We start from the raw sequence: 233,665 nt of genomic DNA on the forward strand, positions 1-233,665 counted from the left end.
CATATTTGTGCCTAATGGTAGCCATCTCAGGGGGGAGGGAAAAAAAGGGGAAAAAAAATTTACATGATAACTTAATTATATATTTTTTAAAGGAATAGCAAATTGTACATATAAGATTGGCAGTTTCATGTACAATCCTCTTTCTAAAATTATTTTATACTATGTTAGGGAAATGCTTGTTTTAATCCATAAATTAAAAATAAAATAAATAAAATTTTAAATTACTTAGGTAATTTCAGTTACTTAGGTTATTTAGTGCTCTCTTCTTTTACCTTATTATGGTAATTTTGTATACCATTTTTCTGGTTTATTCTGCATCCAACCAATCACATTTTGTATACAAAACTGCTTTTTTTCTTGTCAATTGTGTTTGAATGGACATAAATAGAAGCTGAATTTTAAAACTTGAATCATTTTTTTTAAAAAATCATTTCAAAGAAAGAGATATCACTTACACGGACAAGGATTGACATTACCCTGTTTGTCCCAACCAACTCTCTTTTTAAAAATGTTCTGGCTATGTGCTGTACTCATTGTTTAGAAATTTAATGTAATCAGCAAAACAACATTTTATGAGACATTTCCACTTTTAAAACCAAACAATGGAAAACCTCAAGAGAATTGAAAGAGAAGGTGGTCACAAGGGTGTTACTGTGACGTACAGTAACATACATGCAGCATACAGCCAAGGACACCAAGTTCTTGGCTCTAGGCACATCGATCAGTTCTTCTATACTCCCACTGGAACTAGGACACCAGGAAAAGCCACCATTCCTCCTTATTTATTGCTCCCAGAGAGACAAAGCTCCATTTTGTTTGCCTCCCTCGTGACAGGCAGTTACTGTTTTCTGAGGCACTGACACTGATATTGCCCAGTTACATTCACCTGCACCCTAGAATTACAGGAAGTAAAAGGGATCTGATCACACCCTAAAATAGGGCACCTGGAATGATAAGAAAGCTGTTTTCTTTACCAACAAGAGTCAAAATGGTAGTTCAAAAGGATAGTTTCTAATTAAGGAGATCAGACAGAATTACGAGTCTGCATCCAAGATTGTAAATGTAACTGGAGTATTTTGAGGGTCTTGCTCCATTTGGGGTTATGCAGACCTGAGTGGAAAGTGATCCCTCTGTCCAACCTATTGTCAATACAAAGTTCCTATGCATAACCACGGCTGTCACTGCTTGAAGTGGGCTTACCAAGTGTTTTAAATACATTCTGTGAGGCAGGCCCTAGATATTATTATCCCCATTTTACAGATGAGGAAAATGAGGCCTAAAAATGTGAAATGATTTGCTAATGGTCTTCTTGATAGTCAGGTCATGACTCTCCAGTGAGGTTACCACCTTTCATCAGCAGCTTTTCTAGGTTTGGATTCTTAGGAACATCATGCTCCCCCCAGGATAAGCTGATCACCAGAAATCTCATCACCATGCATACTGACTCAGTTTTTGATGTTCAACATCTTCTTAACCCCTCAGTAGCCAGTCCCCATAGACTGGAGGATGGAAGGTGGAATACTAAATTCCTCCCAAAGTCTTTCTTTATGGAGGACTATGAACATTCTAGGTAATCCTCCCATTTTGATCAGTAATTCAGCTTGGTTTGTACTTTATCAAACATCAGGCCCAACCCCTTCCTCCTCTCTCCCTTTTTCAGCTTCTTTTTGTGTATGGTTTTCCTCATTAGATTGTAAGCTCCTTGTGGGGAGAGACTTTTTTTTGCCTCTTTTTGTATCCCAGGCACTGTGTCTGGCACATCTGTTTGCTGTTAAGTCCTATCTTTACTTATCCATGGCAGAGATACTAGAGTGATTTGCCATTTCTTTCTCTACTGTGTCCCCATTTGAACTCAGATATTCCTGACTTCAGGTCTGCTTGGCACATGACACAGACACTGTCAGTCATGTCTGACTCTTTGTAACCCCATTAGGGGTTTTATTTGCAAAGATACTGGAGTGATTTGCCATTTCCTTCTTCAGTTAATTTTGCAGATGAGGAAACTGAAGCAAACAGATTTAAGTGACCTGTCCAGGGTCACACAGCAGGTAAGTGTCTGAGGCCAGGTTTGAACACAGGAAGATGATTCTTCCTGACTTCAGGCTTGGTATTCTAGCCTCTACACTACCTAGCTGCCCTTGGAGAGAGGTTTTTGTTTTTCAGTTGTCTCAGTCATGTCTGACTCTGTGAATCAGGGAGTTATTGGAATTTATTGAGGAGGGTATATACATAGACAAACTTGCACTTTAAGAGAATCATTTCGATGACAGAGTGCAAGTTGGATTGGAGCAGGGAGAGACTTGAAGCAGGGGAACTGAAACAAGCCTATTGCAAGAGTCCAGGGTGAAATGATTATGGCTTACGCCAAGCTGATAGTAGTGTCTGGAGAAAAGGGGAAATATTCGGTAACATAATGAGATTAAGAAGTCTATAAGACATCCAGTTTAAGACTGGAGATCAGGAGAGAGGCTGTTTGTTGTTGTTGTTCAGTCCTGTTTGACTTTTTGTGACCCAATTTGGAGTTTTCTTGGTAGAGATACTGGAATGGTTTGCCATCTCCTTTTCCAGTTCATTTAACAGATGAGGAAACTGAGGCAAACAGGTTAACTGACTTGCCTAGGGTCACATAGCTAAGTGTCTGAGGCTGGATTTGTATTCAAGTCTTCCTGACTGCAAGCTCAGCTCTCTATCTACTGTGCTACCTAGCTGGATTAATAGATCCCAAGAATCATCTAGACAGAGAGGATAATTGAATCTAAGGCAACTGATGAGATCACCAAGTAAAATAGTATAGAGGCCCAAAGAAAACAGGGCTTAGGATAGAGCCTTGAGAGATACCTAAGGTTAGCAGGTAATCCCATCCATTGTAGACAAAATCTTGAATGATTTTAACATAAAATATACTTTAACATACTTTGAGGAAAGACTTTAAAGCCTTATTCTCTTCTGTGGAGTTAAATGCTTTTTAAAAAAAATGCCCTGAAGGATCATTCAATTAATGAACCAACAAGTATTTATTAAGAGACTGTTACTCAGCAAATAACTGTTAAAGTCTTTGAGGGATACAAAAATATAAGGAAACAGTCCATGCCTTTTAAGGAGATAATATTCTGTTGGAGGAAATAACGTACATATTTATTTGGGAGGAAAACACTCAAGAGGTCAGATAGATTTGCACCACTTTTATGAATTATAATAATCAAGCACTAAAATCTTATTCCAGTAACTCATCATAGTGAAGAGGTGACCCTGATTCACCTCTTGGCAGGCCCTACGGAAGGGAAAAGGCTTCAGGTACTTCCAAAGATAGTCTACAACAGTTACCTGAGGACCAAGCTAGTTACATTGGCTATTGGTTGGCCATTGGTTAATGCATTCTTTTTTAAAGCCATAGAAACTCAAGAAGGCTAAAAGGTTTTCAATCTGCACCCAGGAAGGAATTACCACATTGATAGCATCATGAATATTTTATTTATTAAAGTATTATTATTAATAACAATAAATTACTACTCTTCTAGTAGCAGTTTTCAGCAGTTTTCAAACTTTTTTGTCTGTTGAAACCTTGAGGGTAAGGAAAAAGTTGAAGATCCTATTGGTTACCTGCCTGCTTGTCATTGGGGGAGGGAGAACACTTTTATGAGGAATTAAAATAAATATTTTATTAATGTGTTAGGCATATTACATGTGGCTAATTATAAATATGAATAACTCAAAAACTCTTGGACAACATTTTAAGAATTTCTGCCCCAAAGAATCATCCCTGTGAGAAAAAGAACCCCTTCACTCTAAGAATGCCTAGAGACAGTAAGAGACAACTGAACGACTTTATCCTGTGTGACCCTGGGCAAGTCATTTAACCTCTCTGAGCCTCAGTTTCCACTCCTTTAAAATGGGGGCAATAAAACCGGTAGCACCTATCTCACATAAGGTTGTATAAAGCCTTTTGCAGTTTTTAAATGCTATGCAAGACAAATGGCTATTATTTTTGTTATTATTACTACTATCCAAGAGTCGAGGTTTTCCATACGTACTTATAAGGGCAAAAGAGAAGAAGAAATACCTGGTTGGTAGAGAATGCCTTTATCATCGTAATAGTTTCTGGCTCCTATGGTTGGGCCAGCACAGATCCAATGAAGTGACTAAGCACCGCGTGCTAAGCTCAATGCCATCCCACACCTATTGTCCCAGAGCAAGGAACCGGTATTTCTGGCAGAGCAAGATCTGGGGATCCCCGGGCTGGGATGGGGGTGGGGAAGGGAGAAGCGAAAACCAGGGGAAAGGGTTCACTCTCTCCCAAATCTCAGGCCCCCTCCCTAACACCGCCGAGGGCAACGCGGGCCAGCGCGACCCATCCACCTGGCAGCTAGTCCCCAAAGCACCTCCTTGCCATTCTGGTGTAGGGGTGGGCATCTCCGGCTCCCTACGTCCTGAGGCCTGGAGTAAGTGAACCTTTCCCTCCAGAGGCATCGAGAAGTTTATTAGAACGGAAATCAGGGCAAGAAAAAAGAGGAGAGAGGGAAGGGAGATGCAGAGGGATTGTAAAGCTTGAGGGCCCGGGCCGGGATTGGCAGGGACCCTCTGCTGGAGCAGAGCCAATGCTGGAGCGCTCTGGGCCCCGCGGCTTAGGCAGGGGACCTCGGGGTCCGCACTCGCCCTAGGATGGCCCCCCTCCCCAAAGTATCAGCCGGGCTCGTCTAGAGAAACAGGTGTCAGGGCCACTGTGGCTGCGGCAGGCGCTCGATGCCTCTCCTGTCCCGTCCCTTTTCCGGCCGACAGCGTTAGGAGCAGCACCTTAGGGTGCTCACCTGGCCTCCAGGGAAGGTGTACCGAGAGGAGGCGTCCCCACTGCCCCCTCCCCCACCCTGGGGGCCGGCCGCGCTCTTTCTTTTCCTCCTTTCTCCCAAACCTCCAAACAGGAAATAGCCTGAGTCACAGTAACACACACACACACACAGGAGCGGCGGCCACTCACACACCCAGTCCCGAGTGAAGAGCCCCGCGCTCTGGCTCCGCCGTGGGGGCAGCCCAGAGGCCAGAGCAGAAGTGGCACCGCGAGCTGCCCTGCTGGGCGCGAATTCCAGGGACCCCGGAGCTCTCCGACTAAAGCTCTCCCTGCGCCTTCTCCACGTCGGGCTGCTGCTGTCCCGCACCGGCAGCTCAGGCCAACGGCTCCAGGCAAGTGCCCTCTTTTCCTTTCCCGCTCCCCGTTCTAGCCCGGGCCAGGAGCCGGGATGCCTGGGTTGGTCCTGGTGCTGCGGAGGCTTCCCCGGGGAGCCGTGCTGAGCCAGACGTGCCCAGGCTGGGCTGGGCGTCGCCGGGATTTCCTTTCCTCCCGGCAGTACCTTTAGGACTTGGGGCGCTAAAGGATGTGCGGCTTTAGGCCCTAGCCCTTTGCGCCCCGGGGCACTCGTGGAGGCGGACGTAGGGAAAATTGCGTGTGTCCCTGCCTACTCCCGGGGACCGAAATCCTGTTTGAATCAGTGCGGGAGGTTACACCCAGACTCTCCTTTTTGGAATCCCCTTTTTTTTGGCTCTTGTTTTGGGGTTTGCGTTGTTATGGCCGTCGGAGGAGGGACCCCTTAGCTCAGGTTAGGGCGTCTCTACACTTGCTCCTTTCCAAACTGGAAGTGAGTCTTCTCCACCCGCAGGCCCATTATATATTCCTCACTCGCGGCTGCAGGTGTTCAGAAGGGAGTGCCCCCATTTCCCCAGTCCGATCCCTGGCCGGGATCATTCCGGAGACATCCTGGATTGAAACTGTTTCACTTTCTCCTGAGATTCTCTTTAACGAGATTAAAAGGACTTTTGTGCGTTTCTTTTCGCTTGTCCCTCAAGTGCTTTCTGGATGATGGCGGGGCCAGCGATAACCTCTGCAGAGGGAGGTTTCCCTGGAGGGAAAGTGGGAAGGAAGGGCGTTACTTTGAGGAATCTGGGAAAGAGCTAGCTAGAAAATAACAGATACAGATCTATTGTGGTTGCCTATCCTACTCACAAAGGGATCAGTGAGTGGCGAAGTTTTCTCCTCCTCCATTGAACTGGCTTCATTTCCTCATTTATTAGGCGCCTATTGTGTGCTCACTGGAGAAATTCAGAGTCTAAATAAACCCACTTTAGGGAGAAAGAAGGATACAGTGGAATGGGCCTTTTTTTAAGTGCAACAGGCTGGTGAATTTTCAGTACTTTTCTGCAGGGTTGTTTCATATGAGTCAGACAGCACAGGATCCTAGATTTAAGGAGACCATCTAATCCAACCTTCTCCTTTTAAGTAGGAGGGAAGTGAGGGTCAGAGGTCGAGTGACTTGCCCACTAGGGTGAATTTCCATCAGTTTTCATGTATAGGATATGAAGTATCCCAGAGAACAGATGAAGTTCCCAAAGGGCAGCATTGTCCTTTACGATGAATATTAGAATGGCACTAAATGAAGTCAAATTCTTATTAACTATTTCAGTTAATTACATCTTGGTTTCAGAGATGAAACATTTCCCTCCTCTTGGTAGAGAGATGCAGAATTAATGGCAACTATTATCCCACACAGGTCAGTTTGTTCAGTTTTGTCTAACAGTTTTTCTTTATTGCAAGGGAAGTTTTGGAGGTGGGAAGAGGAAAAGGGAAAAATAAAAGGCATCAATAAAATGTGAAAAAAATCCACCTTTAATTCTGACTCTATTGCCTCTCCTCGTTATTATTCTACTCTCTCTCCTTTTCACTGTCAAACTTTGGGTATGAAACTCAGAGTGGGTACAGAGCTTGCTAACTTCAGTTTCTCTACCTCAGATCTTGGACACATAAGATTTACTAAACTTTGGAATGCTAATATTTGGGTGTCTGCATTAAGAATACATAAATTAATAATTATCTTTTATGTTTAACATAGTGGAGCTGTTCCCCTGATCTTTTGTACCTTCTGATTATTCTGTATCTTGGGCAGATGATTCATAGTAGTCGAAGGCTGGAGCCTAAGGAATTTTTTTTTCACATGCAGACTGCTTAAAGGTATTGTTATTGTGTTTCTTTAAAATGGAACTTTAAATTCTATTGCCATAATAATCAAGCAAAGCCAAAGAATGCAGTAGGGGGCAAGTGGGAGTATGGTGGGGGTAGGAAAGAAGAGGACTGGAAATCTAGAGTATTAATATAGGAAACCTTTTTTTTTAAACTACTCAGACCAAGAAAGTGATTCAGGAGATGGCCTTTAGAGAGTCTTTTCAAAATGAGGTATTTTCTACAAACCCTTCTCCATTTGAATTGCCTTCTTTCTACATTTCAAAGTACTTTTAAATAAAAAGAAAGCTAGAAGTTCCTAGGTGTACAACAAATAGCTTCATCCAGGGGCAAGTAGATAGTTCATTCAAAGTCAGGTATCTCAATAGTTATTTAAAAGTAATCCCAAATAAGTTTGGCAGAGTATCTCATTAACTGTTTAATGAATTTTTCCACTATTCATGGTTTCTTTATGTATTTTATTGTTATTCAGTTGTTCCAGTCATCTCTGACTCCTCGGGACCCCATTTGGGGTCCTCTTGACAAAGACACTGTAGTTGTTTGCTATTTCCATCTCCAGCTCATTCTACAGATGAGGAAACTGAAACAAACAGTTTTAAGTGACTTGCCCAACGTCACACAGCTAGTAAATGTCTGAGGTCAGATTTGAACTCAGGTCTCCTGATTCCAGGGTCAGGACTCTAGACATTGTGCCCTTTTTTGTATATGGAATCATATTCTTAAGTAATGAACTATATTTTCAATAGTCATTTGTGTGGTCATGCTAAAAACAGTACCACCAAAAATCAGAAACTTGGCAAAACAGCAGTTAATCAAATTTCGTTGCTATGTTGGAGTTTCTATATGACTATGGATACATAGGTTTAACATGAGATATACAGCTTTGTCACTCTAGAGAAACAAAGAATAAAAAGGCACTGTCATGTCCTCATGGACCTGGAATGGGGGAATAACTGAGTTTGAAACCTGCCTCAGAGACTTACAGAGGCTTTATGAATCTGGACAAATATCTCAAAGTACCTACTTCTCAGGGTTACCATGACTACAAAATGAGTTAATAGGCTTGCCTTGTTGATTGACTTCCCTTTCACCTGGACACTTAGAGGCCATTTAGTCTTATTAATTGGCCTAATTTCAACATTGTTGTGTCTCTGGGAATAGGAAGGCCTGGGGGGAGGAGGGGAACAGCTGGTGTGCTGAGCAGTCAATGAAAAACTACAGGCCAGAGGAGGACTCCAAATTTTAAGAGATAAAATCTTTTACTTTAAAACAAAATGTTGATGGAACTCTTCCAGTAGAATCTCTTTAAATTATTTTCAAATATTCAACGGCAGTCACATTAAATAACAAGCTAATTTTAAAAAAAATTATACATTTCCAGATTAATTCACTCCAAACCTTTATTACATTCCAACATTATGAACAACTTATTTAGTGAAAGGAATGAACTATTTTGTAATCTGCACTGTATAATTAGGAAGACTATTGAATAAGATAAGATGGTTCAGTATAATTTTTACTTTTTCCTTTACTTAAATGTGCTAATAGTGGGATGTTCAGTAAAATACACATTAGCTTGAATTTCACATTTGTATTTGCTAGGTTACTCCTATTTTGGCTTGAACCATGGAAGTATTTTTTTTAATTTAGCAACACAGCACACTTCCCACAAAAATCACTTAGAAGGAAAATATTTTCATATTTGTTTGAAGTTTTTATTTATGGCCTGATATTCAAGTTAGCTTCACAGATGTTTGTTTCATCACTAGTGTATTGATTTGTTTCTTGGCATTTACCCAATGAACTACAATGGAATTTGGTGCAAAGTTTTTTAAACTAATTAAAATTAATCTTTTAAAAAAGAATGAGAATATAAATGGGGACCGGGGAGGAGTCTAACAGACTAACAATCAGTTTACCTTACATGGCTGGATCCATTCAATAATTGATTTCAGAACCCTGCCAAGATGTAATTAACTGAAATAGTTAATAAGAATTTGACTTCGTTTAGTGCCATTCAAATATTCATCGTAAAGGACAATGCTGCCCTTTGGGAACTTCATCTGTTCTCTGGGATACTTCAGATGGAAATTCACCCTAGTGGGACAGAGGCTGGTATTCTCCCTAGAGTTATTGCCTGCACATGCTGCTTTTGCTTCTTCTGCTGTTTAGTCACCCTGCTAATCTTAATATGATAAATGTCAAGGATTTTAGGTTAAGATGGAAAGAGAGAAATATCCCCTAAGTCTTCCCATGTGCTTTGCTGCTATGCCCTCTGGCTTTGCCTTTTGACTGGTATATCTGAAAGACTCTGGTGATATCTGAACTGTCCTGACTCTATGGACCACCAGGGCTCTACTCCTGCCCTGCAGCTGAATTCGTTCATACACGCGCACACACACACACATATAGACATATAAATGTGTATATAGATGTGCATATATGAATGTATATGTACACATATACAGGTTTGCATAGATGTGTATATACATTGTATGTATATATGCACACACATGTGTATGTGTATATATGTATATATATATATACACACATGTGTTTGCATGCTCGTGTGTGTTGTTGATTTGTTTTTCAATAGTGCTCCACTCTTTGCAAGCCCATTTGGGATTTTCTTGACCGAGATACTGGAGTGATTTGCCATTTTCTTCTCCAGCTCATTTTACTGATGAGGAAGCTGAGGCAAACAGGATTAAGTGACTTACCCAGAGTCTCACAGATAATAAGTGTCAGGCTAGATTTGAATTCAGAAAGATGAACCTTACTGACTTCAGGCCCGGCACTCTTATCTACTTGGCCACCATATATGTAGCTTCCCCTGATTAAAATGTCAGCCACCGTCTTGTTTTTCTGTTTGTGTCCCTAGTTCTTAATCCAGTGCTTGGCAGATGATAAGTGGTTAATGAATGCTTTTCCATTCTCTTGTGCATATCATTTTAGTTTTATTTTCTTAGCTCTCCATAGAAACCTTCCCATGTGTCTCTGAATTCTCATATAATACTTATTAGCAATGGCAATAGCAATAATAGCATTTCTATAGCACTTTAAGCTTTGCAAAATGTTTTACATCTATTAACTCATTTTATACCCAAAACAACTCTACGAGGTGGATGCTATTACAGTCATTTTTACAGATAAGGAAACTGAGGCAAACAGGTTAAAAATGATTTGTCCACGGCTAATACGGAAAAACATTTTGCATGACTTCATGCATTATTGATTGCCTTCTGAATGAGTGGGAAAAGGACTGATGGAGAGAATAGGGAGCTCAACATTTAAAAAAATATTAAAATAAATCAAGTATAATTATTTTTAAAAATAAAAAAGGTTGACAAAAAAGAATATGTATTTGAGGCCCTATTTAAACTTGAGTCTTCCTGCTTCCAGGTCCCAGGTGCTCTCCCTTGTGCTACCTGTCTCATACTCATAATTCCTTATAGTTCAAATACTATTCCCAAAACACCAGACTCAGCCATAGACTCCTTCCCTTGTTCCATGTCCATCCAGTTATTAAAAAATCATGAAGTATTTAAACCAGAGGAAAGATTCTATTTCAGATTTATAGAAGTTGTGTTTTTCTCTCTTTGCCTGTTGAGCTTCCCTTGCTAATAACTAAAGATTTGATTGGCTGAGCTATTAATATTTCTCTGTTCTACTTAAGCTAATGTGATATAAGCTGATTCTTAGAATCTGTGGAGACATATGGAAGTGTTTGACAGTCCTTGGATGAAGGCCAAAGGGTTTGCTGTAAAGAAATTCAAGAAGAGCCCTTGGCCCATTCAGTCCTATTTTCATAGGATCTTTGGAATGTTGCTCTAATGTTACATTTCCACTTGTTAATTTCAACAGGTCAAAGTCAGCATCCCTTGATTTTTTTTAAAAGGGAAAAAAATTACATTGAATTTCTCCTAGGGTAAAGAGAAAATGCTCATACTGTTTTACCTTCTTTAGCTATCCTGACCACACAAGTGTAGTTGTTTGGAATGTCTTGTCTTGTTTTTATGGGTGGGGAAGAGAGTTTTTATGCTGATCGTTTATTTAATGGTCTCTTTTCCGTAGAAGTCATCACCCCTTAGATCTTTTAACCTCTTTTGACTAGGGATGAGGGGTGGAGGCTTTTACACTTCATCTCTTTCCCCCAGCATGCCAGTTCTTCTTAAAAGTGGGAGTTTTTTGTCAGATATTGTAGAGGGTAGAAGTGGGGGGACATAGAGAGCATAGCACTGGCACCTCTGACTTAGATTGCTATGTGAGTCAAAAAAAGAATTATAATAGCTCATATTTAAATAACAATAGCTAACATTAATAGAGTGCTTATGATGTGCCAGGTACTTTGCCAAGTGCTTTACAATTATTATCCCATTTGTTTCCTCATGGTCACGTTAGGAGGTGGTTGCTATTATTATCTCCATTTTACAGAGGAGGAAACTGAAGCAAACAGAATTTAGTAACTTGTCTAGGGTCACACAGCTAGGGTCTGAAGTTGGATTTGAACTCAGGTTTTTCTGACTTCAGGTCCAGCATGTTATGACATGTAGTGTCATAGACCTGTGGGAGGCACCAAAGAAAGTAGAGTTGGAACTAGTGGACTAGCAAGTCAAAAGAATAATAATTAAAGAATAATAGTTTGGAGAGTCGTCCACAGTGGAATGAACTTGGGATCTCTTCTTGATCCTGTGCTTATCAATAATTTTGTCAATGACTTGGATGAAAGCATAGTTGGCATATTTATCAGATTTTCACATAGCATTAATATGGGTAGGATAATTAACCCATTGGCTAACAGAAACAGTATTAAAAAAAATTATTACTCAGAATGTGAGAATGAGAGGACAATATAATGAGACTGAATTTCATAATGATAAATTATAAAGTCCCAACACTTTGGTTCAAAAAATCAAATTCACAGTCTGAAGAGAGGGGAGAAACAATAATTCATATGAAATAAAGCTTTAGTTTTAGTGGATTGGTAGCTTGATACGCATTACCAGTTTGATATGGCAGTCAGAAAAGCTAGTGGACTTCAGAATGAATGAGGTGTTAGTTCCTGGTCAAACCACATCCAGACTATTGTGTGTGTGCACTACTAGCAAACTAATTGTGTGCTTCATTTTAGGAGGAACATTGCCTAGCTAGAGTGATCATATGAGGAATGGTTGAAGTGACTAGGGTTGAAGCTGAGGCTGGAATTTAGAAGACATAAGGGAATATAACTGTCTTTAAGAATATGAAAGATTTTCTTATAGAAGAGGGATTAGACTAGTTCTTCTTGGTCTAAGACTGGAGGAGTGAGTGGAAGTTACAGAGAGGGAGATTTAGGGTAGATAAACAGGAAAAAAACAATACTTCCCACCAATTTTAGCTGTCTAAACATGGCATGAATGGTCTGCCTAGGGAAAGTAGTGGGTTCCTCTCTTTCTTTTCCCTCCCCACCCCCCAAACTTGAATAGGAGGCTGGATGGTGACTTGTCAGAGATGTGTTACTATAATGTGATTTGTTGTTATAGGCGTAGCAAAAGGGATGCCTATTCAGATATAGGCTGGACTTAATAATCTCTGACATCCACAGATTCTGTGATTCTGTGCCCCTGTAATTTGGTTTGTGAGATAAAACTAACAACAGTGTTGGCAAAACTTGGCCATATATTATTGGAACTGTCATCCATTTCCACTCCTGAAGGAATTGTTAGTAGGAAAGTTTCACTCTACCCCTACGTACTTTGCTCCTCAACTGCTTCTGGTTTAATTGTTCTTGTACATTACCAAGATATTCTGGAGAGAAAGTAGAGAAGGCTAGTAAGGAGTTGGAATTCAAATGCATTTTAATTTAGATGTTTCCTCTTTAATTTTAATTTATGTGTGTGTTTTCATGTAATATTTTATTGATTACACTTATGTGGATCTGCAATCTTATGAGTATGGGTACTCTAAAGGTGCAAATTTAAATCCATCCACACCTTCTCATCTTGTTATGAGCTTTATCACTGATTTAGAGCTGGAAGGGAACTTAGAAGGCCTCCATCTGACCCCTCATTTTGTAACTGAAGAAACTGAGGCCCAGAGAAGTTGTGATTTGCCAATAGCCACACATTTAATAAGAAGCTGACTTGAGACTTGAACTCAAAGTCTTCTGATTCCAACTCCAGTGCCTTATTTACTGTTTTCCTTGTCCAAATTTTCCATAGAGATTCTATTCAGTGTACTGAAGGCCTTTTTCTTTTTTTTGTTTTTTTCTCAAATTCATTAATTTGTTTTAGGTTTCAACAATCACTTCCAGAAGTTTCAAAGTTTCTTCTCCTCCCTTCCCCTCCTCCCCAAGACAGTGTTCCATCTTCTGTGGGTTCTACTCATACACTCTTATTAAACACATTTTCACATTAGTCATATTGCATAGAAGAATTAAAATGAGTGGGAGAAACCATGAGAAAAACAAAACATAACAAAGGAGAAAACAGTCTGCTTCATTCTGCATTCTGACTCCTTAGTTCTTTCTCTGGATGCGGATGGCATTTGCATCGTGAGTCCTTTGGAAATGTTTTAGGTCCTTGCATTGCTGTGAAGGGCTAAGTCTATCAAAATCAGTCCTTGAGCACTGTAGCTGTTACTGTGTATAATGTTCTCCTGGCTCTGCTCACTTCACTCAGCATCAGTTCATTTAAGTCTTGCCAGGTTTTTCTGAAGTCTGACTGTTAGTTATTTCTTATGGCACAATAATATTCCATTACATTCATATACCACAGCTTGTTTAGCCATTTCTCAATTGATGGACATCGCCTTGATTTCCTATTCTTGGCCACCACAAAAGGAGCTGCTATAAATATTTTTGTATATGTGACTTCTTTTCCCATTGTAGTGTTGCTGAGTCAAAGGGGATGCACATTTTTGTAGCCCTTTGGGTATAGTTCCAAACTGGTCTCCAGAGTGGTTAGATCAGATCACAGCTCCACTAACAATGAATTAGTGTTCCAACTCTCCCACATCTTCTCCAGTATTTATCTTCTTCCTGTTTTGTCATGTTAGCCAATCTGATAGGTGTGATGTGGTACCTCAGAGTTGTTTTGATTTGCATCTCTCTGATCAATAGTGATTTAGAGCATTTTTTCATAAGACTATAGATAGTTTTGATTTCTTCCTCTGAAAACTGCCTATTCATATTCTTTGACCATTTATCAATTGGAGAATGACTTGTATTCTTGTAAATTTGACTCAGTTCTCTATATGTTTTAGAAATGAGGCCTTTATCACAGACACTAGTAAAAATTCTTTCCCAGTTTTCTGCTTCCCTCCTAATCTTGTTTGCATTGGCTTTGTTTGCGCAAGAACTTTTCAGTTTAATGTAATCAAAATGATCCATTTTGCATTTCATAATGTTCTCTATCTCTTGTTTGGTCATAAATTCATGGAGGTCTTTTTCTAAGGCTTTTAAACTTTCCAGGGATATTCATTAAATACATACTAGATAACAGATACTTTGTGAAAGTACTAAGAATTAAATGTAGCAATGCTAGTTATATATGGATAACTAGGTGTCTAGAGAATTGGACTTGGAGTCATGACGATCTGAGTTCAAATCCTGCCTCAGATGATTACTTGCATAGCACCCCTAGACAGGTAAGTGAACTTAACCTCTGCCTGCTTTGGTTTCTTCATTTGTAAAATGGGGATAATAATAGCACCTACTTCCTTAGGTTGTTGTGAGGGTGAAATTGCAATTAAGATATATAAAGTGCTTGGCAAACGTTATAGTGCTATACATGTTTTAGCTACGTCATGATTACTTATTCAGGATCTTTCCACTCAGTTCTGGGCAGTTCAGTGATATAATTTTATTTTTCCTTATAGAGTTTTATAAATTTTCAGATTTGGTAAAGATAATCTATAAATAATAATTTTCTAAAAATGTATGACATAGAAGCCTTTATTTTAAACCAAACTTTTGATACTTTCCTATTTCACTCTTTCATATTGTAGTAACTGTTTTTTATAAAATCCCAATCCATAAACTAAAAGAACATAAGCGTCCTTTTGTCATTTTTTGAACTTTACTGAATCTAAGTGTGAATAATCATCCTGTGTTCTATTTAAACTGTAAATACTTAATATTTTGGTATACTTGACTATAATGAAATGATTTTGGAAGACCAGGCCACTGGAGGGGAAGGGGAATGGGGAAAGATGGTTTTCCAGAATGCTATATTATCAGACTATTGGAGAAGATGGAGTGGGAGAGGGTATAGAAAAGCACAGCTGTAAACTTTAGCTTGGATAAATTTTAGAGGGCCCATCAGCACCTGGGTGAGGGAAAGGGAGAAACATTTAAGCTCAGTTTTTGTTTTTCATGCATAGCTCGTGTGCAGTTTGTCAAATAGGCCCAACTTTTGTTAACTTCATAGTGTGGTGTGGGAGTGGTCAGATTTAAGGCCTGGCTCTGCCACTTACTAACTTTGGCCAAATATTTCACCTCAGTTTCCTCTTCTCTAAAACAAAGTGGTTTTGACTAAGTCCCTTTTAGCTCTTTCTATGACTAATGTATCATAGTAATGAGTCAGCCTGTAATGGTTGGTGAACATGAAAGGTAGGGCTCTGAAAAGCTTGGAGCAGTTCAGATGGGGTGGCTTGGGGCTTCCTTTGAGCTTATTTTGTGTTCTCCTGGTTCTGAGTCCTCTGGGGAAGGGAGTCAGTAGTTTGTATGACTGGTCTGTGTTTATTTCCCCATTTGATGGTGTTCATCATACTAGGAGTAGGATGGTCACAGGATAGAACGAATTAGATAAAGGTTAGAATCAAGCAGTGATTGTAGTTGGCCAGGCTGGGGAGAGGGAAGTCAAAGGTTTTATATATATATCCTGCAGTTAATAGGGTGAAGAGGTAACAAGCAGTTGGGAGTTGGAAATGATTGATGGTCAGTTTCGATGACAGTGAGGTTCAATCATTGCTTGCTACCCCCCACCCTGCCTCCATTTCCCCCTGCCTTGTAAAAACTCTTTCTTGTGAGCTTCTTTTATGTGAGAAAAATTTCCCCACTTCACTTCTCCTTTTCCCCTTCTCCCTCTACGTCACTCTTTCTCCTTCATTTTTTTTGGAGATCATTCCAATAAACTTATACCCACATCCCCTCTTTTTAACTGCCTTTATATTGATAATGTTCTTGGGAGTTATATGTGTCATGTAACCTTATTAACATTATTTAACATTATTATTAACATTATTAAGTCTCTTGTGATTACTCTTTAATGTTTACTTTTTTTATGTTTCTCAAGTCTTCTGTTTGAATGAGAGATTTTCTATTTAGCTCTGGTCTTTTCACCAAGAATGCTCCTAAGTCCTCTGTTTCATTCAAGACCAATTGCCCCCTCCCCGAATCGTATACTCAGTTTTGCTGAGTAGGTTATTCTTAGTTGTAAACCCAGTTCCTTTGCTTATCATATTGCAAGGTCTTTGCTTCTTTAATATGGAAGCAGCTAAATCTAGTGTGATGCTGGCACAGGACCATCCAGTATGGTGTGCCCTCATCAAAAGAGGTGCTGTACCCTATGAGAAAAGCAGAATTGAAGCAGCTCAAAAGAAACTTGAAATGCCCAAAGTTAGAGAATCCACCCCAAATATTCAGATGGAATATTTGTGCCCAACTTGTAGTAGAGCATTCCTAGCTCATATTGGTCAGCAACAGCTGGACACTGTAATGTGATGATAACAGAGCGATTTCATTTTGATCCTCTTTAAGAATGAAGGACAGCCACCAAACAACCAACCAGTCTAATTCCCCCCTCCATCCTGGTACTCTGGACCTCTCTATATTGGTGCCAGATTTAGCTCAAATACTTCATCATTCTTAGCACCCCTCATATCAGGGATTAAGGTCATAGATCACCACACCTGGCTAGCTTAATTTCTTATTTGTATCCCTTGAACCTAACACAGTGCCTGGCACCACTATTTAATAAAAGCTTATTGACTGACTTAATCCCTTAGTGTCCTTAGGTATTTAAGACCATAACTTATAAACAATTACCAGTTTTGGTGAACAGAATTTCCATGCCAGAAGTTCTTTACATTAATGAAGTTACAATCTAAATTAAAATAGTTTGTAAATATGAGACTTTGAGTTTCTGCCTTTTATCAACCAGATTATAAAATCATGAGATAAATAGATTTAGAGTCAGAAGGACTCTAGAGGACACGTAGGCCAATCCTCCCATTTTACAGATAGGATAGGTGACTTGTTGCAGGTAGTAAACAGTAGAGTCAGAATTTGAACCCAGGTCTTCTGACTAAATCTTTTACTGAAAAAAGTTAATTGTATTGAACTTCTTTGGCTTGTTCATTAATTTTCTGATTAATTCTGATTTTCCTGTGATTTTTTCTAGCAAATTTTTGTTTCTTTTTGCTATTTCTCTTGTTAATTTTTATGAGTCATATGGGGATTCTTTATAACCTCATTCTGCCATCTTTTCCATCTATATATTTTGTTGGTAAGAAAATTGAGTATTAGAAAAATGAAATGATTTGCTCAAAGACATAGCTTTTAGTAATCAGGGACAAAAATTTAATATAGTTTCTCCTGACCCCACTGATTTTGCTAATGCTTTATATTGAGCAATAGGGACCAAACAAGGTAGACTGTTTAGGAAAGCTGAACTTTACCTTTCAAACCAATTATTTGGGATATTCATTTCCATTTTTAAATTTTCTAGATAATAGGCTTTTAAAAGTTAGAAGGATTTACATAATTGGGGTGGAGGAGTATAAGTAAGTCCTCAATGTGACCTATGAATGTGTGCCTTCAGTTTTGAGCATGCAAATAATATTTGGTCACTCTAACTTGAGTTATTTTTGCATATTTTTTTAATCTTTAGTAACTAAGAAGTAGTTAATACAAAAATATAAAAAACCTAAATCTCTGAAAAAAATGCCACAATAAATACATTCTTGAATGTGGTATTTCAGCCAGATTTATTTTATTCAATGTGTTATTGTCCTTACATGTTTTTAACAGGGAGTTTATACAAAGAGCACACTTGCAGAAAACTGAATAAATAAATAAATTTAAAAACTGAACAATTCTGCTTATGAAAGGACTGTGAATTCTTTCCAGTATTTAATAATACAGAATTCTTTTCTTCATGAAAGTCTTAGTTTACAGGCCCAATTTTGATCTTGTGGATGAAAACATTAGAAAAGAATAAATTATTGTAAGAAAAAATTTTTACTTTAAAATATTTATATGCCTTAGAGAAAAAATCTTTGAAAGAGAAGCCCCTTAAAACATCTTAAAATGAGAGGGATGGATAGTGTGATACAGTGGAATGGATGCTTGTTTTGGTTTCAAGGACCTGTGTTCAAAAACACTATACCTTCTATGAGTTTGAGGAATCACTTAATTCTTTCTGGTCTCTTTCCTCATTTGTAAAAAAAAAAAAAAAAAAAAGAAGAAGAAGGGGGGGGGGGGGCTTCTAAATCTACGTTAGCAAGCTTTATAAAGCACCACAGATAAATTGCAGGGCCTGATGTCAGGAAGACTCATCTTCCTGAGTTCAAATCTGGTTTCAGATGCTTACAAGTTGTATGAGACCCTGGGTAAGTCACTTAACCTTGTATGTCTCAGTTTCCTCATCTATAAAATGATCTGGAGAAGGAAATGACAAACCAATTCAGTGTCTCTGCCAAGAGCACCCCAAATGAGGTCTTAAGGACTCAGATATAATTGAAATGACTAAGCATCAACAACATAAAACACCTACTATGTGTTAGGTGCTGGGCATATAGAGACAAAACTGAGATATGCCTTGTCCTCAAAGACCTCATAATGATAACAAATTTAATTTGAAATTTTTTCATTGTATCATGCAACTTTGCTAATTTGGGAGAATTTTCTAGTCTCTAATATGGTGCCTCAGTGGAAAGTCTATGCATTAGATCAAAAGCTCTTATTGTTTAAGTGTTGATCTCCCTTTCAGAATTTACCAGTGCTATAGTGCCCCTTCCCCTTTGTCCTCCTTTCAGAGGTGAAAATTGTAGTCAGAAAAGATTATGCTATAGGAAAATTCCTGTGTAAAATTTCTGCTAATGATTAGTTGACCAGCCTATGGGAGCAATGCCAGTTAATACCATGGAACCCAGGTTGTCTAGGGCAAATATTAGAAATTTTTCCAAGATAGTTTGCCCAACTGTTTAAAAGTACTTATGGTCCAAAATAAAAATTAAATGCCTTATGTTGGTGTAATACTAAGCAAATAGGATCGCTGGCTGTTTTTTAGTGTAATCAAGTGCCTGATTGAATCTTGCTGTTATCAATCAAGATTCTTTACTAGGAGCAAAGTTCAGAAAGAAGAGTTTCTTTAACTAGGAACAGTATAGGTATTTGTATTGTTAATGTGATGAAAGATCTTCCTCACCCATTAATGGGCTTATCTATTAAGGGGAGTTTGATTAGGGATTTGTAGGAACATCCATAGCTTTTGTTAATGAGGCACTGGTTCTCAAGGGTTGGGATGCCCTCTGGTTCTAAAAAAAGGTTTAAATACTCCGTGGCTGAGGTTTTGGGACTTAGTTTTTGCAGGAAGGGTTGAGTGCCAGATGAGGCTCTGGGAAGTGGCTAAGGCTCCCTCCCTTCCTCCCTGCCCCACTTTGAGAACCTAGATGTGTTTCCCTCTCTGCTAATTATGGTCAGACACTTCCAACTGTGCTGAATTCAGGCAGAGGAAGCCATGTCTGTTGACTCTTTTGATTTCTCTGTATTTTCTTTGAATTTCAGGGTGCTGACTCCCCTGAATTAGGTGAATGATATATGTGCTTGATTAAAGTGATTGTTAACTCTGTGAAAGTTGCTTTCCTTTTATGAACGCAGACCTAAGAACCTGTGATAGCAGCCCCCCTGTGTATTTTGAGGTGTTTGCTGTTACAGTTGACTGTTAGAAATCACAAATATTAACTAGTGTTCATTATAGGTAGAAATAAATATTTATATAGATATGTCCAGTAAGGAACCTGAGTTTGCTGGCTTAATAAATTAAGGACTGGGCATTGGAATCTGAAAATTCCTTAATTATTATAGTCCATCCTCCCATTGATGTAAATAAATGCTATTCTGTCCTTATTTTCATGTTCAAATGAATGCACTCTTTGTTGAATACATTTCTGTGCATATTATTAGTAACCAGAAATATCCCAGGATTGAATAGCTCTTTCACTGTTATGACTGCTATTAGGGGTAGCTAGGTAGTGCAGTAGATAAACACTACCTTTGTGACCTTGGGCAAGTCATTTAACAACTGTTTGCCTCCATTTTCTCATCTGTAAAATGGGGATAATGGTAATACCTACCTCCTAGAGTTCTTGTAAGGATAATTGGGATAATAATAATAAAGTGCTTAGCACATTGTAATTGCTACATAAATATGTTGTTGTTGTACTTGTCAGAGCCAAGATTGGATTGCTAACTAGAAAAAGCAAAGTGTATTTAAACCACTCCGCTGAAGCTGTTCTCTTAAAGGTCACTAATGACCTCTTAAAATATTGATTGATTTTGTTTCTTATACCACAAATACTTCTCAATAACTGCCTTCCCTGCAGAATATACTCACTTACAGGGGAGAAAAAGTTAAGCAGAACTTTTCAATACTATGAGTAACACACAAAAAAGCATTCTGAAACCACAGTCCATGACCTTCCCACAGAACAAAGTGTATTTCAGGACTGCTCACCTGGAACCAACGTTGGTCATTGTCTTTGATCTGAATTCATAAGATCACAGATTTGGTGCTGGAAGGGCCCTTAGAGCCCATCTACTCCAACCCCCTCCTGTTACACATGAGGGACCTAAGGCTCAGAGAACTTCAGTGATTTGTCCAGTGTTCCATAGGTAGGGACAGAAATGTTAGGGTCCAAAGCCAAGTCTTCTGACTTCTAGCCCAGCGTTCCATCTTCTGTACCGTGCTGCTGCCTGCTTGTTGCCTGTTAGACTTGTTTCCATTTACATTATTGCATTCTTTGTGGACATTGTTCTAATTCTGCTTGTTTTCCTCTGTATCTTACTATATTTCTATGAGTTCTCCTTATACCTTATTCCTTAAGGGAAAGATGTAATCCATTATATTCATATCAGTTTGTTTAGCCATTCCACTCTCAATGGGCATATACTTTTTTTACCCGACTTTTGTCAGTCAATCAATAAGCATTTATTAAGTGCCTACTATGTACAGGTATGCTGCTATGCATTAGGAATAAAAAGAAATACAAAAGACAGTCCCAACTCTTGAGGAGACTACAGTCTAATAAGAGAGACAATATGTAAACAGCTCTTTTTAATAGGAAATAATTAGCAGAGGGAAGGCACTAGAATTAAGAGGGTACTCTCTATAAGACTGGATTTTAGTTGGGACTTAATGGAAGCCAGGGAAGCCTATAGCCCTGCCTCTGATAAATATTGTGACCATAGAAAAGTCACTTAATGTCTCAGGGCCATAGGGAACTCTAAGACTGAAAGTTACAGACCAGCATGCATTTGGAATTCCCTACACTGGTGGAATCGTAGGTCTTGAACTAAAGTTCAAAAAAATAGACATTTATGAAGTGCCTATGATGGACAAGACATACATACATACGTGTGTGTGTGTGTCGTGTCTTTTGATTCCTACGTGATTTTCATCTTTGGACACAGCACCTATCACAATGTACTTCATAAATGTTTATTGAATTGAGAATTAATTCACAGAACTGTACAATTTTAAAGTTGGAAGAGAAGCTGGAGAACTTTTAGTTTGATCTCTTATGTTGTAGGTATGTACTCAACAGGGATCTGGCCAGTGAAGACACAGTTAGTTCTTCAGAGCATGTACAGTGTACTCTGCCCGATGGCATCACCCACATTGGTATTTGGTGAGGCTGCATCTAAAAGTCCATGATAATTATGAGTAATGGAGGAGCCTGGGTCTCTGCTTCAAAGCATTCACAAGTTTTCTGTAATTGATTCCTGTTGCTTACTATATGGTCAAGAGGAGTTTTTGATTGATTACTGAGCTGGAACTAGGTATACATAAAACAATAATAACTGGCCCCATCATGCTGGCTCTCTCTTTCCTGGAAGTAATCAAGGTTTATATGCTGTCAGCTTCTGGATGGAGAGAGATCTCGGATCTTCTTTTCCCCACAGGGGCTAACAGTAACCCATGAACACATGGCCTGTCGTATCTATTCTAAAAGTCCAAAGGAGTTTTAGAAAGGGCTGTAACCTTGTGATCTTTGGAATGTTGGGAGAGCTAGCCATCATAGGTTTGGAACTGGAGTCTGTATTAGAGTTTCCTGATAGCCAAGTCCAGTATGCCCATATGGCCCGAGGAACCTGTTAGCTGAGACAAAGTGTCTTGCTGCAAGGAGAGCAACTCATAGAGTGCCTATGTTAAATCTGGAAGTGCAGTTAGTGATGGCAAGTGTTCTGTAGCAATTGCTTTACATTTAAAACAAGTGATAAGATGCTATGCCCTATGGGAACAAGCTGGTACAGGGAGAAAAAAGTGTGTCCCCAACAGGAAGAAATGCTTTATAACTTCTACTCTTGCTGTATCTTCGCAGTAAATATCCTTTGTAAAAGCAAATTGTTAATTGGTTAAATGCTATCAGGGCAGTAATCACTGGGTCAATCAATGCTATAGGGGAGATACTAACTGTAACCACAATATTGGGGAGAATGCATTGAAAAGGGGACTCCAGCCAATAGCATTAGAAAGACACTCCAACAACTCAGGAGTACCTCTAGTTCCTCAAATGGCAGATAGAGCTGCTCTCTAGGTATACAACTTGGCAGTGTGAGTAGGAGCTGGGATAAGCATTCTCCCTAATTCTATATAAGCTATATATGGGCATCACTCATGATACATATTAAGCTCTTCGTAGTTGTAGGGACCAACTGGAGAGACTCTTCATGTGTGATTAGCCCTTAAGAGTGTTTCCTGAAGTGTTTTAAAAATAGTTGATGCAAAACATTCCACTTTAAAAGTGATACTCTCTCACCTGTGCATATGGAGTCCAGGAAGAGAGTAAGCAAAAAGGGTAACTCTGAGCTCCCAGAAGTCCCTTTGCTGGTGTCCTCATTATTTACCCTTGGAATGGTGTAGCTGTTCTTCGGAGCTCCTGACAGAGTCTTAAATTTGTCTTTTCTCATCCAGTCTGTCCTTGACTGCTTATGCAGATGCTGCCATCAGCCCCTGCTATTCCAGGAAAAATGATGCCAGGATTCTAATGGAAAGATTGGAAGTCCAAAATTCTCTGAGCCCTTCAAAGCTCAAGCTTCAAGATCTGTCTTGGGACAAGGTGGAAAGGAGAAAAGGTCAAGATCCTCTCCTTTCCTCACCCCTCGTCATTCCTCCTCAAGGGCTTGGCTGGAAGTTCCCTCATCCTGAACTGCCAGTTATTTAACTCTTAGGTCCCAAACTGGCTCACTATTTTTTAGAATGACCCATAATGCATGACCAAATTTCCTCAGTCTTTACAAAGACATTTCCTATGGATTGTTACTCCAATTCATACAATGACTTTCAATGACTTTCCTTAAATATTTAGTCCAGAACCTTTGGTTGATTAAGATGTATTCCCATCTGGTTAATGTGTCAGGGAATAGAATCTTATCCTTTGCTTTAAATATGAAGGTGTAATTGACCAACTGATCAAAACCCCCACCCTTACATGCAAGTAGATGCTCGAAAAGATCATTGAAAGTGTTATAAGTAATTCAGGCACAAAATAAACACCTGTTACTGAGGAAAGAGAAGATTCCTTCAATAAGGTTTTTTTTATTTATTTGTTTAATTAGAGAAGTATTAGGGAGGAAAATTGGATAATTTTTTTTGGTTTGGATGCCTAATGGTTAACAACTAATGGTTCCTTTCTCCATTTCATTTTACTTATGCATGTGTAGTTTAATTTAGAGTCTTATTGGGTAATTTAGAGTCTTTTTAGGTATTCAGACAATCAGGCAATATAGTTTCTAAATATAAGATATAAAACTGGCAAGGAAGGGGAGGGGAGAGGAGTAGGGCATGCATTGGACTTTGAAAAAGTGGTGAAAGAATTGTCAAAATTTCTCTTAAATCTTTGCCATATCTTTTTACATTAAGAAACATCTATATCCTAACAATCCAAAACTCTACCTGCTGCTTTTTATGCAAAATATAGCCTTTGAAAGAGGGAGTCTTTTTAAACAGGAAAGTATGTTTTTCATTTTAGTCCTTCTATAAGCATGGAGGCTTTCTGGATCAATTATTACTAGCCCTTATTTAGAAATAAATCACCTCCTGTGCCATTAGTACTTGAAAGATTATCAGCCTCAAAGATTTATCTGAGGATTAACAAATTGGAGTGTGTGCATTAGATAACTAGGCTTAGGACAGACCATGATTGTCCTGAAAATCATTTTCATTAGTGCTTTATTCAAAGATCCACAGAATTATATAACACTTGACGTTTCAGGGGAATCCAGCAGGGCTTCCTTCTTTGTTGTTGTTGTTGTTGTTGTTGGGTTTTTTGGCCATTTTCCCCTTGCAAAGTTATTTTTATAACTGTAGCTTATAATACGTAGTACACTCCAAAAAACCCCAGCAGCTCACAGGGCAGAGATTACTAAAATTGCTTGTCAGTGAACACTGCTTCTAATTTATGCATCCCTGTGCTGATGTGCTGAGAGAGACACGGACAGAGAGAAAAGATGAGGTATAAGAAATATTTCACAATATTGGAAGCTGCAGTTGGCATCACCCCACTTAACAAGAGAGAACTCCTTCCTGAAAGTCGCAGACATGTGAATCTTTGGCAGCGCCCGGGGTAAGCACGATAGGCCAAGCAATTGAAAGAGTTAGCTATTGTAATGATGCCTAAACATAGATACCTAGTGAACAAATCATGGCAGTGAACTGAAACAAATAGAAAGTCGTGGTTTCTGTAACGCGGTTAATAGATGCTAAATTGTTAAGTAAGGAAAGTTGCATGATGTCCTTGTCAGATATACCTTTTTAGAATTAGAACCAAGTGATGAAACTTAGGGTAGGGTACTCTAAAGAAATTCTTTAGTCGCTAAATCCATCAGCTGAGTTGATGTACCTGTATCTTAAATTAAGTTGAAATATTTAAAACTTAGATACTTGTTAACTTTCAGTCTTTAAAACCAAAAGTTCAAATTGTAGCAACTTTTAGAGAATAAAAACTTAATTTTATACAACTAAATATATTTTTCTGTTAAAACTATACTTGCAAGATATTTTTTTTCTGTGATAAATACTTCCTTTTTTTTTTTTAATTTCTTCAGTGTGGAGAAAACCTAATGTGGAAATTCCATTCCCTATTGCAGATCTGTAATATACTTGTAAGAGTTTTACAGAGTTGCCTGGGGAATCATAGGATCATGTATTTAGAGCTAGAAGGGACCTTAGAGATCATCTCATCCAACCTCTTCTTAAATATGAAGAAATGGTGTCTCAGAAGTTAAGACTAAGACCTTTAGAAATAGAATGATTTGTCCATGGCCACACAGCTAGTATACATCTATCTGGTCTTGAACCCAAATCTCCCTAACTGCAAAGCCCGCTCTACTCATTATACTATGTTGCCATTTCTAACCTGTTAATTTAATAATAACACATTTTTAATACTGTGTTGTTACTGAAAGTTCTATTCATTCAATTTCTCTGGGGATTATGGTGTTTTTTTCCCCCTTTCTCTTATCTCCAGTGCTTAGTAGAGTAGTGATAGTATATAGTATGTGTTTATAAGTGTTTGTTGATTTCATTATAGACCATCTTCGTAATTTTCTCTAAACACCCCCATTTACGCCTTTCCAGTGTTGATCGCTAGATAACATATCTTTATTTCACATGTTTGTATTTTTTAAATACTAAATGAGTGCTTCAATGATGCTTGAAGAGGAGTCCATGAAACTTTGTAGCGAAAGATACTTTTTCATTGGGGAAAAATATGGAAATTGTATAGAAATCTTATAAAAATCTTAGAAATCTTAGAATTTCTTATAGAAATTTAGGATGGTTTGTGTAGTTCTCTTTCATTGCCTTCTTCAAAAAAAAGGATGATACATACATATACATTTATGTGATACATTGATGTGTCTATTCAGTATGTTTACTAAATGCATGATAATTAAGTTGTTCCACATGGGCAGCTCTCCCTTCCTTGGAGAAGGAATGTGACCATAGATTTGGTAGCCTATACATTATACCCCTATATCGTACAGGCAGCTAGGTCGGTGATAGTTGGTTAGAATTTCCATTGGGAGTTAGAAGAAGAGAACATTGATGCAAGAATGTTGAGAGTTGGGTTGTTGGCTCTGCCATGGTGCTCTGTCTATGGAGAGATCCTATTGAAGATGAACTAGAGAATTTCCATAGGGTAGACTGCACCATGGAGAATTCTTGAAAGAATACCATCCCTAAAACTGGTGGTACAGGAATGGCCTTGAAGATCTATTCCATTGTATGTACATAGGTCTAGGACTTTTCCATGTTTGCGGTTTCTGCACTTTCTGACATAATTCAATATTCAGAACTTTTGGGACTACTAGATTTTTGCTTCTGACTTATTTGGTTTTAATAGTAATGTTATCATCAATCAATTATTTAATAATTCTTTAATAAATCAATTAATAATAGTTACACAGCCCTGGTGCTTTAAGGTTTACATATTTACTTGTAAACAGTGGTATGCTTGTAGTATTCCTTTGTATACTACATGACCATGGACTAGACGCGCAAAATTAGCATTGTACATAATGTCATATATGCTGGATTGTTGTTTTGGTAAGCTCTTATACATTTTTTTATGACCCACAGTGTATATTCAGTCAGTAGGTTTCAAGAAATCTTTCTTCATTTCTTTTTTAAAATAGTTTCATTAAGATCCCATATGTGACTAGAATAGTGTTAATGGCACCAGTGAGGGAACTGAGAAAAACCAGTTTCTTCAGAAGCTTTTGTTAATTTTTCAGCCTTTGATACTTCTGTACCATATTTTCTCACCTACAGATTACTTTTAAAAATGGCCAGCTCTCTTGTCCCTCAGAAATTGTCCCTCCTTTTCTAGTTTGCTACCTGAAATGACTTATTTTCTAAAGATTTACCTGTTCTCGAAGCCTTCAGGCAATGATGTTTTATTTTAGAAATTATTGACCTATCTTCTGAAGCTCCTTGCCTTTCTTGGAGCAAGTACAATAAAGCAATGGTGAGAGAGATGTTAAAAACTGAAACTTTATCCAGGACTAAAACTAGACCCAAGAGGGATGAAATGCTAATGGCTGATTTAATTGGAAGAACAAGAATAATTTCAAAGAAAAACATCATTATATTTTGAGCAAATAAACTTTCATGTCAGGGTCAAAAGTTTAATCAAATTCATATTGATTTGCTAGGCATTTATTTCTCTTTGAAAGGAATAATAAAAATTATTTATGTGTTGGGTTGCTAATCCCATTGACCTCCTTGTGGCTGTCCAGATGGTTTTGCTTTAGTCTATTCCTAAATTTCCTGCTGTTTCCTGGAACAGGAAAACATGTACCCAGCCTGTAAAAATAAAAACACTACTTTTTTTTACATTCCATTTCATTGTTCAGAGAATATTGACATAGATATCACAGAATCTCTTTGTCCAGTAATTCAGAAAGCATGTCCAATACTAGCGAAAATAACATCATTCTTTATCCCACACATAGTTTTTATTCTGCATAGCAAAAAGCTAAAATGACCCAGTCCTCATCCAGAAATAAATGTGCCATTCGTGGTATTTGCAGAAATAATGCAACATTTAAAAAAAAAAAAACAAGATTTGGGTACTTTGCCTTGCTTCTGCAAATTTCTTTGGCAGGGAGAAAATCACATTGGCTGTGTTCTGATAAGTTATATTAGGAGGTAAACTAGTAAGTATAAACATGAGTTAATATCCCAAACCCTAAGAGGATAAATCATCTTAAATAAAGATAGGCTTTTCTTTTTATTTCTCTTTCTGGATGTTAACTTGTCTGCTGACTTCTTTTGAAATTGAAGGGTTAATTTTGTAGTGACAGCTTAATTCTTGGGAATTCTCTTACTGAAGGGCTATAAATTGCTACATATATGATTGTTCAAATTTTCTTCCTTTTTCTAAGATGAAATACATTTTCTTCATAAGATACAAAATATCACCCCATCTCATAGTTAGTCATTATCAAAAATTCAGAAGTGGAAAGATCCTTGGAGACTATCAGGTCTTGGCCTTTCACTTTATAGATGAGGAAACTGATAGACAGAGGAGTTAAGTGACTTTCCTAGGACCATACAGCTAATAAATTCTAGTGAGAATTTATCTTGTTTCACTTAAATTCCTTTTTTTTTTTTATAGGCTTTCAGGATCTCCACACAGATAACTTTTGTTTCATCCTGTAATTGGGCAAATCTGATGTATTTTTCAGTGAGAGGAATACTACTTTGCTGTCATCTCCTTGTGAGTGGGACTGGCAACCCAGTTGTACCTCCAGGCACAAATACTCTACAAGACATCATAGACGTGTGCCAGCTGACAGACTGCCTTGCCAGGTACCTGCTAACACATTTCTTTTTAAGTTTTATTGACGTCTTCTGTTTGACATCACAGATCCTTTCCATATATCTGTCTCCTCCTCAGCCTTAGCCCAGTGAGCCCTCCCTTTGTAACAAAGAGAAATAATTAAGCAAAACTAACTGGTAGTCATAGTAGGCTCAGTGTATACAAACATTGTGCACCTGTAGCCTCACATTCCTGTGCCTAAAGGAGTGAAATGGATGATGATTCCTCATCTCTTTGGGGGGCCACAACTAATCATTATAATTACTTAGCATTCACTTCCAATGTATCATATAAGATAGTTCATTTGCCATTCATCACCTAAAAAAACCAAGCCTGTAAATTTTGCTATGTCATAGTACATTGCTAGTACCCTCTTTTAATTCTGGAGATACAATAGTTGAGCAAAAAGTAGTCAGATTTTAATGAATAACTTATTCATAAAAAAAAAGAAAAAAAAATTTCTGCCAGCAACCAACATCTCAATTGAGAAGAATGGTTTTTCATAGTCAGACAATCAACTATTTGTTGAGTACCTATTCTGCCATCACCTTTTAAGTTCCTCCCAGTTGTTAGTGCTTTCCTACCCTTCTATCAAAATTATCTTGTACTTGTTTTGTTACGTACTCTGAATGTACTTAGTTGAGTAGGTATTGTATCCCCTTCTCCCCATGGTACCATGTGAATCTCTTAAGGACTGGCACTGCTTCATTTTCATCTCTATTCCTAGCACTTAGCACTATGCCTGGATATAGTCAACTATTATTAAATGTTTTTTGGATGGAATTCAACTGAGTACTGTCACTGCAGCCTAGAGTAAGTCATTAGCTGATGGGACTGCAGAGAAAGGTATTTTGGTGCTTGGGGTTGGAATTTGTTTTACCATCCAGCCATCTTCATTACTAACATTGTAGTTAGAATTAAGGTTAGGCATTTGGCTGAGTGTATAACACCATCATCCTGGCTTTCATGGATTAATTTTGCATAAGCTTTTCAAAATGGCTAGCAATCAACATTATCTATATTGCTGGCTTATGTCAAATAGGAATGAAATGAGGTTTACAAGATATTAATTCAAGATATTATTTCAACTGATTTTTGGATTATTTAGTCTCATTTAATTCTTTGGCCCCAGAAACATGCCAGGTTACATGGCTAGCTAGAATGAGGGCAGATTCCCTCCTCCCATGTTAGTTTTAGATCTTAGTTCTCTCTAACAATCTAAATTGGATTCCACATACACCTGAGAACTGCTTTACAACTCAACTGTGGCCAAGGCATCAGTTTGAAATTTATTAAGTGCCTACCCTACATGAAATTGAGATAAAACAGAGTCTTTGGCAATTTGAAGTTTATAGTGCAGTAAGGGGATGACATAAACACAGATGATGCTAATGCATGTTATTATTTGACAAGTATATCTGAGAGGTGCAGGGGGAAAACTGTTTATGAAGTCTGAAGGGGAAAGTTATCACCTAAAGGGCAGTTGGAAAAGGTAGCATCTGCTAGGTGCATCCCATTCAATTGGGGCACTCTAGTTGTTGATGGGGAAGGGTTTCATGTATTCACTCTGAATCACTTCTGTCATGTTGTTTAACCAGATGACCCTTTAACCCCAAGTAGTATAGAAGAATCCAGGTACTTATACCCATATAGTTTTGGGTTCCATTTTTGGTAGGTCTAGTTATATAGCCTTTAATTGAAGTCAATCCAAAGTCACCATACATAGGAAAGTAAAATTAGTGGGGAAAGTAAAAAGTTAGAAATTGATCAGTCAATCACCAAGCATTGTTTACATGTTCACCAATATGCCAGGCACAGTGCTTAGTATGAGGATACAAAAAGTCTTTGTTCACAAGGAGATTACATGAAGAAGGCAACAGGTAGAGAAATAGCAAAATACCAGATAGATACATAGTAGAATGAAGCTAATCTTAAAGGGGAAAGGCTCAGTCAAGACAAAGTTCCATTCACTCTCTAATGTTGACTAATGTCTGTTTGAGTAACTAAGTTATTTTTCACTGACTCCTAGGATTTTAAAGATAGAAATGACCTTGTTTAAATTTTCTATTCTGGAAAATAAGCTACCTTAGTTATCTATGCAAAATTGGAAAGTATATCAGTGGGCTATATAGAAGACTTTGAAATTAATTAAAGAATGGTACCATGATAGTGATCTCTCACATGCACACGCACACACACACACACACACACACACACACAGAATTTTGGATTAATAGTGAAAGCAAAATCACACATCAGAGTAAGAATGTGCCTCAGCCTTCTCCACTGACTAGTCTAAGTGTTGTTTGTCTCCCTGTGCTTTAACAACAGCGTATTCATTTGGCATTATTTTAGCCCACGAGTTATTTGGCAGCCTTGCCTTAATTGTTGCTCATGTGGGTAAAATTGTCAGTGCTGGAAGAAACCAGAACCAAAACCCAAACCATAAATTTAGGAATTGATGATTTATTGAGTTTGCTAACAAGTCAATCCCACCTATACAGACAGAGACTGACTCCCAGAAGGAACAAAAAGCCAAGATTAATAAAGGTTTCAAAATGGATGGATCCAGGGTGCCTCAGAATCAGACAGGGCTCGTTGCTAGGGGCTTGCAAGGTAAGCATACGGATGTGGTATCCCTTGATTGGACAGGCCTGTTGCTGGGCTCTTCTTCAGGTTGGCTGTCTTTATAACCTCTCCCTCCCCTCCCCCAATAGATAGGACTGACCTTGCTGTTTCAGCAGAGAGCAAGGTTGGAGACAGGGTGGTGGCTGCGATACAAACAGGGTCAGGGCAAAGAGAGAGGAACTATAAACAAAATGAAGTTGCTTTAGCTTTCTCAGCTACTCATGCTCAGTAACTGGCAGTCAACATAATTCTACAAGTTTATCACCAGTAACTATGGCCCAATAATCACCCCATATATTCCTGTCTCAACTCTGCTTAATTAGAGCCAAAGTAAGCATGCTGATCTACCCACTGTTGATCATCCTGGCCTGTCAGAGAAATCATGTTAACATGAGAAAACTTTTGCTAAGAAAAACTTGGATTTTCTTAAGGTAGGGATAAATGAAAAAGCCTCATTATTCATGTGGGATCTAGACTATATTGTGTTTATACTACCTCTCTGTAATAATGAAGAGGATAATAGGGTTCTAAGTGCTAACAGAAGCTAGAATCCCAGAAATTATGTAGCAAACCAAAACAATGAATGACGTGATTTGTGATGATTTATTTATCATTATAAGGTTATTTCTCATTTATCATTAGTTGTTTTAGATAAACTGCTTTGAGTTCTTAGCCTGGTCACTCTGAGTATCTGGAATTTAGCTTCACTGCATTTCTCAGAATCATTGAGTTGGAGAGTTGGAAGGGACCTAGTTCACCTATGCACAAAAGAAACTCCACTGGAACATATCTGACAATGGGTCCTCTAGCTTCTGCTTGAAGATTTGTAAGAAGGGGACTCTACTATATCTCTAGATGGCACATTCTACTTCTGGCCAGCTTCTGATTGTTAGGAAATTATTCCTGAAATTGGCCTTAAATTGGCTTCTTTGCAACTTCCATTTCTTGCTCCTGGTTCTATCCCTTGAGACTAAATAGGAAAAAATGTAACCTTTCTTCCATATGACAGCCCTTCAAATACTTGAAGATAGCCGCTGTCTTCTCTTGTTCAGGCTAAACATGCCCAGTTATTTCAAACACTCATCATGTGATATAGACTCAAGGACCTCTATCATCCTAGTTGCACTCTGGATACTTTTTACCTTATTAATACCCAAGGAAGATGCCTATTTTCTTCATTTATCAACAATAATAATAGCAGATATTTAATTGTACTTTAAGGTTTTCTAAATGCTTTTAATAGACTATTCTTATTTTATACACACAACAACGTTGTGAGATGGGTGCTATTATTATCCCTGTTTTATAGGTGAGGAAACTGAGACTGAAAAGAGGGTGAGAGAATTTGAATTCAGGCCAGCTCTGACTCCATTTCAAGAGCTTAATCCATTACTTTACATTGTCTTCCATTTAATAAATGGAACACTTTCTAAAGTTTTCTTTTTCTTTTTTTTTTTGGAGGGGAGAAGGCAAGACAATTGAGGTTAAGTGACTTGCCCAAGGTCATACAGCTAGTAAGTGTCAAGTGTCTGAGACTGGATTTGAACTCAGGTCCTCCTGACTCTACGGCAGGTGCTTTATTCTAAAATTTTCTAATAATTCTTTATGGTATGCAGGGGGATTATAGGTTCTTGAAAACTTTGCCAATAGAACATGTGCCCTGGAAGTTATCTACCAAGCTGCAAAGGCCTTGAGCATTGACCCTTAAATGGACTGTGTGTCTATCATTTGAGGACCATCCTGTGCTAAGGTGCCATGGACCCCTTCTCAGAACTACTCTTCTACACAGAGTAGTCCTCCACATGATCCTTTTTGTAGATAATATTGTGGTGACTTTTATCAAGGCCTAGGCCATTGCAGAAACCCTTGCAAAAAGAATGATAATCACTCAAAAGAGTTTGGCGTATTTCTCCATGCAGGAAAGACTACTTAAATGAAGAATGTTGTTCAGATTTTCGTATGCATTAGGATAGACACCTTCTAGAACTTTCTCCATATTATCTGGAACAGATAAACCCCACAGACAGACAGGCATTGAGGTGGGCTTATAGCTAAAAAGGAGAGGAGAAGGGGCTGAATTGCTTCGGGGAGATTGCAAAGCTCTTTCATTTTTAACCCCAAGCAGAGGGCCATCTTTTCAATGCTAACATTTTACAGATGTTGCTGTCTAGCAGCCAGACATGGACCACCATGGCCTCAGAAGAACTAAAGGTGAATATCGCTCAGCAGATATTATAATAGAGAGCCTGGCAGCATTTGTGAACAGGCTTCGACGTTTAAGAAAAACAAGCTGAGAGAACATGTCATGGAATCTCATAGCAAGAAGAGAATGGCTGGTTATGTGTCATGAGCAAGATGGAGCTAGGAAAGAAGCAGGTGAAGGACTCCCTGCCCTGGTGTCATCCCAGTGTTGGGAGGAAGCAAGGAAGCCCTCCAGTACTTTGGTGGACTCCCTGTAGTGGGAGAACATAGATGAGAATTGTATAGGATGGGTTACAATCTCATAGTTGGAGAGAGCTCCTGAATTGATGAGACCACAAATCTGTGAAGCGCCCAATGAGGAAATTCCTTCTACCAATGAAGAAAGGTACCTGCCCTTCATTTTGAAGTCTGAGTGTTGTAGGACATTGAGAAGTTATTGAATTTCCCATGATCACAGAGTTCGTATGTATCAGAAGCTCTCCAAGATATGTATAAAAAATCCTCCCTAGGTTCACTAAATTAAAAAAAAATTAAATTCAGAACATCAGCATATTTCTGTTCACCAGATACAAGCTCTAAGTGAAAGTTTATCATAACCAGGATGACCAAATTTGACCATTAGCCTAATATATAGTGGAGTTTTTATTTTGTTCTTCATGGCATAATGCTAGAAAGATAGTATTTGAGTTTAATCAGGGAGTCTGTAGGATTTAGACTTCCTTCTTTAAACACTGGAGGATGGTAAGTTTTGAGCAGGTAAAGTGATGTCCTGAGAGCTACAAACCATTGCCCCATCACTTGTATGTAGGAATAAATCATATTGGAGGGACAAGAAATGGGAATAAGGGAGACTTGTTAGAAATCTATTGCAATAAAGTGAAATGAGCCAAACCAGGAAAACACTGTACACAGTAACAGCAGTACTCTACAATGACCAACTGTGGATGACTTGGCTATTCTCAACAATACAGTGATACAAGACAATTCTAAAGGATGATGAAAAATGCAATCCACTTCCAGAGAAAGAACTGATGGTGTCTGAATGCATATTATCTTAAACTTTTTTTCATGGTTTTTTTTTTTTGGTCTGTGTTTTCTTTCACAACATGACTAATATGAAAATATGTTTTGCCTGATTGTACATGTATAACCTATATCAAATTGCTTGCCATCTCAGGGAGGAGGCTGGGGAAAGGGAGAAAGAAAAAAGTTGAAACTCACAATTTTAAAAAATATATTAAAAATTATGTTTATGTAATTGGGAAAAAAAGAAAATATTCATTAAAAAAAGGAATCTAGTGCAGTAGTACTGGTGAGAGGTAATAAGGGCCTGAATCCGTCATGGCAATACTGTGCTTAGAGCTGAGAGACCTTGATTTGAATTCTGGTTCTTTTGCTTACTAGGTATTTGATCTTGTGCAAGTCATTGAACCCTTTTGTCTTTGTTTCCTCATGTGTAAAATGAAGGAGTTCAACTAGATGATGATATCTAAGATCCAGCCTATTTCTAAGTCCTACTTGGTTTGGTTGTGGACAGAAAAAAAGGACAGAAGAAAAAAGAGAAAACTTTGGTCCCAGAAAAGTAATTCTAAAAAAATGAACTCCTTCCTTTCTTTACCGAGATGGAAGACTATAGGTGTGGGGCATTTTATATACTGTCAGACTCAATTGATATATTGGGTTGTTTTGCTGAGCTGATTTTTCTTTCCTCTTTTCAAGAAAATGTTTGTTTGTTTTACAAGAGATGGGTAGGGGGAGAAATGAAGGTGGTAGAAAAAACAAAATATGGCAACAAACATTTTAAACTTAAAAAGGCAAAGATGGATTGATGAGTTAAAACTCTTTGGGAACTAATTGTTGGGGGTGCAAGGGGAGTGAAGGAGAAGGAACAGTCAAATGATTCTAAAGCTTTGCACCTGGGTTACTTGGGGAATGGTCATGTCATTAACAGGTTTTTGGAAGAAGTCAAGTTTGGTTTTGGACCTGATCTTTGTCTTTCAGCATTTAGCTGGTCACCAGGGAGTATACATACCCTGGGGTGGGGGTTAGGGAGAAACAAGTGGATAAACAGGAAACCAAGCTGAAATCAGCTCCAGGAGTTCACAGAAGCCACTGATTCTGTCATCTAGGTAGAAGTTCCACCCCTGGGCAGAGGGAGTTCTGCGTAAAGTTGTCCTTAGAATGGAAGGGTAGTATGAAGCAGGTCAGCCAACTGAGTTTTTCTTACTTTGGGACTTAACTGTATGGTGGTAAGTGTACTACTTGCCATGCCCCTTCCTTCCTGAACTTTTCTCTTGTGACTGCCTGAACAACATGTTCAGATAACATTTAAAACCCACACACATACATACACTCACACACATACACATACACTCACACACACACAACAAAAAATTCTATTTACTGTGGTCCTGACGACTTCATACAATAAGACTTTTTACCTGGCTCAGCCTGTTTTGAACCTTGATTAACATTCCATCTGGCCCTCATTATTCTTTCTGCTACACTACTATAATATGACACTGAACTTAACTCTGTCAGCTCACACGCACTCTATCTGGTTGAGTTCTCAGAGACAACAAGGCTATAACTTTTCTTTAGGAGTCTGGGGGACATCTGAGGAGCCAAGGGTATATTTATACATTTTTTATTTAACATTTTATTTTCCCCCACTTACATGTGAAGAAAGACAATTTTTAACATGCATTTTTGAAAGTTTGAGTTCAAAATTCTCTCTCTCTCTTCCCACTCCCCTTTCTCCATTGAGAAGGCAAGCAATTCCCTATAAGTTATGCATGTGTAGTCATGGAAAACACATTCATAAGTCATGTTGTGAAAGAAAACAGACAAGAAAAAAACTCAAGAAAAAGAAATAAAAGTTTTTAAGAGTATGCTTCAATCTGTGTTCAGATACCATCTGTTCTTTCTCTGGGAATGGATAGCATTTTTTCTCAAAAGTCTTTCAGAGTCATCTTAGATCATTGTGTGGCTGAGAACAGCTAAGTCATTTCATGGCTGATCATCTTATGATACTGCTTTGAGTATGTACCCAGTACATTTCACTTTGTATTAGCTCGTGTAGGTCTTTGCAGGTTTTTTCTAAGATTATCCTGCTCATCATTTCTTTCAATACAATAGTATTCCATCAAGGGGTATCTTTTTTAATGCCATCAGCCTTCAAATAGCCCCCCATCAATTAGGTTTGCAAAGGAATATTTATTGCAAATATATAGAAAGAACTGAGATTATAATGCACACTTAAAGGACATGCATTGGGCATTAACACCCCCCCCCCACCCCTGCAGTTCTTTTACAGATTTGACATGGCCAATGAATGAGTCTCCTCTAATATAGTCGGGAGGGATCAAACATATCAAACGGGTTCACTCCTTAGTACCTCAGCTCCCCGGCTAACCTGCTGCCTCACCTGTGCTTGGCTTCCCACCAATCCTGGTGAGACCATTTCCTGGAATTCTAGAATTCAGAAAACCTCTGACTTTTCAAAGCTTACAAAGTCACAACCATTTCCAGGCCTTCTCCACCTAAAAGCAGGAAGAGTGGACACACCAATGACAGAAGCGACAGAAGGACCATACCTTCATGGGGCACATCGTGCTCTATTTGCTATCTAGTGGTCCTGGTGTGGAGATAACGACCCGAGGCTTCTGTTTCCTCACCTAGGGCCTGCAGCAAGTCCTTGCGTCATTTGTACATAGCCAGGCAGGAAAAATGAAACTCCTGGACTGGTTAGTGCTCTTTATAAGCATGCTCAATTCTGGTTCCTTTGCTTCCTGTGGTAAAGTGAGAATGCATGCTCATCCTCTGAATTATGGAGCAGGGCCCTTTTCCATTGCATATGATCTTGTCTTTCTGGAAGCAAGCTCACTGTGCTTGCTCTGAAGGCGGGATTCCATTGTCTAGGGGCCCTATTACTCTCATCTATATTTCTGGTTTAACATTTATCAAATACTGCCATATTATTTAATATAAGCTCCTCAGGGGAAGGGACTATTAGCCATTTTATCTTTATCTCTTGTGCCTGGCACGTAGCAGACACTTCATAAATGCTCATTGGACTGGATGGTTATATCTCTTGCAGGCTCAGATTACACAGATGGACACTACTGGGAGAGGGCGGTACAGCTAGGTGGTGGTACAGAGCACTGGTCCTGGATTCAGGGAAACCTAAATTCAAATCCAACTTCAGACACTTAAAAGCCATGGGACCAGGGGCAAGTCACTTAACTGCTTTTTGCCTCAGTTTCCTCATCTGTAAAATAGGGATAATAAAAGCACATACATCCCAGGGTTTTTGTGAGGATCAAATGAGTGAATAATCATAAAGTGGTTAGCACAATGCCTGCTACACAGTAGGCACTACATATATGTTAGTTACTACTACTACTACTACTACTACTACTACTACTACTACTACTACCACTACTACTACTACTACTACTACTACTACTATTACTACTATTACTATTACTACTACTACTACTACTATTACTACTATTACTATTACTACTACTACTACTACTACTATTACTACTATTACTATTACTACTACTACTACTACTACTATTACTACTATTACTATTACTACTACTACTACTATTACTACTATTACTACTATTACTATTACTACTACTACTACTACTACTATTACTACTATTACTATTACTACTACTACTACTACTACTACTACTATTACTACTACTACTACTACTACTACTATTACTACTATTACTATTACTACTACTACTACTACTACTATTACTACTATTACTATTACTACTACTACTACTACTACTACTACTATTACTACTATTACTATTACTACTACTACTACTACTACTATTACTACTATTACTACTACTACTACTACTACTATTACTACTATTACTATTACTACTACTACTACTACTATTACTACTATTACTATTACTACTACTACTACTACTACTATTACTACTATTACTATTACTACTACTACTACTACTACTATTACTACTACTACTACTACTACTACTACTATTACTACTACTACTACTACTACTACTACTACTACTATTACTATTACTACTACTACTACTACTACTACTATTACTATTACTACTACTACTTCTTCTTCTGATTGTCTCGGTTACTGTTCTCTCTCCTTGTGATACCTTGTGGTATGTTTATCTGTAATGTCTAAACACTATCCCTATTCACAGGGAAGAGAGAACCAGAAAAAGGTGGGGGACACTTTTTGAACATGAACCCAATTCTGACTCCATTATCAATCCTACTGTCTTTGAAGACTACCCAAAAACTCTGTCACCACACCTCAGTCCCTCAGTTATTCACTAATCTTTCATGTGTTGGATTGAAAACAGACAGGGAACATTGACCTTGCTTTTATATGATCCACTGGAAAGGACACATGATCCAAAGAATGAACCCTCACTGGCAATGACTCCCATCACATAGCCATGAGGTTATTGAATGGATGAGTAAATGTTCCTCAAAGTGATTTTTTTCTGAAAAATTTTAGACAGGGAGCTTTGAAATATTTAAAGCTTTTACAGTCTTTTAGACATAAAAATTCATTGATCTGCCATCATTTCTTCTCTCTCCCTGACTCCCAGACAATTGCCAATCTTGTTGATTTTTAAACCCAAAGCATCTCTCCCATCATTCCTTGTCTTCAAATTCATACTCCCTACCACTCTCACTTAGGCCTTCATTTCCTCCCACATGGACCTCCTGCATTGGTCTTCCTGCTTCAGATCTCTCCCACCCCTCTAGTCAAATCCTCCAGATAGCTAGCCAAATGATATTCCTAACGTATAAGTCTAATTACATTTGTCCCCTATTATGTAGATTTGAGTATCTTCTACTAAGTCTAAGATCAGAATTGGACTCCTCAGTTTGTCATTAAAATGATAAATCACATCCTGGCTCCAGACTACCTTTCCAAACTGACTACACATTGACCTCTGTCATGCATTCTTTAATCCAACCAGACTGGTTTTATTGCTGTTTCTATTATGATACTCCATCTCCTATTTCCATGCGTTATACAATCTCTGCCTCTTCTAATTCCTAGTCTCCTTCAAAGCTCACCTCAAACCCTTGTCTCCTCCATGAGGCTTTTTCTTATTCTGCTTCCTCCTCAACTGCTAGTGCCTTCACCTCAGAATTATCCTGTATTTGTTTTGCATGTACTCCTGGATTGTCTCCACCATAGAATATATGTCCTTTGGAGGCAAAGACTCTTTCATTTTGTCTTTATATACCTAACTAGTTAGTACTTACCTCATACTGGAATCTAAATAAATGCTTGTTGACTGATTTGTATCCCAACTGACCCTTAGCATAGCATTCGGTAAATTTCTGCTGAATGTGTGGTAGGATTAGATTTTTTTCTTTCTATATGAAAGGGGAGAGGTGTGGCAGAGAGAAAACTAGCATTAGTAAATGAAGTTACACGAGATCAAATCTTGACTCAGTATAAAGAGAAAAAAATTTTTTTTAACAGTTAGAACTGTCACAACACAAGATGGCTTTCCTTGCAAGGCATGGTGTTCCCCATTATTATTTTTATTAATTTATTTACTTTTACTTTTCAGCATTCACTTCCATAACATTTTGAGTTCCAAATATTCTCTCTCTTCCTCCTTCCCCTCAGTCCTCTGTTTCCATTTACTGACAGGTCTTTAGGAAAAGGCTGGATGATGCACTTAGAGGGAATACCACAGAGGGAGTCATACTCCCAAAGAGAGTTGGACCAGATGACCTCTTAAGTATCATTCGGCTCTGAGATTCTATAAATCTGTTAATTCAGTTTCCTTGTATTTGGACTTTGGACACTTGTTGCTCATGAACTAAACTTCATTCCACTTGTAGTTACATTCAGAATTCCCACCCTTGGACTACTTGCAACTCATTTGTATCTATATCTATACCTATATGTACACATATATGTATTTATATATACTATATGTATATATATATATGAAATGTGTTCACTATTGGCGTCATTATATCCCCATGTTACCAGTTAATGTCACTAGTGTCCAAACTAAGCACAGTCTTTGAACAAAAAATAAAATTAGTGTTCTAAATATTGCAAATACAGCAAAATGAAAGATTTGGGACTTTGAAAAAATAGGATAAGGATAAGCACTAGATTTGTGAGTCTGCTAATAGAAGGATTTCCTATATGACGGGACTCCCTCTACCAACACAGGTTGTCACCTTCTCTATCACTTTTTTTTTGGAGGTGGGGAGGCAAGACAATTGGGGTTAAGTGACTTGCCCAGGGTCACACAGCTAGTAAGTGTGTCAAGTATCTGAGGTCGGATTTGAATTCAGGTCTTCTTGACTCCACTCACTGCGCCACCTAGCTGCCCCTTATTACTTACAGTCTTAGAGAGTCTTCCAGAGTACCAATATGTTAAATGACTTTCCAAGGATCACGTAGTTCACTATATGTCAGAGAAGAGACTTGAACATAGATCTTCCTAGCAAATTTTCTATCCAGTTTGTCAAACTGCCTCTCCTAAGTGACTTAGCCAGGGTCCACAGTTAGTAAATGTCTGAAGTAGGATATAAGCCCAGGTCTTCCTGATTTCAAGTTCAGTGCTCTATCCACCATGCATCCACTACTGTTCCTCAGTGGTAAGTGGTGAGAGTAGTGAATAATCACTATATAGCATACTTTCATATCTTTTGACTACAGCATATGAAACATGACAGGAAAATGACTTGGAAAGTAATGCTCTAGATTAGCATGTTAGTGAGTAATCTTGTTAAAATAGAAACATTCTTAAGACTTTGCAAAACCATTTCATATTATAGGCAAGAAAATTAGCACTGAGTGTGGTAATTAAGAGTTTTTCTATGTCAAAGAAATGATAAAGAAGTATCTGTTAAAGACCCACTGTGGATCAAGCATTTTGCTATGTGTTGGGGATACAAAAACATATGAAACAGTTCTTATTCTCAAGAACCTTACAGTTTTAGCAGGCGTGACATGGTCAGTATATGACAGAACATATGAAGCCTAATATAACATAGCCTTGTCTGTTCTTAGAATAAGACTTTTTGGAGGGGGCATTAGCATCTAGGGTAAGGGATCAGGAAAGGTCTAATGTAGAAGGCATCATTTGGATATGACCTTCATAGAAAGAGAGAGGCAGAAAGGAGGAGAGTGTGCATTCGAGGTAGGAGAGACAGCTCATATAAAGGCATGGAGATGGGAGATGGAATGTTGTGTATGAGGAACAGCAGGACATTACAATTTGGCTGGACTAGAGACTCTATGAAAGGAAGTAATTTATAGGTTGGAAACCCAGGTGAGAGAGGCATTTGTGTTTGAGCCTGAAGGTGATAGGATGGCCCAAGCAAAAAGTGTAAGAGGTCTCTCGTTAGGTTGGAACCAGCATGCAACAGTCTTAAATGCCAGCTTTAAAGAGTTTGTATTTTACTTAGTAGTAAATGGAGAGTCAAAGTTTTTTTTTTAAATCAAGGGAATTATGTGGTCAGATTTGGGGTGGGGAGGAGGCAATCAGGGTCAAGTGACTGTACAGGGTCACACAGCTAGTAAGTGTCTATGGTTGGATTTGAAGTCAGGTGCTCCTGACTCCAGAGCTGGTACTCTATCCACTGTACGACCTAGTTGCCCCTGTGTGGTCAGATTTTTAAGTCAGAGTTTACTTTGGTAGAGATTCAAAGGATGGATTGGGGAAGGGAGAGATTGGAGGTAGGAAGCCCAGTTAATTATGTTTGATTAGTTCATGTTAGTAAGGTTTCAATTAGGTATTGACTGCAGAATTTAAAAAGCAGAAGATAAAACTATAAAACTATTTCAGAGGTGATAGTGACAAGACTTGGCAATTTTTTGGATGTGGATGATGTGAGTCAGAAAAAGTAGAAAATGACATAAGGCTTTGAACCTGAGAGAAGGACAGTGATATGAATATGAAGATTATTTTTGATCATTGATATCAGATGAGGTATAAAACAGGGAGATGTATGTTCACCAAACCTATCCACCACTGCCATGGAGAATGTACTGGGAACATTTCAGGTCAAAGATAGAATCCCTGTAAGTGGTGAGGTCCTCCACAGGCTTCTGTTTGTACATGACTTTGTGCTCATTACATCAAAGCCCTATACATTGCACAGCCTTCTGAATTAGATCCATAGTCATTCAAAAGCGTTTGGAAAAACCAAGTGGATGAGGAATGCCTGTTATCCCTTGTAAGATAGGAAGTTGGATACACAACCTATATACCTGGTTTGTTATTACATGTATCTTGGAAAGACACCGCACAAGGATAGTGAACTGGGTCCAGAATTAAACAGGAAGACATTGTGCTGGATAGCTTTTGGTTAATTGCACAATTCTCTCAATGATCCCAAACTTCTCCCTGAAATGAAGGCTGATCTCTTTATTACTACTTTTTCCAGTGATATTATATGGCTTCAAGTCATGGAATACTACAGTTCCCATCACCCAAAGTGTAATGAAGAGAGATGAGGTGGAGGGGGGGAGGGGCACACAAGTAGGCTGCAACACTTTACAAAGAATTACTCAGTAAAGGAGTTCCAAGGATATCATTAATTAAATGTGTGACAGCCTCCCCCGTAGTCACATACAGCAAGTGATGACCATTAGATAGCCCCATGCTTAGCATCCTTGTTAAGGTCAAGAGAACTCAAGAATGTTGTCCAGGATGTTGGGTGGAAAACAAAAGCTGCACAGGACAGGCAGACATGGATTGATTATGATATCCATCATTGGAAGGAATCTATCCCCTCATCAAGTTACCATTGGAGTCTTCAAGCAAAATATCAGTGATATAACAATCCCCTACTCCCTTCATCACCAGATATCATATTTTCCAGATGGTTGGGCAAGGTTTATGACTGAGACAATAACACTGGACATAAAGATTCTTCCGTGACATTGGCCTAATTACTTAGCACAATTTTGTAACCAATGGATTGGAGGCAATAGCAGAAAAGAACATTTGAAATCATAGCCTGAATCATAGTCTAAATCATAGATGAGGATAAAGTAATTTCATCTTTCATAATTCCTGCCTTCCCTGCTTGACTCTCATTTCACTTTTCTATTCCAGTATTCTCTAAAGTCACAGAATGCTAAAATGCTCTTTTCTACTTCCCTGCCCTCATCTTACAGATAAGGAAACCGTTTCAGAGAGGCTGAATGACTTGTGCAATCTCACACAGCTTGATGGCAAAGCCAATATGAGAACCCGGATTCCTATCATTTCCTTTGTCCTGGTCATGTTCTTTTTAACTTAGCTCAATCTCTGTCCCTACTTTTTTGCGTGCCATTATATCTTCAACTTCCTCTACTCCGTTGGTGGAGATACAATGTTGACCTTTCTAGGCATTGTGACTACTTGCTTAATGCACACTCACCTTGCCATCAAGGCTCTGCTTAACATACTGGAAGTAAATGTTACCAATATCTGTTACAACTGGTTAATATTATGTTATTAAACGCTATTTAAAGAAATGGCGTATTTGTCTAAGGAGAGAAACAGTTTCATAGTAGTATTGGAATCCCCTAATCCCAAGTATCCTTTTCTGGTACCAAATCTAATTTGTGGTTCCACACACAACTCACTGCCCACCTATCCAAGATTAAGATGACTGTGAGCCAGCTCAGTGTGCTACAAGTTTACCATATGAGTTTAAGTCTGGTGCTGAGTATTATTACTTGTAGAATTATGCCATAGAAAACAGGCCTCAGAACCAGAAAGATGTGGAGTTATGGCCTGCCTCTGATGCCTATTAGCTGGGTGAGCCTGAACAAATCACTTAACCTCTTAGTTCTTTTGGAAGCTCTTTAAGACTATAATTTACAGAGAGGTTGCTAATCTGCATTAGTAGAGGGAGTTCCCTATAGATCACAGGTCTAATTCTCAGTTTAACACTATTATGTAGTGTTCCAAAAAGTCTTGTTCTTTTTTTTTTTTTTTTTTTTAGGCAATTGGGGTTAAATAATTTATCCAGGGTCACACAAGCAAGCGTCTGAGGCTGAATTTGAACTCTGGTCTTCCTGACTCCAGGGTCAGTGTTCTCTCTGTGTCATCTAACTGGCCCCAAAAAGTTTTATTTTAAGACTAGACCAGACTATGTTATAGTAGATAAATAGAGAGATAATGTCCTGTCATATGCTTACCATATGACCCTAAGCTCATTTAACCTGTTAGTGTCCCAGGCAACTTTCTAAGACCTTAAGTTGTATAGCAATTGTAGATGGGCATCAAAATAAAAGGAGATTCTTTATGTAGAGTTCTATACACCAGCGATAATGAGTTTGGAGACACACACACACACACACACACACACACACACACACACACACACACACACACACACACACTTTGTTAAGTGCTTACTCATTCTAATGAGAGAAGACAACACAAACCTTTGCACAGTATGATGGAGGCCTGGAAAGCACTTACCAGAGGACAATCCTGGCAGGTAGGTTCTGGTAGTAGTTCTGGTAGGTAGGAAGATGGGGATGATGGCTGAAGTGTTACATGGTGTAAAGATGACCAGGAAGCAGGAGTACAGGTCCGACCTTGGCATTCCTGTTCTCAAGTTTCAGTGGCTTCCTATTGTTTCTAGAAAAAAATATGAAGTTCCCTGTTTGGCTTTGAAAGCCCTTCATGGACCAGCCCCATATTCATTTTCCTGCCTCATTATATATTATCCCACTTCCTATCCTCTACAGTTTTGCCAAAATGACCTTCTTGTAGTTCCTCACATGCAATACTCCTGTCCTCTGTTTCTGGACTTTGTCTTATCACCATCTCCACCACCCCCCTTATGCCTGAAATTCATTGCGTCTTTACTTCTACCTCAGCTCAAGTACTGCTTTATACATGAAGCCTTTCTTGATCTCCTCAATAGCTAGTATCCCTTCTAAACTCCTTTGTATTTATTTTGTATTCTGTATACACAAATGTGTCTGTATATATGTGTGTGCATGTATATACTATAGGAGACTATATATCTATAACTACATATATATACATACACACATGCATATAGACATATATTATATATATAATTTGATCCTAAAGACAGTATTGATCCATTGGAATCTGAGTGAGGGAGATGAAGTGTTAGATTTGTGCTTTAGGAAAATAATTGGCACCTAAGGAGAGGATAGATTGGAGTGGGAGGTAGAGATAAGGAGGGAGACCATTTAGAAAGCTGTTCCAGTAGTCCCAGAAGAGGTAATAAGGGATAAAACTAGGGTGGTAGCCATGGTGGCTCTGTGGCTGTAAAGTAGGGCACTTTTGGAAGAAATGTTTAGAAGGTAGAAAGGAGAGAATTTGGATATGCGCAGATTGGAGCAGTGAGGGAGAGTGGGGAGTTGAGGATAACCGTGAGGTTTGAAACCTAGTGACTAGGATGGTGGTAGTAAATAGTAAAAGAGCAGGAACTATTTCATTTTTTTCTTTTTATTTCCAGCTCCTATCACATAGAGGCACATAAGGGCTTAATAAAAGCTTGTGGCATATTGCTATATCACACTGCCTTTCAAATAAACTCTTCAGGAGGATTATAGTTATCATTTCCACATCAAGGGAGTTAGGAGTGAGGCACTCCAGTCAATCTGGAAAATTATTTGTTTACCCTCCTTTTGAACTAAAAAAGAAGTATGATTTTTTTTCTTTTTCTTTTATGGGGTGTTTACAGTACCATATTGTGAAATTTGGGTTGATACTATATAATACTATATTATATTTTATAGTATATTCTATACTATATAATATTTTATATATTTCTGAGTTTCTAAATGTTTTCTGTGTCATCTGCAAACTTCCACAAAACTCCCCCCAAATTCCCATTTAATTTCTTATGCCAACCCATGAAATATTGAAACCACAATGGGGAAAGCTGTGGTGTGGAAGGAATGACTGTATTATCATTTAGCCACTAATACAGCTAATCTAGTTTTCTTCTACATCAAAAGTTTTTAATCTGAGGTTTGTGGACTTGTTTTATATCTATCTCTACATATGTATATATCTATATTTATATATACATATAGTGTGTCTATATCGATATCTGTCTCTGTAAATAGATGTTGATATACACAGATGGATAATTGTATGTCAACATGATGGTTTCCTTTGTAACCAGATGTAAGTTATTTTTATACATTTAAGACCATTATACTGCAAAGGATTTACGAGGCACCCAAAGGGATCCATGACATAAAAAAGGCTACAGACCCTTTCGATATATAATATAGTCCATCTGATTCTTTCATTGATATAAATGAAATGAATGTGATTATTCTGTCTTGACTAAACGTTGACCACATTGCTTCGTAACATTCCTAAATTCATCTAAAAGTGCTTGGTTAGAAGTTGCTCTGTATAAACATAGTTTACTTTTCACAGCACCTTCTCAGGTAGAAAAATAATAATATATTCATTTGACATAGTGGGAAACTTCATGACTAGACAGTGTTAATAATTTTTGCAATCACTTGAGCCTGAGATAAAACCTTTCAGATTATTAGGCCTCTTGGTCTGTATTCAGAAGGTTCAATAAGTTGCAAAAATAGAAAGTTCAGCTCTGCAAAATGTTTTTAGTAGCCTTCATAACATTCATTTGTCCTACCTGTGTTAGTGTCATAGTGCTAAACTTACAACTTCTTAGTACTCTAAGCCATATTTCAGAAACCAATTTACTGGAAGACTGGTTTCTTTTGTGTCTAGCCAAATCTCCTTTAGGTAGGCTTGTGCTACTGTAAATGGCTCAGAACAGTATCTCTTCTGGGAAGGCTGATTTGATCTGTGACCCAGGGTCATGTGAGAATTCTTTTTATGTAGTCACTCCTTCCCAGGCACAGTTCTAGTTTCCCTGCAGGCCTTTTGTGTTTTATGTAGATGCCGCCCCCCCCCAAAAAAAACTACCTATGAGCCTTCTTCTCACCTCTGCACCCCACCCCCACACACACTGAGGACAAAGGAAAAAAACCAAACAGATTTTGTTTTATTGCTTGAAGAAAGACACTGGCCTATGGGATTTACTTTGATACCCCAAAAATGAAAAGTTAGAGGGAAAAAACAAAGCCAAAAGCACTAGGGCACTGATCGCTTGCTGGAAAGTTTGCTTCAGTAAGGCATTTTCACTTTAACATTAATATTTGAGTGAATGATTCTGATCTCCTGGCTCAACAGATGAGATAAATCTATAATCATTTTTCAAGGTTTTCTACTGAATGTGTCAAATACTCCATGTGAAGAAGTTCACAGACTTGGTTTCCCTGAATTGTTCATAAGCTGCTGAGAGAGCTGCCTGCCCTAGACGTGGTGGCTGGTGCTAGTCTCATGCGACTTGGAAAGGCTGGAGTTCAAATGCTGCCTGCTTCTTGTTGGTCATGTGACTCTGGACAAGTCACTTAATATCAGTGTGCCAGGCTACTCTCCTCTCCCCCTTTCCCTCCCTCCTTTTCCTTCTTCTTCCCCCTCTCTCTTTCCTTCTCTCTCTATCGCTTTTTCTCTTCCCCTGCCTCCTTTCTCCTCTCTCTCCTTGAGGGAGATCCTCACAATAAAGAAATCACAGTCTCATTAAGAAAAACAAACTCCATTTCTAAACAAAAAATCAACATCTTCTGCTTTGGCTCACTGTAGTTTTATCCTGAAAGATTCAGAGTACAGTTTCTTTGCTGCTCAAGGTTCTGATGACAATTATTTTTTAAAAAGGCAGAATCCATATCCTCTGATAGAAACTTGCAGGATTAGAGATTCAGAAACTACTAGAACTGAGCTAAGCTAATCTCATTTTGTGAAGGATGAAACAGAAACCTAGAGGGAAAGTAGTTTGTGTGCCTAGGATTTATACTCCTAAAGTGCTTGAGGATCCTTTGTGTTTTTTCTCTTAGGGCAAATTTCTTGCCCTCAAGCAAGACTAGTTAACATTTATTAATTTGACTAGTAAATCTTTATACCAAGTATGAAGGTCAGCTACAATTCATCCTCTGTCTAGAATGATCACATATGTCATCTTCTGACAGATTTGTAAGTTTTTCAAGGGTTTCTGCCTATAACAACTTCATTTCTAATTAATTAATTAACTTAAATTTCAAATCTTTACTTTCCATTCAGTGCTTAAAAATACACTAAAAATAACAAACCCTAAACCCTGAAGTGCATACAGCTTGTTTGTACATAGTTATTTTCATATTCTGTCTCCCATTAAATTGCTAGTTTCCTTGAGACCAGTAACTGTCTTTTATCTTTCTTAGCACAGTACTTGGCACATAGTAGGTATTTAATAAATGTTTGTTGGCTGTCTGACTAAACTGTAATGAAAAAGTGAAGTTTCTTTACAAAGTCAGGATCATTGATGTTTCCTTTAAATGTTTCCTTTGTCTGGTATAGCAGAAAGAATGTTGGATTTGGAGGCAGAGAATTTGAGTTCAAATCTGGGGCTTTGTGGCTTACTACTTACTTACTATCCTAGACAAGTCAGTTCACATCACTGGGTATCTGGTTTCCTCATCTGTATAATGAAGTGGGTGGACTAGATAATCTCCATGATTCTTTCTAGTTCTAAATCATATGTTCTACATATTATAATATAATGCATAATGGAAAGGTGATTCTCTAAGAAATTTAATACACAAATGTTTGTATGCTGTAAGGAGAGAGAGGGAAAGAGGGAGGGGGAAGAGAGGGAGAAAGAGAGAGAGAGAGAGAGAGATGTTCTGCAGAAAGGGTGATGATGTTCTGCAGTCCTACCCACTTTCCTTTTAAATTCTATGGTTTGAATTCTAGTCACTATAGCTGTGGTTTGCTCAAACACCGGATCCCTGCTGTTCCTACCACCTGTGCTGGGCAATGTAGGATTTCAGACAGGCACTTGGTTTGGCAGAATGACATGGCACATCAGAAATTACAGCCAAAATTTCTAAATTAAGAAAGCCCAAGCTACTTTGAAAGACATTCATTACAGAAAATTTTATTCTTGGGTGTGGACCCTGTTACTTAAAGGGAGGCTAGAAGAGTAACACTCTGAGAGGAGTTCGTCAGACTTGTTTTTCCTCCTATTCTGCCAAACTTGTTTGGATTGGGCAGGAAGTGAAGCAACTCCTTAGAGGAACCCCAACATCTGTATCTTGTCAGATGAGGTAAATTGTACTTTTACCTTTCCTTTGAGAGGCTTGGCTAAAGTTTTGGCTTCCAATTAAAGGGTGGAGGGAGAGCAAGCAAAGTAGGCCAGACACTTCTTTTTCTACACAGTTATTATCTTAGATATTAACTCAACATGTTGCACTTAGAATAAGGGTTAGTCATAACTAATTGGTTGTTAAAGCCTGACAAGAAGTTCTCTAAAAAAGACTCATTGCAGTGATGTCACAGTGATGATTAAGGCCATCTCAATTGGTTGAAGATGTTATCAAATGCAGAATAAGTGTAAGAATCATCCTTTCATTGAACAAACATTTATTAAACATCCACTGAGTGCAAAGCACTGTGCTAAGTCATCAGTGACCTATTGGAGCCTTTCAAGTTACATTTCTGAAGGATGATACAATCATTATGGTGGGAATTTGTGTTGGTGGGAAAGAAACAGTAATGGCAGTTGACAAAAGTCTATGGTAGAACCTACTGAGAGTCCAAGAAAGTATAGTTAGCATTTTGGTACTTTCTGCTTTGTAAACTTCAAAGGGTACATATAAATGTAATTATTATCATACAACATCAGTTACTACTATAGAATTTCAAAAATCAAATGGTATATTTTGGAGCATGGAATAAGACTGATTTCATTGAGAAGATAAGGAATGTTACATCATACTTCCAAATTTTTTAGCGTTAAATTTGGTGATAACACACTAAACGTAATAAATCATTTTTATTCCTTTTTCCATTTTCAGTTCCTTTACTCCCTAAAGAAGATGGCTGCATTTTTTTCTGGGTTGACTTTCTGGCTTGTGTGTCTCATGGACTTTGGCTTAACCCCTTCCAGGCTAGAGCCAGAACAATGACCTGGCTTGGGAGCAGGCCAGTCCCCCTGCTTATCTCGTTGGTGTGCACTAGCCCTTCTAGAGGAGATAGCTTTGCTCTGAATTCCCCCTCTAGGACTGAACCAAACGAACTCCGAGAGGGGGAGAAAGGGAAGGACAGGCCTTCGTTTCATCTTCCTTCTCACGAGTGTTTCTCTGCCGAACCTGTCCCTCTGCACCAGAAATACGTGTTACCCCATGGCCAGGAGCAAGAGTCCTGCTTTACGCCCACCTGGTGAATCATGTGATTCCTTAGTCACCCCTCTCCCCTTTCTGGGTGATGTAGCAGTCCATTAGAATGTTGCCCGGGAATTTAGGGCTCGGCCGCAGGAATGTTTCGGAGCTAGTTGCTTTGTGGGTTCAGTGGGGTTAACGCAGCTGCGGGAGGAGGGGCCCGGGGTGGATCCCCGCGGACTTGGAAATCTCGGTGTTTTAGAGGCTTTTTGGGGGTGCGGGCTAAGTTGGAGAACAAAAAGCGCGGACGCCTTGTGTAAAGTGCTGGGACACCCTGTTCAGAGAGGTGGTGAGGCGGCAGGGGGGACGAGGGTTACCTCGTTCCTTCCCCCCAGAATTCCCGATGCCCGTGAAAGGAGACCGGCTGTTTGCCTCCAGGCGGGAGCTGTCAGGCTGGGTGCCTGTGAGTATCTTACATCTGCTGGGGGCTGGGCCCGGGGTCAGCCGCCTCCTTGGAGGGGCTCCGGCTGGATGGGGGGAGCGGGGGGACGGAGCTGCCCACAGGTGTCTGAGGCCGGGAGGGATTTCTAAGGAACAGGCAGAACCTTCTCCAGTAACGCCCAGCTCCTCAGCGCTGGAAAATTGAAGTTCTGCCTTCCCCGAGGCCACGCCATCGGTTACTGGGAACCCCTCTTAGCGTGAGGACTGCTGATGGACCCCTCACTTTCCTCATTTTCCAAGGCCGGTCGGAGCTCAGGATAAAATTGAGCCGCGGTCCGCTCTGCCCAGAGACTTAGAAAAGACTGGGCGCCGTACCCGCAGTTGTGCTCGGTGGGGAGAAGTGGGGAGGCAGTGAAAATCCTAGCTATCTCATCAGTGCCTTTAAATAGAAAGGTGTTTGAAACCATTCTGTCTCTTTAAAACAACAGTCACTGCTTTTGAAGTAAATCCAAATTGTTTTGAAGAGGGCAAGGGGTGGGGTTTAGCAGAGAGTCTGTTGGATCAAGAAATGAATCCTTCTTTGCCCCTGTATCATGGAGTACTTGAAGAAGTTTTATGGGAAGTTTCTTTTCTTTTTTCCTTTTCAATCTGTTAGTTTCAGTGGGGAGAAGTCTGGGATCTCTACTATAGTTTTGACTTTCTTAAAACGTTCAGGAATTTGGGAGTGGTTAGCTCCAGGGTTTGGTAATGGAATATGCAGCCCTTTGCCTCTATTTTCATTTCAGAACTGGAGTTACTTTTTTAACACTCTGGCAGCTGTTTGACCCATGTGGGATTGACGGTTTCTTTGCATCGCTTAGAGGGTAGTTACTACCTGACAGAAACCAACACTACAGTTGGTTCATTTGGGATTGGTAAAGTAGGGAAACTGAAAATCCAGGCAGCGATATGGAGGAAAAAATAATCATAAAACTAGTAGATTACCAAACTAGAGTCTGAACAAATGGTTTTCTGTCCTCACCACCAGTTAATTTATCTTCCGCTTAATCATAGAACTTTTTGTATCACTTCTCAGACCTTCTGTGACTCTTTTGATGAAAGATTAAAGATCAGTTTCTTCTGCTTGGTATTTCCCTTGGATGTATGTGGGGTCACCTGTATTTTGGGAGACCGTACTGTAGAAAAATATGTTGAGAATTCACCCCCACTTTCCTGCCAGATCCTTCTTGTGTAGGTCATTTGAGGTGGTCTGTAATCCAGTACCACCCTCTTGCCAGCCCTAACTCATATTACTTTGTCCCTTAGATATATACTGTATTGCCTTCAGTCTTCCATTATGGTACTTCTTATGGTTGAAATGTACTGCCTTGCCCATTTCTGTTCAATTCCTACTCATCTTTTAAAGTCCATCTCAAGTGCCAACTATTCAATGAAATCTCTAATGCCCCTCCTTTTCATTGAGTAAAAACTCCACCAGAATTTGTTGGCACTTTATTCTGGATCTCTCTTTTTATCTTTTGACATTGTCTTCATTTCATTGAGGTGGCACAGTGAATAGCTCTGGACTTGGAGTCTGGAAGACTTGAGTTCAAGTTCAGCTTTACTTTAGGCAAATCACTTAATCTCCATTTGCCTCAGTATCTTCAAATGGGGATGACAACAGTACCAGGGATAAATATAAAATACTTGGCACATAGAAAGGACTGTATAAATATTAGCTGTTATTATTATTTCTGCATCTGCCTCTCTGCTTCCACAGGAAGACAACCCTTGAAACAAAAGGTTGAAAAGAGAAAGAGCAGTTCAGTAAAAACCAACCCATCAACTGTCTGACCATGTGTGCAGTAGTCCATATGTATTGGGCCATCTCCCATCTTTGCAAAGAAGGGAGATATGTTTTCTCCACTGTGCCAGAGCCATGCTTGATCACCCTGACTACACAGAATTCAATTTGTTTTATTTTTTTTCTATTTACAATCTTGTAGCCATTGTATATTTTAATTTTCTGGTTCTGCGTCTTTCACTCTGCATCATTTCAAGTAACTCTTTCCCTGCTTCTCTGAATTCTTATTATCCGTTGTTGTTCCATTACATTCATGTACCTTAATTTGTTTTCTCATTACTCAACTGATAGGCATCTATTTTGCTTCCAGTTCCTTGTTACCACAAAAAAGTGTTGCTGTGAATATTGTAACATATGTGGAACCTTTGTCTTTGACCTCTTTGGAATACATGTCTAATAGTAAGATTTCTGGGTCAAAACCTTTTAATCACTTTTTAGTTCTAAGTTGCTTTCCAGAATCGCTGGACCATTTCACGGAGCCACCACAGTCTAAGAAAGGAATCCTGCAGAAGGTGGAATTTGAGCTAAGTCTTAAAGGAAGCCAGGGAAACAGAGAGGAAAAGGTGGGGAGGGAGAATTCTAAACATAATGGTGAATGGCCAGTGCAGAGGAATAAAGATAAGAGATGCAAGTTATGTAAGAGGGACAAAAGGTTATGAGTGCTTGGAGTGGAGAGTAAAGTGTGAAAAGATTGGAAAGTTTAGGAAGGAACCTTTGAAGGGCTTTGAAAGCTAGACAGAATTCTATATTTGTATTTAATTTAATTCTGGAGCTAATGGGGAAGTGCTGGGGTTAATGAATAGGGGGATGACATGGTCATACACCTTAGGAAAATCACTTTGGGCAGCTGAGTGGAGGATGGATTGGGAGAAGGGAGAGATCTGAGGCAGGGAGACCAACCTGAAGGTCACTGAGTAGTTGTGGAGTGGGGTGATGAGGCCCACACCGAGTGGTAGCAGTGTAAGTAGAAAGAAGGGGATATTTAGAGAGATGTTTTGAAGGTAGAAATGACAACACTGGAGAACAAGCTGACTGTGTAGTCTATATACTGTAGATATTTAATAATGTTTCTTGACATAATGATTCTTCTCAGATTGATCCGAGTCTGGATTGATGGATTTGTGGGAAGATCACTATTCTTGCCAGTTCTCTCAAGGAGTTTTGAGATGATGCGACCGTCTGGCTAGCTTGTATCATCTTTGCTGGGGAAGTGAGGGTTTTTTTTTTCAAATAGGAGATTAAAGGCTCCATATAGCCCAGGAGAATGATAATTTTATTTGCTCATTGATTACTAAATAGTAAAGTAATCCTAGTAATCCTAGTAATATAGTATAGTATACTAAATAGTATAGTAATAGAATTGTAATGGTCAACAAGTAGTTACTGAGTATGTACTCATCTGAAAGCTATGGGACTAAAGACTAGAAAGGTTTTTGGAAGGCCTTGAATTTCAGGCTAGGAATGAAGATTATGCCTTAGTTCCATTTAATTGTATGATGAAAAAGCTATTTAAATATGATAAAATTTTAAATCATTCCAACACATTAGTGATTTCAAACAGAAGTTATTTATTGTGGAAATTGATGCTTTTATCTAAAATGAGATATTTATCTAAACTTCTGAAATGACTTGTTTAAATTTTAAAAAACCACTTGACCACAAGATTACATGACAGAGATAAAAGTAGAGCTGGAATCTTCTTTGCCCTAGTTCTGTAATCTTAATTTTCCCAAACTGTATAATATTTTTAAAAATAGATTTTTTTTCCTCAAGCACTCATTCAGGGAAATTTACTTCCCTAATAAGGCCTCAATCCTGTGAAATAAATTTTAATGTTGTTCTTGAATCACCACACCATTAACCATTGTTTTTTTCCCTTTAAAACCTCATTAAATTGTTGAAAAGATAAATTTTGAAGGTTAAAATATTCTGAAAAACAGGAACAACCTAGATTTTTACTAGCGTGTTGTTGCACTACTTATCTAGTGTGGCTCTCGGAGGGTTAAAGAAGATGAATTTCCACACTTGGCAGAAAAATCACATTTGCACTCAATTCATCATTTATTTATTCAACTTTTGCCATGGTTGTTTGGACAATGATAAAAGGTTGTTCCAGTCCTTCAGCCTTATCAAATGCTAGAGTTTTTAAGGTTTGAGAACTTCTGAAGTGATGGAATAAGTTGAATCCGTGAATTCAGATTTAAATTTAGTATAATTCTCTCCCTTTAAGAAATGAGTGTTAAAAGTTTGTATTAGAAGATTGCTAAGGGGTTGGAGTGATGTAGAACTCTATGTTCACTACAGATCAAATACTTTATTCTGTATTTTAATATTCAATTTGTAATGAGGGGAAAAGATGTTTGGAGAAATGGTGGTTCATGCGGGGACCTTTTTATATATTTTTAAAGCAGAAAGGGGACCTTCTGGTGATGGTAATGAAGTCATGGTTCCCAAGGGAGAAAGTGTAATATAGCAGTGTCTGTCATGTAGTAGTCACTTCATAAATGTTTGTTGACTGTGAATAGAAGAGTATTGAACTTGGAGTTAGAGGACCCAGGCTCAAATCTTAACTTTGACAGTACCTTTTGGGGCCCTGAATCAATCAATCAATTAACATTTATTAAACATCTACTGTGCCATGTGCTGGGTATGCATGTAACCCTCCCCCCCCTCAGGGATTCATAATCCAATGGGGGAGTGCAACAAATAAAAGAAAGATGGAAAAGGAAGGGGGGCTGATAGGGAATGACATGAGGGAGGTATCCTAGGAAGTGGGGATAGTGGGAAAATGAGATGTTTTGAGTTCAGTTCCCTTCTTTAAAGCATGTTTTAAAGTTCATGACTCCACTGTTCATTCACAGGGACAGCTGGTAATGAGGTAGAGTAGTACTATGGCTGATGTGATCTTGCTGCATGGTGAGAAGAAAAGAAGATGGATTTTTAATTGATTGATTTGGGCTTTACCTGCTGGAATTCACCTTATGCTGTTCATTTCCTAGGGAAACATCAGCATTGCCTCCTAAAAGTACATTGCCAAGTTCAGTGGTACAACTACCATTCTTGCAAACTGACATTCTCAACATCTAGGTGGAGGGCTAGATGATGACTGTCCACCCCAGGTGTGCTCTGAAAGCAGCAGGCTGTGGTGGAGAGATCCTTGGACTTAAGAGTGAGAATTATGTTCTTGTCAAGTGGGGATGGTAGCTCCTGCCCTTTCCATGTCTCAGGATAATTATGACCAATAATGGATCATACTTTCTGTAGCCCTTGAAGGTTTATAAAATGTTTTATCACATCCCTATGAAACAGACACACGCACATATGTGTATAAATGTACATATTATAATCTTTATATACACATGTATAGATGTATAGGTGTATATATTATATATATTACATATAAATATATGATTATTAAACCCATTTGACAGGAGAGAAGATTTAAGCCTAGTGTGGTTAAATGACTTGCTCAAGGTCATATGACTTAGGTGTCAAGTCATGGACATGAACCCAGGTCTCTGGACCAAATTCAAGTAGTTCCACATTGCCTATTAATCAGAGGAGATAATAGCTCTCAGATCAAAGGAGATAACGCACTTTGTGAACTGTAGATTGCTATTGAAGTAAGTTATGTAGGCCTATTTTTTTCTTTTTCCAAATTAAATTAGTAATTCCAGTACCTACTATACACAGGAGCCCTGTATTTAATTAGGGAGGGATCGTCATCATTTCTTAGCTATATCCTCAAGGCAATGAAACACAGAATGATAATATTCAGTAAACTTAGAGACTGAATTTATCCAAATACTGAGTTTGATTTGCTCAGTTTTTCTAAAATGGAAATGATTGCCCTGTCCATCTAGATATTTGAGAAATTTGTTGCTAAGATCCTATTCTTTGAGAAATCCGAGTTCTAATCCCAGTTCTGTCACTGAGAAGATAAACTTTTATCTTTATTCAATTTTATTTTTTAATCAACAGACATGTGCCTTCCTTTCTTTTCACTTTCTTCCCCTTTTATTGAGAAAGAAAGAAAAACAAGACTCCTGTTGTGAATATACAGTCAAAACAAGTTCTGACATTGGTCATATACCTCCCAAACTGTCTCAGTTTTCTCTCTCAAGTCCATCATTTTTCTGTCAGGAAGTGGACAGTATGTTTTTTTATGAGGCCTCTGGAATCATGGCTGGTCATTGTATTGGTCAGAGTTAAGACTTTAAAAGCTAATATGCCAGAGGCAGGGACTCTGTGACCCTGCATAAATGACAAACTTTTCAGCATACATGGAAACTTCCAAATGATAATGTAGACCAGTTGGCCATTTGCATTGGTAGAAGTAGTTTTCTCTTTTGGCGTTCCTATACCAATAAAATCACAAGTCTGGTTCCTCCTTCCTCCCTCATCCCTATCCCCAACCTGTGTACTTTTTTTATAAATCCAATTTTAGCTCTAGGTTCAGCTCTTAAATTTTCCTCTTTCTGCCCAGTATAATTCAGAAAGATATTTGCTCAGTCCTGTAAAAAAATCTCCTGCCAAGATGAATTAGACCACTTTCTCTTGTTTGCTGGCTTGAGTCATTGTACTGGACCAATCAGTCTGATTTCATTTGATGAGTTATGATTAACACCCTATGTCAAACTGTGAAAAAGCCTTAAAGAATTAGCCTTAAAAAAAACTACACACCTACAGACACATGCATACACACAGATACACATAGTTTTTATATAAACAGTATAATTTGTGAGTTGGCCCAGTTTGGGCAGCATTGTAAAATATATTCAGAATATCTATAGGAAAAGAGGTCTGTACCAACATAAATGATAACTATGTCTTGATGCCTGGTAGACATCCTCTATAAAAATCAGGACTAAGTCCAAAATCTCATGTGAATTTTGAGATCTACAAAGGAAAATTCATTCTCATCCAAGTCTGTATTACTGTGATTATTATTTTTGGTCATGAGTGCTACTTACTATATTGTACTAATTAATAAACTGTTTTTAAGGACTTCTAAATTATTATAAAAGACATTATTGGGGAAATATGTGATTGGAGATGAAATGAGATGGAAAGAATTAAGGAAATACAAACATAGTTCCAGAGATAAAGTAGGCTGAAATGAACAAAAGATAATTCCCAAATATCCCATTGCATTGGGTGGGAACTTCTTTTGGAGATTTATGGACAAGAATGTTCATTGGATAAGAAGATATGAAGGGACGGTAATTTGCATTGGTAGAAAAGCCTACCAAAGTGACACTATATTAGGTCCATCGTAAATCAAAGGAAAACTCTCATAAAGAAAAGAGTGAAGTTTTACTAGGCCAAAGGTGGTATTTTGCTTAGAGGAGCTAGCTAATGCAATCAGAAAAGCTCTTTTGTTAGGTGAAAGCCATTAACTACCAGAGAATTTCACTCTTGACTTTCAGTAAGACTATTGAGAAAATAAACACCTTGTTGTGCAAGAAGGCCATGTCAGTATGTTGTAAACTGATAGTAAGTCACGTACTGTGGATGATCCTCTCTCCCCTAGATACTCTTCTCCTCTTTGGGCTTTATTGCTCTTCCTGTCTCTGGATTCTTCTTTTCTCGAACCACTCCCCATGCCCTTTTGTTGAATCATCATCCACATCAGGTCCCCTACCTATGGGTGTACTCCAAGACTCTGGTCTAGGCCCTTTTCTTTCTCTTTACTCTTTTAGTGACTTCGTCATTTCCCATGGGTTTAATTATTACCTGTATGAAACTTATTCCAGATATCTATGAAATCTCCACCCCTAGTCTCTCTCTTGAACATCAGTCGCTCATTGCCAACTGACTTTTGGACATTTTGAAATGGTTATCTCTTAGGTATCTCAAATTCAAGTCCAAAACAGAACTTTATCTTTCCCCCCAAACCTACAGCTCTCTTTAATTTCTCTATTTCTGTCTACAGCAGGAGTTCTTAACCTGGGATCCATAAACTAACTTGCATTTAAAAATTCTTTTGATAAAATGTCACTATAATTGGTGTCCTTTGTAATTGATCCTATATTTTATTTTATGCATTTAAAAATCTTGTTCACAGAAGGAGCCCGTAGATTTCACCAGACTATTGAAAGAATCCATGTCAAAAAAAAAACCATTCAGAATCTTTCATATAGGGTATCAACTATCTTTCCAGTCACCAAGATTCTAAACCCTAGAGTTTTTCTTGATTCCTTACTTTCTCTAACCCTAATTCCCATTTCCAGTCAAGTGCCAAATTTTTTTGATTATTTCTCTGCAACATTTTTCATATCAGTCCTTTCTTTTTACTCACACAGTCACCACCCCTCGTCAGTATGCCAGGCTAGAGTCTCCTCCAATTCCAATGCATTTTTTCCTCCACATACCTGCCAAGTCAGCAATCCAAAATCACAGCTCTAATCATGTCATTCATTCCACTAATGTCAAATATAGACTTTTCAGTATTTCAAGATCTTTGTTCCCTAACCCCAACTTAATTTTTCAGACTTATTTATTAACATCACTTCCCCTTCACACGCTCTCCAGTTCATCCAGACATGCCTTTTTGCTGTTTCTCACACTTGGCATTCCATTTTTTTTCCTATTTCCATGACTTTTGCACAGATCGGCATGCATTTGCTCTGCCTCTTAGAATATCTAATTTCCTTCAAAACTCAGCTTAAGGGCCACCTCCTTTATGAGACCTTTCCTGGCTTTCCTGCCTCCAGCTACTAGTGCATCCCCTCAAAATTACCTTGTATTTGTTTGTGTATACTTTTAAAAAGCATACTTACATACAACATACATACATTCTGCCAGTCTAATAAGATGGTAAGTTCTTGCAGGGCAGAACTTGTATTTTTGCCATGCCATGCCATGCCATCGCACATAGACTTATGGTATGCTTTTATTAAATCCATACTAATTAGTAATAAATTATATTAAATAATAATTAATAATCCTTTTTGGTTGATTGCTAAGTTTATTAAGTGATTTCAAGTACCTCAATACTAATTGTATTGGGGTATATTTTTTAGGAAAGCAGTCCAATTTTAGTACTTGAATGACTAAGTTCTTGAATATTTTTGAAAAAGTAAATGAACTGTGGTTGACTGGTGTGAGAGCTCTCTCAAAATACTCTGGTATTTTTAAAAAGGAACCTGTAAAAGGCATATACAAAATAATGGCTGTCACATCATTAGCAACAAATGGAAGATGGATGACTTTGGAAAACGAGATTAATGAAATTCATATGGTGGAGTACTGATTTTCAGTAGAGATGGTTTTATGTACTTAGGTTACTTTTAAAAATCATTATGTTCATGAAGCATAGTGGTGAAGATGTCTGTCCATGGAGTTAGGAAGACTTGGGTTCAGGTGTTACCTCTTCTATTAAATTGTGTGATGCTGGGTCAGTCAGGAATCTGGGTAACTCTTTGACTTTAAATTATAGATTAGTAATTCAGAGGAGGGAATTTTCACATAGTAGGTAACCTCTGGACTTCAGGAGTTCTGAGCTGCAGTAGGGTGAAAGCTGATCAGCTCTCTGCCTGAAGTCCAAACTGTAATGAGGAGCCTCAGAGAGCTGGATTCCACTAGGCTGTCTAAAGAAGGGAGAATCAGCCCAGATCAGAACTGAAGCAGGTCAGAGCTTCCTTGTGGTTGATCAGCAGTGAGACTGGCTGCTGCACTTCCAGCCTGGGTGAACTAAGGACACTCAGTCTCTGCTTTCTTCCCCTTCCCCTCTTCAAATGGTACTGTTTTGTATATCATTAACCCCAGGTGCTAACAGTTCTTTAATTTAGCCTCCCTCCTACCCCACTGTGGAACCTCTATCTGGGGAAATTTTTGTTTTTGGTTTGTTCCAAGAAGGCCGTCTGAGTGAGCTGAAGTCTTGTTGTGTCTGTTTAGCTGGGAAAAGTGATGAGAAGATGCATTATTCAGTTAGAGTTTAAATAATGCACCCATGCTGTGTGCTGTGCCTTCCATATCTGCTCAGCAACCAGCACTGGTTGATAGAAAAATAAAAAAAATTTTTTAGAAAAGCCTTTTGATAAAATGTTTTCTGCTAATTCCTTCTTCATTCTTCCCCTTCTCCCAGTGAAAGTTGTATGCATCTTTTCTCCATACACTTATCTCTCCCAGACCCAGGAGGCTGTTCTAATAAAGCTGAAGAGTGTTGATTTTTTTTTTCCTGTCCTTGGGCCCTTCACATGATTCAAGTTAAGCCCATTGGTTTCTCTTGCAAAGCTGCATTGTTTCCTTGGAAAGCTGCAAAATAACCCACTGCCTTTTATTCCTCTGTACTACTCCAGATGAGCTTCTTTTCATGGTTTTGCCTTACTTTCGGGCAGGTCTGTTCAGTGTCTGAGTGTGTTTTAGGGTTGTGGAAAGATGTGTGTTTTGGCCTCAAGGGTGAAGAAAGCAGAGGGAATTCAACTTCCAAAAGTACTTTGAGATTTCCCAGAAGTAGCACTGGTAACATTCGTTTGTTCCTTTTCTTCTGGTGTTTTACAGCAAGGATTCTTAATCTTGGGTCTGTGAACTTTTAAAAAATAATATATTTTGATAAGTATTTCATATGGTTGCTTTACTTTGTAATTCTATATATTTTATTTGATGTTTTTAAAATATCATGCTGACAAGGGGTCCTGTCAGGAATAGTGATTTTTTTTTAGTTTGTTTCAGAGGAAGCTAGGAGACACAGTGAATGCACTTCTGGACATGGGAGTCCAGAATACCTGAGTTAAGATGTTCACTGTGGGACTCCGGGCAAGTCACCTGTCCTTTGTCTGCCTCCATTTCCTCATCTGTACTTCCCTAGGGTTGTTTTGAGGACAACGTTAAATAGTAGTTGTGAAGTATTTTATTTAATTTGCTATAGGAATGCTAGTTATTAAGGAAAGGAGGAAGAAGTTGTATTTTGTATTTGATGACATTTAAATTAGAAGGGTTTGATCTTTGCTTGTAATTCAGTGAAAAATGGTGGAATGCAGAGAACATAGATCTGAATTCTGAGGGCCTGGGTTTCCATCCTTGTTCTGCTACTTATGGCTTAAGGGATGCTGGATAAATTATTTAAGCTTTGTGAACTTCAAGGTCTTCATCTGTAAAATAAAGAAGTCGATCCGTTTGTAAGGTCTCTTCCAGCTCTGCATATGATTACATGAATTGCAGTAGAATCTAGTGGGCATTTAAAATGTGCTTTCTTTGGGAAAATGTTCTTTCCAATTGAGGAAGCCCCTTCTTAACTATAGAGGATTCTGCTCCCTCTGAGTCACAGGCTATTGTGAAAAGGAGGAGATGGTATCTTGTGATTAGGAAGGGACTAGGGCTTCCAGGATAGCAGCTTTGGAATGGGCAGGAATATTGGGCTATAGTGGGGAAAATTTGAGAGTCAGAAGACAGATTTTAGTAAAATTTTGCCATAAATACAAAGTCATTTCAGCTCATTGGGCTTTTTAAAAAATCATCTGTACCGTAAATAAGTCAGATTAGATGACATCTAAAGTCATGAGCTATTAGAATTAGAGAATTTTAGGGGACTTTAGAGGCTATCTATGTTTCAATGTCCTTATTTAATTTTAAAGGAAATCCAGACTCAGAGAAAGATCAAGTGACTGATGTAAGATGATAGGATAATGCAAACATTTATTAAGTGCCACTATAGGCTATGCTCACAGATATTAAGAGCCAGAGATGGGATTTGAATCTGGTGGAATGATATTATTTTGAATTTTTTACCTTGAACCTGGGGGTTACTAACTCAAGATAACTTGAGGCTGGCATTAAAACAAAAATCCAGTTTTACTCTTTTGTTCCCAAATTGAATTGTGTTTTAAAACACCTTTTTGATAAGTTAGAAACTCTAATGAAATAAAGGTTAAATAAGTTTGTTTATAAAATGCATGGAATTCTAAGTCTAGTAGAAACAGAGTTCACAGGCTTAATAATAAGACTAAAGAATTATCTTCAAAGTTATAAATCTAGATTTTTTTTTCCAGTTAAGATAAAAAATTTAAAAGCTCTGAGGAGCCCTTGTCTCTGTTTCCACTAAGATGTTTTGTATCACCTAATGAAAGCAGCAAAATTATGACCAAAAGGCATCTTTCTGTTTTATGTTTTATGTCTTTTGGCCCGGGTAAGCAATTGGGGGATAATGTAAAAAACTGACTTAGAAATGGCAATATAGAGAACTTTTTCTTTTTTTCATTTTTTATCTTTTTGACCTCCCACACATCTTTCTGCAGATAAAATGGAAAGAGACTGAATTTTATCAAGTATTTTGTGCATCTAATCTTTTGCTGATCAGTACACTCTAATGTAACTTAACATTTGGTAGTGGTGCCTGTTCTAGTCATGGCTTCTATTCTCAGATTTTAAGGCTAATAAACTAAAATATCATTAGGTTTTTTAAAAATTAATTTTGATGGAATATCTTAACAGTAGATTTTTGTTATGGTTTGTTTTTTGGCTTCAGAATTTCAGGAAATCCCTTATCAAAACAATTGCCCTGCCACAGTAACTTAATTTGATTTTTTTTCTCTTCAGGGATCTTAACATTGTTATAAATCATGTAGAAAAAGAAAGTGACTAAGTAGCTTGCTGAAAATAAAGATATACTTTAATTTTAAAGCATTTGGAAACATATTCCTGAGACCTTCTTACAGAAAAAAATAGCAAAGCTAGAATAGCATGTCTTCCAGTTGGCCATTATAATTAGGTCTAGAGCTAAAATTTCAAGAAACCCTCTCTCTCCATAGTAGCTAATAAGATTTAGCTGATAAGCAGGAAGTTGGCTAAACCCGAATGTGCTAGAAATCCATTGACAGAAGCCCTGTTTTATCTTTTTTCCCTCAAGACCCATGCAATCAGCCAGTGCTGACAATGACCACACAAATAGTTTACAGTGGTTGATACAATGGACAAAGAGTTTATTGTTTAGAGAGTCGAAAATAGAGCAGTAGCAAGGCTTCTTAAGGCTGTTGTCCCAATTAATCTCTTTGGCAGACTCTAGTTTTGATGTTTCAGGTAACTATAAATATTTTGAAACCCCAGAAAGGGAAGTATGAAGCTTCTTTTGCTTATTTTTCCTGGTGAGATCTCTTTTTATTTCCTGGACAGCATCCTCAAACTTTATGAACAAGTTATCTGTGAATGTCTGACCTAGTTAATGTCTCACCCAAAGTGGTGGCATGTAGAGGAGTGGTTGAAATTTTTTTATCATCCTCATTAAACATTAACTTTTAGGTCCTCAATTAGGGATAAGGTTCTTTTTGTAGGATTTTGTTGTGCTTTGTAACATATAGGCTACTGCCTTTCCTCGCCCCACCCCACCCCCTTTCAAACATGAGTTCATAGCAAAATCTTTAAAGATAATCCAGACTCACCCAAATTTTCAAGAATTCTGCTTATGACTTACTTATATGGGAATAAATTGGCAACATTTGTTCTATTTATTATTGTTATGTAGAGTATTCACTTCAAATAAAATCTCTTGTCTGTTAATAGAAGTAGAATAGAGGGTAGAAGAATTGTTCATGTGGAAAAAAATGTTAACTTTACCGAATAGGGAACTCAAAGCTACAATCCGTTGTTAGTCAGAATTGTTTTATGTTGCAATAAGTGGATTAAATATAAATGTTGAATTGACTGGATTGTTATTCTGGAAGTGAATTATTTCTCCCTCTCCCAACCCTCAATTTAAAAAAAAATCATCCCCTTAAATTATAACCATAGAGAGTAACTAGGCTTACTTTGGTTTTATATGTGGGACAGTGGTTTATGCAATGATATGAAATGCTACCAGTCCAGTTCCAAAGACACAGAAAGTGTATGCTCCAATATACATAGTCTAAAGCTAATGATTTTAGCCTTCCTTCCTTTTCTGACTAATCTCAATTAAAGATATATATTGGTTGGAAGTCACCTCTAGACCAAGAATTTTCCTAGATCCTCTGCAAATATATTTAAGGCAGTTATTTGTCATTCGGGCAGCTCAGTTATACAGTAAATAGAGCACTGGGCTTGGAATCAGGAAGATGAGTTCAAATTCAGCCTCAGACACTTAGTAGCTGTGTGATCCTAGGCAAGTCACTTAGCCCTTTTTGTTCTAGTTTCCTCTTTTGTAAACTGAGCTGGAGAAAGAGATGGTAAACAGCTCCATTATCTCTACTAAGAAAACCTCAAATAGGGTCATGTTGAGTTGGGCATGACTGAAATGACTGCACAACCACAAATATAAATAATCATATCAACAAGTCTTTGTGGTGAGAAAGGATGATTTAGTTAGTCCTCAGTACTACTTAGTAACTTTAAACAACCACAAATTCTGAGTTTGAGAACAGGGCTCTAGATTATGGCTATTTCAGGAATTTGGGGTTTAGTCATGAAGTCACACCGATTTGTAAGAAAAGATTGGTTCTCTTTCAGAGTATCCTTCACAAGAAGTCTTATGCATTCAAGAAGCACAAAAATTGTTCATCTCTCCAGAAACTATAATTCTTTAACATCAAACCTTGCACTGTTACTCATAAATTAAGCAGAGAGTGTCATTATAGCTAACACATCAAGGCAAACCAATTCACTTTCCTTTCCAGTGGTCCCATTCTCTTCCTAATAGCTAACTAAGATTTACTAGTCCTTTAAGTTTTGCAAAGTGCCTTACAAATATCTCATCTTATTCTCATAACAACCCTGGGGAGTAAGTGTTATGATTATCCCCACTTTACAGATGAAGAAATTGAGGAAAGCAGAAGTTAAGTGACTTACCCACAGTTAAGCTAGTAAGTTTCTGAGGTCACAATTGACCTCAGGTTTTCTACTCCTAGTCCAGTGGTCTATCCAGACCCAGTTACCTTTAGTTAAGTAAAATGCATGGAGAATGACTTGAACATCTTTTTTGCATTTTAATGCTTTTTCTGTAATGTGCATAGAGTAATTTACAAACTCAAAAGCACTATATACATACCGGCCTTTATTATTAATTAGTTATTATTATTCCTGATGACCAAAAATATAACTTGCATAAATTTTCAGAGCAATTTAATGATGCTTATTCTTTCATTTTCCATTAATCATTAATTTTCACCCTGTTCTGGTCTTTAGAAAAACCAGTGATTAATAATTTCACTTGTAATTAAAGGATTTTGTTCTAAAGGATGTAATACTTTGCTTTAACCCCAATGTGATTTTTTTATTTCTAAAAAAACTAGTGAAAATATTTTTCAAGTTATTAAAACAAATTCTGTGACTGTATTGGAATTAAACAATCAGCAAATATTTATTAAACACCTAATATATGTCAGGCAATGTGCTGGACCTAGCTTGGGATATAACAATGAATGAAATAATCCCTATTCACAAGATATGGTCTTTAATGCACTCAAATAGTAATTTTAAAAAATGAAATTCTCTTATGAAATATGGAGGGAAATAAGTTTTAAAAACAATTTTGTTAAGCTATTTAAGACATAGATTTTGGCTACATTAATTCTTATACATTTTAGAGCTTAATAACTGACTCTTTCCTGAATCATATGGCAAGATAAAGGTATGGGGGGTGGGGATTGGATTTTATTTGTAGGAGCTTAAATATTATAGCCACAGTCACAAAACCTGAACAGTATGTGTTACTGCATATCATGGGAAAGGTAATTATAGGAGTCCTTGCTGAGAAGAATTTTTCTGTCAATCTTCAGCACTACTTATAATTTTTTTTCAGTTAGTATGATATGCTTCCATAGTCTTTACTTACAATAGAAATTATAAGAATTAGCATTACTCAGCATTAATGATAAAAACTAGTTATATTTGCCTTTTCTCTTGTCATTTCTATCAATAATATAATTCAGAAGAAAAGAGTTTTAGAATTGGAAGGTTAATTTCAACAATCAGCTGATTCCCCAGAAATCATCCACATTATATGTTCAATACATGGCTACCTAGCCATTTCTTAATGGGAATCCCTATCTTTAGCCCAACATGAACACTTTGCTAATCTATACAAAGTGAATTTAATGTTCTGTCCTTATTATATATTTTATATAAAGAATTCATATCAATAGGACAGTTGCTTTGGGTTAATTGTGGTGATAGGAGCAAGTCTTAGCTTGCCATGAATCAGCATGAGTTAACCTCTTGATGGCCACAGCTTGCTCAGCTGAAAAATGGATTAAACATATAAAATAGTATTTTGGGGAAGGATGACTTGAGGTAATATATGTGGAAGTATGTAGTAGTCTTCATTTTGATGAATCTCTGACTTCACTGGGTGTATTTTTTTTCTATACCTTTTCATCAGTTCTTTCTCTTGCCTACTCAGTGCACTCAATGTAGCACTGAATCTCTTTGTTTTGCATTTTCTGTTTCCCTGTGTTGTCACTCAGTCTCAGTGCATCATTGGCCCACTTCCTTTTCTGGTCCCAAGTGACCTCGGTATCATCTAAATCACTTCTACAGTGAAAATCATCACTGGGTAAATACATTGCAAACTGGAGACAGTCCAGTAAATAGAGTTTAGGCTTGGAGTCAGGAAGACCTGAGTTCAGATATTTCCTTAGATGTTAGCTCAATGACCAGAGACAAGTCATTTAATTCCTCTTGTCCTCAGTTTCCCCAACAATTGGAGATAATAATACCTATGAGAATTGTTGTGAAGGCAAAATGAGATAACATGTAAAGTGCTTTGCAAATCTATATTTTGCTCACCATGCATCTTTCCATTGTCTTTTGTATCACTTGGAATCTATAATCCTATACAAATGCAAGGAATTATTTGTAGGAATGCTTAAGACACTTTCTTTGACTAAAGCCCAACTTATCTTTATATAAAAATTTAATTGGCCTCTCTAGGGCCATGATGTCAGCTTCAGTATTATGAACCATCAGGAAACACCCTTGAGTCACAAACATTGTTTCAGGTGAGACTCTTTTTCAATCTCTTGCACCACAGGACAGAACCATTTATTTCTCCTTAGCCTGCCTCACTAGGAAGGAATGCCCACAGAAACCACTGAAAGGGGAGGGGAGGAGGAAGGAAGATCATGAATTGTACATTAGTAATTGGTTGCTGGTGATCTAACCCTTAATGCAAACCATGAATAGATACTGTTTTTTTTTTTCATGTTTATTTATTTATTTATATAACTTTTAACATTCATTTTCACAAAATTTTGGGCTCCCAATTTTCTCCCCTTTTGTCCCCTCCCCCCACCCCAAAACACCAAGCATTCTAATTGCCCCTATCACCAATCTGCTCTCTCTTCTATCATCCCTCTCTGCCCTTGTCTCCATCTTCTCTTTTGTCCTGTAGGACCAAATAACTTTCTATACCCCTTTACCTGTATTTCTTATTTCCTAGTGGCAAGAACAGTACTCGACAGTTGTTCCTAAAACTTTGAGTTCCAACTTCTTTTCCTCCCTCCCTCCCCACCCCTTCCCTTTGGAAGGCAAGCAATTCAATTTAGGCCAAATCTGTGTAGTTTTGCAAATGACTTCCATAATAGTTGTGTTGTGTAAGACTAACTATATTTCCCTCCATCCTATCCTGTCCCCCATTACTTCTATTCTCTCTTTTGATCCTGTCCCTCCCCAAGAGTGTTGACCTCAAATTGCTCCCTCCTCCCCATGCCCTCCCTTCCATCATCCCCCCTACCCTGCTTATCCCCTTATCCCCCACTTTCCTGTATTGTAAGATAGGTTTTCATACCAAAATGAGTGTGCATTTTATTCCTTTCTTTAGTGGAATGTGATGAGAGTAAACTTCATGTTTTTCTCTCACCTCCCCTCTTTATCCCTCCACTAATAAGTCTTTTGCTTGCCTCTTTTATGAGAAATAATTTGCCCCATTCCATGTCTCCCTTTCTCCTCCCAATATATTTCTCTCTCACTGCTTGATTTCATTTTTTTAAGATATGATCCCATCCTATTCAGTTCACTCTGTGCTCTTTGTCTCTGTGTGTGCGTGTATGTGCGTGTGTGTGTGTGTGTGCGTGTGTGTGTGTAATCCCACCCAGTACCCAGATACTAAATAGTTTCAAGAGTTACAAATATTTTCTTTCCATGTAGGAATGTAAACAGTTCAACTTTAGTAAGTCCTTTATGACTTCTCTTTGCTGTTTACCTTTTCATGCTTCTCTTCATTCTTGTGTTTGAAAGTCAAATTTTCTTTTCAGCTCTGGTCTTTTCATCAAGAATGCTTGAAAGTCCCCAATTTCGTTGAAAGACCATTTTTCCCCCTGAAGTATTATACTCAGTTTTGCTGGGTAAGTGATTCTTGGTTTTAGTCCTAGTTCCTTTGACTTCTAGAATATCCTATTCCATGCCCTTCTATCCCTTAATGTAGAAGCTGCTAGATCTTGTGTTATCCTGATTGTATTTCCACAATACTTGAATTGTTTCTTTCTAGCTGCTTGCAATATTTTCTCCTTGACCAGGGAACTCTGGAATTTGGCCACAATGTTCCTAGGAGTTTCTCTTTTTGGATCTCTTTCAGGCAGTGATCGGTGAATTCCTTGAATATTTATTTTGCCCTCTGGTTCTAGAATCTCAGGGCAGTTTTCCTTGATAATTTCATGAAAGATGATGTCTAGGCTCTTTTTTTGATCATGGCTTTTAGGTAGTCCCATAATTTTTAAATTGTCTCTCCTGGATCTATTTTCCAGGTCAGTTGTTTTTCCAATGAGATATTTCACATTATCTTCCATTTTTTCATTCTTTTGGTTTTGTTTTGTGATTTCTTGCTTTCTCATCAAGTCATTAGCCTCCATCTGTTCCATTCTAATTTTGAAAGAACTATTTTCTTCAGTGAGCTTTTGAACCTCCTTTTCCATTTGGCTAATTCTTCTTTGGAAAGCATTCTTCTCCTCATTGGCTTTTTGAACCTCTTTTGCCAGTTGAGTTAGCCTATTTTTCAAGGTGTTATTTTCTTCAGCATTTTTTGGGGTCTGCTTTAGCAAGGTGTTGACCTGCTTTTCATGCTTTCTTGCATGTCTCTCATTGCTCTTCCCAGTTTTTCCTCCACCTCTCTAACTTGATTTTCAAAATCCTTTTTGAGCTCTTCCATGGCCTGAGCCCATTAAGTGGGCTGGGATACAGAAGCCTTGACTTCTGTGTCTTCCCCTGATGGTAAGCATTGTTCTTCCTCATCAGAAAGGAAGGGAGGAATTATCTGTTCACCAAGAAAGTAACCTTCTATAGTCTTATTTTTTTCCCTTTTCTGGGCATTTTCCCAGCCAGTGACTTGACTTCTAAATATTCTCTTCACACCCACTTCACCTCCAGATCTGCCCAGCCAGGGCTTGGGGTCTGAGATTCAAATGCTGCTTCCCAGCCTCAGGACTTTGGGTGGGGGCAGGGCTGCTATTCGGTGTGAGATTAAGTTTAGGTGCTCAGGTGGGGGCAGGGCTGCCATACAGGGCTCAGTTCCCTCAGGGGGTTTATGCAGAGACCTTCAACAATGGATCTGGGCTCCTGCTTGCTTGGGGAGCCCTGGTCTGCTCCCGCCTCTGCTGCTGCCTCCCGAGGGGGCCTGAGTTATGGAGACACCCTGCTCCCCTCTCGGCCAGCCAAAAAGACTCTCTCACTGACCTGTGGGTGGAGGGACCTGCGCAGCTGCTGGAGATTCTGTCCCTGAAGCCTGCTTGGATCTGCTCCTCTTGGTGCTGTGTGGCCAAGGCAGGGCTGGGCTCGGCTCCGGGTCCGCAGCGCGAAGGACCTTTTGCGAGAGGTTTTCAGGTCCCTCTGGAACAGAAATCTCCTCTGCTCCGTTGTTCTGTGGCTTCTGCTGCTCCAGAATTTGTTGGGAGTTCTTTTTTACAGATATTTTATGGGCTGTGGGTTCGGAGCTAGCCTATGTGTGTCTTTCTACTCTGCCATCTTGGCTCCGCCCCCTTAATAGATACTTTTTTTAAAAAATGAGTTTCATTATTAGTTTTTAAAAATCCACAATAGCTCATGTTTCTAAATATTACAATATAGATATTATCCTTATTTTGTAAGAGAGGAAACTGAGGCCGAGGGATTAGATGATTTTTTTAGCATCACTTAGCTAGTATGTTAGAGCTAGAATTTGAACCTAGTTTCTTCATTCCTGATTCAGTTTTTCTTCCACTAACTGGAATTGACCTTGAAGGGCATCTAGTACAGTTCCCCCCCCACCCCCACCCCCCACACATACTTTAAAAAATGGACAAATCTAATACCTAGAGAGAGCCCCAAGATACATTTAAGTTCTGGCATGGAACCCATAGCTCCTTTTTTCCTGTCTGGAGGTTGATGCTTCCAGCTCCTAAACATATGTCCATTATCAACAATACTTATTATGCATGTCTTATGTTAAAGCACTGAGGCTCCAAAAATAGAACAGTCCATTGCACTCAAAATGCTTGTACATTCTCATGGTATGTATGAGTAGAGTACACGGTGATTTGAGGAAGGACAGAGCACTGAAGGGGTCAAGAGAGGTGACAACTGAATAATGGTCCAGTCCAACTTGATGTTCTTGCTGGCTTCTCATACATGACACACTCTCTCCCATCCCCATGCCTTTGTGCTGCCTGTCTCCTAATGGACTCCTTCCTCACCTCTAGGAAGGTGAAGTGTAAATGAATTTACATCTCTTGATTTCTTTCAAGACTCAGCTTCAGCATCACCTGCCTTTCAGTCACCCAACAAGCCTTTATTAAATGCTCACTGTGGACTTGTCAGAAGTTGTGCTGGAGATATCCCCCTTCCCCCAAAGTGAGAGTATCTGCCCTTAGGAGCTTATGGTCTAATGGGAAGGTGTGTAACCCCAGATCTGTTAGGAAGAGGAACAGCACCTTTCCCACCTATCATAACAGTTACCTAACCTTAGTGTAATATAGGGTTCAGTTTCAGTGCTAGTCCCATCTGACTGTGGTGCTTCCTCACAAGTAGAGATATTGGACAACTCCCAACTTATGAGATAAATTTAAATAAGTTCTCCTCCGTATATTCTGTGCTATAATGAGTACAGCTTTGAACTTAGGAACACCTGGATTTGTATTCAGCCACTAACTTTTACTAGCTCTGTGACCAAGAACAGGTCATTTGATCTCTCTGAGCCTCAATTTCCTTATCTGTAAAATGAGGGTAGTCATAACACCTATATCATAGAATAGCTATGATCCTTAAATGAGATCATATACATAAAGTGCTTTGTAAATCTTTTAAGTGCTGCGAATGTTTGCGCTGCTAAAGGTCTTACTAAAGGTCTGCTTTAGTAAGTTGAGGTCAGGTTTTTGAGGACTGTGCTGACAGAGTGAAAGCTATGGCAAGTCCTAGCAAGCTGGAGGAAAAAAATCAACTTAGAAACATTGGAAGATCAGCTAAGACCTTAGGCTTGGACATAAGCAAGCAGCGTGACACCATAAATTAAGGTGTGGATGGGTTTGCAATATGTTGGTGGAGAAATTATACACAATGATGAAATCACAGGCGTTTTGAATTATACATGTGTATTGATCTCATCTGACTTAAATATTCCGGGATAGAGGCTCTGATTTCCTCAGCAAGGGGACCCAACTTGTCTTCCATAAATAAGTTCTAGCAATGCATAGAGAGGCTAAGGGACTTGCCCAAGGCCCAGCTCTTAGGTATTTTTGGAACAGGTGAAGAAAGCGACTTCACTGATATTTCTAGCAATTTCAGAGCATGTTGACTTATAATACAGTCAATTTGATATTTATAAACACTATCTTTGCCATTGGGGAGGAAAGAAGGAAGAGGAAAAATTAGAAATTTGGCTTAGAAAGAAGATTTTGTAAACCTAGCATTTAGAGGAACTGAAGGGAAGACAGGTAGAGGTACACCTTCTGAGAAATCTTTTGTTGTTACACTGGCTACTTTTTAAAAAATTTGTTATACTTCACTGAAATTTAACCAATTAGACAAGGCCTCTTGGGACATAATGATCTGTGTTCGTGTCTCATCCTCCTACTCCCGTGACCTCCATGAAGTTAATGAATTGATTTTTTTTCTTCATTGGGTTGATTTACCTCAACTGTGTCTTTCTCAGGGATTACTTTATAAATGTATATTTACTGAGCTAGATTTAAGGTATGAATCATTCACACCTTAGTATTAATTAGTATGAATTAATTTGATCATCATTTTCTTCTCCATCTATACACACACACGCACACACATACACACACATGCACACACGCACACACATACACACACAGAGACTTAGTCTAAGGCAACTGGGTAGCTCACTGGATATAGCACAGATCTTGGAGTCATGAAGATGTGAATTCCAATCTAGCTTTGGACACCTATCGCCCTGGACAAGTCACTTAACCTTCCTTAATTTTGGTTTTCCCATCTGTAAAATAAGATTAATATGCTTCCTGGGATAATTAGGAAGACAGAATGAGATATTTGTAAGGTGCTTTACAAGCCTTGTTATTGATTAGCAATGCTGCTTGTATATGGGAACTTTAGTATGGGAAAATACAGGAAAGTAATGTTGGGACATCATGGATCATGCAACATTTTTGGGAAAAAGGCAGAATGAAAATGTCAAAACTTCAGATGTAGGGAAGCTTGAGGACACTAGGAATCTAGGTGACTTGGGAAAAGAGACAATAAGGAATCGAAGAAAGGTGCCAAAGACTAATTTTGACGAAGTTTAGGGGTGCTGGGGACCTCAAAATACCGACAGTCCGGGTCGCGCTCAAATGAATTTGACTCAAGACTTCATAAAGACAAAGAAAACAAAGTTTATTAAAGATTTGCCAAATTGGGTTGGCTCCTAAGGAGCCTAAGCATTTGCAACACTTGTATTTCAAAGCAGGCCAGAATCTGAGCTAGACTGAGTGTGAGCTGTATTGCATCTGAGTGCCTTCATGGAGGCGAGATGGAACTAAATTCAGAAAAGATTATAGGAGGGACCTGGGGAAGGGTGGTCTGGTAGTCCAGGATGATGGGAGGAGGGGTTTAGGGAGGGTCTTGAGGAGAAGTCTGAAGAGGGAATCCCGGGAGGGTCAAAGGCGTAAATAGCTGGAGGCAATCAGGAGATATCAGACAATGGAGGGTTTGGGTGGGAAACAGGTAGGCATTCCAGAGATCTTGATAGGGGCAGTATGGGAATGACACAGATCTTGATGGGAGTGGTCAGCAGCCTGGGGAATGGGGTTTTGATGAGATCCAGGGTGGGGGGGTGCAACAGAGAACTGAGCATAATGATAAGGAAAAACGCTTCTGGAGACTGCCAGAACTAATGGGAAGATTAGATTTGAGTAAGAAAGGCCGGATTAAGTGGGAAGATTCAAGGGGAGCTCAAGGAGGCTTCCAGAGTCTGAACCCCATCAATTTAACCTCTTTGAGACTTTTGTTAAGAACTTCCTCTGACCAGAAAAATGAGAAGAGAGCGCTTTTTTTCCCCATCTCTACTGGACAGACTCCACCTTTCTAGGTTTCAGAAGTCAGATGATTAAATAGGCCTTTGTGGGCTAGCCTGAGCAGTAACAATTTATAACATTGTTTCTCTGGGGAAGATATGTTTTGATTTAAAGACAACAGACTGAAATAAACTTTTGGGGAGCAACATTTGGAAGTTATGAACTCTCTAAACAGGAATGTCAGTATCCAGCCATATAAATTCAAGCTCTGTGTTCTAAAATAAGCATAAATTTGATATATTTGTAATTTTTTATTGGTTTTCTTTAATTAATCAGTCAGTTCCCAGTGACGCCTCCTACTCTAGAAATCAGTAAATATTTATTAAGCACTAAGATGTGCTAGTGCTAGAGATAAAAAAGAGGCAGAAGACAGCCCCTGTTCCCAAAGAGTTTACAGTTTAATGAGTAGAACTCTCCTATGTAACAAGTATAATCAAACAATAAATCAGTAATTGGCTGCGTCTGGAAATATCTTCCTCATTTCATACTTTTAGTCAACTCACTTCTCTGCTTTTTCACTTTCATTTTTATGACTTTGATCATTGGTCCAGGTATTGATTAGTATTTGAAAGTCTTTAAGTATTTTCCTTTTCATTCTTGTGATTATCAGGTAAATTATTCTCCTAGTTCCATTTATTATGTTCTACTTAGTCTTTTATTTTCTCTTCTTAAGGTACAATAATATTTCATTATATTCACATGCTATAATTTGTTTAGTCAGTTCCCAGTCTTCACGTATTTACGTTCTTTCTTGTCTATTGTGATTACAAAAAGTGCTACTAAAACTTTTTGCTCGAATGCCTGGTTGCAAATTGCCTTTTCCCTCTGTCCCTAAGGGTATTTTTAACTTTTGGCATCTTTTCTAATTTGATTCTTGTGGGGCAGAACCTCAAAGTTGTTTTAATTTCCTTTTTGCTTATTATTGGTGATACAGAGAGCATTCTTTCATATTAATTAGTTCATGTGAAAACTGCCTGTTCCTATCCTTGACTACTTATATCCTGGGGAATAGCTCTTATTCTTATATTTATTTAAACTACATGTTTTGGATAGCAAAAATGACAGTAGTAGTTATTAGGTAGCATTTATATAGTACCTGTTCCATGCCAGACATTGTGCTAAGCACTATACAAATATTTTATCCTCATTAACCTCTGGGAGGTAGGTACTACTATTATTCCTATTTTCATAGTTGAGGAAACAGATTAAGTGAGTTGCCCAAATTCACACAACTGTAAAGTGTCTGAGGTCATATCTGAACTCAGGTCTCCCTAACTCCAGGCCTACTGCTGTAGGCGCTGTGCTATCTAACGCAAAATATCAGATGTTTGCTGCAAAGATTATTCTCATTTAATTGGTGCTCTTCTGACTACATTGATTTTTTTTATTCAAAAATCTTTCTACTTTTATATAAAAAAGATTTTCCATGTTATTGCCTTTGCTTACCTTAAGATTACCCTTAAAAAGTTATTCCTTAGCCATAATTGTAACAAAGTACCCCTTTCCATTCTCCTCTAATTTTTCCTTGTGATATAAACTTTTACATGTAGGTCATGTCTCCATTTGGAGTTTATTGCCTTATATGATGTCAAAAACTAATTTTGGCCAAACCGCTTTTCAGTTTGCAGTCAGTAAGAAGTCCTTTTCCCAGGAGTTGATGTCCCTGAGTTTATTAAATGCTAGATTATGATGTACCACCACTTGGTATCTTGTTGGCCTAGCCTATTTCATTGATCAACTTTTCTATTTTTAAAATCAGTATCAAATGAAAGTGATTAGTGCTTCATATGTGGTAGCACTAGGAACCCTTTACTCCTACTCTTTTCTTCCCCTTGCTTTTGTGCGGGGGCGGGGGGGCACTTATTTATCTTGAGATTCTTGACCTTTTTTGTTTCAGTAGGGAAATTTTCTTATTCTTGTGACTAGTTCTAAAAAAGTAGCCCGTTGATAGTTTCATTGGTATGTCACTCAATATCTAAGTTAATTTGGGTTGTGCAGCATTTTTTCATTGTATTGGCATGGCCAGCATGAACAATTAACCCCTCTCTAATCACTTGTCTTCCTTTATTTCTGTAGAGTGCTTCATTTTTATTTGTTTTATTCATATGAAGCTTGAGCATTTCTTATGTAGATTAAATCCCAGATATTTTATGTATTTTATAATTATTTTGAATGACATTTCTTTTTCCTATTGTGTTGAATTTTGTTAGTAACATGCAGAAAAGCTGATGATATTAAGGGTTTGTATTATATTTAGTTAAAGTCAAGGTTTCAGTCATTTATTTTAAAAGCTTTTGTCGATGTCCTTTTTACACTACTATACTTTTCCCCAGTAGCCTTCATCCTTTTGCTCCCTGAAAACCATATAGCAAATAACTATTTTTCAAGACAAAAAGAAGAAAAATCAGTAAAATTCATCAGTAAATTTTCAGAAAGTGAAAATATGTACAGAATTCCACATTCGTGAACCTCCCATTTCTGTAAAGGGGGAGGAGTGTGAGTATCTTCTCGTATTTCTTCTTTGGAGCTATTTTCTTGAGCCCTTTTGAAATAATTTTTTATTTGTTTTTGGTAGTGGTGGTTTTTCCATATACATTGTTGTAGTTGTTGCATATATTGTTTTCTTGGCTCTGCTAACTTTTCTTTCCATCAGTTCATGCAGATCTTTCCTTTTATCTATGTATCCATCACATTCATCATCTCTTTCAATACAGTAATATTTCATTATATTCACTTACCACAATTTGCTCAACCATTCCTCCATGGATGGGCATCTACTTTGTTTCCAGTTCTTTGCTATCACAAAAAGTATTGCTATAAATATTTTCATGTATATGAAGACTTTCTTCTTATCAATTGTCTCCTTGGAGTGAGTGTAAACCCTAGTAATGAAATCTCTGTGTCAAAATACGTAGACATTTTAGTCACTTTATTTGCATAATTCCAAGTTGCTTTTCTTTTCTTTTCCCATTAATACTCTAGTATTCTTTAAGGAAACTATGATCATTTATAAATAGCAATAATTGTCTTCTCGTCTATGCTTGTTATTTCATTATTTTTCTTGCCTTGTTGCTGTAGCTATTACTTCTACAACTTTTGTTAACAACAGTAACCATGGACAGCTGTGCTTTTACTCCTGATCTTATTAGAAAGGCTTTTAGTATTTCTGTGTATAATTCATGCTAGCTGTAATTTTTAGATAAATACTGCTTGTCATCTTAAGGAAAGATGGCATAAAATCATTCACTTAATTCTCCTATTGTTGCCATCAAAATTACTCAGTAGAAAAATAAGGTATACTTTAACTGGATCCTAAATAATCCACATTCTTGGAAGACGGTGGAAATACCAATGCATGGCATTCCTGTGTTGGGAAAACTTAAGGATAGGAAAAGCTTAGAGATAGTACAAAGAAATAGGTCAATTTTAGCATCTATGAGGAGCTGTAATGTCCTTGTGAGAAACACAGTTGTGGGGATCACAGGACTTTCCAGGCAGGGTCAAAGAGTTATCCTGGACGAAGCTTTGTTCACTGCTTCCCTGGTAGCATGCCTTTAGGAAGATCCACATGATATGGCCCTTAAGGATCACAGGAATTCTCAAGCAAGGTCAAGCAGTTAGACGGGGTCAGGCTTCCCCTGCCCATTGCTTCTCTTCCCATAGTGCCCTCTGGAAGACCCATGTGATAGACCTATTCTCATTAAAAGAATTCAGAGACAGAGTTGGCAGAGTAAGACTTTTATTTTTAGGCTTCTCTGAGAGAAGTGGGTGTGGTGCTCGCTAGAAACACCCACACTGTTACAGAAGCAGGAGTGAAGATATACAGTTCTGTCCTTCCTGTTAAGAGTTAGTTCAAATTCCTCACTTTATTTCCCTGCATTCCCTCTTTATGCAGATTACATGGGCGTGGTAGGGAGGCTAGGTCCTGAGCTACTTTTCCCCTGAGGCCAACATGTGCTTTGAGCATCATCCTTGCCAACACAAGTTATGAACGCTTATCTTATCACAAGCTCCCATCAGCCCAGTAGTTTTACTCTTTTTCAAAGACATTTGTGCAAGGGAACCAAGCAAAAACAATAACCCTTCTTACGTTCTGATGGAAAGTTAGCTTCTTGTTGAGGAAATCTCCTTTTTTAAAAAATGCTTTTCGGTTCTGCAGCTGTGAATGTTTATGTCATTTAAAACTAATGAGATTGGCTTCTGAGTAGTCACTTCTAAGTGGAAATAATTCTCATTTTCTGCCTGGGACTCCTGTTCCTTTCTCCCTCCTTGAACTTACAGACCATTCTTTTGTTAGTTAAAAGCTGAACGTGACTTAATTCTAGTCTGGTATTTTAGAGATATCAAATCTCTGTGTCAAAAGACATAGGCTAGGTAATTTGTCCAAAATCAAAGAAAGCATTAAAAAACACCTACGAGGTCTTCTGACTCTATTATAGCATATACTATTTCTCAGGGAAGGGGGACTTGCTTTGGGTACCAGGTGCTCTGTTCTCGTCTCATTTTGTCTTCTCTCCTCTTTCCTTGTTGTAAGTTCATTGATAACAACGTTTTCTTCATTTTTTGTCATCTGCTATGCTTTTAGACTATCTAACACTCCGGCTGCCTTGTGTATAGCAGGTACTTGACATCTTTATTCATATTGTTTCCTTTGCTTACAATTTAAGTCTTCTGCTTCATCTCTTAAATTCCTATTTATCTTGTGAAGTCCAATTCAAATGCTGCCTGCTCTTATTGGTAACAACTTTCTCCTGAAACCAATTTTTTTTCACATTTCTTTAATATACTTTTCTCCTGCACAGTAAACTCCATTAAGGTGGAGACTATATCTTTTTAAATTTTGTATCTCTTCCTCAGCAAATTTCACTGGGCTCTGCAATATAGCACACTATATGTTTGAATGAATGATTATAAGTACACTCAATGCTAAATGGTAGGGCTAATTGGATGCAAAATTTTTAATGTGACAAGAAGTTTCTCAGCTTAAATAATTGGTCATTTCTGATGTGAAGGAAAACAATAATCCTGTTAGCTAAAACAAAAAACAAATTCTAGTCATATTTAGGTCAATGTCTACAGTAGGAGTTCCTAACATTTTTTGGGTCATGGACCCCTTTGGACGTGTTATTATTTCTCGGAATAATAGCATAAATGCATAAAATAAAATACATAGGATCATAAAGGAAATGAATTACACTGAAATAAAAATGTAATCTTTTCCTTTCCTAGCCAAGATCCTGGTCTGTCCTCTTGAAATCTTCAGGGACCCTGGCTCTCAAGAGAAATGGTACCTTTTATTTTTTAGAGCAGAGGGCTCTTTATACCTGGGGACTAAGCATGGTTTTTTTAGATGCAGTAGCCCACCTAAGAGTACTGAAAAATGAAATGGGAGAGGAGAACAGTTGTGTCTGTGGTAAGATAGGTCCACCGCAACAGCAACACTGAAAATTCCATGAAGGCAAGTGAGAATTTTTATAGTTTCTTGTCCCCCCAATTTTATACGTAATAGGTGCTCAATGAAAAATTGTAAAAGCCAAATCAAAGACTGACATGACAACCTGTTGAAAAATGAGGTGCCAAGTCTTGAGTCTTTTTTTTCTGTCCTTGTTGAAGTGTCCTGTGTGTGAGAGGAGCATTTGTCTGAACATGGTAACTGTTATGGCAACAGGAGTCAGTAGTTTCTTGAAACCTGAAGAAGGTGCATGGATAGGGGATAGGCTAGTCTATCACTTAGACTTAAAATTGATTTTACTTCAGGTCAACTGGTAAGCAGAAGATGTTCTAGTTAGGTGTTCTTAACTTGGCATCCTTATACTGAAATACGCACACACACACACACTTTTTCTTGACTGTGCTTCAATATAATAAGTTTCCTTTGGAATCCTATGTGGTTTATTTTATACTTTAAAAATCATTTCCTGAGGGAGAGTGGGATCTCTTTGAATTTAGAACTCAGACTGCCAGAGGGGCCCATGACACAAAAAAAGAAACATTGTTCTAAAAGTTATTTTCAGAGGAATTGCTCAATCAAGTGATTGTATAAAGTTTTTTTTTAATGCCACCACAAAAATTAGGAGAGGAAGAGTTTTGTTTTGAAAAGAGAATTTAGTTTTCCTAGAAGAAGGAATGTGAAATTAAAACTCCACTTATGATAAAATATTTCTATTAAAAATTTTATTTGGGGTTTTTAATTGTTAGACTTCAGCTGTTAACCTTGGGAAGGCTGAGAACCTCCTCTTCCTTAGAGACAAAAACAAAAGATAAGTGGAGATACAGTGGGGTTTTGAACTTCTGAATAAAGGAAGTAAGAGCTCATGATTTGACAACCTGCTTTTTTTTCTCAGCAAAGCAGGAGGCAAGATTTCTTCCATTTGGGCTGAGCTGCTGAGTTGCTGCGTTTCAAAGCTATCCTTTGCTTAACTTCCAAACAATTGGTCATTTTCTGCATGGGGAAAGCTGAGAATAATCATAAATGAAGCTTCAGAATTTTGTAGAGCTGTTTTCTGCTTTAACAACCTGAAGAAATGCAACAGTACACATAACTGTACTCATCTGTCTGTGTCCCTGACTTTGATAAAATGTTTTGGATCATAATATTTAGAAATCTCTTATACAAAATGTGCTTATGGTGGGCTTCAGATTTTATGTCAAAATTATATTGATGTGGTTCTATCTTGCTCAAGCTGCAGAGGCCATAGCAGTGTATTGGTTAAAATCAGGTTTGTGTATAATGTATTAAGTGGAAATATTATAGCTGATCCAGTGTTCCTAGAGTTGCTCAAACTATTTTTGTGGGCTTTCCCTTTTATTATCTCTCCTTTTAAAATTTAATTTTTAAATTCCGAATTTAAAGAACACACACACCAAAAGAACATTTCCACATACAAACTAGAATGGAAAAAGATTATTTAATCATCTCTTAAACTTTTGTCTTATCTAGAAGTTTTAGCTAAGCTTTGGGAGACCTTTTTAAATTTTTTCAAATTAGACAAATGGGAATTTCAAATGGAAAGCAATTTGCTTCTCTTTTTGTAGATGTAAGGATTTCTAATCTTGAAAAAATGAGAAATTTTGAGATTATTGTATAGTGTTTTCCCTTCTATAGATTTTTTTTAACTTCATTTTTTAGGGATCTGGATTTGAAATCAAAAGAAATCCAATTCTGACATTTTCTAGGCATGTAACCATGGGCAAATAAATTTAACCTCTCTTGAGTTCTTTTTTCCATTTAAAAAATATGGCCAATACTCATATTTGGTGATTGTGAGGAAGACACAGTAGCATCATTTTACATATGAGTAGTTGTTCTTGCCAGCGCCCATTCTGGAATATCTGTAATTAGTCACGTAGCTATTTTTACATTTTCTGAACTAGTTCATGAAATCATCGTGGAACAGACCTTTCCTTAGAGTAACAGAAGTTTGCATGGTACTCTTATCTACACCCCTTCCAAAAAAAAAAATAAATCTTCTTGGGTAAAACTATACTTGTGTCTAAGATGTTACGTTTTACATCTGGTATTTCTGAGCTGGAAACAAGAACAGGTTAGATTTCTTTTGTTGTCCATTCAGTTCATTCTTGCTCTCATTTACTCCATTTGTGTACAGTGATTGTTCCATTTGTATTAGTTTCTTAGAAATGCATGGTAAATATTCCCCTAACTACTTTTAATATTATCACCAAGCAGAGATTCCTTAATTTAATATGATATTGAGTGGCTAGTACCTCTTTGAGTTCTATTTAAACACACACACTCCTTGGATCCCTCCTCCCTTGCTTGTAGCTAAACACATTTAAGGATACCTGAAAATCTCAGCTTTTCTTAAGGTTGTCTAATGTCTACTTGACTGTCACTTCTAGGCTAATTAATATTCTTTGAGCAGAACTTCCTTTTTAAAGCTAAATTCCTCTGCTGGTATTCAAGTTTCTCCTTAAACTGGCCCCACTCAACCTGCTGGAGCTTAATTCTCCTGCTCCCTAACCCTCAGTTTCTAATCTCCAAAAACAACTGCCCAGATCCCTTACCTTAGCTTTTTCAACCATATGTATATTCACCCAACATCTCCACGGCTCCAGATCCTACCTATCCCTCAAGAGCTAGCCAACTCAAACTCCATCTCGTCATCATCATCAACAATGTGGGATATGAGTGATCTGGGACTTAGGTTTCTACAATTTGTGCACACTCTCCTACTTCAATTAAGCAAACTCTCCAAATCCCTCTCAAGCCCTACCTCCTTTTCCACCACAGAAATAATGCATTTGACAGGAGGGGAAAAGGGAAGGATAGAGAGAGATTTACCAGGATATTGTGTCTCAGATGATTACCTGAACCGAAGGTCTTCCTCACATGGTGTCTTAAAATCATAAGATATATGTATAGGGAACTGGCCACTGAATCAGTAAAAGCTAAGTTTGTCTTGCCTCTGACACGTACATACTGGCCACGTGACCCTGGACAGATTTACTTAACTTGTCAGTGCAACTCTCAGACTATAACCTGGAGAATCTTAGCCAGTCTGCATTGGCAGAGAGTTTCCTCATTGGACATTCATTCTCTATGCCAATGAAGTAACCAGTTGGTATAGCCCTAAATTTACAAGTTTAAACAGATTTTAACATAGATTCTCTTTTACGATCTTCCAGCCATCCTTTGGAGTAGGCAGACTAGAAGCAGCTTTGGGATTAATGGAAAGAACATTCCACCTGAAACCTGAGTGAGGATAATAATTTTTCCACTTCATATGTTGTGATGACTAAATAATGCTATCTGGCAACATACACCCCCTTCCCCCACACAAATGGGGTGTGTGTGTGTATGTGTACGTGTGTGTACGTGTGTATATATAGCATTAAGATTAAAAAGTGCTTTACACATGTTTTAGTTTGATCCTTAAACAGCTTAGTGAAATAGGTATGGGCCAGACTGTTATCCTCATTTTGCAGATGAGGAAATAGTCCCTCAGGGAGGTCACTGAGTGGACCACACTGGTCACGTAGCTTGTATCACAGGCAGAACTCAAACCCCACATCTCTACTGACTTCTGCTATTCTTTCTTTTGCAAAATACATCATTCCTTAGAATTAAATGAAATAATGAGAGTTTTATAAACTGAAATTTTACTCCCTCTGTCAATGCAAATTGGATGAGGATACATACTCCCTCTATCAATACTAATCTTTGCAATTTATAGTCTTAGAGATTTACCCGGGGCACTGAAACTTGCCCAGGTCAAATAGCCAGTGTGCTGCAAAACTAAGACTAGATAGAGCCCAGGCCTTTCCGCCTCAAAGGTTAGCTCTCTTTCTACTATGCTAGCAAGTAAAATAGAGCTAGTAGTTCAAGTTATTATAGCACTTTAATCCACAATGTTTCTTAACCTGGAGTCTGTTAATACTTTGAGTATACTAATGAGTCTTTTAATATTTTATTCACTAAATTTCAATATACTTAATTTCCATTGTAATCCTGTGTATTTTATTTTATGCATTTTATAAAGATTCTGAAAGGGATCCATAGACTTCATTACCTTGGGTGAGTTGTAAATTTTGTCACATACCAAAGGGATAATAACACAACAAAGGATAAGGACCCCTGCTTTAAAGTATAAAAAGCAATTCCTCCATAACAACTTAACTATATTATCTCCATTTTACAGATAAGGAAGCCATAGCTCAGAGAAGCTAATGGTTTGCTTTGGAGTCTAAAGTCAGGATTTCACCTAGCTCCCCTGATTTGGAGTCCAGAGCTCCCATCTTCTAAACTTCTTTGTCACTGTCTGAAGGGCGCTACCATCCTCCTAGTCACCCAGTCTTGACTACGTGCCACCCTCAACTCCTCACCCTCTCTCATCCCACATGTCCGTTCTGTTGCCAAGGCCTGTCAATTTTACCTTTTTAACATTTCTGGCACATACCCCCTTCTGTTCTGACACTGCCGCCACCTTGGTGCAGGGCCCTCATCACCTCATGACTAAACTATTGCAGTAATCTGGGGGAAGAGAATACTGTGTGCCAGGCACCGGGCGAAGCCCTTTACAAGACACTCTGTCTCCTGCCTCTGGGCATTTTCACTGACTGTCATCCATGCATGGAATGTCCTCCCTCTTCCTCTCTGCCCTGGCTTCCTTCTAGTCCCAGATAAAATCCTACCTTGTAAAAGAAACCTTTCCTGTTTACCCTTAATACTAATGTTTTCCCCTCTGTTGTTTATCTCCAGTTTCTCCTGTAGCTCTCTTCTTGTTTGTGCATACTTGTTTGGATGTCGTCTCCCCTGTTTGACTAATAGTTCCTTGAGAGCTGGGACTGTCTTTTATCTTTCTTTGTATCCCCAGCGTTTTGCACAGGGCCTGGCACATAGTAATAATATTTACTGACTGATTATTTCTACTGTGCCATACTGCAGTATCCTAGTGCATTCATTAATTTCCCTCAATTTATGCTTTCCCACTGTTTGCAAAACATAACTCTTAGACAATTATAAGGGAAGTTTTTTTTTTAAACTGAAATTGTCAGATTAATTTCTTTTTCTCAAACACTTATGTGCCAGACAATCCATCGCTGTTCTTAAATATTCTTGCATTACTCTGCCATCTAGTGGAAATAGAGATCAGTTACTATACATTATTTGTTCACTTAATACTATGTTGATAGAGGGGGGAAAGAGAAGGAAGTAGAAGAGACTTTTTAATTCTTTAACATTGGAATTAGATTCTCTTTGGTCTTCTCCTCTGCAAAGTATTTGATATTAAAGGCAATTTTTATGCTGTTTTTTGGTTAGTACATATCATTAATAAGCAAAGCCAATTTTTAGTTTTTCTGTATTGCTCTTTAATTATTTTAGTTAGGTAGATTTACTTTTCCAATTTCACCTCCCATTGAACTCAAGACAGGAAACCTCACCTTTCCCTTTCCGGCCTCTGTCCTGGTACTCCTCCTGTTCATGAGTCAACAGCTCAGTGTGACCGAGAATTAGTTCTTGACCTGTTATGAATTTTCAGTGGAATGTTTTGCAATTATTCAACATCACATGAAATGTATCCATTTAGTGTTTGGCATCTCATGTTGTTGGTGTATGATAAAGATCTCATCAGTATTCGCTAGATGATTACTTTTCCTCTTAGCTCTCAAAATTAATAGCTAAATATAAAACCAACTTTTCAGTGGGTTGCTACATAAATGTTAGCTAGCATAGCGTTATTTCTTAACCTTTTATTGGTGTGCCACTGTAGATCTAACATGGTCTTAATTTATATTTTTAATGAAAGCATAGGATCATTAAAATAAAAATTGCCATTTAACATATAATGATCTTTCATATTTTTTGAACAGGTGATATTCATATGTTGAGAAATCAAATTGTATTTTCTCCCTGTGTCATCCTTGAGAGTTTTGTGCTCCATTTTAAAGGTGCAGGGTGCACCCTGTTGATATTAAATATGTATAAAAGTCTAGCCAAGTCTAAAGTTAGGACTTCCTGGTTAGAAACTCTTGAAAAATAAAAGGCATGAAGAAAGGTATTTTTCACATGGCTCTAGAAATTACTAACCCAGATATACTTCATTTTAAAATAAGTTATAGTAAAGCTTTTTGTTTTACTTTGTTTTGACATTACAGTTGTTTTCAGGTGCACTCCACTGTCACCTCACCCAATGGGTTCTATATGATAACAAAGCAAAACAGTTAAATAGTGATCCGACTGTGTATACAGCATTCTGCACCTATGATTACTCCCCTCCCTTCCAAAAGGAGAAAATTATTTGTTCTTTAGGGCCAAGAATGGTCATTACAGTCACTCAGCATTTGGCTTTCATTCACATTATAGTGGTCATGTATTTATACTGTAGCCCTGGTTCTGTTTCACTTTATATTCATCCTGACCAGTGATCCCATGCTTCTCTGACTTTCTTATATTCATCACATAGCATGATGCTATTCTGTCACACATAGAGAATGCATATTAATAGGCATCCAGTTTGTTTCTAGGTTTTTGCTACTACAAAACAATGCTGCTATAAATGCTATATTTTGGTATACCCAGAGCATCTTTATTTATCCATTCCTTCATTCATTTATTCATTCAAGTTATTTAGTTGTTGATATTTAATCAGAGTAATCTTACTGGGTCAAAGCACACAAACAATTTAATGACTTTCCTTGAACCATTAACGTTTTCCAAAAAGGTTGGGCCAGTTCATAGATCCATCGACAGTGTATTAGTGTGCCAGTCTTAAGACAGTCTCTCCAATATTCACTACTTCTGTCTTTACCAGTTTGAAGGGTGTGAATTAATTGTTCCCAGTACTAATCTCCTGTTACATCTTTTGAGAATGTGGGAATTGACCCTAAAAAGCAAATTATGTCCAAGTGAAGTTTTAAAATTAGAATGTCCTGTATATTGCATGGAAGGCATGAAAATTAACATTAACACATTGTTCTGGTAACAATCTTAATTAAATCGTATTTAATTTTCATATTTTCAAGATACTTTGAGAAAATTTCTTTTTTTCTTGAAGTATTCCTGTTAAATTTATCTTCCTTATCTCTGCCAAAGAGATTTTCCTAAAGTGTAGCTATAATTTTGTCATCCCTTACTCTGTGAACTCCAGCAGTTCCCTCTCTATCACCTGTTTAATGAGGGGTAAGTTGTGTGCTCCCAGTCCTTTCTTATCTACCGATGTCCCTTATCTCAAAAATCACTTTCTAACTCAAGTTTCCAGGATTTACCATTGATCCATAATTTAATTTGTATCTATTGGTATGTGCTTTTAAAATTCTTAAATTACTTCCCATGCATATTGGGGTGCTCCTAACTAGTTCTTATGCTCACTCAAAGACCAGGCCATGTTTTCTGTTTACTTTCTATCTCATTATACTTATTACTCCAGTATTTTGCATGCAGTGAGTACACAAATTTATTCTTTTAAACTGACTTAGGAAGGTGGAAGAAATTTGGGAGGATTATTAGACAGCAGAGTCAGGATCCTACAAGATCTTAACCAGCTAAACTAGTAAAACATTTTGAAAGGTGGGTAGGCAGAGAGTCCTGATACCATAAAAATGCCATCTTCTAATTAAGGCTGTGAGAGTTAGACTATAAGGAAAACTGAGTGCCAAAGAATGGATGCTTTTAAATTGTGGTACTGGAGAAGACTTTTGAGAGTTTCTTGGACAGTCAGTCAGGAGATCAAATCAGTCACACTTCAAGAAATTAACTCAGCTATTCATTGGAAGGACAAATTCTGAAGCTGAAGCTAAAATACTTTGGTCGCATAATGAGAAGACAGGATTCATTATAAAAGACTGATGCTGTGAAAGATTGAAGGCAAAAATAGAAGGGGTAAGCAGAAGATGAGATGGATAGTATAATGGAAGCAATGAGCATGAACTTGAACAGACTTTGGAAGATAGTAAAAACAGAAGAATCTTGTGTGCTGTGGTCCATGAGGTCATGAAGAGTCAAACGTGACTGAACAACGAATCAAAGATTGGTAGCTCACCTCTAATTTGTAATTTTTGAGTTTCACTTAGGGCAGTGGCTCTCCAAGTATAGTCTGTGGACCCCTGGGTGTCCCCAAAACCCTTTCAGAGGTCAAAATGATTTTCATATTAATATTAAGGCATTTAATTTCTAATGTAATTAATATTCATTGATATAAATCATATTAAACAAAAGTTCTATGAGATCTTCAGTAATTTTTATATAAAAGTATCCTTAGACCAGGATAATATACTGCGGTCCTAGGTTTGGGAGAGGTTAAGTATGCAGTCCACTATATGACTGATGAATGAATCAGGCAGTGTGGTTAGGCAACAGTTCTTGCAGAAAAAAATTTCTAGGTTTTTAGTAGCTTAGTATTGAATCAAGAGTGTGTCATGGCAGCAAAAATGGCTAACACAGCTTTAGGCTGTATTAGTGGAGGCACAGTGTTCTGAAAGGCAGTCTGCTGATTTTAAACAGCAATAAACCCATTTAATTGCAGTTCTCTGTATTATTGGGAATAGGGATTACACCTGTGCTCTCACTGATAGGTAGCATCCCTAGATGAAGATACTTGCTACACCAGTACAGGTCTTCATCTTCTCCGAAACTTATAGTCTTACTTGCATGGAGGACAATGAAAGTTTGTGTCTTGCCCAGAGCCACATAGCAGAAATGAGATTTGAACTTCCTGGCTCAGAGGCCAGCTTTTCTCTACACCATGACCACCATATTGATAAAGTCCAACAAATAATATAACTCTGTGTGTGTGTGTGTGTGTGTGTGTAAAGCATACAAATCCAATTTCTTCACTATAACTCTGTTGAGTAGGCAACCTAAATATATTATTCCCATTTTACACATAAGGAAACAATGGTGCAGAGAGAGGCTTTAAAGTAACTAAGTGTGGAAGAGAAATTGAGTTTGCCCTGTTTGGGTGGAAATTTCCAAGAGGAAGATTTAGGCTAGTTTCAGGGTCACATGGTATCTAGCTCTTCTGATAAAGCCCAGTGCTCTCTCTAGAGTGCTACACTTCAAATCCTAGTTTATTTATGAATAAATTGGAGTATAGTTGAGTTGTGGGAACCACATTTTATGAAAGGCATTGATAAACTGAAGTACACCCAGAGAATAACTTTCAGGATAATGAGAGGACAGGAGACTGGGCTATATAAACTTGAATTGATGGAACTGGGAATATTTATCCTGAAAAATGGAAGAATTGGTGGTGGAGACTTGATATCTATCTTTAAGTATCTGAATGGTGGTCATGTGGAAAAGAAATTGGATTTGTTTTGTTTGGGTGGGAATTTCAGAGAGGATGATCAGTAGTACAACTTTCCTTCACTGGAGGATCTCAAGTGGAGACTGGTGACTACTTGGTGGTGATATATAGTAGGCATTCTGATTCAAATCTATGTTAAACTAACTGTCCTTTGAGTTCAATCTGTTTCAGCCCTGAGATTCTATGCCTCTAAAAACTCATTCTAAACAGCAACATCTCCTACTTCTAATTTCTAGAATCTGAACAGTACCAGGAATGTTGAATATTGAAGGTGGTGTTGAATGGGGACTTTGTAAACATGCCCTTGCAATGTTAGCTCTTAGACATAGAATTTAACTTCTTCTTCAGTTTGAGAATTTGAAAACAAAGACTTCTAAAGGAAAAAAGCAGGCCTCGGTCTAACCCCATATGTTTTCATAGAATCCAATTTACTGTGGATTAGTCACTCACCTTAAGTACAAATATAATAATGTATGGAATTTAAATCTTTCCTCAGATTAGCTGTAATTCTGAAAATCCATTAATACAAGTATTCACATTCTCTAAAAGTGAATGTCAATTCAGGGGAAACTTACATGAATGTGATCAGATGTCAGTGTAGCCTTTTACATATTTAAAAAGTTGGGAGGGCTTCCCAGGGTCATGATTTTCTTTAACATGACAGAATATTGTGAATCTCTTAGGGGAATTTATGGAACATATTTCTTAAGACAGAGAATGGATTTTCAGACAGGCTAATTGATAATTTTGGGAGAATGGGATAAAGCTGTAAAGAACTTGTTTTTTTAGAAAAATTGTAAAGGGAGGGAAGAGAAAATAAAGACTTCATTTAGTGTTGGGATTGGTGGAGCAGCCCAAGAGATTGGCATTAAATTAAGAAGCTGTAAAGTAGGGCAACTGTTGTTTGTCTTTCATTCTCCAGGAGGACCATGACATGAGGGAGGTGATACCATGATGTGCAAGTGAATCAGATTTAAGTGAGGCAGGATTGTGCAAAGTCACCATCCTCACTTTCTCCTCCAGAGCCATGTGTATCCAGTGGTGATTGTTAAATCAGGATGACTGGAGATGGCCCTGAATGCCAATGGGGAGACCTTGGTTTTTAAGTTATTACCTCCAAAACAAAAACAGAAACTGTAAACTCCCTAATTGAATTTTAAGCTTCTTAAGAATAAGAATTCCAAGTCTCATTTGTCTTTGTATCCTTTGCCTCTTGGTTTCCCAGAGTATTTCAGAAGTATCCCCAACTTCTAATAGGCATAACAACATTGGAAAAACATTAAATTTATACTATATGACTCCAGAAGGCAAAACTAGGACCAGTGGGAGGCTGACTTCTGCTCAGTGTCTCTAAATAGTGTGTACTTGAATATTTGTTTTCTATAAACAAAACTAGAGAGTTAATTGGGCTTCTTTGTTGGTTAGGAGACATGGCAATTTTGAAGACCTGTTCACTTCATCAAAATGAAATTCTGCCAGTATCTGTTTTTCGCACTAATTCTGCTCACATGCAGTGTGAATGAATTAATGAATCCTTTGAACCTAATCATCATACTGTTTTTTTACCCATTTGGTATAAAGAATTATAGTGGTAGTTATTTGGGGGAACACATAATAGGTACTTTTTGTAGCGATCATATATAGCCTCATTTTAAAACCTGAATCTTTATTATGTTATTTGTGTGTGGAATGAAAAAAATTTACTTCAAAACCAGTAATTACATAGGAGATTGCTTTGGTTTGTTAATGACTAGTTTACTGCAAGGAGGAATGGGGAGTGAGTTTATGAAAAGAAACCTTGGGTCAGTGCCCTGAAACTGAGTGAGTAGTTGTCAGAATCAATCTCATTTTCAAAAGGAGGAGAGGAAGACCTCCAGCATGTGGGTAGGTCCTCTCTGGGGGATTTATAGAAAGAAATGGATCAGAATGGGAAGGCAAATGGTGTGATATGCCTCCGGTGGAGGGGAGTCCCTCTATCCATTTCATCACCACCTACCAGTACATTCTCTACTTGAGCATGCCTATTTATTTTCTGCCTGCACTGGAAAAAATGTTTTTTTTTTTTTCATTGAATACATCTCACAGATATCCCTCCAATTTATACTGCTTAGTGATTATAATTAGTAATTCACCTAAATGCTAGCCTGAATTTCACTGAACTAGACTATGGCAATTAAACCATGAAAATGTTCATGAAGATATTCACAAAGAAATATTTGTAACATTTTTTTTTATTTAGCCTAAGAGTTAAGCAAGCAAGCATTATTTGTAGTTTCTCTATGGAATGTACCAGGTAAAGTGAATGCTCAAGAACACTTAGTGGTTTTAAGGATCCTTAGTGATGTGGAAGAGTGCTTACCATTGAATTAAGGAAGAATGGGTTTTGGGAAATGCTATTTTTAGAGGATTCACAGGAAAAAAGGATTACAGATTGAGAGGTAAGAGTAAAGGAAATGGGATTGCTTTAATGTAGAAATGGCAGTGTGACAAGTGTAAATGCTATTTGAAAAGATTGAGATTATCTGGTTCTGAAGGGATCCTTCTAAGATCGATCTTATCTTTGGATTATTATTTGGATGTAACCAAACCCTTTCTAAAAAATACAGCTATAAAGCAACTTGGTGGCCCATTGTATAAAAGCACACTGATCTTAAAGTTAGGAAGACCTGAGTTCAAATTCTGACTCAGGCACTTACTAGATAAGGGACCTTACACAAGTCCACTTAACCTCTGTTTGCCTCAGTTTCTTCATATGTAAAATTGGGATGATAATAATAGCACTAACCCCCATCATTGATGTGGAGATTAAATAAGGTAACATTTGTAAAGCATGTTGAACCTTGAAAGGGCTTAAATAATTGCTAGCTATTCACAGGTTTCTTTCCACTGAGTGACTTTATAGACCTGTTTTTCTTTTCGTTTAATTAATTTATTTGTTTTCATTTTTCAGCAATCACTTCCATAAGTCTTGTAGATTTTCTCTTCCCCCCGCCTTTGGCATGCAATCTTATATGGACTCTACACATATACTCTTATTAAACACATTTTCACATTAGTCATGTTGCACAGAAGAATTAAAATGAGTGGGAGAAACCATGAGGAAAACCAAACCAAACAAAACATAACTCAAGAGAAAATAGTCTGCTTCATTCTGTGATTGGATTCCATAGTTCTTTCTCTGGATATGTATGACATTTTGCTTCGAGTCTTTTGGGAATGTTTTTGGTCCTTACATTGTTGTGAAAGGCTAAGTCTATCAGAAACAGTCCTTGCACTCTGACTGTTACTGTGTATAATGTTGTCCTTGTTCTGCTAGCTAAGCATCAGTTCATATAGTCCTCTCTGAAGTCCTCCTTCATCATTTCTTATAGCACAATAGTATTCCATTACATTCATATACCACAACTTCTTCAGCCATTCCCCAATTGATGGGCATCCCCTCAATTTCCAGTTCTTGGCCACCACAAAGAGAGCTGCTATAAATGTTTTTGTACATGTGGGACCTTTTCCCATTTTTATGATCTCTTTGGGATACAATCCTGGAAGTGCTATTGCTGGGTCAAAGGGTATGCACATTTTTGTAACCCTTTGGGCATAGTTCCAGATTTTTCTCCAGAATGATTGGATCTAGCTCCACCACCAATAAATTAGTGTACCAGCTCTCCCACATCTTCTCCAATATTTATCATCTTCCTATTTTGTCATGTTAGTCAATCTGATAGGTGTGATGTGGTACCTCAGAGTTGTTTTAATTGGCATTTCTCTAACCAATAGTAATTTAGAGGATTTTTTCATATGATTATAGATAGCTTTAATTTCTTCCTCTGAAAACTGTCTGTTCATATCCTTTGACCATTTATCAATTGGGGAATGACTTGTATTCTTGTACATTTGACTCAGTTCTCCATATATTTTAGGAATGAGGCCTTTATCACAGACACTAGTTGTAAAAATTCTCTTCCCAGTTTTCTGTTTCCCTCCTAATCTTGGTTGCATTGGGTTTGTTTAGACCTATTTAAAAACATTAAAAACTGGAAAAGACTAAATTTACCATCCCCTTACCTTTTCCTGTCAAGGGAGAAATATATTTAAACTATAAACTATCTAGTCAGGTTGTTTTCCTTAAAGTCCCTTGGGTTTTATGTTTTTTAAAAAAAAAAGCATAAGGAGAAGCCATTCAATAACTCTTCCATGGGGAAAACAACAGGATTTCCCTTTTAACTGGCTTAGATAAAGGCACATTTTTTAGGTAAAGTTTGTAATAAAGGTGGTATAAAGAAAGCTGAGTTATGTCAGCAGTGTGTTATCAAACTATGATACTTTATGTACCCATCCACATTCAGGGCTATGTCTAATCCAAAAGACTGAAATTAACCTTTCCTTCTTTCATTCATCTTTCCTTCCCAACAGTGGTGGGGTCATTGGTTATTTCTCCTTAGCTCTTTTCTTTCTAGATTGCATGTAGTCCACTAAAATTGTCTTTTTACAACATTAACCCAATGTAACCATGTTAAAATAAATTACAATCTTTTTAAGGTTAACAGTATTTTAGATCAGTATAACTTGGAAAATGTCATTATAACATTAATCTACAGTGGAGATGTTATAGTTATTGATGATACTGTAGTGTAACTAGTTTTCCTCTAGTTACATTTTGGATTACTATGGCTTAGAAAACACCATAGTAACTCACTGACTAAGCAACACATTTATAAACCATTTCTTATGCCTTACAGATAGCTAATTCCATTCACTTTTTTAAAAATCAAGTATCTGTTGGTTTTCTGCTTTGAAGGCTCAGTAAAGCAATTATTAACTAAAACATTTCTCTATTTTAATTGTATTCTCACTGTAAAAGCTTTCTCCCCACCCCCAAGATTATTAAAACACTAATGCAACTGGGGGAGAATATCATTTTCAGAAAGAATCACTGTCTCTTTCCAATTTTCAGGACACCTCATTAATTTTATTCTGACCTTTTTTGCTTCAAGATTTTTTTCAAAAGCTGAAGTTTCTTTCAGCATGTGAAATAAACTAATCCCGTTCCCTTTAAGCTGAATTCTAGTTGCATTAGTTTTAAGGTGATTTTTTTCCCCAGTGTAGAGGATAGATCTTGTTAGGGTTCTCCATTAAAAAAGACTGAAATGGACCTAGATGAATGACTGGAGGTTTTTAATATCAGCAAAAACTCCTGTTTAATCATTATTTCAGGCTTATCTGGAGTTCCTAAAAACCCTGGGAAACCTGAGGCTTTGGGCATCATATACAGATTTGAGAAGTACAACAGCAAAATGTACAGAATGCTATGCTGGGTACTGGAGGATAGAGTTTGCATAAAAACAAATTTAACTCTACCTGACCCCATGCAGTCTGTAGTCTACTAGGGAATTATGGTACCCATATGCTTAATTATGGCACATAATTAGAACATTCAATATTATAGGATATAGAAATAATTGTGATATTTGCCATTTCACTCAACCATCACAAGCCCTTTTAATGTAATTATTTCCTTTAAAAAAATAACTGCTATAAGTTGTGGTTGTTAGCCAGATTGTTTTCTCTTTTTTCACAAGTGTGATTTTCTTAGGGAATCGGGGACCTCCTCTGCTGTGTGTAAGGATGTGTTGATGTGTGACATGATGGGATTTCTAGGATATGTATGTAGGCCAGTATTGTATTAGAATTACATAACAATGGGAAGTGGTAGAAACTGATGAAAAGACTTGGACCAGGGGACTCCTAACAGATGATTTCCAGCAGCAATGAAGACAGTTGAAGCTCTACGTAGGCTGTGGATCCACACCGTTAAAAAGTTGGGAATTTTGAAAGGATATGTGAGTTCTTTTTGTATATATGTGTGTGTATATAAAGGTCTTCTCTGCCCCTTTATATACCCCTTTCTTGGAGGAGAAGATAAAAAGAAAAAATCTCAGGCAATCATTGCTGATTTCATGTGTTTCTGGTATTTTTCATCAACATTTTGAAACTTAGTTGATAACATTTTTGAATTCTTTAAAAAAAATGGTCAGCTAATCCATGCATATGAATCAAAGGCTGATGTTTTCAGTACACTGGTTTCCCTGAGATTGCAAATGTCATTCTGTGAGAGCTCCTTCCTGCATGTAGTTTACATACTGCCATTTATGAAATGTTTGTTCATCATTGGGAATTTACTCTTGATGGATCTCAGTATTATTGCTTTCGTTGTACTGTAGTAATATGAATTTTTTTCTATGCATATTTGTTACTAGAACATGAAAATTTATGTACCTATATCTTTCTGTGTACATCAAATATATGTATGTTCATTCATGTCAATATATGAGTGGTGATTTGAGGGGTTAAGGATTCTGCCATTCTCAGTCCTGCTTCTTCATATGAGGAATAGAAACATTTTCGAGGTCTTTTGTCCATTTATCTGTCAGTACTGGTTAGTATCTCCTTCACTAGGAAGCAGCAGTATATTGTTAAAGGTTTGAGGGAGATAGAGGACAATACAGATTTTTCTAACATCACTTTACTGGTGACCTTCTAAGGTGACTTATGTTATATTCAGTGTCATACTTCATACTGTATTTCAAATCTATACAGAGTTGTCAAAGGAAATGGTTTAAGAAAACACACACACACACACACATACACAATGGTACTGGTGCAATGGGTTCAAATTCTACCTTAGACATTTATTGGCTCTGTGGGAAAGCCATTTCACTTCTCTCAGACTCAGTTTCCTCATTTGTAAAATGAGGGGGTTTTGTAGCTTTCCTCAGTGGGCTCTAATGTTCCTTCCACTTTTGAATTTATGATCCCATATTTTTACACATTCCATTTAATTCTTTCCTTCTCACACTTTCTCAATTTGTCCTGTCAGACAAAACACATTCATTTCTGCAGGAATGAGAGATTTTTTTCATACTTTCCATCGTCTCGGTTTATATCTTGTAGGTACCCAATTGTTTATGTTTTGTTTGCCTCATTAGAATATAAGCTCCTTAAAGGTAGAGATTGTTTTTGCCTTTAATTATATCCCTGGTATTTAGCACAGTACTTGGTATATAGTAAGGGTTAATAGTGCTCCTTGAGTGACTGACTGGAAAGGGAGCAGACAAGACCTAAGCCTTAGAATAAGGCAAAGCATCTTCTAGTTCCAGCCTCCAAACCAGCTCAATGCTGATGCACAGGACCTCCTGGAGGATCGCTTGATTCGAACATTTCTGCACCTTGTCCTTACTCAAATTCCATACTTGGGAGGCTCCCTTGTTGTTTCTTTTTTATTCTGATTTTTTATTTTGCAAAGTTTGAGCCCATAAGAAATATTTGGTTGAGTGGAATTTCTAATTCCTTTAGCTATTTGAATAGCTGCTAACAGTGGTTGAATTCAACATTTATTTACCAAACATTAGAAAGTGCCTATTTTGAGAAGAATACTTGTGCTAGGCTTTGGGGGAGATGTGAAGGATATGATCTTGTACCTGCCCTCATGGAGCTTATGGATTAATAGGAAAATAGTCCTTCCTTCCTCTCGTTGCATTGTTCAATTTTCTCTATACATATTGCCCTCTAAAAATCAACTTCGAGCTTTGTAAATGTTTTCTCTTGAGCACAAGAAATATTTCTTTTCTGTATCTCCAGTGCCTGTATCCATGCCTGGCACATAATCTTCCCCCTCATACCTTTAAAGTTTATAAAATATTATCTCATTTTCCACCCTCCACCCCCCCAGCAGCTTTGGGAGGTGAATGTTATTATCTCCATTTTCCAGGCAGGCTAAGTACTTTGCCTGGGATCACATAGCTAGTATTTGAGGCTGAATTTGGACTCCATGGTGCCACCTTGCCTATAGGTTACATAGTAGGTACTCAATAAATGCTTCTTGAGTCATCACTTCCTTGCTCAAAAATCTCTTTGGTGGCACTCCTCTTTGTTTGTATAATAAAATACAAACTCCTGCTCCTACATTTAAGACCTTCTGTCAGCTGGCTTCCACGTTCCTTTCCAGACGTGTCACTTACTGTTTCCAGTCACGAACTTTTGTGTTCCTGGTAAATTGCGTATTCCCCAAATTTAACGCTCTGTCTTTCATATAAACTGAAAAGCATTCCCTCCTCTCATCTCTGGGAAAGGGAAGGGAGAAGAGAAGGAAATAAACATTTACATGGCCACCAGTATGTATCAGGTACTGGGCTAAGTGCTTCTTAAAAAACAACAACAAACATCTCAGTCTGGCTGCCATTGCTTTGGTAAATCCTTTCCTGATCTCCCTAGTTGCTAATGTTCTTTTCCTCCTCATTTTCTTTGGACTGTATTTATTTATGTACATGTTGAATCTCCTCCACCCAGGATAAATTTCTTGAAGTCAGGAATGGTTTCTTTTTTTTTTTTCTCCAACATCCAATACTGCAGAATTAAATAGCCTGTCCACTGCTGCAGATTGCAACCATGAATCTTGTATAAAGAATATATACCCCATGGGCTAGAGTCCTTGCTCTGATTCTTTTGTACTTCTGGATAGTATAATGCAACATTTAGGACTATCCCTCACTCTTACTACATGACCATCCTGCCCCACACAACCATTTCTGCTCATACATGTCCTTGATGGTGAGTGAAATCAGGTTAAGTGAAGACCCCTTGGGCATGAATTTCCCAAAATCCCCACCCTTCCTGCCAAAACTCAGATAACTAAGTATCCCCCTTAGGCAAATAAAATGCTCCAGGATGGAGGAGAACCACCAAAATTCTGGTCACACTACATCAGCATTCTTCCCTTAAGTTCCATATTTGGTTACAAAAACCCTCATTGGTGAGCTACGATCCTTTCCGTGTTCTTTGTCTCTCTGGTAAATTCCCACACTTAGACTGTATGTGTGGATTCCTAGCCAATGGGAAGAGAGGCTAGTGGGCTGCCACAGTAGAACTATGTAATGCAGTACTCCGCTCCACTCAGGTTCACCCCCTTGTTGACACCACCCGTGGTCTCAGGGGAAGTGCCCCTTCTCCTGAGATTGTAATAAATTCCTTTTTGCCTTCTACCTTGAGAAGCCTCTGAGTTTAATTTGAGTAAGGGTCTCTGTATCCCACACAATGATTTTCGTGGTACTTCTCTACTGCAAGTCAACATTCATAATACTCTTTTGGAGTCTTTCTGTCTCCTTTTGGGGCACCTGTAATTATAATTTTTCTATGGTTTTGTTATGTTGTTATTTGTCAGCATATGGTTTCAGCAAGGCACTCTGGTGGTTAAGGGTGCACTTTTGCAGTAGCACATAGTAATTGCTTACTGAATACTTATTGGTTTTTGTATCATCCCCAAAGAAATGTAAAATAAAACATCCAGCTAAAAAATGCCATTTTTTTCTTCTGTTTTGGCAAGTGCTGCTCTGAGTAGTAGCTTGAGAGAGAGAGATTTTTTCTATAGTCCTGCATTTAAATCTCTCCAAAACCCCTAAACAGCTGGCCTGGCAACCAGACTCAGAATATTAATAACAAATCTGTGACCTTCAGCCACAGATGCAGTTTCCCTCGATTCACCTTAGATGTCAGATGTAGACTGCCATGGTCTGATTTGAAGAACCTGGGTACTAGTATTTGTTCTCCACTGATAACTTCTGCAAAATTCTGAGTTAGAGTTTAGCAAATTTTACCTCTGAAATCAAGATTTTTACCTACTCCATATTCCAGAGGGGTGTTTAGAGGGATAAAAGATTGAAAAGTTTCTATTTCATAAGAGAAAAGATGCCACATTAAGGCATAATGCTGACTTAGAAGTACCGTGTATGACAATCTTCTCAACCTAGTAGTTTGTAAATTGTTAACGGTAGCCTGAGAGCTAAAAGGGACTTCAGAAATAATCTAACTGAACCCATTCATTTGACTGAGGAAGAAACAATGGGAGACTGAAAATTCCAGCCTTCCTCATCTCTTCTTGGAACCATTGGCTTCTTTTGAGGCCAGCTCAGTTGCCATTCCTGCGTGATGTCTTTCTAGATGCCCCTACTCCCCCTTAATTGTTGATGTTACCTCTCTCTTCAGATTGTCTTGTATTTATGCTGCTAGAGTAGACAGAATTGTTATTTGGAATTCTTAGAGACACAGTTAATATGAAGAGTGTAATTCTCACAAAGTGTGGTCTGTTTAGTTTTCTGTATTTTTGACTTCAGCACCAAGCACAAATCTTTTCAACATAGTAGTCCTTAATCAATGTCTGTTGAATTGAACTGAATTATTTTTCCATTTGGTCACTTCTACATCTAATTTACTAACTGCAAATTTGAGGTAGTGATATTAGCCACATACCTGATATGATAGTTGTGAGGAATAAATAGTTTTAAAAGTATTTAATAAGGACCATTTTATTTAACTTTTTTTGTTTGGTTAATATTCTCTTTTTGAAAATTTTATTACCAAATTGAATTCAAATTATGGTTTATTTTTCATCAGAGTTAGAAGGGGATCAGATCTGAGCCCTATTGTCATTGCCATTATTTAAAATGATCAGTGCCTTTTATCTTCACATAGTTTATTTCTGGATATGCCCCACCTAGTAGACTTTCCTTTGAAACAAAGGAAAACTATTGAGCCAAACCTGGCTATGAGAGTATATACAGCATCTTTCACAGTACTGACCTTTCTTTCCCCTTGGTAAGGAGGGGAAATGGCTTTCTGTATGTCTTCTTGACCAAGATTGATCAGAATGTTATGATTACCTAGTTATTGAATTGTCATTTCTTTTCCCCAAAATCTCTCCAGTGGTACTTATCATGGTTTACATAATAAAATATTAACTCCTGTTCCTAGCATTTAAGACCCTTAAATGTCTAAGTGTTTACTGGCTGCATCGTATTAGCTGAAGGGGAAGACTACCACAGTTTACATAAGACTTGGTCTCCTTCTTACAACGTGACAGTCTTAGAGTGGGGCTGCATTGTTCAGGAGGAAGGTTTAGCTGGGTGCTCCTGTAGCAAGTCTGCAAAGTTAGGCTTGTCTGTCTGGAGCTGGAGGGAGGGCTCTGGAAAGCTTAAGGAGGCTTCCCTCCAGTTGGACTGATGGAAGAACAGGGCTCACCTCATTGCTAGAGGAGCCTTTTTTTAAAAAAAAGTTTAAACTTTATTTACCACACTTATCTTCTAAACTTCCATTCTCCCATCTGTAAAATGTAGATGATAATACCTTATTGTACAGGGTTTTGTGGAGATAAAACCTGGCATAAATTTCCACTATTATTTGAGAAGAAATCTTAATGGGCTAACCAGAGAAAAACCTTGGCTGTCTCCTGCCTTCAAGTTGAACGAAGTCTTCCTTTGCCCTGCACTCCCGATCCCCCTTGTGAATTATGTCCTTTCCTGGGTCCCAATACTGGACATCCCTGGCTTCCTTTTCCTGGTTTGGGAATACATAGACTTGGTAGCACATTGCCTGGGAATTATGCCATAACCAGCCAGCTATCAAGCACCAAAGAACATTCTTCTCCTCCCTCCCCAGTCAAACAAATAGAGAAATGGCTGCCAATCGACTTGCTTTCATGCTAAATAAGTGAGGCCTTTAGGTTCTGGGGCAAAATATCTGTGTATTTCCTCATTGGCTAAAAGTTTGGTTATCTCTGTTAGGGGAAATTAATCCTCTTTATGGCAAATCGAATTTCAATTGCCCAGCTGGGAGCACAGGAATAATTAATTAAAGGGCCTTGGATTATAAATAAGCTGCCCGAACTGGGATTGTTTATTTTACCTTTGGCCTCATTGTTTTAGAATATTATTGATTGTGTGTGTGACTTAATTTGGTTGGATGAAATTCCTTCAGTGTCTTGCTGTTTGTTTTTTTGTGACAATAGCTGACATTTTTATAATGTTTTAAGATTCCCAAAGGTCTTGTTATCCATTGTCTTATTTGGACTTCACTGCCGAAAAGGGCTACTGGTAATCCTCATTTTACTGAAAAAGGTGGCTCTGGGTACAGTTGAGTGAGCTGTACCCTTTCACCCAGCTGTGGGATGGGAATCCAGAAAAATGGCCCTGATTCTGACCGCAGATCTGTCATTTCCTTCAGTATTTTGTGTTTGGGAATTTTGTTACCACAGTGGAGCTGGAGTAATACAACCATTCTAGTAAGTTACTCCACACATTAATTAGTTGAGCAGATTTTTAAAAAAATTATACTAATTTAAATATCATCACATTATTTGGTAAATATAACAGATTCTAATCAAAGGTAAAATGGGTAAATGAGAGCTAATTCTTGTTTCTTTTCTAATTTAACTGGTTTCCTTCCCACAAACCCCACACTGATCCCCTCTCTGTTTGCCAGCTTTAAGAAAGTATGTGCTTTGGCTTGATTTGTGAAGCCTGTGTTTCAATTACCATGGTGCTTTGAAAAGCGAACAATGACAAGCCTGCAAGCCTGAAAGGCGAAGGGGGTGGGGAGAAGTCCATATAGGAAATTCAGAGAAAGTGCTTCTGGTCTTTTAGAAATGTTTTCTCTTCTTTGAAGATCCAAGGGGTGAGAGGGACTGACTGTTTTCTGATGCTGAGAGGGGAATGGTTGTCATTTTTTCTAGAAACAACCACACTATTGCCACTCTGTTTCTGCTTCTATTTATTGTGGATACAGATCTCCCTTTGTCAGTCTGAGTCAGGCAAGTGTAGAAGAGATTTCCTAATTACTACCATGGACTATTGAGTATTTGAGCTACTGAAAACCAGAGAGATAGCATGGATGAAAGAAATTGTTAATACTGTTTCTTCCCCAAACCCTTCTGTTCTATTTGTTTTCCCAGAGCTGCTAACAAACCATAAAGTTCAGGGTCAGTTTTATTCTTACTTTGGCCATTACCATTTCAGCTGAAGATGTCCAGTTAACAAAGGAAATTATGAAATATGTGCAGTGGGTTGGGGGATGGGAAGCTAGGGTGGGGAGTATGGAAACCTGGGTTCTGATGACTTCGTGGTCAGGCTGTTATATCCTAGCTGTGTGACTCTAGGTATATAATTTAATCTTTCTGAGTTTCCGTTGTCTTGTCTGCTTTTGAAGGCAGATGATCTTTAGTATAGAGGACATAGGTAGAAAAAGATAGAGAAGATACTTAAAAAAAAACAAAAAAATGACACAACTTCAAAGTTTTGTTTACCAAAAGAGTAGCTTGACTGGGTTCTGGGTGTAGGGATTCTGTGAATGTGTGTTGATTTGATTATGAACTCTCATTTCAATCTCAGGACTTGTCCTGTTTTGCTTTTCTGTCTGATTGGTTTTGTTTATTATATTATAGGCTCCAGGCATGGAAGAGCTGATATGGGAGCAGTATACTGTGACCTTGCAAAAGGTAAGTGTGTTTTCTGCCTTTCAAATGTTGAGGGAAGGAAACCAGCATTTATAAAGTACCTAACGTAACAAGAAACTATAGTAGAAAATATGATCTTATTTGATCCTGACAACAGCCTTGTGAGGAAGGTGATATTATTCCCATTTTAGAATTGAGGAGACTGCGGCACACGGTTCAGTGACTTGCCCAGGGTCCCATAGTTGGTAAGTGTCTGAAGTCACATTTGAACTCAAGTTTTGACTCGGGCCCAGATCGCCATCCATTGTGCCACCACGTTGGAATATTGTTTTCAGAACTATAATATTAACTCTGCTTGTGTATATGCATGGTTTCTGCAATAACAATAAAATAAACCAAACATAATTAATGTTATTAAGAATAGTAATGCATTGTAAGAACTTGCTAATACAAAATTGCTGTCAAGAAAGAAAAGTACACAAGTTTTTGACAATTATGTAAATGGAACATGAGGCTGAATATTTTCTAGCCTTCTAAAAACAGAATTCTGCATCAGTTTCAGAGAGGTCCTATAGTCTATTCACCTCCCAACAAGACTGGGCAAAACACAGTTAAAATTGTTTGAGGACTGTATAGGAAGGGAGGGAACTTGGGAAAAGCTACTCTGTAGCATCTGCCGGCAGCCCTCTTGCAGGTCCATAGGACATTCCCCACTGAGTTCTAAGTCCAAACTAAATTAAAGAGTACTGACCTAGAAGTCAGGAAATTTGGACTCTAACGATAGAGATTTTGGGTTTTTATTGTTTTGACATTTGGATCCATTGACTCATTCTATCTGCTTCCAGAATTATGTCTCTTGTATATCAGGTAAGGCAATCAATCCACTTGACACCTCTCTCTGAGTCTTAATTTCTCCTCCTGCAAAACGAAGGGGCTAGATAATATAATTTAGCCCTGATATCTTATCTTTGCTGAACTATATTTCATCTTTTCATTCAGTTCACTCAGGACTTTAGTCCTGAACCACTCAAGGTTCCTTCCAGCTCTACAATTCTCAATTATATAAGTGTGTGTGTGTGTGTGTGTGTACACACATATATGTATATAAAATTCTTAATTAAGATTAAAAGCTTAATCAGGATGCTATTTGTTTTCCATTCTATATTTCATTGCCTAATTTCGAATTTCTTTAGCATTTACTTTATAGTCTATATACTCCATTATTTTGGAGTTCACATATATCCTGGGAATTGTTCCCTAGATCCCCTCTATATGTGTATAGATCTTGTGTTCCTTAAGAAGCAGGATGAAGTGTGCATACAAAGTGTCCCCATACCTTTAATTAATTAATTGCAGAAACTCTTCTTAACTTCTCAGCTTGAGTACTGAGCCCTACCTATCCTGATCTCTCAAGTTGCTTGTATCCCCCCATTTTATATACAGATTCATATACTGACCTCTCTATATACACACATTTGTGTATATGTGTGGGTGTATGCACACAGAGAGACAGCCCGGCATACTGGATGGAGTTGAGAATACCTGAGTCCAAATCTGACCTATGCCACATAGTAAGTGTATGACCAGAACAGAAATCACTGAATCTTTCATTGCCTCCAGGCAATAAACTGGCAGGACTGATGCCATTGCATCATCTTCTTCTTCCAGCAATGAAGCCACAAGTCAAGCTTATCCTCCAAAATATTTTGTATATAGTTAGGTACATGCAAAGGTTTTACCTGATAGAATGTGAGTTCCTTGAGGGTTACGATTGTTTTAATTTGTTTTTCTATCCCTAATGAACAGTCTGGCACAGAGAAAATGTTTAATTCTGATAAATTTTTTTTCATAAAGCAGTTTCTTTTCAGTCTTGGAGCTATGAATTAGATACAGTGCTAAATGTAATAAAGGACTGCTCTAAGGTCCATGCCTGTTATTTTTGAATATACACCTCCCTGTGTTATTTTATGTACCAGTCAGTCAAATCAGTAGCCATATATTTGGTAACATGTTGTTGTTCAGTAATTTTTCAATTTTATCTGATCCTTCATGACCCCATTTGGGGTTTTCTTGGCAAAGATACTGGAGTAGTTTGCCATTTTCTTCTCCAGTTTATTTTACAGATGAGGAAAGTGAGGCAGACAAGATTAAGTGACTTGCCCAAAGTCACACAGTAGTAAGTGTCTAAGGTCAGATTTGAATTTGGGAAGATGAGTCTGTAGGCGCAGCACTCTATCCATTGCTCCACCTGGTGCCCCAAGCTGTTAGGGAAAAAAAATCCCATAATTTCATATTTTTGTCAGTGGTTTGTGATCTGCTGGTTTTGACTTCTCTTTAGTTGCTTTTTAGTTCCCTGAATTTGATCTAACAAATACAAGAAAGTATTCATAATTTTTCTTTTTTTCTTTGGGAAAAGGTTTTCCATGTTGAATTAGGCCTAATCAAATACTGTACTTAAAATATATTTTGAAACATATAAATAGATGTTTCAAAAGTATCTAAATAGAGGTCTGTGAATAATGAAATTGGAGTGAATTAGACATTTTTTTCACAAGAGTTCTGGACACCTCACAGGTGTAATAAAATTTACATATACTTCCTATGTCTGAGGGTAGTTTAAAAGCTGTACTTATGTATAGTTATTTTATAGGATTTCAAAAATAGATTTGTAGTCTATGAGCTTTATAATTTTTCTTTTGTATTTGGGAAATCAATTATCCTTGCCACTGTGTATATAAATGGAAGCACTGTATAATTTTAAAGGTTGCAGAACATCTACTTTATTGATCCAAATATAGCCTGTAATTTTCTTCCCAGTTTGACTTGTATAAAATCTGAGTGTAGCCAGTCATCAGCTTTATTGTTTTAGAATATATATACATGGACATACACATCCACACAAGTATGTGTATATGCGTGTGTGCACGTGTGTGTGTGCATGTATGTGTGTGTGTGTTCTTTCAAAGAGATAAAGAGCTTTAATTCTGGGAAAACAAAAAGTCAAGAATATCAAGGGAATCAATGGAAGAAAAAACAGAAGTAAAGCAACCTCGTACTGCCAGATTTCAGACTATTATAAGACAGTCATCATCAAAACAATCTGGTACTGGCTAAGAAATAGAGTAATTGATTAGCAGAGTAAATACACAATATACAGAGTTAAATGACACAGTGGACCTAGTGTTTGATAAACCTAAAGTTACAAGATTTGGGGGTAAGAACTCACTATTCGTCAAAAACTACTGGGAAAATTGGAAAATATTCTGGAAAAAACTAGGCATAGACCAATATCTCATATACCAAGATAAGACCAATATGGGTTCATGATTTAGATATCAGGTGTGACATAAATAAATTAGGGGAGCTCAGAAAAAAATTACCTGTGATATCTATGGACAAGGGATGATTTTATGACCAAAGGAGACCATGAGGTAAGATGGATAATTTTGATAACAAGAAATTAAAAAGGTCTTGCACAAATAAAAACAACATAGCCAAAATAAGAAAAGCAGGAAACTGGGAAACAAATTTTATGGCAAGTTTCTCTGATAAATCTAATTTCTCTAATATTTGGGAAACAAAGCCAAATTTATTTAAAAAAAAGAAATAAAAGAGCCATTTCCCAATTGATAAATGATTAAAGGAGATATGAATAGGGAGTTTTCAGAAGAAGAAATCAAAATTATCAATGGTCACATAAAAATGCTTTAAATCAATAATAATTAGAAAACTGCAAATTAAAACAACTGAGGTACCTACCACCCCAATCTATCAGATTGGCTAACATGACAGAAAAGGAAAATAAATGTTGGCTGGGATATGGAAAAGTAGGCACATTCATTCACTGTTGGAGGTGTTGAACTGGTCCAATCATTCTGGAAAAATTTGAACTGTGCTTAACTATAAAACTGTGTATACTCTTTGACCCAGAAATACTACTACCTAGGTGTGTGCCCTAGAGAGATCAAAGCAAAAGGGAAAGGACCTATGTATACAAAAAATATTTATAGCAACTTTTTTTTTTATGGGGACAAAGAATTGTGGTATATGATTGTGATGAAATACTGTTGTGCTATAAGAAATGATTTCGGAATAAGAAAGATTTCGGAAATACCTGGGAATACCAGCTGATGCAAAGTAAAATGAGCAGAACCAAGAGACCATTGTCCCCAGTGATAGCAATATTGTAATGCTGAGCAACTGTAAAAAAGACACGGCTACTCTGACCAATACAATGATCCACAGCAATTCTAAAAGACTACTGATGAAATATGCTATGCACCTCCAGAGAGAGAACTGATGAACTTTGAGTGAAGATTGAAGTATATTTTTTCCACGTAATTTTTCTTGCTTTTTTCAATATGGCTAATAAAAAAAATGTACTGCATGACATCCCATGTAAATGAGTATCATTGTCTGCCTTCTCAATGGATTTGGGAGGGGTTGGAGGAAGAGAGAATTTAGAACTGAAAATAAAATTGTCATAAGTAAATACTCTTAAAAATAAATAGATTTTTTTAAAAACCCAAAGAGATCTTATTTGGGGACAAGGTGAATCATTTTTGGACTATAATGACACTTTTGAAAGGCAGCATAACCCTTGTATGTAGAGAACAGGTTTAGAATTGGTAACACCTCTATTCAAATTCCATCTCTAGCTTATTGTCTTGTGATCCCTGGGCAAGTCACCTAACTTTTCAGTTCTCTTAGGCAACTCTTTAAAACTATTATTTGCAGATTTGCAATAGCTGAAGAAATTTTCTTCCTTAGGATTCCCTTATACCGGAAATTTTGGGTCTTTAAAATTATTGAGGATCCTTTAGAGTTTTAACAATTATTGAAGACCAAGAGCTTTGTTTTGTATAGATTATATTTACTATACTGGGTATTAAAATGAGTAAAAATAAAAAATCCTTATTTCAAAAGGACAAGAATATGCCCATTAAAAGTTAACACAAGTGATATTTTATGAAAAAGAATTTCTTCAAAACAAAAAGGTGGATGACATCGTTTTATATATTTTTGCAAATCTAAGGTTTGACTTAGTAGAAGACAGCATATCTGCTTTAGCATTCATTCTGTTGCAATATGTTGTCTGGATTGGAGTTTTCATATAAAGAAGATCTAGACTTACACAGATATTAGCTGGAAAAGGGAATGTTTTTATTAAAAGATTAGGCAAATAATATCTTAATATTATTATGAAAATTATTTTGACCTTGAATACCCAAAGAAAAGATATTAAGGTCCCTTAGGGTTTCACAGACCACACTTTGAGAACTATTTGTCCATATCGAAGAAAGCATAGATCAGCTCAAATGGAAATCTTTCTATTTCAGGCCAGTATGACTCAAACCTACAAAACAGTCATATTAGTGCTAAGTAACACCTAGAGTCTTCTGGTACCTTGGATCAATGTCCTGGTCTATATTATCATTTTCCCCTCTTAGAGTTTAGAAGATGGGATCATGTAAATGATGACTTTGAAATTCTAATCCTGCCTACCAACTGTAGCATACTTTTTGACTTGTGGGCTCTAGCGATAGGTTCACCCTTTATTCCTATGAGTACTTATGTTGAAATATGAATATTCTGCATGGAACAGCTTTCTGCTTACTTTTGTCATCTACTTTTCCCTCATTATAAAAGGATTCCAAAAGAGGATTTGGTATCGCTGTGTCTGGGGGAAGAGATAACCCCCACTTTGAAAATGGTGAAACATCAATCGTCATCTCAGATGTACTTCCAGGTGGGCCTGCAGATGGACTACTTCAGTAAGTGTGTTTGTTTCTGATTTGATTAATTTTGACCTTGTGTGTAATTATTTTAAATTAGATCTCTTTTTAGAATTTAAAATGGACCCAGGACATGGGAAAATGCACAAGCCTTACTAGCAATAAAATAAATAGAAATGAAAATAACTTTTTACGTTTTCAATCAGTGCCTTTTAAACTAGAAAAGATAAATGTAAAACATTCAATCTTTGTGAGTCTGTGGTGTAACAGGCATAGAAACATTATTCTTTGTATTATAAATATTTTTGGATTACACTTTGGAGCATATCTCCTCTCCATCTGTAAAATGATGGGCTTGTATTCAATTGCCCTCAAAAATTCCTATCATCCTTTGTCTTATGAAAATGTAACATGAATTACAAAACATTTACATACTCTTTAACCCATTGATTTCATTTTTTGGTATTTACCCCCAAGAAATTAAATTTTTAAAGTGGGTAGGATAATTTGTGTAAAAGCTGTTCCTATCAATACTATTTATGATGGGAGGTGGGAGTGGGAGAAGAAACACCCTAACTACCCGACAATTGGGAGGTGAATAAGTAAATTACACTATATTAATAAGATGGAACACCAAATAAATCTTAAAAATCAAATATATGTGTACTGTGTCAACATGAAGCTTCAGGTGAAAATATAATATGTATGCAGTGGTTATGACTATCTAAAATAGATCTGAAGATAGTTTGGAATGATCAAAAGTTTAGACCAAAGGTTTTTAACCCTTTTCGTATGATGGACTTCTCAGAAATTTTTAAGTGCATAAAGTGAAATACCTAGTATTAAAAGGAAACCCATTACATTGAAATTATCTATCTGTCTGTCTGTCTGTCTATCTATCTAAGAAACCTTGGTTGAAAATTCTATATACGAAATAACCTGGCATTATGGATAGAGAGGTAGTCTCAGAGTGAGAAACACCAGAGTTCAAGTCTTACCTTTACTCTGGGCTAGTCACTGAATTTCTTGGTACTCAAGGACTTGTTAGCACTCAACACAGTTGCAGAGAAGGCAGGTTGAGTTTCCACTCTCCAGTGAAATCACAGATCCAATCCCTATCTCTTTTCTTTTTAGAATTTAAAATGCTTATGGATGGGAATTCAAATTGGATTCCAAAACATTGTTTTCTGAACTCCCATTCCCACTTTGGGTACATCTTAAATCAAAAGACCATGTCACCATGGAGAAATATTTGGATGGAAAATAAGAAGCAAACTGAAGGCTTTGGTTTTATGAGATATGGTGGAGCTGAACAAACAATAAAACCTTTTATTTTCATTTTCTTCCTGCTTTCTCCTCAATAACCTCCTCTCAAATTTCTTTTTCTCTCTGTTTTAAAATATGCATGAATTTCACATAGAGAGCCTGTATTGAAGTTACTAAGCTAAATTTTCTCTTGAGAATAAGCAGTAAGAACCATTTACTCTGAGTGCTCTGAAGCATTAGTTTTACTAAATACTACTATCCTTATTGAAAAATAGTGCCACATTAAATGGTTCCTAATGTTTTCTCTAGTTCTCTAGTTCTACCTTTAGAGAATTCAGTTATGTAGATTTTTTTTTTAAGCTACTTTTTCAGTGGTCTTTGGACAGCTCTATAGTTTGGGGGATTTTGGGCGGAGGGAGGGATAGGCAGGAAAGTAACCTAAATCATTTGAATAGGTTTTACTAAAAGCCAGTGAGATGTCATTTTAGCAATCTTGCATTCCTAATAAAGTTCTCAAATTTGACTGTTGGCATAATCTAGGAAAAGGATCTTTAACTTTTTGTTGTCATGGATGCCTTTGGCAGTCTGGTGAAGTCTATGGATCTTTTTCTCTACATAAATTTTTTAAATGCACAAAATAAAATACATAGGATTACAAAAGAAACATTACAGTGGACTACTGTTAGCAAATTTTACCTTTTATTTTTAAAAGGCCAATATGTTTCAGGTTAAGAACTTCTGGAGCTAGGCTCTCTTAATCTACCAAAAAAGTTTTTGTTTTGTCTTGTTTTCCAGAAAACAGATACATGTTTTCTTAACAACCCAGTTCTTTATAATGTTACCTGGTCTGGACTTGGACGGAGGAGGATGACCAGAACCCCTGCCTATACCTCATGACCATTTAATTTTCTGGCACCCAGCCTAAAACCCAGGTCATTAGCACCATCTCCTGAATGTTTCTGGCTACCAATCTTCCTCTGGTTTTCTCCCTCCCAGACTCCAGCATGATGCAAGTTTTCTTTCCCCTCTTCCTTTTCCAGGTCACCTGATCTTACCGCACCAACTTTTATGTATTTTAAAGGAGAATTATTACAAAGCTCTACAAGGAAAACAGTTTTTCTAAAGGAGAGGAGGACATTTAATAACAAAAGAATGTGTTTTGAAAATTGTAGATATTCCTAGAATATTTTCCTAAACCTTAGCACCTTAAATTGTTTTTCTTAGCTTTTCTTCCTTCTTAGTCTTGGCCTCGGTTTAGTTCCAATGTCTTTGTCATGGCTTTAGCTGGCCAGGCTACTATGTCTTAAACCTCTGGATTCTTTTGAATGTGATGGGTTAGGAATCTTATGCAGGTACTGTGAGAAAGGTACACAGTTTTTCCATAGTACTATTTCAAAGCTCATTCATTCCCAGAGTACCTCACATTGCTCATGGTTTGTAGAAGTTCCTAGACCTACTCCCTTCCCTTAAGGGAGAGACTCTGCCCAAATATATCCTATTGACTGTCTTGTTATACCTCACCCTGTTCCTAGGGCTTTTTAATGCGCTGACTTTTGAAAGCAAATGTTTCTTATACTTCTTCCCATCTCTATTTTGGTGGGTCTGCTTAAGATATATTTCACTAATTAGACCTTTTTGGTCACCCGGCACTAGATGGTCAAAATCACTGCTGCCTCTACCTACCTTGATCTTGGAGTCTTAATGCTATGGCCAAACTATGACTCTAGTAGACTATGTGATTGTAAGGAGAAGATACTGGCCCTTTATCATGGTGATGTCATTTTGGTCCTCTTTGAGAATGAAGGACAAAAATCAACCAACTGACTCTATGACATGAATTCCTACCCCAGACTTTGTAGCTTTTAGCCTTTGTGATCTCTCCCTAGTCTGCTACTCAGTAACTGAATTGATAAATATCCTAGAGCTAAACAAAATCCTTTTTTTGTTTCCCCTCTAGGTATCTCACCATTTTCATTATTTTAAGGGAAAGAATCACTAGGCTACTCTCCCCGATGACTCCTAAAGACTATGCTTTTTACTGTATACCAATAAAAGCTACATTGACATAAAACAGTATCACCATATTTTGATAAATAAAGTATATCCATAATAGGTTTTTCTAAATTATTTCAAATGGATATGACCCTTCCAACTTAGTGGAGTTGTAATTTATTACATGTAATGTAATGTAATAAAATATAACATTGATGAGTATCAGTTATTGAATGTTTAAAATTGCTTTATGCTTACAATTGATCTCGAATTATTTTAAATGAGAAGTTTATCACAATTCATTTTATATTTTTGTTTATAGAGAAAATGACAGAGTGGTTATGGTTAATGGCACCCCCATGGAGGATGTACCGCATTCATTTGCTGTTCAGCAATTGAGAAAAAGTGGGAAGATTGCTGCTATTGTAAGCTATGGATTCACATTTCGCTTTTGTTTCTTTGCGCAGAAGAAAACGACCACTTTTAACTGTCTGAAGGAACAATCCAGAATCCAATTGCTTTTGTGTTTTTAATGCTGTTTTGTGTGTGTGTGTGTGTGTGTGTGTGTATGCTTTGAGTTTTTGAGTGGGTAGAGTTTTTAATTAAAGGAGAGGATGGAAGAGACTTCTGGGAGGTTTTTTGTCTCTGTCTCTCTCTCCCTCCCCTCCCATCTCCAATAAGCTTCTAATTTGTCAAAGCATATCATTCTAGGTTCAATAACAACCTGTTTTATTGAAATGAAATAGCTTGTGAAAAGATTAAAGTATACTGCAAGAGTAAAAATAAAATAGCATAGAGGATTTTAAGGCATTTAAAAAGGGTTTTACATATTTAAGGGATTTATTATGATAAATAATTTTTGAAGGAAAAAAAGCTTACTTGAATAACAAAGGGTGATGGCACAGGTCCTGTACCAAGAGTGAACTGGATATGTGTGCTAGTAAGCAAAGGAGCAGGCTTTGTTTTATTTCTCTAAAATTGTACGGAAGTTTATTTATCTTTCTTTATATCTACACATGATTAACAGTCTTTAATACCCCCACCCCATTCCATCCGTACTGCAATGGAACCCTTGTATCTATGGGATTTACTTTTGTGAAGTAAAACAAGTAAGATTAATGATCATATCTGACAATATAAGCCTCATTTTATATCTAAAGTCCATCACCTCTGCCAAAGACAAGGCTCTTTGTTGCATGTGTTCCTTTGGTTGTTGCAAGTGCCCAGCTTTCTCATGATAAGCCAATTCACATATAAAAAGAAGAAAATTAAGTACTACCAATTTCTTTGATGTATGATGCCAAAGTTCTGAAGAAATGCATCAAAGTTAACATGGAATGTCAGTGAGAAAAACGAATTTTGAATAATTAAATGAATATGAATATAAACATCAAACATGCATATTTTATTTTTACTAGACTCAGAACACTTGAAGGAAAGAGATTATTCTACATTGTTAATTCTATATTTATTAGAAATAAATGCATAAGTAATAGTCTTATTTATTAGAAAACAGTGAATATTTCACAGTAATCTCTGAGGTTTCAAATTTAGTTTTGAGTGGGAGCAGATTCTTATAGGGAATGGCATTTTTTATGATTATACTTCATTTTCACTGCAAGTGCTTGTTTCAACAGGTTGTCAAGAGACCCCGCAAAGTGCAGCTTGCTCCTCTAAGGGGCAGCCCTTCCATGGATCCAGATGAACGGGCTTTCCATGTAATGGATGACCAGGCAGAGTTCGATGGCAGAAGTGCCCGCAGTGGATACAGTGAAAGGAGCTGGCACAGTGGCAATGGAGGACGTAGCCGCAGTTGGGAAAATAGCCCTGAAAGAAGACTTCCCCATGATCAACCTCATGGCCGAGAAAGGAGCTACAGCCGTGAACGTAGTCGGGGCCGGAGTCTGGAGAGAGGTTTAGATCAGGACTATAGAAGAGACAGGAGCCGAGGCCGAAGCATTGACCGAGATGATAGTTATGACCGTGGCTATCGAAGAGATTATAGTCCATCTGCAGAGTACAGCCAGAGGCATTCAAGTAATGTTAGGTATGAGATGAGGAAGAGCCACAGTCGAGATCAACTGCATTCCCGAAGTCCCACTCCTGAGATGAGGCGTCGGCTAGATCATATCGAGCAGCATGATGAAAGACCCATTGATGTCCTTTTGATAAAAAGTAAACCCAATGAAGGTAGTGATGATTTATTACATACAAATTCTTTCTGAAATATTGTAATATGAAAATGGTGTCTTTTTTTGAGGCAAAAGTCCAAAGACACGTTCCTTTTAAAAGGAAATGGCTCGATAAAGAGGTCAAAGGATAGGGCATAAAGACAGAGGACAGAGTCGTCAATAGTGTGGGCCCAGGTTATAGATTCCTCGGGTTTAGAACTGGAAAGGACTTATTACCTAGTTCAACCCTCTTATTTTACAAGTGAGGACACGACATTCCAGAATGGTGGGGCCAGTCGTCCAAAGTCACAGGGCAGTAAGTAGGGGAGCCAGGATTTCAACTTAGCTTTCCTGAATCCAAATGCAGTGTGTGTCCTGATTAAACAGCCAAAGAGTCATGATGGCACAGGTTTGTCTTTATGATCACTTGTTTCCTTCTCACTCTTCTATTTCTCTTCCTTGTCTCTGACTGTCCAAATTAAGAAAGAAATAAGTGGTTGGGGGAGGTCTATATTATTTACCCCAGAGTAAATTGTTTTGCTTTAGAAGCTGCTATAAAAGGTCCTTGAAAAAAAAATGAAAAGATCTCCTGTACCACTCACACAAATGTCTTTCTAATGCTGTTTTGAAAGAAATCTCTTTGACAGCTTACAGAGAAAGGACCAGAGGGAAAATTTTCACACACACACACACACGCACGCACCTGCCCACCCATACTCCTTCCCACCACTGATTATTTCCCCATAGAAACTCCTCTCCAAACTTACAAGTCAAAGAAAAATAGCATTCAGTACACAGGGATTTTGTTTACATGCCACCTTTGTTAAAAAGGCATATCTAATTCATAAAGTTAGTTATATCTGCTATAAAAACCACTCGGGTTTATTTGTTTTTTATGAGACAAAGAATGTTTATTCACATGGACCAAAATAGCCAATCACTTATCCAGGCACCCTCTTGATTTGATTCTAAGGTGCCAGAATTAGATTGATGTAACTCCAGGTTCACTTCTCCTTGGCTTCTGGTATTCTCTGCACCATAGCTTATAGTGATGTCTTGTTTGTCTCTATCTGTGCCCCATTTTAGTGTGGCTTATTTTGACTTTGCAAGAGAAAAAGGTTAAATTCTTTATCCTTGTAACACCAAAAAAAAAAAAAATAGCTTGATTTGTGTTTTGGTGTTCAAAGGACACATCACATCAGTCAGTTCTGGAATATTTTTTCAGGGGGCCAGGTTTTTTTTTTTCTAAATAAAAGCGTGTTAAGGATCTGGTTATATAACTGTATAGAAATGGTTGACTGGAGGATTGTGTAGGAATGTTATTTTCTGAGACTGAACTTAGGGTGTCACTTTACTAAGAGTGAAAGCTAAGAACTCTCCTTTCATCAGGTTCTTTTGTTAACACTGAACTTAAAAGTTCAGTGCAGGGGAGTGTGAAGCCCTTAACTATTTACCATGGCAGGGCATAAAGCAAGCACCCTTCCTTGCCCTGATGAATGAGGACTTTAAAAAAGTGTGAGAAAAGGAATAAGGGAATTCAGTGTTATTTTAAGGGCACTGTTCAGTGCTGACTTTTCTCCATTGGGTCATGCTAGCAGCTTAAATTTCACCTTACAGAACTTCCCACTCATACCCCAACCCAGTGAACCTAGAGCAAAGGTCCCTCAGCTCTTAAGCGTCATTGACTTCTCTTAAGATACCCATTATTTCTCCTGGTCTATATTGTCCTCATTCCATGGATAATGTTTCTTTCTCTTTTCCCATATTTCAGTCTGGTACATTTGTAGTTTAAGTATCATTTCCCCTACCTTCAGAATAAGAGAAATAACACTTAACTATGTTGAGGAATATTTTCTGAAAAAATATTAAACTAAGAGCAACCAAAAAAATCAGTCTCTACAAAGGGCTGGACACAGGAAAGCATGTTGTTATATCTTCAGGTCACTGCATTACTCAGCTGACAATTACCAAAATCGACCTAATTTACTCCCACAAACTATTTCCAAGCCACTGAATCAGAGTTAGAAAGAACCTCGAAGACCACCCAGTTCTTTCCACATTTGAACAGCAATCTTCTCTACAATAACATCTGCAAGTGGTCAGATGGCCTCTAGTAAAAGATAATTCTACTTTGAGGCAATTTTTGCTCTTAGGATTTTTTCCCTTTCTAATAAATCTATCACTTTGCCACTTTCTAAGCACTTCACCCCCCATTTCTTCTTAGATATTTATCCCTATGACCATGGAAAAGTCACTTAACTTCTCTCAGGGCCCCTAGAAACTCTCCAAGATATCTGAAGATAAGTTACTAGTCTGCATTAGTGGAGGGAGTTTACACATAAAGGGTTCCCCTCACTGATAAATCACCAATCTGAAACAGAAAAAAGTAAAATTGTCCATTGTTCTAACTTATTGGGATATTTTAGGGTCCTCTTTCTCTTGTCCTTTCGCCCTCCCTTCCTTCTCTTAAGTTAGTAAACAAACCAATCTGTATGCTTACTCTATGCATTCACTTTAGACATTGTAGCAAGGAGGAAAGGAAATAGAAAAAGATTACATTTAGCACTGAGTTCAGGAGTCAGTAAAGGAGCCCCAACATTTAAACAAAATTTCATTTCCATAAGAGCATGGAGGAATGTAACGTAATTATGTACCTATTTTATCTCTGATTTTAAAAAACTCCACCAAATATGAATCCCAGCTCAGCTGCTTGTTCCTAATGTGACTTTGGGCGATTCACTTTACTTCTTGGCCTCCGTTTCTCCCTCACCTGTAAAATCATAATCTCCTAGGTTCCTTCCAGTTCAAAATTCTATGATCCAACTCTCCTGAGACTTCATTGAATCACTGTTGTGTGCCTGTTTTAAATAAGAAGAAAAAGCTGATCATAATTGTGATAATTGGGCCTGAATATGAGAGCTCCTTCTGACTAATGATGATGCTTCAACAGCTTGGTTTCTCCTCTTAGGAGTCCTCATCAGTATCTTTTATGTTTTAGGTACCATTGTAATCACATTTGATTCAATTTCTTATGACCAATGGGCTTGGCATTGTGGATACAACTTCCTTAAAGGGTGCAGGGGCTTGCATTCTACTGGGAAGAAAAAGCATAGACAAATAGGTGTCATCTAGGCATCAGACATGTGACCCACAGAACACATGCATTCCTGAATGAAGCTTGGACCAAAATAAAATATAATTGGGGAAATATCTAACTATTAATTTTTGAAATGCTAAAACTTAGATGATGTTACTAGATGGTTTTCAGAGGGATTCTGATGTATAGGCTTAGTGACTCCATTTCTATTTGAGTTGGACACCACTGGTATAGAGGAGAGAGTGCTTGTCTTGGAGTGAAGAAAACCTGAGTTTAAATACTCTTCAGACACTTACTAACCAAGTGACCTTGGTTGGGTAAGAAGGTTTCTGTCAGCCTCAGTTTCTTCTTGGATACAGTAAGGATAAAAATTACACTTACTTCAAAGGGTTAAGAGAATTAAATGAGATGATATATATATATTGATATATATGTATGTATATATAGCATTTTGCAAACTTAAAACAACTTTGTAAATGGAAACTGTTATTAAATAAATACAAAGAAGTTTTTTGTTTTATTTTTCTGCTTCAGTAGAGTACTTACAGCTAGATAATTGGGAAGTCTCAGCTGGATGGCAAAGTAGGTAGAATCGTGGGCCTGAAGTCTCTATGAGAGATGACTCATCTCAAATCTGGCCTCAGACACCTACTAGCTGGGCAAATCCCTTACTCTTCTTTGCCTCAGTTTCCACCTTTGTAAAAAATGAAGTGGAGAAGGAAACAGCAAACCATTCTAGTATCTGTGCCAAGAAATCCCCTAAAAAGGGGTCATCGAGCCAGAAAAACTGAAATGACTAAACAATAACAAAGGAGCTAAAACTTCAGCTTTGCTAGGGAATAACTATTTCATAACTTACTAAAGCTGGGACCTGAAAAGTTATCTAGTCCAGTTCTCCCAGTTCACAATTGAAGAATTAAAGATGACTCAGAGCTGGCACTCTTGACTCTAAGTTCAGTACTCTTCTCTCTACAAAATCGAGAAAATGATATATTGCTTTTTAAAATGGAAAAATAAAGATGAGGTAAAGTAATAACTCCATAATCTCAATTCTTCTGCCCCCATCAGCATATTCCTGCCACTTAATAATAATAGTAAAAAGAGGGCTTTTTTTAAATAATTAGGAATTTAAAATTATAGGATTGTAAGATATACAAACTGCCACAAGCTTCTCTTTTGATCTCACATTTTTTTTTACTTTAAAGTTTTCAGTAACTGCAAAATTTTCAGTTATAGTAGAACAAAACTCAGATGTTGTAAGTACAATATTTTATCCAGAATGTGTTTTTTTTATTACAAGAATGCAAATTTGAGGTAATTTTTTAAACATTAAAATAACATATTGTGAAAGTTGGCTATGTAGAGCTTCAACTGCAAAATGGGAGACGTAACATTTAAAAAACATTCTTTGATTACTTGTATAAATAACATCTATCAGTAGTAATTCAGCATGTCTTTCAATATCAGTTCAAATCCACTAACAAAAAAAATCATTTAAAGAACTAAAATACCCTATTTTTATTTCCTCTAAATGATTATATGGGTTATAACTTTATAGAGGAATTTCTCTTCCCTTCCTACCCCAATTTATTAAGAAAACCATAAGGGGTTGGGGGGGAGTGTGCAATGTAGCTGGAGAGACAAGGAAAAGGACTCATGCAGAAGTGATGCTTAACCAGAATCTTAAAGAAAACCAGGGATTCCAAGAGTTAATTTAAGGGACAAAAAAGTTAAACTGTTATAACATAGCTTAACTTTTCTTCCTTTCTTTGCTTCTACTGAAATTTAGCCTCAGAGTTTGACTTTTCAAATGATACAATGATCAACCTAACAAATTTCAAATATAAAAATTAAATTGTGTGGTATATGAACTGAGTGCTTAAAAGCAATGAATAACATATTAGTGAGCCTCTAAGAATGACTTTGACCTTTAATTTTAAGAGAGTTGTGTATATGCCAGATATTCTGGAAGGGTAAGTAATGACTTTGAAAATGTATTTTTGCCCAATTATCTGAGCTTTCTATAAAACATGATGGCATATATGTTTTTGCTTTCTAGAATATGGTCTCCGACTTGGGAGTCAGATTTTCATAAAAGAGATGACTAGAACTGGTCTGGCAACTAAAGATGGCAATCTTCATGAAGGGGACATAATTCTTAAGGTAGGTGTGGATAGAAGATTGCTGTGAGAACCCCTTTTTTTATGTTTATATTTCTTTCCTCTGTTAGAAGACAGTCCTTCCTCTAATTTACTTTATTGTATGACTATGCATATTTGTTTCAAGAAATTTGTTTTTCTCTTTTTCTGTGGGTTGGAGAGTAGGAGGAAGAGAACATATATTTATTTTAACTTTTTTAAATAGAGAAGTGTGGGGAGTTACAGATGTAAAATGTTACACTTTCATTGCATTATTAGTCTTACATAATTGTCTTTACTTTATTACAAGAGGCCTTTCGTGAAATGGGAATTATCTATAAATGTCATAATGAAAATACAAAATATCCATAAAACTTTTTAAAAATAGGTAAAATTTTGGGGTGAGCAGACGTAGGAGAGAGGATGTTATAGTTTTATCTGAAAAGGACATTAGCAACACCTGAACTTCCAAGGATTTCATTAAAGGACTTTTACAATGGGTTGTGTCGTTTTCCCCCACAAACTAAGTACTTTCTCCTTTCACTTTGATATTGTGAAAGCTTCTATTGCTTACAAGGAAAGAAAATAATTAAGAAAATGAATACGTGATTAATTCATTGAAATAATTTTGCTTGTGAACTAAACCACTTAAGTCATTCCACAGATTCAGTTCAACTGTATTTTTGTCTTGAGTTTAGGGGTATGAACAAGCAGAACACAGTTTAAACAGACTATAAATGTTTGAGGACAATTAATTTTAAAGCTGTACCTAAGTCTAGTTGAATCTTACACTTCTGTTTGAATATTTGACAGATCTTCTAGATCTGACAAAATAAAGAATTAGCTTTTTTCTGATGAATGTTTACACTGTTCATAATGTTGTTCACAGATCAATGGCACAGTAACAGAAAATATGTCATTAGCTGATGCCCGAAAACTGATAGAGAAATCAAGAGGGAAACTGCAGCTCGTCGTCTTGAGAGACAGCAAGCAGACGCTAATCAACATACCTTCATTGCACGACAGTGACTCCGAAGTAGAAGGTAAGTTAGCACGTGGGCTGACTTAAGGTGGGTTTTTAGTGTAAGGAATGATGTTATTTTCTTTGGCTTTGTTTAATTTCATATAACCATCCAGAAAAGGAAAAATATAGACATGTAAATTCAAAGAATAATTAGAAAATTCCATTTCATATTTAAATGTTTATACTTTACTTTCAAAAGGTTAGTAATGATTATCATTTGGTCACAGATGTTTTCACATGCTGAGCTAGATCTCTCTCAGTCTAGCTTAGGAAATTCAAACATACCTGTAAAATTCTAAGGGGAGTTATTTTAGAATGTCGACCTGTAATTAGGCAGAACTTGTTCCTGAATAAAATATTATCCCTTTTAAATTTTACACAGTAAAGTTAGAAATTTTCTAATTGTTCTTCCTTTTTTACAATTTGTGGCGTTCGGCTAACATTGAGTGTAAGGCAAAGCTGAAAGGGATAAAATAAAAGTTTGAGTTCTGTCCTTGTTTTCAACAACTTTGAAATATATAAATTTCAAAATTAAGTCTTTTGCATAAATAGATATAATTTTTAAAATATATATTTTAATATATTCTAGCTTTAAAAAATTGGGGGTAGGAAATATCAGGGTTAAGTGACTTGCCCAGGGTCACATAGCTAGTAAGTGTCTTGAGGCTGAATTTGAAGTCAGGTCCTCCTGACTCAAGGACTGGTACTCTATCCACTGTGCCACCTATCTGCCCCAATAAATAACTTCTAAAATGTATGGTATGAGAAGAGCAAAGTCCTAGTTCAAAGAAAGGAGATATCATTCCTAGCTCATTGCTGGGGGGATGGTAGTGGAGCAGAACCTGTATTTATGTAACTAGAGCTTTACATAATGATAATCTCATTTGATTCTTATAGAAACCCAGCAAGATGTTATTATCCCAGAGGAGGAAAGTGAGACTGAGAGAGATCAAATGACTGGCCCACAGTCACACAATGTCTCGGGTCTGATTCAGACCCAGGTCACTATATCCCCCTTAGCTGCCAGACAACTAAAAGAAAGAAAGAAAAAGCAGAAAAAAGAACCAAACTGATTACTTACCACACCATTTGTGTGGGCAACACCTTTTATCTTAGTAAAAGAGAAGTTTAAAGGATAAATAGGCAGTCTAGTCATCTGGAAATAATTCACTAGAATTGCCTCATACTACAACATTAGACAACCAAGCCTCTTTTTTAAAGTAGTAAAGTATTGTTCAAGTCATTTCTCTATAAGATAGGATTTGAATCTAGTTATAACGTAGAATTAAACGTGTAGGGTGTTTCCTACTTGTGTAGCTCCTTTCTTTCCCATGGAAAAACTAATTGAAAATATGAATTTCTTAAGTTTAATAGGTTGCTTTCTTGTCTCTCAAATGCCTTTATGATATGCAGCAGTCTATTACCACAAAATTGTAAAACCTTCCAACTATTTTCATGCGTAGGGCACCCTAAGTGGAAAGTCAGTACCTTTCAACTAATTCAAAGCTTCTTAACCTGGATGAGATCTCTGAACTTGTTATTTAAAAAACTATTTTGATAATAGGTTTTTAATATAATTCATTTCCTTTGTTAATCCTGCATATTTTATGTATTTAAGAATATCATACTGAAAAGAGACCGTAGGTTCCAGCGGTTCCATGACACAATAGGTTAAGAATCCCTGCTGTCCTCAATTAATATGACAAGGTTGTGGGGGAGTCTACACAAGAATGAGATCTGAACCCCATTTTCAAAGAACTGTTTAGGGGGAGGAAACATACATTTGGGACTACACTCAGGTGCAACTTCACAAAGGAATTTTGGGTAGCGATTTTAGAAGATTCTTAATTCTAAAAGTGGTTCCTCTTAATTTTATTAATGTTTTCCTTTAAAACTCACTTTTTTTTCTTGAGGAATGATAGAATACCATACATTCCTTGCCTCTTCCTTTTTCATGTTTTATGCCTAGAGACTCTTAGAATTTCAATTAAATATTTTAATAACATGCTTTTTTTACTTCAAAAACTAGATATTTCTGAAATAGAATCAAACCGCTCATTTTCTCCAGAGGAGAGGAAGCTCCAGTATTCTGATGTTGACTATCATTCCTCAAATGAAAAGCTGAAAGAGAGGACAAGGTAAGATGGTACCTTTTATTTGTTGCTTTTAGGCTGTTTCCCTCACATTTTAAGAACATGCATAATTTATAAAGAATGTGATTTTTTTCCATGTAACTTCAAGAGAGGATACACCAAGTAGGCTTTCCAAGATGGGAGCAACACCCACACCATTTAAATCCACTGGTGATAACGTTACTGCTGTTGTCCCAGAAAACAATAAGGAACCCAAATACCAAGATGATATCCCAGGTAAGGATTTAATTTAATTTTTTAAAAAGTAAAATAAATGGAAGTTCAAAAAAAAACCTGTAAAAATCTTTTCTTCAGCATTTCAGTTCATACTTGAACACTATTTTCTCTTTCTAATTCTTCCCTTCCTCTCCCCTTCTTCCCAGTTACCCAGACTCCAAACTCCAAAGTCATCTTTGACTTTTTCCCTCCCTCTTGTCCTCCCTGTTAAGTTTTTATAGGTTCTGTCTGCACAATCTCTTGCAATTAACTTCTGCTTCCACTTAGTACCCTTAGACTTCAGGTCCTAAATAGTTCTTAATTAAACTATATTAAAATAGCCAACTAATCAGTGTCCCTTCCTCTAGTCCATAGGTTCCCAAAGTGAATGGTACTGCCCCCTGAGGGGGTGCTAGAAGTATGGGGGTAGGGCAGTAGGAGCCTTGGGTGCAATTGGGGGATGTTGAATAAAAATAAGGGGATGGTAAAAGCATAAGGAAAGAAAAGAAGATAAAATTTTGAAAAACCATTCATATATATTTCATCTGTTGTGTAATAGAGTTAAAGTCATAGTGATTACATTATTTTCCAAATAAACACACAAAATGCAAGCTGCAACCTCCAGTGGTCAAGTCCACCAATAGGTCTCAACAAGCAAGCGTTGACAGGTGAGCATATTGCACATTATCGGGAAGTCCAGAATGCTTCAGCAGGAATGTGTGTGTATAATGACTTGTTTTAATACAATAATATACAGTTAGGAGAAAACTCACAAATTTACAATAAATTATTACATTTAAGATGCATCATTTTAAAAAATTTATACATTTTTTAAAATTATGCAAATTCAAAAAAAAATCATTAAAGGGTTATTAAAGAAAATAGATTTCCAGGGGAGCTCTGAGTAATTTTTTTTAAAGGAGGGGCTATAGGCCAAATAAGTTTGGGAACCTCTGTGGTCTAGTCTCTTCATTCTCCAATCTGGTTTTGACACTGCTGGCAAGGTCTGATCACTTCACTTCCATGATCAAAACTTTCTTTCACTCTCAGTTGCCTATAAAATAAATCATGGCCTCCTTGTCTTGACATTTAAAGCTCTCCACCCTCTGACTGAGTTATATTTCAATTCTTATTTCATACAAATTTAGTTTGACCAAATTGCTAATTTTATTTTTTGATTTCTTCCTGCTTTTTCTAGCGTCTTTACGTTTGTAACAGCAATCCACCATGCCCGGAATGCATTACCCCCTCATTTATCTTCATTTCTTAAAGCCTTCTTCATTCAAGGCGTTTAGTTGTCACTTTGAAGGTAGCTTGCCTTCCTTCAGCAGAGTGAAAGTGTTTTCTTCTTTCTCAGACTTTCCTGAAGCACTTGGTCAGAATTTCTCTCTTGCTCTTTGCCCCATCAAACCTGTGTTATACTTCACTTCATGTTTTAGCCATCTCTTTTTAAACTGTAAGCTTCTTAAGGTCAGAAATTATAGTTATATCACTACCTAACACAATGACTTGTACATATTAAGTTCTTAATAAATATTTTGGTGAATCTGAAATAATTTCTTTGTTAATAACGGACACTTTTTTAAAAATGCAGTTACTCAACCTAAAGCAGCACCAAGAACTTTCCTTCGGCCAAGTCCTGAAGATGAAGCAATATATGGGTATGTTCTGACTCTCCCTCCTCCTCTTTTTTCCTATTCATAGGATAGGAAAGTATTGCTTTCCTAATACTGTTCTCTTAACTGGAGTCAAAGGTGGGGGAGTGGGAGTGTGGAGAAATACATACAAACACAAATGTATATGTGTGAGTGTATATACACACAGATATTCACATAATTGATGACTTTATGCCTGAAGAAAATCAAGAATTACTTACTTTGAAATACAGTATTAGGTGAGATTGTTGTTGGCTACCTGATTGGCATCCTAAGCATGGCATGTATTAGCTAGATGATCATAGGCAGACCACTTAGCCTGTCAGCTTCTCTTTTCTCATCTTGTAAAATGAAAATACTAATATATGTCCTGTGAACCTGAAGGGCTGGCTTTAAGGAAAGCCCTTTGTAAGCTTCAAAAGAGAGTCATGCGGAGGAAATGGCTCCATGATACTGTAGCCTGTGGTAGGGCTTAGTTCTGATTTGTTCATTCATTTATATTATTACAAAACAGAGTTGCTTACATTATTGTTATGCACAACTTGTTTGTTTATACTCTTATATGGTGGATCATTATTTTTTCCCATGCACATACACTCTCTCTTTTTTTTTTTTTTTTGCTACAACCCGTAGCAGGTAGGATGGGGATGTTGCCATAAAGATATGTGGAAGAAAAAGAAAAGGCGTAACTATAATGTGATTGGACTGATTTTTTTTTGTGATATTTAATCGATTGCATTATAGTGCCCCCCCCCCAACCTGTTCCAATACAGAGATCCTTTACTATAATGCTGCTGCCTTATAACATAATCCAATGTCCCTTAGTGTGAGCCCATCTTAAAGTCTTGTGGAATTTGAGTAGCTAAACTCCAGTGGTCCAAGATAAAAGTGACTTTAATGTACATTGTCTACTCTGTAGCAAATAGTGCTTTAATACTTGACTATATTTCTTTTTTTAAATTTTTTTATTACTTGACTATATTTCTTTTTTTTAAATTGAATTATTTATTTTCAGTGTTCAACAATCACTTCCATGTATCTTAGAGTTTTTTCCACTCCCTCCCCCTCATTCCCCCACTCCCTCCCTGAGACGGCATGCAATCTTACATAGGTCCTACACATACATTCCTATTAAATGCATGTTGAATAGAAAAATTAAAATGAATGAGAGAAACCATAAAACAAAAGAAAACATAATACAAAAGAAAATGGTCTGTTTCTATCTGCAATCCAATTCCATAATTCTTTCCCTGTGGAAGATGTTTTGCCTCAAGAGTCCATTAGAAATTTTTTTTAAGTCCATGCATTTCAATGAAGTTCTAAGTCTACCAGAAAAATTCCTCACACACTGTGGTTGTTGCTGTGTACAAAGTTCTCCTGGTTCTGCTCCTTTCACTCAGCATCAGATCATATTAGTCTTTCCAGGCCTCTCTGAAGTCTTCCTGTTCATCATTTCTTATAGCACAGTAGTATTCCATTACATTCATATACCACAATTTATTCAGCCTTTTCCCAATTGATGGGCATCCCCTTGATTTCCAGTTTTTGGCCACCACAAAGAGAGCTGCTATAAATATTTTTGTACATGTGGAACCCTTTCCCATTTCTATGATCTCTTTGAGATAGAGTCCCAGAAGCGATATTGCTGGGTCAAAGTATATGCACATTTTTTAGCCCTTTGGGCATAGTTTCACATTGCTCTCCAGAATGTTTGGATCAGCTCACGGCTCCATCAACAATGAATTAGTGTTCCAACTCTCCCACATCCTCTCCAACATTTATCATCTTCCTGTTTTGTCTATATTTCTTGCAAAGACAATAAAAATATATTTGCACAAAGATAGATAAATTTCTTTCCATCTTTATACAAGGTTTTGTATTTTGCTTTTGTCTGAACCTGTGGTTTTGTCTTTGGATTGTGGAAACTTTGTAAGTGCAGGCTGAGAGTTGCCTGGGGTTCAGTGACTAACATCAGGCTAGCAGTACACCTCAGGTGGCATTAACAAAGTGCTTGATGGTTTGCAAAGCACTTTACACAGATTATCTCATTTTATCTTCACTGTTCTGCTATTCTGCAGTGATGGTGTTATTATTCTCCCCATTTTACAGCTGAGAAAAGTCAAGTAACTTGCCTGTCAACACTGCAAAAAGATTCTTTCTATGGCTTATTTTTTGTGCCCCCAAAATATTTTGACTAAAAAACCTAACATTTAAAACTAAATATTTCCTTTATTTGCTATTCTGTCAAGAACAGCAAAATCAGTGCCTCTCCTGCACTGATGGCATCTCATTCCAACAGAGCTCTAGGCCGTAACCAGAAGAGTGGGTAGTCAGTGTGGGACAGTGAAAAGAACACTACCTGTAGAGTTAAAGGATCTGGGTTCAAACACTTCCTCTGACTCATACTATATCAGTATGACCTTAGACAAGTCACTTAGCCTTTTGGAATTTCATTTTCCTCATCTGTAAAATAAAAGAGCTGGATTAAATGGCTTTTTGAAGTTCCTTCCTTCTCTAGACTTGTCATCCAAAGAAGTAAGTGCTAACATAATTGTGCAAAGTTGTTAAAAATATGTTATAATTAGATGAGCTACCAGAAAGAAAGGTGGAATTTAATTTCTAGAGAAATTTGGAAATGATTATTACAGAAGAATACATGGTGAGGATTTAGGGTCCTAGCATCTGTTACTTTTCAGTTCAGTCCTCATCATGTATCTTATACTTTCCAGGTGCTTTCCTATAATTTTTCATAATTGATTTATTTTTATTCTACACAATTAAATTGTTCCTGTAGAAGAAAAAAACAAACTCAAAATTATACTATTTAAATCTCTGTCTTTCCCCACTAATTTGGCTGCTTAGGAAAAAAATTGTTACATGTAAAAAGATTTCCCCAATAACTGAACATAAAAGCCTTTTGAAAATTTTTTTTAAAAGTTAAACCATTTTTATGAGCATCTCTCTAAAACAAAGAATAGAGAATTTTATTGATTATTCAGGGACTTCATTACAACAATCCTTTGTGGCACTCATCCTCCTTCACTGTGAGGCTATCTGTCACTTCTAACAGTCCTCCCTTCCCCCACTTCCTAAGTTTTTGTTGTTGTTCATTTTTACTCTTTTTGGGCTGGAAAAAAAATACTTTATTAGAGATAGCCTGTGGAACTCTCTTATGGGTAAAATATATACATGAACTTTGAATTCATAGAGTTTATGACATTTATTTCAGCTGCTCAAAGGCTCAGTTCTTGGCTGTGTTCCAAATAATTGAGGTCACTGGATAAGAGGCCTTTGGGTAAGGCATAATTCTATTTTAGGAGTCATTTCTCTGTGATGGCTCCTAGTGCAGCTTGAGGTACAGTGACAATATCTGTATTTTATAGATGTGAAAATTAAATTCATCATGGTCAAGTGATTCGCCTCACTCAGTGAAGTATATTAGAATGCATGTTCTTTGGGTCTCCAGTTCACTTATGAGTCTGCTACACCTTGCTGTGTTGCTATCTATGTTTACAAAGCTTTAGGGCACCATTAGCAAGTCTCTGGAATGGTATCACTTAAATCTCTCTTTATTGACACTACTTCCATTTTATTGGATCCTTTTCTTTTTTTAATTCTCTCTCTCTCTCTTTCTTTCTTCTCTGCTGGGGCATATATTTCTAGCCCAAACACCAAAATGGTGAAATTCAAGAAAGGAGATAGTGTAGGCCTCAGATTGGCTGGTGGAAATGATGTTGGGATATTTGTTGCTGGCATTCAAGAAGGAACTTCAGCAGAACAAGAAGGTCTACAAGAAGGAGACCAAATTCTAAAGGTAAGCGTGGTCATTGCTAGAATTTTGTCCTGTTTATTGGAATTATTTGAGAGAAATGGAGTTTTTTTTTTAAACTGTTGATTTAGAAGACAGTGAGTAGCACAAAAAAAATTCATCAAAGTAGACTAGAAGAGGAATTGTCATTGCCATTGAACATTGCTTGCTAATCCTTCTTTGGATTCTACCTCTAGAAACCATGGAGCTGACAACAGCTAGGATCAGATCTTGAGAGAAGAATTGATAGTTATCTGAGAATTTCTTTAATACTCTATATACTTAGAGAGCTTACTATCTCTGACCTTTGGACTGAACTATAACTATTCAAGCTTACTTTAAGATAGATACTTGAATACAAAAGCATTTTTTTCTTAAAAACAAACTGGAGCTCCTGTTTCTTCACAGAAAGGAAGTCACTAGCTTGAATAAACATTTGTCATATAGTAATGACTCAATAATTTGTTTTTTGATTAATCAGCTATGCATTAAACTAAAAGTTACTGTACATACTAGGTATGGATTGTTTTTTTCTCCAAAAAGGATTTATCAATGTTCCCTCCCTGTTTTCACATTGCTGTCACTTCCCACTGACCCCAACTCCACCAGATAGAACTCTCCCATGTATCAAAGAAGTAAAGGCAAACAAAATAGTTCAACAAATTGACTTTTATGTATAATCCACCACCTCTCTAGTGAGAAGTGATGACCAGTTTTCAAAGAATTAAAATACTAAGAAGTGAGAACTGGCTATAATTTTCTCTTTCTTTACTGATTCTGAAGGTAATAATTGAAATCTTTCATTGCCTCATCATTCTGAAGAGCAATAACCATTTCACTGCAGATATTCAGAAGTGCTGGTTAGTCAGTCAACAAGCATTTAGTACATATTACCTAATGGGGATACAAATAGAAGCAAAAAAAAGATAGCCACTGCCCTCAAGGATCTTAACATTCTAATGAGGGAAGACAACAAGTTAAAAAAGACATTAAAAAGTGGTGAATTGCCTGCTTATGATAGGGGGATCCTTCCTGAAAATGAAGATTCTAAGAGGAACTCATCAATGGGAAAAAGGGTATGGGGGGAAATGGATAGTCCCGGGTAACAAGGCTGCAAGCACTGAGGGAAATTGGCTCTTGGTTTTTAGAACATTGGGTAGGTCAACTTCATCATTTGGATTTCTTATGTAAGTCTGTTAGCATAAAACCAGTGAATCTCCAATTTACACACACACACACACACACACACACACACACACACACACACACACACACACACGCTTAGTTCTACAGTTCTGCTTCTAATAAATATAAGGAAAAAGAATTAAGAAAATGTCAAAATTACGATAGATTAAAGGGAAAGATTGAGATGATGGAGGGAGGCTGGACAAGGAGATCAAATCTAATCGTCTCTCAAGGAAGAGGATAGTGGAATGTAAGAAAAGGATAATCTTCTCTCTCCCTGGCAACTGGCCTCATTGTAGGAGAAAGAGATATCATTTCTGGAGCAAATGAAAGGCAAACTTTTATCATGAGCTCTGCTAATGCTTTCCACTGAAATAGTAGATTCCCCGCTGGTACCAATTGAGATTCCAGAAGGGTAAATTTACAGATGTCTCAGAGTAAGGTTGAAAAGATAGTACATGGCACTAAAAATATTATTCAAAATAGTATAGGTATTAAGCACAGTTGAAGTGGAATCCAGGATAATAAAAAAATTTTTAAATTATATTTCTATTTATTTTACATATATTATATATAAATTTATATAAAATTATAAAATAATAATACCTTTTAACAAATGTACACGTGAGAAAGGTGAATGTCTGGGATAATGCAAGACCCAAATGATATAATGACCTAGAAATTTGGGAGACATCAGAGACTTTTTTATGCTCCCCCAATCTAAATTCCAGTAACTAACAAAAACAGTTATGGCACCATCTAAGGAGTACTTGGATCTCTTTGTGTCAGGTACTAAAGATACAACAACTGTTTCAGTGTGTGGAAAGTAGTAGCATTCAACATTTATACCTAACAAAGTGTTTTGTTTCCTACTGTCATCCTGTAGGAGAAACTGTAGGATCTAACTTTTCCAACTAATTGCTCCTACTAGAGATAAGGAAGTAGATGGTACTTATCCTTATACCCAATTAAATTTTGTACTAATTACTCCCCCCCACAAAAAAAAAATAAAACACTTAATTCTGCAAAATAGAGGAGAAAGGTATTGTGTTTTGTGCTGGCGAAACAACTAAGTTGAATTAATGAATTGTAATCTGTAGCTGATATAGAATCCTCTTCAGGCACAGAACAGACATGGATACACCCCGTTGACTACTAAATAACTAATGAAAGAAGCTATTTGTTGGAGAGCATTATACAATCTAGCCTTACGTATAGAAATGTGGTTGCTTTTCTTAGTTTAGTTTGTTTCAGAGTTGCTCTGTCAGTGTGCCATATTGAAAGAATGAAGTTAATTATTTTCATACACTAACCTCTTCTGCCTCCAGTTTGTGGTGCATCTTCACAATTCACCTTTTCATTTTTATAAACTGAATATGGTGAAATGGCATAAGTGGTGATAAAAGAGAAGTACGCTAGGACTACAGTAGTTTGGGTTTCGGATTGATGCTGTTGAATGACAGGTGAGACAGGTTACACTGAAGGTTTTCCTTATGTTATTAACTTAGAAGTGACCTAGGGAAACTTTCCCTTTTACAATCCTGTTTATGAAGGGAAAACATTTTTAAATACTGAAGAAGTTGTTTGTTTTATACATAATGCAATTTCATTGAAGGCAAAAGTTACCATGAAGAGAGGTAGAGTGACCTTATTGGGGAGGGTGCAGGGAGAGAAGGGGAAGAGACAGACAAGAAAACCTAACTTGGAATACTGCCTCTGATACATATTAACTGTGTGATCCAAAAGCAAGTCAAATTAATCTTTGTGCTCTAAGCAGTTCTTTAATATCTATCTTGCAGAATAGTTGCTGATCTACCTTGGTGAAGGGAATTTCCTTTCCTGGGAAATTCCTTACGTGTGTAATATCTTCAGCTGAGACACAAAAAAGTGCCAAGCATATATTTAGACCAGCTAATACCCGTGCTAATTTGAAATCATTTTTCTTTCCTTTCTTTACTCAGAATTATTGTATTTGATTGCTCAGTCACTCTGGTTAGAGGATTTTGAAAGGTTATGGTATCTGTCATTCTGTTTCCATCCCATGCTCCTTTTCCTCACTGCCACCACTACCCCACATTTTACTTAATATCATTCTTCTGTTCTTTTCTATAGAACTGAATAGTCTTTTTAGTCTGCATATAATCCTGCTCTCCCCACCCCCTCATGGTAGACTTTAAAAGATGTATATTTTCAGTTACCAGTCCCAACCAGCTTTCAAAATCCAGAACTAGAAATACAAATTGTGTCCCTTTTGTTTGACCTACATTTAGATTTGACTTGACTCCTAATACTCTGCACCTAGTTTGTACTGAAAAAAAGATGGTAGTCTGCTATACAGAATTATAGGGAAGGGGCTAGACCTGTGACTTCGCTGATCTAAAGGACCTCCTGGTAAAGGAAACTTCCTCTATCCATGCAGGTCAGGGCCATCTTGTGCTTATAAGACTTAAGGAGTTACGTAGAACACTGCCCAGGGTCACACAATCAGTATGCGTTAGACATAGGAATTTCAATCCAAGTGTTCCTGGGTTGTAGATCAGCTCTCTAACTACTATACCACAGCTTCTGTGTTTTTATAGAATTCTACATAATTACCAAAAAATTTGACATAGCAGCATAGCAAAATGGAATACAAAAATATAAGGGTAATGGGACATGGGTATTTTTTCTGACTGTCCTTCCTGCCTGGAATTCTCTCCCTCCTGTCTTCCCTGGTTTCCTTTAAGTCCCAGCTAAAATTTCACCTTCTCTAAGAACAATTCCCCCAACCTCTTTAATGCTAATGCCTTACCTCTGTTTATTTTCTCTACTTTATCTTGTTTGTATGTTGTCTTCCCCATTTGACTGGGAGTTCTTCAAAACTAAGGACTCTCTTTTGTCTTCCTTTGTTTCCCCAGCACTTAACATAGTACCTGAGATGTAACAGTCACTTAATAAAGGCTTATTGACTGACTAGCATAGGCCAGGTAACGTTGAGATCTAAGAAAGGGATTGAGAAAGGAATGATGCAGCTATGGTAGTCAGGCTGGGTAGAGCATAGTACAGAGGCTTGGGCAAACATGAATAGAAGGGGGCACACACCAAAACTGGTAAGAAAAATAATGAGAGAAATGGAGAGTTTTACCTATGGTCCACAGGTCATGCTCAGGAGGTTGAGACTTTTTAGTAACCTCTAGCTGAATTGTAGCCTTCCCTTCAGAGGGCCATCTCCAGTTGTCTAGATCTGTCTCTTGCCACTGGATTCAGATGGCTCCAGAGGAAAAACTGAGGCAGGTGATTCTGCGTAGTCCTCCCTCACTAAAATCCAATTTGCTTGCATGTTGTGACATCCCCTTCCTGATATCATGGTTCTCATCAAGAATAAAGGACAGACAACAAGAAAAGCAACAGCTTTTCCTTCAAGTGTATTCTGAGAAGGGGTTTGCAGGTTTCACAAGGCTGCCAATGAAGTCCATGACATAAAAAAGTTAGGAATCCCTGCCCTAGGGTTAGCTCTGAGTAAGAGAGCCTTGTATTTTCTTTTAAAAAGTAATTGAGGAATAATGTGTGTCCAAAAATATAATCCTTTTGTTACTTATTTCTTTTTGCATTAGGTGAACTCTCAGGATTTCAGAGGCTTGGTTCGAGAGGATGCAGTTCTTTATCTTTTAGAAATTCCCAAAGGTGAAATGGTGACTCTTTTAGCTCAGAGCAGAGCAGATGGTAAGGAAATTTTTCTTTATGTTAATAAAAATGGCTTGGTCATTTGGGAGCAGGTTGTTGAGGTAACTTGTCAGGAGAATATACAAAAAGAGTTTTGAACAGTAAAAAGTTTTGGTTGTTAGGTAAAATGAAGGAAAATTTGTTATCTTGTGGTAAGAGGTAGGTTCATGAAATTTGTAATGAGTCATGTGGGGGGTACCTTTGGAGAGGAAAAAAAATAGGGAAGCACTTGAGTAGAGATCTGTATGTGTGTTACTTATACAGTTTCATTAACTGCGTGGACTTAAAAATAAATACATTTCTGAATAGAAGGCCTCCTTGAGGAGCTGTGACTGGAAGTGTGGTTGGGTCTCCAGCTTTTAGCTTCAGGAGCAGGGTGGATGCTGTTTTTTTAATATAAATTCATTAAGTGCCTTTTGTCATAAAGAAGAGGTGTGTCCCAATGGCTTTGAATTGTGGCAGGGTAATGGGAAAAAGGGAAGGGTATTTATCATATTCTTCAATAATGAACTGAACTTCCAAGAGAAGATGATTTCATAGGGACATAGGAAGTAATAGACAGTGAAGGATTATGGTCAGCTAATCTAAAGGATGCTTGTCTTTTTCAGTATATAGGGACATTCTGGCCTGTGGCAGAGGGGACTCATTTTTCATCAGGAGCCACTTTGAATGTGAGAAAGAATCACCTCAGAGCTTAGCATTCACAAGAGGGGAGATTTTCAGAGTAGTGGATACACTGTATGATGGCAAGCTGGGTAATTGGCTGGCTGTGAGAATCGGAAATGAACTGGAAAAAGGCCTAATTCCAAATAAAAGCAGGTACGTGAGCTATGACATTCATAAATGCCCCATAAAAGCAAAAATCTCCAAATCCTGAGTCATCTAACCAAATTTATCATGAAGTAACCTGCCTTCATCTCTTTCTTATAAATTGGGCTTAAAGATGAAAGGGAACTGCAATGGATCCATCAACTCAGTCGTTATGTATGTTTGACATGCACACAACTTGTTCCACCTCATGTTGACATTTGAATTGTTTCCAAGGCAGTATTTATTCTCTTACTGCACATGGCTGAAACTAAGAGTACATAATGTACATATCAGGAATGAGCAGCCCTTTTTGAAACTTGAGTTGTTATTCAACCCAAACTCCCAGAAAAGGACTATGAACCTTTTGTGCACTCAGTAAATACTTGTTGATTCACTGACCTTGAGCAGCCCAAGAAAAGTAGAGTTTGGTGGGCAAGTATTTTCTTTTTTTTTTTCTAATTTAATTTAACTGTCAATTTTTTTCTCCTCTTCTCCAGTAAGAAAGAAAAAAAACAACCTTGTTACAAATATACATAGTTAAGCAAAACAAATTTTCACAATGGCCATGTCCAAAAAATATCTTTCAATTCGTACCTTGAATCCTTCACTTCTCTGTGGGTTGGTTAGAGGGCAAGTACTTTCTGCAATAATAATAATAATGGCTCAGACTTAAGTAGTTCTTAAAAGCTCTTTATATGGACTGATACCAGTCTGCTCTAGAATAAAAGGCATTTAAGAGTCTCCTTTTACATATCTTCTACCAAGTTTTTTTAGCTAGTCTATTTTGGCTTTTTCTCCTTCCTGCCATATTGTATCTTTTCTTAAAAAAAGACATAAAAGTTACCAAATTGTCTATTCTGTTAAACTGCTTAAAGTTATAACTATTTTTGATCAAGGTGGCTGCCTGAAAGAAGGCAGACCATCCAGCTACTACATACCTACTCTAGGAAAAACCCCAAATTTACACCAGACTGAATAATAATTAGAAATTCAATGAGAAACTGAATTATCCTACCCTACAACTGCACAAAAAAAAAATCCATGAATCTGTGGGAAATGGAGCAGTCAGCAACCTCTCAGTGCAACTAGAAATGGGCCAGAGAAATGTATAGCCTGATAGGCTCTGTGTCTGGTAACAAGAAGGGAAAACCATTAGAGAAAGCCTCTGTTTAAGAGTTGGGTGGTTTGGGGTCAGTAACCTATATAAGAGACCTTGGAAGCCCTAAAAAGTGGCATTAATCGGTGTGTCAGAGCAGCCTTCAGACAGGGACAGCTCTGAGGCTCCAACGGTCCTGAAGATCAAATACTCTGAACCCCAAACTTCAAGGCACGGCCAACTCCAGTAGATGGAAATCAGTACAAGAAGTGAGTTAACCACCCCAGCTAAAATCATAGCAGGGGGCTTACATAAAGCCTCAATTTATGGTGTAAAGCTGGAGAGATGAGTAAACCAGAATAAAAATATTATTGTTGATATAAAGAGTCCCCAAAAGTAGGAGAGAATAATTCTCTAGCAAATGCAAACAGATTTTCAAAAGGAAAAAGCAAGGTGAGGGTGGGGTTCCATATGAGACTAAATGAATAGGTGAAGCAAGAGATAAAATACAAATAAATGAAAGCTCCAAAGGAAAGAATTGAGTTGATAAATCACTTAGAAGAGAAAGTCGCAAACTTTCTTTAATTTATTTAAGTAAGGAATCCTAAGTAATGGTCTCCTTGAAAACCAGGATAGACCAAACAGAAATCAATGACCCCATGAGGCAGCAAGAAGCAAGAAATATTAAAGCAAAATCAAAAGATAAAAAATAGAAGAATATATCTTATCAAAAACAGTTAACTTTGTAAACAAGTTGAATAAAGATGATTTAAGAATCATTTGACTCCATGAAAAGTGATTTAAAAAAAATTAAAACTAGATATTACATTTCAAGAATTCATGAGTAAAAGTTGCTCACTGTTTCAGAACCAAAAGGAAAAGTAAAGATAGAAAAAAATCCACTGGTCATCTGAAAGAAACCCCCAAAAGAGAAGTACTGGAGGAGCTCCCAAGTGAAAGAAAAAAGTGCTACAAACATCTAAGGAAACACAAGTAGATTGATACAAAAGTTGGCTGAAGAGAATGTGGTGGGAGAGGAGAAGGAGCAATTGAGCTTGGGGGTGGGGGAAATGAGGATTTCTAAGTTTTTCTGATGAGAAGATCAGAGCTACGTAGGAGTTTAGAAATACAAGAATCAAGAGAAACCTTAGAAATTTTATTTGAGCAACCCAAAAAAGTCATATGGTGGTGTAGTGCTACTATCATTTTAATAGGAGGAGAACAAGGGTTCCTTCAAAACCTGTTGCCCACAGTGTATTTTAAGGAATTAAATTAAATTATCAAAGGTCCTGAAGGAGGAGTGGTTTTGTTCTGAGGGTGTGAGGAGGGAAAAGAGATAAAAATGTAAAGTAATGCAGAAAGGAGGAAGAAGGTGGGAAGGAATCTTTCTATATCTCATAATTGGGATATGTGAGATTATACAAAAATGAGAGCAAAGTGAACATCAGATGGACCTCACTTACCTGAAACAGACAAAGTGAGTTTGAACACACTCATTTGATGCAGACATAAAACAAACTCAACACAGCACAGTCAGGGATCATTTTGAGGGGAAAATTAGTAAGAGTGCAGATAATATGAGAGGGAATAGCTGGAAGCAAAACAAACTTCCTGAACATAAAGGGGAAGGGATTAAAAGAGGAAAAAAGGAAAGAACTAGAATCTAAAAGCCCATCAGTTGGGGAATGGCTCAACAAATTTTGATATAGAAATATAATGGAAAGGAATTATCAAAGAGATGATTTCAGAGAATATGGGCCATATGAACTAATAGTGTAAATCAGAACCAGAACAATTCTTTTACCAGATCATAGTAAAGACATACAACTTTGAACAACTTAATTCTGACCAATACAGTGACTAGCCATGTCTCCAAAAGACATATGATAAAGCATGTTACCATGCTGACAGATGATGGACTGAGATGCAGAAGATACATTTTTGACATAACCATGTGGGCTCATTTTATTTGACTGAGTTTACTCAATACCAGGATTTTCTTTTCTTTTTTCAGTTTTTGATTTGTAGGATAAGGGAGGTAGCAATGATATACTAAAAAAAAAATAATTGAAACTTGTTTTAAAATACACAGAAGGGAATAAAGAGAAGTTCAGAAAGATGTGGAGACCAGGAGAGCAGTTTTGAAAGTAATATGTGACATTTATTTTATACTTTTTAAAAAAGCAAGTCCTATGAAATAGAGAGTCACATTTTCACATCAATCTTTTGTGTTCTATGTTTTTGGAAATGCCCCCTTTTTGACATAATAAAATGTTCATCATAAAAAACCAAAATTTTTAACAAATTTAGAATTGAATATTTTCTATGTAAGATCCCAATTTTTCAGTGTAATATGTACCTAACACAGTCCTTTTCTGGGTTCAGAAATTTAATTCCCTGTTTTATTTGTTTATTTTTTTTTTTTTAGAGCTGAACAAATGGCCAGTGTACAGAATGCTCAGAGAGACAACTCTGGAGACAGGGCAGATTTCTGGAGAATGCGTGGCCAGAGATCTGGAATGAAGAAGAATCTGAGGAAGAGTCGCGAGGACTTGACTGCTGTTGTTTCTGTCAGCACCAAGTTCCCAGCTTATGAAAGGGTTCTGCTGCGAGAGGGTGAGGAATACCGAAAGGGGCTGTGTTTTCCTTCTATGGTGGCCTTCAGTATATGGTTGTGTTAAGATCAAGTTTATCAGAGATTAACCAGACAATAAACTATACGAATTTTTTAGCGTTTTTGAAATTCTCTGAGGGAATATTTTCAGGGTTCCATTTTTTTCTTTTAAAATGCTTTTTAGAAGTCTATATCCTAACCCTACTCTCAAGTTTATCATCACAAAAAGACAGCAAACATTAAAGAATATTCAGTTTTATAGACAATCCTCTTTTTTTGTGATCTGTTTGTATGGGAAACTTTTTTTTTGGAGTTTAAGTTCATAATAAAAAAAGGTTCTTTTAGTCTAAAATTGAATCTTTTCTGGTTTTTAAGAGAAAGAAAGAGAAAGCTGAACAAGTGGCCAGTGTGCATTGAATGTGCTTAGAGAGACAACTGTGGAGACAGGGAAGATTTTTTAATTCTAAATTTAGGAGGAAAATAAAACTTTTTTCTTTGAAAAAAAGTTTTTTTCGAGGTAGATCTGTGATTTCATTAATATAGGGAATTGAAACATCTGTGAACACAAATTAATCCGTGTTCTACAACTTTAATTCAGAGAGAGTTGCCTGGAGTATTTAGTGGTTAAGTGACTTATTCAAGGTCACACAGCTAGTATATATCAGAGACAGGATTTGAACCCATGTTTTCCTAACTCAGAGACCAATTTTTTGTTGCCTGCTCCACACATCAAATTTCATTATCCTAAAGAGTCTAGAAAACCATTTTAAGTGTCCTAACAAGTATTACAATTGTATATGTATCCTGAAGGCTTTCCTTGTCTCCTTTAGCTGGTTTCAAGAGGCCTGTGGTCTTGTTTGGACCTATAGCTGATATAGCCATGGAGAAGTTGGCCAGTGAATTGCCTGAAGTGTTTCAAACTGCTAGTAAGTTTCACTGTCACCTTTTTTTTTTTTTCACTTTTGGGTTTATATCTTTTAACTGATTTAATTACTTCTTTATGTATACAAAATATATATTCTCTCTCAATATGTCTCTCTAAAACCAAAAACACTTTTTTCACAGAGACAGAACCAAAAGATGCAGGATCTGAGAAGTCCAGTGGAGTTGTGCGATTGAATACTGTGAGGCAGATTATTGAACAGGTAAGATAATTCAGGAGGCAGGTAGGTGGTAAAGTGGATAGATTGTTAGACCTGAGTTCAAATGTGACCTTAGATACTTACTAGCAGTGTGACCCTGGGCAAGTCAGTTAACCCTGTTTGCCTCAATTTCCTCATGTGAGAAATGAACTGGAGAAAGAAATGGCAAACTACTCCAGTATCTTTGCCCAAAAAAATCACAACAGAACTCAAATGGGATCACAAAGAGTTGGACATGACTGAAATGAGTGAAGTACAACAAGAAGATAATTCAACTTCTAATTTGTTTTCCATCAGAAGTAAATGGGGCAAACAATTCAGAGAGGTTTCTATAAGGAAACCAGGCATGGAAGCCAGAATATATGTACAAAGGTACTAAAAACAGAGGTGCAAGTAGGCATGTCTGTCTGGAATAATGAATATATGAATGGTACTAATGGGAAATAAACCTGGAAAGACAGACTGGAATCAGATTGTGAAGTCCTTTAAATATCAAACAGCAGAGTTCATATCTTTTCCTAAAGGCAATGGGAAAGTGTTTAGTCAGACTTGCGCTTTTTTAAAAAAGCAAAATTATTTTGATGACTATATGGAGAATGGAAGGATTTGGAAACAAGGAGAGGTTTAGATGTGATAGTGTAGGCAAATAATAATTAGGACTTAAACTAGAATGATGGCTGTAAGTAAGAAAAGGGTAAACATGTGGGATATCACAGAGAGGCAAAATCAACATGATCTGGCAACAGACCATGCATGGGAGTTGAGAATAACTTGAACATTGTTAACTTGGGTGACTAGAATGATGTAGATGTGCTCATTAGAAATGGAAAAGGTAGGAGGAGGGATGGATTTAAGGAAAGAGATATTAAGTTCTTTCAGGGTATATTCAGTTTGAGATGTCTGTAGGACATCTCGATGATGTTGTTCAAGATAGTTGATGTTGCATAACTTCAATTCAATAGAGAAATGAGAGATTCTATGTTGAACATATTGAGTTTGAGATGTCTAAAGGACATCCAATCCAAAATGTCTAATGAGCAGTTAGGTGATGTGGGATTGGAGCCCAGGAAAGAAACTAGGGGTGATACGTAGATTGAGATATGATCTTTGTAGTTTTAAGCCTGTGGGATCTGATGAGGTCACCAAGTATATACAGAGAACATTCCCCTAAAGTTAGGGGAAGGAACATCAATGATGACCCAGCAAGACACTGAGGAGTGGTCAGATAGATATGAGAACCAAAAGATTAGAATGTCACCCCTCCTGCATTTAAAAAAACCCTCAGAGATAAGAAAGTGACCAGTAGGACCATATATTACAAAGAAATCAAGATAGATAAAGACAGATATGATAATTAAACCCCTGGGAGTTGATAAAGTTATACAAAGAGTATAGGAAGAGAAAAGGGTTCTTCCAGATCAAGCTCTGGAGGACACCCATACTTTATAGAACTTACAATGGCTATAGTGAATTGAAAAATAAATGGTTAGACAAAGATGAGAACAAAGAGAGATAATAGGCACAAAAGCCAGTGGAGGAAAAAGTATGCAGAAGAGAGTGGTCAGAAGCTGGAGAGGTCTAGAAGAATGAGGATGGAGAAAAGCCATATTTAGGAATTAAGGGATATTAGTGGTCCTGAACAGAGAAGTTGCAGTCAAGTGGTGGTATTTAGAAGTCAGATTGCAAGGGAATAAGTCGAGGCAACACGTTTAGATAACTTTTTCTAAGAGTTTAGTTGAAAGAGGAAAGGGATGTACAGAATAATCACTTAAAGAGGACAGGTTTTTGTATAGATGGGGACTTATGGGTATATTTGTAGGCATCAGGGAAGGAGGCCTTTCTGGAGTGCATGTGTTCTTAACAGAATCCTCGTAATGTACTAATAACTTCAGATTTGTTTTGGGAAAAGTGCTCATGAGGAAAACATGAATATTTTGGGAAAAATTAATTTCATTGTTATGTTTAGGTGATTATGAACTTCTTGTAACATCTGCTGCTATTGCAGCCTTAGCTTACCATCATGTATATGATTGATTTCCAAATGTTCAATTGCCTTAAGCCTATTTATACAATTTTTTTCTTTTGCTATTACATAAAAATATTATGCATCTTTTCATAACAGAATAAACATGCACTTCTGGATGTAACCCCTAAAGCTGTGGATTTGTTAAACTATACCCAGTGGTTCCCAATTGTGATCTTCTTCAACCCAGACTCTAGACAAGGAGTGAAAACAATGAGACAGAGGTTGAATCCTACATCTAACAAGAGTTCTCGGAAGCTGTTTGACCAAGCCAGTAAACTAAAAAAGACTTGTACTCATCTTTTTACAGGTAAGTAAATTTTGACCTGGAATTCTTCAACAAGTGGTCAAGAAGGGTTGGGGAGGGAAGGGCTAAGTGTGAACTTTAAATAGTGAATTTGGGAAAAAGTCTATGAAACTTTGGGGAAAAAAGTGTAATCTTATGATGTTGAATATGCCATGATACATGAATTCTTTCTCATAGATCTAGAGTTGAAGTGACCCCAGAGGCCATCCAGTGTAACCTCATTTTACAGATGAGGAAACTGAGGCACGGGGAGGTTAAGCCACATGCCCAAGATCTCACGGGTGGTGTCAAATAATGCAATATGAATCCCTATCCCCTGACTCTTGAGCCAGTGTTTTTTCTACTGTAAGACATTGCCTCTATCTAGCAGAGAGGGCTTTTTTGGTTTTTGTTGTTTTGGGGCTTCAAACTAATTGTCCATATGCTCTACTGTTAGACAGGAAGTGTGTGTGCCCCAAATCTAGGAGACTTTCTCTTTTGAGCTTTTTGTGTTCGACTTTGATGAAAATGTGTGTTAGTGGGTGAATCATTTACCACATTTGGTTCCTTTTGAGGTCTGTGTTCTCCTTGGTCTAAACAAGTGGGTGTAGATCCACTCTGTGGTATGATGGTATTTTAGTGGGGAAATTGGCATTCTTCACAGAATCACAGAATTTTGGGAATTGAAAAGGGCCTAAGTTACCATCTAGTCCAAACCACACATGAAAGTAATTAAATCTTTGATCCTTTCTGTAAGTCTTAGAATGTGTATATTGCAGAACTATATTGGGATTATATTATCATATATATTATATTTGGGACTATATTTGGGATTATATCAGTATAGATCTGTGTGGATAGGGACTCTGATTTCATTGGCATAGTCAACTCCCTGTGTGAGGAAAGTCTGTGTATCAGCTTCTTTGTTTCCTATGGTCTTAGAGAGCTATGTAGACCAATGACTGGTTGAGTAAGTGATCGAACAGCCAACATGTCTCAGATTCAAGACTTGAGCCTAGGGCTTCCTGGTTTTGCTAGGCTGTCTGTTCTCTGTGCAACAAGGCTTCTCTTTTATGAAGAGTTATTTAGATTATGTGGCTGCCAGAAATTACTATGTAATTGTGGTTATGTCCTAGGCATCAGAAACCTAGGGCGTATACTTATTTTAAATTGTATATTTTAAAGCATCAGTAAATTTTTATCGGACTTTGGTTAAAATGACAAAAGTACAACATATGAACAACCAGAATTGTTGATTTTTTTTCTGCTGGAGAGATCAATTCCATGACAGGAGTTTCCTGTAGCACTTGATATGGTTTTTTTTTAAGCTTTTATCACTCTACCCTAAATAACAAGGAGTTAACAATAAAGTGTTGCTTTTATATAATGTTAATAATATAATTATAATAATATTAATATTATATATTAAATGAGCTGTTATGGTGTTCTTATTTTTAGAATATTTATAATAGAAATGTGTTTTGTTTTTTTTCCCCATTTTATTCCTAAGTTGAGTGAATACACATCACCCTCTCTACCTTTTTTAGTTTAGTTTATCCATATGTAGAATCTGTTGTACTTACATTTAACTCCAGATAGAAACCAAGTTGTAATTTGGTAAACAGCATCTTTGTGCCCTAATGCTCCTCTTGAATTTTCCATTTTATGCTCAAAATGTGAGCTTAGTCCCTGGAGGACTACTTTCAGATCATTTTTCTTATATTATACAGCTGTGATATGGCCACAGATGGCCAAAAAAAAAAGCACTGACCATATAGGACCATAACTGGGAAATAATAAATCATAATTTTTCTTTGAAATTTCCAGGTAAAATAACTTACCTCCAAATGCCAAGTGCAAGAGGTTTGGGCTTTTTTTTTTTCCGTTGGCACAATACATTTTGGTAATTTTCTAGCTTCTTTGGACAACTTAAGATTTGAGATTTCCAAAGGTCAGTGGTAGAATTTCATCAAAAGAAATAATGATATGTGCCACTAATGATAGTACTCAAGTGCATAATAGTTTGTGACATTTATCTCTCTTATTTAAACTATATAGTCTCAGTTAGACATTTTTAATGATTGGATCTACTTATTACGTGAATCTTATAGTTTCACCTTTGTTTATGGGTATATGAACACACATATCTATGTTCATGTTTTACAGAAATAAAATAGTATAGCATTGTCTTTTTTTATTTGCTTTGTCTGTTTTCTGTTATGTGTTTTCATTTCTTTACTGTCTCAGACCGCAGATCATTTGCATGACTAATTTAGACCTATTATTAGACCTATAAATGCCAGTTTTCTGAGAGTGATTAAGAATTATGTTCCAATGGACTTTATGTTCTGAATTATTACCGTGCAAAAGTCAATAAGATTGCCATATTCCTAATGTCATCTCTTTTATCTTTTTTCCGCATTGCTTTTTTCGGTCCTGTGAATGTTCATTTATTGTCACATTTTGAAAGATAGTCTTTAATAAATGTTATCCTTTTAAATTTTCATAAATGCTAGAAGTATTTAAATAAAGTTAAAAGTATGGTAAATCTAATACCATTAGTACAGGACAGTGAATAATCTAAAACCCTACAGATGATAAAAATATTTTTTTAATTTACAAAGCATTTTTTTAAAAGAAGATATTCTGGTTTATATTTTGAATTATAATTAATTTTAATTTATTCTAAATAATTGTAAATTATTTATAAATTCTAAATTATATTTTGAATGTTGTACTTTGTTCAGGCTAACTTGTTTATGTTCTCTAAACACCTCCCAACTCAGAATGGGTGGCAATAGCCCATCAATCCTTTGGCTGAAAGTTGTTAAACCAGCCTAAGTTTAAATTGCTATGGATAATCAAGGTGCAGGCAAAGGAGCTGCCTCTTCTTTTAATATTGTGCTTAATGCTTGATTCGTTTTTGTTTTCTCATTGAGTTCCTCATAAAAGTTCTGTGAGTGAGATTCTATTAATGTCCTGGCGCTGTAGATAAAGAACTCGAGGTTCAGGGAGGTCGCACAGCCAGGAAGCAGCAGCAGCAGAGCTCAGAATCCACAGTCCGCTGTTTCCTCCATTGTTAAATGAAGGATGTTTGTTAAATAATGATTGTAAAGTCTTACAAAAAACCTTAAAGGGCTATATAAAGGTGACCTAGGAGAGGCAGCCTGAGAGAGTGGATAGTTGGAGTCAGAAAGACCTGATGTCACAACTTACTTCTAACATTTAACCAGCCTATTAATTAATTAATTAATGGGCAAATTAATTAATCTTTTTAAGCCTCAGACAATTCTCTAAAAGCTGGAAGTTAGAAACATGTTGAGATTTTCATGAAAGGAGTTCCCTATGTTCTTTTATTAAATTGGATCAAAGGTATATTAATAAAGCATGTCATTGTTTTATATAGTCAAATGAGCAGTGTTTATATAGTCCTTTTCTTAAGGTATTTTGCCTGTAACATATCTAATATTTTATGATTCTGAAAATATGCTGTTACATTTGTTGTTGATATTTTTAAGAGAATTTTTCTGAAATAGAAATTTCAATAGGAAATCCACAAATGTGATTTTTCTGATACCAAAATAAAAAGGCACTGGATTTGGAATAAGAGAATCTGAGCTGGAATCCCAACTTCACTAATTTTACTACCTATATTACCTTAGGCAAGTCATTTAACTTTTGGGTCTCACGTTACCTCATATGAAAATTGAGAAGACTGGATTTGATGAATAGGGGGTCTCTTTTAAATCTATAATGCTTATGATTTTAACAGCTAAATTACTAAGTTTTAATTTTATTCTATGATTAATATTAAATGGTCATTAAAATTTCTTTTGTAGCCACTCCTAGGTGGCTCAAAGGATAAGAACATTGGACATAGCCCACAAGTCCTGAGTTCAAATCCTGCCTCAAACAATTACTTGCCATCTAAATCTGGAGAAGTCATTTAATCTCTTTCTGCCTCACTCTTGTCTTCTGTAGAATGAGAATAATAATAACCCCGACCACAAAGGGTTATTGTGAGGATCGAATGAGATAACATATGGATAACATATATAAAGTGTTTTGCAAAAAAAAAAATTTATACACTGTCTAGACACTAGCTTTTGTTGTTATGAATATGACAAACTGAGAGGATGTTTTAAGTAGAATACCTTTGTTAGGGAAATGTGCTCAATTTATGAAAATGTGTCATTTTCAATAGGTACCATCAATCTCAATTCGGCCAATGACAGCTGGTTTGGCAGCTTAAAAGATTTGATTCAGCAGCAGCAAGGAGAGGCAGTCTGGGTGTCTGAAGGAAAGGTATGTGAAAAGGATGTCCTACTAGTCCAACCAACTTTTTCATTTTCAGAATCTCAACAAAGTAATGATGCAATAAACCTATTTCCATAAAAATAGAATTAAACATGTTTAGCACAGTTCTGAATTTAATAAATCCTTTTGCAACAAATAGGAAATGTAAAGAACTTTGGAAAGAACTTTAGAAACCCTGAATGCACTTCTCATTTTCCTTTTAAGATACAAAGTAGTGTTGAAATTCCCTTATATACAAGTCAGAGTACAGTTTTTGAGAAACAGAAAGAACTTGGAATATAGCAAATTCAGAAGACAATGATGAAAATAATTTTTAAAAATGTGATATGACTCGAAGTTAAAAAAAATAAACCTCAAATTAATTGCTTGGGGAAGAGACCAGGAGAAATTAAGTAAGTCTTATTTGGAGTAGATGACTGAATTGAGAGGATGCCCATCAATTGGGGAAAGGCTGAATTAGTTGTAGTATATGAATGTAATGGAATATTATTGTGCTATAAGAAATGATAAGCAAGCAGATTTCAGAAAAACTTGGAAAGGCTCATATGAACTGATGTGAGTGTAAAGAGCAGAACCAGCAGAGTACAGAGTAACAGTCACATTGTGAAACAGTCATCTTTGATAGACTTAGCTCTTCTCAGCAATACAATGATCTTAGACAATTCCAAAGGACTCATGATGGAAAATGCTGTCCACATCCACAGAAAGAACTATGGAGTCTGAATACAGATCAAAGCATACTAGTTTTCATTTTGGGGGTTTCCCCCCTTTTTTTTCTGTTTCTTCTTTCACAACATGACTAATATGGAAATATGTTTAAATGATTGCAGATATATAACCTGCATCAAATTGCTTACTGTTTTAGGGGAAGGAGAAAATTTGGAACTCAAATTTTTTTGAAAATAAATGTTAAAAATTGTCTTTATATGTAATTGGAAAAAATAAAATACTACTTTAAAAAAAAAGGAGTTGCACCTATAGCTTCCCCCACTCACTGGGAACTTCCCAATAACTTTTAGTCCTGGGATTCTCTGGTGAGATCATCTTATACTTGTTACTTTAAGATATCAAGAGTCTTTGTAATTGTTAGTTTCTTATGATTGACATTAGTAAGGTATATAACTGTATTTGTTTTCTAGATGCCATTCAGGCAACAAATGTAAACAAGCCATATATTTATGTGAGATACAAAGTTGTATATAATATGGTTTCAACCTTCAAGGAGCTTAAGTTTAGTAAGAAGGAGATATAAGACAATACTTAATACAAGGTAATATGTAATGAATAAGTTTCTCATGAATGTTGCACAAACTTGGTACTACATGGAGGGAGAGCTTCATGAAAGCTTCATGAAAGGAGATGATGTTCTAGCTAGGCCATGAAGAATAAGTTGGCTGCATTTTGACAGGTGGATGTGTGGTGGAAAGAGTTTCTAGGTAAAGCAAACATTATGAATAAAATCACACAGTCATGTGACCCTGTACATTTAGAGGAAATGTTGATTACTCTCCTTGGGGAATATTCTAGTAAAACAAAGGTCAGTTTGGAGCTAGAGTGTACCAGGCTTTGAATGCTTTGAAATTTTAAACTTGATTTAGTCAATGAGAGAGATGTTGGAATTTTTGAGCAATTGCAGTCACACTTCAGAAGACTTATCTATAGTGGTGTGCAGACTGGAGTGAAGAAGATTGGCACAAGGAAATTAGTTTGTGCCTAAGAATAGAACTGAAGTTTTTAGTCAATATTTAAAACTCAAAAGGAGAGTCATTAAAATGGAATATTAAAATTTAAAAGGTAACTTTGAAGTCTTACCCTGTCAAGGAAGAGTTAGTTTTAAAACAGGTCTAATTACTTGGTGACCTTTAAACTATTCTTAAACATTAGATTTCAGCATTATTGATGAGCTTTACTAACTCGACAAAATCCTTTCTCCCTCCCTCCTCCCCAAGTTGGAAGGAATGGATGACGATATGGATGACCGAATGTCTTACTTAACGGCCATGGGTGCTGACTATCTGAGCTGTGACAGCCGCTTGATCAGTGACTTTGAAGACACAGATGGAGAAGGAGGCACATATACCGATAACGAACTTGATGAACCATCAGAGGAGCCCCAAGTTTCTTCAATTACCCGCTCATCTGAACCAGTGCAACATGAAGAGGTGAGACATACATCCTGCCAGCAATTAAATTAAACCCTGCCCACTGACAGAAGAAAACAAAAATCTGTGAAGTGAATGAAGAGATGGTTTTCTCTTATTCATCTTTCACCTTTCCTCACTTTACTTATTTACCCCAAGCAGAGGAGTTTTGGTAATCAATGGCTACTAAATTGGATAGCCAAAGACACTCATTAGTACTCTAGGTCAGGGTTTCTTAAACTTTTTCCACTCACCACCCCTTTGGAGTTTTGGCATGTTCACTGACATTGCCTGGAGTGATGGCATGCACAGTGCAAAGTGTGCACGATGTGTGTTCAGAACCAAGGCTGCAGTGAAGTCACACAATGTGTCATGGCCAAGTGCTGCCAGAAACACCTTGGATTCAATTTTGTTTGATTTTGAATTAATTTTTACTCATTACACATTCAGAAACCTTTTACTGTGGTCATGACCCACAGTTTAAGAAACCTTGGTCTAGGTAGTCATATGTTCTGCTATGTGTGGATTCTAAGTAGTTGGATATTCCTCTTTAATACTGTTTTAGCACGTATTTCATGTTTCTCATTTGGTTTCGTCTCTCCCCAATCAGCTTCCCCTATTTTGATTTTTCAAATTATGATTAATATATGTGTATATACACACAATGCATGCATATACATATGCTTCACACATGAACATAACTGTATATATGCACATATATTGATCTGTTGAAATGAGATTGTGTATATGTGTGTGACTGCTACTGCTGTTTTTTTCTTTCGTTCTGTAGATGATTTAAATGAATGAAATTTGTGAATTTGCTATTTATTAAATGAAAAGGGAAAATAAAATTGAGTGACAAGGCCACCCTTCCTAAAAACAGCTACATAAAACCAGAAAGAGGGGTTTTAGAGAAGAAAATCTTTAGGTTTATATGAGTTTTATTCTTTTGTTTATGAGGTAAAGTGCAGAAGTAGTAACACTAGGTGGTAATAATGAAAGACATGAAGTCGAATAGGAGACAGAAGGATTAGTCCTGGATTCAGGAAGATCAGGGTCCAGGTCCTAAGTCTGTCACAAGACTGGCTGGGTAGCTGTAGGCAAGTCACCTCTTGGTGCTCTAGGCAACTTCTAAAAGTCTATAAATTAGAAACAGTGGAGAGATTTCCATCCACTAGTGAATTCACTGGTCTAGACCCAATGAAAAGTAAATAAAATTTTAACCTGAAATTTTCATTCAAAAATTTTTAAGCCTACTAGATGGAAGGCTTGGAACTTGTCTCTGATCTCTGTGGAGTTTATGCTCTATTGGGACAGACTTTTAACTCTGATGGGAAAATTATTCTCCAATAGTGTATGCTTATTGCAATTCACAGAACAAGAGATTTTCTTAAAAGCACAGAAATTTAAATTTAAGTACTTCTAAAATACTTTTAAAAAATATATACATCTGGCTTGCACTCGAAATCTTGACTCTATATTAAGCCTAACACAAAGTAGACAACATCCCAGAAAGTAAGAAAAGCTGTTACTTAGGACTTTCAGGATTGATGGTCTTGTTGTAAGTGAACCTTCATCTCTTGTAGAGCATAAGGAAACCCAGCCCAGAGCCAAGGGGTCAGATGAGGAGGGCTGCTAGTAGAGACCAACTTAGGGATACTAGCCCACCTCCAGCATTCAAGCCCGAGCCACCAAAGGTATGTTGATGGGAAAGAAAAGAAACTTTTTTTTTCCAAAATGGCACCCTAATCTCAGCCATATATCTTTCAAGAATGAAAACCTGCTTTTCCCTAAGATCAAAACTTGAGTTCAACATATTGGGTTGAGCCCTAGACTTTGAATTGGGAAGGCCTGTGTTCCAAATCCCACCTCAGCTGTATTTTAGCTAAAAAATAGAATAATACTTGTAGAAGTTAGAATATTATTGTAAGTTTCAGTTGATTGTTTTATTATATATTGTTATTGTTTAGTCATTTTTCAGTCCTGTCTGACTCTTTGTGACCCTATTTGGGATTTTCTTGGCAAAGATACTGGAGTGGTTTGCCATTTCCTTCTCCAGTTCATTTGACAGAGGAGGACACTGAGGCAAACAGAGTTAAGTGACTGTCATATGTGTATATATACATATTCACACGTACACATATGTACACACACATATATAATTCATTAAATATATCACTGTGTATATTTTTATATAACATTATGTAGGCCTTAAAACAATATATCTTAGATTTTATTATTTTTATTTTAACCCACAGGGAACCCAACATTAAGGAATGAAAAACGTAAGAATGAAAGGCATTTTTAAGAAAGGAAATATTGGGCCTTTAATATCAAGGTTTTTAATCTTTTAAACAATTGTTAGAAGTATAGGAAGGTTGGAATTAAAGATCTCTAAATATCTATATTTTTCTTACTAGCAAATGACAACTCCCTGTCCACATTTTGGGAGTTGGCTATTCTCAGAAAATTCTTTACGATTGCAAAAATCTGTACCCAAACATGTGAAGCATTGAAGGGTACAGGATAAATACAGGGCAATACAGGCTCACATCATCTAACTCCTCTCCAAACACAAATCAAAGTTATTTCATAAACACCTTATTTTCATTTTCCCCTTCAACTCAGTACTTTGGTATTTTTAGAATACAGAAAAGAAGTAAGAAAATTTTTGCCTTGATCAAGAACATTAATGACTCATATGCCATGATATTAATTAAAACCTATAGGCTGATCTGAAATCAAATTGACTGAAACAGGTAGTCTGGCGCCCTAGTATCCTACTGTCAGTTTTAGGATTAGTCTTAGAGTTTGCATCTTGACTTGGACATTTGGTCCAACTTGGTTTTCCTTAAAATGTTCATGGGATTACCTTCATGAGAAAGAAAAGGATATGCTGACCAGTGCCCTTTTACCTTCCTCTTTTGGAATACCATTTAAAATAGCAGGATGTCTACAGAAATGGATACCAAGAGTATACTATCCCACTTATTTAAGATAAAAATAATCTGGAGGACAGCAGGTTCTGTTGGAAAGATCACTCATGTTAGAACCAAGATTTGCAGTTAGTGGACCTAAGTTCAAGTCCTGAGTCTTCTTCTTACTAGACAGGTACCTTTGGCAAATCACATAACCTCTCTAAGCCTCTGTTGCCTTCTCTGTAAAATAAAAATATTGGATTACCTGGCATTGTAAAATCCTTTTCAGTTCAATCTGTGATCGTATGACCTGGATTTAAATTTTACCTTTTAACTCTTACTATCTCTGTGGCTCTAGGCAAATCACCTTTAACCTACCTGGGGCTTACTTTCCTTATCTAAAATGAGGGGGCTTAAGCTAAAGAAATTCTGTGGTTTCTTGCAACTCCAGATGCATGATCCTATGATGAAAGCTCAAGCTAAATATGTTTTTGCTATCTGCAGGCCAAATTCCAAAACAAAGATGAATCCTATGACATTCCTAAGTCCTATGAATACAAACCAAACAACTCTGTTACCGCCAGTAATGAAATTCCTGGGGCAGTCACTAAAACATATGCTCCACCTGTTCCTCTAAAACCTGCCTTTGGACGTTCTATATTGAAGTCTACAGCTACTTTCTCTTCCCAAGAAAATGAGGAGGATGAAGGAAATGGGGAAGAGACAGAAAATACTCCAAAGTCAGTTCTGGGCAAAGTTAAAATATTTGAGAAGATGGATCACAAGGCAAGGATACAGAGAATACAAGAACTCCAAGAAGCACAGAATGCAAGGGTAAAATGGATTTAAAAAATGAAACCTGCCTGGGCGATTTTATTGATTGTGTGGAATATAGGACCGTTGAGTCATTGTACCTGTTAGCATACAGGTTTCCATTTGAATGTTGGAGCTGGGGTGAAAATTGTTTTCTCTGAAGATAAGTAAGTTTACATTGTTGAGTGTTTGCAATTTGAACTGCTTCAAAAAACTTTGTTACCGAAAATAACAAAATTCTCTTATTGCTAAATAAAAACACTTGGGGGCTTCTTTTGCCCAGTGGATATACCTGTCATTATCAGTTAAGTCTGTCACAGACAAGCATGAGGGCCTATGGGTATCTTTCATATTTGTATATGTCACTGGATATAACTAACTCACCACTGAAAAGTATGAGATAGTCCCACCTCCTTTCCTAGAAATTAGTAGCAGGACTCCCTCCTGTCACTTGTCATAGTTTCTCCACTAGTATGGCTGCTCTAGGTGACTGAAGCAGGAAGGAAAGCCTCAGTTTCCTTCAGTTCCATTGACCAATTCTGTTACTTCTCATCTTTTGTCACAGCTTGAAATTGCTCAGAAGCATCCTGACATCTACGCTGTGCCCATCAAAGCACCAAAACCAGACCCCAGCTCATCCCAGGCCACAAGGTAAGGGACGTCTCATCTTGTCTGACTGTGATGAAGAGCCAAAGTTTACAGATTTTATGTCGGTCCTTCTCTGAAGCCACGTTGTCTGACCTAAAGATTTAGAGCTTGTAGAGTTTCTTGTTTCTGCTGTGCCTTTGAATACCAGAAAAGTCCAGAGAGTTTATTTTCAAAGTCAACTCATTAATTTCCTGATTGACTAAAAAAAAAAATCTAAGGATGAGGGAGATGTCAGATGTTTCTGTGAATATACCAAAAATTCATTCATTTCTTTTCCAGTAGGAAAACTGAAATGTTAAATGAGCTATTGGATTATTTGAGAGAAACTATATTGGAATGACAGTGGAGTAGCACCATAAAGGAACTCCTGGGTCCTAACATTGAGTTTTACTCAGTTTTTTTCTGTAATTTCATCTTTAACCCTTTTGAGCGCTCTCTTCTGCCACCTGTAAAATTCAGATTCATTTGCTAAATGGTTTGCCTCAAGGGAGTTATAAAACTCAGCCAACTAGTGTTTGGTCAAATACTTTTAAGTACTGAGAATTACAGTAACATTTTACATCACAGCCAACTCTATGCTAGATTGTTTCCCAGTTCTTAGAAAGGGGGAAAAACTGTCCTGATCACGAATGGGTCCTGTCGATGCTAGAGTTTAGATTTACAGTTGCATAAAAATAAATGGAAGTTTCCTCCTTACTAATAGAGGGGGGAAATGTATATAGCTAACTCATCTGAATCGTCAGTCTCAATGAAGCGGCACGCTGCTATGGGTAATTGAAATTGGCAGATCATCCATCCTGCTGTGGATCAGGTCTGCACACTCCATGACATACAAACTTGTCACAGGAAATAAAGTCAGAACCCTAATTCACCTAGATGAAAGCAAAACTTGTATGAGTCAGTGCTTTAGTTACCACCAAAGGACTGTGAATTTAGCAATTTTTCTCATGTTAACCTTAGGTGGGAGCAGAAATAATTTCTTATTTTTTCAGAAAAAAATATTAGCTTTTGCTACCCTTTGCAAAAATGAATTTAAAATGGTTCTCCTTACATGGTTTTACTGTTTCTTGTTTTACTAACACCAACACCATTTAAACTTTCTGACCTAGGGTCCATAGACCCTAAGGGGAAATTAGATGGGGGAAAAAATTTTACCTTTAGTTTCACTACTCTCTAATTGAAATTTAGCACCTCCTTTAATTCAGAATATACACAATAAATATTATTCGAAGAAATTGTCCATAGGCTTCATGAGACTGCTAAAGGGTCCATGATATCAACAACAACAGTCCCCCAAATAGTTGAGAACTCTTGATTTAAATGGAGAAGAAATGCTTGGGTTATGTGACTGATAATACTTAACTTGTTAGTTCCAGACCCCCTGAGCCTCAGAAACCACCTTCAAGGCTATACCAAGATTCTAGGGGAAGTTACAGCAGTGACATTGAAGAGGAAGAATACCGCCAGCAGCTGTCAGAACATTCCAAGCGTGGATATTACGGACAGTCAGCTAGATACCGGGATACTGAATTATAGATTTTACTGCATTCTGAGGGTTCCTGTCCCACATCAAAATAGCACAGCAAATCATAGTGATGGCAGTTTTTCAGTTAAAAGAGACTTTGAAGAACTGGTGGGGCTTAAAATGATATATTTTTTGAATGGGGGGGGGGGTGGAGGGGAGGTCTATAGTTTGAGACAAATCCACACACTGGAACTAGAGCACATCATTTTTGTGAATGGGTTGGGGTTTTATTGTTTGCTCAGCAGTCAGTGAAACACTACTGTCCCAATGCTGTTTCCTGTTTCACATGGACCAAAAGCTATTTGAGAGGTGTATTCATTTGTTTTCATATTTTTAATATTTGTATTAAATGTTAACTATTTTTCTTCATCACAACTGCCTTTAGGAGATTGTACCAGTATAGGCAGAAATGTAAGAAAAGGAATAACAACACTTGGACTGAATTAATTCAATTCAAAGAATTAATTAATTCAAAGAAGTATTTTATAACTACTTTCAAAGTGCCTTTAACAAGAAATGTCTTAAATTTTCTTCCTCCAATAATTACGCAAAGCCATAATGGACTAAAGAGTATTTTGACTAATTTTTGTACTTGTTCATAGCTAGAGCTTTTCCTGCATGGCATCTCATTGCCAAGGTTTTTATCTATGTAATATTTTCCACAAGTCCTGGTCCTTTGCATATGTGCTTGTATGTGTATATAATATGTATATTATATATAAAAGGGGTCCTTGGTAGTGTGGCTCTACTACTGAGAAGCTTGGAGACCAAAAAGATAATGTAGAAATTCAGTTCATTATGATTTTTAACCCTATATTCCACAGAATCAAATAAGTAATCTAGAAAAGCATTTCCCATTGTGCTTTGTTAAATATATGTATATAAATATTTGTGTATGTATATATGTACATGTACATATATACACACACATGTTGACAATGAGGGCTGTATGTGTTTTAACTGAATAAAAAGCAGTGCATTACAATGGTTCCGCGTGTGATGTTGCATTTTTTAGAGTTAAAATATATTCAGAGTATAAAGCTAGTAACTTGATATGGCTTATGTGATTCAGAAAAGAAGGAAAGGAGGAAGATATGTCTTGCCTTATTTGCTGAATTAATGTACATTATATCATACTTCAAGTGGTCATTAACATTTAAAGCTGGAAGAGACCTTAGTAATAATATCAGCAAAGCTTTCATCCCCTTCCCCATCTTACAGATAAAGAAAAAGAAAAAGGGAACAAGTGTTTATCAGGTGTCTGTTATGTGCTGGACACGGTGCCAAGCACTTTATAAATGTTATCTCATTTGATCCTCACAACAGATCTATGAGGTTTGGGCTATTATTATACCCATTTTATAAATGAGGACTCAAAGTAAGGTTGGATTTGAATCGTCTTTCTGAATCCAGACTCAGTGCTGTATTCACTGTGCCCACCTAGGTGCCAAAGAGATGTGATAAAATTTGCCCAAGATCAAAAAGGAAGTAGTAGAGCTGTGCTCCAAATCCAAATCTCCTGCCTCTTAAGTCTGTCATTCTTTTGACTATATACCATTCTGCTTTTCTGTTTTGATCAAATTAGAAATTATGGGGTGGAATCAAGGTAGTGGAGTGAGAGGAAGCCTCATTTGCTCAGCATACTACTGTCAAAACAACTTAGAAAACAGAACAGACTGAATTCTAATCAGAATACCAAAGAAAAAGTGAGTCATTTTTGCAGTCCAAGGCAGCTTAAGAAGACAAATAGGCCTGTCAACACTGGAGTGGGGAGCTGGACAGGAGCATTCTAGTACATGGAGATGAAAAGCAGACTGAAAAGGAGCACTAGGGGCAGAAAGCATTGGGTTAAGAAGAGATCCAAGGGATTCCTGAACTAATGCTGAATGGAGGAATAGGTGCCATCTGATACTTTTATCACTCATTTCCTAGCTCCTGGACAGATTTAGGGTAGGAAGAGTGGTTCTAGGGAGACAGCCTGGGTCCATCCTTGCTGAGTACTGAGAATGGAACGAGCGGGAGAAATTTAGCTTGGTGGTTCTGAGTCCAGGAATAAAGTCCTGACTCATTTCTTGTCCTTAGCCCAATATGTAAGCCTACAGTGGAAAAAAAGAGATCCACACCAAAGGTGAATCAACAGCTAAGTCCCTCCAAAACTGCAGAGGTCTAACAGTGACTGAGTCCAGTAGTAGCCTATGGAAACTCATTTAAACCAATGCACCTAAATGTGAGTAAGGAACTTTCAGAGCTCAACAAGAGGGCAGTGAATAGACCAGATCACATGATTTTGAAAGCACTGAAAGCTTGCAGACCCCCCCCACTAGCTTGGATTGTAAAAGCAGCAGCAGGACATGAGAAGAGCAATCTGAGCTTTGGACATCCTTCCCTCCCCACATAAATGTAAAGCCCACCACTTACAAAGTCCAAAGTCAAGTAATAGGGTAGAAGAATGAGCAAACAATGGCAAAAGTCTGACCATAGAGAGCTGATGGTAACAGGGAAGCTCAAAACAGAAACAGCAGAAGACAACTTGAAATAACTATGATCAAAGCCTCAAGAGAAAATGCAAATTAGACACAAGTCTAGTGAAAATGCCTATTAGAGTTAAAAAACTTTATAAAAGAACAAAAAAGTGTTAAAAACCAAATAAGAATATCAGAGGAAAGAATGGGAAAAGTGACAGTTATGTAAACAAGAAAGATATGAAAAGAGAATTAACAACTTTGGCTTAGTAAAGAGGTACAAAAATCTTACTGAAGAATATAACTCCTTGAAAAATTAAAATTGACCAAATGGAAGCTAACAATTCCATGAGACATCAAGAAATATTAAAGACAAAACACTGAAAAATAAAGTATAAAATAACTCATAGGAAAAACAACTTACTTGGAAAGTAGGTTGAGGAGAGATCATTGGACTACATGAAATCCATGAACAAGAAAATAGCCAAGACATCACACTTCAAAATCATAAAAGGAACTGTCCAGGTTTCTGTATATAATATAAATACATAATAATGTTACCAAAACAGGCACGATAGATTCTGCACCAGCCCCTTATCACTACCCTGATTCCAGAGCACAGTAGAAACTGAAAGAATCTACTGGCCATTTCCCGAAAGAACCACAAAAATGAATCCAGAGCTCAAAGGTCAAGCTAAAAATCCTGCAGGCATATAGAAAGAACTGAAGTACTACAGAGCCACAGTTGGAATCACACAAGATTTAGCAGCCATCCCTGTAAAGAAAAGGAAGGCTTGGAATAAGATATTTCAAAAGGCAAAAGATCTACAATTACAACCAGAACAACCTATTTTTTTAAAACTGATTAAAATCCTATCAGTGTGGGAGAGGGAATGGATTTTTAATGAAGTAGAGAACTTTTAAGTATTCTTAATGAAGAGACCAGAGCTGAGTGGAAAATTTGACATTTAAACAGGACTGAAAGGAAGCCTAAAAAAATGCATGAGTAAGGAATCATAAAGGACTAAACAAGATTAAACTGTTTATGTTCTTATGGGGAACAAACACATGTAACCCTACCCCCCTCCCCAACTTTATCATCATTAGGAGTCTTAAGGCAGGTCTAATTAGACAAAGGGCCTGGATATGATTCTATTTTGTTTGAATGATCTCAAAAAGAAGAGTGCAAAAGTGGGAAGAGAAATGCATTGAGAGAAGGGGGAAGGGATAGGAAGCACGGAATAGGAGAATTATCTCAAATAAATGGGTTACCCAAGAACACAATGGAGGAGGCAGTGGATGGGGGAGCAGGCAAACACTCATCTGAAGTGATTCAAGGAGGAAAAAATATACATACACAATTAGATACCAAATTCATGTTTTCAAAAGAAACATTTGAAATGGAAAGATACAGCAAGTTAAAATAAGGGGCTGGTGCAGAATCTATTGTGCATATTTTGGTAACATTATTGTGTATTTATATTATATATACTAATATGTTATTAACTATTACGCATATTGTTGTAATAAGCATGATCTTAGACAAATGAAATACAAAAATAGACCTAAGTAGAAGAGAGAAACAGATAAATTACATTTTGGTACAAAGTTTCACAGATGGCTGGCGGCCCCTAGGTGGCACCTCAGTTTCCTCATCTGTTAAATGGGGATAATAGCACCTACCTTGAAGAGTTGTGAGGGTCAATATGAGATAAAAATAAAGCACTATATCAATGCTGAACATATATATACCAAATGGTATAGTATCTGAATTCTTAAAGGAGAAGTTAAATGAGTTACAGGAGAAAATAGTAAAACATAATTCTGGGGGCCCCAAATTTGCCCCCTCTAAAGATCTAGGTAAACCTAACCATAAAATAACCAAGAAAGAAATTAAGGAAATAAATGGAATTTTAGAATGGAGCATTGGAAAATGTATTTTTTATTATTTGTTTTCATTTTTCTACAATCACTTCCATAAGTCTTAGATTTTCTCCCCCTCCCCGAGACAGTGTGCAGTCTTATACAGGTTCTATACATACTTTCTTATTAAACACATTTTCATATTAGTCATATTGCACAGAAGAATTAAAATGAATAGGAGAAACCATGAGAAAAAACAAAACATAACACAGGAGAAAATATTCTGCTTCATTTTGCATTCCAATTCCATAGTTCTTTCTCAGATGTGGATGGCATTTTGCCTCGAGTCCTTTGGGAATGTTTTAGGTCTTTGCATTGCTGTGAAGAGCTAAGTCTACCAGAAAAATTCTTCACACACTCTGGTTGTTACTGTGTACAGTGTTCTCCTGGTTCTTCTTTCACTCAGCATCAGTTCATATAAATCCTTCCAGGCCTCTCTGAAGTCTTCCTGCTCATCATTTCTTATAGCACAATAGATTCCATTACATTCATGAGGCACAGCTTGTTCAGCCCTTCCCCAATTGATTGTCATCCCCATGATTTCCAGTTCTTGGTCACCACAAAGAGAGCTGCTATAAATATTTTGTACATGTTTCCATTGTTATGATCTCTTGGCGATACAGTCCTGGAAGTGATATTGCTGAGACAAACGGTATACACATGTTTGTAGCCCTTTGGGCATAGTTTCAAATTGCTCTTCAGAATGGTTGAATCATCTCACAGCTCCACCAACAATGAATTAGTGTTCCAACTCTCCCACCTCTTCTCCAACATTAATCTTCCTCTTTCATCATGTTAGTCAATCTGATAGGTGTGATGTGGTACCTCAGAGTTGTTTTGATTTGCATCTCTAATCAATAGTGATTTAGAGCATTTTTTGTATGTGATTATAGATCGCTTTAATTTCTTCCTCTGAAAACTGCCTGTTCATATCCTTTGACCATTTATCAATTGGGGAATGACTTGCATTCTTGTACATTTCACTCAGTTCTCTATATATTTTAGAAATGAGGTCTTTATCACAGATACTAGTTGTAAAAATTCTTTCCCGGTTTTCTGTTTCCCTCCTAATCTTGGTTGCATTGAGTTGGTTTGTGCAAAAACCTTTCAATTTAATGTAATCAAAATTATCCATTTTGCATTTCATAATATTCTCTATCTCTTGTTTGCTCATAAATTTCTCCATTCTCTATAAATCTGACAAATACATTGTTCCTTGCTCCCCTAATTTGTTTTTAGTATCAGTTTTTATACCTAAATCATGTATCCATTTGGACTTTATTCTTGTGTACGGTGTCAGACATTGGTCTATGCCCAGTTTCTGCCACACTGTTATCTAATTTTTCCAGCAGTTTTTGTCAAATGATAAGTTTTTATCTCAGAAGCTGGGGTCCTTGAGTTTATCAAACAGTAGATTGCTATATTCATTGACTACTGTGTCTTGAGTACCTAAGCTGTTCCACTGGTCTACCCCTCTATTTCTTAGCCATTTCCAACTGATTTTGAAAAATTGAATAATCCATAAATCAACACCCTCCCCCCAAAAAAATCCAGGAGCAGATAGATTTACAAGCAAATTCTACCAAATATTTAAAGAACAATTCTAATACTATGTAAACTGTTTGGAAAAATAGGTAAAGAAGGGGTCCTCTTAAATTCCTTCTTTGACAAAAATATGGCCTGATATCTAAACTAGGATGAGTCAAAATGGAAGGAAAAAAAAACTATAAACCAATTTCCTTAAAGAATATTGATGCAAAAAAATTAAAATACTAGCAAGGAGAATATAGTAACATATCACTTGGATTAGGTTGGATTTATGCCAGAAATGAAGAACTAGTTCACTTTTAGGAATATTATCAACATTATTGGCATATCAATGACAAAATCATCAAAAGTAAAAATTAAATGTTCATTATTTCAAGAGATGTTGAAAAGACTTTGGATAAAATACAATACCCATTCCTTTTAAATGAAATTTTCCTTTCAATGATGACTAGTATTTATTCAAAACCAAGAGCATCTGTAATGAAGATAACCTAGAAACCTTTCCAGTAAAATGAAGGGTGAAGCAGGGATGTTCATTATCACCATTACCATTTCAAAATTGTACTTGATATATTAAGTCTAACAATAAGACAAGAAAAAAGTTTAATGAATAAGCTTAGGCAAAAACGAAACAAAACTATAACTTTTTTCTATGGTTCACTTAAAGAACCCTAGAATCACCTAAAAAAATAATCAAAACACTTAACTAAAGTAAAATTGCAAGATATTATCAATAAAATTGAACAGGAGGAGATAGAGAAATTCCACTTACAATGTCTATGGAAAGTATAAAATATTTGGGAGTCTATCTGCCAACATACATAGGAACTATAAGGACACAATTACACAATTCTCTTCACAAAGAGAGATCTGAAGAATTGGAGAAATACTAATTGCTCAGGGGCAGAGTGAGCCAATTTAATAAAAATGACAACATCACCGAAGTGATTCATTGCTATACCAAGCAAATTATCAAAGAATTGCTTATAGAGCTAGAAAAAATAATTCATCTGGAAGACAAAAGGTCAAGAATATCAAGGAAATCAATTGTTAAAAATGAACAGGAAGGGGTCCTTGAACTAGATCTCAAAAAATACTGCAAAACTTTGGTAATCAACAGAATAATTTGGTATTGGATAAGAGATACAGAAGTTGATTAGTGGAACAGTTTAGCTGCAGAACATATAAATGAAAATGAGCACAATAACTTGGTACTTGATAAACTCAAAGATTGCAGCTATTGGGGCATGAACTCACTACTTGACAAAAATTTTGAGAAACTGGGAAATAGTCTGGCAGTAACTAGGCAAGGAGCACCATCTCACCCTGTATGTCAAGACAAGCTCAAAATGAGTACATGATTTAGACATAAAGAGTAACATCATAAACAAATTAGAAATATTATGGAAAGAGTTCATGATGGGGGAGGGGTTTCATAGGAGATAAAATAGATAATTTTTTAAAATTTATTTATTTTAAGTTTTCAACGTACATTTCCACAAAATTTTGAGTTCCAAATTTTCTCCCCATCTCTCCCCTCCCCGCACCTCAAGGTGCTGAGCATTCTAATTACCCCTACCACCAATCTGCCCTCCCTTCTAAGATCCCTCCCTTCCCTTATCCTCATCTTCTCTTTTGTCCTGTAGGGCAATTTCCTGTATTTCTTGTTTGCCAGTTGTATGCAAGAACAATACTCAACAGTTGTTCCTAAAACTTGGAGTTCCAACTTCTCCTTCCTCCCTCCCCACCCATCCCCATTGGGAATGCAAGCAATTCAATATATGGTGTATATGTGTAGTTTTGCAAATGACTTCCATAATAGTCATGTTATGTAAGACTAATTATATTTCCCTCTATCCTATCTTGCCACCTGTTTCTTCTATTCTCTCTTTTGACCTTGTCTCTGCCCAAGAGTGTTGACTTCCAATTGCTCCCCCCTCCCATTGCCCTCCCTTCCATTATCCTCCCTACCTTGCTTATCCCCTTATTTCCTACTTTCCTGTATTGTAAGATAGGTTTTCATACCAAAATGAATGTGCACTTTATTCCTTCCTTGAATCAAATGAGATGAGAGTAAGCTTCATGTTTTCCCTCTCACCTTCCCCCTTTTCCCCTCCATTGAAAAGTCTTTTTCTTGCCTCTTTTATGAGAGATAATTTGCCCCATTCCATTTCTCCCTTTCTTCTCTCAATATATTCCTCTCTCACCCCTTAATTTCATTTTCTTTAGATATAATCCTTTCCTTTTTAACCAACCCTGTGCTGTGCTGTGTGTGTGTGTGTGTGTATGTGTGTAATCCCACCAACTACCCTGATACTGAAAAAAGTTTCAAGAATTACAAATATTGTCTTTCCATGTAGGAATGTAAACAGTTCAACTTTAGTAAGTCCCTTATGATTTCTCTTTCCTGTTTACCTTTTCATGCTTCTCTTCATTCTTGTGTTTGAAAGTCAAATTTTCTTTTCAGCTCTGGTCTTTTCATCAAGAATGCTTGAAAGTCCTCTATTTCATTGAAAGACCATTTTTTCCCCTGAAGTATTATACTCAGTTTTGCTGAGTAAGTGATTCTTGGTTTTAGTCCTAGTTCCTTTGATTTCTGGAATATCATATTCCAAGCCCTTCAATCCCTTAATGTAGAAGCTGCTAGATCTTGTGTTATCCTGATTGTATTTCCACAATACTCAAATTGTTTCTTTCTAGCTGCTTGCAATATTTTCTCCTTGACCTAGGAACTCTAGAATTTGACTACAATGTTCCTAGGAGTTTCTCTTTTTGGCTCTCTTTCAGGAGGTGATTGGTGGATTCTTTCAATATTTATTTTGCCCTCTGGTTCTAGACTATCAGGACAGTTTTCCTTGATGATTTAATGAAAGATGATGTCTAGGCTCTTTTTTTGATCATGGCGTTCAGGTAGTCCCATAATTTTCAAATTGTCTCTCTTGGATTTATTTTCCAGGTCAGTTGTTTTTCCAATGAGATATTTCACATTACCTTCCATTTTTTCATTTTTTTTGGTTTTGTTTTGTGATTTCTTGGTTTCTCATAAAGTCATTAGCCTCCATCTGTTCCATTCTAATTTTGAAAGAACTATTTTCTTCAGTGAGCTTTTGAATCTCCTTTTCCATCTGGCTAATTCTGCTTTTGAAAGCATTCTTCTCCTCATTGGCTTTTTGAACCTCTTTTGCCAATGGAGTTAGCCTATTTTTCAAGGTGTTATTTTCTTCAGCATTTTTTGGGTCTCCTTTAGCAAGCTGTTGACCTGTTTTTCATGATTTTCTTGCATCTCATTTCTCTTCACAATTTTTCCTCCACCTCTCTTACTTGATTTTCAAAATCCTTTTTGAGTTCTTCCATGCCCTGAGAACATTGAATATTTATTTTGGATTTTGGGGGTACAGAAGCCTTGGCTTTTATGTCTTTCCCTGATGGTAAGCATTGTTCTTCCTCATCAGAAGGGATGGGAGAAGATATCTGTTCACCAAGAAAGTAACTGTCTATAGTCTTATTTTGTTTCCCCTTTTTGGGGCATTTTATCAACCAGTTACTTGACTTTTGGGTCTTTTGGCCAGAATAGGGTATACTTTGGGGATCTGTAAGATCTCAGTTCCTCCAAGGTGGCACAATCAAGCATGTACACTGGTCTGGGAGCAAACAGAAACTTTTGTGCCCAGAATCTGTGAGTAGTAGTTTCCTCTCCACAACCACCTGACCTCCAATTCCACTGAGCCAGCACTGGAGATTCAGATAAGCTGCTCACTTCCCCCAGGGGCTTTTGGCAGGGGGCAGGGCCGCCATTCAGTGTGAGATAAAGATCACCTGCTCAATTCCTCCAGAAGTATTAGGTGGGGGCAGGGTCTCCCCACAGGGCTGAGGTAGGGATCAGCAGCTCAGTGCCCCCAGGGCTTTTACAATCCAACAATGGATGTGGACTGCTGTGGGAGCTGCTGCAGCCCAATGGGGCCTCTGCTCTTGGCTGAGGCCGAAGTTGTGGGAAGACCCTACTCCCTTTTCTGCCAGCTGAAAAACCCTCTCACTGACCTTTGGCACTTATGGGCTGAGGGAATCTGCAAACCGCTGCTACTGATGCTAGTGATTCCTCCCCAGAACCTGCTCTCATCCTCCTCCTGGAGCCGTGCTGAGAAGCCAAGGCTGAGTTGGGCTCTGGTCTCACATCAGGTGCAACAGACCTTTCCCATAAGCCTTTCAGATTACCCTGGGCTGGAGATCTCCTCCATTCCTTTGTTCTATAGCTTTTGCTGCTCTATAGAATTTGTTGAGAGTCTTTCTTTATAGGTATTTTATGTGTGTGGGGGAAGAGCTAGTGTATGTGCATCTTTCTACTCTGCCATCTTGGCCCCATCCCAAAATAGATAATTTTTATTACATAAAATTAAAAAGTTTTTGCATTAACAAAACCAATACAGATAAAATTAAAAGAAAAGCAGGAATCATGGTGGTGGTGGGAATCTTTGAAGCAAGTTTTTCTAGTAAAACTAAGAATAAGAGCCATTACCCAACTGATAAATGATCAAAGGTTATAAATGGGCAGTTTTCAGAGAAAAATACAAGAAACTATCCAAGGGTATAGTTTCAGAAAACCTGGAAAGACTAATATGAACTGATGCAAAATAAAGTGAGCAGTACCAGAAGAACAATTTATACAGTAACAGCAATATTGTATTGATAATCAACTTTGAAAGAAAGTAACTCTGATCAACACACAATTCCAAAGAATTCATGGTGAAACCTGCTATTCATCTCCTCATAGAGAGCTGAGAGACTCAGAATACAAACTGAAACAGTTTCTCTCTCTCTCTCTCTCTCTTTCTCTCTCTCTCTCTCCCCAGAAATTTGTTTTGCATGACTAAACATATTTGTAATGGATTTTGTTTTCCTTGCTTTTTTGAACCATAGGGGAAAAGGAGAAAAGAGATAGTATTTAAAAGAGAAAATATAATTGAATTTAAAAAAGAAATTTATTCACATATGCCTTCTTAAATAAGCTAAATTGGGAAAGGGGTCAACTGGAGATAGGAGAAGCGAGAGCATGGTCTCCAAGGTCCAGTTGCTCCAGATATCTTCCTACAATCATAATGCTGAGACTAAGGAAAAAGAAAAATACTGGAACAAGGACAAGGGGAATGATGATAGCACTGGCCACCATGGAAACAGGTCTTGCTTGGATTCTTGGTATCTGTGAGTTAGGGAAGGGAAAAATTGAAGTTAACAAAACAAAACAGATCTATGCTTAAACCAAGGAAGGGAAAATGTGAGACAGAATGAATAAGTTTATATTTCGGCTGGGCAAACTTTATAGGATGGGAGTGGGAAAAGAGAGGCTTCTCTTTCCTGATTCAGTAATTCCTCCACGCAAAAAAGAATTAAACTAAACATCTATTTACCAAAATAATTTTTGTTCCATCAATAAAAAGAAAACCTCATTTAGAACTCCGCCATCTTATTCCTCATTCCTGTCTCCCACAACCCTCCTATCCCAAAGTTACAACCAAACACCACTCAGCCTGCCCACTGTGCCCTCTGGCAGGCCTGTTGTATGGGTGACAAATTTCCCTTTATCTTAAATCTTTTTCTCTCCCACTTGTTCCATCATTTCATTTATTGAAACCTGTCTGTCCTCCACCCCACCAGCAACACAGCCTCCCTGACCCACCTTTTGTGGTACTAGCTACATTTTAACTCCTTGATCCCCTTTAGCTACTTCCACATTCTCCTACCTCCATCACTCAGTAACCTCCCTTCCTTTGAGGTTCATGCTAGTCATATCTACCACTCAAACAAGATCCTGGCAGACCCCAAAGTCACTCCCCTTTTTTCCTCTATGATTTTGATATCTGACTCACAATTTTTTTGTCTTTCTCAACTCTTGCTCTCACACCAGAAAACTTCAACATGCACATAGACATTCTCTCAAGTACCATACCTACTTGGTTCCTAAACCTACGTATTCCCATAACCTACTGCTCCACCCACCTGGCACACATGAAAATGGTCATGTCCTTGATCTTGCCATCATCCATAAATGTGCCACCTCTCTGTTCAAGAATTCTAAAGTCTACCTATCCAAACCATAATCGATTGGCTATTCACCTCTCCTTGACACATAGTAGGTACTTAATAAATGTTTATTGATTAATTGAAAACATACATTTAATAATTAAGGCTTTGCTCAAGAATAATGAGACAATTTTTGAAGTCTGATGCCATCATTTGGGCATGCTACATAAAAAGGAGCCCACTTGCTATCTCTTTGATCCTGCATGGGGAGTAGGGAGGAAAAGGAAATGTGGGTGTCAGTAGAGAGCCTGAGAATCTGTCCTGGGTCATGGAAGAGGTAGAGGGCAGGGTTAGTGAGGAAGTGTAAATGAACTGAGGGAAAACTTTATATTGCTATTGTTTATAGGTACTAAAGTAATAAAATTGGAAGAAAAAATGACTTATTTAGCTGTGTAAATATAATATGAATTTGTCATTTATGTTGAATTCCCTATATATAAATACCATACAATACTATTTATACCATTAAATATTTCAGCTTAATTCTATTTGGCTGAATGACAGCAGTAGTCTATGTAGACTGCATTTGTACTTGGTACCTGTCTACTTAACTGTCTGCTCTCAGAGCCTAAAAAGGTTAGAGGGAATCTTTGTTCCTCCCCTAGGTTAACATTTTTATCTGAATGATTGGACTCACGTCCAGTTGGAGCACCATGCTTTAAAAAATACTTTAAGGGGAAAAAAAGAAAAATTAGTTTAAGGCAAACATAACTTGTCTCATAAATCAGCCAAAAGAAGTCCACATTAACCAGGGAATATAAAATGGTTTCAGATATGTTAGAAACTTATCCTGGTGCCTCCATTCCGTCATTTTACAGCTAAGTACCAATACTTAATTAGCAACTCATGAATTAATCAATACTAATTATTCTTATGACAGAGAATAAAGTGAACTTACTACATAATCTTTGTATTTAAATTAAAATGGGCTAAAAATGGCTTCATGATCAATTGGGAAGGACATTTCTTGGTAGAGGTGGAACAAAAGGACAAAGCTGAGTAATTATTCAAGATTTTTCTGTGTACTAGCACAATTAATGATCTGATAAGGGAGAAGGCTTTATGATAAATAACTTCCAGGGCCTCCTGCCATGATGTGGTTGTGGAAAGTGGCTCTCCTTCAAATAGACTATGACTTTCACAAGTCATTGTGGTGATTGGCCATTCAAAGTTTCCAATAATAGGTTGGCAATGCTGATAGACATATTATTGAGAACCAGCATGATGGGGAAAGAGTGCTCTCCTGAGTTGAATCCATCTCTGGTGTACACTAGCTTGTGTGACCTTGATTAAGTTTATTTAACCTCCCTCAGTTATATTAGTCATTCTGAATACTTGTGAAATTAAAGAGAAGGAAACAATAAAGGTTAAAATTTTCAACGTCTGAATGTTAAGCATCATTCTTTATCAGTAAATATCAGTAAAAATATGAATTAAAATAAGACTAACCAAAACCTGTGCTCCACATAATAGTTCCACCAAACTCCCTAGTGCTGAAGGTAATTGATAGGTTGAGCTCTCTTGAAAAATCACATAGAGCTCTCCGCTTCTGGGAACCTGAGATAAATCCCACCTGGGGCAGATTGGAGAAGTCCACAACTGTAATCTTTTGCAATTAAAGGAAATATTGCAGTTAATACTGTTTTCCACCTGTTGAGTAAAATAGGGGCATAGCTTGACAGCCTGATGGTAAGCAAATGGCCCAATTCAGTTCTTAATACCATGGTGCTCATTGTTTCACGTGATCACTTCAGAAAAAAGGATCACATGAACAAACTCTTTTATCATTTTAATATAGAAATGCTTCCTCCTATTTGGTACTGAGGAATCACATAGGACATCTTCTGACTGATCCTTGCTTATCCCTAGAAAAATCAAATTTGTATTTCTGAATCACTCTAGTAATCCATTTACATGTCATAACTAAAAGAGGGTCAGAAACTGGGTACAAATTAAAATCCCAGCTTTCCCTCTGAAACAGAAGATCTTTTGACTGGCAAAGGCTTTTGAGAAGAAACCCTGAGAAAAGGCTACCTAGACTATTGACTAATCAACTTCTACATAGGAACTATCATGGAGGGTAAAAGCAATCTCATTACTCTCCCTATACCCAACTCACTGAGATGGCTCTAAAGGAGAAGTGAGGCTGGTGACCTGCACAGCCCTCCCTCACTCAAAACAAAGTCAAGTGCAGGTCATGTCATCATTTCTCTGATGGCATGGTCTTCTTTGGCAATGAAGGACGAACACAATAACAAAGGTTGTAATGAAATCAGTACCCTCCTGTCAGGAAATCACTTTGTAAACTTTAAAGTGCTATAGAAATGCTAAATCAATGGATTACACAGTTGAGTTGCCTTTGCCTACACTGACATTTCACTAAACTGAACTTTTGAGGTCAGATTTAGATGTGGCAAGAGTGGGCAGAAAACGGTGTAGGGCTCACATACCAACAGGATTTCCTCATGTAGTCCTTGCTTCTAGCAGCTGACATTCATTGAGAGGCAATTTCAGTGGATTGGTAGAGAGAAGAAAGTTTAGAGACTAAGTTAATGGCAATGAATGAATAAATAAATGGATGAATGAATAAATGAATAAAGCCAGCTCTTAAAAGGAGTTTGGAAGCATAAACAAGGAATAAGTCGGAAAGTAGTGAGAATATCTCAAAATTTCCCTAACTTTACCTGTTCATTCATTTTCTCCCACCCTTTGGTCTGATAGAAAGAACTGTCCCACTTTAGTAAGGCTAATTCTTCCATGTCTAGCTTTAAATCCCATTTCCTTCCATCTCTTCCAGGACCATCCATTATTTCCTCTCTCAGACCTTTATTTATCTCTTTGAACTATAAACATACTTAGGTATCTCCAATAACTTAAAAAACAAAAACCCACACAACTTCCTTGGGAGGCATCATGATGTGATGGAAAGGACAATGGAGCAGCTAGACAGTGCATTGGATAGAGAGCACTGGCCCTGGAGTCAGGAGGGCCTGAGTTCAAATGCAGGCATTTGCTACTTGTATGACCCTGGGCAAGTCACTTAACCCCCAACTGCCTTCACCTCTCTCCGCCCCTCCCCCAAAAAGAAAGAACAAGGGATTCTGAATTCGAGGACTTTAGTTCAAATTCCAGCTCTGCTTCTTACAATAAGTTGTATGACCTTAGGAAGATCAGATTTTGGGTCTCATTTCCCTCATCTATAAAGTGAGGTTTGGCTAGATGACCTCAAAGCTTTCTTCCAGCTCTAAATCTATGACCCAGTGATCCTCTGACTCGGCTGTGTTTTTGAGCTACTGTTCCATCTCTTATTAGCCTTTTGCTGCTACATTTATGAGAATATTTCACAATCATACAGTACTTTGCAAAGAGTTTTCCTCAAAACAATCCACTGATGTCAGTAGTATCATTCCCATTCATTCATTCATTCAACAAGCATTCGATCTAGCATCTGCTATTGAGTGTTGGACCTGGAGTCAGGAAGACTTGAGTTCAAATATAGTCTAAGACAATACCTGTGTGACTCTGGGCAAGTTACTTATAATCTTGTTTGCCTCAGTTTCTTCATCTGTAATATGAGCTGGAGAAGGATTTGGCAAACCACTCCAGTAGCTTTGCCAAGAAAATCTCAAATGGGGTCACAAAGAGTCAACCACAACTGAAACAACTCCAGAACTATCACCCTAGGTAAGTCACTTGGAGGCAGCGAAGTGGCTCGGTGGACAGAACTCTGAGCTTGGAGTCAGGAAGACCTGAGTTCAGATTTGGGCTCAGACACACACACTAGCTGTATGACCCTGGGCAAGTCACTTAATCTCCCCTTGCTTTAATCCACTGGGGAAGGAAATGGCAACCACTCCAGCATCTTTGCCCATATGACCTCATACATAAGGGTTACAAAGAATTGCATACAACTAAAATGACTGAACAACAAATTTTTTATATATATACACACACACATACACACATATATGTATGTATGTGTATATATACACATACATACTTTCCTGAAAGAAAGATATATACAATCCCCTAACTAATGGGAGCTCTTCACACTGTTGGCCACAACAAGATGGTATATCATCTAATTTGGCTTAATAGTATATGTAAAGTGGAAACCTGAAGGGAGACTGGATTTAAGATTTCATAAAAAGTTGAAAACTTCCAGATACAGAAACTCCCTGTATCAATGCAGGTCTGCAATGTATAATGTTAAAGAGTTGTCTGGGGAAACTGAGAAGTTAAGTGACTGACCCAGGGTCACACAGTGAGTACATCTCAGAAGAACCTTATGGACCCAAGTATTCCTGGATCTGAGATCCTATTCTCTGTCAACTATGTCATGCTGTTTCTCAAAAACCTTAACACATTATACAAAAGTGTATCAAAATTATATCTTGTTAAGGTCCCTACAACCATCTCACCAGTTAGACTAGTAAGGTTACAATAAATAGGAAACAGGAGCAAAGAGTCTAAAGAAGAACATAGAAGCCACTTGCCAAATCTGTCTCCTAAATTAATTAAGGCCACATCCAGAGGGTATGTAAATTAAAAGAAGCCAGCTAAGCCCCAGTAAACAGCTCTCAGCCTATGGCTGTGCATAAGCACCAGATATGTGTGGTAGAACCAGAAAATGATATGCTAAAAAGGCAACCCCAAGGTAGCAAAAATATACAAATAAGGCAACCCTAAGGCAGTGCTGATAACACTAAGATGGCCTTGATATGCTCATGAGACAACCCTTAGGGTATATGGCTAAGACTTTGTCCCCTCTCCTCCCGCAAAGAACCCTCTAAAAATGGGTACCAAATGTTCCTCCCACTTATGGTCCATGCTGCTCAAGTGCTCCCAATTCTTCTCTACTATTACATAAGTGACTCTATATACCCCCCTCGCCCCCCATCCCATTCTTCATGCCTCTGTACTCCTTGAGCCTTGTTAAAGTGATCTGTGCATTATCCCCCTGTTGCTGCCAACCGGATCTTTCCTGACAAGTATCCCAACAACTGGGCTTGTTCATCCTGACCTCCTTTTGGTCCACCGTCTTAGGCATAAGCTGGATATGATGACTACGACTAAGTCATCAACACTGTGGAATAGCAAGGCCCTAATAACCCTCTAGTAGAAATGAAGGGCTGATGTCTGATCTGCGTGCCCCTCTGGGTAAGGAGCTCTCCTCATGGTTGGGCTTAAACACAACAAAATCTGCTATTATGACTGAAGGAACCAAACTTGACAATGTTCTGCCATTAGACTACATTGAAACCCCTTGAAGGTAGGGATTGTTTCATTCTTTGGATCTGTGCATAGTCCCTAGAATGTAATACATTTAATAAATGCTTGTTGATTCTATCTATAAATAAAACTGTAGGCAGCTATGTGGCACAGTGGATAGAGTGCTGGACCTAGAATCAGGAAGACCCCTCTTCCTGAGTTCAAACCCAGCCTCAGACACTTGGTAGCTATGTGACCTTGGCCAAGTCACTTAATCCTGTTTGCCTCAGTTTCTCATCTGTACAATGAGCTGGAGAGGGAAATGGCAAACCACTTCAATCTCTTTACCAAGGAAACTCTAAATGAGGTCATGAAGAGTTGGACATGACTGAAAAAGGACTATGTAAAAGTAAACAAAACTCGATGACTTAAGAATTTAAAGCCAAACAGAAGCACAGCTCACAGGTTCTCATTGAAAAGACATTTAATTTAATTTTTAATTCAATTTAATATTTAATTCAAGTCAACAACTATTTACCAACTACCTGCCATGTGCTGGGCATTGATAGCACAAAGTTTATAAAAAGAAGCCCCTGGCCTTAAGCAGCTTACATTTTACTTTGAAGGTTAACATACCAAGATAAGGGTAACACAAAATAAAGTGAGATGGTGACAAGGGAGAAATCAACTGGGCATTTACTAATGATATCAGTGTCAGAGCTGATGGAGCTCTGGGCATGGAGGCAGGAAGATCTAAGTTCAGATTTGGTCTCAATAACTTAGTTGCTCTATAAAATCCTGGGCAAGACATTTAACCTTTTGTCTGCCTCAGTTTCTTCATCTATAAAATGGGAGTAATAATTGCCCTTACCTCTTAGAGTTATTGTTGTGAGAATAAAATGAGATGTTTGTAAAGCATTTAACACAGTGCATGGCACCTAGTAAAGGCTTAATAAAATGCTTATTTCCTTCCTTCCTTCCATGAAATACCCACAAACTATGGGGGGTCTTCCAAAGCTCTGTTCTCATCATTCTTCTCTTTTTGATTTCTATTATCTTACTTGGTGATCTGTCCAGTTCCCATGGGTTCATGATCCTCTTCATGTGGAAGATGTATGTATGTGTATGTGAATAATGTATGTGTATGTATGTATATGTGTATATAGCATCTATGTATGTGTGTATATGTATATGTGTATGTGTGTATATATGTATGTATGTATATGTATATGGCCATAGCCTTTCTCCTTGTGCTATAGTCCTATGTCACAAACTGTATTTTGAACATTTGGAACTGGATTGACCATAAACTTCTAAAATTTAGTATGACCAAAACAAAGCTTACTACCTTGTTTGAACTCAGGAAAATGAGTCTTGCTGACTTGAGGCACAGCACTCTATCCACTAACACCTCGCTGTTCTCCCTCTTTACCTCTGCCCCTCAGCTTCCCTGGCTTCTTTCAAGATTCAATTCAAATTCCATCTTCCTCAGAAGTACTTTCCTGGCTTCCCCCAATGCTCATCCTTTCCCTCTGAGATTATCTTCCATTTATTCTCTCTCTCTCTCTCCCTCTATGTGGATAGATAGATATAGAGATATAGATTTTTTTTGTATGTACCTACTCATTTACATTTTGTCCCCTCCATTAGAGTGTGACTTCCTTGAAGGCAAGAGACTTTGTATTTCTTTGTTATCTCTGTAATGCCTGGCAGTAGTAAGCACTTAAATGCTTGTTGATTGATCAACAATAGCCATCAGTTTGAACACACCACCATACTGAGAACAGAATTGTTGATGCAGGCAACGTTTATTAAGTTGCTGGCTGTTAATTCATTGGTTGATTGACATATTGATCTTTTTACATAAGGATCTGGGTCTTTATAAATTAACTTCTGTGGATTAAGGACTGTTAGCTTCTTAAAGATTCTATTCAAGTAATGAAATCCAAAGAAAAATGCCTCATGAAGGAGCATGAAGCATAGGGTTTTCCTTTTAATTTGAAGTGAAAAGTGTCTACTTTTTAGGACTTTGATTTTTAAAGGACTTTTTATCTCTTGACCCATGTCTACCAACTGTCAACCTTTAATTTGTTTAACATCTGTAATTGGCAAGAAACCCTAATCTAGCCTTTTCTCTAAAGAAAACGGAAAGACCCATTACAAATTCACTGGTGATTGGTAGCAATGGAACTTCCAATCCGCCCACCATATTCCTCTAAACAACTCAGTGGCTCTGCCTCGTGTGTGCTTTGACTATTTAAATGCACCACTCCAGGTTGCTATGATTCTCCAACTCCATTGATTGTAACCTCTGTGACAGTTAAGATATCTCAAACTAAGAATAGTGGTCTGACTAATGAAAGGTCTGAGCCAGGCTACTAGAGGAACTCATTTCTTTACTTGGTTTCTTCAAAGTACCAAAATAATAGTTTCCATTTTGTATGTTAATTTTTACATTTGGGAAACAATCTTGCTGTTGGCCGTCCTTTGAAACATTGTCAGCTGCATAATGATGTGGGCTGAGTGCGTTAACTAGTCTTAACTGCAAGAATTATCCACATGTCTTAGGCAGTGTTCTTTTCTAAGCCTGTGCACAGTGGGAAGCCCTATAATTAAGCTTTCCAGGCAAAGCTTTCTCTCTCTCTCTCTCTCTCTCTCTCTCTCTCTCTCTCTCTCTCTCTCTCTCTCTCTCTCTCTCTCTCTCTCTCCCTCCCTCCCTCCCTCCCCTTCTTTCTTCCTCCTTTTACCTTCTCTCCCCCTCAACCCCATTCTCTCCCCCCCCCACACACACACACTTGTTATAGATGCTTTACTCAGTTGTCTCCCTTCTCTTAAGAATTCTGGTTTGGAGCCCAAGATTTCTTCATTTTTTTTTTTTAACAAATTAAACTAAATTGATTAGGAATTTTTTTTCTCTCTCCCTTCTCTTATAAAATATGGGATCACTGAGAGCTAGCAGTGACTTCAGAAGTCATCTAATTCAATCCTCTCATTTTACAGATAGGGAAACTGAGGCCCAGAAGGGCAAGGTCACAGGGAGTAAGTGGAAGAGAGGATTTGGACCCAGGTACTCTGGCACTAAACCAGAAGTGTTCTTTCCACTGTATCACACTGCCTCTCCTAATAATAATTCAAGTTCAAGGGATTTTTTAGCCTTTAAATAAAAAGAGCCTGATATTCTGTCTGCACTGAATTTGAAGAGTCTGAGAGTTCAAAGATCAGAATTAATAACAGCCATAAAGCCCCTCACTGTGCAATAGATCCTTTCATCCTGAGTGGTCAGATGAGATCTTGGATATATTATCTTAAAATGATTGACTATAATATAGAAAATTGTGGCTACTTTATCTGCAAATGATCTAATTTAGAGATAAGAAGTCAGCAAGTACTTCCTAGGAAATCTGAAATGCATGAGAGGTCAACTACAACTCTCATTTCAGAAAAACAAGTCCCCCTAAGTGTGCTAATACCGGCCCAGGGAAAGTGTTGGGCACATGAAACCCAAGAGTGATAAGTAGCCTTGAGCTGCTTAAACTATTGGCTAAGCTGTCCTCTTTAGGGACACTTAGCCCATCAATACAGCGTCAAAATAACAATTAGCTTTGATGACCAAAGAGTAAACACAAGCAGGATGTGTTGTGTCAGACCGCAAAGCGTAGTCCTGGCCAGTGATCTAACAAAGGCTATAGGCATCAACGAAATAAACCTACTATTGGGATGAAAACAAAAATGTCAGCATCTACTAAAGCTGAAGTCATTGATGGTCATTAAGCGATTGATGACAAGGGTAATACCAAATATGTATTGCCATCGGAATATCATGGAATGCCATCGATGTGGGTGTATTCAAAATTCTTCATTTTAAATGCTGTACGTGCTTTTGAATAGAGCACCAGCCCAGAAGTCAGGAGGACCTGAGTTCAAATGTGATCTCACACACCTACTAGCTGTGTATTCTTGGGCAAGTCACTTAATCCCATTTGACTCAATTCCACATTTGTAAGATGAGCCAGAGAAGGAAAAGACAAGCCACTTCAAGAAAACCTCAAATGAGGTCAAGGGGAATTTGATATGACTGAAACAATTCAATGTATTTTGTAGGGATGTGCTTCCACGGGAGCAAACATAATAAATGGTCTCCTGGAGTTGGCGCAAATCACATTAGAGAAATTAGTATGATAGTTTAAAAACTGAATAATGAAAAAACCAGTACAATTCTTAGAGAAGTAAGAATAAAACCTACCTCATCCCTCATGGCTGAGAGGGGGGTAACTACCAGAGGACAATATCAGGAACACCATCAGAAAACTTCTATCCATTTTTTTGCTTAATTCTTTCTTTGTCACCATGGAATCTTCAGTCTGGAAGGAGAAAGAAAATGACTGATGTAAAGCAAAAAGCATCCATGAATTTTTTTTTAGATACACTGGTTAAGACCTAATGCTAATGTGAATTTGAAGATTTGATTTATGAGACTATACTAACTATAATCCCTTCATACAAAAAGGGATAGCGTCTGGGGTGTGTATAGAAGAGATCTGGGCACAGAAGTGGTGGGGAATGATGCACTTAATCAAATACAGACTTAATGAGAGCACTGAGATGATTCTCCCTTCCCCACCCTCCATCCTCTGCCTTTTCTTGGTTTTGAAAAATAAAAAAAACTAGGACGCCAATTGCCAAAAATAAAAATAAGATACTGACAATGTTAACATCAGAAGTGGTAAATACCAAGCAAACTACATTATCTACCTTGTACAGTCAACCCCCACTTCTCTATGTATATCATCCTCATCATAATATAATAATCACCCACTTGTATATAAAGCTTTAAGATTTGTTAAGCACTTTACATAGATTATCCAATTTGATCCTAACAACCCTATGAAGTATGTTTTAATTTTTTTTTATCTTAGATTTGAGGGAATTGAGACTCAGCAAGGTTGTCACTGACCCAAAATCATATATCTAGTAAATGTCTAGATGGAACTGGAACACAGACTTTCCTGACTCCAATTCCACTGTTCTAGCCCCTATTCATTCTCTAATAGGTATCTGAGAGCTTTCTTCTGGAAGAGGTTCTTCATCATCCAAGCCATGCACCTATGAGTCACACTGATAGAGTAACTGTGATAGCAGACCCTTCAGCCTACATGTCCATGATGACAAATTCATACCAGAGCAGAATTCACTCCAAGGGGGGCCCTGGATGTTTTAGTGGAACGACTTCATCGTGCAACATTGCATGCAATCTAGTCTACTTTTGGTGCTCAGTTCACGTCCCTTTTCCTAAAGTACTATAAGAAATTAAAAGGGAACCTGTGGAGGTGATTCCAGCTTCTTGAAAAATTAAAAATTGAATTAAATTGAATTAGGGAAGGGTGTTTGAGTTACAGGCAACATAGTACAATAAAAGTGTTGAATTCATAATTAGAGATCAGGCTGTAAGGGGGAGACTGACCAATGAAGGCCCAATCATTAGAGTAATGGTACCAGTTCACATGAAACTTCACTGAGTCTATTTCTAGGTATGTATGATGGAGGTACCCTTTTGCCCACTTCAGAATTCTGAGGTATCCTATGATTGTTTTCTATTAGCTTATTGTAGCATAATGGAAAGTATTTAAATTTGCTACTGAGTTATTAAGTGCAAATAAAAACAGAAAATTCTCAATCCCTGACGCCTTTTGAATGAGGAGAAAGAACTGCTATGGGCCTCTGACTGGGCCCTATCTCCCACACAGCCGACATGTGGCCATGAACACATGGCACTTACTTCTTTTGTTTCTTGTGTTTATTCTTTCCTGATCATATAAAACGGAGTATTGGACAGAACTGGTTGTGACCTTGTGAGCTTTGAAAGGTTAAACTAGCCAGGGGAGGTCCAGGAACTGAATTCCATAGAAGAGTGTTCCAGTAGAGCACAGCAGCTGGGTCCACTGAGGAGTCAGCATAGAAACAGTGATCTACTTTACCCAACCCAACAAGGAGTCAACCCAGTTGAGAAAGGGAGCAATTCATTCATTGGTTGTGCACCACCAGAAGTGAATTTGTTGGATATTCTTTGAAGGCATAAAGAGGCTTCCATGGCCAAGAAGTATCTGCCCCAAGTGGGGGAGGGGGGAGAAATTAACCATTTTTCTTCTGGTTCTACTTTTATCAAGGACTGAGTGGGCACCATGTCTGAGGGGAGAGTGAATCTCTCCTCATTTGGGGGCATGTTGTACTTTGGTTTTTGCTGTGCCTTCTCAGTAAATATCTCTTTGTAAAAGTCAATTGATATTGTTTAATTAATTGATATTGGGAAGATGTTAACTGGATAATCAATTTTGGGAGGAACACAGTAGATGGAAGCTTAGAGTGACATCTAGAGCCTCCATCCCCACAGAGATAAACCTAAGAGTAGAAGTGGTAACCACCCTCGGGGACCTGACCCAAGTTTAAGGGTGAGTTGGAAGACTGAGTTCAGAGCTACATGAACTTGAATATTAGCTCTGCTATATATCGCCTAGGTAGCAGGGACCATTCTATGGAGCATCTGTGAATCTGTATCCTTAGTCCCCTCCAGTGGGCCGTATGTGCTCTGGACTCTTTTCAGAACACGTATGAGAGGATTCTGGGAAGATGGCAGAGTAGGTCAGAAAATTCCAAGCTCTCAAGATTTTCCCCCACAAGAGTTAAAATAGCACCTTAGGGCAAACAAAGTGTGGGTGGAGATGAAGAATACAGGCACCACTGGGTCTTCCTGGGACAATTTGGAAAGATCTGAAGAAAGATCCCAAGGCAAGGTTTGACCTGTGAAGAGTAAACACCTATGGTCTAGGGTCTGCTTTAACAAAAGAGGCGAGCCCTGGGGTTAATTGGTTTGAAAGGCTGCCTCAGTCCCAGTCACTGGAATTTCCACTTCCCTGCCCGCCCCCCCCCATAATGAGGGAAGATGGGCGTTTGAGCCTGGGAAGATTGAAGGAACCTCTGCTGATAAGCAAGGCTAGATCCAGCTGTGCTGAGGGCGAGAAGGATCCAGAACACACATGGTGAGTGCAGAAGCAGTGGGGCAGAAAGCCTCTGACTTCAGGCATTCACAGGAAGTTGGAAGTTTGGCTTTGGTTCCAGGCAGGAGGAGAGAATTGAAGATCTGGGGCAAGAGGCACCATTTTCCATACCCCAGGGCTAGAGGGGATTACAAAAATTAAGCTATTACCATAAAAAATACACAGGCAAAGGGAAAAGAATCCAATCCTGGAAAACTATCGTGGGAATAGAGATGACCTGGGCTTATCTTAAGAGAAGGATATTGAAGTAAAGAAACCCCCAAAGAGTAAGGTCAAATGGTCACTTGCCCAAAAAAGAATTCTTAGAAGATCTTAAAAAAAAGTTTAAAAACCAAATGACAGAGATGGAGGAAAAACCTAAGAAAAAATAAGAATAATTCAAGAAAAACAAGAAGGTTATGAAAGGAAAGTCAACCAATTAGAAAAGGAAATCCAGAATCTAATTTTCAAATTATACTTGGGCAAAGTGAAGGCAGTGAAATTATAAGAGATCAACAAATAATTAACCAAAATATGAATAAAGAAAAACAGAAGAGAAAGTGAAATAAATTATAAGAAAGAAAACAGATTTGGAGAAGAGATCAAGAAAATATAAAAATAATCTGACTAACTGAAAGTTATGATCAAAAAAAGAATCTTGATACAGTAATACAAGAAATGAAGAAAATTGTCCTGAAGTATTAGAACAAGGGGGAAAAGTAGAAATAGAAAAAAATCCATTGATCACCATTTAAAAGGGATCCTATGAAGAAAACTCATAGGAATATCATAGTCAAATTCTGAACTCCTCAGTTCAAGGATAAAATATTACAAGCATCAAGATTAAAACAAGTTAAATATGGTGGTGCCACAATTAGACTCACACAAGACCTGGCAGCAGAGACATTAAAGGACCGCAGGTCTTGGAACATGATATATTGAAGAGCAAAAGAACTAGGGCTCCGGCCAAAAATACCCTGCAAGATTAAGTATTATCCTGAATGAAAAAAATGGAAATTTGATAAATTCTCAGACTTTCAGGACTTTGTTAAAATCCTGACCTTAACAGAGTTGACATACAAGAACCAAGAGAAATATAAGGTACATACCAAAGACTGACTATAAAGGGTTCATAAGCACAGACTATTTTTTACTTTTCATATATATATATATAATATAAAATGTATGTCTAAGCTTCTTATTAATAATTGAGTATCTCATAATTGAGGAAAACCTGAGTAGAATATGAATTTAAAAAGTAAAACTATTTAGGAACACCTAAAAAGAGTAATTACTTTATACAAATGAGGTGCAAGAGGAAGAACTGATTACAGAGGAATTAGATGGAGCAAGAGGGCTGGTAGTTCTGGTAACCTACTTTCACTGGGAAGGGGTTTAAGAGGGAACAATACATATATATTTAGAAGAGTATAAAAGTCTTCTAAATTCAGAAGAAATAAAATGGTAGGGGCATAGGGAGGGGGAGGAGAATACAAGGGAAGGATCTTTAGAGGGCAGAGGAAGCAAATAGGTAAAAGGGGGTATAGAAGGGTATTGAGATTTATGGGAATGGGGGGATAGGGGAGGGATCCTTGCAGGGGGGTAAGTAAGCAATAGGAGGGCAAGGCAATAGGCAGAAGTAAAGTAGAGGAGGCAGGAGGGATAGGGAACATGCACAAGCATGAAAAACAAAGATCAAGAGTGGAATATGTTTGGGGAAGTATGTGTCTGTATATGTATGTATATATGTATAGCTATAAGGAAATATATCTAAACTTTATTGTAACCTTCTAGGGGGTTTGAGGGGAGGAAAAAGAGACTAAAGTAAAAAAGTACACAGCAGAGAGCAAAAGAATTCACAAGGAAGCAAAGCCAGACAATTTTCAACAAAATAAATATTATTTATCACACAGGCTTTCTTGAAATGATAATTTATTGTTACATAATGTGAATCTTCTCTTACGCTCTGCTATGCACGTGACATGCTTTTTTTTCTTTTTAACTTTCTATTTAAGTTCCACTATTTAAGTTTGTGATATGTCTCTGGTTCTTTTCTCTATTTTGTATTTTTGTTCTGGCATTTGAGTTTAAAATAAAATTTATAAAAAGAACATGGATGAATGACAATGCCTCCATTTGTCCTTATGACAAACCTTATGAGAAGGTTGTTAGTGGCAGTTGAACTAGGAAAGGTCACCAACTCCATGGGCTAAAAAAAAAAAAGATCAAGGAAAGATGGCTTCCAATCAATGACAACTCTCTCTTGGACATCTGTGGAAGGAGGGGATTTCTCTCCCCTCCCCTCTCCAATGACAGTTATAATAGCGACATGCACATGGCAGCAAAAATATGTGCTTGCCAAGGGGAAACTGATAGTCTCTAGCTGCTTCTTTTGCTTTGTTCTTCCTTTTGCTGACTAGAGGCAAATGAAAAGTGTTTCTGGAAAGGATTTTTCCAACCTTAGCATCAACCTCTCTCCATGGTTGGAGAGCTCTTGTAACAGCGCTAGCTGCCAGTGGGAGGTGATTCCTACAATTGTCATGCTTCTCTGAGAAAACCACTACTAAGAGGCAGTTCTGCAGCTTAGGAGTTAAAAGTTCAAACTATGCTTGGAGATCTGGACCTAAGAGTTGTGCAAGCAGTAATGGGTCACAGTAAAAATGAAATGCCTGTTAAGCAGTCTCACAAAGTGTCTCCCATTAGCACTCACTCTGGGTTCATTTTTCCCAGATCACACTCAAAATCATAGGGTGGGTCCCCAAAGTATGGCTATTTCTCCTCTCAGGATTCTAGGGCAACCTTGAGGTGTTGGCATTTCCAACACTGTAGCTACAAAGCCCCCATCTGATGTGTTCCCCATGATAATTCAACTAGTAGAACAGTTAGTTTATAGAAACACCTTACTGAGAGGGTATAACAAGATAGTCACAAACAGTTCCTTCCCAAACTGGAAACATGCTTCCCAGAGATAGTAATAAAGCCTACATATAGAGAGTATGTGTAGCAGCCAAGGGATGACTCATGACTTCCACCAAAGGAAGTGCTTTTCTCCCTTCATCAAGTCCTCATAAATTTCCCTCACAAATTGCTTCCTCCTGGGCTCCAAAGATAAGTCCCTTTTTAGAGACCCTAGGCATGGCTCACAGTCACCAAAACTGCTGCTGTCCTGGGGTGACTATCTTTTCCTATCTATTTAAAGATGTTTCCTTTGCCATCTATCACTGCTACCACCTTCTCTACTGACTTCAGTTGCTATTGATTCAGTTTTCTCCTGATTTCATTTGGGACCTCTTATGGCTCTTCAGACCTTTTGAAGTTCAAAGGTTTTGAAGTTCAAAGTTCAAAGATTGTAACCTTATTAATTTTGTCTCTGCATACTCACTCACCTAAGATCAGAGATGAATAAACAAAAGAGACAGAGGTACGATGTAGGGGAATGCTACTTATGAAATGAGATATTATAACACACAGTGACCAAAATTTAATTAAAAGCCAAATGGGTGATGAATCTGAGGTGTTTCTGGCCAGACTTGCCAGTACCGCATCAAGCAGCTTTGCTGAAGTGTTGGTTCTGAACACAAAGCATGTGCACTTTGTACTGCACATGCCCTCCCTTCACCCAATGCCGGTGAATACTGCCAAAACCTGAAAAAGGGTCTCAAGTGGAAAAAGTTTAAGAAGCCCTGCGATAGAGGAATGGACACTAGACATGAGTCAGGAAGACTTGGGATCAATTCCCATGTCTAACACATTAGTTCTGTGACTTTGGATAAGTGACTTAATCTCTCTGGGGCTCACTTTCCTCTAGTCTGTAACATGAGAAGGTTGGACTCAGTGACCTCTAAGGTCTCTTCTAACTCTAAATCTTCACTCCTAGGAATTAGCATCATCAGCCTCCAAGGCTTTGAAAATGCCCTTGAAATTCTGTTTAGAAAATCCGCAAGCGTTCTGTACCTTCTCTGCCGTGTCACATTTATATATCCCATTATGGTTTGTAAAGTACTTTATATCTATTATCTCAATTGAGTCTTCCAACAATGCTATGAGGTAGGTAATATTATTATCTTCATTTTACAGATGAGGTGACTGACGATCAGAGAGGTTTTTACATATTTGATAATAACTTAAACCAGAAGGCATAAGGATGTTGCAGCAAAATCTTAGGACAGATCATAGGGTTTGCTTGGAGAGACAAATAAAAATGCTGGAAAGTTGGTCTCATACCACATACCCAAAGAAACGTAATTTTTTTGGCCACTCCTTTACCTTGCCTTGACAGCGTCATGATGATGAGAAACAAAAGCAAACAGAAATTCATCCTGAAGATAATTGGAAGCCATTAGCTACTTTGTTTTTTAAAGAAAGATGAAAACCAAATTATGAACATCGAAAAGGTATCATCACAGAAGATAAAGAAATAATGAAAACTGTAAGAAACAATTATACTTACATGTAATTGGTAAATATTTACAAAAATTTGTAATGCTCAAATTAACAGAACCAAAAATAGCGAATTTAAGCAACCCAATCTCAGAAACAGAAGTTGATCAAGTCATGTCTGGGAAAAACTAAAACCTAGTCCTAGATGGATTTACAAAGAATTGTATAGTCTTTAAATTATTTAGAAAAATGGAGAAGGAAGGCACCTTACCAAATGCCCTCCCTAGATATATATTCCCGATACTCAAACCAGGAAGAAATGAATATTGATTCGAAATAGTGAATAAAATATCAGCAAAGACTACCATAACATATTCAAAGATTATTCACTATGACAAGACTGGGTTTATGCTGGGAATTCTTGGATGATTCAGCAGTGGAAAAACTATTGGCATAATAGACCATGTAAACAACATAAATCATAAAAATTACATGATTATTTCAACAGCCTCAGAAAAAAATTAACAAAATTTGTTATACATTTATGTTAAAGACACTAAGATACATTGGAATAAGGCAGCCCTGCACTGGTTGTTCCCTATATCTGTAATATGTTCCCTCCCTTCCCTTCCCCACTTCTTAGAATCATTTATTAAATTCAAGACTTAGCTTAACTACCTTTTACATAAAGTCTTTTCTAATCTCCCCAGATGCTACTGCCTTCTTTTCCCAAACTACTTTGTATCTATTCTGTATATAGTTATATATCAGTCAGTAACGATTCTGTATATAGTTACGTCAGCAAACATTAAACACTTAACTAAAATACTTACTAAGTACCATGCACTATGCTAAACTCTATACTCTATATCCCTGCCCTCAAAAAGCTTGAAGCCTAATGTACATGTTGTGCTCTACCTTCCTCCATCTCCCAAGAGAATGTAAGCTCCTTACGGGCATATCTGGTTTCATTTTTGTCTTTATATCCCCAGTCAGTGTTTGTTACTGTCTGGGTTCTTAATAAATACGTGTTGATTTTTCAAATGATTTGCACAGGGTCACACAGTATCAGAATTTACCATATCTATTTTTGCTGAAAACCAGCTGAGTCAACAATGCTACAAATGTGAGTGTGTAGTTACTCAAACAGGAGGGGTTAATACATGATTAAGGGGATCATGTGACAGAGTGTGGCATAATTGGTCTCTGAGTCAGAAGACCTCTTTTGCCTCTGACATATCTCCTATGTAACTGGGCAAATCACTTAACCTATCAGTGACTCAGGTTACTCTCTGACTAAGGTTTTAACCTGGAGTTTAATAAGCTTGATTTTTTTACATTGATAATTATATCTCAATGTCTTTTATTTTATGCATTTAAAAACATTATTCCGAAAAGAAATTTACCAGACCACCAAACAGGTCAATGACACACACACAAAAATGTTTCTAAAAAACTTTGTTTTAAGACTATCAATTTCAGAGCAGTTACATTGATAGGAGATATTTATTCAACCAGAGTTCCCTACGCCAATAAAATTATTGGTTGAGGGAGGAAAAAATGGTAACCAGATACCTTGATATTCTGATACTAACTTGGGGTCAGGGAAGATTTATATTCATGTACTATTATGATTTACATAATATACCACAGTAATAGCATAGTATGTAAAATATTATGTCGACATATATCCATGTGTCCTGTATCCAATTCTTTCCTTTCCTGCCCAGCTTTCCTACTCTATTACCTCCACATTCAAGATGGACAGGAATTATGTTCCTGTGTTTTTCCTCCCCTAAGGGACTGGCTTCATCTGCACACTTTTCTTACCAGCCAGCTTTGCAAAGCCCTACCAATTTCCAATTTTCTGAGCCTAAATCTCTACCCCATGTCCAAACTTCTGCTCACCCAGTCAGCATTCTCTCAGATCCTTCATGTTTCCTTCTTGTCAGCACCTCAGTCCCTATTCAAGACCCTTTGGCCACACTCTCTGAGGAATGGATTGGGGAACAAGTTACCCTAAGCACTTGAAACTCTGGGGTCCTTCAGGCCTGTCTACTCTAAAGACATGCCTTTTGCTTCAGAGGACTCTGGGAGTAAAGATACCACTAATGGAGCCTCCCTAACTGGGTGACCTGCCCTGGAAATCCTAAGATACTTACTAAATGGTTAATATTTCAGGTAGCTTAACACCCACCATAGAGAGTTCCCCCAGTGTGTGTCGTTCTTGTTTTGCCATGTCTCTAGCTCCCTAGCTATATGTCTCTTGTCTCACTTACCACCTACGTGGCTTCCCTGCTTCATTCAGGCATTCCTTGCCTCATTCCAGACCTCCTTCTTAATCCACACCTCCATTACAAGGACAGTGTAGCTAAACTCTTGTCCAAACCCTGCTCCAAGGTGGTTGTTAAGCCAACAGAGTCCACCTCTGAAATGTTAACGTTTTACTAGATATCTCAGGACCTCCAGGGTAGGTCAGCCTGTTGGGGAGGCTCCATTAGTACAGAGCAGTATGCATCTTTACTCCCAGAGTCCTTTGAAGAAAAAAGCATGTCTTTAGAATAGACAGGCCTGAAGGACCCAGAGTTTCAAGTGCTTAGGGTAACTTGCTCCCCAATCCATTCCACAGGGAGTGAAGGATGATCTGAGAGAGTGCTGACTGGGCGAGCAGAAGTGTGGGGGTGGAAAGGAGACTTAGGCTCAGGAAGCTGAGAATTGGCAGGGCTTGGCAAAGCTGACTGGTAAGAAAAGTTTGCAGATGAAGCCAGTCCCTTAGGGGAGGAAAAACATGGGAACACAATCCCTGTCCACCCTCGGTCAATCAGTCACCTCAGAACTGAGGTTACTGCTCCCTGCCAGCTTAAGCCCACCTGTCCTGACTCAGCAGGGAAGCAGCAGTGTCTGTTCCCACTTGAACTCAGGCCAGCTTAGCTGGGCTTTCTGACCAGAAACTGCCAAGGGAGCTGAGGAAAATTCAGGCTGAATTTGTAAGCACTTATGGTGTGTCTCCTCTCCTGTCTACTCTTTATGTAATGAAATAAGGCACCCCTAGAACTGCCCCCAAATTGGAGCCTGGGATACATGGCGTTCCTCTCACTTTTCTTTGGTCCTCAAGCTCCTGCTCTTTTCTACCCTTTACCACAGTACAACTCAGTCAAGCTCTATTCAAGTGCATGACTATTTTTACTGCAATGTGAGGGCGCCTAGACACAGCTGAGGGAAGTTACAGATGCGCAGTCTCACGTTACTGACTTGGCACAGGTTTAAATCATTTACCCTTGTGACTTCCAGGTGATCCTCGTCATTCCCCTTCCCGCTTAGGCTATTGATTCCTTCTCAAACCACAAGCCCTTGGGTGACTTGCTTCCTTTCCCAAGGAGCCTTCCTTTTCAAGCAAAAATTTCTTCGTGACTATAATATCAGTAATATTGTTACTGATATTATTTTCAGTATTATTGTTATATAATATTATTATATCATATTTTATTATGTATTATTATATAATATCATGTAATATATTTTATTATATAATATAAAATTATATCATATTTTATTATATATTATTATATAATATCATGTAATATATTTTATTATATAATATAAAATTATATCATATTTTATTATATAATATTATTATTGATATTATGTTATTATCTTAATATAACAACTCAATTTAGCTCTTGCTTAATGCTAATAATAATAGGTTATGTTTACATCACACTTGAAGGTTTTCAAAGTGTTTTCTAAACATAATTTCACTTGATCTTTACAAAAGCCCTGAGAGTGAGGTACCATAACGTCCATTTTACAGATAAGGAAATTGAAGGTCAGAGAGAATAAAAGACTTGTCCAGTGTCATATAATTAGTAAGAGTCAAGCAGGATTTGAACCTAGGCCTTCTTGTCTAATATTCTATTAACTATGCCACACTTCCTTTAAAAGCCTCAGCTCTACTGTACCTGACACTTCCTTCTCCCAACTCCTAAGTTTCACTGCTACATCGGCATTTAATTGAAATCTAATTCTTCTGATTGCAGTCAGACTGGATGGGTCTCAAATCCATCATGACTGTGGGGGCATTTTTGTGTGTTATAGCTTAGGCAATTAAACAGTTCTATCACTTATTAGGTGACAGAAACAATTGAGATATGCAGCAAAATGAGGCGTGCTTTTGGCAAACTTGTAATCAAAATTTTTCCTCAGTTCTCTCCTTTGATTTCTCATTTTCCAATCATTCCTCTCAAGATGCCACATCACTCTTTTAGCTCTGTTCTCTCTGACCTGAGGTTCTTTTGCCTGACCACTCTCTGGGGTTTATAACAGTCACCACTAAGGAATCCTTCTATGTCCTGTAACTCTTTCCCTGAAGATCTGAAAAACTTATCCCAATAAATGTGCTAATGGAATTTTAATTGTAGCCTTCAGGAGACAATGATCCTTCCCTTCTTAACTGATCTATTAATGAAATGAATATTAAAAGGTGATTTGATCACTCAAATCATATTACTTAGCTACTTCTAGCTATGAGTCTTTCTTTGGTTTATGGGTATGTTGATGGTGGTAGCAATGTGTGTCCTTGAGGCAGTGATTCCTCATACTGAAAGGGGTAGAAGAGGTACCTTTGGAAAGGCAAAAATCTCCCCCTCCAGGACCATGCCTATGATTGATGATGAACCAGTCAAACCTTGGTCCTACGACTGTTGGAGAGCTCTTCATTTGTTTACCACTGTATACAGCATCTAGTCACTGAAGCCAGTTTAATTGCTACCCACTCATTTATACTGAGCAAATTCTTTAAAAAACTTTTTTTTCAATTAACGAAAATCTATTTTTTCCCCTCCACCTCTTTCTCCACACTGGGAATGAGAAAAAAAGAAAAAACCCTTCTAACCAAAATGCATAGTCAGACAAAATAAATTCCCACTTTGGTCATGTCCAAAAATTCTGCATGTTGGGTGTATCCCTTGTGTCAGGAGGAGGGTAGTATCCTTCATCTGCAGATCCTTTGAATCATGATTAACTTGCACTGCTCTGAATTCTTAAATCTTTCAAAGTTGTTTGCCTTTACAGTGTTATTGTTATTATATAAATGGTTCTCTCGGTTCTGCTCACTTCATTCTGTGCCAATTCATACAAGTCTGCCACACAATGGCTAAGTTTTAATCAATAATAAATAAGAAGCAAAGAAAAATAATTGAATTCCTCTTATCTGTCTAGCTTCTGTTGGCAGAGCAGATGAAAAATGTTGATGAGATAGTAGATGTACTCCTGAAGCCGCACAAGTCATTTTATCATTATTTTTAAAGACCTTTAGAAAACCCCACTGCAATCCATGTTTAAGAGTAGAATTTACTAGGACAAGCATCCTCAATGATTTTAACCACCATTTGGCAAAATAATACACTGTCTTTAACTAAGTTACCAGGAATTTCATTTGTTTCCCAAGGCATATTGACTTAAAGGTTGGAGATTATATTTTCAAATACATACTTATAGTTTTATTAACCAATACTCACTTTCTTTCCTTATCATAAATATAGGAAAAGCTTATTATTTGCTGTACTTAAATAAAATTTGACTAACTCTGGTTGATAAGTAATAATATAAGTTTTCAAAACCCCTCTTATTTCAAAGTCGTACTGTCTTGAGTTAGTAAGGACAGAACAACTGAACCAGATGAAATACTGATTCAGTGTGTGGTAGAGAAGTCAAAATGATTTTTAAGAGTTTTTAAAATAAGGATCCAAACATTTTTTAAACTAATAAAATCCCAATTACTACAATGAATGAATCTCCGGAAAGTGGTCACATGTATTTGAGTTTACACTATTCAAAGTTATAATTATATAAAATAGGGCAATTGGTGGGGAAGTTAGGTGGCTCAGTGGATAGAGTGTTGGTCTTGGAGTCAGAAAAATCCATCTTCCTGAGTTCAAATCTGGTCTCAGACAGGTACTAGCTGTATGACCTTGGGCAAGTCACTTAACCCTGTTTGCCTCAGTTTTGGAAATATCAAACCACTCCAGAGTTCTTGCCAAGAAACCCCCAAATGAGGTCACAAAGATTTGAACGAGACTGAGTAGCAACAACAAATGGTGATTGGTTTCAGCCCAATGGGAATATATAATGCAAATTCAAATAATGGGACAACTTCAGGGAATTCATTATTCACACTCATCATGATCCAACTGTAAAAATTTTCCCAGAGTCAAAGGAAGACCAGCATATGAAATAAAAATACCATTTTGTAGTATAATTAAAAACACAATTCCAAACATTTGCATGATATTATTCAATAAGCATTTCCCAATGTTGCTGTCAAATATCATTTACCACTCAGACCATAAGTCCCCTAAGGTCAGGGACAGTTGGGGTGTCTTTTTCTTAGCTTTCTTTGTAAGCTTTACAGCACTTTACCTGTACCTGACACTTAGTAGGTACTTAAGAAATGCTAGCTAACTGGCTCAATAGATGCTGTGTGCTACGATATGTAGAAGTTTAGTCTTATAAACAGAAAAAGCTGGGTTCAGATTCTGCCTCTGACACATACTCACTGAGAGACTGTGGTTAAGTCACTTAACCACTCTAAGACTACAAGCTGCAAAGGCATTAGAGATCTGCATCAGGGAAGGAAGTTTCCACACCATTAAATCACAGGTCTAAACAAAAAAAATTCACATTAACTACAATGTATACAATCTGAAAAGAAATATCTCAGGCATAAATATCATCCCAAAGATGAATATAATGATAATAGCTAGATTGTGCTCTTAAGGTTTGCAAAGGCCTCGCAATTATTTCATTTGATCCCAACAACCATGGAAGGTAGATGTTATTACTACCCCCCTTTTACAGAAAAGGAAACTGAGACAGACAGAGATTAAGTAAAGTGACTAGATTACATAGCTAGTAAGTATCTGAGGCTGGATATGAATTCCAAGATAAGTATTTCAGAGGGTCCACAGAGATAGGGAAAGTATTCGTGTCCTTATTCACTGAAAGGAGAAGAAGCACACTTTGCTCTCCAAAGATCACTTGCACCCTCTCCTTCCTCACTCAACCCATTGTTTCCTCAGTCAGATTCTTTTTCTCCATATTCACCTCCAAGAGCCTTGTGCTTTTGACGGAGGCGTGCCTATTTCTCAAAGAACTGACCTTGAAAACTGTGGGGTAGGAAAGTTTATCTTTCAGGTTCTCTCCTCCCTGTGCAGTCCCTCTTCTCTAAGCCTGCTCTCTCCCAGAAGTGCCCAGTACAACCCCACCCTCATTAAAATAGAGTTGTGCTATAATCTTTTCCTTTAGGATACTTCACATTTCTTGCTCAAGTTGAGATATTTTCCTCTAAGGATATATGTTTAGAGAATGAGAGATACTATGAATCCTCATGCTCATTGCCTATCAACTTCTCTTTTCCTGAAGCAATGATGCCTAAATTCGTAGTTCCTGGATTTCATCTTGTTCCCTAAGCTTTCGAATTTGCTTGAAATTCTAGCCAGGAAGTGCAAATACCATCAATCAATAAGTACTTGTGAGGTACCTCCTATGTGCCTGGAACTCTGCTAAGGACCCAGGGACAAGGTCAAATGAATGAGAACCTTATGTTCTATTGGAGAGAGTCAGAGAGATCACTAATGAGAGGAGAAGGCAGACAAAGAGTCGCTTAGATTTGCTTCTCCTCAAGGTAGTTCCACTAGACGCAAAGTTGCCCTTCTTTTGAGGGTATTTTTTTGAATATTCTTTCTCAGATATATAAAGTTTTTCCAATGGTCATTTATTCAGTCATCCAACAGCAAATCTAGAAGGCATCCTGGGCCATTGCCAGTCTTCTGACTTTTATATTGCCACTAGATTCCAATGACTCTCAAGGTGTAAGTGAGACTGAGGACATTGTGCCTCACTTAAATCCAATTTATGTATAAGTCAACATATTACCCTGTGATGTCACTGGTCCTCTTTGAGAACAAAGGACAAACAGAAAAACTAGAAATAGAGCTCATGCCTGTGTTTTATCATATGATATATTCGTTTTATAACATTTTGATTTGGAAGCCATGTCCCACTTCTTAGGGAATACTTGTACCACTCTACTAGAACAGCTCTAACTCAGTTGGGTAAGTGATTCCTGGCTTAATATTATATGTTACAAGTCTTCCATTTATTAGAGTCAAGAATGGTTGTTAACTATTTCCAAAGAACTTGTGACTATGTCATGAACATGTCATGCCATACTCACTCAGACACACACAAACAATAGAGTCTGTCCTCCTCACTCAGGGAAATGTAATTTTATGGATATTTGAATAAGTGTGAATCTATTTTTGTTTATGTTTTCAGGCTGTTCTCTCAAAGTACTACATATACTCACATTATACACACATACACACATATGTGTGTGTTTATATGTACATACATACGCATATATATATATATATATATATATACACACACACATATGAAAACACCTTGGGCTTCCCACCTCACATTTAGACCCCCAGAAAAGCTTACTCATGTTTGAGGTATTCTTTGAGAATGAAGATACATATGTACCCATTTAAAACCATAGTTCATGAGTACCCCACCAATGTGTAGGTGCTTTAACCCTTTTGTGGTTCAGTTGTTTTTCAGCTGTGTCCAACTCTTCATGATGCAATTTGGGTATTTCTTGGCAAAGATACTGGAGTGATTTGCCATTTCCTTCTCCAGTTCATTTTACAGATGAGGAACTGAGGCAAACAGGGTGAAGAGATTTGCCCAATGTCACATAGCTAGTAAGTGTCTAAGGCTAGATTTGAACTCATAAAAATGAGTCTTCCTGACTCCAGGCCAGCACTGGGTCCACTGTACCACCTAGCTACCCCTCTTTAATCATTTAGTATAAAACAAACCTTTTGAGTACAGTTACAATAGAAGTAAGACTTCTTCATTTAAAGATTTGAGATTTTATCCATATACATTTTCTTTCTTCTGAGATATTTTAACCTCTCCATCCCCTAGTAGTTGATTTCATGAGCTGCTATCTTGTGCCCCTTCCAAAAAAAAATTGACTCCCATAGACAGCTTTCTAGTGATGAGTCAAGGTGCTGAATTTAGTTTTCCTGGTCCTCATGTGACAGATATACAGTCTGTTGCTAGGGCTGTAGTTGAAGTCTTCCAAGTGAGGCAATATCTAGCAGAGTTAAGCTCCACTGGCACATGCTTTGAGAAGTCAGGATCACTTCCATGTCATAATTAAGTACAGGAGGAGGATGACTTAAGTAGATAAAGATTTCTTAAATGGTCTGAAAAAGTATGTGAATATACTTTTAAGGTGAATTTTAAGATGAATCTTAAAATATATTCTTCAGGGTAAATTATTTTTCTTCTGCTCTCTTCTTTCATGAGCATCACATTGAGAGAATAATTGATAGGGGGAAAAAACCATTTAAAATAAATTCACTTAAAATGAGAACCTACTCTGAGTCATTTTCCATTCTCACATCCTATTTCTAATCAGCCTTTTTATCGGGGTCTCTTCTTTTTTCTCCCTACCCTCTCTCTTAATCATTCCACCAGTTCTTTAGGTTCAAGTATCATCTCTATGCAGGTCATTCTTGGGTCTACATTTGACAATGATTTAGAAACTCCCATTCCGTCATACTCTCTCCATCCTAGTGATTCTAAATATTTAGTTGTCGTTATGTTAACCCTCTGTCCTCTCACTACTTCCTTATTCCCATTGCTCTCAACCCAGTCCTCCCAATATCCCACTCTAAAGCTACCCATCCCTTCCACTGTGTTCTCTAGGATGCCTTCTCCTAGAGATGCCTGAATAACAAACTAGCTTTTGTCTTACATTTTTGCTTTCTTGTTCCTCCCATCTTCTTGCATTCACTGCAATCTGTCTCCCTTCTGATGACATAGCTTCTTTGGACACTCTTTCCAACCCTGCTTGTACTTTAACCCATATCTCCCAACTCACAGTGATCATGGTGAGGAATTTGTATAACTCTTCTCTCAACTGACACTTCCTGACTCTCTCTGTACCATCTTCACTCAGTAACCTCTCCTTCTCTGGAGTGAGGTTCACTCAGTCCATGTATACCACCCAATCAAGATGCCAGCAGCTGCTATCTACCAATTATTGGGACAATTTCCTTTCTTTGACTATTTGAGGACCTGACTTGCAATCTTTATCTATTTTCCAATTCCTGCTCTAATACTGTGAGACATTAATATATGTGTGTGTGTGTGTGTGTGTGTGTGTGTGTGTGTGTGTGTGTGTGTGTGTATATATATATATATATATATATATGTTGGGGGACAGCTCTGGACCGGGGTCCCCCGTGAGGACCGTGAGACGCCTGAGGGTCCGAACCTGCCCCCTTGTGGGGTACTGGGATGGCCCTGGTAACAGGCTGGCTCCACCCACGGGGAGGCACTTGGGAGGAGCTCGCCCGCCCATGGGAGGTACGGGGGAGGAGACAGGGGATAATAAAAGGGGATGGCCACGAGACCTGGAGGAGAAGGAGAAGGGGAAGAAATGCAATAAAGCTTGCTGACTGCAACTCCTTTTGGGTGCTCTGCCTGTTTATTGCCCTCCCCCAACCGGGAGAGGGACCGGAGACGTCCAAAGACCAGGGATAGGTAAGTAGAAGGCGAAGGCCCGGGAGTCGCCCCGGGCATATATATATATATATATATATATATATATATATATATATATATATATATTGTAATGCCCTCTAACACCCTTATCTCACAGTTTTTCAACTTATTTACTTGACATGACCTACTACTCTACCCTAGCCCAGCAATACACAGAAATGTCCATAGACTTGATCTTGCCATCACCTACAAATTCACCACTTCATGTCATGAACTCTAAAATGATCAGATCATAATCTGTTGTTCTTTAACCTCTCCCGTGGCCTTGCAGCTCAATCTCTGTTTCTCCATCATCTCTGTGACCTTTAATCCCTTGACTTCCTACCCCATTCCTTCCTAGACTGTCACCTCTATACTAGCCACACTCTCTTCCTTTCCCCATCTTGAATCAATGATGAATCAATTCATTTCTACACTGTCCTCTATTCTGTACTCCCTACCTTCCTTATCCTAAGGCTGATCTATCCAAGAATAACTTACCTACCAAAGTTGAATATAATCCTGAATGGGAAAAAAAATTTGATGAAATGAAACACTTTCATATATTTGTAACAGAAAGACAAGAACTCAATGGAAAATTCAGTATAAAAAATTCAGAAGAAATATAAGGAAAATACTGAAAACTAATTATAAGATTCTCATTAACTTCAAACTGCTTACTTATTATGAAAATGTTATCAGTATTCTTATAACTGTCATTACTAAGGGAGTTAGAAAAAATCTCTGGGGCTGAGTTGTGTATGATGGGGTGATTCTAAAAAACAAAACTGAGTAGGAAAAGGTAAAAGGGAACAATTATATTACAAAAATGAAAGGAAGAACTAATGAAGTAGAAGCAGGTGGAGTGGAGGGCTGGCAATGCTGGAATTTTACTTTCATCTGGGTTGAGGAGGAAATAGCATGTACATCTGAAAGGGTGTAGATATTTTCTGAACATGATGAGAGGTGAGAAAACTGGGAGATGGAGGGAAGGACTTTTGGAGGGGGTGTGTGAATTGCAATTGAGGGTAGGGGGAAAATGGGGGGACTCTTGGAAGGGTGGATGAAGTGGGGGTGGGAGAGTGGGGGGGAAAATAAAGTAACAGGGATAGGGCAAAAAGAGAAGCTGAGAAAAAATAGTGAGTAAAAATAAGATGGAGGCAAATTCACAAATAGTTATATCTTTGAATGTGAATGAAATATTTATAGCCATTTTCTTTGTAGTGGCAAAGAACTGGAAAATGCAGGGATCTCCATCAACTGAGGAAAGGCTGAACAAGTTGTAGTGTATGGTTGTGATGGAATACCACTGTGCTCAGGGACCTTAGGGCATGGAAAGACTTGCATGAAACGATGGTGTGCAAAGTGCAAAGAGAACACTGTATACAGTAATAGCAATGTTGTTTTAAGAACAACTTTGAATAACTAAGTCATTTTGACTACTATAAACACATAAATTAAAAGTAAGGGACATATGAAGAAAGACACTATCTGCATCCAGATAAAGAACTGATAAATAGAAGTATAACAGAATAATTTTATATCACACCATCTCTAGGGCAGAAGGAGAGGAAAGAAAAGAAGAAAGTTACAAGATAACTTTGTTGTATATTTGGAGGCAATAGCAAGTTGTATATGGTAGGTCTGTGGTTTCATGTGCAATCTTTTTTTATTATATTGTGTTATGGAAATTCTTCTTTTATTATGTGAATTGAAAACAAAATAATTTTTTTAAAAAAAAAATCTCTCCCTGCTACCATCCACTTCTCTATTTAACTGTCAGATTGATCTTCCTAATATTCAGGGCTGACTATTTTACACAAACATACATACATACACACACCACTCCAATTGCTCCCAGTAATCTCTAGGTTCAAGTATAAAATCCTCTGTTGGGTGTTCAAAACCCTTCATAACTTGCCCCAACCCCATTTCTTTCCAATCTTTTTACATCTCCTGACTGTCCCTTTAGGTCTGAAATTCTTTCCCTCCTCATTTCTACTTCCCGCCCACTTGGATTGCTTCAAGACCCAGTTAAAATCCCACTTTCTATAGGAAGTCTTTCCCAATTTCCCTTAATACTATTGCCTTCCCTCTGTTTCCAATTTATCAGATAGATCATCTGTTTGTACATCATAATTTACATATTGTCTCCCCATTAGACTTTGCGCTCCTTTTGGAGCAGGAACTTTTTACCTTTCTTTATATTCTCACTTCTTAGTCCTGACACACAGTAGGTACTTAACAAAAATTTATGGACTTCTGGACTAGTCTCAAGCTCCCTGGGCTTCAGTTCCCTCACCTATAAAAAAGGAGTTGAACTAGATGTCTTCTGAAATGTTTTCAAGTTCCAGAATTATGATCCTGTAAAATATGTGTGTATATTTGTAAGAGATTGTCAAAAACATGATTAGCTGAGCTGTAAGTGGTTAAAAAAGAAAAAAGAAAACTTAAGAGGTTGGAAGCTTACTATGATGATCACCAGGTTAAATCTGAAATGAAGAACAATGTAAAATAATTCTGTCACAATACTGGTAATTAAACAAAACCAAAAATTATAATAATAATTGAAGGACAGGGGAAAAGAATGCTAGTTTAACACAACTCAACTGCTATGCACAGTGCGTAGAAAAGGGGTGACTAGAAGGTGGAGTGGGTCAGTAAAGTCATACGTGAGAATGGTAGCTCCCCTAAAAGTGATTTTTCTCCTCAAAAACCCATGACGTATATAGTACGACTACAAACGAGGACAGGTTAGGGACTTGTCCATGATCATATAGAAATGGTTAATATCAGAGCTGGATTTTGGACTCGGGTCTCCTGGGTCAGCTGTTCCATTACCCCATGTTTCTCCTTATATTTGTAATAAGTGGAGTAGTTTTCTATTGTTTTCTTTGGCTTCTATTTTCTTGCTATTTCCTACTACCTGTGGACTTGCCGGTTGTACATATCTCTTGTCATGCTACCAACATAGCCTCTCAGATCTCCTGGCAATGAACTGTCCTCTCAGTGGGTCAGATGATTCAGCTCTAACTCTGCTGCTGCCCTTCAATCTGAATCATCCTCCTGTCTTGTATCATAATGATTTTGGAATTGGATTTCTTAAGTACATGATGGCCTTTCCAGGCTTAGCATCCTGACTTCATGTTAGTGGCCACTTGACTTTAAATGTTATTTTTTGAAGTATAAAAAACAAAAAAACTTGATCAGTGCCTGGAGTGGTAGTATTATTCATGGTTCCCTCTCAAATTATTTTTTAATTTGAAATAATATTTTATTTACTCTGAATTACATGTAAAACAATTTTTAACATTAATTTTAAAATTCTTTCTTCTTCCCTCCCTCTTCTCCTTTCCTGAGACAGTAAGCAATTGGATGTCAGTTATATAGGTGCAGTTATGCAAGATGTATTTCCATATTAGTCATGTTATGAAGGAAAATGAAGACAAAAAAAGGCACCATGAGAAAAAATAAAGTAAATGAAAAACAATATGCTTCAATCTACTTTCAGACTCCATTAGTTCTTTCTTTGGATGTAGATAGCATTTTTCATCACAAGTCCTTTGAAATTGTCTTGCTGAAAATAGCTGTCATTCACATTTGCTCATCATACAATATTGTTACCTCGTACACTGTTCCCCTGGTTCTGCTCACTTCATTTTGCATAAGTTCATCTAAGTCTTCCAACGTTTTTCTAAAACCATCCTACTCATCATTTCTTATAGCATAATAGTATTCCATTATAATTGTATACCACAACTTGTTCAGCCATTCCCCAATTGAGGGACATCTCCTCAATGTCCCATTCTTTACCACCACTAGAAGAACTGCTATAAATATTTTTGTACAGTTGTTCACCTTTTTAAAATTCTCTTTGGGATGCAGACCTAGCAGTGGTATTGCTAGATCAAAGGGTACACACAGTTTAATAACCCTTTGCCCCCTTAAATTATTTTTGAGGAAATGACCATTTGAGCCAAGCAAGTTATTTATCTTCAACAACCATTTATAAGTCAACAAGATTGAATCTAAGAGGGAAACGACAAAGAAAAAAATCATCACACAACCAATCTTATGTGTATGCATGAATATGAGGAGGGAGAAGATTGGGGTGTAAACTTTTTAATAATGTAAACCTGGGCATTTTAAATGGCAACAGAAAAAAAGGTAGAACTGGGTGACAGGTTGGGTAAGAGAGGATGATCTTTGGAAAGAGTCTCTAAATGAGTGCTAAAAAGCACTGGAACACCTAGCAGGGGCTCATCAAGAACTCATCCCCAGCCACTTTATTTCCTTCTTTAGATGAACTGGAAACCTGGGGAAATGCTGTAGATGTCGCTTGACTCAATTTCCCTGGCAGTCAGTCTCTCATACTGTTTTTGTAGGAGGTATGGAAGGTTTGGAGCTAGACAATGTGCCCACGAGGTAGGCTCCAGACTGGCTGCATTTCCCTACTGGAAGTGATCACTAAGTCCTGGAGATTTTGCTTCTTAAGTGTCTCTTTTATCCATCGTATCCATCTCTTTCCTGGCCATTCTTATGACTACCGCTCTAGTTTAAATGCAAGCTTTTTGAGGACAGGGACTGTTCTGTTTGAGTCTGTCTGGTACTTCTGTTGTTCAGTTGTTTTAGTCATGTCTGACTCTTTGTGACCCCATTTGGGGTTTGGGTTTTTTTTTTTGGTAGGGATACTGGAGTGGTTTGCTATTTCCTTCTCCAGCTCATTTTACAGATGAAGAAACTGAGGCAAAGAGGGTGAAGTGACTTGGCCAGGGTCACACAGCTAGAAAGTATCTAACGCTAGATTTGAACTCAGGTTCTCCTGATTGTAGAGCTGGTTCTCTATCTACTGTAATGCCACCTAGCTGCCCTAATGTACTCTCCTTCAACTGAATAAAGTTTGCATTTCTTAAAAAAAAAAAGTAAAAATAAAAAGCACTGGAATCCCTGGAACATGATGTTATTGAAATAGAAAATGAATTGTGACTGTTGAGTAATGTTTTATTTTCTTCCTATTCCCCTTCTTCATATTTCTTTCTCCACTTTATCCCCCATCTATACTCTCAGTACAGCCTTTCAACAACACTACCACTAAACTGTGCAAGATGGCCTTCAGGAGAGTGGTACACACCGAGTAAACAGGTCCTTGCTTGGTTCGGACTTCGATGGCGATATTCAGAGGATTGTTGCACCTGATTATCTCTGTTTTCTGTCAAAAAAATCTGCATGATTTTAACAAGAACATTGGAGATGTCTTGTGGGGGAAGAATCTTTTAAGGAACTATAATTGTTCTTTCTAGCCAAATGCATTTTAAAAGCAAAGACAATAGGATTTTGAGTTCTCTAAACTTTTCATTCAGTTGTGCGACTGAATATGTGAGCTACTGTGAAAGATTGCTTGAGAAAGTTTGCTTAGTTCCTTCTAATATTTTCATTTGACATGTTAAAAATAGCTTTGATACTTGCAAAGATTATTCTCAAAAGAGTTTTTTAAAATAAAGTAGACATGCTTCCATAGTTAGAGATTTCTTCTCAATCACCTATTTTTAAAAAATTGGCAGTAATATCAATAATGTGTCTTCTGTTCTTTTTTGTATTCTCACTCTGAAATATTTTGAGAAGCAACCTTCATAGGTCTTTAAAAGTGAGTTGCCTTCAGAATAGATTACTTCTGGATGTATTGGACAAGTCCAACTGCTCTGACATTCTCTTCAATGCTTATTTCCCTTCCTTATGAAGCACACGGATACTGAAGAATTAGGGTTCTAATGTTGCAGTTCCACTCTCACTGGTGATAAAAAAAAAAAAACAGTTTGTTAAAGAAATGTAGGCAGATCCGTTTTTTGGGGGGGGGAGGGGTTTGTTTTCCTCCTTAGAGTTTCATGTTTGAACACTGTTTTGATTTGCTTTATTTCTCAGGAAGTTTTCTGCAGTCTTGTTTTTCCCTTCACTACTTCTCATTGTTTCATGAGGTATTAATATTCATATTCTTCCCCTATTATTCTCTGTAACATTTAAAATTGAGCTTATATGTTAGCCAGTGTTACCCTTAACTGTTGCATGTCTCCATCTGGTAAAGGGGTTGTATTTGTTGGCTACAGAGTTTTCTGATCTCTTCATGCTTCCTTGTTATGCTGACTGCTTTATGTTGGTTAAACTTCCATAGGAAAGTATGAACATCATTATCAATGTCTTATCCTTTATTTCCCATTGGGGTTCACTAATAGCTTGCATGAACAAGTCAGTTAGGAGTCATCCTAATCATATGCTGCATCTTTTTCCCCCTCCTTCTAATTGGGTGTTGATTTTTACCTTTATTTAGTTGAATAGTCTAGCTGCACAGGCAGCTCATTCAGAATGGCTTTTCACATCAGTCACCAGTCATTTCCTATCATTTAAGAACTAGCCAACTTCATTTTTTTTTAATGATATCATTTGGCATTTACCATGTCCATTGACTTCTGGCATTCCACTTGATGAAAATATTTACAATATATAAATGCATGGTTTATAAGAAGCCTATACATATTTGGCTTCCCATCAAAAAATAATCCTGAACCACATTTTCCAAAGTAGCAAGGGTGAGCAAAGGAACTCTTAATTTATTGGCCTGGAGTACTTTGCATGCAATGCATACAATCTGATCCCTTGGGAGGATGACTCTGAGAACCCAAGAATGGTGCCTAGTGATCAGGGCTATGCTAAAGTTGATCAGCAGCTTAGAGTCAGGAATTGGGATGTACTCTTTTCATAGGAGACAAACCCTCTGTTCCATGAGTAAGATGTATATCCCTCAGCAACACGCCAGGATACAGGTCCAGTATCATAGGAGTTGTTCAAGCCAACAAATCAGGGGAATCCCCTGATCACCCTGGTGTACCCACAGCATACATGAAAGCCTTCTTCTGATGCCTCATCATGAATTAGAACTGAATCAAATCTTTGAAAACAAAATTAATCAGTGCCAATGGAGCAGGATGAAATGCAAATAGTTTTTTAAAAATTGTTTACTTACTTTTTAACATTCATTTCTTTGAGTTCCAAATTCTCTCTCTTCCTCCAGCCCCTCCCCAATCCATTGAAAAAGCAAATAATATGATACTTATGACAATATATATTGTCATATAAAATATGTTTCTGCATTAGACACATTGGGGGGATAAGTAAGAAAAATAAAGAATGTGAAAAAATATGCTTCCATCTGCATTCAGAGTTCATCAATACTCTCTCTAGACAGGGAAAGCATTTTTCAGCGTGAGTCCTCTGGAATTGTGGAGCGTTGCATGGATTAGAGTAGCTACTGCTACGCTGCAGTACTGCACACACTGCTCTGATTATGTTCATTTTAGTTTGCATCAGTTCATATAAATCTTCCTAGGTTTTCTGAAACTATCACCTTCATCATTTCCTATAACACAATACTCTTTCACCACAATCATATACCTCAACTTATTCAGCTAATTTCCAATTCCTTGCCACCACTAAAACTGCTATAAAAATTTTTGCATATTTTGTCCTTTTTTCTTTTCTTTTTATTTCTTTGGGATAGAGACCTAGTAGTGGTATTGCTTGATCAAAGCGTACAAACAATTTTACAGTATCTTTGGGCATAGTTCCAAATTGTTCTCCAGAGTGGTTGGACCAGTTTACAATTCCACCAGCATTACTGTACCTATTTTTTTTCACATCCCCTCCAGCATTTGTCATTTTCTTTTTCTATCATGTTAGGTGAATAGCCATTATTCTCCATTTGCCTTTCCCCTCTTATTATTTAAACCCTTCTGAAAGAAAGAAACCAGCATTTATTGTTCAATTGTTTCAGTCAGGTCCAAACCTTTATGACCGCATTTGGGGTTTTCTTGGCAAAGATACTAGAGTAGTCTGCCATTTCCTTCTCCAGCTTGTTTTACGGATGAGAAAACTGAGGCAAACAGGATTAAGTGACTTGCCCAGGGTCACACAGCTTGTGTCTGAGGTCAAATCTGAACTCAGGTCTTCCTGAGTCCAGACCTGTTGCTTAATCTACTGCACCACCTAGCTGCCACGTTTATTTATTTATGGCCTTATTTATTTATTTGTTTAGCACCTATTATGTGCCTGACACTGTGCTAAATGCTTTATAAATATTATCTCAGTGACTCTTCACAATATCCTTGTGGAATAGGTACTAGGATTACCACTATTTGAGGAAACTGAGGAAGACAGATGATTTGCTCAGGGTCACACTCAGCTAGTAGGTGTCCAAGGCTGTATTTTAACTCAGGTCTTCTTGTCCCCAAGCTCAGTGCTCTACCCACTGTACCATCTTGCTGCCTTGAAGGTCTATTTCTCTGGGTTTTATCTCATTACTGAGCTATTCCAAACTAAATAGTTCCCCTGGTATTATTTTAGATTTATTTCCCAATTGAACATATCCTGAATTTAAGAAGCTCTCGGCTTCGCTCCAAGCCAGTAGTGTCAGTTTATATCCCTGGTCCTCAGGCAAAGCTTTCTATAGATTGGCTTTATCATAGAAGCCTTGTCTCCTTCTGTGAGTTCCTGAGCCACAGGGAGCAATCATAGTTGGGCTGTGTACGAGTTACGACATCTATGTGTGTTGGTCTCCAGTGATTGGTAAACACATGTTCAAGACTGCATTCATTCAAACACTGGTGAATTTTGTTATCCTACCAAGCACCCTGCTTTGTGTATTCTGCTGTCCTGGAAGGCACAGAGTACAAAAGAAGAGCACAGTGCCTGTTCTCAGCAGCTTCGGTGCGGTCAGAGATAACACAGTGCTAATGAAAGATATACCTGATATACAGGCAGTAGTCTGATACCAGAACTGTGCAGTCTTCAGTTTTGTTCCAGCTTCCTTTAAAGACATACCTTTCTTTGACAGTTTACTCATGGAAGTTTTATCATCTGGATTTTCCTAGTTTCAGGAAACCCAAAAATCATTGTAGTCTAGGAAAGAGATAAAGGGAGCCAGCCACCACTGCGCTGGCTTATGTAATTCTGAACATGCTGAAAGAATGTGGAGTCAGAGAATTTGTTTCCTTTGTTTTTACATCCTCTGCATCTCCCAGTGGCTCTATGCCTTTTCTTCTCCCAGACAGCCATCCATTATAAGAAGGAAGTCAGGAAGGAAAGGAAGGCGGGGAAGAAATAAGCATTTATATTGTGCCTACTGTGTACCTGATACTGCACTAAGCATTTTGGTTGTTTTTTTTTTTACAAATGTGACTTTATTTGATCCTCGCAACAATCCTGCAAGGTAGGCACTGTTATTATTATTATCACTGTTTGTAGCTGGGGAAATTGAGGAAGACAGAGGTTAAGTGAGTTGTCCAGGATCAAACAGCTAATGAGCATCTGAGGCTGGTTTTGAACTCAGATCTTCTTGATTCTAGCCCGGAGCTCTAGCCACTGAGCTACCCCGCTGACTTGGGAAGGAAAGGAAGGACTGAAGCATTTTTAAGCACCTATGTGACAAGAGCTTTACAAATATTACTTTATTTGATCCTCACAATAACCCTAGGAAGCAGGTTCTATCAATATGCCCTTATTACAGTTGAAGAAGCTGGACGTAGAGGGGTTAAGTGACTTGCCCATGGTCTCAGAGTTAGTAAGTGTCTAAGGCTGCACTTAAGGTCAGATCTTTCTGACTCCAGACCCAACACTCTTTCTATTAAGCAAAAGAGAAAAAGAGGTGTTGGGGGTGTAAGCTCAGTTTCACGTGGACAGTCTCAGGCAGGTAAAGGTGAGGACTTCTAAACCTCAGAGTTCTCATGAGGCCCCCCAGGGAATAGCTGGGAATTGAGGCGTGAGACACAGGCTATCTCGTGCATCTCCGCCTCTTCTCCGTGGGATATGTGCTGGGGAGAGCATCCCACCCTTGAGATTGGCCCATGGTCTGAGCACACCTGTTGTTGACTAGCTAAAGGCTGAGAGCACGGCTGGTATCAAGTGCAAACTATGTGGCGGGAGAGCTTAAGTAGGGTCAGGAAAGCCTGAAGGCGCTCTTTGCGCTGAAGGGCCTTTAGAGGGCAGAGGGTCCCTCCCTTCTCCCACTCCCATTCTCTTGCTGTACGATCTTTGCCCCTTGGGAGGAGGAGGATTCCTCTCTCCTGAGGAAGAATTCACCCTGCACGTGTAACCAAGACCCTGAATAAAGCCTAACCCTTGTTCGACTCTGGAAAGTCTCTTCTCTCAATACGTTTATCTGGTTGGCCACCGAAGACCTGCGAAAGGTAAGACTCAGGTAGCCCATCGGCCTCAAGGCCGAACAAAGAGGGAGAAAATAATTCAACAAAACTAACCAATATATATTCCATATTTGACATCCCCATCCCCCTACACCTCTGCAAAGAAGAAGAAAGACGTACCTTCTCCTATTTCTCTTTTGGAGCCAAGTTTAATCATTGTAATTTTGTGGCATTCAATTTTGAGAATTGTTGAATGTTGGAATTAAAAGGGAACTTTCAGATCACCTAGTCCTTGATTTTACAAATGAGGAAGTTGAAGCTCCCAGAGATGAGATGACTCATCCAAGATCACTTGCCTAAGCTAGTTGGTTGTAGGGACAAGACTAGAACCCAAGTCTCCTGACTCCCGGTCTTGTGTTTTCTCCTCTATCCAAGGTGTGTGTGTGTGTGTGTGTGTGTGTGTGTGTGTGTGTGTGTGTGTGTGTGTGTGTGTGTGTGTGTGTGTGTGTTATGAATCCTTTGGAAAGTACAGTGAAGTTTATGCACCTTTACTCACAATAGTGATTTAAACATATAAAATAAAATACAAAGGATTACAAAGAAAACCAATGACATTGAAATACGGTTCTCAAGGGGGAGCTAGGTGGCATAGTGGATAGAGTGCTGGTCCTGCAGGCAAAAAGACTCCTCTTCCTGAGTCCAAATCTGGCCTCAGACACTTACTACCTATACGATCCTGGGCAACTCACTTAATTCTGTTTACCTTAGTTTCCTCCTGTGTAAAAATAAATGATAAACCACTCCAGTACCTCTGCCAAGGAGATCCCAAATGGTGTCACAAAGTGTCAGACATCTTTGAAAAAGACTGAACAAAAACAAACAGGTTATCAAAATGTGTTAACAAAAAAAAAAGTTCACAGACCCCAGATTAAGAACCCTTGGCCACTACCATGCTACCTATAATTCTTTTGATACTTTTGTGACTATAGGAATCAGAATTTTCTATAATCCAATAAGAAAACTGAATTAGTTTCCCATGCATAGGATCCATATTGATACAGACACTTCAGAAGGAAGCATTGCTGTAGATACATTTAGTTTGATTATTAAAATAATTTCATTCTCTTAGGGCAAAAACTGATGTATCAATTGCCTTTTGTTTTTGGTAACTCAATCAACATTTAATAGTAGGGGGTGAGCTCTACCCCATGCTGGAACTGTGGATGCCAAGGAAATCCTGCCAGTGTAAGACCAGTGATTATATCTATATTGGGTTACCAAGAAGTCTCTTCATCCCCTTTCATCAGAAGCAGTATCCATCTTCCCCCCATACTGAGGCCCAAAGGAAAATGAAAGGGGTCCAGTGAATACAGTTATCCAAATGCACTCCTGGGGATCAACAGCTGGCTGTGGAAGAACTAGCAGCCAGGGTAGCAGTTTCACAGTATGGCGTCATTGTATGTTACTATGTGAAGAACAAGTGACAATGGAAAGCCAGTGATAGATAAAAGGGATGTACATGATGCTGATCTCTATCATCATAATAACTGAACGTCCCTTCTATCAATAAATGATGTCCTCTTTGCTGGCCAAACTTCTGACACAGTAAACTAAGTAATTATCCTCTAGATTTAATGACAAGGTTCATCAAGGCAAGGAGGACTCATGCTTCTAATGCTGAGATTGTGGCCAGTTTATCCCATGTTGGATAAATCTTGAGGCTGTACTGACCACACTATCTTAGTTCCAGTTTGAGGTTGCGGGGAATAATGAGGCACTCAGAAGTCATTGAACGTTTAACACAGGACTTACTTTGCCCTAACCCAGTAAGATAAGGATGCACAGAGACAATCACCTTCCGAGCTGGGGCCAATCAGATCCCGAGGCTATTCTATGTCGGTTGGAGTATGTGTAGCGGGTGGGTAAGGAAGCTTTATCATCAAAACTGAGGCCAATTAGTTGGGGAAGGGGAGGAGCACAGATTTATCCTATCATGTCCTATATATTATGTTCTGTTGTTTCCCCTATTATGCTGTGAATTCCTTCAAGGTAGGACTGTGTTTTTTGCCTTTCTTTGTATACTTTGTATACCAAGGTGCTTAGCACCTTGGTGGTGCTTAATAAATGCTGTTAACTTGACTTCAGCCACTAGACCTCCGCCATAACTACAGAAATGAGAAATAACAATCATGGTAGTCTATGGATAGAGATGTGTATGTCTCCTCTCCTAATCATCCAGAGCTTCATAGCATGGTAATTTTTAAAAAATGATTGTTTACCAGTAAATTTATTTCATTAACTGAAATATCTTATCAAAATTACTGGTGAGTAAATTAAAAATCCTACTTTAGACAATTTGCATGATTGATTACAAGCAGCATTTTTATTTTGTAAATTAAATTACATTCTTTCCTCCAAAATATATCTTATAAACAACTAAAATAAAAATCTTTAGGTACACAGTTGAAATATGTCACTCCTTCCAAATATTAAGGCTTTTTGTATTCTCCCGAATAAAAATACATCTATGATATTTTTACTGAGCTGAATGGGTTATATTATGTGTGACCATGTAGTAATATTTCCCTTGTTCCTCTTTATCATCCAGTCAGTAATTTTTTAAAAAATATTTTTAAAATTTATTTATTTAACTTTCAACATTCATTTCCACAAAATTTTGGGTTCCAAATTTTCTCCCCATTTCTCCCCTCCCCCCACCCCAAAACACCGAGCATTCTAATTGCCACTATCACCAATCTACCCTCTCTTCTAACATCCCTCTCTTCCTTTATTCTCATCTTTTCTTTTGTCCTATAGGGTAAGATAACTTTCTATACCCCATTACCTATGTTTCTTATTTCCTAGTAGCAAGAACAGTACTCAACAGTTGTTCCTAAAATTTTGACTTCCAACTTCTCTTCATCCCTCCCTCCCCACCCATTCCCTTTGGGAAGGCAAGCAATTCAATATCGGTCATATCTGTGTAATTTTGCAAATGACTTCCATGATAGTTGTGTTGTGTAAGACTAACTATATTTCCCTCCATCCTATCCTGCCCCCCATTGCTTCTATTCTCTCTTTTGATCCTGTCCCTCCCCAAGAGTGTTGACTTCAAATTGCTCCCTCCTCCCATTGCCCTCCCTTCCATCATCCCCCCCACCCTACTCTTCCCCTTCTCCCCCACTTTCCTGTATTGTAAGATAGGTTTTTATACCAAAATGCATGTGCATTTTATTCCTTCCTTTAGTAGAATGTGATGAGAGTAAACTTCATGTTTTTCTCTCACCTCCCCTCTTTTTCCCTCCACTAAAAAGTCTATTGCCTGCCTCTTTTATGAGAGATAATTTGCCCCATTCAATTTCTCCCTTTCTCCTCCCAATATATTTCTCTCTCACCCCTTAATTTCATTTTCTTAAGATATGATCCCATCCTATTCCATTCACTCTGTGTTCTCTGTCTCTGTGTGTGTGCATGTATGCGTGTGTGTGTGTGTGTGTGTGTGTGTGTAATCCCACCAACTACCCAGATACTGAAAAGTTTCAAGAGTTACAAATATTTTCTTTCCATGTAGGAATGTAAACAGTTCAACTTTAGTAAGTTCCTTATGACTTCTCTTTGCTGTTTACCTTGTCATGCTTCTCTTGATTCTTGTGTTTGAAAGTCAAATTTTCTTTTTAGCTCTGGTCTTTTCATCAAGGATGCTTGAAAGTCCTCTATTTCATTGAAAGACCATTTTTTCCCCCTGAAGTATTATACTCAGTTTTGCCTAGTAAGTGATTCTTGGTTTTAGTCCTAGTTCCTTTGATTTCTGGAATATCCTATTCCATGCCCTTCGATCTCTTAATGTAGAAGCTGCTAGGTCTTGTGTTATCCTGATTGTATTTCCACAATACTTGAATTGTTTCTTTCTAGCTGCTTGCATTATTTTCTCCTTGACCTGGGAACTCTGGAATTTGGCCACAATGTTCCTAGGAGTTTCTCTTTTTGGATCTCTTTCAGGCGGTGTTCTGTGGATTCCTTGAATACTTATTTTGCCCTCTGGTTCTAGAATCTCAGGGTAGTTTTCCTTGATAATTTCATGAAAGATGATGTCTAGGCTCTTTTTTTGATCATGGCGTTCAGGTAGTCCCATAATTTTTAAATTGTCTCTCCTGGATCTGTTTTCCAGGTCAGTTGTTTTTCCAATGAGATATTTCACATTATCTTCCATTTTTTTTCATTCTTTTGGTTTTGTTTTGTGATTTCTTGGTTTCTCATAAAGTCATTAGCCTCCATCTGTTCCATTCTAATTTTGAAAGAACTATTTTCTTCAGTGAGCTTTTGAACCTCCTTTTCCATTTGGCTAATTCTGCTTTTGAAAGCATTCTTCTACTCATTGACTTTTTGAAGCTCTTTTGCCAATTGAGTTAGCCTATTTTTCAAGGTGTTATTTTCTTCAGCATTTTTGGGGGTCTCCTTTAGCAAGGTGTTGACCTGCTTTTGATGCTTTTCTTTCATCTCTCTCATTTCTCTTCCCAGTTTTTCCTCCACCTCTCTAACTTGATTTTCAAAATCCTTTTTGAGCTCTTCCATGGCCTGAGCCCATGGAATATTTCTTTTGGATGTTTGGGATACAGAAGCCTTGATTTCTATGTCTTTCCCTGATGGTAAGCATTGTTCTTTCTCATCAGAAAGGATAGGAGGAGATATCTGTTCACCAAGAAAGTAACCTTCTATGGTCCTATTTTTTTCCCTTTTCTGGGCATTTTCCCAGCCAGTTACTTGACTTCTGAGTTTCCTTTCCACACCCACCTTGCCACCAGATCCACCCAGCTAGTGCTTGGGGGTCTGAGATTCAAATGCTGCTCCCCAGCCTCAGGGCTTTGGCAGGGCAGGGGGGGGCGGGGAGCTGCTATTCAGTTGAGATTAAGTTTAGGTGCTCAGGTGGGGGCAGGGCTGCCACACAGGGCTCAGTTCCCTCAGGGGGCTTATGTGGAGACCTTCAACAATGGATCCAAGCTCCGCCTGCTTTGGGAGCCCTTGTCTGCTGCTGCCTCCGCTGCTGCCTCCTGAGGGGGCCTGAATTATGGAGATACCTCACTCCTTTCTCAGCAAGCTGAAAAGACTCTCTCACTGACCTTTGGCACCTGTGGGTGGAGGGACCTGCGTGGCTGCTGGAGATTCCATCCCTGAAGCCTGCTCAGATCTGCTCCTCTTGGCACCATGCGGCCAAGGCAGGGCTGGGCTCTGCTCTGGTCCAGTGCGCGACGGACCTTTTGGGTCAGTTTTTCAGGCCTCTTTGGAACAGAAATCTCCTCCACTCTGTTGTTCTGTGGCTTCTGTTGGTCTAGAAGTTGTTGGGAGTTCTTCTTTACTGGTATTTTATGGGCTGTGGGTTCGGAGCTAGCGTATGTGTGTCTTTCTACTCCACCATCTTGGCTCCTCTAAAAATATTTTTTAAAAGCACCTCTCTAATAAAGCATCACTATAAATATTTAAGTGCCAATTAGCAATATTTATAAAACAAATTTAATAGAGGATGAAATTGCGAGCTAAATCTAAACTAATACAAACACCCAAGTTCAATTAAATACCTTTCTCAACTGTTTTTCATCACTAATAATTTCAGCTTCCTTGGTTCTAGTTGAAAGAGAACATTCAACTTTTTCTCACCTGTAGCATTTGGAACTCAGGGCTTTGTTCCCAAATCCTGCTAGCTGAAACTACTGCTGCTGCTTGACCTGCTGGCACACCAGTGAAGATTGCTTTGATGGTGTGAACTTCTTTCCCCTGATATCAAAGCGCAGCTCCCACCAATGACTTGTTTGTCTGTGAATAAGAGAGAATTGCTATCTGTTTCTTCCACCTGACTTTCTGTTCCTGTGGCAACTCTGCTTCCTTTACCTTTTACTGCCAGAACAGAAAAGCAAAGAGAGATCATGGGTACTTTCACCCACTTAATCCCCTATGACTATCTTTTTCCAGGCAGGAGAGAATTTCCCTGACAACCAAAATTTCCCACTCTACTAACCCCTTTCTTTCCTTAACAATGCTTACTTTCTATAGAGGAAAAAATGGGTTTCTTTCTGGAATCCAGATTCCTGAAGTTTGACAACCTGATTTCTGTCAGGGACCTGAACATTTTACATATGGTAGAATGGAACAGAATCTTTTTCAAAAATAACATTTTATTTCTTCCAATTATGTATAAAAACTTTTTTTACATTAAAAAAAAATTTCAGTTTCAAATTCTCTCCCTCCTTCCCTGTTCCCTGAGACAGCAAGCAATTTGATATGTCATGTACATGTGATCATGCAAAACATTTTCATATTGGTCGTATCATGAAAGAAAATGTAGACCAAAACTCTCCAAAACCATGAAAATAAAGAAACTGAAAAATAGTATGCTTTGATCTGCTTTCAGACTCTGTCAGTTCTTTCTCTGTATGTGGATAGCATTTTTTATCATGAGTCTTTTGAAATTGTCCTGGATCATCATATTTCTGAGAAGTGCTAAATCTTTCAAAGTTCTTCATGTTCATGTGTACAATGTTCTCCTGGTTCTGCTCAGTTACTCTGCATCAGTTCATATAAGTCTTTCCAGTTTTTAACAGAACCATTTTTAAACAAAGATCCACAGTAGTTTTCTTACAAAATGTAAGGTCACTCATAATATTCCTTTCTTATTTCAAAGATGCATTGTTCTTTTAGTGGCACTATAGTGGAATGGATGAAGAGCTAGATTCAGTCAGAAAGATCTGGTTTCAAGTCTTGCTTCTTACTCATACTGGCTCTGTGACCCAGGGCAAATCACCTTAACCTCTCACTGTCCTAAGCACCTATGACAAAAGTTGCAGATGTTAGAGACAAACTTGACACACAAAAAGGTATCAAGAAAAATTTATTAAAATGGAGTTCAGAGAAGGGAAGGCCTTCTGTATTCATTCCTTTGAATACACGGGTAGTTTCCAGCAAGGCTATTGGAAGACCAAAACACGTTCAGAATAATGGAAGCTTCTTATAGAGTTCTGAATTTTGGACTTCGCCTGCCACTGTCCCCTGGCCCTGTGACTTCACGTTCCCCTCTCTGATAGGCTTTCCCTCAAACAGCTCATCAGGCCTGCACAGAAGTTTCTGACCTTTTTTTGACCACCCTAAGTCACAATCTTGATCACTCAGAACTATGGAAACAGAACTTCCTTGTTTCCCTCCTTTTTATGTTTATTAAAATTTCTGTTTCCACACCTAAATCCAATCAACACCTCCTCACTTTCTTTCCCCTATGAATTCTTCCTTTCCTTTATCTCCCCTTTACTGGAATATAGGAAAGGAGCAGAGTTGACCAATGCATTGACAAATTAGAAAGGGGAAGTCCCCATTCATAAGTACAGGTACAGAGACTCAGAAGAAAAAGGCAAATCAACTAATTTTGCTTTTAGAAGTTCCATCTCATATAGCAGTCTGGGGAGAAACATCATCTGATGCTCGTTCAAGTCATCTTCAGCACAGCATCTCAGCATCTTCTTCCCTTTGTCTTCTTGTAGAAATCCAGATGTCCACTCTTCTACAAAACTGAACTCAATACAATTTTAGGTTACCATTCCTAAGCTTTATATTCTTATCACCCTTACAAAATCAAAATTGGAACTTTGGCCAATGGTCACGTTTAAGCAATTCACATTTGAACCCAGTTTTTATATTTTACGTTGTTATTCATTTTCCCCATCAGGAGCATGAGATTTCACTATGGAATTAATAACAGGCTCCAGTACATACACAAAATACAACAAGTAATCATTTTTAACACAGTACATATCACATCATAAAACAATTCTAACTTCTGGTCATGTGTTGCTTCTTTTAAAGCATTTACAACATAGACCACAAAACATTCTTCTTTTAACATCAACCAACTGAGGCAAAAATAATAATTATGTATGCTAACTTCACGGGCCCTTGTTTCCCATAGTATGTCTCCATACTGTCACTAAGAATTCAAGGACCCAAACTTATTGTTGTCGGTCTAAAATCCTAAGCCTAATATCTTAATTTTTGGAGTTAACCTCAGATGTTCTCCTACCAACAGTCTATTATTTAATAGATTTGGTATTATGCTTGCAAAACTTTTGATTGTAGGAAATTGCCACTAAGAGTAGGACATTTCAGGTAAACAACATCTCCCCAACTTTATGTCAATTCCAGGCAGGAGTAGATTGTCAACTAGCATTTAGCCAGGCTTAAAGTCTGCCAGGTGTCAGTGGGGAAACTGAATCAGGAGAATCCTACCTCAACTTAGGCTGAACAGCCATTTTCCCAACCTTCCCATGAGATCACCTTTTTGCGGTTCATACCAGCATCTCACAGGCTCACTGGCATCATGGATCAGTGTCTCAGACAGCCTTTCTTGCTATCCACACCTGGAGTTAGACTCAAAACAATAGTCACTTAGTAGTCCCACAAAATCTTAAAATAGCAAGCTCCAATAATCAGTTTCAGATATGAGTATAATTTCACATTGGCCAAGGAACATCTTTAAAGAAAGCAAGTCATAAGAAGCTTGCATGACTTCCATACGTGTTCTAGTTTCTAATTAAATAACAATCATCAGAAGCTATAGCTCTAATAGATTTACATCTGCTTCTCTAACCCTTGCTAACCATGCTCAGTCTAAAAGAATGAACTATACATATAAGTTCAAACACTAATTTCAACTTATGTTCATTAAGTCAAAACAGAAACACTTAATTTTTCCATTGATGCAAAATATTACCAGAGGTTACCTACCTCTAAGAAACTACACTGAAATTCTTTTCCCCAAACTGAAAATGTCTTTGATTTAGTCTCAGTAATGTGAGTCAGTCAATTTTATTTATCTAATTGGTCTTTGTAACATATAAAGACATTATTCCAAGGCGGAAGCCTTGTCCCTTACCCCAAAAGAGTTTTAGTCCCATTTATCTAACAGGGCCTTGGAAAACCTCACCTTGAAAGCTCCTTGGATTTTCCCACTTGAACTAGATCTCTTGAGGCCTAAAGCTTTTCCCTATCACTATGCCCAAATCTCTGTTCTATTTCCCACTCTTGATCCTATCAATCCAAATATCCAAGTTACTGGTCACTCCTATCGAGACCATCTCTGGAAACCCCAGACCATCTGGGGTCACCCCCCAAACTCCTTCCTCAGTCCCTCTGTAGATAAGATGCATCTTGTTTTAGCATTTCAAATGCTTGGATTCCCTAAAATTCTACCCAATATTGAGAAACCTTAACAAACTTTGATTTTCTTTAGCTGAAAGAAGGCTTGGGTTGAATTCATTTGAGCAGGACCCAGGGTGTCACTATTTTGGGGTCCCAAGCACCCTTAACCTCAACAGTTCGATACCTTTACAGTTAACTTTAAATCCCAGTCTTGTTCTATGGAACAATGATACAACATCACATTTATACTTTGGTTTCCTTTTATTTATCTAATTATTTCCATAACATTCAGAAAGAATGTTCCATTTCAGGGATTTTATATTTCACAGGACCATACCAGAGTACCCATTTACCCAATAAATTGAAAACAGCAAGATACCACTACTTTCTTTGCGCTTACATTTTAAACTATCTGCTTTGATTATAGAACAGGCCACGAAGATGAAAAGCAAGGACCTAATTATCATCTCCGCTTTATAGTCAGACTCAGAAATAGTCAAGTAGGAAAACATTCCTTTTCTATTTTTAAAAATATTTTATTTTTTTTATTTATTTTTAGTTTTCAATATTCATTTCCACAAGACTTTGAGTTCCAAATATTCTCCCCATCTCTCCCCTCCCCCTACTCCAAGACACCATGCATTATGATTACCCCTTTCCCCAATCTGCCATCCCTTCTATCACACTCCTCCCTTCCCTTAATCCTATCCTCTCTCTTTTCTTGTAGGGCAAGATAGATTTATATACCCCATTACCTGTATTTTTTATTTCCCAGTTACATGGAAAAAACAATTCTCAATATTCATTCCTAAAACTTTGAGTTCCAACTTCTCTCCCTTGCTCCCTTTCCACCCAACCCCACTGAGAAGACAGGCAATTCAATATAGGTTATACATATGTAGTTATGTAAAAGACTTACATAATAATCATTTTGTGAAAGACTAATTATATTTCCCTCCATCCTATCCTGATCCCTATTTATTCTATTCTCTCTTTTGACCTTGTCCCTCTCCAAAAGTGTTTACTTCTAATTACTCCCTTCTCCCATTTGCCCTCCTTTATATATATCATCCCCCCCACATCCCACTTATCCCATTCTCCCCTATGCTTCTGTAGTATAAGACAGATTTTCATACCAAATTGAGTGTGCATGTTATTTCCTCCCTGAACCAAATGTGGAGAGTAAGCTTTACTTTTGCCCTCTTGCTTTCCCCTCCACTGAAAAAAACATTTTCTTGCCTCTTTTATGAGAGATAATTTGCAGCATTCCATTTCTCCCTATCTCCTCATAATATATTCCTCTCTCACCTCCTAATTTTATTTTTTTAGATATCATCTCATCCTATTCAGCTCAACCTGTGCCCTCTGTTTATATGTATATAATCCCTCCAGCTACCCAAATAGTGAGAAAAGTCTCGAGTTACAAGTATTATCTTTCCATGTAGGAATGTAGACAGTTCAACTTTAGTAAGTCTCTTATGATTTCTCTTTCCTGTTTACCTTTCCATGCTTCTCTTGATTCTTGTGTTTGAAAGTCAGATTTTCTATTCAGCTCTGGTCTTTTCATCAAAAATACTTACAAGTCCTCTATTTCATTGAATGACCATTTTTTCCCTGAAGTATTATACTCAGTTTTACTGGGTAGGTGATTCTGGATTTTAATCCTAGTTCCTTTCATTTCTGGAATATCATATTCCAAGCCCTTTGATCCCTTAATGTAGAAGCTGCTAGATCTTGTGTTATCCTGATTGTATTTCCACAGTACTTGAATTGTTTCTTTCTGGCTGCTTGCAATATTTTCTCCTTGACCTGGGAACTCTGGAATTTGGCTACAATATTCCTAAGAGTTTTTCTTTGGGTATCTCTTTCAGAAGGAGATTGGTAGATTCTTTCAATATTTATTTTACCCTTTGGTTCTAGAATATCAGGGCAGTTTTCCTTTATATTTTCATGAAAATGATGTCTAGCCTCTTTTTTTGATCATGGCTTTCAAGTAGTCCCGTAACTTATAATTGTCTATCCTGGATCTATTTTCAAGGTGAGTTATTTTTCCAATGAGATATTCCACATTGTCTTCAATTTTTTCATTCTTTTGGTTTTGTTTTGTAATTTCTTGGCTTCTCATAAAATCATTAGCTTCTATCTGCTCCATTCTAATTTTTTAAGACCTATTTTCTTCTGTGAGCTTTTGAACCTCCTTTTCCATTTGGTTAATTCTGTTTTTTAAAGCATTCTTCTCCTCATTGGCTTTTTGGACCTCTTTTGCCATTTGGGTTAGTCTATTTTTAAAGGTATTATTTCCTTCACCATTTTTTTTTTTTTTTTGGTTCTCCTTTAGCAAGCTGTTGACCTGCTTTTCATGATTTTCTTGCATCACTCTCATTTTTCTTCCCAATTTTTCCTCCACCTCTCTTACTTGATTTCCAAAACCCTTTCTGAGCTCTTCCATGGCCTGAGATCATTGCACATTTATTTTGGAGGTTTTGGATATAGAAGGCTTGACTTTTATGTCTTCCTCTAATGGTATGCTTTGCTCTTCCTCATCTGAAAGGATGGAAAAAAAACCCTGTTCACTAAGAAAGTAACCTTCTACAGTCTTATTTTTTTCCCCTTTTTGGGGCATTTTCCCAGCCTGTTACTTGACTTTTGAGCCCTTTATCAAATGAAGGGAATACTTTAGGCCTGTAAGTTCTCAATTCCTCCAGAGTGGAACAATCAAGGCAGAGGAATTTACTCCTCTCCTGGCCTGTTCTCTGGTCCGGGAGCAACCACAACCTTTTCTGTCCAGGATTTGTGAGTAAAATTCTCTCTCCACAACTGCCTCCAACTTCACCACACCAGCACTCTTTCTCCCCCAGGGCTGCCACTCAGGGTTGACATCCAGATCAGCTGCTTGCTTCCCCCAGGGTCTTTATGCTGAGGGCTCCAAAAAGGGGTGCTGCTGCAATGACTTCCTTAGCCCTGGGGCTGGGGCTAGGGCCAGAGTGCTCCCTCTTCACTCAGGTGAAAGAGCTTTGTCACTGAATGTTGAAGCTGTCTTTGGTATTTGTGGGTTGAGGAATCTGGGAACCGCAGCTGCTGCCTGTGATTCCATGCCCTGAAGTCTGCTCCAGTCCTGTCCTTGCCACACAGTGCAGCCAAGGCTAAGATGCACTCTGCTCCAAGTCTGGTGCAATAGAACTTTCTTGTCAGTCTTCCAGGATGTCTTGGGCTGGAAATCTCTTTCACTCTGTCGTTTTGTGGCTTCTACTGCTCCAGAATTTGTTTAGAGTCATTTTTTACAGGCATTTTATGGACTTTGAGGGGTAGAGCTAGAGCAGGTCCATCCTTCTACTTTGCCATCTTGGCTTCTCCCCAAAAACATTCCTTTTCAAAGGACCACAATGAGAAAACTGAACCTGAAGGATCCCATCCCAGGCTGAGGACAGGATTGTCCCTGAGGCAAACTTCTGCCTATGACAGTCACATTCTTCTCTGAGTAATTAGTAATGATCCCAGAGACCTTTGCATTAGATGGCAGGTTTCATTAGTCAAAAATTTTACCAGGACTTACCTTTTAAATCTTACATTTGTCCTAAAAACCAATCACTAGAGATCACTTATCACCAAAACAAGTTCCTTATTTAGGAACTCCATATACAAATGGTTTACACTTTTCATAGAGACTGTAGCTTTAACAAAGTGAGTTCACTCAATTCTGAAGTGCCACTTCTTGCTAGAAGCCTCAGATACCATAGCCACTTGGGTGAAGCTTTTCAGGCTTTTCCAGCCTTAGAGACCCAGGGTGGGGCTGCCACCCCTCCTTTTCTTCTACAATAGGAAAGAGTTAACATCTTTTCTCTGAGCAGCTCTGAGTTCAGATTAGATCTTAAGAAGTTTTCAAAAGGAAAGGGGGATGGGAACAGAAGGTTTTTTGTCTTAAAATTATCTCAGAGTTTCCTGGAGCCATAAAACTCCTGGTCTCCTTTATCTTGTTTCTTATCTTCCAACCTCCATAAAACCTTTATTTAACAAATTACCCTACAAATATAAACTTGGTAGACCTTCTAAAAATCATAAGAAAGATTTTGCAAAACATTTCTTCATACCACAAATATTTTCTTCTCTTAAAAACAGTTTATATTTTATCCCCAAACCCTCTTGAACCAAATTGACAAAAATTACAAAAATCTAAAACCAAGGCCTTTGCTTATTTACCAAGCTTCCTTTCACAAACATACTTTTGTAAATGCTTGATTTATAACAAAAACAATTTTAGTTAAAACTTCCTTCTTAATAGCAAAAATAAATTTTTTTAACATATTTAATACATCCTTAGATAGAACAGGCTTGTTAAAAAATATGTACGTGTATATACATATATACATATGTATACATATACACATACACACTCACACACACACACACACACATATATATACACACACACTTTCAAGGATTCTTGTTTTCTCATTAGGAATTCTACATCACACAAACTCTTACACAGTATTCATAACAGCTTGTTAACCAATTCATCATTAATTTAACAATGCAATTCCTGATATGACAACATTTAGATAAATTACTTTTTCAACAATCTTATTACGTACTTAAAACAAGCCATTACCCACTCAGGTGAATGCATTTCCACATCACCTTGCACAGAAATTCATCTCCTTACTACCATCACCTGACTACTCTATCACCTGAAAATCATTTAATATAACTTTTTGATTATAGAGATTTGCTGTAAAAGAAAAAGAGGGACAATGTCATATATCTTAACAGAAGGAAAGACTTCCTTAGCTCTGCTTGATTTCAGGAATGAGTCAGTATCCGTGAGCCAATCATGTGGTCACTAGGTGCTGAAAGCAGGGCTTAGGAGGTCTTCAAAACTCTCCCCAAATATCTCAGTCTACAATCCATGTCACTTGGCTTTATGATAACTCAGACTACTTATTCCTATAATCAGAGCTTAAAATAATGGTAAATTATGGTCCCATAAAGTCTTAAATAGCAAATAAATATTGGCTTGGCATCCTTTCAGATAGTCATCTGAAATCTGATCGAGTTATTAACTATTAAATCAAGTTAACCATAAGACAAGATAGCTCATAAGTTATTACTTTTTATCTCTCTGTACTGGAATTGTATTCCCACTTTAAAAAAGCAGAGATTAATGGCTAACCTTACAGGCTGATGTTTATTTCTAATCAAATATAAATTTGAAATTGTCAGATTTCTATCATATCCTTTTAAAACCCCAATATATATGTATATGTATATATATCAAACAAAATCCAAATTTAAAAATTGTATAACAGTTATACTAGATTAATGTTGTATCTCACATATGCTCCTCCTTGTGTGAAGCACTTTACAATCATAAATGCCAAATAACATTATCTTTTTCTGCTGAATCCTGATAGGAAGATCATCCTTAGATTTTGCTCTTTATTCTTTCAGGGCAAATTTTGACTTGAATCACATCAAATATGGATTTATAATCACTAATGATAAACATTTTAGTCTTTTTTTTCTTAAGTCAAATTCTCTTGCTACTTAAAAGAAAATTTCCCTTGAAGGAACATGTGTTGGCTATTTCAAGCTCTGAGTAGCCTTTTCCCTTTTTGTCTACTTCCTTAAAGAGCTGAAACACCATATTCTGGCTCCCCTTCCCCCTCCAAGGCTCACTGGACAAGCTCTTCCAATCTCATTCCAGCTTTTAAATCAGATTGAGGGGGAGGGGTAACCTCCCCTGGTAAAGAGCACATTGATACTCTGCTGTTCCATTCATATCCTTCTCCCTTGGGAATTTCAGGCTATATACTAGGAAAAGCATATCAAGTTCTACAAAGAGTTTCAAATTACACCTGTTCTCCTCAGGTTAGCTTAAAATATGCCAATATTCTAAGAAGAGGCTTTTGATCCAGGCAGAGATCTAAGGATGCTGACAGGGCATTTCCAGTCTCCCCAGGCAGAAGCCTTCATAGTTTCAAAAGATTAAATAATTGACTGCCTAACTACTCACATTCCTTGTCTTCATCCTTCAGAACCTGGAGAGACTCAATGCCTCCAAAAGAGATCACTGAAATTCCAAAACTCAAACAAAACTTGCAATTTTAAACACACGGTCTGGTATCAGATATGCTGATCCAATTCAAACCTAAATACAGATTTTAGCCTTGAAATCTCATCAAATCAAAATCCAACCCTTCACTGCAGATTGCCTGAGGCTCCTTCCTTCTTTTTTTACTTGCTAATATGAAAGAGTCTCTCTTTAGGCAAGGTAGGGAATGACCTGCCTTACCCCTATCTGTGGGGGAAAAAGATTTTCCCTTCCTAAATCTTTTTACATTCAAAAACTCAGACAGAGTTTTGGAATGCAAAAAGAAAGACTTTTTTCTTCCTCTCTCTTTCCCACCCCACTCACTCCTCTGAAACTTCTGGGTGGGGGAGGGGTGGGAGAAGTGGAAGATAATGGGGAAGTCTTGCTGGCTGGTTACATTTACAGTCTAATGAAACACTTCACAGACACATTCAGACAAGACATTTAACGAAGTATTATCAATTTCAAATTTTAATTCAGACCTGGTCAAAAACTCGTGGTTCCCAATCAATTTTAAGGATTAAATTCCTCCCTAATAAGCTCACTCCAAACAAGAAACTAGAGGTCATTTGTCTATCCAGACACAAGATGGCTTAGGAAAATGCTGGTCACTGTTGGGACTAAAGTTCCTGCCCCCAGCAATCAGCATAGTCTTTTTGACCTGGGAGCATCTTCCCTGTATCCCCAGGGCTCTCTTTCCCACCATTGCTTGAATTCCCAGGATTCTGTCCAAGTTCTCTCCTTAGCTTAGGGCCAACAAGGAAATTCCTGGACAGGGATATGACCATCAAAGAGTTTGCCATGCCGAACTTCACTCCATCAGTAAAAGACCAACCTGGAATGCAAGTTCCTGAGGTGACCTGATCCTTGCTGAATATACTAGCTCTTGTCTGCTGACAAATTTTGCTCCCCAACTTCTCTGAATTCCCTTCCTGTGGTCGGAAGTCACATGCTTGAACTGAAGTATTTTAGTTTAAGTAGTAGTAGTTTTACAGGGAGTGTAAAAATTTTTTTCACAGGAATGCTCTCCCTTTGTTGCCTCACTCCTTCAAGTCAACAAGTCGAGCCCCATGTTGGGTGCCAAATTATTAGAGACAAACTTGACACACAAAAAGGTAACAAGGAAAATTTATTAAAGTTAAATTAAATTATTAAAGTTAAAATTAAAATTTATTAGAGTTCAGAGGAGGGAAGGTCTTCTACATTCATTCCTCTGAATGAATGGTTAGTTTCCAGCATGGCTATCGGAAAACTACATTATGTTCAGAATAATGGCAGCTTCTTATAGTGTTCCAAATTTTGGACTTAGTCCACCACTGTCCCCTGGCTGTGTGACTTCATGTTCTCCTCTCTGATAGGCTTTCCCTCAAACAGCTCATCAGGCCTGCGCAGAAGTTTCTGACCTTTACCTGACCATCCTAGGTCTCAACCCTGATCACTCAGAACTGTGGAAGCAGAACTTTCTTGTTTCCCACAGAGAAGGTGCCAATCTGCTTTGATGAAAGGAGTTTCTTTTTTTAATCTGGGAGTTTCCTATACCAATGAAATGATAGGTTCAGTCCCTGTCCCTATTCCTATGATTTCATTGGTGATTCTCTTCCTATGGACACATATTGAAATTGCTCTATGGTTTAATAGATATTCTTCTACAGTTGTGGCTAAAAAATTCATTACCCTCCAGCCAGCCTGGTGGTGGTGAACTTCACCAAATTTAGCTAGAAACTAATTCTTAGATTTAAGACCCACAGTCCTGCTGATAGGGCACATACTCTGGGAATTTCCTTGAACTGTCCTTGAGCCTTCCTACTTAATCTGACTTTTCATACCATTCATTCTATACCCAAATCTGTTACCTTTAACCTAGCCAGGCCCTCCATTGTTTGTTGCTCCCCATCCTTGATTACTTCCCACTCAACCTCTCCATTGTCTGATACTTCCCAATTGCCTCCAGCTGTTTCTTACCCCTGATTACATCAATAGTTACCTCAGTCCCATCAAGAATACACCACCCCAGATCTCTTCCACAGTCTTTCTGTACATAAGTTCCATCTTGCCTCAATGAAGACACTCAGATTCTATCTAGCTGAGATTCTATCTGGTGCATTTGTCAATACAAGCCTCACAAATGGTTAGGCTTCTTAAGAATCAGCCCAATATGGCAAATCTATAATAATCTTTGTTTTACTTTGGCTGAAAGAAAACTTGAGTCAAATTCATTCAGCAGGACCCAGTATGTCAGTATTTTGGGGTCCCGAGCACTCTAAACCTCAACATTATGGTTCCCTCATCTCACCATATGATTCCCTTATTGTCATGTGTAGGGAGGATTCTGACTTAGAGGAGTTCAGTCATAATCCCACAGATGCTAATTTCATCCCATTGGCTCCTCAGCCAAATGTCTGAATTTGTAGTTCCTCTCATACTGAGCAGGATTACTACTGTGACAACCCCTCATCAGTAGGGTAAAACTAATCTGTCTCATGATGATCTGTACCCCACTTAATATCTATACTTTAAACCTTTCTACCTTGGTAGGTCTTGTCAGAGCTTGTCCTCCACCAACATAGCCTTCAAGAACACAAAGGACACTTGCATAATGAGGAGGACTTTAGTGAAGGAGACCCAGGTAGGAACTCAACAGATCATTTCTTTGGACTTGGAAGGAACCAGTGGTCACAGAACTTTATTTAGTAAGTGAGGCAACCAAGGTTAAGACAGGTTAAAGGACTTGCCCAAAGTCATACAGGAAGTAAGTAGCAAATAAGAATTCAAGTTGCTTTTCTGACTCCCAATTCAACACTCTACACTGTGAAATAAATACTTGTTCAAAAGTCATTTATCAACCAAGGACCTGTACTGGGCTCTGGAGATATCAAGACAAGAACGAAAAAGTCCCTGTCCTCAAGGAGCATACTGGGGGGGATGTGACATGTTCAAAGAAAGTATACCCAGTAAATACGAATAATGAATCCCCTGAAGTAGTTGCAGTATTTCAATTTGCACTTTATATTTCCATTGGGCTTGCCAGTTACCATATTTTACATAATTTATGACTGAATAGGCTTAATTTGAATACTTGTGACCATTTCAGGGAATTCATTATTCACATTAATCAGGACCTAGCTATAAACTAAGTTGATATGTAAAGTGATCTCAAGAGGAAAAGAAGGGAATCAGCAAAAGTCTACTGAATTGTGATGTGAGAAAAAGTGTATGGAAACAGACAGAATATCCATCAATTAAGGAATGGCTGAATAAACCATGGTATATGGCTGTGATAGAATACTACTCCCGTAAGACACAAGGAGGATAGTTTTAGAAGAACATGGGAAGACTTGCATGAAATAACAGTGACATGGGCAGAACCAAGAGAACATTGTTCTATAGTAAAAGAAATGTTGTTTGAAGAGTAACCAGAAATGACTAAGCTCTCCTGAGTAATGTGAATATTCAAATCAATTAAAAAGGACTGATGAAAGGGATGCTATCTGCCTTCAGAGAAAGAACTGATCTATGGAAATATCTATTTTATGGTTTTATATATATATATATATATATATATATATATATATATATATATATATATATATATACGTATATACATATATATATGTACACACACATGTGTGTGTGAAATGTTGATTTCTTTGGTAAGTGACTGGGAGAAATGGGAGAGGGTATGGAAACAGCTCAGAACTCAAAATTAACCAATAAATAAATAATTTTTTGAAAAAGAAGAAAGAAATTTTAAGTGACAATTTACTTTTTAATCAGTCAATCAATTAACTGAACACTTCTTACGTTCAAGGCATTGGGCTAGGTCTTGTGGGGAGTACAAAAAAAAAAAAATGTGGTCCCTGCCCTCAGGAAGTTAGAGGAGTTGAACATCTTGGCCAAGGTGAACTCCACCCTTCTTCAGAAAGAGAGAGAGCTACGGAAGTGAGGGCATTTTTATAAAGTTAGTGCAGGACAGATCCTCCCATCAGAGGATGGATTGGTCCATTCTCTTGACATGCCCTCTGTACATCATTAGCAAGCGCAGTTGGATTTTAGGTGGCTCCTTCTAATGACTTCATGTTCTGCTTTCTGATAGGCTTTCCCCCAAACAGCTTGTCAAGCCTGTACATAAGCTTCTGATCTTCTTTACCTGACTTGGGTCACAATTCTGATTAACTTTCACCACTGAAAGTTCTGACCTTGTGGAAATGGAAATTTTTCCTTTGTTTCCCACAATTATTAGTAATAAAAGTTAAAAATTTATACTGTACGTATCTTGTGTGTGCAAAGTTCTTCGCATGTCGCCTCCTCCATTAGATTTTACTTAAGTTTCTTGGGAGTAAAGACTATCTTTTACCATTCTTCATGTCCCCAATGCTTTGTACAGTGTCTGGCACATAGTAGATACTTAATAAGTGCTAGTTGATTAACCTACTAAATATCCTATAGGAATTTAAAGAAGACAGAAATGATGGTGGAAAGAACTAGCCAGGGAAAAGAGAAGATAGGACCTGAAGTGGCATTGAGGTATAGGTAGGAATTAAAGTAAATAGGATTGAGGAAAGGTCCAAATGATATGAGGGATGTGACCAACATGATTGACCAACCAAGGGTTCATATTGTGGGAGCTAAGTACTGAAATCTTAATTGAGACCAAATTATAGAGACCCTCAAATCCGCGACTGAGAAGTTTGAGCTTTATTCTAAAAGAAATGGGAAGTCACGGAAGGGGCCTTAAACATTTTAATTTCTTCTTGCCATCTCATGCAAAGCAATACCCATTCTCTTTGGCATTCTGGTAAGGTTTGAACTTATCTTGCTTTGTTTTCAGAGGCAAACAGGTGGCAACAGTGGTCCAAAATATGTATTGCTGTGATATAGAGTACTCCTCAGACTGAGTTTGAGAGCCACTGAGATTTCAAAGGATGAATAATAGTCAGAACTTATTTCATTCATGTTTTGCCGCAAGGTTCTCAATAAACCTCAAAGCCTGATTTGGTGTTGTTGATTTTATTTTTGAGTGGGCCTCTAAGGTCATTGGTATGAGGAATTTTCCTTAAGTTGTCTTCCCCTCTCCGTGTAGCTGCTCTATAACTTATAGATAAGTTGCCCATGGTTAGGCACCTAAATGTGTAAGAGGTGAGTCTTCCTCATTCCAAGGTCAAATCTCTATCTACCGCACCAGAATACTGCTTTTCATGTTTGACCTGTAGAGCAATTAACTTTGTTACTACTTAGCCCTCAATGATAGGTTTTAGAGCTGTTGATTGTTACTGTCCCAGAAGTAGATGATGCTTGTACCCTTTTCTATCAAAACTGCGCAAACAAATGGGAGTTTTTCCAAGCTAACATTTTGCAGACTCCAGCATCATTTTAGTGAAATATAGCCCTTGACTCTTTTAGCTCTTCTCAGAGTATTTTGGAGGATTAGGAGTCAGGTTTAGTTCTTCAGCTTTCTCCCCAAATTACAACCCTGAACAGTGAGAGATGTAATTAAAGTTGCCACCCAACCATTATTTTCACGTTTGACTTCACACAACAATGCTCCTGAACAGTGGGAAAACAAGGCGCACAGGGAAACTGACTCAAAGTTCAGAGCTCTGTATTCTCTTCTTTGCTCGTCTAGTCACTTTGTTTGTTGTTCAGTCCTGTCCAACTCTTTGAGACCTCAGTTGGAGTTTCCTTGGAGTGATTTGCCATTTCCTTCTCCAGCTTATTTTAGAGATGAGGAAACTGAGGCAAATAGGGTTAAGTGACTTGGCCAGGGTCACACAGCTAGTAAGTGAGGTTGGATTTGAATTCAGGTCTTCCTGACTCCAGGCTTCGCTATATCAACTGTTCTACCCAGGTGATCCATAGACAGTTACTTTGAATCTTGACAGCAATGACTAAGAGAGACACCGCACTGTGATTGTTACAGACAGTCTATTTACCTATACTTTTATAAAGATGGATAATGGAGGTATCTTTGAACTCCTGGGGGATAACCTCCTGTTGCCATGTAACCTGGAAAATTTCAATCAGCTTTTGTATGAGCAATGGACCTCTCAACTTATAAATCTCAGATGGAATAGCATCTGCACCAGGTGCTTTGCCACATGAAAGGAGCCTAAAGGCATTCATAACCTCTTCTTCAATTGGAACTTCAGTTAGGAAGGATTGACTTCAACCTGAGTTAAATGGTCAGTGGCCTCAGCATTGATTAATAATGATCTTGTTGAGAACACTATGGAAGTATTCAGCCCATCTCTCTAAGATCACATGCTTAAGAGGCTGGTCCTTCACCTAGAAGATGGTCATCTACCTAAGAGTCAGTGTGGCTTCATAAAGAGCCAAGGAACAGCTGATATGGTGTTTGCTGCCTAATAACTCCAGGAGAAATGCAAGGAGCAGAATAGAGGTCTGTACAAAATGCTTGTAGATCTGACCAATGTCTTTGATACTGTCATGAATCATGAGGGCTTATGGAAAATTATGTCAAAATTTGGTGGCCCAGAGAAGTCTGTCAGCATTGTACATCAATTTCATGACTGCATGCTTGCCAAGTTCTGGATAATGGACAATGCCCTCGTGCTTTCCCAGTCTCCAATGGAGCAAAACAAGGCTATGTACTTGCTCCTATGCTTTACAGCACGATGTTTTCAGCCATGGTGTCAAATGCCTTCAATGAGGATGAACATGGCATCAAGGTCAGCTACCACACTGATGGTAAATTCTTTAACTTGAAAAGGTGACAAGGCAAGACCAAAGTGGAGGGAGTGTTGGTACATGATTTTCTGTTTGCAGATTATTGTGCACTCAATGCAGCCTCTGAAGTTGAGATGCAACAAAGAATGGATAGATTCTCTGGTGCTTGTGCTAATTTTGGGCTAACAATTAATGCCAAGAAAACACAGCTGCTCCATCAGCCACTACCACACCATCCATAAGTGGAACCATTGGTTACAGCAAATGAAGAAATTTTGAATTCTGTGGATAAGTTCATTTATCTTGGTAGTATACTTTCCAGGGATGATAATGAGGTTGCCACATGCACTGCCAGAGCTACCTCAGTATTTGAGAGGCTCTGAAGAAAAGTTGGGGAGAGAAAAGGTATTAGACTCACTACCAAACTGAAGGTCTACAGAGCCATGGTGCTGACCTCACTGTTGTATGCCTGTGAAACCTGGACAGTATATATCAGTATCATAGCAGGAAACTGAATCGCTTCCATCTGAACTGTCTTAGGAAGATTCTGAAAATCATCTCACAGGATAAGGTACTAGACACTGAGGTCCTTTCTCAAACTAAACTGCCAAGCATTCAAACTCTGCTTCAGAGAGCGCAATTCTGATGGGCTGGCAATGTTGTTCGAATGTAAAATATACCCTTGCCAAAAAGATTATTTTATGGAGAACTCATACAGGGCAAGCATTCATGGTGGTCAGAAGAAGCGATACAAGGACACTCTCAAGGTCTCTCTTAAGAACTTTGGAATTGACTGTGTGACATGGGAGACACTGGCACAGGACCACCAAGCATAGCATGCCCACACCATCAAAGGTACTGTGCTCTGTGAGTAAAGCAGAATTGAAGTAGCTCAAAAGAAGTGCAAGATGCGCCAATGTAGAGAATCCCCCTCCCCCCCCAAATCTTCACATGGGCTATTTATGCCCGACCTATAGTAAAACAGTCTGAACTTATGCTGGTCTGATTGGCCACAGTTAGACACACTGTAACTTGATTCTAGCACAGTGATGTCATTTTGGTCTTCTTAGAGAATGAAAGACAATAACTAACCAATCAGTCAGTTAGTTACTTTAGGATCCAGCCATTTAACTTCTATATCTTCATTTCCTTAATAAGTAAAACTAAATGAAATATCTTGATATTTCTGTGCCAAAGAAGTGCCATTTGGCACATGGATACTTCAAAATGACATACAATGAGAACAATTTCAGTACAGATATTTAATATAAAAATAAAATGAAGGGGTTGAACTAGAATCGGGGTGGGGAACCTGCAGCCTTGAGGCCACACATGGCCCTCTAGGTCCTCAAGTGTGGCCCTTTGATTGAAACTGTGAAGTTTGGATACCTATTAGTATTGTTTTCTCTGACAAGAATAGGGGAACTATCATACTTAGACTTTAATATCACAGTCCTGAATCTACTCAAAGAAAAGATAGAAATGTACTAAAGAGAACAATGATATGAAAAGCAGACATTATCAGACAAAGTCCACATTGAAGAGATCTATATTGGAAGCAACAGAATTGTAAGGGACTTGAAGGACTGATGCATACTTCTTTTTGAAAGAGAAGATGTCAAATACATGGAGAAAAAAACTTGGACTTTATTAACAACAAAAAAAGCAACTGAGACAATAGTAATATGTACTCACCTATATACCTACACTTCTATTCATAAAAATCTTTATGAATTTTCTATATTTGGTTGGAGAGAATCATTAATGAAAGCATTTATAGGGAACAACCAGGTTTCACAAGTGATATTTAGCCATGGACCGTATGTCACAATTAATTGAAAGATATAGAGATCCCACTATGCTTCTTTTTTGTTAACTACCAAAAAAATGGATTCAGTAAAATAAAATGCCTCATTTCAAACTTTTTTACAACAAGATAGGCTTTAAAAATCATTCAAGATTCCTTGAAAAAGACAAAAAGTAGAAATTAACAGCTTTATTGACCAAGTTCTGATCATATATATTAGGTAAGTTATAAAACAAGATGTATGTTCACCAAAGCAAGTTGGACACTGTGATGGAGGAGAGCTAATGAAGAATCCAAGTTGTGGATGGATTCTCCATAGCTGGAGAGTTCCTCTAAAAACTCCTGTTTGTGGAAGACATTGTACTGTTTGGGTCAAACCCTAAACACAACAGAGCCTCCTGGAAAAGACCTGTAATGATTCAAAGGAGTTTGACCTAATCATCTGCACAGGAAAAAAATCAAGTAGAGGAAGAATATTTGTTGCCTAGGTTTCAATATATAATGAACAACCAATGAAGTTTTTTCATTAGGACATAAATCTGGGACAAATAGTACAGATAAACAAAACATTAGGCTCACAGTTAAATAAAAAGAGGACAGCGGGTCATTTTTTGAGAAATTGCAAATTTCTATTAATGACACCAAACTTCCCATGAAAGCAAAGTCCCATGTTTTTAATGACAGTATTCTATTGTTGCTGACATATAGCAGCAAGGCATGAACTACGATATTTTCTAAAGAGTAGAAAATGAAAACCACATAGAAAACAATGAAGGAATACATGGTCATGTAAGCAGACAGGAACTACATCATATAACAATCAGGAAAACTCAAATAAAAGATACCATCAAAAATTATGCTAGGGACAAAGATGTGGTCATATGACTTGAGCAAGGGATGACAAGAGGGCAGCCAGACTGCATCACTCATAAACTCTTGATATCAGGAGAAAGGGAGAAGGCCTCCAATATGTCCATAAATATTTCAGAAGCCTGCCTCTTGTTGACCTGAAAGTTTGATTTAAAAAGGCAAACAGGCAAAATGCACATTGTTTATTCCCTTAAAGATAGCAGTTACATGATCATGGAGCCAGAAAAAAACCTCTGACTGACTAATACAAGATGATCAGACTTAAATCTGTTTTAGAACAATCCAAGGATGTCTGTGTCCCTCAAATTGATAGTCTCTCTATATGTGTTTAACTATACCAGAAGAAAGGAATTTTCTTAATTGAATAGTTTGTAAATACAATAAGATAAGAGAGTTGACAAAGTTTCCACTGAAATTATAATCCAGATGAAATTAAGGGGTGAGAGAGAAATATATTGGGAGGAGAAAGGGAGAAATGGAATGGGGCAAATTATTTCTCACAAAAGAGGCAAGTTAAAGACTTTTCAGTGGAGGGGAAAAGGGGGGAGGTGAGAGAAAAAACATGAAGCTTACTCTCATCACATTTGACTAAAGGAAGGAATAAAATGCACACTCATTTTGGTATGAAAACCTATCTTAAAATACAGGAAAGTGGGGGAGAAGGGGATAAGCAGGGTGGGGGGGATGATGGAAGGGAGGGCAATGGGAGGAGGAACCAATTAGAAGTCAACACTCTTGGGGAGGGACAGGGTCAAAAGAGAGAATAGAAGAAATGGGGGGCAGGATAGGATGGAGGGAAATATACTTAGTCTTGCACAACATGACTATTATGGAAGTCATTTGCAAAACTACACAGATATGGCCTATATTGAATTGCTTGCCTTCCCAATGGGGATGGGTGGGGAGGGAGGAAGGAAGAAAAGTTGGAACTCAAAGTTTTAGGAACAACTGTTGAGTATTATTCTTGCATACGACTGGGAAATAAGAAATACAGTAATGGGGTATAGAAATTTATCTTGCCCTAAAGGACAAAAGAGAAGATGGGGATAAGGCAAGGGAGGGATATTACAAGGGAGGGCAGATTGGTGATAGGGGTAATTAGAATGTTCGGTGTTTGGGGGTGGGAGGAGGGGAGAAATGGGGAGAAAATTTGGAACTCAAAATTTTGTGGAAATGAATGTTGAAAACTTAAAAAAATAAATTAAAAAAAAAAAGAAATTACGATCCAGGATATCTGTGTTGTCTTTACTGTTAACATACCATAACATAATATATGTCCACAAAATATTAAGATATGGAAAAAGTCCCACTATTCAGGATAGTGTCTCAGGTTAAGGGTCTCATAAAGTATGCTAAATCAGCCCCATCTGGCCTTGTTGACGTCAGAGAACAAAGAGACTTAGGTCCAGGTTCTTCTTTTGATTGCTTAATTCAGGGCTCTGGTCCTTATTAAAGTCCAAAAATGATATTAAATGATTATCACTCTATACAGAGGCACTTTCAAATCATGTAAGATGTACAACTGCTTGCTTTCTCTTACAAGGCTTAGAATAAGGGTAGAGTTTTTGCTTGAAGATGTAGAACAAAGACTTGAATGTTAAGGAAGAAAAAGAAATGTAAAAAGAAACTGGTATGAGGTTGGTCAGGAAATACTAAAGGTAATATGAGTGAGAGAGGACAAAAATGAAGTCTATGAAAGAGAGTAGAGGAGAAGATAAATTGGAGGAAAGGTTTGGAACCAGATTATTTTTACCTCGATCCTGAGAAAAATTGGAGTTTTTGTTGTTTCCACAGTGATGTTATCATATTTCGTTATTGTTTCTTTGGTCTTTTTACCTAAATCAAGTACTATGGACAAACTTTTCAGAAGTCCTTTTCAAAATATTTATAGCACCTAAAATTCTTTGCTCACATTGGTAAGTAGATGCCAAAAAGGCGAGCATACAAATAACATTTTTTATTCAAATTAGGTTGTTCTAACTTTGGACTTTAACAATCATTGTAATTTCTGTATGTACCATGCTTTACCTCCACTCTCAATGATAACAAATAAAAGTAGTTAAGCAGAGGTTACAGTTCAAATGATTCAATGTGACAACGTATGCACCTTCTACTCTTGGATTTGCCACATCTGTGCCTTGAGGAGGGAAATATTTCCTTATCTGTTTTCCAGGACTAAGGCTGACTACTCACTTCTTAAAGTAATGAAACTTGCCTTCCACAAGAGCCTGGGCATATAAGCTTTTGACCTGGATACTGCTAGATACCATGTTGTACATAAAGACTTGCTTGAATTATTTATGGATATGATAATCTATTAAGATATTCTTCATTCAAAAGGTCCAGCATATCAAGGGAACTAATGAAAAGAAATGCTAGGAAAGGTGGCCTGGCTCTACCAGATCTCAAATTATATTATAAAGCAGCAATTATCAAAACCACTTAGTATTGGCTAAGAAACAGAAGGGTAGACCAGTGGAACAGATTGGGTACTCAAGACACAGTAGTCAATTAATATAGCAATCTACTGTTTGATAAACCCAAGGACCCCAGCTTCTGGGATAAAAACTTGCTGTTCAACCAAAATTTCTGGGAAATCTGGATAACAGTGTGTCAGAAACTAGGCATAGACTAATACCTGACATCATGCACAAGAATAAAGTCAAATGGGTACATGATCTAGGTATAAAGATTGACACTATAAACAAATTAGTAGAGCAAGGAATAATGTATTTGTCAGATTTATGGAGAAGGGAAGAATTTTTTACTGAACAAGAGATAGAAAGCATTATGAAGTGCAAAATGGATAACTCTGATTATATTAAACTGAAAAGTTTTTGCACAACCAAATCCAGTGCAGCCGAGATTAGGAGGGAAGCAGAAAACTGAAAAAGAATTTTTGCAACTAGTATCTGTGATAAAGGCCTCATTTCTAAAATATATAGAGAACTATATATATTCTAATATGTATAGAGAACTGAGTCAAATGTACAAGAATACAAGTTATTCCCCAATTGATAAATGGTCAAAGAATATGAACAGACAGTTTTCAGAGGAAGAAATTAAAGCTGTCTATAGTCATATGAAAAATGCTCTAAATCACTTTTGATTAGAGAGATGAAAATCAAAATAACTCTGAGGTACCACATCACACCTATCAGATTGGCTAACATGACAAAACAGGAAGATGATAAATGTTGGAGAAGATATGGGATAGTTGGAATACTAACTCATTGTTAGTAGAGCCGTGAGCTGATCCAACCATTCTGGAAAGCAATTTGAAACTATGCCCAAAGGGCTACAAAAATGTCCATACTCTTTGACCCAGCAATCCTGCTTCCAGGACTGTATCCCCAAGAGATCATAAAAATGAGAAAGGGCCCCATGTGTACCAAAATATTTATAGCAGCTCTCTTTGTGATGGCCAAAAACTGGAAATCAAGAGGACGTTCATCAATTGGGGAATGACTGAACAAAGTGTGGTATATGAATGTAATGGAATACTACTGTTACCAGAAATGATGAACAGGAAGACTTCAGAGAGGCCTGGAAAGATTTATATGAACTGATGCTGAGTGGAAGGAACAGAACCAGGAGAACTTTGTACACAACAACAACCATGGTGTGTAAGGAATCTTTCTGGTGTGTGTGTGTTTGTCCTTCATTTCTGAAGAAGACCACACCATCAGAGAAATAATGACATGACTAGCGCTTTACTTTGTTTTGAGTGAGGGAGGGCTGTGCAGGTCACCAGCCTCACTTCTCCTCTACAGCCATCTGAATCCAGTGACTAGATATTCATCAGGATGACTGGAGATGACCCAGGATGAGACAAGTGGGGTTAAGTGACTTGCCCAAGGTCACACAGGTAGTGAGTGTCAAGTGTCTGAGGTGAGATTTGAATTCAGGTCCTTCTGACTCCTGCACTGGTGCTCTATTCACTGTACCACCTAGCTGCCCCTCTGGTAGGCTTCATACTTCATTGCAATTCAAGAACTTAAATAATTCCCAGTGGTCTCTTAAGGCAAAATACCTTCCACATCCAGGGAAAGAACTATGGAATTTGATCGCAGAATGAAGCAGATCATTTTCTTTTGTATTAAAAAAAAAGATATTCTTCATTGTAGAAGTACATGACTGTCTTTAAGAGGCAATATGCAACAGTGAAAATCAAATAGTGGCTCTGATGTCAGAGGACCCGAGTTCAAAGCCTAATCTCTGAGGTTTAGTAACAGTGAGACCTGGGATAACTCTTTCAGCTTCAATTTTCTGATCTGTAAAATGACGAGGTGGGATGATCCTTAAGGTCCCTCCCAGTTCTAAATCCATCATCCACTAAGGTCACCTATAAAAGAGAATATACAACAGAGCAAATTCAATTAATTAGCCTTCTAGGTAGAAGAGGTTGAAGCCAGTGGTTTAAATGGGGTTCCTGTATTCCAGTGGATTTCAATTATTCTTGATATCTCTTTTTTTAAAAATGGCTAATAGAGCTGTCAGTATAAATTAAATACTATAATTTTCTGAGGGAAAAGCTACATAGAATTAAGGGCATATTCCCTGCTCCCCATGATTTTTATAAGTTAGTGATATAGAGAATTCAAGAACTCAGCATTATCTCTTCTTATCATATATGGATGTATATTTATATACATATATATATATGAATTGCGTGATAAGAAGATAGGCTTATCCTGAACCTGCTTATGTAGCCTTAGACATTTCACTTAACCTTTCAGAGCCTCTGTTTCCTCATCTATAAAATGAGGGAGTTAGATTACATAGTTTCTGAAGTACTTTTCAGCTCTAAATCTATGATCCTATGACAGAGAACTCATGTATTACCTAGCAGCCTTACATGTTCCTAAATTTTAGGTCTTATGACAAAGCAGTCAAGTTATAATGTCATTTCTGTCTCTAAATCTATAAACTATGGCAATCCAAGGCCCTGTTCTGATACACCAGGTATCTCTTTTTTTTTTAGTTGAAAGTGTCCTCAATTCCTATCCTTATTTCTTTTACTTAATTAACTAATTATTACTTTTCAACATTCACTTTTATAAGATTTCGAGTTCAAAATTTCTTCCCTTCTTCCCCTCTTCCTCTCCAAGATGGCATGCGATCTGATATAGGCAATACATACACAATCATATTAAATATATTTCCACATTAGTCACATTGTGAAAAAAGAATCAGAACAAAAGGGAAAAATCACAAGAAAGAAAAAAAGAGAGAAAATAGTATGCCTCAAATTGCATTCAGACTCTATAGTTCTTTCTCTGGATGTGGATAGTATTTTCCATCACGAGTCTTTTGGAATTGTAATTCACTTACAATGTGAATGTAATTGTAATGCAATTGGTCATTGCATTGTTGAGCACAGCTAAGTCTATCAAAACTGGTCATCACACCATGTTGAGGCTAATGTGCACAACATTCTCCTTACACTGGTAATCATAAAAGACCTAGAGTGAAGATTCTACCTTGCTGGGTATATCCTCTCTGCCTCTGACAGAATGTGGTCAGGTTACATCCTGCACCACTGAAGGGAGTACCCAAGAAATAATAACAATGGCTGATGTTTTAGAGAGTTAGTTTTAAGATTTGTGAAGCATCTCTATAAATGAAATTTGGGTCTATAATCTCATTTAATTTTGCATGTATGAGATTAGAGATCCATTGAATTACTGAGTTATTCATTCATCTATTTGCTGGTTTGGTCTTCCCCTTTTATCCTTGATCTTTGTGCAGCAGCTACTTTAAGGCTGGTCTCACAGCTGATTGGCAGAAAAGTTTTGTCCTATTTCATTTCTGACCTCAGCTGGTCAGAAAGATGATCTCTGCCTAGGCAATTTGGTGCCTCCTTACCCCAGGCTGTGGTACCAATTGATACCAATCTTAGTAGGGATACACCATCTGCTTTAGCCCTTGTGTTGCTCAGAATGCCCAAGCTCAAGTGATTCACCAGTTTCAGCTTCCCTAGGAGCAGGGATTATAAGTGTGAGCTATTTAATCTATTCTGAGTCATTCTATATTTCTGTAAATTTAAGTCTTCCAAGAGTAGTTTGTAAAGGAAATGTCTTCCCAAAATTAAAGATATGAAATTTAAAAATAACAAATAAGGCAAAAAATATATTAATGTATACTTCAGAAATTCTACAATTTTGTATGCAAACTCATTGGCAGTAAGTATGTCATATATTTACAGTCATAAATTATGATGAAGTCAATACAATTTCTAGCCATACTTAAATTATAAAAGAAAATGGAAGTTTTATATGAGAAGCAGTTTGGTGGAGTGTAACCATTTGGGTTGGAGGCAGGTTGGAGGGGCTCAGATCTTGGTTCTGATACTTACGCTTATGAATTGTGTGACAGAGACAAGTCAAATTACTTACCCTCTCTGGCTTCAGGCTAGTCTGTAAAATGAGAGGGTTTCATTAGATGACCTCTAAAGTCCCTTTCGGCTTTAAATCCTAGGAATCCATTAAACTGGAGGACACTGAATATCCCCCATCCTAAGATTATCTGCCTTAACACCCAATACGACTTAATTGCAAAATTACACTGCCTTTGCTTCTATCCACCATAAAATCTCATTAAAATCTCCTTAGATTTAGTAGCATTTTCGCAGCATTAAAGTTTCTCCTCATTGTATGTTATTGGGGTAAATCATTTATCAAGGACAAGTCATATTTAAAAGCAAATGTGAAGGTGTCTGGCAAATATTCAAATGAACTCAAG

The 233,665-nt window shown here is 37.6% G+C and overlaps 1 protein-coding gene across 4 annotated transcripts; it reads left to right on the forward strand.

Annotated features, from left to right (window-relative positions):
- Positions 1-5,047: 5,047 nt before the first annotated feature.
- Positions 5,048-153,842, forward strand: TJP2 (tight junction protein 2). Of its 4 annotated transcripts, none has more exons than XM_072611153.1 (23): positions 5,048-5,175; positions 102,390-102,443; positions 108,051-108,175; positions 111,717-111,819; positions 113,032-113,584; positions 118,722-118,825; positions 119,690-119,843; positions 121,854-121,962; positions 122,066-122,193; positions 123,767-123,833; positions 127,491-127,641; positions 132,414-132,522; positions 133,131-133,341; positions 136,857-137,044; positions 137,873-137,968; positions 138,108-138,187; positions 140,307-140,517; positions 144,698-144,798; positions 146,760-146,972; positions 148,538-148,648; positions 150,374-150,703; positions 151,248-151,333; positions 152,701-153,842. In XM_072611153.1, the coding sequence occupies exons 2-23, from the start codon at positions 102,399-102,401 to the stop codon at positions 152,864-152,866; spliced, it is 3,441 nt and encodes a 1,146-aa protein (XP_072467254.1). In that variant the 5' UTR covers positions 5,048-5,175; positions 102,390-102,398; the 3' UTR covers positions 152,867-153,842. The 4 variants fall into 4 exon arrangements, with proteins under 4 accessions (XP_072467254.1, XP_072467235.1, XP_072467228.1 ...); XM_072611134.1 differs by lacking the exon at positions 5,048-5,175 and adding an exon at positions 28,464-28,581; XM_072611127.1 differs by lacking the exon at positions 5,048-5,175 and adding an exon at positions 50,745-51,126.
- The last annotated feature ends 79,823 nt before the right edge of the window (positions 153,843-233,665 follow it).

Source organism: Notamacropus eugenii, chromosome 1, assembly GCF_028372415.1.
Source record: "Notamacropus eugenii isolate mMacEug1 chromosome 1, mMacEug1.pri_v2, whole genome shotgun sequence".
NCBI classification, from domain to species: Eukaryota; Metazoa; Chordata; class Mammalia; order Diprotodontia; family Macropodidae; genus Notamacropus; species Notamacropus eugenii.

Bases quoted from the DNA above. Each gene is read 5' to 3' on its own strand.
- TJP2 (XM_072611127.1), top strand. From the start codon at position 51,067: ATGCCCGTGAAAGGAGACCGGCTGTTTGCCTCCAGGCGGGAGCTGTCA. The intron at 118,826-119,689 runs GTAGGTGTGGAT...TGTTGTTCACAG, and splicing joins AAGGGGACATAATTCTTAAG to ATCAATGGCACAGTAACAGA. The intron at 119,844-121,853 runs GTAAGTTAGCAC...TTCAAAAACTAG, and splicing joins CAGTGACTCCGAAGTAGAAG to ATATTTCTGAAATAGAATCA.